At 37.8% G+C, this 288,358-nt stretch overlaps 1 protein-coding gene across 8 annotated transcripts; it reads left to right on the forward strand.

Moving 5' to 3' along the window:
- Positions 1-9,294: 9,294 nt before the first annotated feature.
- On the forward strand, positions 9,295-239,504 carry Tjp1 (tight junction protein 1). Of its 8 annotated transcripts, none has more exons than XM_077800270.1 (29): positions 9,295-9,467; positions 22,539-22,671; positions 168,661-168,717; positions 182,047-182,171; positions 182,860-182,962; positions 188,666-188,942; positions 192,061-192,164; positions 192,720-192,888; positions 193,197-193,344; positions 207,074-207,213; positions 208,066-208,171; positions 211,032-211,182; positions 214,194-214,302; positions 215,288-215,507; positions 215,772-215,956; positions 216,207-216,302; positions 217,752-217,834; positions 218,437-218,647; positions 218,931-219,031; positions 222,257-222,607; positions 222,943-223,182; positions 223,836-224,708; positions 224,835-224,932; positions 225,538-225,765; positions 230,039-230,205; positions 232,149-232,626; positions 234,139-234,356; positions 235,592-235,735; positions 237,939-239,504. In XM_077800270.1, exons 1-29 carry the CDS (start codon positions 9,295-9,297, stop codon positions 238,031-238,033), a joined length of 5,583 nt encoding a protein of 1,860 aa, XP_077656396.1. In that variant the 3' UTR covers positions 238,034-239,504. The 8 variants fall into 8 exon arrangements, with proteins under 8 accessions (XP_077656396.1, XP_077656397.1, XP_026262741.1 ...); XM_077800271.1 differs by having other exon boundaries at positions 235,592-235,675; XM_026406958.2 differs by lacking the exons at positions 9,295-9,467; positions 22,539-22,671 and adding exons at positions 92,078-92,113; positions 95,154-95,230.
- The last annotated feature ends 48,854 nt before the right edge of the window (positions 239,505-288,358 follow it).

The raw sequence follows: 288,358 nt of genomic DNA on the forward strand, positions 1-288,358 counted from the left end.
GTGTCTGCATAGTATATTACAGTTGTGTTGTATATTCTTTTATCTCCTATTTTTACATTTTTAATTTTTCTTAATATTTATGTTTGTTAGTTGTACACAATTGTCTTCCCACTTACTTGTCTCCCCAAAATAACTTCTCTCTCTTCTCCTGCTGCTAACCAATTTCTTTAGATTCTCTTTCATGCTTCCTAAGATTTAATAACTCTTTATCCTCACCCCTTACCCCCTCAGCATCTCATCCTACACCTCACCTCCAGTTCTTTGTCCACCCTTAGAAACTGTAGACCATTTTTGCAAACTTACTGTTTATATTGTAGATAATAATTGAACTTACCATTTCTGTATATTGTGACAAAACTGTAAACATCTTAATAGCAGCTATTTGGTTTAAGGTTGTATATTGTTTGTATTGGGATCTGTTCACATTGTTTTCCCCCTTAAAGAACAGGTATTAGAACCCGGCAGAGGGCTGGGGATGTGGCTCAAGCGGTAGCACACTCACCTGGCATGCATGCGGCCTGGGTTCGATCCTCAGCACCACATACAAACAAAGATGTTGTGTCCACCGAAAACTAAAAAAAGAATAAATATTTTTTAAAAAAAAAGAACCCTGTAGAGACACTATAGGCCTATAAGGTAAAAACTGTAGTGCATTTTTTAGTGCTAGAAGGAAAGACACATGAACAACAAGAAAAAAAAAAAAGGAAGAAAGTGCCCCAGACAAACCAAGATACTACAATATTAGTATCCATGGCCAGCACAACAGAAGAAATGACAGAGGAATTCAGGACGTACACAATTAAAATTTTCTGTGAATTAAAGGATGATATAAGAGAGCAAATACGGGCATCAAAAGATCATTTCAATAAAAGCTACATAAGCAAATACAGGAAGCAAAAGATTATTTCAATAATGAGATAGAAGGTCTGGAGAAAAACCAAACAGAAATCCTTGAAATGAAAGAAACAATAAAACAAATTAAAAACTCAATAGAAACCACCACCAACAGATTACTTGGAAGACAGAACCTCAGACAATGAAGACAAAATATATAATCTTGAAAATAATGTTGACCACACAGTGGAGATGGTAAGAAACCATGAGCAGAACATTCAAGAATTAATTATGTGATAACATAAAAAGACCAAATTTTAAAGTTTTTGGGATACAGGAAGACATATATTTCCAAACCAAAGGAATGTACAATGTATTCAATGAAATAATATCAGAAAATTTCCCAAACATAAAGAATGAATTGGAAAATCAAATACAAGAAACTTACAGGACACCAAATGAACTAAATCACAACAGATTACACCAAGGCACATTATAATTAAAATGCTTAACATACAGAATAAGGAGAGAATTTCAAAGGTAACAAGATCAAATTACATATAGGGAGAAGCCAATTAAAATATCTGCAGATTTTTCAACCTAGACCCTGAAAGCTAGAAGATTCTGGAAGAACATATACCAAGCTCTGAAAGAAGAGGGATGCCAATCAAGAATCTTATATCCAGCAAAATTAAGCTTTAGATTTAATGATGAAATAAAAATCTTCCATTATAAACAAAAGTTAAAAGAATTTACAACTAGAAAGCCTGAGCTACACAACATCCTCTGCAAAATATTCTATGAGGAGGAAACGAAAAACAACAGTGAAAATCAGCAAGGGGAGGTATTACACTAAAGGAAAAACCAATCAAAGGAGAAACTAAATAAAATTAAATAACAAAAATTACCAGGAAAACAAATCATGTCTCAATAATAACCCTTAATGTTAATGGCCTAAACTCACCAATCAAAAGACATAGACTAGCAGTTTGGATTTAATGAAAAGACCCTACAGGGGCTGGGGTCATGCTCAGTGGTAGAGTGCTTGTCTTACATGTGTGAGGCACTGGGTTCGATTCTCAACACTGCAGAAAAATCAATGAATAAAACAAAGGTCCATCAAAAAAATATATATATATGAAAATATATAATATATATATATGAAAAAAAGGACCCAACAATATGCTGCCTTCAAGAGACTCATCTCATAGGAAAAAAACAGCCACAGACTGAAGGTGAAGGGTTGGGAAAAAACATTCACTCACATGGACTGTAGAAACCAGCAGAGGTGTCATCCTCATATCAAATAAAGTAGACTTCAAGCCAAAATTAATAAAAAGGGATAAAGAAAGACATTTAATACTGCTTAAGGGAACCATACATCAACAAAACATGACAATTATAAACATATATGCCTCAAACAACGGAGCATCTACATTCATCAAACAAATTCTTCTCAAATTCAAGAGTCAAACAGACCACAACACAATAATTTTGGGTGACTTTAACACACCTCTTACACCACTAGATAGATCTTCCAAACAAAACAAAGAAACTATAGAATTCAATAATACAATCAATAACTTAGACTTTATATATATAAAGTCTAAGTTATATATATATATATATATATATATATATATATATATATATATATATAAAGTCAAAGTTATTGATGGATGAATTATTTCATATATATATAAAATAAAATATATATGTATAAAATAATTCATCCATCAACAAGTGAATACACTTTCTTCTCAGCAGCACATGGATTCTTCTCTAAAATAGACCATATATTATGCCACAAATCAACTCTTAGCAAATACAAAAAAGTAGAGATACTACCCTGCATTCTATCAGATCATAAGGGAATGAAATTAGAAATTAATGACAAAATAAAAATAGAGGCTACTCCAACACCTGGAGACTAAATAATATGCTATTGAAGAATTTTTTATCTCCTCTTTGATGTCTTTTGCAACCCATTCTTAGAGGTAAATGAGAACACTGATACTACATATCAAAATCTCTGGGACACTATGAAGGCAGTACTAAGAGGAAAGTTCATTGCATGGAGTTTATTCCTGAAAAAAAGAAAAAGTCAACAAATAAGTGACCTAGTAATAAAAACAGCATGGTATTGGCACCGAAATAGAAATTACATCTCAAAGCCCTAGAAAAAGAAGAATAATCAACATCAAAAGCAGTAGAAAATAGGAAATAATTAAAATCAGAGCTGAAATCAATGAAATTGAAACAAAAGAAACAATTGAAAACATTGACAAAGCAAAAAGTTGGTACATTGAAAAATAAATAAAATTGATAAGCCCTTAGCCCTGCTAACAAAGAGGAGAGAGAAAACTTAAATTACTAACATTTGTGATGAAAAAGGAAATATCATAACTGACACAGAAGATAACTAAAAATTATTTTGAAAATTTGTACTCCAATAAAATAGAAAATATCAAAGCCATTGACAAACTTCTAAAGTCATATGATTTGCCCAAACAGAATCAGGATAATATACACAAGTTAAACAGATCAATTTCAAGCAATGAAATAGAAGATACCATTAGAAGCCTACAAAACAAGATAAGCCCAGGAACAGATGGACACAGATGAGTTCTACAAGACCTTCAAAGAAGAACTAATACCAATACTCCTCAAATTATTTCATGAAATAGCAAAACAGGGAATCCTTCCTAACTCATTCGATGAGGCATAAATAAAATTCTGGCAAATCAAATAAAAAAAATATCAAAAAGATCGTGCACCACAACCAAATGGGGTTCAGCCCAGGGATGCAAGGTTGGTTCAATATACAGAAATCAAAAAATGTAATTTGTCACATCAATAGACTTAATTAAGAATCATACGATCATCTCAATAGATGCAGAAAAAGCATTTGACAAAATACAGCACCCCTTCATGTACAAAGCACTAGAAAAACTAGGGATATCTCAACATTGTAAAAGCTATCTATGCTAAGCTCCAGGCCAAAATCATTCTAAATGGATAAAAATTGAAAGCATTCCCTCTAAAAACTGTAACAAGGGCTGGGGACGTGGCTCAAGTGGTAGCACGCTCACCTGGCATGCATGCGGCCCGGGTTCGATCCTCAGCACCACATACAAAGATGTTGTGTCCGCCGAAAACTAAAAAATAAATATTAAAATTCTCTCTCTCTCTCTCTTTCCCTTTAAAAAAATAAAAAATAAAAACTGTAACAAGACAGGGATGCTTTCTTTCACCACTTCTATTTAACGTAGCTCTTGAATCTCTAGCCAGAGCAATTAGACAGATGAAAGAAATTAAAGGGATACAGATAGGAAAAGAAGAACTCAAACTATCACTATTTTCCTACAAAATTATTCTATACCTAGAAAATCCAAAAAATTCCACCAGAAAACTTCTAGAACTAATAAATAAATTCTTCAAAGTAGCAGGATATAAAATCAACACCCATAAATCAAAGACATTTCTGTTCATCAGTGACAAATCCTCTGAAAGAGAAATTAGGAAGAGTACCCCATTTACAATAGCCTCAAAGAAAAAATAAACTACTTGGTAATCAACTTAACAAAAGAAGTGAAAGACCTCTACAATGAAAAATACAGAATGCTAATGAAAGAAAGTAGAGGAGACCTTAGAAGATGGAAAGATCTCCCTTGTTCTTGGATAGGCAGAATTAATGCTGTCAAAATGATCATATTACCAAAAGCATTATACAGATTTAACACAATTCCAATCAAAATACCAATGACATTCCTCATAGAAATAGAAAAAGCAGTTATGAAATTCATCTGGAAAAATAAAAGATCCAGAATAGCTCAAGCAATCCTTAGCAAGAAGAGTGAAGCAGGTGGCATCACTATATCAGACCTTAAACTATACTACAGAACAATAGTAACAAAAACAGCATGGTATTGGCACTAAAATAGACATGTAGACCAGTGGTACAGAATAGAGGATGCAGAGACAAACCAACATAAATAAAGTTATCTCATACTAAACAAAGGCACCAAAAACATACATTGGAGATAAGATAGCCTCTTCAACAAATGGTCCTTGGAAAACTGGAAAGCCATATGCAGCAAAATGAAGTTAAGCCCCTATCTCTCACCATGCACAAAACTCAACTCAAAGTGGATCAAGGACCTAGGAATTAAACCAGAGACTGCACCTAATAGAAGAAAAAATAGGTCCAAATTTTCATCATGTTGGATTAGGCCCCAATTTCCTTATATAGCACAGGAAATAAAATCAAGAATCAATAAATGGGATGGATTCAAACTAAAAAGTTTCTTCTCAGTGAGAGAAACAATCAGTGAGGTGAAGAGAGAGCCTACAGAATGGGAGCAAATTTTTTATCACACATAGAACACTAATCTCTAGGATATTTAAAGCACTCAAAATTCCTGGGGCTGGGGCTGTGATTCAGCAGTAGAAGCTTGCCTAACATGTGCAAGGTCCTGGGGTCAATCCTCAGCACCACAAAAATAAATAAATAAAATAAAGGTATTGTGTCCAACTACAACTAAAAATAAATATTTTTAAAAAAACTCAAAAATCTTAACACCAAAAACCGAATAACCCAATCAATAAATGGGCCAAGGAAATGCACAGACACTTCTCAGAAGATGATATACAATCAATCATCAAATATATGAAAAAATATTCAACATCTCTAGCAATCAGAAAAATGCAAATCAAAACTACTCTAAGATTTCATCTCACTCCAGTCAGAATGGCAGCTATTAAGAATACAAACAACAATAAGTGTTGGCAAGGATGAGGGGGGAAAAGGCAAACTCATACATTGCTGGTGGGACTGCAAATTGGTGCAACCAATATGGAAAGCAGTATGGAGATTCTTTGGAAAACTTGGAAAGGACCCATCATTTATCCCACTCCTTGGTTTACACCCAAAGGACTTAAAAACAGCATAATACAGTGACACAGCCACATCAATGTTTATAGTAACACAATTCACAAAAGCTGTTGTGGAACCAACCTAGATGTCCTTTAGTAGATGAATGAATAAAGAAAATGTGGTATATATACACAATGGAATATTATTCAGCATTAAGAGAGAATAAAATCATGGTATTTTCAGGTAAATAGATGGAGTTGGTGAATATTATCCTAGGTCAAGAAAGCCAATCCCAAGAAAACCAAATGCCGAATGTTTTCTCTGATATGTGGATACTGGTCCATAATGGGTAGGGAGAGCATGGGAAGAACTTTAGATAACGCAAAGGGGAGGGAGGGAGAGGGAAGGGCCATGGGTGTAAGAAAGATGGTGGAATAAAATGGACATCATTATCCTAAGTACACTCATGAAGACACTAATGATGTGACTTTACTTTGTGTACAACCAGAGACATGAAAAATTGAGTTCTATATGTGTACTATGAGTTGAAATGCATTCTGCTGTCATGTATAACTAATTAGAATAAATAAATAATTTTTTAAAAAAGCTTCTGTTTGTTGATCTTATCTATTGGTGAGTCATTATTTTTAACTTTCCTTTAGTTCTTTGGATATGCTTTTTTTTCATCCTCTATGAACATATTTATAATACTTGATTTAAATCAAGTCTTTGTTCAGTTAAGTCCAATGTTCACACTTTTGTAGGGACAGTGTATGTAAACTACTTTTTCCCTTATTTATAAATCATATTTTTCTGTTTCTTTGCATTTTGTGTGACTTTTTGTTTAAGTCTTGACACTTTGTTTTCTTTTTTTTTTTTAATATTTATTTTTTAGTTCTCGGCGGACACAACATCTTTGTTGGTATGTGGTGCTGAGGATCGAACCCGGGCCGCACGCATGGCAGGCGAGCGCGCCACCGCTTGAGCCACATCCACAGCCCCAAGTCTTGACACTTTGAATAACATAATATGGCAACTCTAGAAATCATATTCCCCTCTCCACCATGATTTGTTGTTCATTTAGTTCCTTTATAGGACCACTTCTGTAAAGTCTGTATTCTTAGTTGTGGGTAATCAGTAAAGTTTCTTCTTGCATAATTTGTGTTCAGCTAATAATTAGAGATTTTCTTAAATGCTTTGAACCATTAGTCTCCAAGCCTTTGCTGAGAGGCTGTGTGTATTAGCCTTCAATATCCCGAATATCCCAGTTGGTGGTTTGCTACTCTTGTTTAACCTGTACTTTCTGCTTGAATTGAACCTCAAGGTCAACTGGAAGTGGGAGATTAGGCCTTTTCAGATATTTCCTGAATATGTACAGTCCTGCATGTATGCATAGCATTCTGGAGTCCTAGGAATAGGTCAGAAATTTTTGAGAAAACTTATGTACTTACATTTCCCATTATCCTATTTATTTACTTACTTGGTGAGCTTCTTTTTTTAGGGGGAGAAGGGGTTTAACCAAGATTAAACTCAGAGATGCTTGACCACTGAGCCACATCCCCAATCCTATTTTATATATTATTTAGAGACAGGGTCTCACTGACTTGCTTAGTGCCTTGCTTTTGCTGAGGCTGGCTTTGAACTCACAATCCTCCTTCCTCAGGCTCCTGAACTGTTGGAATTACAGGCAAGCCCCACTGTGCCCAGTTTGGTTAGCTACTTGATAGTCCCCACTGATTTCACCACTTCAGGAAGCTGTCATGCTAAGCAATTGCAATGGATTGTTTTCAACAAATGCCCTGGCGGTAGGGCTACTTCACAGCAAGATCTGAGCCAGGTCAAATAAAGGCAAGCACTGAGAATGGAACTTTTCAAGGTGCTGTTAGGTCAAATGATGACTGTTTTCTGAGGATGGGGCTTTTGAGGGGACCTACATCCATTCTTTTTTCTCCAGTAGCTGCTAGTCTGCTGGTTTTCAAAGAAAACTGCCATAGTTTTAAGGCCACAGTGAGCCTACAGTTTTCAACAAGATGCAGTACTTTTTCTTGAATAAAAACTTCTTGTATTGTTGCAAGCCTTTGGTTTATTCAGTTTAGGCACTGACAGCGAAGTGTACAGTTGTGTTGCTTCCTTTTCTCCCTGTGGTAACCAGCACAGCATTGTATAAAAATTAGTAATTGAAAGGGAGAATCTGTCAACAAAGATGAAAGTGCAGCAAAAACAAAAACAAAAACAAACAAACAAAAAGGTTAAGGATAGAATTGAAGTGAAATTTGAATGGAATATAAAGGAAATATAAAAGAAATGGACAACTCAGAGATTGTGACTTTCTGGAGACTTTAGATATGAAGCCGGCAGAATATACTAAATAAGAAACTGAAATGAAGAGGACAAAAAGGATGAGGATGTCCCTGAGGACATCAACAAAAACAAAGCAAAACAAATAACATTAAAGGAACTCTTTGAGATATTGCATGACATTAGTAGCACAAAGAATAACGTGCTGAGAGTAATCCAAATATGATGCTTTGCCAAGGCACAGAAATTTTGGGTATATGAGTTACACTGGAAGACAAGCACTGTTTAACTTAACTCTTGATATTTTTTTATTTTTATTTTTTAGGTATAGATGAACACAACACAATACCTTTATTTATTTATTTATTTTTATGTGGTGGTGAGGATCCAACCAGAGTCCCGCCTGTGCTAGGCAAGCGCTCTACCACTGAGCTACAATCCCAGCCCCAACTCTTGATATGCTTTAACAACAAAAAATACTTTAATTCTCAATGTTTGTATTGTTTTAAATTGCATTAACTCATTAAATTGTATTAACTCAATAGTTTTCCATTTTTTAAATTTCCGTATACATTTCTAACCCCATTTACAAAGATTCAAGTTTTTTTTTTTTAACGTATTTGCGAAATTTAAAAGGTCATGTAACAATCTTTTAACTTTTTCCCATTGATTGTTGAGGAAGTCTGGAATGGTTTAGTATTTCCACCATCCAGAACTACCATGCAAATGAGGACTGCATATCTTTGGATGTATAATATATAAGTAATATGCATGTAATATATATTAAATGTAAATGCAAAATCGTCAATTTAGGGTAGACAACATATGATGACAACAAACCATTTAGTAGTAATTCTAAATTAAAATATTTTTTTCACTCTGAGATTTTTTTTTGGGTATAAACGACTGGAAATGAGTTACTGGGGGCCGATGAAGAAACTGAGGCACGCGGAGATCAGGCCTCGCCCGCAGCTCCAGGAGCGCGCACCATGCACGCCCCGCTGTCTGCGAAACCCGCAGGGTGCGCACCGGAGCTCGGCTTCCCGAGTGGAGGAGGCGGTGCGGGCGGCGGCTGGAGCGGCGGGCCACGCACGGCGGCGGCGGGAGCGGCCGGGCACGCACGGCGACGGCGGCGGCGGGAGCCCTGGCCACGCACGGCGGTGGGATCGGGATCCCGGCCACGCAGGGCCACGGCGGCGGGAGCAGGAGCCGGGCGCACACTGCGGCGGCGGCGGCGGCGGGAGCGGCGGGAGCTGTGGCGGCGGCGGATGGCCCAGAGCTGATCTATGCGGCGCTTGGAAGGGCTGTGTCTGCGGCGGCGGCGGCGGCGGCGGGGCCCTGCCCGCGAGCGGAGCGGGGACAAGATGAAGTACCAGAAATACCTGACGGTGCTGCAGATGGCCATCGGTGTCACCCCCTCCAACCGCGGCAGCCTCCTGCCGCTCAAGAGGAAGCTGTGGTGAGGGAGGGCGCGGCGCGCGCGGGCGCAGAGCCCCAGCGGGACCGGGCGCGGGGCGCGGGGCGTGGGGCTGGAGCCGGGCCGGGGCAGGGGCGGGCCAGTGGCCAGGCCGCGGTGACCCGGCCGACGATGCTCGGAGAGCGCGGGGTGCAGCAGCGGTTTCAATCTCCCAGGGCCGAGCGCCGCCACGACCCTCACGGTGCCCAGCGACACGTAGAGCTGCGCGCTGCAGCGAGCTAGCTGCAGGGACCTGCCGGTTGCTGGCACTGGACCGGGCCTCCCTCCCTGTCTGTCCTTTTAGCTCCATACCGACGAGTTGTGACTTCAAATTTCAAGCCAGGCTTTCTTGGCATACAGACACCAATTTATTATCTTTGTGTATACGTTCTCTGCTTTTTCCCAAAATCCATCTGCTCTTGAGTACATAGTAAAAATGAATTGTTCCCACGGTAGGGGAAATAAATTGTGAGATTAGAATTGCATTGTCAGAGACTATTATTTTATTTGCATGTTTTCTGGTTCCTTCCACCTGGAAATTGTTATTGAGGTAACGGAAAAAGAACACCCTTAATGAAAATATCTGGAAGTTAACCAGACCTGGTTTATATAGTTGATTATCTCTGATTGCATATCGCATTTTGTTAGTTTTTAAATTGCCATATCGCAGCCCCAGTGGCCACCTAGGCATTCTAGTGGCTTGAGATGTAGATTTAAGGTTTTATCACAGAAGAAATAAGTAAAGGGAAGGTGATTACAAAAAAAAAAAAAAAAAAGAGGCCAATAATTGTGATAGTTATTGATGGTTACTAATTAAAATTACTGGTCAGTGCTATTCATAAAGGTTTTGTTTTATTCCATTGAACGTAGTTAATTCGATCCTAAGGTTGTAGAGAAAGGAAGGGAGGCTGCTTTTTAGGTATTTGGGAAAATTAATTTCTGCTGTGTCAGAAATTAATGATCCAAGATCTTTAAAGGTTGATCAGTGATAAAAAGATGGGTTAAAAAAAAAAAAAAAAAAAGAGGAAGCCCAATAGTAGTCACTTTTGGAGGGAAGGCAACAAATGTGAGCACCAAAGTTCAAATTTCATCTGTGCCACGTGCTGTGTGACACTAAGCAAGTTACCAGAGTATCTGTTTCTTCCCCTGTAAAATGAGAATCTTGTTATCTTCCTCAGGTATAATACACAGATCAATTCTGATAATGAATATAACATGTCTACTCCTGTGCCTGGCTGAATAATAGATGCTTAGTAAACATTAATATCTTCCTCCTTGCCCTACCGCCATTTTTTTTATTCTAAAGAAGATATTTTAATTTGATGAATAGAAAGGAATAACACATAGAAGACTAGAGTAGTAAAAATTGAATAAAATGTCTATGAGGGTTGGTTATATAGCTCAGTGGTAGAGTGCTCACCTAGCTTGTGCAAGGCCTTGGGTTTAATCCCAGCACCACAATAAACAAATGAACAAACAAACAAGTATAGGTCACTCCTGTGAAGGAACGCAAAGTAATATTTAAAGATGATTTCTCAGACTGATGGTGAACACCAGCAGTCTTACCCATACCCTGCATTTCTCCTGATACCTAACACACTATTTATTTTTTGTTTGTTTTTTTTTATTGGTTGTTCAAAACATTACAAAGCTCATGACATATCATCTTTCATACATTTGATTCAAGTGGGTCACACTATTTATTTTTTACTTATTTTTCTTGTATGTTGTTTCTTTCTCTCCATCAAAATGTAACTTACATGAGGGAGGACTTTTGTCTATTTGGTCCATGACGAAATCCCCTACAATTGATATTTGGCACAAAATAGCATCTCAATAAATATTTGTTGAGTAAATGGAGAAGTGAATTCTTACTTAAAAATGAATTCTTAATAATATGTGGCTGAGAATGACCATTAAAGAATTCAGTTTTCTTTATGCTCACTTTAAAGAGATACAAGAATAATATTTAAGAAGCTCCTAGCCATGAGTATTAGCAACATTAAATCACAAAGTTAAGAAACTAAATTTACTCTTTCTCATCATTTGGAGCACTGTTTCTGAAAATACATTTCCCAAACACAGAATTTGTGAAGAGGCTCTAAGGAAATAAAATTGAGGTAATATTTGTACTGTAATGATTCACATGGAAGCAGACAATAAATTTGGACCAGGGATAAAAACCATCCTATTAAGAGATGGTCTGCAAAAATCTGGTGGATTTTGTGTAACCTTTTTCATAATCTTAGATGAGTGTTTCAGAGTTTCCACTGAATGCTAATTTGCAAAGCTTAATCTAGTTTTTGCAGAGGAAAAAATGAAGAGCATACTCTACAAAAACTCTGTTATGGGTAGTACTTCTCAACATAATTGGATAGTACTTTTCTTTTAAATTGGTCCACTTATCTCTTATTTCCTCTGGAATTTTTTTCTAGATAGCATTTTAATTTTGTCAATATCATCATAATTGCACATGGAGAATTTGAGATATAAAGCACTGTTGCATGGTTAGAAGATAAGAAGATGTAGGTTCCAACTCCAGAGTGGTGGGGACCTGTAGCAGACATCAGCAACTTGTGTCAGACCTTGGAATGCACCAGCATCTGCCCATTTATAAAATTTGAGGTCATACTATGAAAATTGTGATATATATGAAGATTTGTATGGATATGTTTATGAAAATTTGAATTCTCTCTCTGTTTCTCTCTTCAAATTATTGTAGTCTGCACTAAAAGACGTGGGCTTGCAAAGCTTATACCAGTATAAAAGATGGGACGGGATGATCTAGTGCTTTGTTCCCACACTTCATCTAGTTTGGGCATTGGTGACCATCAACTTTCTTTTGTGCAGTGTTCCCTGTTTTTCTACTGGACTCCTGAAATCCCTTAAGAAGTATCATATTTTACAGACCAATTTATGTGGAAACTGAAATAAACAGACCCATCCGCGTTGGTGGAGCCTATAAGAACCCTCTTCTGCTTGTCCTCTCTTTTCCTTGTCTCCTAGAGACAGAAGTAGGAGTGCATGAAGTGTTTGGTTCTGAATCATCACTGTTTAGGAACCCAGAGGAAGGCCTGCTACCTCTACACCAGATGGGTAGAAGTTGCTGCAGCCTACTGTCTTCCTTTGGGGGTTTCCTGTGATTACCAATTATGAAAAGCAGTAGGATATTGTATTTGCTAGGGTTGCTGGAACAGATGACCACAGATTTGGTGGCCTTAAACAACAGAAATTTTTCATTTCACAGTTCTGGAGGCCAGAGGCCCAAAGTCAAGGTGTCAGTAGGGCCACACTCCCTTGAGGGCTCTAGGGGAGATCCTTCCTTGCCTCTTCCTGCTCCTGGTAGCTCTTTGTGGCCACATTCCTCCAGTCTCTGCCTCCATCTTTACATGTCTTTTTCTTCTGCATCTGTCTTCTCTTCTGTCTCTTATAAGGATATTTGTCATTGGATTCAGGACCACCTGAATAATCTAGGATGATCTCATCTCAAGATCTTTAACTTAATTACATCTGCAAAGTCTCTTTTTCTAAATAAGGTGATAGTCACCCTGCTCTTCAGCAGGTTTGGTAAGAGTCATATAATAATCCAAAATTTAATAATAATGGTATGGTTGTCAACTGTCTTTTAATTTTTGCACCAAGTGTTTTTAGGAGTGTTTACACTGACCTGGGGTAGAGAAGAAGGGGTTGTCATTTGATTTTTTTCATCTTATAAAAAGATTTTTTGTGGTTATTTGAGTCAGTGATTACTGAAAGCCATGCAGCATCAATGTACTGATTCAAGTAGCCATCCAGTAATCAGATTTTGAAAGTGTTCAAAGCTACCGTTCATTAAGCTATTATTAGCAACCTATAGAAGTGCTTTGCAAGCATCCTGTCATTTAACTTATAGCATCCCTGTGAGGTAGGTGCTGTATTTTCCCAGTCTACAAATAAGGTTATTGACTTGCCCAGAGTCAGCAGGTTTTATGCTGGTTATTGGATTAAAAGACAATGGAGGAGGAAGATGATAGTGTAGGAGGAGAGAATAGCTGAAAATAGGTGTAAGGACCCAGTAGTATTAGTTTCTGCATGGGTGTTATATGGAACACTCATGTGTCACACAGGTCTGCCTGCTGGGATGTGAAGGGCTCTAATACCCAAGTCCTTTTGTAGTTTCATAATGAGCAAATTATAGATGATTACACATATTATTATTTACAAGTGCAACTAAAGACTATTTGCTGTTAATCTAATAAGTGAATCATTAAGGTTTCTAAAGTCTGATACTTAAAAACAGAAGTTAGCATTTTGCTATCTTCTATGAAAGTGTCCTTAGAAGGAGTCAGTGTCCTTTTAAAGTCAGCTGCACTTCTGTTCCTAGCAGTATGCCAATGCTCTTGTTCCTACACTGTTGTTTGGGATTCCCCTCTTTGGGGAAGGATGCTTTGCTGTCACTCATTAGCATTGTCTTGAGTTGGTGGTGTCTGTCAACTGCTGATAATTTAAACTTCATATCTTATAGAAGCATTGCCACTTTATGAATAGTTTGGTTCTTGCATAACTGCTTCATTTTTACCATCTTGCTGATTTATTTTTGCCCCATTCTTTGTTGTTATTGAATTATTTTCTACTGGAAATTTGAAATGGAATAGAAGGAATACACAAATACAAGGACACCTAATACTCCCCTTGGGCATCAGCTTTGCAAGGATGGGGAGCAGGAGGGCATTCCAGCAGAGGGAGAGTCTGGGAGGGATGGTTGCAGAATGTAAGGAGTTGTGTGCTGTGTATTTTGGATGAGTGAATTTTTTAGATTTCTGTTGGGTTTCAAGGACTTTGCAATGCTGTATTGAAGGTTTAGCAGTCTGTACCTGGATGGCAGCCAGCAACAGGCCAGGCGTTTGCAAGTGTAGGTGTGACATGATTGATAGGGTTGGATTGGTGTTTACCTTTCCCCTTGTGTCCTCGAAATGGGGAATGTACACACAAGGAACAAGAACTAAGTGGTAAACAATTTACTGGGTTGTTAATATCTGGGCAGGTGCCAGTTATCACCCACATGAGGACCTTCCAGGAAGCCATGCTGAAGCAGATTGGCCTTCAAGCCTAAGAAGGGATGGTCCTCTCTTTTCTCAGAAGCTAAGAGGGTGGACCCTAGCCTAATAATGTCAGGCAAAGAGAAGGGAAATGAACAAAAGGAGACCTGACTCCTGGGGTGAGCCTTACCAGGACATGTTTATTCTGTGGAAGCAGGAAGTGAGATGAGAGGGTGGACCCTGGATTTTTACCTTATGGGCACATTGGCCTGGCCCACCAGTAAAACATGGTCCCCTGAGAAACATAGGAAGAGATTGGAGAGAGAGAGAGAGAGAGAGAGAGAGAGAGAGAGAGAGATTGATTTTCTCACCAAAATCCCTTTATGGATGATAAAATGAAATGAAGAATTTAGAAAACTTCACTGTAAGCTAAGTGTTGATTTCCCCTTAATTCAAGAGAAAATACAAGTTGCTTATAACTCAGTTCCTAAACGTATTTCCCTGACATTAAAGGTCATTCCCTGGGCTGGGGATGTGGCTCAAGCGGTAGCGCGCTCGCCTGGCATGCGTGCGGCCCGGGTTCGATCCTCAGCACCACATACCAACAAGGATGTTGTGTCCGCCGAGAACTAAAAAAAAAAATAAATATTAAAAATTCTCTCTCTCTCTCTCTCTCTCTTCTCTCACTCTCTCTTTAAACAAACAACAAAAAAAAGGTCATTCCCTGAAATATTTGGGGAACTATCCCCAAAGTCTGTTATTCAGTTCAGATTCATACCATCAGGGGTGGGGGAGGGTGATCCCTTGGGATTAGAAAACTCCTACTGTACATCTGGGGGGAACTGTCCTTGGTGGCTTTCTGTAACCAAGTACAGTTCTTCTTGCCTGAGTTGTAGATATGCCCCTGTATTCCGTGAGTGTCCAACAGAAACCTGTTGTATAATGTCAAGTCGAAGTAAACATGTTGATCTCCCCAGGACCCCTCTTTTCAAAGACAATAATCAACACAGGAGAAGCAAAACCTTAAATTCTACTATACCTATAAGACCATTTCTTAAACTGGAGTTAACATTCTCCACAGTTATCTGGATCAATGTTTATTCTTTTCTTTATTCCCCACCAAGGAAAAGGAGCTGGTCATTATTGAACCATGCTTTTTAATTTAACAATTGGCCTCTCACCTTCAAAGAGACTCGGTTAAAGCTTCTAAATGAATGATACTACTGTGGAGGAGCCTTAACCAATTCCATCCTCTTTAGGGGACCACAGGCAGGTGGGTCCAGAGGATCTTCACCTGGTATTTATCCATTCTGCTCATCTGGTCATTAAATACTTTTATTATGATCCTGGTGGGAAAGGGTTTGGTCCATTCTTCTAGTTATATTTATGATTTTTTAGCCTTGTCATTGGATTTAGTATTATATTGAGTTTATTCTGATAAATGTCTTGGCTGCCTGCCATTTGTAAAATTTGGTGTAAGCTCTAGGTTTTAAGCTTATAGGGTTTGAAGAAAAGGGAAAATAGTGATGACTATTAAAGTCAGATGAGAGAAAATCTTATGAAAAATATTAGCCAGGTGATTTCATCAAAAAAGTGAACATTATGTTTACATTCACTTCCTAAAATATGACCATATGATTTAACCAGTGCCATCAAAATAAAGTGAGAGAGAAGAAATAAAAGAAAAAAATTGACATGTATATTGTTTTATAATTCTTTCCAATATGTCCTCTTTTGAATAAGTTCATTCAAAAATTTAAGTTTAATTTATCTATAAAAATTTAAAATTGTACATATTTATGAAGTATCATATGATGTTCTGTTACATGTATATGTTGTATAATGTCAAATCAAATTAAAGATGTTGATCTCCTCAAACATTTATTATTTCTTTATGGTGAAAACATTCAAAATCCTTTCTTCTAGCTTTTTTTTGAAATATTCAGTACATGGTTGTTACGTGTAGTCACTCTGCTGTGCACATTAGGACTTGTGAAACTTAGTGCCTGTTGATCAACCTTTCCCCATTGCTCCTTGTTCCAACTCTCCTCATCCTCTGGTAACGACCATTCTGTTCTCAATTTCTATGAGATCAACATTTTATATTGCAGTGTGAGATTATGTGGAACTTATCTTTCTGTGTCTGGCTTACTTTACTTAATGATCTCTGCTTGTATCTATGTTGTTTCGGATAACAAGCTTTTATTCTTTTTTATGGCTGAATGGTATTCCATTATGTGCCTTACACATTTCCTTTGTCCATGGGTTGGTGAACATTAGATAGTTTCCCTTCCCTGACTATTGTGAATAGTGCTGCCATGAGCATGGGAGGGCAGCTGTCTCTTCAACATACTGATTTCGTTTCTTTTGGATATATACCCAGGAGTGGGATTGCTGGATCATATGGTAGTTGTATTTAAAAAAATTTTTAAGAACCTCCATAGTGTTTTCCATAATGGCTGTATTAATTTGCATTCCCACCAAGAACGTGCAGGGGTTCCCTGTTCTCCACATCATTGCCAGCGCTTGTTATCTTCAGTCATTTTGGTCACAGCCTTTCTTACTGGGATGAGGTCATGATTGCATTTCTCTGACAAACAAAATGTTGAACATTTTTTTCATGTATCTGTTGGCCATTTGGTATGTTTTTTTTTTTTCCAGAAAATTTTCTATTTAGGTCTATTGTCCATTCTATTTTGTTTGTGTTTTTTGAGGAGGGGTCTCATTGCACTGCCCAAGCTGATCTTGAACTTGTTGGCTTAAGCAATCTCCTGCCTCAGCCTCCCCAGTAGTTGGCATTACAGGTGTACAACACCACACCCATCTTTTTAATTGGGCCATTTATTTGTTTGTTTTTTTTTTTTTTTTTGCTCTTGAAGTTTTGGGAGTTCTCTATACATTCTAGATATTAACTCCTTGTCAGATGTATGCTGTACAGATATTTTCTCCCATCTGTGGGTAGTCTCTTTACTCCTTGATCATTTCTTTTCCTGTACAGAAAGTTTTTAGTTTGATGTATCCCATTTGTTTATTTTTTCATTTTGTTTCCTGTACTTTTGGAGTCTCGTCCAAAAATTCTTTGCCCATTCCAACGTCCTGAAGCGTTTCCCTTTGAATAAAGTTCTTTATTGTTTTTGTGGAAGCTTTTAACTCTGCAGAAAGGAAAATAGGGTTGTAAGGTGTGCTTCTTTTTATATTGAGAATCATGAAAAGGTAGCATTAAATTTATACTTTGGAATCTGAATCAAAGTGAGAAAATTCAATTAAATAAAAAAAAGTTAATTAAAAAGCTTCAGTAAAATTAATGATGGTCTAAATGAAGGTAAAGAATGCTTCTGTGGGCCTGAATTTTTTTTGGGGGGGGATGGGGGTTACTGGGGATTGAACTCAGGGGCACTCGACCACTGAGCCACATCCCCAGCCCTATTTTATATTCTATTTAGAGACAGACTCTCACTGAGTTGCTTAGCACCTTACTTTTGCTGAGGCTGGCTTTGAACTCACAATCCTGTCTCAGCCCCCCAGGCTGCTGGGATTCGGGTGTGTTCGACTACTCCGGGTGGACCTGCATTTTTGAGAATTCTGAAATGCAGCTAGTAGATAGAGGTAGGTGGACTGAGAGAAAACCTTGCAGAATCACTGTCCAGAGCATGCTCAGGAGACCCTTGCAAAGGTGGGGTGGATAGCTTGAAAAAGCATCAACGGACAGCAGATGGGGACACTTGGGAAATGAATTGCATGTGATATGCTGGGTTGGCTCAGCCCCTGATCCTCACTGTTTGTGCCAAGTAGAGCATAGTAGTGCTGCTTTCTCACCTTCTTAAATATTGAGTGTGGGCACCAGGCCAGAGCCAGGGCTGTTCCCAAGGAGCTACTGAGTCCCGCTAACCCAGAGAAGTTTCCTCACAGACCTCCCAGTACCCCATGCTATCTCTCTGCCAGAGTCACTGAAGGCAGGTTCAGTAGATGCCACAGGAGGAAAATAGATGTTCTCCAGGACAAATATAAGTGGACAGTATAAGTCACCAAACAGTGGGAGAAACCAGCACCCTGAGAATTACCAAACTGAAAGAACAGAGGAACTAATCCCTGAGAAAATAGAAGAGCATCGGATTAACAGTTATTTTCAGAAAGTTGCAAAAGAACATTCAATCATGAAGTCTAGGCACTTTGAAACTTTAATTTTCTCACTGATGGAAAGGAGACTGGTTGAATTGTCAAAACTGATAATCCAATCAGCAATTTGGAGGAGTAAGCTAAAGAGTCCAAGAAGAGCAAAGGTAAATCGGAAGAGTAAATGAGAAGTTAGGAACGTGGAAACTTTCCAAGGGGAAGGCCGGCTTTAGTAGGAGTGTGGTGGTGCTGTGAGAGAAGGGCCATGAAGATGCATTAATGCTGTGTATTATTTAGAAGAGGTGACAATATTGATGAACTTAGGTGTTGACAGGAAAATATGCTCTCCATGTCCTTACATATCACTTCAGTACTGAAAACATACACACTTTCTTTCCTTGTCATTGTTCCCTAAACAATATAGTGTTACAAGTATTTACATAGCATTTATGTTGGGTATTATAAATCCTGAAGAGATAATTTAAAGTATGAGACTGTCTACATAGGTCATATGCAAGTACTTCACCTTTTATTTATTTTTCCTGATACTGAGGATAGAACCCAGGGATTCTACACCCCCAACCCTTTCTGTTTTTAATTTTGTGACAGGGTCTCGCTAAGCTGTCCAGGCTGACCTCAAATTTACAATCCTCAGCTTCCTGAGTAGCTGGGATTATAGCCCGAACCACTGCGTCTGGCATAGCCATGTTATATAAAGGAGTTGCATATCCACAGATTTGAAATCCAAAGGGGATTCTGGAGCCAATCCCCCATGGATACCAAGTGCCAACTCTGTGTGTGTGTGTGTGTATGTGTGTATTAGCTAATGTGTATGACCTAATAATATGTGTAACTTTTAAACTACTAACTGGCAAGGGAAATCAGTCATAGAGCAGTTGGGGACAAAAAAAACTCCATCATATTAATAAGGCAGAAAAATAAGAAAGCATTTATAATGGGAATAAAACATAGAAAAAGATGATAGAAATAAATCTAAATATATAAATAAACATAATTTGAATGGAGTAAGTGCATCTCCAAAGATATTTACTGTCAGATTGGGTGAAGGAAAAAAAAACACTCTAGCTACATGCCAAGACATAAAGGTACAACTTAAGGAAAAAGAAAAACAACAGACAGACTTGGAAAGGTTGAAAACGTAGGCACACAAAAAGATAAACTAGATAAACATAAAAATGTAAATGTGGGCCATGCACTGTAGTGTGACTTGCAATCCCAGCAAGGGGGCTGGGATTGAGAGGCTGAGGCAGATTGAGAAACTGAGGCAGGAGGATCATGAGTTCAAAGCCAGCCTCAGCAACTTAGCAAGGCCCTGAGCAACTTAGTGAAACCTATCTCAAAACATAAAAAGGGCTGGGAATGTGATTCAGTGGGTAAGGACCCCTGGGTTCAATCTGGTACCAAAAAAAAAAATGTAGATGGGGGAAATTATCATCAGATAAAATAGCATAAAATTATCACCACATAAAATAGCTCTAAAATAGCATAAAATTAAGGTAAAATTGATCATTGGCACAAAGATTTTCTATATGATAAAACATTAAATCCCAAAGAAAATTTGAATAATAAACATTAAGGCATCTAATCAGAAAGATTTGAAATGTAAGAAGCAAACACCTAACAGACTGACAAAGATTAATTGACAAATCCCTCTTTGTCATGGGAAACTCCACAATAGTCCTTTTTATAGAAATCATCAGTTCAGCAAGACAAAAGTATAATGAAGAACACAGAAAAGTTGAATTATAAAATAGTTAAAAGATAGAGTTGCCCTTGTATTTAATGGTTCACCCAGTGCACATTCTTATACAGTGTTGGTGGAAGTGTAAATTGGCAAATTTTGGAAGTCAGTGCCTGTTAACATTTAGAAATCTTCTACCCCTACCCCTGCATTTCCACTTACGATTCTTTCCTAAGTAAGTATTGAATTTGTCTACAAATATTGTCATGGATACTTGTTGCTTTAAGACTTAATAGCAGGGGCTGGGGTTATAGCTCAGCAGTAGAATACTTGCCTCGCACATGTAAGGCACTGGGTTCGATCCTTAGCACCACATAAAAATAAATAAAGTAAATATATTTTAAAAAAGATTTAATAGCAAACATTTGAAAGCAAAATAAATGCCCCTCAGCAGGGAAGTGATTGATAAATGATGTTACATCTGTATCATAAAATACTGTTTAGTCATTAAAAAGAAATTGTTCTACATGGGTTATTGTGGGTTATTATGCAAGTCATATTAAGTGAAAAAATATGGTGCAGGAAAATATGAATAATTTGGTCATCTTACTAAAAAATTCCAAAAGGAAATAAGCACATACATAAATAACATAAGCATTTGTATGGGAGGAAGCAGGATGAGGGGAAAGGAGGCCCATTTTACTTTCCATTTTCATATCTTTCTGTACTTTTTAAATATTCTAAATATATGTATATTTTCATTCTAAATTACAGGCCTACATAAACTTGTCTATTTTATAATAGTCCCTCATTTTTTTTTTTTGTACTGGGGATTGAACCTAGGGGTAATTAACTACTGAGCCACATCCTAGCCCTTTTTATTTTTAATTTTGACCCAGGGTCTCACAAAGTTGCTTAAAGCCTCGTTAAAGTTACTAAGACAGGTCTTGAACTTTCCATCCCCCTGCCTCAGCCTCTGAACTGCTAGGTGCTCACCACCATACTTCGAAAATATTACTCTTATTCATATATGAATCAAGTTTATTTTGCTAGTAGTCCATTCTGTGCATCTTTTAAAAAGCAATTAGAGGCCAGTGTGGTGGCTTACACCTGTAATCCTAGCAACTCCAGAGACTGAGACAGGAGGATTGCAAGTTCAAAGCCAGCCTCAGCAACTTAGCGGGACCCTAAGCAACTTAGAGAGAACCTGTCTTAAAATTGAAAATAAATGAACAAATAAATAAAAAGGAATGAGGATGTGACTCAGTGGTCAAGTGCCCCTTAGTTCAATCCCGGGTACCCCCCACCCCCCAAAAAAAAGGAAAAAAGAAAAAGGAGTTAGAGCTTACAGGCTATGTCTTATGTTATCCCATCTGGTCAACACTTGAAGTATAAAAAAATTAAGTAGTAACAAGGGTTGAAAATTATATGAACATGGACTGCATTGTGAATAGGAAATTCCATCATGATAAGAAGAAATTGACTTTCATAAACCATATTTAGAAATCATTCCCATTGCTTTATACATTTTGTCATCTCTAAGAAAATAATTTACAGAACAGTTTCCTTGCAGGTGCCCAGAGCATCTTCTCTCTGACTAGTTTGTTCTAAGGCTGCCACCCAGTAGTGACTCAGCAATAAGAGAGCATGTGTCAGTTCTGAGTGTGTGTTTTTATGTATGAACATGTATTCCAGTGTACACTCCATAGATAGATAGCTTAGATTATTTGCTATTTCTTCTTATCTGTGTTTTTTTATTCCAAAATCATGCTGAATTATTGACTGTCATGTTTAAATTTGGAGGAGTTATTTTCATGCTTAACAAAAGCATGCTGAACAGTATCTGTGGATCTCTCCAGTGACAGCTGACTTGTACTAGGTGAACCAAGCTGAGTGCTGCTGGTTAGACCACTGTCCCAAGGGAAGCCAATGCCTGTGAGTTACCTAGGAAACCTAAACCAGTCTAGTTGTAATTGCTTCTTTGATGGTGGCAGAGTTGACTTTTAGTGAATTTTAATGTTGGAATATTTGAACTCTTTCAGGAAGATTCCTACACTACCAGCTGCTAAGAAATATTTAGAAAGAGTATCCGATAGAATGTTTGGCTCTTGGGTTTTTGGTTGAAAAAAGGAGTGTGTGTGACACTTCCAAAGCTACCCTCAAGTAAATGCTTACCACTAATTTGAGAAATAGGCTCACCTGTAAATCTGCCTTTTTAAGCAATTTTTCCCCTTCTTCCAGGGTTACTCCATCCTCTGAAAATCCCAATGGTGCTACTTCTAGTGTCAGCCAAGGAAAACCTTCTTTAAGACGAATTAAAGGGAGACTGCACAGAAGCAAAAGTCTTGATAGCTTCGATTTCTGTGAACTCACTGTAAGTGGACTGGTTGATACTTTTCTCATTTTTTAAGGAATGCAAAACTTTTGATTTTTTTTTATAAAAATATAATAGTCTCATTTGGTGGTCAGCATTTTTTTTTTAACTAAAAAATGGTTTAACTAACAAGTTACCAACCAGAATGCTTTCTTAACTGGCATGCACAGGGTATATTTATAATAAATGGTTCATAACAAAGATTCTGTTGGAAAGATGAAGATAAAGAAATTTTTCCTGAATTTTGTGAGACACGTTGAATTGAGTAGACTATCCATGTAAATTTCTTTGAATATCACAAATTCATGTTAATATGAAGAGAGACTTAAATATCTGATTAACTCCAAACACTCAGCTTTCTGGTAGTACTTGAAAGTCGTTATGCCAAAAATTATTAGGATGGATCCCAATTCAGTTAATGATTGCACTTTCTCTCTATTCTAAGTGATTAACTCTAACAGTCATGTTTTTTGTTCCAGGCCATGTGACATGTTTTTCCTATGGGTGTATGGTAATAAATCAATCCATGTTTCTGAAAGAACACTAACACTGTCAGGCTCCTCTCTACTAAAAGATACACTGTAATGCTGTGAAGTACATATTAGAATGCTCTCTGCTTTGAAAAAAGTTTTATTCAGATTTATGTATCAGTGTTCGTTGGCAGATTAATGGATGTTTAGGATGTTTAGAAGAATGTGTGCATTTCTGCCTTTTGAGTTCTGAAAAATTCTGAATTATAAAAGTACCACTGACAAGTGTTGTTTCAAAAAATGACACCAAATTGCTGTCTTTTGTATATGAAACTAAATCCTGTCTGCTTTTGAGGATATGACATTTGCATCTCTTACCTATAATTGATAAAAACAAAAGCTCATTAAATTTTTGTTTTTCATTTGTTAAGATTTATTCTTTTTAGCAATTATTTTTACTAAAATAATTGTATTCAGTTATTTTGCTTTAAAGTGTTCTTGAACTCTTTTATGATACAAGACATAAGAAAGTGAAATGTGATCTATAGGAAAACACTTAACCAATAACTGAGAAAAGGAGTCAGTTTTTGCTAAGTCAACCTAACAGTGAAAGTGACTATCAGAAAACATATAATCAAGTGAATTGCTTCTCAAAAGTAAAGCAATAAATTCACTGAGAAACAAATTTGAATTATGTTTTAGAACGTAAAATATAAAAATGGAGGCCAGGCGCGGTGGTACACACCTATAATCCTAGTGACTCAGACGTCTGAGGCAGAAGGAACAGGAGTTCAAATCCAGCCTCAGCAACTTAGTGAAGCCCTAAGCAACTCAGTGAGACCCTGTCTCTAATAAAATATAAAAAATGGCTGGGGATGTGGCTCCATGGTTAAGTGCCCTGGGTTCAGTCTCTGGTACCAAAAAAAACTCAAAGAATATAAAACTGGAAATTGAAATTTTATCAGGTTCTTTCCTCTAATGTTTAATATTATCATTACTGATACATAATCAGGTAATTAATATGACATGTTGTAAAATACAGTTACTTGCTTAACCAGAATCATTCTGGTTGGAGAAGAAGTTAAAATTTGTCTAGAACATGATGAAGAAAACTTTACATATCAATTATCCCTTATCTGAAATGTCTGGGATCAGGCATGTTTTGGATTTTGAATTTTGGCATTTTTACATCTCATAATGAGATATCTTAGGTCATTTGTATTTCATTTACACTTTATATACATTGCTTGAAGGTAAATGTGTACAGTATTTTTAGGTACCTATGCTTTGACTACAATCTGTTATGTGAGGGCAAGTGTGGAATTTGCCATGTGTGGCAACGTGTTGGTGCTTTAAAAGTTAGGGATATTCAACTGTACTTTGTGTAAGGTTGCCTTCAGTTTCCCACAAATAGAAATGAATATTTAAATGATCAGGAAGTTATCTTTTTATTATAATCAATATGCTTAAAAGTGAATGATAATTTATCTTTGCTTTGTTCCATAAGAATGGCTAAAGTCTAAGCAAGAAAAAAAATAGCACTATCCAGTGGATTTACCATCTACAGAATTCTTTTTTTTTCTTTTTGATACTCTTTATTTTTTGGTGTTATCTCAAAAGTAAAGTCTTAGCATGAAGGAAAGGCATTTGTCATTGAGGTTAAAAAAGAGGAAAAGTTGGGGGGATTCACAGAAGGTGGATAGCAGGGACGGTCTGTGGTTCTTGTGTCGTGGTATGTGCAGTTGTCTTCATGGACTATGTTGTTGCTTTCTATTTTGGTTTTCTACTTCTGAAGGGTGGATCAAAAGGCTGGGGACTTTGGCATGTGGTACTCCATTTCTCTTTCATTAAGGGGAATGTACTATGAAATCTAACTATTGCAAAACTCAAGTTTTTCACTATTTGAATTCATTTTCTTTCTCAGGTTTTCACAGTAATGGTGGGGTAGCAATTTATTTTACCCTTTCAACACTTGTAGACATTTTTACAATGAGTATATTCCATTTTTAGAAAAGCTATAAAATTATTTTCCAAACAATAAAAAATATTAATAAAAAAGGAGCTTAATAGCTTGACTACTCCCACTTCCTACCAAAGCCTATGACAGCACTAAAATATCAAAGATACTTAGGGGAATATAACATCTTGGTGTGGGACTAAAAAAAAAATGATTTTTTCCTATATTTTTAAATTCTAACTTTTTTTTTTTAAAAGAAGGCAGTGCTGTGCTTTTGTATTTTTGAGAAGAAACATGGATTACACAAGGGTTTTATGGGAGGTGAAAGGTATTTGGGAATAGAGCCCAGTGACAGAGCATTAACCTAGCAAGTACTAGGCCCTTTTTATCCCAGCATCACAAAAAAATTAAAAAGAATTGGCTCTCTAATGTAATTGACTTTGTAAATATAATTATGGTAAAAAACCAAGTTTTAAAACCTAAGTCACAACAGTCTAAAGAGAAGATACTTGGTAAAGGATCTGAAATGGCTTTCAATTATATAGGAGTAATCTTTGTTCCCTTTAGGAAATAGCTTAGGCACTATAGATCTCTTTGTAAATGTTCATCTCATTGAAAAAGACTGATAATTTTGTCATTTTTATACAGTATTCTTACAATTAAAAAATACTTATTTAATGCATGTCTTCCTATGACTGTTGAAGTAAACAGAGATCCTTAAAATGGACAGACAGTTCATAATCTCCTCTCTCGGTACATATCAAATCTGTGTCACCAAGAGGATAACACATTTTTATTTTACTTTTAACTTTCCTAAATTTTCCAATATTAAAAACAACTTTTCTTGCCTTTGGAAAGGCATAGCAAGTGGGAGCAAGAGATCCGCTTGCTATAGTTTCAAGGTCCCAGTTTCTGGCCGAGAACCCTCAGGTTCCAGCTGAGACTACTGGCGTTGGTCCCAGGCATCAGATTGATGCCATTTCACTCCTGGGGAGAAGCAATTGTTTCAGCTTTCTCTGTGGGGATTAAATGGGATGGGCATTCTGGTTCATTTTGTAAACCCTACCGCATAATTGGTTGGTATCCTAGTTCACTGAGGGAGACTGGCATCTCTCCAGTCTCCCTGGTTCCTTGAGACAGTGTAGGGAGATACTTGGCAAAATTTTCTTAGGCAAGTTCTGAACTGGACCAGTCTATTTCTGTAGATGTGTTTTGCCTAAAAGACCCAAGCTTTTCTCTTTGGTAGGCAGAATGCTATAGAAGTCAAGTGATAGGTTCTCTTTTCTCTGAGGTGGAAAGTGATATACAATTCTCTATTTGTGAGGGTTTTTTTTTTTTTTTTTTTTTTTGTACTGGGGATTGAACTCAGAGGCTCTCGACCACTGAGCCACACACCCCTAGCCCTATTTTGTACTTTATGTGGAGACAAGATCTCACTGCATTGCCTAGTGCCTCGCTTATGCTGAGGCTGGCTTTGAACTCAGGATCCTCCTACCTCGGCCTCCTGAGCTGCTGGGATTACAGGCATGTGCCACTGCGCCCAGCTCCTGTCTGCCCTGAACTTGTATATGACTTTTTTTCTTGGTATTAGTCCTTAAACAATGGAGCACAATAATCATTTTCATTGCCTTAGGTATTATAAGGCTTCTAGAGAAGATTTAAAATATTGAGGAGGATGTGGGAGGATATACATAGGTTATAGGCAAATAGTGTGTCATTTTATATAAGGGGTGTGAACATCACAGACATTGGTGTCCATAGAGTCCTAGAATCAAAACTCATCGGATATGATTTGGAGATGACTATGTTGACAATCAATCTGAAGAAGAAATGGGATCCTTTGTCTTTAGATGTAGTTAGTGATGTTTACATTTTCAGCTACTTCCTCTGACTCTGGTGTCATTGCCTGTTGATAGAGTGATCAGGTTACATTTTTACATCTGTCCCCTCCCTTCCTTGGATTCTAAGTGTGTAGTTAAAGAATTTTAAGGGATAATTTAAAAATTTAATAGATTGCTTGAAATTTTACAGCTTTTCCTAATCAAATTTCCTCCCTAAACTAGGGGAATGAAGTCAGCTGAGTTAAGCTCATTCTATTTGAACTCTAGAATATAAACGTAAGCAATTTATTTCTTTATGTGTATAAGCCTCCATTACTGCTTGTCTTTGAAGACAGATACTACATAAAGTTTTATGCACAATAAGTAAAAATGATGATCCAGTAACAGTTTATGGGGATATCCCTTAACCTTATGTGAAAGAAGGATTCAGTTATGATTAAGAAGCTTTTTTTGGGGGGGGGGCAGGGCTGGGGTTGTGGCTCAGCAGTAAAGTGCTTACCCAGCACGGGCAAAGCACTGGGTTTGATCCTCAGCACCACATAAAAATAACTAAATAAAATAAAGGTATTGGGTCCAACTACAACTAAATATATATATATATATATATTTTAAATATAGTTGGCAAAAAGGATACATACTTCAAAACTTTAGAGCACTATTTGTCATGAGAGGGGAGGATGGATGATAAGAAATTACTTGGAGTGTTACTTTGAGTATCTTTTTGGCCTAATAAGTCGTAATTTTCTGCTGCCTGAATAATAGCTCTCTGGTGTTTTTGGTGATCAGTGAATTTTCATATTTGAAAAGATACTTCTTTCTCCTGACAAAGAGGAATCTCCATGAAGGCTAATAGAAAACGTATGTAAGTCTATGAACTTATCAATGATGAAAAATTTCTCCATCTCCCTCTACCTCCAAGGCCTCCAATTGTAAGATCTGTGGGATCTAGAGGGCTGTTTTGAAACTCAGTTGCCTCTTCACTTCAACACACACTTTTTTTTTTTTTTAAGAGAGAGAGAGAGAGAGAGAGAATTTTTTTTTAATATTTATTTTTTAGTTTTCGGCGGACACACAACATCTTTGTTTGTACGTGGTGCTGAGGATCAAACCTGGGCCGAAGCATGCCAGGCGAGCATGCTACCGCTTGAGCCACATCCCCAGCCTAACAACACACACTTCTTGACCTGACTTGGGTTCCTCCTGGTTGGTGAATAAGGAGCTGGGCACTAAAAGCAAGAAAATGATGTAAGAAAGCCTGTGAAGGGATGCTGAAGGCCTGTGTGTCCAGCCTCCCAGTTCTGCGGGAGGGGCTGGCCTCTTCTGTCTGTCTCACTCTCACTGAAGTCACTAGCTCCCACCTCACCAGTAGGAGAGCTAGGAAGGAAAAGCACGAGCTCTGTGGGCCCCTTCTGCTCTGGCATACAGCTGCTCCTCGCATCCTGAGCTCCAGTGAAGTGGGCAACTTTCCACTCTCTTTATATCCTCTGTCAGGGTAGGTGTTACCCCAAGGACACCAGCAGATCCCCACACTGTGCCCTCAGCTCTTAGTGCCTGTGTTCTTCCCTGATGTGTCATATATTTCAGCTACTCAGGGAAGGGAGTAGTTCTTTTGTATTCACACAGATACCACGCATGACAAATTTTATGCTCATGAGACATATGTTAGTTGACATTTTCTTCACTTTATTAACTGTGACAGCTAAGCAGAAAAAAATTTAGAGACCATTAAATATTAATATAGTTGGGCTTGATAAGTAAGAGGATATGTAAGATAATATGACTCATTGGACATATGTTGGAGATATGTAAAATGTAACCAGCTTACTTTATCTATTGACTTATTTTTATAGGGAACACACATATACACTAAGAAATAAGGGGGAGATGGTGAAGGTGTTGGTGGTGAAGGTGGAGGCGTTGGTGGTCATGGAGGTGGCATAAGTGGTGGTAGAAATAGAAGAGGTGGGGGTGTTGATTGAGGAGGTGGTAATGGTGGAGGTGGCGATATTGATGGAGGTGGTAATGCAGGTGATAAAGGTGGTAGAGTCCTAGTGGTGGCAGTGGTGAAGGTAGAGGTGGAGGTGGAGGTGATTAGTGGAGATTAAAAGGTGGCAGAGGTGGAGTGATGGTGGTAGAGGATAGTAGATGGTGGTGGTGGAATAGTAGTGGTGGTGATGGGTGGTGGAGGTAGAGATGGTGGGAGTGGGGGGTGGAGAAGTGGGGGAGGTGGTGGAGGTGGAGGTTGTGGATGTAGAGTTAGAGTGAGGGGGGTGAAGGTGGAGGTGGTAGAGGTAGAAGTAGAGATGCTACACGTGGAGGTAGAGATAGGGGAGGTGAAGGTGGAGGTGCTATGGGTGGTAGACATGGAGATGGAAGAAATGGAGATGGTAGGAAAGGTGGTGACTGAGGAGGCAGAGGTGTCAATATTAGAGGTGGAAGTGGAGGTGGTAAAGTGATGGTAGGGATGGAGGTGGTGAATGTGGAGTTGGAGGTGGAGGTGATGGATGTGGGTTTGGGGATGGAGGTGGTGGATGCATCTACACTCCTCTCTGCATGGATTTCATTGGAAGGTTTGTAACAGTGGGTACAGCAGTTCCAGGCCTCACGTAAACACAGATAAGTAGAGAAGAACCAGTGTCTCTTTCTGTGGCTATCTCTCACAGCATGGGAAGCCTCCTCAAACTCTTTCTTACTTACCATTTCTTATGATTGGGCCAGTCTGAGGCCTGGTGAATGCAAAGACTACATTGATTTGCTTAACTGGATCCTTTGACCAAAGTCTGAGGATCCATAAATTATAGCTCTAAGAATATCAAAGAAGACTTTGGTGGGAGCAAATAAATACTTTTCAGGTATCATTACTTCTGGCTGATGGAATGAGAGTCATTTAAAGTATAGGAATGGGAGTTTTTCTTATCTAGCAAGGAGGATGAGGTAGTAGTCCAGCTCTGGTGCAGCTGCCGTGGCATTTCTTAGAGACCCAGCTTTCTCTACCCTTCCTTCTCATGCTGTCAGCCTCAGTCCTCATTTCTTTCATCTCAAGATAGCATCTTGTATTTTTAGCAAGATGAAGGGGGTAAAGGGGCACAGGACACTTTCTGCTAGTTCACTAACTCTGTCCTTTTAGTTTAGAGAAGATGCCCTCCCCAGGGATATCTTCCTATATCTCCTTGGCAAGAACATGACATGTTGTCATGTCGAGCAAGTATTAAAAAATTGAGAGTTTTGGTAGCACAGGCTCCTAAGGATAAAAATCAGATTCTGTTAGTAAGGAAAGAAGAAATGGATACTTGGTATATACTTGTGGGATATACTCTACTTATGTACCCCAGTGGTCAGGAATTCATACCTGTACTGGCCAGGAAATGCTACAGTAAAAGCCATATCATAAGTAGGTTAAAATATAGTTGTTTATGAAATAGATGTATTTCTGAGGCCCCTGCACTTTGAAATTTATACAACTGTGAGATGGATTTTCCCCTGAGGCTTACAAAGTTTGGGGGCTTATTTCGTTCTCCAGATGAACTGTCTTTCCATGGTTAGTAGTACAGACTCAAGTTGTAGTATACTCTGGCTGCCAGTTTGAAATTATGTAATTCTTGGACTGGGGAATTTTTGTGTGTGTGTGTGTGTGTGTGTGTGGTGCTGGGGACTTGAACCCAGGGCCTTATGCATGCTAGGTAAGCCCTTACCAACTGAGCTCAGTTGATAGAGTGCCTGCCTCGCATTCAGTAGTCCATAGGTTCAATCCTCAGTACCAAAAAGAAAGAAAGAGAAAGAAAAGAAAAGAAATTATGAAATTCTTGATGTATATTCATATTTTGGGGGGAGGTGAGGTGTAGGTATCACTGATTGAACCCAGGGGTAGTTAACTACTGAGCTATGTCCCTAGCCCTTTTTATTTTTTATTTAGAGACAGGGTCTCACTAAGTTGCTTAGGGCCTCACTAAGTTGCTAAGGCTGGCTTTGAACTTGCAATCCTCCTGCCTCAGCCTCTGGAGCTGCTGGGATTACAGATAGGTGCCACAATGCCTGGTTTGATGCTTGCTCTTAATCTGGGGCATTTGCATAGTTTCAGGTTTGTTTGTAAAGCGAAGCTTTGTTACTATCCTTTAAAAAAAAATGTTCCTTTTTGGTGTAGATGGACACAACCCTAACCCTTTATTTTTATGTGGTGCTGAGAATCGAACCCAGGTCCCGCCTGTGCTAGGCGAGCGCTCTGCCGCTCTACCGCTGAGCCACAATCCCAGCCCTGTTACTATTCTTTATTGTATTATTTAGATGTACACAACTAAAATTTGCATAAACTGAATTGTGTTCAGATGAAGAAGGCAGCAATGTGTAATACATTTTAGGGGGGGAAATGCAGCCAGATTTAAAATACAAAAAGGGTTTTCATACCTGAAATTGTGTTTTCAGTTAACTCTATGAAAACTTGTGTTCCCTAATTTTTCCCTCGTTCCAGGAAATCTATTTTACCGTACCACCTTGTAAGATCTCTTACGGTATAATTTATATGTATATATTTCCTCCCCAATTTCAAGCACAGATTATGTCACAAAACTACGTGGGTTTTGTTTTTGTTTTTGTTTTTTGGTATAATACATGGCATAATGTTAAGGGCTTTGTAGAGCTCACTCAGTATTTTTTGAATGAGTGAAGAGATGTGATTAGTGAATAAATGGCCTTGCTAGTGGCTAGACTGTGCAGGATGCTGAAAATGGAAACGGCAATGAGTTTCTCCCTGTCCTTCGTGTCCTTGACAGTTTTAAAGAATCTTCAACTTAGTTCCATCCAAGTGGTTCTTCATGACCGGATTCAGGTCATACAGTCTTGGCAGAAATACCACTGAAAACTGAAATGATGCTGTGGTCTGAGTGCCTCACCACGAGCACAGAGGGAAGCCATCCCGCCATTGTGACGTTCGCCTTGCTAGCCTGGTCATGTTGTGTCTGCCAGACTTCGACATGTTTAATTCACCATTTTTCCACTTGATAATTGATGAATTTTTGTGGGGAGATATTCCAAGATCACACCAGTATTTCTCATTAAGTTTTTAAGCCACTTAGTCCTAGACTCCAATGAGGACTCCTAAGTCAAAATTGTGATATTAAAAGGTCCACTATCTGTTTTCTAATAATTTCTGATTCTTTTTCTTTTTTTTTTTTGTTTTGCTTACACAATATTTCCTTTAACTTCCTAGCTTACATGGTAGCAACTTTAATTTTGTTTAGTTTTTTTGTTTTTAATGTATAGGGAAAAAATAAAAAAATAAAAACAGCCCAAACTCTGACTTGCAAAGTAATCACAGGATTTTCCATAATTGTAGAATAACTCGAGAAGGGTTAACTAAATTCACGAATTGGATTGTAAATTCATATCAGAAAGCCATATCACTTATCTCTTATGTCAAGGGAGGATGCCTGTGTAATCTTGCTCACTTGCGCGTGCTGTCTGTCTGTCTCTCTGTCACGAAAAATCCCCAACTGACGTCTTCTGCAGTTTAGACAACAGCCTGGTGGGCTACTGGTCTGGATTTCACTAGTGTCTTAGCATAGCTCACAGTGATCTTACTTGTTAGGACTTATTCTGCTGCCTGTCTTCTCCATGAGAAAGTTAGCTCTATCAGGACAGGGACCAGGACAGTCTTGTTTTTTTTTTTTGTTTTTTTTTTTTTTTTTTTTACATCCTTAGTGTATAGCAAAGCATTATATCCATATGGCTATTAAGAATTGTTGATTAGGGCTGAGGATGTGGCTCAAGCGGTAGCGCGCTCGCCTGGCATGCGTGCGGCCTGGGTTCGATCCTCAGCACCACATACAAACAAAGATGTTGTGTCTGCCAATAACTAAAAAATAAATATTAAAAATTCTCTCTCTCTCTCTCTCTCTCTCTCACTCACTCTCTCTTTTAAAACAAAAAAAGAATTGTTGATTGGCCAACAGAGTATTATTTTTTGTACACACAAAGTACAAAAGTGTGTGTGTGGTGCTGGAGATTGAACCCAGGGCCTTGTGCATGCGAGGCAAGCACTCTACCCCAGCCCCATAGTATTCACTTTTTTAAAAAGAAAAGAAAAGCAACTTGTAAGGAGAGTCTCACAAGTGATCATAAATAGGTCCTCTCCCTAGAGGTCCCTGGTCCCATGGGCTTACCCTCCATAGTCCCAATTCACCAAGTGAGAGTCCAGTGTACCTTGCTGGTCCTGCATCTGCAAACTGGATGTGACACCAGAGCCTGCTTTGGTCTGCTCTTAACCCTCTGGAGGGCAGGGGGTGTGCATTGCTGGAGAGGAGAGGAATCTACTGGGATTATCGCCCTCATTAATTTTCCAAAGTGAGAGGAGTCAGAGAGATTTAAAGCTTTTCTGCAGAACAAGAAATCCAGCTATTTATATACCTAGGAATTCCAGAGGCCGGCCTGAATGCAGTCTGCCAGTTGACAACCAATTAGTAGGAGATTTTTGCCTTAATGGTTACCTTCTTCATTAAACTGTGAATGTCCAGATATTTCTAAGGAACTCTTACAGACAGGCAGCCTTGCAAGGACTCTTGGTTTTTTGAAATGGTCCTAAGTACAATGGCTACAAGTTCTCCATTCTTATGAATAGGGCCAACCTCCATATTTGTCTAATAGCCTTCCTGGATTGATTTTGCATCTCAGAATTTTGTTTCATGAACCTGTGCCAGCATTTCTTATCTCTTTAAAGTTTCTTTTTACTAGTAACTGCTAGTTTGGGAGCTTGTTGGCTCTGATTTTAGGCAGGATTTTATTCATTTATAGGCAGGATTTTCTGAATAGAAAATACAAGGCTTTTTAGAAATTTAGGACTTAATGAAATGAATAGAGAAATTATTATTTCAAAGAAGAGAATGAGGCCTTTAGCATTCTGCCTTAACTTGTGTTTCATAAAGTCTCTCATGAAAGCAATTCCTGAATGCTATAGTTTGAATCTTGAATGTCCCCAAAGGCCCACATGTGGCAAGTGAGAAGTGGTGAAAGGATTAGGAGGTGGGAGTAAGGTTGGTCACTGGGGGGTGTGTCCTTGAAGAGCATCTTGAGGCCCCAGCCCCTTCCTCTCTCCCTTTTTACTTCCCAGCTCTGTGAGGTGAGCAGGCCTCCTTCACTACATGTTCTGGCCATGATGCATTGGGCCACCATAGGCCAAACAACTGTGCAATGAAATCTTTGAAACTGTGAGCCCAAACTACCCCTGTCCCCGACCCCCCATACTGGGGTTTGAACCCAGGAGCACTTTACCAAATTCCTAGCCCTTTTCAATTTTTAATTTTGAGACAAGGTCTTCTAAACTGTTGACACTGACCTTGAACTTGCAGTCCTCCTGCTTCAGCTGGTCACTGGGATTACAGGCATGTGCCACTGTGCCTGGCTAAACCTTTATCTTTTTAAGTTGATTATCTCAGGTATTTTGTCACAGTGACAGAAATCTGATTAATACTGGATTTTGCCAGAATTTCTCCCTTTCTAAGGCTTAGATTTGGTTCTTGTTGACTGGGCTGGAGACCAACAGCCACCTTTCCTCTCCCATTTCCCCATTTGACTGCCTGCCTCACAGACTCTACATGCAGATCAAGACATCTCCCTCATAACCAGAACATGTCCAAGCTTCATTTTAGGTTCACCTAGGACTCCCCTCCCATTGTCTCTCTGTCTGTCTGTCTGTCTTTTTCTCTTTCTCTCACACACACACATACACCACTACCACCACCACCATCATGAACCTGTCAACCTTTAACATGGTCGAAATCAAGTAGAGCAGGCAGAGGTGTAAAAGAACAGTGCTCATGTCGAAGCAGCACAGGATACCTCCGAGGATAACAGAGTGCTCAAAGCTGCTCAGAACAGGAAGCACCAAAGAGGAGATAGCCCTTAAACTGGATCCAGAAGAGCACATACAACTTTGTTGTGACAGAAATGGGGAGTTGGTCCTGGGGTTGGAGGAAGCAGAGGAGGGGAAATGGAGCTGGAGCCGAGAACTCCCTGCCCTTGGTTATGAACCACAGAGCTCTGCAGAGATGCCCCAGGTGACAGTGGGTGATGTAGAGGGATGGACGGGGCCTGGCGCCTCATCCTCCTCTCCAGCCAGAGTAGCTCTGCTTTTTCTGTTTTTACAGAAGGGCGAGGTGGGGAGAAGGATTCTGTTGCCAGTTTTGTTTTGTGAACATGGATTGCTAATGCAGAGCCAGGAAACATCACCAGGGCAGGGGCAGTCAGGCGTGGAGAAATCAGGAGGGAAATTCATGCATAGATGTTGAAGAAGCTGAAGAGGGGAGTTTCCCGAAGGGAGCAAGTGATCAGAGACTGCAGCCTCAAACATTTGGGGGAGGGCAAAGGCAACGTGGACCTGCCAGTGGTCAGAGGAGGTCATTCCTCTTTTTTTTTTTTTCTCGACAGGAGGGATAACGTCATTTTTCTCCTAGCCACAGAATTGAAAGAGCCATTGCTGCTTCAAACTCTGCAGAGATGATGTCATATAATTCTTAGTTTTCTTACATTTCTGATGTTGCAGCTGTCCTCCCCTCGGTTTATGAAAGGAGTGCCCCTCTGTGTGCTGTGCTTAGGGTTGTTGGCAGTGCATGTGGTGCAGGTTGGGGACATTTGGAGGTGATTGGTGACACTAACTGAGGGCAGTGGGGCATCGGGCAGACTGAAGAAGGTTGGAAAATTTAGAAAGAAAAGGATGTGTGTGTGTGTGTGTGTGTGTGTGTGTGTGTGTGTGTGTGTGTTGAACGAGTTAACTCACGAGTTAATTTGTGGAAATAATTTGTTTTTATGTAATATGGATCTGTTTCACCTTTCCAGAGATGATCTTAGATTATCTCATTATTCTTTGATCAGTGAACAAAATCATTTAATCTCCACATTTGTTATTGGACAGAATAAATCGTGCCTGAGGAACAAAGGAAATAATGTATTATGTTTGTCTATTTTCACACACATACAATTTCAAATACATGTAGAAAATAGGTTGTAGTTGTCTTTGAAACATATCATTCTGTTCCCACTAATGCTCACCTGATTATTATGTGACTTCTGAGCATTAGAATGAAAAATGGAAGTTTCAAAATACGTTGTTTTCTATCTGGTGGGGAGGAGCAAAGCCCGCATTCATGGACAACCCTGGTACTTTGTGTTGGCTCAAAATGGGCCTGAGAAGACACACTGGGAAGGAAGGAGTCATTTTCTTTCCTGTGGCCAGAGGGAAAATGAAATGTTAGAGTTAAGTTTTCTTCAGTAATGACTCCATAGGTGCTAGGAAGGCTCATTCCCCAGAGACTGACTTGCAAGCTGCCATAAGACCCACCCAGTCTTCCCCAGAATATCTTTGGGGCCGCGTGTTTGCTCTGGAAGTCCCTCTCTGAAAGTTACTAATGGACTTGGGCCAAACTCAGTTTCCAAAGGTTGTTATTCAAATGCTTGGTGTCTTCATCCTTTCAGGCTGCTAAAACAAAATGCCATAAATTGAGTGGTTATAACCAAGATGTTTATTTCTCACAGTTTTGGAAACCAAAATCAAGGTACTGGCAGAGTTGGTGTCTGGTTGGGGACTCATTTCTCCCAGACATCTCACTGTGTCCTCAGTGGATGGGGCAGATAAGCCCCCGTGAACCTCTTCCGTAAAAGCACCAGTCTCATTTGTGAGATCTCTACTTTTGCGACCAATTGCCTCATGAAGGCCGCACCTCCTAATATCATCACCTTGGGGATTAGGTTGCCACACACGAATGTGAGGAGAACACAGACTAAAGCTCGTGTATATCTGGGATGGCATTTTTCCTGTTTTCTCTTGTGATTCACCAGCGTTGCAGCCAGCCATCATCCACAGAGAACTGAGAGCCTACCCTGAGGGGTGGGGGACAGAGTATAGGCTTGGGACTTGGTGTTGATGAATAGGATTCAGTGCCCATAGACTCTGGATTGGAAACTACTTGGGATGTGAACCAGAGAGGATTGAAACATTCCAAGAGAGACCCTGGGCAGCTGCAGGAGGGAGAGGAGGGTCCAGGACCTCAGTTCAGAGTAGGAAGCTGACAGAGAGTACCAAAAGCCCAGAGTGCCCAGATGCCTCTTATGCCCTCAAGTACCACAGAAAGTCAGCCGTGACCTTTAATATGAACTACAAGGTCACAAAATAGTTGTGAATAGGAAAGATGTCACTTAAATGGGGCCTCAGAGTCATCTCAGACCTTGAATGCCCCTGCTTCCTGCAGCCATGTGAGACTGGTGCAGACACCAGCTGCTTAACCATACCCTCCAGTTGTGTGTCCCTTTAGTCCCAGCCACTAAGTCTGGGATAGGTGTGTTTCCGCGGAGGAGACTTTATTCTCAATCTCTCAGCAGCCAGAGGTGAGCGCTGCACATGATAATTTTGGTCCCAGGGCAGGCTGATCGGCAGCACTAGCAGCGCAGCCGGCCACAGGGGGGCAGGGCTTTCTAGCGGGTGCCGCTTGGCTGCCTTCTCCAGACCATTCAGTGACTTCCCACTCGTCAAAACTCGACTGAAGTTCATGATGGATGAACTTTAATGTGAAAATGAAAGCGGAAAAAACTTTTCCAATTTGAAGTTATTTTGGTTGTTTGAATTGCTGGAAGCAGCTGTTATTTAGCTGCGTAGGGCTGAGTGGGAATTTGACGTACCCTGTGCTTGTCTGAAGGTGATTTACATGCACAGGACTTCCATAATTGGAGGACTGTAGTGGAAGGGCTGAAGTGGCTCTGTTACATTTTGGGGAGTGGAAATGAAAGTGCAGCCACCCTTCTTTGAAGTCTTTAGTGCTTTCAGAAAGAAGTCAAGCTTTTTTCTTGTTGATTTTTTTCAGTTGGTCAAAGTTCATTATTTAAAACTAGTGATGTACTTGTACTGCAAACATGATTTTCGATCTTTTTAAAAAATCACATTTGATATTCATTTTCATGTTTTGATATAACATGAGCCATCATATTTATTAACTTTGTTTCTCCATTCTCTATTGCGTATTAAATTTTGATTTATTGCAATTAGAGAATGAAAATCACAAACTAGCTTTTAAAATATTTCACTATTTTTCCTTTACCTCCAACTGTAGACTTTGAGTTATTTCCTTTTATCTTGGTGACTTGCAATCACTGGCTTTCCACACCATTTTGGCATGAAAATTCATTTTCCGGCATTTTGAAAATTACATAATTCAATATATTCTTGTTGCTGCTGTTTACTTTTTAAGAGCCTCTTTTAACCTATTCGAGGACTGGAAATGTTGGGAATTTGTAGTCATTTGAATGACAATGTGTAGCTCAGCAGGCATTAGAGTTTTTAGAAATTCCTCATTGGTCATGATTAGTTTAGTGCTATGCAGAGACCCTTCTAACTCCACCACTACCTCAGGGAGATGCAAGAGTTTTTTTTTTTTTTTTTTTTGAAACGCCTGACAATAATTACAGAAAGATAGAGGCTTAGAGAATCTTTATGGATCACTGGACCAGAAGAGGGAGAAGGAAAATGGATGGAAGGATCTGGTGCTGCTGGCTGAACTTGAAAAATGTTGAAAAGGTAAATGTAAAGAATTTTAAGTTTGGAGTTTAAGAAGAAATTTGAGAATAAGGAAATTTTGAGGCACAAAAAAAGAGATGATTTGTGGTGGCAGTTTGAACTAATTAGAGGTAAATTCAAAATGTTAAATGACCTAGGAGATCTACAATATTACTGGAGGATGTGAAAACAAAGAGAGAAGGGTTCGTTAGAGCAAGGAGCAGAAACATCTGTGGAATGTGGAATACTGTGAGTGTAGGCATTTCTTTGTGACTTCACTCCTGACAGTCATTCTCCAAATAGTTCCAAGAGAGTACAAAAAAACCAAACCAAAACAAAACAAAAAAACCTCAGTTTCCCTCTGATAGCATTGCTTTGCTATTACCTCAGAGACTTCCACACTTAACTTACTAATTTACTTAATATTACAGGAAATTAACAGCTATTTTGGAAACTAAAGTTGTTTTAACATTTTGAAATCTACATTCAGTAAAAATCTTTGCAAGCTTTACTTTCTCAAGTCACATCAACTCTTCATACACGGCTGTATAACAAAGTTCATAGTTAGCTTTTGCCTCTAATGTATGTTTGTATTTGAAGTCAAAAGCCACTTTAGAAGTTCCACATATTGCAATTGTAAGCTTTAGTTGTGCATATGCTTAGAAGGTAATTGTTTTTATTACTTATAAATTTTAGGTCCCCTTTTAAGCAATAGTTATGGAGATCAGTAAGCATTCTTGTTTCTCCAGTTTGTTGGGTTCATGACACAAGGATGTCTGTGCCTGTTTGACTTGGCGTCACTCAAGGTGGGGCTGAGTTTTGATAGGCCCAAAGAGAAGTGTGAGGTTTGGATGTGGAAAGGTTGGGGAAGATCACAGGGACAGGTCAGCCCAACTTCTCTGTTCCAGGGAAGCAACCTCAATATAACTTACGTAAAGTGCTATGAGTCACTGTATTCCTGATTTAGTCACAGACATGTAGGAAGATCTGGGTTGGGTTCTTTCACCTTGAATTGGTTTTGCTTTTAATTCTGTATCTTAAACTAGCAATTATGCTGTTGACTATGTAGCACAGAAACATTCATTGCATATAACGCTTAGCAGTATTTGTTGACTGTCTACTGTGGATGCACACTGACATCCAAAATTCAAAATTAAAATAAATTAATATTTTGCTGCTTTTAAGGAAACAGGAACTTGTCAGTGGTTAACCAATTAAAATTCTTTCCTTTACCATCAATTCTTATAAAATCATTGATGTATTAGTTTTGGTTCTCATGCCATGGGTAACTGAAGCAAAGACATAGATTTTTTTTTTTTTTCTGTTCTAGTAAGGTTAATGTGGATACTTCTTGGTTTAAGTTGCTTTTTGACATATCTGGGTACTGAATTCTGAGTTTACTTACCCTGAGGGTCCTCCTGACCTCATTAACTTGAAGTATCTCTTCTGTGGGCTTAGGATGTGGATCAGTGATAGAATGCTTACCTAGCCTGTGCAAGACCCTGGGTTCCATCTCCAATGCCACAAGAAAGAAAAAAGTCAAAGAAAGAAAAGAATCTCTTTTGTCATACTGGCTTTTTTCTCTTGACAAGTCTTATTCTCCTTTCACAAGTCCCTCCTCCCTTTCTGCTGGCAGGGCTTTGAGTCTCTATTTTATTTTCTCTAGTATCTTCAGTCTTTCAATATTTGGGACTTCTCTCCTGAATCTCTCTTATCTTGATGAAAACTTCCTATTGATTTGTCACTTTTTTTTCTTGCCGGATTTGTTGACTGCATGATCTACACCCAGGCATCTCTACCTCCCTTATCTGTTTTCTTTGCATTCCTGTAATCTGACATTTTCAGCACAGCCCTCTTGACTGCTAAATGTGCTGGCCTTTTCTTAGCACTCATTCTGTGCAGGATGTGGCAGTTGATTAATACCCTCTTCTTGAAATTTTTCCACAGTAGCCCAGTTCTCCTCCCACCTTCTCTTTTTTTCAAGAGTTCTTTCCTCCAACATCTTAACATGACCCTTATCCCAACTTTTAATTCTCACTCTTAATTTTCCTTCCACAGTCTCTTCCTGCAATAGCAATTCCCAAGTCAACAAATGTGACCTCCACAGACACTCCCAGACTTAACCTCTTTCCTAAGTGTTAGTTTGCATCTTCTACTGATTGATGGATACTGCTGCTGGATTGAGCCACCTTTGCCTCGGACTCAATGTGTCATGCATAGAAGTGAATATGTTCATTAACGGAAAGAAGGTGTTGAAAAAAATTCTGCAATATTAATAAGGATTATGTGGGCGTATGAGGCATTATTAATGATTCTTATTTTTATGTTTATTTTTCATCTTAATGTTTTAATTTTTGAATATTCAAATATATATTTTACTATCTTTACATTTGTATAATTATCATATTTTCATAATTATAAAAGTTATCAATTATTAATTTTAAATTGTTTTTGATAGTTCTTATTCCAATCAGTTGTAGCCTTCTGCATTGGAATGACAATAAGGTAGAGAATACTCTCAGAGAGGCTAGATGTTCATTTTTCAAAATGGAAGCAAAATTGAAGACCTTCACACTTTTAAAAATAGTGAAGTTATTGAAAGACAAGATTGATCATTGATTTATGGGAGTACTTTGTACTAGTTATTAATCATTTGATGGCAATATGCATGCAAATGTGTTCTTGTTTGTGGCTTATCTTTCACTTTCTGCTTGTTGCTCTTAACTTTAATGTAGTCATATTATCAGTCTTGTCTGATTTTTGCTCTCTCTCTCTCTTTTTTTTTTTTTTTTGCAGTGCAGAGATTTAAACCCAGGGCATCTTGCATGATAAGCAAGTACTATACCCTTGAGCTATGAGTTTTGCTCTTTTAATATCTTTTTAAAAATGCTTTTTTTCTCTGGGTAATAAAGATGTTCATAATAAAGATGTTCATGTTCACACACACACACACACACACATATTTTTAGATTTGAAGTGTTGGTTTTCCCATGTAGATCTTTAATTTTAAAATCGAGTTTCTGAGTGTGGTAAGAAAGAGATTGGTTATTTTCAACATGGATTATCAGCTATTTTGGCTCTATATTTGAATGTTTAATCTTTTCCATACTAATATATATAATACCTTACCTATTGAATATCAGGTTTCCTTATGCATGTGGGTCTGTTTCTCTTTCCCATTGGTCTGTTTGGTAGAAACCACACTCTCTTAGTTACTATAGTTTAATAGCAAATCCTGAAAACTGGTAGGGCAAGTGCCTTCCCACATTACCTTGGGTGTTCTTTAATGTTGTGTCAGTTGCTTGGCCCATTGATTTTCCTGGCAGATTTTACACACATCCACAACCTTAACATGGAACCTTGGAATTACAATGAATACATATAATTAGAAGGGGGAGAATTAGTATCTTATAATTTGAACTCTTGTTTATATGCAGACAGAGCACATTACCATTCTTCTAAAATTACTTTCAATAGTGTTTTATCATACATGACTAATTAGATTTGTTGGGTAGTTTTTGGTTATTGTCAATGGCTTATATTTGTATTTTCATTTTCTAACTGTGCTAGATGGATAGATGTGTCATTGACTATTCTATTTTTATGTTATAACCAGCAGCCTTTCATTTTAATACCAATAATTTATAGATTTCTATGGTTGTTCCAAGCACTTTCCTGTTCTTTGCATGTGTGATAGATCCGTGTCTCCTTTTCCAGTTCTTATGTCCATCCTCTGTCTCATTTCCATGTTGATGCTCTGTACAGTGATGGGTACAGGCAGTGAGTGGGCACCCTTATCTTAGATCAGATTATAAAAGGATAGCTTTCATGTCATCATTAAGTATGATAGTTGCTTTATGTTTTTGTAGATAGCCTTTATTAAGCTTCTGATATAAGTTGCTAAGAGTTTGTATCATGAGTAAGTGTTGAATTTTAAATTGTGTTATTTCTACCTATTGAGATGATAATGCATTCTCTCTCTCCTTTAATTTGTCAGTTTCCTGAATGACAATCATCTTGATAGATTTTCTAGCATGATAACTGTTTTTATGTTATTTGGATAAGTTGAACTTGACCGTATTGCTGTTTAAGACTTTGCAAAATTGAGTTCTCTAATGTTTTATTTGAAATTTGTACAACTGTGTTAGGAAGATGTTCATATTGTACTTGTTTGATTTGATTTCTTTTGTTTTTCCTAGTTTCATTCTATCAGTTGAGAATACTTTCTTCGTTTTTTGTTCTCTGGAAGGTTGTGTAAATAGAGATATGCATCTTGAATGTTTGATCTGACTTACCACTAATATTATCCAGGGCTAGTGTCCAGCGTTTTGTTTGTTTTTAGTTTGTCTTGAAGGAATAAATTATAAATTACTGATTCAATTTCTTCAAGTTTTGTTTCTTCTTGACTTAATTTGAGGTTACATTTTTCATTTAAAACTGTCCATTTTTCATTTTTCCTTTAAAACTGTCCATTTTTACCCTAAATTTCAATTGCATTGCATAGACTTACTGCTTCTTTCCTTTCTTTCTTTTTTCTTTCTTTCTTTCTTTTTTCTCTTCTTTTTTTCTTTTTTCTTTTCTTTTTTTTTTTTGGTACCAGGGATTGAACTTGGGAGCACACAACCACTGAGCCACATCCCCAACCCTATTTTGTATTTTATTTAGAGACAGGGTCTCACTGAGTTGCTTAGCCCCTTACTGTTGTTGAGGCTGGCTTTGAACTCACAATCCTTCTGCCTCAGCCTCCCAAGCTGCTGGGATTACAGGTATGGGCCACTGTGCCTGTCTACTTACTCTTTCTTTATTTCTTCTTTTTTTCTTTTTTGGTGCTAGAGATATAACTTAAGGCCTCACAAATGCTAAGCTCACATTCTACCACTGACCCACAACCACATCCCCAACCCCTTCTTTTTTTTTTTTTTTAAAAATGTTTATTTGTATTTCTTTTTTTTTTTTTTTTTTTAGTTTTCGGCGGACACAACATCTTTGTTTGTATGTGGTGCTGGGGATCGAACCCAGGCCGCACGCATGCCAGGCGAGCGTGCTACTGCTTAAGCCACATCCCCAGCACCCCCAACCCCTTCTTAAAAAAAAATAAATAAATAAAGTTGGGTGCATCTTTAGGTGAAACTCTTTCTTCATTCCTGATATTGCCCTATTTTAAAAAATCTTTTTTAAAACCAGCTTTTAGTTTTGTTGATTTTTTAAAAAAAGAGTTTGTTTTAATTTTATTAATTTCTGCTCCTATCTGATTATACTCTATACTGTTTTTTTCTCATTTTGAGTCACATATTGAGATTACTCATTTTCAGATTTTTTGCTTTTCTTATATATTTGTGAAACTCAAATTTTCTCTCTAGTGATTTAACAGAGTCCCATGTATTTAAGAATATAGTGCTTTGGTTCTCACTGGAGTTTTAAATATTTCCTAATATCCTTTATGGTTTCTTCTCAGACTTGTGATTTTTCAGCACTGTGCCTATACATTTCCAAGAAGAGAGATACAACTTTTGCCCTTGATTTCTTATTTCATTGCTGTAAGATATGTAGTCTGCAGAACAAATGATTATTTTATCTTTGTTAAAATATATATCACTTCACAATAAATTCAGTTTTTTTTCCTTTTTATTAAATGTTGTCAATGGAGTTGAAAATAATGGTTCATTAATTGGGTCTGCATATTTTCTTTAGATTGGGCTTGTCAGTTGTTTTTCTGCTTGTCTCTACTTGATCAATTTACTGAAACAAGTGTGTTAAAATCTATTACTGGATTATGCAGTTTTCCTTCCAGTACTCAAATTTTGCTGTTGGAAGTTTTCTTGTGTATGTTTCTTGGTGTTCAGGTGCACGAGTCGTGTTGGATGTATAACCTAGCTGTAAAATTGCCATGGCACTGGTTGCGCATATGTTCAGTTTTATTAGGTAACACTAAGTTTTGTAAAGTGGTTTAAACAATTTAAATTAGCAGTGCCGAGAGTTCCTGTTACTCAATATCTTTAGCAATGCTGTGTGTGTGTGTGTGTGTGTGTGTGTGTGGTGTGTGTGTATGTGTTTTAATTTGAGCCATCATGGTTGGAGTATACTAGTAGCTCATTGTAGTTTTAGCAGGCATTTTCTAATCACTAATGAGATTAACCTCTTTTCACGTTCATTGGTTCTTCTTTATAGTTTCCAGTTCTCTGCCAAATAGATCAATCTTGTCATTTATCTTGTTGGATATAGTACACACAGTTATTTTGCACTTTTGGTCTCATATACTAGTACTAGTACACTTCTGGGTATGTTGCTATGGTTTCTCAGCTTTTTCCCATAAAGTTTTATCTTTTCATATGTCTGGTTATTTTTAATTAAATAGCAGAAAAATACAAACATTTGAAAATCAGTGAAGATCTAGGATGATGTAGTTTTCTTTTTCCAGAATGGGTTGTGTGTATGCCAAGCAGTTGGCAGCAGTAGCAATCTGGGATCACATCACTTCAATCTCAAGGACTAAGATGATTGGAAATCTGTGACAGCCTTGAGGGCTTCCCAATTTCTGGTTCTTTGCTTCTTTGGGATTCCAAAGGAGGATTCACTAGGCTTCCCAACTTTGGTGGGCCTCAGACTCCAGTGATCAGTCCCTTTAGCCTGGATGGAGTCACAGTGTTACAACCTCATTCTCCAGAATTAGAGGACACGGATAAGGGGGAAAACTGCCCCATGTTTGGCTCAATCTCTCAGATGCCTGTTTTTCTAGAACCTGGTATGGCTAATTTTTGCTATCTTGTTGGTTCTTTTTTGCCTTTAAGAAAAACGCCCTTTATATTTTTTTCCAGTTCTGTTCATAGGAAGGGCTAGACTAAATTACCTGGTCCACCAGTCCCAGAATCTAAAATCTTCTAGTATACATCACTTTCCCTCTTCACCTTTCTGTGTCTACATGTGTCTCTGTGTATTTTGTGAGGTTTATTTTTTTCCCTTTTTAAATTTTTATCCAGTTCAATGGACACATATAATTACTTATATTTATTTGTGACATATTTGAATATATTCCCATCAACTTTTCCTAGTCTTTTTATTTACCCTGTTTTTGCCAAGATTTTTATTTCTCTGGGTCTTTAATCATTTTAAATATATGTCTTTTACAATGTCTATTTGATGGTTATATTACCTCAAATACTTTTGAATTTCTGTATTTTACTCAAGTAACTCGAATATGAGGGTGATTTGGGGGGGGCATGAGGGTTTTTTTTTAAAAAACATTTATTCTAAAATATGCTTTTTCTTTTCACTACTAAGATCCAGAGAAGACACAAAAGGTAAGGCATGATTGGAAAATAAAACCAGTGGAAAACAAACTAGGAACAGAAAATGTGTCTTAGTATTCCTGAAGATGTTAGGACCCAATAGAAACTAGAAATCAAGATGAAAAAAAAAAATGTAGTTAGGTTAGATAGTAAGTTGTTTACCATCACTTGTATGAATTTGGTTTTTTGTCCCCAATTAATTATTTATTGTTTAGATAGTTCCATGAGGTTATTTGTGGGATTTTGACTATTTGTAGGATTAGGACAAAGGTTATACAGCAAAGCTTAAAAATAAAATTTAAGCTTTTGCTTATAAACTCTGAACTTGCCATCTATCCCTTAAAAGTCTACAAAAATCCTTTCATTTATTTGACTTCATTTTTATCCTAGTCCCTTTGGTTTTCAGTTAGACATGTGGTCTCAGCCTGTCGCCTCGCCAGTTGCTTCTTCTGGTAGGTGCAGTGGGATGGGGGGGCCATGCCATAGCAAGCGACCCCTGCTGCACTGGCTGCTCCATCCCCTCCTCCCTCCTTTTCCTCTCTTCCTTTTTGGTCACCAGGAGGTGTCGCCCAGGAATCCAAGAGTAGCCTTGCGTTAAGTGGGCACCCAGGGAAACAGAATCATGGTGGAAAGATGAGGACCAGGGAAGTGGCAGGGAACAGAGGATGTGATCGAAAGAGAAGGGAGCGAATTTATTGATTGATTTTTTGCCTTCCTCTCTGTGATGGCCTGTCAATAATAAAAACCACTGAACTTTACCCTTTAAGTGGGTAGATTTTATGACCTGTGTAACATACCTCAATAAAGCTGTAAAAAAGAAACATCTCCCTGTCAGAAGAGTTGAAGGAGAAGGCATTAGAGACTGCTGACCTGTTCCCAGGTCCCAGGAGCCTGCGGACTGTGTGGGACTGTGTGGGACACAGTTGAGTCTGGAAATCTCCTAAAGGGCTGCCTGTTGAAGGCTTTGTGCCTGTTGGAAGGTGGTGGAGCCTTTCAGAGGTGGAGCCTCGTGGGAGGTTTTGTCACTAAGGCTATACCCTGGAAGGGTTTGGGAGACACTGTTTTATTTTATTTTATTTTTTCCTTTTCTTTTTCACTTCCTGGCTGTGGTGGTGTGAGCAGCTTGCTCCCTGCCAGGATGTTCAGCCTCACCACAGCCCCAAAGCAATGAGGCTAAGTGACCATGGACTGAAACTTTTGAAACCATGGGCCAAAATAAACCCTCCTTCTTTAAAGTTATCTCAAGAATTTTGTTATGATAATGGAATGCTGATGAATACAGTCTGACAGATACTTCCCAGTGTAGTACATATAAGGAAAAGTGTGTGTGTGTGTGTGTGTGTGTGTGTGTAAGAATAAAGTCCTGGGCTTTGGGGTGGATGCTGTGTCTTAGAACTTGTAATTATTATGACCACAGAAGAAATTTGACTTTTTGGGGCTGGGGATGTGGCTCAGCGGTAGCGCGCTCGCCTGGCGTTCATGCGGCCCGGGTTCGATCCTCAGCACCACATACCAACGAAGATGTTGTGTCCGCCGAGAACTAAAAAATAAATATTAAAAATTCTCTCTCTCTCTCTCTCTCCTCTCTCACTCTCTCTTTTAAAAAAAAATTAAAAAAAAAAGAAATTTGACTTTTTTTTTTTTTAATAGAGGCAGCACAATTAGCAATACATTGATGGATGCCTGCTGTGAGGTAGATGTGGTCACCTCCTTTCTGTAGATGAGGAAACTCAGATGTAGATGCTGAAGAACTTGTTAGGTAACTAGGTTAGAAGAGAAGTAGAACCAGGGCCTAAGGGACCTGGACACATGCTTTCATTACCTCACTGTAGTGCTGGTGGCCCAGGTGTCAGAATTCTAAGTACATGAGGATGCCCCTCTATCCTTAGAGATTTAGGTGCTGTCAAGAAAGGGTGCCCAGCTCAAGGAGGGTAGAGATCCAGCTTAATCTTGACAACTTAGTGCACTTCTGAACACTTTTGCATTGGTGCCATCTCTGAACTAGGATAGAAGGAAGCTGAACAGAGACTGGAGCACAGCCCTGAAATGTCAAGGCTCAGTGTCAGACCCTGTGCCAGAGTGCTTGATCCCTCACACTGTGTGACCATCTGCAATACAGTGAGAGGAGAGTAAGAATTCCATGTGAAATTGTATAATATATTCTGAAAAAGGGGTAAATTTTGTATACCTATCCCTGCAGAAAACATAACAAGTGGTATCCTAATCCATTTTCTGTTGCTATAGCAAAATATCTGAGACTGAGTAATTAATAGAGTAGAGGTTACTAGTAGCTCATGGTTCTGGAAGGTGGGAAATCCAAGAGCATGGCACCAGTATCTGGAAAAGGGGGACTTTCTGTGTCATATCATCATAGAAGGCATTTCATGGTAAGACAGAGCAAACTAGCCAAAGAGGGCTTGCTTTTATAACAAAGCAACTCCCATAATAATCCATTAATAGACTGATCCATTCCAGAGGGCAGATATCTTATGACGCAGTCACTTCTTCAAGGCCCAATCTCCCAACACCACCACAATGTCAGTTAATTTCAACATGAGTCTGGGAGGGAACAAACCATATTCAAACCAAAACAGTTGGTGGCCATATCAATTGCTCTACCTATGTATTGTTCTAGACAAGTAGCAGGAAATTTCAGGCAGCCATAAATCCTAGTTGTTTCTATAGCAGAATCAGCACTTTGCTTATTTAGTGTGACTAGTGCATACTAAATAAAAAGATGTAGAGAGAGCTGCTGGCACAGGTAGACACAACCAGCATTCCCTTGGGATTAGCCTTGTTTACAACCAGTGTGTGCTGGGAGATTTCAGCCCCTGAGCCAGTGAAAGCTGAAAAAATTGGAAATTTAGTGAAGTGACTATGGGGTAGGATTCGGAGCCGTCCTGGTGGGCCAAGACCCTACCAGCATTCCTTAGATAACAGTAAACTGTAGCAGACTGGCAAACTGGGTCTGGGGTAGATCTCAGTTCAAGAGAGCAACCAAGTTGAATCTCATGTTGTCAATTTCAAATTTCTGAGGAAGGACCTGTGATTGGCCACCTGATCCTTAGATCAGTCTCTGTCTCTGAGGCTGTGGTCAATTACATCAACATAGTGACTCTCAAGGGAGAGGTTGGTAGTCAGAGAAAGCAATTGATATCCCCCACATCCATGTTGTTGTAAAATACATATAACAGGGATGATATTACACACACACACACGCACGCACACACACACACACACACACACACACACACAATTACTTTGTGTTTTTTTATTTCCTTCCGATAGATTTCAAAAGATAATCTCTGAATCAAAGGATAAGAATTTTTATTTTAGCTGTTGATATTTACTGTCAGATTCTTTCTAGAAAAGTGAAGTATGAGTATAGAGATAATATGGCTTTTTGCATATAGATAATAAAACTTGCACACACAGAATAAGTATTTAAAGTGCATTTAGCTGCAAGAATAAGGACACTGAGGTGCCAAAAGATAGCATATGGGAGAGCCCTTAGTTTTTTAACAACTTTATTAACATAAAAAAATTCATATACCATACAATGTACCCATTTAAATTAAGTGTATGTTTCAGTGGTTTTTAATGTATTCATAGAGTCACAAAACTTTAACCATTATCTAACTCTCCAACATTTTTAGGACCCCATAAAGAACCTCATACCAGTTAGTGGTCATCTAACCTGCAACGCTGGCACTCCTTAGTCCTGGCAACCACTAAATGATCTGCTATCTATAAATTTTCCCATCCTGAACATCTCATATAAATGTCCTCATACAATATATGTTCCTTTGTATCTAGCTTCTTTTACTCAGCATGTTTTCAAGGTTTGTCCATGTAGCATGCGTCAGTACTTCATTCCTTTTTATTGTTGTTGGGAGAATATATTAGTCCGTTTTCTGTTACTGTAACAAAATAACTGAGATGATCACCATAAAATAGCAAAGGTTTATTTTTGCTGACAGTTTTGGAGATTTCAATTTATGGTCAGTTGGCCCTGTTGCTTTGTGCATGTGGTGACATAGTATATAATAGTGGGAGTGTGTGGTGGCTGAAGCTGATTCACCTCATGGCTGGTAATTGAAAAAAGAGCAAAAAGAAGAGTCCTCCATCCCCTTCAGTGGCACAGCCTCACTGACGTCCTACTAGATCCCACCTCTCAGTGGTTCTACTGTTTCCCCAAAATACCATGCTAGGGACCAAGCCTTAACACATGCCTCTTTGTGAGACATTCCAGATCCAACGGTGGCAGAGTTTATGTTGCATTAGCAGCAGGACCTCTGAGCCTATGGTTAGAGAAAGGGAGTTGAAGGCCCATTTGGGAGCAGTGATCCTGAAATATAGTGGCATCAATTTCTTAGGTTCCTTCTCCTTATATATTTTTAAGGATCATAGCAGTGGTCTTTTTTGTTGCTAATCCACAGTTTATTTACCCTATCCATTATTAGTGAATATTTGAGTTTTCCCCAGTTTTCTCTTTTGAACACTGCTTCAGTGGATGTATCTTTGATTATTGTTTTCTATGGGTAAATCTGTAGAAGTAGATTTGGTGGGTAAGGAGAATGATTGACATCTGTGTGTACATTTATTTATTTGATGATGATGATGATGATGTATGTGGTGCTGGATATCAAACCCAGGTCCTCACAGTGCTATGCAAGTGCTCTAGCACTGAGCTGCATCTCCAGCCCTCAGTTTATATTGTGATGCAGAGTGCCACCCTGTCTTCTTGAAAAAGAAAGGGAATTTACACACCAACCAAGAGTCCCCAGGTCTTTGTTACCCTAATGAACAGCTAACCTGGGATGTTGCTCAGTGATAGAATATTGCCTAGCATGCTTGAGGCCCTGGGTTTGATCTCCAGTGCTGCCATCCTCCCCCCCCCCAAAAAAAGTGAATCTTAATGTGTGGTTATTGATGTGTGAAAAATTGCTTATCAGTGTTCTTGGTTGCTTTGGAGGGCACTTTTCTGGTTGAACAGTTTTTTCATAACTGTTTTCCATTTTTTTTTCTTTTAAAATTTATAAGACATTTTTAAGTAGAAGTTCAAATTTTTTACAGAATCGAGTAGTTCAGTTTTCCAGATGGACTTCCCCTGCCTTAAATGTAATTAAAATTTTAATGATATCTTATTGCTCTTAATTAGCTTCCACAGTTAACCTGTTTATTATCCCTTTATCATTTTCTTTGGTTGTTGTATTACAATTTCCTTTCTACTCTTTTTTATGTGGCTTCTAGAAACCATTTAATTTCTTTTAAAAATGCCACCTTCAGTGTTACTCTTCAAAATATTTATTCTTCTCAAGAAACGAGAAACTTACAACCCTCAATTAGACATTTTCCCACACAGCTAACCCTTGCATTTTCACACCAATTATTTCTTTTTACTTTAATTTTAGAAGATTGTAAACTGCTAACTGAAGATTTTTCTTAGAAACTTAAAAAAACATAGCCCTTTACAAATGTTTGTGTGTAGCCTAAGAGTTAATTTACAAATGAAAACTACTAAATATGAAATTAGTAGACTACAACTTTTGCATCAATTTCCATATTTAGATCTGATTTCTTTTTCAATTTCTAAAACTCTTTTCTTTGTTTTTTTAATTTTCTCTCTTTTCCATATATGGAAAGAGGGAAATGTTACATTCTTTTTATTCTCCTTAGAAAATCTTTGTTTTTATCCCATGCATTATTTTATTGAGTAGTCTAATTTTTTTAGCTACTAAAAATATTTAGAGCCTGTCTTTGGAGCCAGAGGGAACTCCAACTCTACATAATAAGTTTGGAATTTCCCAGTTGGGAAGCCAGCAAATTATATCCGAACAAAGAAATGACCAAGACCATGATACAGAATGACTGGTATTAAGCTGCTCTTATAGCAAACGTACAACACCATTCAACTACTGAAAGAAATACTAAGAAATTATGAAAAATAAATACTAAAGAAGAACAAAGAAAACAGACCTTGCTATACATTAAGTATTACACACTTCATTTATATTAAAAAATGTAAAAAGACTCATTACTATTAAAACTAAAGATTTTTGCAGCTGGGGATGTAGCTCAATGGCAGAATGTGCTTAACATGTACAAGGAAGGCCCTGGGTTCAGTCTTCAGCACCCAACAAGAAGAAACAATTTGAATATTCTTGGATACAAGAAATTAATTCTGCAGTACACACATAGTGTGTGTTGAGTGTATTAGAAACACAAGAGGATGTGCTGGGAAGTTACCTTTAAAAGAAAATCTTGAAAATGTAGATTTAGGCCAAAAAAAAAAAAGCATCACATAAGGCAGAAACACCATATAATGGTAAAGTCTGTAATTCATGATGAAGCAATGACAGGCTTAACTATTGGTGCTCTAAATACCCCAGAGGCAGCTTTCCTAAAGCAGAAACTATAGGAGATGAAAGGAGAAATAGAAAGTCAGGAATAATAGGGGAATCTTACATGCCTCACTCTGATTTACACAGATCAAGTGCAAAAATTAAGAATGTAGATGGCCTAAATAAATAATGAATAAGGAGATCTATCAATGCATATAATACTCTATACCCCAATAGTAGAGCATATTCTGTGATTTCAGGTGCACATGGATATTTTATACCAGTTGACCTTATAAAAAACTTCAAACAATTTTGAAAAGTAGAAATCAAGCAGCATTTTCTGAGTAAAAGTACAAATTAATGATTAGAGTAACAGGCTGGCCAGATATGGTGGCACATGCCTATAATCCCAGCTACTCAGAAGGCTGAGGAAAGAGGATTACAAGTTCAAGGCCAGCCTGGGCAACTTGGCAAGACCCTGTCTTAAAATAAAAAGGGCTAGAGATGTAGCTCAGCAGTAGAGCACTTGGCTAGCATGAGCAAGGCCCTGGGTTCTGTCTCCAGTACCACAATTAATAGTAATGATGTGGTACAGAATAGAGGACACAGTAACCAATCCACAAAACTACAACTATCTTATATTTGATAAAGGGGCTAAAAGCATGCAATGGAGGAAGGATAGCATCTTCAACAAATGGTGCTGGGAAAACTGGAAATCCATTTGCATCAAAATGAATCTGAATCCCTATCTCTCGCCTTGCACAAAAGTTAACTCAAAATGGATCAAGGAGCTTGATATTAAATCAGAGACACGGCATCTGATAGAAGAAAAAGTTGGTTATGATCTACATACTGTGGGAGCAGGCTCCAAATTCCTTAATAGGACACCCATAGCACAAGAGTTAACAACTAGAATCAACAAATGGGACTTACTCAAACTAAAAAGTTTTTTCTCAGCAAAAGAAACAATAAGAGAGATAAACAGGGAGCCTACATCCTGGGAACAAATCTTTACTCCACACACTTCAGATAGAGCCCTAATAACCAGAATATATAAAGAACTCAAAAAATTAGACAATAAGACAACAAGTAACCCAATCAATAAATGGGCAAAGGACCTGAACAGACACTTCTCAGAAGAGGACATACAATCAATCAATAAGTACATGAAAAAATGCTCACCATCGCTAGCAGTCAGAGAAATGCAAATCAAAACTACCCTAAGATACCATCTCACTCCAGTAAGATTGGCAGCCATTAGGAAGTCAAACAACAATAAGTGCTGGAGAGGATGTGGGGAAAAGGGCACTCTTGTTCATTGCTGGTGGGACTGCGAATTGGTGCAGCCAATTTGGAAAGCAGTATGGAGATTTCTTGGAAAGCTGGGAATGGAACCACCATTTGACCCAGCTATTCCCCTTCTCGGTCTATTCCCTAAAGACCTAATAAGAGCATGCTACAGGGACACTGCTACATCGATGTTCATAGCAGCACAATTCACGATAGCAAGATTGTGGAATCAGCCTAGATGCCCTTCAATAGATGAATGGATTAAAAAAATGTGGCATTTATACACAATGGAGTATTACTCTGCATTTAAAAATGACAAAATCATAGAATTTGGAGGGAAATGGATGGCATTAGAGCAGATTATGCTAAGTGAAGCTAGTCAATCTTTAAAAAACAAATACCAAATGACTCCTCTGATATAAGGGGAGGAAACAAGGACAAGGTAGGGACGAAGAGCTTGAGACGAAGATTTTCATTAACAGGGTTGAGAGGTGGGAGGGAAAGGAAACGAGAAGGGGAATCGCATGGAAATGGAAGGCGATCCTCAGGGTTATACAAAATGACATATAAGAGGAAAGGAGGGGTAAGACAAGATAATTCAAATGGAAGAAGTGATTTACAGTAGAAGGGGTAGAGAGAGAAAAGGGGAGGGGAGGGGAGGGGAGGGGGGATAGTAGAGAATAATACAGACAGCAGAATACATCAGACACTAGAAAGGCAATATGTCAATCAATGGAAGGGTAACTGATGTGATACAGCAATCTGTATACGGGATAAAATTGGGAGTTCATAACTCATTTGAATCAAACTGTGAAATATGATGTATGAGGAACTATGTAATGTTTTGAACGACCAATAATAAAAAAAAAAAATAGTAATGATGATGATGATGGTGTTGACATACTTAACACTGCTGAACTGTACACTTAAACATGGTTAAGGTGATAGGTTTTATGGTATATACATTTTACTACAAGTTTTTTAGAAAGCCTAAAAATAAAAAGAACATCGACAACAAAAGAATTCCCTAATAGAACCAAAAAGAATGCATGGTTGACCCTGTTTCTGAAGTGATAGATAGAGTGAAATTGGACAGACTTTGCCACCACACAGACCTGAGTTCAAGTCACAGATCCTCCAATACCTTGAGATCCAAGAAAAGTGGTCACCTTTAAAATTCACTTTCTTAACTTTCAAATCGATAACATCACCTCTCTTTAGAGGGAAGGTTTGTTGAGAACTTACATAAAATGCATGGTGAATTCAGGTTTATTGCTAAGAAGTCTGTTTCTGCCTTCAATTATGTTGTCATTAAATTAATTCCATGAAGAATTATTGAGCAATCTTGATATACACTCATAATTTTCATTAAGATCCAAAGCAGGTACTAACATGGAGATCAAGAGGGAATTGCAAATAGTAGTCACAAGACTCTTAAAATTCCACTGCATTAAAGCTCAAGAACAGGTGAGGAGTAGCTTTTTACTTCAGTGCCAATTTATTCTAAATAGAAAACAGAGGTAATTATCACTTGCAGTGCAGCTATAGAATGGAATTTAGACCTAAAGCGAATCTTAGCATCAACGCCCTACTTAAACAGAGGAAGATAGTGAACCTGAGAGGAGTTGGAGGACTTCCTGAAAGTCTTGCAGCTGGTTAGTGATAGAGGTAGGGTTTGAGTGGTGACTGCCAGAAGTATAACATCTATGGAGTAACACCAATAGCATTGGAAGAGGGATAAATATAGGCAAAGAAAAAGATAAAGTACATATAAAAATAAATTTCCTTAGAATGTGAAAAATTTTAGAGGGAAGTAAGAACATCCTTTTGCTTCAAAGGTCAAAGTCTTCAATAAGGGTTTAATTATTCATTAAAAAAAAAAGCCCTTTGTTAGTGCAGTTGGATGGCTATAACAAAAACATCATAAACTGGATGGTTTGTGAACAACAGAAATGTATTCATTTATTTATTTTATGGTTGTAACAGTTCTAGGAAGTCCAAGATGAAGCTACCAGATTTTTTGTCTGGTGAGGGCTTGCTCTATGCATTGTAGATGGCACATTCTCCCTGTGTTCTCACATGGTAGAAGGGGCAAGGCTGCTCTCTGGGGCCTCTTTTAATCCCATTCATGAGTGGATGAAACCCAGGACCTCACACATGGTAGGCAAGCACTCTACCACTGACCTGCACCCCCAGCCTGGCCCACTTCTTAATAGGATCATCTTAGGGGTTAGGTTTCAACATGTGGATTTTGAGGAGACACAGACAGACTATAGCACCCTTCAATCTGGAAAATTTGAACCTTGTTAAACAATTCTTGGATCAAAAGGAGAATATGAACAAAACTACAGAATTCTGAGAAAACAATAATAATAAAGAAGCATGACATATCAGAGTCTGTGGGATATAGTTGAAATAAGGCTTAGGAAGATTCATAGCATAAATACCTGTAGAAATAAAAATTTCAATAGATTAAAAAGAAGTGAACTGAGCATCATCAAACTCAAAACCCTGGGGTAGGCTGGAGATATAGCTCAGTTGGTAGAGTGCTTGCCTCACACGCACAGGGCCATGGGTTCAATCCCCAGCACCACACACACACACACACACACACACACACACACACACCAAAAAAAAAAAAATACCCTGAGGGAAAAGCACAAAATAACTAGAAAGAAGGGATTTATAAATATAAAAACTGATATTAACTGGTTGGAAAAAGAAAACCAAAAGAGTTAATAAATAAGCAAAGAATCGAGTTCTTGAATCAAGAAGAGGAAAAACAACTAGGTCACCTGATTAAGAAAGAGGTGGATGAAGAAGGCAGTATATATTCAAATAAGATATAACGACAAGCTGGGTGGGTGCAATGGCAAACGCCTGTAATCCCAGCGGCTAGGGAGGCAGAGGCAGGAGGATCGTGAGTTCAAAGCTAGCCTCAGCAATTTAGCGAGGCCCTAAGCAACTCAGCGAGATCCTGTCTCTAAATAAAATATTAAAAAAGGCTGTGTGTGTGGCTCAGTGGTTAAGCGCCCCTGGGTTCAATCCCCAGTACCCCCCCCACAAAAAATATATATATGTGGCTCAGTGATAGAGCACTTGCCTAGCATGTGTGAGGTGGCATTGGTTTCGATTCTCAGCACTTCATATAAATAAATTAAATAAAGGTCTGTCAACAACTAAAAAAAATGTATATTAAATTAAATACACACACACATATAAAATGAGGCAGAAATAACTATCAAAACAGAACATTTAAAACAAAGTAAGTGACTACTTTGCACAACTCTGTGAAAATATATTTGAAAATTTAGATGCAATAGATAACTTTCTATGAAGTTGTAACGTACAAAAAATTGATGCCAGTAGAGACAGAAAATCTAAACACCCCAACTGCACATGAAATTTGCAAAAGAGCTTGATTAAAAGCTCCATGCCCAGATGTTCTCACAGGGGCATTCTTCCAAATCTTTAAAGCTCAGATAATCCCAGTGCTACTTAAACTGCTCCATAGCACAGAAAAAGAAGGGAGAATTCCAAATATTTCAGTGAAGTAAATATAACATTAATACTTAAGCCTGATAAGTACTTTATTAAAAGAGAACTGCAGAACAATATTACTTATCAATATTAATGCATAATTTTAAATGAACTATTAACATAGAATCTAATGTTACATTAAAAATGGATCACGAACAAGCAGGGTTTATTCTAAAAATTCAAATGTGATTTATTAATCCATTCATGTAACTTATCGTATTAGATCAAGTAAATCTAAAGAGAACATTTAATTATAGGAACATCTTTTTTTAATATTTATTTTTTAGTTGTAGTCAGACACAATACCTTTATTTATTTATTTATTTTTATGTGGTGCTGAGGATCGAACCCAGGGCCCCGCACATGCTAGGCAAGCACTCTACCGCTGAGCCTCAGCCCCAGCCCTAGGATCATCTTTAATAGATGCCAAAAATGTATTTCACAACATTTTAACACTCATTCCTTAAAAAAAATGCTTAATTTATGTTTGCTTACCATGGTTAAACATTCTCATATATATACATAAATATGCACATACATGTATGCCTACATAAAGAAACCTCAAAGCCAGCATCTTACTTAATAGTGTAAAAACTGAAGGCTTTCCCTACTAAAATCAAGAATGCCAGAGACATACAGTTTGGAAATAAAGGCTTAAAAGTCTTCTTTATATATATGTATATATACATATACATTATATATATATATTTGTTGTCAATGAACTTTTATTTTATTTATTTATGTGCAATGCTGAGAATTGAACCCAGTGCCTTGCACATTCTAGGCAGGGCTCTACCACTGAGCCACCACCCCTGCCCCTAAAGTCTTCTTTTAAGAAGACTTGTGTTAAGAAGACTAATGCAGATTGTGTTATTCAACTTTCTATCACTGTGACAAATACCTGAGAAAAATCCACTTGAATTTTGGCTCACAGTTCTAGAGGTTTCCATCCATGGCTATGTGGTCCTACTGCTTTGGACCTGTGATGGCACAGTACATTATGGTGGGAATGTGTAGCAATGGAGCTGTTATCTCATGGTGCCCAGGGAACATAGAGAGACAGAAAGGAATGGGAGTCCCAACATACCCTCTAAAGACATGCCTAATAACCTAACTTTGTCTCACTAGACCCTACGTACTAAAGGTTCCACCACCCCCCAGTCATACCATTGGCTGGAGACCAAGACATTAGCACAGGGCTCGTGGGACATTTCAGATCCAAACTGTAATACAGATAAGTTAAACTAAAATGCTATAATGCTAAATCTAAATTGGAAATATTAGTATGAATATGAATTTCCTAGCCCCATCCATGGAACAATCCTAGAAGCTGTGATAATCCCAGCAATGAAACATGTCTAAAACCCACATTGAGGTATGTGTGTCACCAGGGTTCTGGCTAGTTTCAAGTATAGGACAGGAAATATTCTAGATGTGTCAGAACATTTTATTGTGCCAGAGAGCAAAGAAATTACCAGTGACTAATGGGTCCATGTCAGGAGATAGAAAAGCCAATGTAAAGGGACTCTCATTAGCCAAAGATAGACAATGTCACACAATCTCACACACACACACACACACACACACACACACCACACACACTGCAATTAATTGAAACAAAGAATATATAAAAATCTATGATTCTATAAGGATAGTTTAAAAGAAACAAAAAAGCCAAATAACTTGTTAGACCATATTGAGTAGAATTATGAATTAGGATATTAGTCTTGTTCTGAAAGTTAATGTTTAAAAAGAAAAATGATGCACTTATCCTGTCTTTTGTGTGTCAGTTGTAATCCAGGTAAACAAATAGCTGTCTCATGAATGAAACTTGCTCTGTGTAAAAGAACACCAGCTAATAGCTGTTGGGAGAATAAGAATTATAGATTCAGAAAATCGTCCTATTGTAATGCTTGGTGAAACAAAAGATTGAAGCAATGATCATCAACGGGTGAAACTTCTAAAGAAAGGTTGAGAGGAACTTTACCTTAATCCACTGGTGGGTTACTAACGGAGGACCCAGCAAGTACTGTGGACCTCTTGATGAGATGTAGTCGGAAGCACTCAGCACTATCTATGGATTTTTTTCCACTCTTTTTAAAACTTTATTTATTTATTTATTTATTTTTAATGTGGTGCTGAGAATTGAACCCAGTGCTTCACACATACTAGGAAAGTGGTCTACCACTGAGACACAACCCCAACCAACCTATGAATTATTTTCTAAAAACTGGAACCTTGTATTTAATCACACCTCTAGAGCTGACTTCCATTTATGAAGATAAGAGGAGAATAAATATTAAACGATGGTGCTACAAGGAAACAAGCAGGTGAATCCAGCATATGGTTCAGAGACAAATGCTCTGGTTTCTGCAACAGATTAATGGCATTAAATAAGTAAAGGTGGGGGAGAGCTGGCTTCTAGATTAAAGAGGATGTGAAAGAATGCAACCAAAGCTAATATATATGGTGCATCCAGTTTGGATCCTGATTAAGATTTATTTGGGGAAAATAACATTTTCATGGACTGAGTTAGGTGATACCAAGGAGTCAGTGTTGATTTTATTTATGTGATCATTACATTGTGGTTATGCTTTTTAAAATTCTACATAATTTAGAGAGGCATACTGAAGAAGTTAGCATTCCTTTACAATACTTCAGCAAAACAATGAATAGAAAAAGAATAAAATGGTATAATGAGGCCAATATGTCAAAATCTTGACACTGTTGATTCTGAGGGATGAATCTATAGGGGTTCATTATATCCTTCTTTCTTCTTTTAAGTATATTTAAAATATTTCATAATAAAAAAGTTTTAAGTGTTGAAAGATATATGAATGAGAGTAAGCTAAGCCATCTTGGAACATTCAGGCCATAGAAAAGTGGAGAGCCAGCCCAGGAAAGAGGCATGGGGTGTTGGAGGGAGGGCCCAGGAGAGAGGTGTCCACACATCTCATCTGTCACTACATGGCTTACTGGGAGCTGACCTACGGCTAGGCATAAGCTCCATTTAGGCAGAGCTGTTTTCTGCCACTAATGTGTTCTCATCCTTAAAAGTGCCCGTTCCCGTGTGTTGGCAAGGAAGTGCCCCAGGGTTTGACAGCAGAAGTCATGGAGAGAAAGGAGGTTCGGGCACTAGGCATCTTTCTGCAGTGATAGCACCATTAAGGCAGCGAGATGGAATGAAGAGAATTTGGTCTGGGGAAAGACTTCCTTTTAACTTCAAGATATCACTGTTGTGAATGAGGAATGGCCAGGAGCTGAGGGGAGCATCCTAGGTATCCAGAGAGTCAGGAAGCTTGAGGCTGGATTGTTGAATGAATCATTCATGTGGGTTTTGAAATGATCCAGGATGATGGGAGAGTCCCTCTCCACTGACCCCAACATTTTTAAATGAACACTTCAAAACTACAACACAGCTGAAAGAATTTGCAATGAATACTCTTATCTCTAACACCTGGATTCCACCAGTACTATTTTACTTTATTTGTTTCATCACATATCATCCCATCCATTGTCCATTTTTACATTTTTTGTCTCATTTCAAGTGGATTGTAGACACAAGTATGATTCTCTCATGCAGAGAATTTTTAAGGATTAAATGTCAGAGTATCTTTAAAAACTCTTGGATACTGTAAATCTGGCTAAGAAGTGGTGGCCTGACTTCAGGTTGCAAACAGTGACTCAAGTTTTTAATCAGCTTCGGGAACCTGGCCAGAACCAGGAGGAGATGGGGCCACCCTGGGTCTCCTTGCTCAGCAGGAGCAGCAGGGTCATGGCTGCTGACTCCTTGTGTTGGCATGCGGTGGCTGCTCCTCCCATCCTGCACCTCCACACACTCCTTCCCGGCACATGCAAGCATTCCTGTGCTCCCAGAAGAGAGATGCAATTTGAAGACCAGAAGAAAAAAAAAAATTGCAATTGCAGTGTTTGGAAGGGACAGCTAATACAGCTAATGTGGTGCGTTGTGGAAGGGAGCTAGCAACAGTGCACTTAATATAACCATTGAACCATCTTCTGCTAAGGAGACCTGATTCCATCCTTTAGTTTGCACTTCACTTCTGTGGAACTACAGTTCTTCTAATCTAAAGTGGAGCAAGGCTCACCCAGTTTTGGTACCTGTCTTCAGTGTGAGTGACTAGAAAATGACAACTCAAGGTAAAGTTCCAAGAGAAGTCCTTTTTCGGTTTATTAAGTAAAAAGAGCCTTTGTTCACTTGAACCGCTGACAGCTTGTGATTTATTTCTACCTCTGTGGAGAAAACGAAAGATAATAGGGCAAAAAACTTTTACATTTGGTTTTGATCTAGTACTGGCTCCTGAAGTAGGCTCAAGTTAGAGTTTGCACTATAACTAATGTGATCTGTGACCCTGATCATGTCCCTTACCCAGAAGTGCCTCAGTTTCTCCATTTGCAAATGAAGATGGTGAGGCCTTCTCTTCCTGCTCCCTCTCCCCCAACCCCATTTGTGAAAAACCACATAAAAAGCTTTGCAAGTGTAAGGTGCTATTCTTGGGCTCTTGCACTTGTAAAGACTTGTGTTGTCTCCCCCCTGGAGAGGAGGGAAAGGAGATTGGCCAGATAGGACTCTGGCCATATAGTAATTGGGGCCACTAAGTCCTGCTGCCGAGTTCCAGGCAGAATCCATTCCCAGAGGGGTCTGGAAGAAGTGAGAAAGCTGGGAACAAATGGAAAACCTCGTCCTAAGAGACTGCTTGTCCAGGGGGCAGGCTGAGTGAGGCAGTCTGGGCCTGAAGTCTCTGTGGCTGACTGTTTTCAGCACCTTTCACTCCTGAAGAACCCCCTCCCCAGCCCACCCATGCAAGCTCTCCCCTCCCTGCTCTGGGTCTCCGAGGTCATCTCTGTTCTAAGCTAGCACTCTACCTGATCATCTGTCCCCTTCTTTCTCTGCTTATTTTCCTGAGAGCACTTCACCTAGCAAGATATTTTTGTTTATTGTCCCTCTCAACTTAGATTGAAAACTCCATGAGGGCAGGAACTTTGTGTTATTCACGGCCGCATTCCCAGCACTCAGAACAGAGCAGAGCCTGGCACACAGTAGACATTCATTGAACTCCGTTGAGTGAATAAATGAATCAGAAACAAGGCCATAGGCCTGTAATGCAAGGTCAGAAGCCTCCATCCCCTGCTTCCACCTGACTGCTTCCTCTGCTCCTCTCCTCTGATGGAGAAGGCTTGCCTCCTTCTTGATTGGTGATTTGCTTAAGTATAGAATTCTAACTTAAAAAATTATTTTTCTCTGAATTTGGATAGCATTGTTGTATTACTATTGCGATCTCTGGTACTCCTCCATTTCCTGAACTTTTACATGACCTGCTTTTTGTTCTGGAAACTCTCTGCATCTTATTCCTGATAGAACAGAGTTTCACTATGGGGTCTCCTATGGTCTATTTTCACTTTTTCTAGGTGTTTAAATGATTTCTGAATGTGGATACCTTCCAGTTTTGAAGAAACTTCGGTTGTTTCTTTGATTAAATATCTTCTTTCTTTTCTCTTGGGAAATTCTGTTATTTGAATATTGGAACATCTACATTAAGTCTTATCTTTTTTTGTGTTTGATCTCCATTTATGCTATTTGCTGAAAGAGTTCTGTGATTTCATTTTTCAACCCTTCTAACACTCTTTATGCTATTTTATATTTAATTTTCAAGATCCCTTCCTCTCTTCCTATCCTTAATTATTTATTCATAAATAATTGAGTCACTAGAGAGCAGGAACATGAAAAGATACTTGCACACCCATGTTTATAGCAGCATATTCACAATAGCCAACAGGTAGAAGCAACCCAGTGTTCATTGACGGGTGAATGCATAAACACAATGAGGTTCATTCATGCAATGGAATATTATTCAGCCTTTAAAAGGAAGGAAACTCTGACTTATGTTACAATGTAGCTTAGCCTTGAGGAAATTATGCCAAGTAAATAAGTCAGCCACAAAGGATAAATACTGTATGACTCCACTTAGGTGAGGTACCGAGAATAGTCACATTCATAGAGACAGAGAGTAGAATGGTGGTTGTCAGGGGCTGGGAGGAGGAGGGACTGGAGAATTGATGTTTATTGGGTACAGAGTTTCAGTTTTTATTATGTGTATTTTACCACAATAAAAAGGAAAAAAGAATGTGTCACTAGCAAGCACATTGGAGGCTTTGCAGCCTGCCAGCTCTTTCCTTGGAAGAAGGCATTTGAGCAGGGTTAGGGAGAACCTGGGGTCCCAGGTGTTCTATCTGTAGATATTCATAGACACCCCCACCATGTTCAGCCCTGTACTCCCTGCTGTCCTTTGTGGCCAGGTCCTGCTCCCCCAAGCCTGCAACCTAGGTCTGAGAGCAATCTGGCTTCTCTGCCATGTCCCCATGGCAGCCTCTCCTTTGTCCCATCCTGTCACCACTCCCCTGCTCGTTTTCCATTTTCTGAAAGGCATTGCTATCTTCCATTCTCATGGATCTTTGTTTCTCCTTGTGGTTTTAGATCTTTTCTTTGGGATGGGGGAACAGGGATCATGAAGGAGAAGAAATAGCATGCATACTCTATGACCTTCTTAATTAGAAGCTGGCACAGGGATTTTGTTTGTAATGTTTCGAGGTACTAGGGATTGAATCCAGGACTTTGCACATGCTGGGCAGGTGCTCTACCCCGAGCGACATCCTGCCTGTTTCTCCTTCGTTCCTTCCTTCTTCCCTCCCTTCCTTCCTTCCTTCCTTCCTTCCTTCCTTCCTTCCTTGTCTTTCTGAAACAGAGTCTCACTAATTTTCTCATGCTGGCCTTGAACTTGTTAAACTTGCAATCTTCCTGCCTCAGCTTCCTAACTGGCTGGGATTACAGGCATTCACCGCCCCACCCCCAACAACTGGCATAGGTATTTGTGAATAGTATCGATCTCAAAATTATGGATCTACCACTTTAATCTTTTTAATCCACTCACATACAAATGAAAATTCTAAGTGCATGTTTCATCCAGATGTTCAGTTCACCTTGCTGTCCACATCAGTACCACCGTCAGTGAGGACCTGTAATCAAGAAGTGGAGTCAGTGTCTAAAACCAGTGAGCTACAGATGACCCCTTCAAGCTATAGCTTACAGCTGAGGCAGCATTCCTTAAAGAAGGTATTCCTTAAAGAAAACATAGAACAATAACAGCAATAATGAAATGTCACAGGAGTAGATTCTAAGCATCTTTCCTTTTGTTAGTTCTTCAGAGGAGATTGGAAAGTACTTCCAAAATTGTCAAAAAAAAATGAATTTGACTAAAAAGTAATCACAAATATATGCCATGAAGTAGTGGTGGGTATGCAAATGTGTGTGTGTGTGTGTGTGTGTGTGTGTGTGTGTGTGAGAGAGAGAGAGAGAGAGAGAGAGAGAGAAGAGAGATGGTGGTTGGAGGTATGGATTAAGGGGAGGACTTGAAAGGAACTGCCTGCATGAAGTCACAATTCATTGTTTTGTGATAGTTTATCCTAGTTTTTCAATGTAATATAGTATTATTATGCACTGAAAATAAGTATGAGTTAAGTTTTAATTTATGATGACCATATGTTAACAGGTGCAGCTGCTCTGTTAAATGTTAGGTCTGTAAGAAAAATCTCATCTTCCAGTTGACACCAGATATCAAAGCACTGCTGGTTCAGGTAGATAAGGACTGAGTAGTAAGATTTGAGCCAAATTGCCAAAACTAGAGGAAATTGAGTTTGTGTAACAGCATCTGTGTAGGGCTTTTAAAATCATGTAACTCTTAAAATTTCCCTTCTGGTTGCCTATCATGGGAAGAAAATGCGATTTTAATTGTACTGTTTTTTTTTCCTTTTTTAATTAGAGGTGAAAGCGAGGCAGCCTCTAGCGGATTAGATGTAAGGGAGCTCAGTACCCATTCGGGAAATCCAGTCACATCTTCTCCAGTTGCTTTTAGCGTTAAGTCCTGTGTGTAAGGACTAACTGTCAGCCTGGAGCATTCCACAGTGCATCTGAGACCTCACAAAATTGCTAGAGATATATTAAAGAACAATATATTGATATTTTAAGACATTATGAGGAAAGCATTACTGAATAGCTGGCATTCACTAGTTAGTAATCCTCTTATAACAGATTTCAAAGCATCAGGTTTTAAAGGAGGACAGCTCCTCCAACTGAATCAATGTTTAAAAGAAAACATGAACAGGGCAATTTTTCAACAAAGTAATAGTTTTCTTGCTAAATATAATTTTGATAGTTACATATTGAATGTTTAATGCCAAAAAAAGAAAGTAACTACATACTTTGCATTCAAAAATTAATTTTGTAAGTTTTTTAGAAAGAATCATTAATACTTAAAATTCTGCAACTAAATTGCAAATGCTCACAGACACTAAGAAAGTGCTTTGCTAGAGCACTTTATGTGTTTATTATTATTTATTTATTATTTAGTCAGTCTCTAAATTATTTTCTAGACTGTATGAAATCTTGTTGGGTGAATTGAAGGAAGATTGGGCAGTGGGTAAGAGTTACATTTTAGTATAAAACTCCTTTTCACAGAAAGTTGAAATCGCTAAACTAGATCACAGTAAAAGTGGTAGAGATAAAAACAAACAAATAAAACAAAACAAAACAAACAAAAAAACCCTCCTTTTCACACATAAAGCTAAATCCAGATGAGACTACTGTTTGGGAATCATCTTGAGGTAGCCCGGTAACAGAGCCAATGACCAGTTGAAAGGCAGTGCAGCTGGCAATGAGGGTGTGGGAGGTGGAAGGGGTTGTTGATATCACTTCAGTTAAATTCATGTACAAAAGGAATCAGAGAACTGGTAGTTTTTTGTTAATTCCTATGACATCAGCCAATAAATTGCAAGACAGCAGTTAAAGCGGAAAATTATATTTAAAAATGATCTAGGCATCCTGATGGTGAAGCCCCAGAGCAGGAGCAGGCTTCACTGGTGGCTGTGCTTCAGTGCAACTGGTTAGTTCTGCCACTCGCTTTTACCCTGTGCTGGGGAATCTTGGTTTGGAGTAGAGGAGCACAGAATTTTCTGGGGCCACAGAGCCTTGAGGAAAAGTCATGAACTCTACAAGAAAACAAAAACCAAAAAGTCCATGAACCCATAAGCATTTTTCTCCAATGTCAGGAAGTCCAGGGACCTACGGTGAGATAAAACAACTCCTTTCAGCTTTCTGAGATTCTTGAAACCCATGGTTTCTTTCTCCTCTCTGACCCACTTGCCTGTCCTTCCTCCTTTTTTTTTCCCCCTTTGGCTTTAACATCTGGACACTGCTAGCTTGACCCCTGCCTCTCGATTAGCACTCACTAAGATGTCTTTTTTGGCTTCAGATCTGCATTTTCCTTAGCCTGTGCCAAAATTTTTCCTGTCGCTCAAGCTGGTTGGTGGTGAAGTGGAGACTTCAATAGAGCTGATAATGTGAACGGAGGCTCTCAGGGCTGGCCCTGTACCACAGGCAGCAGCAGCACTGGGAGCTTGTCAGAAATGCAGACTGTCAATCTGGGAGCCATGGCAAGCACCTGTAATCCCAGGGAAAAGGGAGGCTGAGATAGGAGGATCACAAGTCCAGCCTCAACAGCAACTTAAGACCATGTCTCAAAATAAAAAGGGCTGGGGGTATAGCTCCATAGCATAATGAATGCCCCTGCGTTCAATCTGTAGTACTAGGACAAGCAACATTTGAAAAAAATGTATCCAGAATAGCAGAATCTTGGGCTGCTCCAGGCCTGCTTCTCCAGAAGCTCTGGAGTGTGGCTGGCCCACTGTTGATTTTGATGCAGGCTGGAGTTTGAGAATCACTCAGTGAGTGAAGGTACCACTTCCCCAGGTTCCATCATTGGTTCCCAGCTGGTTGAAGTTTTTTATAAATCAGCTTCAAGCCCCTTTCCAATGAGACTGCAGCCCCTAAGGCCCTCCCAGAGTCATTCTGGACCCTGGTGATATGGGCACAGTTGCAAGAGGTGCCCCCTTCAAGATGACCTGTTCAGCCATGACAACTGAAGGCCACTGCTGTCCCCTTCTCCTTGAAAGTGGGGTGAGTTCAGGGCCTGACCTCCTCTGTGAGAAGTTGGGGGACAGTAGTGAGGGTGATGGAGGAGTGCTGGTTATTTGTGCCTCTTCTCTTAGGACGTTAAACTCACAGATTTGTATGTGTTTGTGTGTGTGTGCACAAGGGGGTGGGGAGGGGAGGACAGGCAAGTGGGTACTGGAGATTGAGCCCAGGGTTGCTCTACCACTGAGCTACATCCCCCAAATCTTTTATTTTTTTATTTTGAGACAGAGTCTCACTAAGTTGCTGAGGCGGTCCTGCTATCCTCCTGCCTTAGCCTCCTGAGTTGCTTAGATTATAGCCACTGTGCCTGGCTCACCTCACAGATTTTTAAACTTCAGAGCCATTTCAGAGTTAAAAGAATCAGAGAAAGTCATATAAGAATCATTTTTATGATGAAGAACAGTCGGAAAGGAAACCTGGGGGACCAGTTTCCTTGAATATAACTGAGGTCAAGGTTCTGTGGTGTTCTTATCCTGCCCCCTCTTATCCTGAATAACAAGACTGATTTTGTTTTTCTGTTGTCTTTCTACATCCTTCCTAAGTTTATTTATTTGTTTATTCTTCAAGTACTTATCCTTATCTCTTTCTTTCCTTACCACCTATTTTCCACACCAGTGGCTTTAAAGCTTTTGTCTGGGCAAAATTCATGTTGAGTGGCTGTGTAAGTGCAGACTCCTATCCCACTGCAGCAGCTCTGAGGGAGTAAGTCTGGGTCGGCCCCAGGAACCTGCATCCTAAAAAAACATACCAGGAGCCCAGCAGTGACACTCCTATAGCCCCAGCAGCTCGGGAGGCTGAGGCAGGAGGATTATGAGTTCAAAGCCAATCTCAGCAACTTAGAACCTGTCTCAAAATAAAATATAAAAAAGGGCTGGGGATGTGGTTAAGTGCCCCTGAGTTCAATCCCCCTGTGCCCCTGTGAACAAAAAGGCACACACATTTTGGTCTTGGGCCACTTTGCTGGTTTGTAATGAAATGTATACCTCTGGTTTATTTCAAAATTGGAGTGCTGTTGTGCATTACTTATGTAATAAAAGCAGGTAGTAATGGTTTTTAAATCCACAGAAATAAATTTTTGCACACACACACACACACACACACACACTTTTTTTTTTTTTAACATGTAGAAATTTACTTGCTAGAGTTGAGCACTGACTTTGTTCTGGACCCAACCTTGAGCATATTTTGAATGTCAGTCACTATTTTAACTTTGGAGGTTAGGACAGGGAAGAAATCAGAGAGAACCTTAAGGCTCTGCCTAACAAGTGTTTCCTAAAGAAGTATAAATTTGTCCCATGATACATGAAGATACAAAGGAAGAAACTGTGTTCATTGAAGGGGTAATCCATACTGGTGAGTGAAATTCCTAATTTGTAAAAATCTTCAAGTCACATAAAATGTTTTTTATTTAAAAATTTGAATACTGTTTTGCTCATTATCTTTGACTTACTTTCCTCATGTTTGTTTAGTTCCATCTCTGGTGTGACAGAGGCAGATACATCCCCCTGAGGGTTCCTAATGCCAGGAGAATATGGAAAATTGGGCCTACCCAGGGAGAGAAATCACTGCGAGAAAGGCTTTGAAGATTGTTTTCTCATCTGCTTTTTATTTTTATATGCAAGCAAGGTCCTCTGTAGTTCATCTTATCTCTGTCTTTAGGCAGAAATATTTTGGCCCATAAAAGTAGAAGAAAATCTCCAGTTAAAAGTGACGTAAGTTCAGAGGTTAAATATTCCATTCTTTGAAGTGAAATCACTTCTTTATTCTGAGGGTAATGATAGCATTTCTCTCCTCTCTCCTTTTCTCTCCCCTAGCACTTCCCAGCTAGAAACTTTGTGGTCATCTTTGGATCCTCCTCCTCTCTCACTCACTATTCACTGAAGGTCCAGAAAGGCATTTTTGCAGTCATTAATTCTTCCTGTTCACTGCATACTTGCCACTTCTGCTCCATCTCTACGCACTTGACATTAACCCTGTAGTTCTTAACCCTTTTGAAGTTATGAACCCCTTTGATATCTGACAAACACCACAGGTCCCCTTCTAGAACAAGTGTGTGTATGTGAACACATGTACACATATGCACACACACACATGATTTTGCAACTATTTCCAGAGGTTCACAGATCTTTATAATGAACCCCTCATCAGAATAATTTTCCACCTCTAATATCTCCCACAACAATTAAATCATCCATATTTGTATCGAGGCTTTTCCCAAAAAAACCAGATTTGATTATACCACTCCTCTGTTTAAACACTTTCCTGCTTGACTGACTTGACTCAATTACAAAATAAGTTCTAGTCTATTTAATCCAGTCTTTTAAGACTTCTATATTCTACTCTCTCCCTTTTTTTCTCCTCTATCTCCTGAACTTCCTGCTGCCTGCTTGGCTGTTCTCCATGCATGCCATGAGTTTGCATAGCATTTTGCCTGCTAGTACTGCTCTGTATTGGAGCATCTGCCAGTAACCTGCCAGAACCTTGATTTTGGATTTCCAATCTTCTAGAACTGTTAGTAACAAATGTCTGTTGTTTAAATCACCTAGTCTGTGATATCTTGTTGCAGCATCCCCAGTGAATAAGACACTTATCTTCATCCTCATTGGATTGTAAATCTCCCCAGCACTCCAAACCAGGCCTTAACTTTCTCTTTCCCTATAGCACCTATAACATTGAGCCTGGTGCATTTTTCATTCCCAGGGCCTGAGTCGTAGTCGAGTCAACAGATGAAAGCATGGTTAAGAAAAATAATTATAAGGTTTGATTTAATTGTGAGACTGTGTCTCCTTATTCTGTTTCCAGCCTTTTCCTTCCTCAGGTAGATTTACTAACAGGTCCTGCCACTTCTCGCTCAGTCCTGCAGACAATTGTGATAGAAACTACGGCTCAGCTCTGCCAGCCTCTGGGTTTTGAATGTAGTTATGTGACTGAGCAGAGCTGGTGTGCTGTGTGGAGGCACTGAGCCTGAGGCATTGAGATGGCCTCTCGGTGGCAGTAGGCAGCAGCTGGCTTGACTTCATGAAGCAGTTTTGTGGGATACCACTACAGGTAAATGTTCGTAGAGGGACTGTGTAACTTCCTGTGCTCACCATATTCTTTACTTGCCTCTACTCGCCTCAAGGTCATCGTGGCACAGTTTATTGCCTCCCATGCTCTGAAAGCTGAATAGAGTAGTTTGGAGCTGAAGGTACCAGCTAGTGACCAGTACAGGGGCATCCTGTGATCTCAGATGGCTCCCTTACCCTGGGGCTGTGTGCTCTCCTCTCCCTGTGAGGGCCTGTGGCTTGTTTAATTGACCTCAGGTAATCTTTTATTCTCTTTTAGTACATGTGTTCAATCATATATATTTCATGTCTGTGTCATGAATCTCCGTGTTCATAGTGTATAATTTTAGGGAGAGAAGGTGACAATTCTATGGTCAAAGTTATTTTAAAAAGGTTGATGTTAGTCATTATGCATCTCAGTAATTATACAGACTGATTCATAAATACTTGCTTTTTGTCACGCATATCATTAGTAGAGAGTTATTAGAGCTCTATCACAAATGGAATTATTTTCAACTTTAATGAAGTATTATAGAATCACCCACATTCAGGTAGTAAACATAGTTTCAACTTGCATAACTTAATTAAAATGCCCTCTTTTATATAAACATATTCAAAATGTAAAAATAAACATGATGCCAGAAATTGTTTTTTAAAATGGAAAGTTTGGCTTGGGGTGTGTCTGGCTCTGCAGTTGAGTGCTTGCCCAGCCTGCCTGAGTCCCTGGGTTTGATCTCCAACACCTCTCCAAAAAAAAAAAAAAAAGAGAAATGGAAAAGTCAAGGGAGTGGTGAAAGTGTTCAAAACAGGGCTGTGTTTAGGACTAGAGTGATAGGCCAAACACTTTGGCAAAGTTTCAGGTATTGTAGCAATGAACTTGGGTGGAGGGAACATAGTAAAGTCACTGTTTCCACTTAAGTATTTAAAAATACAAACACACTTTGATGCTAAAGGAGAAAGCGAGTGTACATAGAAACTGGGTATTGTATTTATTTTATTCTCAAGTTCCTATAACATTTCTTAGCATAGAAGGTTCTGTTTCTACTGCCTGCTATTGTTTTCCAAGGAAAATGGGTATTAGATGTCAATTTAGATTTGGGAAGGTGAGTGAAAGTTCAAATTGTTTTTCCAGATAAGGCGTTTTCTCCAGTGGCTTTTGGTAGTACAAATAAACAAATATCACGTTGCCTTTTAGAATGTTTTCTGATTTTTGATGCAGATATCCCAGTCCTTTGTGGAGTATACATCTGGATCATTCTGGAAAGTCTGCTTGGACTGAGATTAATTAGCAACAAAGACTTAAAGAATACTGAAAGAACTAAATTAATTTCCCACCTCTGTCTCTCGCAGTTTAACTGATGAATGGATTCCATGTGAAGCCCTGGAAGGACTTAGCCCATTCCTCAGGGATATGGATTCTCATCTGCAGTTTCCCACAAGTGAGAATAGACATGCTGTGAGGTGGCATGGGGAGGGGCAGGATGCTCAGCTCCCCTCAGAGCCTGTGTGAGCCTAGTGTGAGAGTTGGTGTTGCCAGGGAGCCCTGGTTCTACAAGTAGCAGGAGGATTCCTCACAGTGGAAGACCATTTTTGCTCCCCAAGCTGCAGAGGACTGAGGACACAGGCAGCAGGGAAGCTCGCTTTGTTCTTGACTCATAAGCAGTTTGTCTATAAATTGATTTGAAAAGCATCAGAATTTCTTCTTTCTGGATTATCACATTGACATATCCTTTTTAAAGTAATCAGTTTTTTAAAGAGTATTGTCTGTGTCAAGCAGTCATTTATTTTTTGTATGAATTAATTTTCATATTCCTGCTACCAGATAACTGAAACCAACTCTTTGATGTTTAAAGGGCAACAGAATGACACAGGAAGGGAGATTTTTGGAGGGAAAAAGAGAGAGCAGACCTGGAGAGGGGTTGCCCAGTGTGTTTGGCTCCCACAGGTGCTGAGATGCCTCCAGGATGGGAGAAAGGGGTGCCTGGAAAGTGAAGGACAAATGATGCATTTTTCCATGTTATCTTTGGTTAACTCCCACCATAGGGAAACCACTAGACATTTGTTTTGAAGAAAGTGGAACTAAATGACCATCCACGTTGACAGTCTTCTGAGACAGAAATCCTCTTACATTCTGGGATAACATTCTAATAGGAAAATCTCAAGAAACCTTCCTTTCTGCATCCTCTGGCAGGAGCAAAGCCTCCAGCCATGGTGCCCATTGCTGGATACCAGTAGTGCTGCAGGACCCCACCTTTCCATGAGTTCACCAACCAGAAAGTTCTACTGTGCTTTCATATCTGAAGTTTATATTGGGGCTTCATTAGAGCAGAATCATTAGAGCAGAATCACTGGCCATATGATTGAACTCCATCTCCAGCCCCACTCTGCTCCCTGAAGGTCAGTCAGCTGTAAGTCCCAATCCTGTAATCATATATAGTTGCTCTTTCTGGTGACCAGTCTCCATCCTGATTCTAGGTAGGGACAGGAGCCGCTCATTAGCATAACAAAGATGCTCTGATCACTCAGGAAATAACAAGGGTTTTAGAAGCTTCATGCCAGAAACCTGGAACAAAGTCCACTCAGATGCTTTATTATACCCGGGAATGTATTCATATAGTTTAATAGGTCATACAGTATGACAAGATTTAAGTTTCTTCAATCTTCAACTTTTTCTTTGCAATTGACTTCCATAGTGTAAAATGAGGTGCTTATTTAAGTGATCTCTTGGTTTTTCTACCTTAATATTACCACTGATTTCCTCTTATGGAAGATGAGAGAGAATCACTGTTACACGGGGCTCTCCCTCCCTTTTCCTTTTCTTTCCCAATTCTTCTTCCCATCCTCTGGCTTTGCTTTTGCCAGAGGATGCAGAAAGGAGGGTTTCTTGAGATTTTCCTGTTAATATTATTCTGACTGTGTAAGTGCTATTCATTGCTGAGCCAAGTAGTGTGCTTTTCCTTTCTTGTGCAGATTTTAATTTTTCTAGAGTATCTTGAATAATCATTGTTAAATACTTTTTCCAAATTAGCCTCATTTTTAAAAAATGACCTCGTTTTTTCATTTGCTTAGTTTTGTATTTACCTGCTACTATGTTATTATGTGCCCATTATTATGCCTTCTTAAATTCTTTATCTGTTATTATGTCTTCTTAAACTCTTTAAGAAGATTGCAGAAGCCTCCTGCTTGATATTTTTCATAGCTACACACTTTTAAAGTCTATTGTCTTTCCTGGGTTCCATCCTGAAGCCTCATTGTAGTCAGGCTCCAGTGTGGATGCTTCCTGGGCTTTTGCACAGCTGTTTTCTTCAGGTGACCCTCACAGTTATTGCAGGAGTTCCCTTAACCTTTTTTTTTTTTTTTTTTTAAGAGAGAGTGAGAGAGGAGAGAGAGTGAGAGAGAATTTTTAATATTTATTTTTTAGTTTTCAGCGGACACAACATCTTTGTTGGTATGTGGTGCTGAGGATCGAACCTGGGTGGCACGCATGCCAGGCGAGTGCGCTACTGCTTGAGCCACACCCCCAGCCCTCCCTTAACCTTTTCTATTTCTTGGGTCCATTAGCTTTCCAAGAAGGATATGCATCATATTCAGGTAATAGCCAAATAAAAGTAACCTAAACAGAAAGGACATTTATTATTATATCTGATAGGTCTGGAGTGAGAGTGGCTATAGTGGTGTAGGCTTGGTGATATCTTCATGGACTCAGGTTTTTCCCAGCTATCACCTCTTTGAGCCTTAAGTGTAAGGATTTGGCCTCATGGGATACCTGCAAGGTGACCCTCATGTTGAAGGTGTCCTATTGAAGACAATATCTGTAAGTAAAAAGGAACCATTTTGCCTGCTGAGCCTCTTTTTAAAAGCCAAGAGATCCTTTTCTTAAAACCTCCTAACCATCTTTCCTTTACATCTCAGGCCAAGGGAATGGACTTACTGTAACTGGCTTCTGCCAAGGATTCACCCTTTTTCCGTTAATTTTTCATCACTGTGACTAAAATACCTGACAAGTCCAACTTAGAGGAGAAAAGTTTATTTTGGCTCATGGTTACAGAGGATTCTAGTCCATAGTCAGCTGGCTCCAAGGTAGAAATATCATGGCAATGGGCATGGAGGGAAGCTACTCAGATCATGACAGCTGGAAGCAGAGAGAGAAAAGGAGGGTGGGGGCAAAGTGGCTAGGGAGAAAAGAAACCCTTCCAGGGCAGGCCCCCAGTGACCTGCCTCCTTCAACTAGGTCCCTCCTGTTGTCCATTCAGCTATCACTGGATCAGTCCATGAATATTCCACTGATGAGGTCAGAGTCTCCAGGATCCAATCGTTGCCTAAAAGCCACACCACCTCCGAACCTTGCTGTAATGGGGACCATGCTTTCAGCACATGAGATTTGGGGGACATTCCAGTTCCAAACTGTAGCAACCCTGTTGGGGCTGGTACCCTGCCTCCTTCAAAACAGATGATGGCTTAGTATCTGAATAAAACTGGGACTTGTTGTCAAGAAAGAATGGGAGAGGCTGAGGGCTGGCCATTAACAGTGGCTGTTGTGGCATCAAGGGAGGTACATTGATGTTTGAGAACATCTTTAAGCTACTGGAACGGTTGATAGCATGGTTGGCTTTAGAATTTAGATTGGAAATTGGTTTCTCCTAATATTGTGGCATCACTAATTGTCTTTTTGTTTCCAAGGTTGTCAGTAGTTTCAGAGGTGTCCCTATCCTCTGTCTTTTATATATGCTTCTGTTCCTCCCTGTCTTTGGAAGTTTGTGGGACCTTCTCTGTACTTCGCTGTTAAGAAGCAGCTCTACTTAAATTCGTTGTGATGGGCACCTGATTTCTTTCCCTTTTTTATCTCCCATTTCTTCCTCTTCCCTCTTTGTCCTTTTTCTCTGCTTGATGAGATAATTTCTCAACTTTATCGTCCAAATTTATATTGATTTTACCCCCTTCTGCTCCCATATTTTTAGTTTTCAAGAACACTTTGTTTTCAGCTCGCTCTCTCTCTCTGTCTCTGTCTCTCTCTCTTTTTTTTTTTATCAGCAAATCACAAAAGGAATGAAGGAACTGGTGGGTAAAAATTCTGGGAAACTTTTGTTATGCAAGCAGGGGAAAGGGAGGGTGTTCATATGAGATGAATTTCAGCATCCCTGCATGAGTAAGCAGGTTGCCTGATAAAAGAGGAGGTTGAGGGAACCCAGGGGAAGTTTGGGAGGAATGTAGGTTACAAAGGTCATGAACATGAATGTGATGGGTGGGTTAAAACAACACAGACCACATCGGGAGCTCAGTTGAAGGGATTTGTTATTTCTCACATTAATATTCTTAGGGTTTTCAGACTTTTGCATTTATATTATTTTGCATTTTAAATTACATTATCTGTGTGTTCCTGATCACAAAATTATACATGTTTATCATAGAGATTCTGGAGAATACAAGAAATCACAAAGGAAAACATAAAAGTTGTATGTAATCCCAGCATTCAGTGTTAGCATTTTCTATTTTCTGTGCTTTTATCTTATGATATCTAAATAGTCCATTCAAATTATGAATCCCTCAATGGATTAATCCATCACTGAGATGAGAGCCTTCAGATCCAATCACTTCCCAAGTGCCCCACCTCTGAAAACTCCCACATTTGGGGAACAGCCTTCACCATGTGAGTTTACACATGGAGGACATTCTAGATCCAAACCATAATATTTTTAGAACAGATTTAGGTTCACAGCAAAATCAATCATAAAATACATATATACCTTCTGCCCCCATATAGGCACAGACTCCCCCATTACCAGCATTTGCACCAAAGTGGTACAGTTTTGACAATGGACAAATCCACATTGACATATCATTATCATCCAAAGTTCATGGCTTACATTAGGTTTTGCTTTGGTGTACATTCTGTGGGTTTGGACAAATGTACAATGGCCAATAGAGTATCTATCATACAGAGTAGTTTCTCTGCCCTAAAAATCCTCTGTGCTCTAGCTCCCCCAAACCCTTGTCACTTTTCACTGTCTTTGTGTTTTTATCTTTTCCAGAATGTCATACAGTTGGAATCATATAACATGTATCCTATCTACATAGACACTTCATTTAGTAATATGCCTTTTTGTGGCTGATAGCTCATTTTTTTATTGCTGAATAATATTCTAAATTGTGGTGAGTAAATTGTATTACAGTTTGTCTATTCTTTCACTGTTGGAGGATATCTTGGTTGTTTCCAAATTTGGCAGTTATGAATAAAGTGACTCTAAACATGCATGTCCAGGTTTTGGTGTTCACATGTTTTCAACTCATTATTGTAAATACTAAAGAGTGCAATGATTGGACCTGTGCTAAGGAGTATGTTTTGTTTTGAAAGAAACTGCCAACCTATCCTTTAATCAAAGATCATTTTTAATAACTACATAGTACTTGATTATAAATTCATACCATATATAGTTTATATGACTAATTTTAAATTTTTTATTCTTCCTTTTAGTCTTTGTACATATTTCTTATTTTCTTAGAATAAACCCCTAAGATTGTAATTGTTGAGTCAGAGATCTGGTCAATTAAATTGTGGTCAGCATCTCCTGATCATCTTTCCCAAAGGCTAAGCTACTAATTTATGGTTCTTCCAACAGGCATGAGAGTGATGGCTACTTCCCACACTCTTGGTAACACTGCCTATTATTGTATTTGTTTTCTAAGGCTGCTGTTATGAAGAACCACAAATGTTATTCTTTTCACAGTTTTGGAAGCCAGAAGTCAAGGGTCTAGGGAAGAATCCTTCACTGTCTCTGCTGGTCATTCTTGGAGTTTCTTAGCTCATAGTTGCAGCATGTCAATCTTTGCATCGTTCTTTATGTGGCCTTCTTCCCTGTCTATCTCTGTAGGTCCTCTCCTCTTCTTATAAGACACCAGTCATTGGGTTTAGAGTGCATTCTAATCCAGTATGACCTCATCTTAATTACTAGTCCACTCTTTGCGGACTAGTCCACAGGGAACATATTCTAAGACTCCTTGTGGGTGCCTGACACTACGGATAGTACCAGACCCTCTCTGTCTTAATAACTCTGTGGCCATAATTTTAAGCTATTTGAGATGCAACAGCAAAACTATGAATTTCTTTTTATTCTTTTTTCACAATTTCATGAACAGAAGATTGTTTATTATAGATCTTAGCAACCTCAGTATTCAATTCTTTTTTCTTTATTGAGAATTTTCACTTAAAGGAAGCACTTTACAGCTTCTTTGGCATATTGAAATTGTCAGCATTGCTTCTCAGCACTTTGGGGCCATTATTAAGTACAATAAGGGTTACTTGAACACAAACACCAAGAGCCCATGACAATTGATGTGGTAATCTAGATGGTTACTAATGACTATCAGATAGATAGGATATATATGGTGGATATGTTGGACAAAGGGATGATTTTCATGTCCTGGTAAGATAGAACATGATAGCTCAGGATTTCAGCATACTACTCAGAATAGTATTCAGTTTAAGATTATGACTAGTTTATTTCTAGAATTTTCTATTTAATATTTCCTGATCACTGTTGGCTGCTTGTGTTATAGTTTAGATATGAAGTGTCCCTTCCCCACCACCACCCCAAACTCATGTGTGAGACAATTCAAGAAAGTTTAGAGGTGAAATAATTAGGTTTTAAGAGTCTTGAACTAATCAGTATTATTAATCCACTGGTTGGGATTAACTGAGTGATAACCTTAGGCAGGTCGGGTGTGACTAGAAGAGTTGGGTCACTGGGGATATGCCTTTGAGGTTTCTATTGTCTCTGGTGAGCAGAACGCTCCCCTGCCCATGTCTGCTTATTTGTTGCTCTGTCCTGAGCTGCTTTCTTCCTCCACACCCTTCCGCCATGATGTTCCACTTTATTTTGGGCCCAGAACAATGGAATTGGCCATCTATGGACTAAGCCCCCAAATAAACTTCTCCTCCTCTAATTATTCTTGTCAGGTCTTTTGGTTATAGTAATGAAAAAGCTGAATAAAACAGCCAGTAACTGAAACTGAAGAAAGCAAAACCACAGGTGAAGGAGAGAGGTGGCTACTGTAATTATATCTACAAAGACCCTGTGTGCAAATAAGGACATCCTGAAGTTCTAGGTGGACAAGAATTTGAAGGATACTATTCAGCCCCCTATAATTATTTTTAAATTTGTTTTCTAATCACATGGGGGAAAGCTTCCTGGTTTGTTTGTTTGTTTTTCTCAATTTGCATTTCTGTCATTACTAGAGATGTTGAAATCTTTTGTTACCATTTGCAAATGTTTCTTGCTTTTTAAAAATTGTTTATAGCCCATACCTATTTTTCATTTGAATGGTTCTTCCTAATTTATGGAATCTGCAGTTTATTTATAGTGAAAAGAGGTAGAAATTTGACTTTGGCTTCCTCTTGCATCTTGCATGTGACTGATGAGCAACTCCTGTTGGCTTTCTTCTATAACCATATCACATATCTGATCTTTCTCACCACCTGCATGGTCCAAGTCATCTGCTGCCAGAAGTTGCTTTCCCTGCCTCTACTTGGTCTTACTTTACAATACTGCTGAGTAATTCTTTTAATGTGTAAATATGATTCTGACATTTTTCTGCTGATCATCTTCCAGTGGCTTCTGAACATTTAGAACAAAATTCAGAGCCCTAATTGTGGCCAGTAGGCCTCCCCTCACCTCCTTTTCTACCACTGTGCCCCTGCTTTCCCTCCTTTATCCAAACACATTCACTGATCCAGGACTTCAGGCCCTAAAGCCTGGTTGAGTTCTGTTCTTGTGAAATCAGCTTGTGTTATTTTTAGGCCTCATATCTAGCTGGAAGAGGTCAAAGAATTGATAATGGGGCTGCCCCTGGGCACTTCTATTTCCCAACTCTGTTGCTTGTTTTGTATGAGTATGGTATTTTGTCTTCAGGTTTTCTACTGTAAATACATTTTATTTGGATTTTTAAATTACCATGCCGTAAAGGAATTTCTCACTGCTTTGATCTACATAGATTGCTGCTTTTCATTGGCAGTTCTGCCTTAATTTCTGAAAAAGGAAGCACAACTATCTTGAAAAATGTGAAGGAAAGTTTTCTGATTTTTTAAAAAATATTTTGACACTTGGAAAAATAGAAAATGTATTAAAATATTAAATATTTGCTAATTTCTTCATGAGTTAAGGTTTTAATTTTGACCTGCTGATTTACCAAGCAACAAGAAGACCTTTCTAGATAAATATTACATAATATTGTAAGTACATTTTACCATATAGGAAAATTGAATAAATTTGTGGCATGCATGGTTTGTGCCTTTGGAAAATTTTCATCTAGAATTTCATATAGAGCTTGGAAAAAGATGATACGTAGGCTATTTGGAAAACTTTGCTTCATTCAGGCTCCACCTTCTCTGAGCCAAAAGCCACTAAGTAGATAGAGCTGGCAGAAGAGTGAGAAAGGAGCCTGAAGAGGCCTGGCTGGTGTGCTTTGTTTACAGGGGCCAGGCTTGCCTGTAATCACATAGGTCAAAACCTGGCCTGCATCTCCTTAAATGTGGTTGACAATTGTTTTTTCCTTTAGAAGTTCATGGCATATGACAACTGAGATGTTGACTTGCTAAATTGTTGGTTTCTACTTTCTGTAGTTCTTATCTGTTTCCTTTGGGTCAAACCAATCCCTTCAGGGCCAGGCAAATGATACCTTAGTGCAATTTATTAAGAAAAGGAATTCTGTCCTAACAGAACTCATTTATGGCAAAAAAAAAAAAAAAAAAAAAAAAGAAAGAAAGAAAAAATAAAAAATTATTTCTCATTCCTGATTAGTTATTAAAGATGTTTGTAAATGGGATGAGGACTGAGTGTTGTGACTTAATAGAAAATTTCCTTTTAAAATGCAGCATGAGGGGCTGGGGCTGTAGCTCAGTGGCAGAGTGCTTGCCTACCATGTGTGAGGCACTGGGCTTGATCCTCAGCACCACATAAAATAAATGATACCTTTATCATGTCATCTACAACTAAAAATTATATTTTAAAAAAATGCAGTGTGAGCTGGGCACGGTGGTGCACATCTGTAAACCCAGTGGCTTGGGAGGCTGAGGCAGTAGGATTGCACACAAGTTCAGAGATAGCCTCAGCAACTTAGTGAGGCTCTAAGTAACTCAGCTAGACTGTGTCTTAAAATAAAAAAAAAATTGGGCTGGGGATGTGGCTCAAGCAGTAGTGCGATCACCTGGCATTCGTGCGGCCTGGGTTCGATTCTCAGCACCACATACAAACAAAGATGTTGTGTCTGGCGATAAATAATAAATATTAAAATTCTCTCTCTCTCTCCCTCTCTCACTCTCTCTTTAAAAAAAATATTCTTTAAAAAAAAATTAAAAAGGACTGGGGTTATGGCTCAGTGGTTAAGCCCCTCTGGGTTTAACCCCTGGTACCAAAAAAGAAAAGAATATAAAATAAAATACAGCCTGACCATTGACTGAGGTCCACACTGAGTTTATTTTACCTTTAGTTTGCTAATGATTTTTTTCTCCATCAGCACCATAGTTAGAACAGAATACAAACTAATGGCATCAAGTGTACTTGTGTTTTCTCAAGCAGTTGAATCTGTAATGTTCAAATAAGCATCAAAAGAAAAGAATACAGTGAAAAAAATTAATTGCATTTCTTTCAGTGGAAAAGAATTAAGAATTTTGTTTCTGCTGGATGTGGTGGTTCACACCTGTAATCCCAGCAATTTGGGAGGTTGAGGCAGAATTGCAAGTTTGAGGCCAGCCTCAGCAATTTACTGAGACCCTGTCTCAAATAAAAATATAAAAAAAAGGGCTGGGGTGTGGCTCAGTGACTAAGTATTCCTGAGTTTAATCCCAGGTACCTGTGGCCCCCCCCCCATAATAATTGTGTTTCTCCATGAACTATTACTGTTTCTCATTTTCTATTTTTTTCACATAATAAATTTTCCAAGATCTCCATGACTCAAATTATAAAAACCAAATGTGTCATTGTCACCAATTTCATTTCATATCTGAATTTCCCTCCTACCTTCCAACTCATAGAAATTGAATTGTTTTCAGGGTTGATGCCATGAATACAGAAATTCATGGCTTATGTTTCTGTATTAGATGTTGTAGTCCTTTTATATCATCTTACTAAGAAAATGAAATTAGCTGTAGATTTATAGGCAGATACTAAGTATATGGACAGTATGAAAAGATCTGGATCATGATTGACCACCATGCAAACGTATCACCAACTGAGTAATGTTATTAGAAGTGACACTTGCTCACTGCTGTGGATCATGGAAGAATTCACCAGAAGCTTCTGTGTTCCTTGGAATCTATGGAAAGATAAAGCCCAAGGGGTGTGGATTGGGACCCCTCCCTTCCACCCTCAGGCAACTGTACTTTTGCAGGATTTTGCTTTGGAGATGTATAATGTGATGTTACATTGCTGACTAGAGTTGACTGAACCAAATTATAATTGTGAAAGCAAGAACAGTCAAACCAAATAACAACTATGTTTTGAGAAACATTTACAAGAAACCGAGTACACATTGTGATCCTCAGGATATGGTGCCTGCATCTCAGGATGTGGTGCATAGAGGAGACACAGACAGTATCATTGTCTTCAAAAATAATAAACCACCATCATTCAGTGTCAGACAAGTGCTCCCTGAACATGCTGTCCTTTTCTACAGTCTTTTCACAGCTATGAGAGTTCTCAGGGGTTTTCCTCCCAACAAGGCAACTCTGCCACCTCCTGTAAGCAGCCCTCCTAGATCCCGCCCATGTGATGACTCACACCCTTCCCCCCTGACTTCTAACTCTTCTGCACATTCCTGTGGCCCTTGTTCGACCCTGTACCATACAGAAATATTTCTCTCCCACTCGATCCCCACTCCAGGAGGCTGGATTACACCTCTTCCACATGCTTGTATTTCTGGACCTAATAGACTGAGAGCTGGGCACACAGCAGACAATTCACAGAGTTTATGATTTGTACTTGAGCGTTACTGGAGGGCCCACTGTGCCAGGCATTGGGCTGTGTGCTTTATAGACATTCAACACCCAGCTAGTTCTCAGAACCAGAAATTAGGTCATGTGCAGGTTACACAGCTAGTAAGTTGCTCAGGCCAGAAAACCTGGGCTCTTCCTTGACTCTTCCTTCGTGCTCAGCCAGTTTCTAGTCCACTCAGCTTCTGGCACACTGTAGTGTAGACCCAATTTGTGACTGCTTATCACCTACACATGGTGTACCCTTATCTAATTTGTCATCGTCTTGACCTGGATTGTTGCAGTAGCTTCTTAGGAGCATCTGTGTTCATAGTCCTTTCCTAACACACACTTCAGAGAGTCAAGGGACCCTGTCAAAAGGTTAGCTATGCTGTCATTCTTGTGCTTGGAACTGCCAGGCCTCCCATCCCACTCAAGTTGGATTTATTTTACTGACTGTGTTTTATTAGAATGGAAGCTCCAGAAGAACTGGGAATTTTGTCTTCTCGTTGCTGTATCCTCAGTACCAACAAGTGTTTGGCACAGAGTAGTTAAAACATATTTTTTGAATAAATGAATCAACTTATCGGAACTTTCTGTTATCAGATAATGATTTGGTGTTTCTTGTTTTGTTTTGTTTTTTAATGGAGGTTGTTGGATCTTTGTATGATTTTTCCTTAGACATGAATACCTTGATTAGGAGGAAAAAAATAAAACTGATATCCTCATTGTGATTATTGAACTTCAAATGCAGAGTGGCTTTAAACCTTACAGCAAAACTGTGACGGTGTAGACATGGCTGTTTCCATTTTACTGAAGAAAAGGTTGAGGACTTCCATAGATTGCCTGCAGTCATACAGATGGTGAGGCCTGGACCCTGTGTCAGGAAGCCTCCCGCCACCTGGGCCCCTCTCACTGTCACCTGTGCCAGGAGCTGCCCTCATGGTGGCAGGGTGAGGAATACTGACAAAAGTCCCAGAGACAACAGCGAGGAAACAATGGAACTTAAATTAGAGAATAACTGGTCGTTCTGATGGAGGGAGAATGGTGAATTTTCTTAATAATTGAGAATGGAAAAAAAGAGAATGACCTTAAATTGCGAGAGGAAAGGGATAATTTAAGTACAAGACATAAAATAAGGATTTGGGACTTTGCTGTCATACGTAATTAAAAATAGAAGAGAGAGTCAGGTCCTTATGCCCATGGCTGTGTGCTTTAGCCAGTGTTTGGGAAGATTATGGCTTTGGGGACGCCTTTCTTCAAGACTCACTTTCATGAAACTGGCTTTGTTTTTTCATGGCTTCTAATTGAAAGTATGAAATAATACATTGAGACCTATTCAGATGATCATTATAGTACCAATAATGCACCATGTTCCCTTCACAGAGACAGTCCTAAAATTGATCTCGTCCTTACTTCATCTTTTTGTACTTAATTTCAGCCAACTATTCCAGCTGAAACCCTACCGATGAGCCAAAAATCATTACATTTTAATTTCATTATCTATGATCTAGTACCTACCCGTTTTCATATATTTAATGAACATATCAATCCATTGTTTTCTCACTCCAAAGTGAATTTGCGATGGGAATAATTCTTCCAATTAAGATTGTATTTAGCATTAGGTAACAAACATGCTGTATTTCTTTTATCTAATAGGTTTTATCTAAAACATTCTGAAATATAACTGTGAAATATAACTGTGGATTAAAGTTAAATTGTTGCTTTCAAAAAACATCGGAAAGGGGCTGGAGTTGTAACTCAGTGGCAGAGCTTACCTAGCACATGTGAGGCACTAGGTTCCATCTTCGGCACCACATAATGAATAAATAAATGAAATAAAGATATTATGTCCATCTATAACTTAAAATATTTTTTAAAAAGCATTTGAAGGAGTTCTATATAAATGTTTTATATTGCTATGGCTTGAATGTTTATGTCCCCAAAATTCACATCTTGACCCCTGAAGTGATAGTATTAGAAGGTAGGGTCTTTTGGGAGGTAACTGGGGCATACGGGCAGAGCCCTCATGGATGAGATTAGTGCCATTATAAAAGAGGCCCCAGAGAGCTTTCTTACCTCCTTTGCCATGTAAGCACAGAACAAGAGGCATCATCTGTGAGAAAGTTGGCCCTTACCAGATACCAAATCTGCCAGGACCTTGATCTTGGACTTCTCCACCTCCAGAACTATGAGAGATAAATTTCTGTTGCTTATAAACTACCTAGTCTGTGGTATTTTGTTATACAGTCTGAATGGACTAAGAAATTAGTACCAGAAGTGAAGTCACTGCTATATGCCCCATGTGTCACATAACAAGGGGATATATCTGAGAAATGTGTGCTTAGGCAACATTGCGCGAACATTACAGAGTGCACTTACACAATCTTAGATGGTAGGTCAGTCATTTGAAATGGCTTCCTGGTGCAATCAAGAGACACAGTGAACACAAGATGTAGGAGGCTGCTTCTGTACAGTTTTCCAGTAAACTTTTTATATCAATAGAATAAGAGTACATTCTAAAATAGGTAAAAATATGGCATAGTAAATACATAAACCAATATAGCACCATTGTTTCTTATCAGGAACTGTGTACTGTATATAATTATATGTTTAACTTTCATGTGACTGACAGTACTGTAGGTTTGTTGCCAGAATCACCACAAACTCTTGAGTAAAGCCTTGTTATGATGTTACAACAGCTGCAACATCACTAGGCAATAGGGATTTTTCAGCTGCATTATAATCCTGTGGTCCATCATTGACTGAAACATCATGACTTGGTACATAACTGTACCTAAAACAGTAGAAACTACTTTGGAGTTGGGTAATGGGTAGCCGTCAAAAGACGTTTTGAGGTACAAACTAGAAAAGGCCCACATTACTGTTAATGGTCAAGGATGGTGAGGGCTTCAAAAGGGAAGAAAAGTCTCTGTCTTAGAGAACATCCACGTGGTCAAGATCAGGATGAAATCTGGACTACGAGGTCTCGTAGGAGAAAGAAGAACATGTTTTTGGAAACCAGAGAAAAGGTGATTTTTATTATAAAGTGGCAAAGAACTTGGCTGAATTATTGTTTGTCGTGGTGTTTTGTTTGTGAGCAATGTAGATTCAGCAAAGCAAATTTTTCAGCAAAGTGTTGAAGGTGCAGCTTGACTTCTCTTAAATGTGTATAGTAAAATGTGAGAAGAGAGCAATGATTTAAAGATAGAATTTTTAATTCAAAGGGAAGTAGACTTTAAATATTTGGAAAATTCTCAGTATGTTTGTGTTGAGAACCATGTTCAGGAGAGAATACCAGGAGTTCTTGGTGGTACTGCCTCAAGGCTCTGCTCCCCGCATTCCAGGGCAGTTCTTTGGACCATCCCAGTTCAACCTCAGTAGGCCCACTTGTGCACTAGCCACCCCTCCAGAGGTCAGAGTGGTAAACCTTGGTGGCATTCAGGCAGTGCCATCTCTGCAGGCCTCAGGAGTACACGGGCTTCAGGAATGCTGCCCCCTCTGCCTAGATTTCTGTGGATGAAGCAGCCAGGACCTTGGGTCGGGGCCCTCAGCAAAGAGAGGCTGCCACAAAGGCAGGCCACTACAGAGTCCCTACTAGGGTTTCCCTGTCACCTGAGACCAGTAGAGCTACAGTGTGTGATTCTAGCCTGGGAGAGCTGCAGGGACCAACTACCATAGCTGGGCTCTGGGCTTGGCAGAGCTGTGGGGCTTGGCTGCCCAGAGCTCATCCAGGTTAGGTATCTTGATATAGCTGCCTAAACAGACCAAGACACTCATGTTCACATTCTTTTATGCATATACTTTTACAAAATTTTAATATTTTCTAATAATTGCCTCTCAGGTATATGTAATGGTGCACATCCTGCAATGCATCTCCCTTAAGTGACTTCATTTCTCTTTATTTGTCCCCAGACACATAGTTAATGAAATCACCAGTAAAAATACGATAACATAGATGGATTTTTTTCTCCTTTTTTGCAAATATCTTTATATATATATATATATATATATATATCGTTAGTTAGTTAGTTGTTGAAGGGCCTTTATTTTATTTGCTTATTTATATGTGGTGCTAAGAATTGAATCCAGTGCCTCACACATATATGAGGCAAGCACTCAACCACTAAGCTACAACTCCAGTCCCAGCAAATATCTTCCTGTTACATAAATGTTCACTCAAAGTATCTGATTAAAACAAGAATATTGATGGGACAGCAAAGGGCGGACTTGATCACTGGTCAGCACCTTCTTTGCCAGGGAACAAGTAAGCGTAAACCTGTGGCTGTGGCAGCTTTGGTTTTTACAGTACATGCTACAAGATGGGAAGAATAGAAACACAAAATATTGTTCAGAGAATTCTTTTTATTCAGTGTTTGATATTTTACCTTTTTTCTGTCAAGAAAAGATGATGACCCAAGAGAATCTAAGTCAAGAGTTTCTGATTTTAGGACTGGGGATATAGATCAGTGGTAGAAAGCTTGCCAACCATGTGCAAGGTTCTAGGTTTTATCCCTAGCAAAACACACACACACACACACACACACACACACAGAATAAAAGAATTCAGAATTTGAGTTGAGGGGACTACATAAATCTGGTTACTCCTTCTGGGGGTTTTCCTAAAATAACACCAGACATTGTATTCTAGGCTTTTCCTACCTGTTGACATTTAGTCCTGTCAATCTGGAAGGCCAATTGCAGGCCAGAGAGGATTTGGGGTGTGGTGGGTGGAGGAAGTGGGATTTGAACTCTGTGATTCTCGTGTGCACAGTGCCACAAGAAGCACCTTGGGAAACAGTATGCCTTTAGGATGATGCCCGTCTTGACCAATGCACCTGGTGTGGAGGAGAGTTTTGACTGGTTGCTGAGGCTCCCTCATTCCCCTTGGTACCTCTGTGCAGGATACACCTTGAACTGGGCTTTCAAGTGAGGCTTCAGTGAAGATCTCTAGAACAAGGAGACATTTCCCTGGCAGGGCTGCTACTTGTTATTAGCTTTTGTATTCCTCTGTGGATTTGACTTTCTAGGGATTCTGTTCTTTTGACAGTAGATGAGGGAATAGTGATACGGGATTATCTTTCCTCCTATAGCAACTTTATACAGATTTAGTGTCATACCAGCCCTTCCAAGAAGGACTTCCAAGAAGGAGTGCTTAATCATTTTCCAACACATTTTGTATTGAACATACTATACATATATTATTCCTTTCACAACTGAACATTTGTCTAACAGTCTGCCCTAGAATTTTGTTAGGGATCGATGCCATATTTGCCAAGTTTGTAGTTTCCAGAATCTTATTCTTTGCTCTTTTCTGAAAACTGAGAAAACATTCCCTGGCTTCCATTTCCTGACAGCTGTCCATTTTTCTTCCTTAGAAAACCATTCTAACAATGGTGCCATTGCAGTGGGAGAAATTCATGTGGGCCTTGTAGTTGTTTTGAAGGCCCTTGCCATCTCCAGCCTTGTTTAAAGATCATACTTATTGCAAGAAGAATTAAAGCAAAGTACTGAAGCACCTCTGCTTCTGTTCCCTTCTGATGGCCTTTCTCTCTTTATTTCTCTCTTGAATTCAAGTGGCTTATGACAGTCATTTTATTTTAAATCTCATTTTCCTGGCAGTGAGACCTATTCCTTCCCACCCCAGCCCAGTTTTGTTGGGCTTTTACCTTTGACATGGTAGACTCAGGGTGGATGGTCACTCTGGCCTTCTGTGGACCTTTTGTTCTGCTGAAGAGGGCATGACACTGAGGGTCCAAACTGGATCTGAGAGAGAAGAAAAGAGAGATGGTGACACAGGCAGGAAAGAAAATGTTTGAGCAGGAGAAAGTAGGTATCTAATAGAAGAGATTAAAATTGTTTTGCTGTGTGGTCCATGGGAAAAAGTACCAAATCAGTAACCGTTTTTCCATGAAACCTTAGGGACAACTGTGACTGGGAATGCCTTGTAGCACCGGATCTCTTCTGGAGGATGGGATGAAGAAGTGCCATCTCTAAGTGGGAGAGAGGGCTGCAGAGAGGCTGGGGCCTGCCTTGCCAACCACATCTGTTTTCTATGGGTGTGGCTGTAGAGTGGAGCCCAGTTTACATCTTTCTCTGGCTGTGGAAGTGGCTAAATGGTAGACAGTGATGTCCAAGAGGGGATGCCACCCTTCCAAAGAACTGCTGTTAATGGTGTTTAAAAACATTCTGCTCATTTCCTTTTCTAGTTTAGAAAACTTGTTATTCCCTTAATGGTTCTAATTATTTTTATGTAAATTAAGACTGATCATTGGATTCACTTTAATTGATTGAATTTTCCTTAAACATTTTAAACTACATTTATAGGTTTAATATATTTTATTTTTAAGCATTTAAGATGTCTGGGAGGCAAGCTTATAATAGGAAAAAAAATGTCTCAAACCAAATCTATTAAACTTACAAGTACAGTAATCAAGTGAACTTGAACATAGCAGTATTATTTACAAACAATAAATTTCCAATACATCATTTAGCTTACTGATGACAAAACCATTATAACAGATTCTCAGCATTATTACAAACACTGTAAATGACAGTCACCCAAAGATCGTCTTGTACTTGACACAAGCAATATGCTTATGTGCTATGGGTTTGGTTTACTTTGAGGCCTGTCCTCTTTATCTTCCCAGGCTTGGTTACCTAACTAAAGAGATCTGCCACCTCTATTCTTGGGGAGCAGGAGTTTGGCCTCTGGGCATTTTAAGAGTAAAGCATCAGATTAGATCCAGTCCACATCCTGCCTCCTCTCTGGCTTTTGTGCTGTCTATTGTACTCCCAGAGCTTTTTGCCCCACTCCACAGTCCTGCTGACCACATGCCATTGCATCCCACATTCCTCTCATACTTCTGTCAGGGTGTGAGGCCACGTGCTGTTGTCATTCTAATGACCAGAGAGAAAAGCCCTGAAAGTTCCCCTGGGTTCTGTGGACACTGTCAGGGAATTATGTAGAGAGAAAATGCAGTGTTAGGGTGTATGTGGAAGGTAGAAACGTTGAAGTGCTTTTATCCAGAATGTCTGTGCTGTGCTCACCCAGCTTAGGAAACTACATTATTATATTTGCATTTAAAATATTGCCCTGCAATGTTTTAAATATGAGACTTTTTAATATACACTTAATTCATAACTGTTTCTCTTATGACTTTATTTTGTTGAAAAAGATATTAAGATGCTCTGGGAATTGTAATATTACACTATAAAATGAGTGTTAATACTATATTATTGATTTGGGGTCTTATGCCCTATTTAAAAAAAAACAAATTGAAAGCATTAAACAGTGGTGTATTCATATGTTTGTGTATGTATATATGGGGGCGGAAACATATGTATATCCAGTCACATATATAGTTCTGTATATGCCAGATGTGGTGGTACAAGCCTATAATTCCAGCAACTTGGGAGGGTGAGGCAGGAGAAACACAAGTTCAAGTTTAGCTTCAGCAACTTAAGAGAGCCAAGTCTCAAAATAAAAACAACTGGGAATGTAGCTTAGTCGTAGAGGCCCCCCAGTATTAAAAAATTAAAAATTACAAATGTTTTTAAGCATTATTACACACACTTTTTAAAACTTCATTTAAAAATTCTACATAGTTTACTTAAATGTTCTTTAATGCACTTTTAGATTACTTTTTCAACTCTGATAAACATGTTTGTGCAGAGTATTTATTATATGGGATTATTTCCACAAGTGGAATCAGTGGGTCATTGATACAGATATATTTAAGGGTCCAGTTACATATATTGCCAAGTTGTCTTCCCAAAAGTTTGTCTTAGTTTACTGAGCTATAGCTATTTACTAGAAAGCTATTTGCTCTTGGATTAACATTTTTACTACAAATATTTTTTCCAGTTCAATATTTGCCCATAAATTTATTTTTATAATCAAAATAAAAATAGTAGTTTATAATTTCTAGATGAATTTGTTACTTGTCTTAACAAAAATTTTATTCAAGTCTTAAATTCATGTAGAATTTATTTTAGTATATGTACTTAGGTGAGACAGCTCTGATTTAAAAAGAAAAATAATCAGAATTTCTACTTAGTTGACACCATCCTCTTTATTTGATTGATTTGTGGTATTTTCTTATAATGTATAGGTTTTATTTCTGGGTTATCTACTCTGACCCATCCTTCTGCTTATCTTTCTACCTGTGCCATATTGCTTAAATGATGTAAAGTCTTTAGTACTCTTCTGCAAAATTTTTTTTGTTGTCGTTATTGCCTGTTTGTTCTTTCAGATGAACTTTGGAAATTTTATGTTGAATCTGCAAATTATTTTGAAGAAAAAAAATGTCCTTTTAAAATTTCTTAGTCTTTACAACCAAACACACGACATGGTCTATGCATCTACTCATATTTTGTTTTTTTATATTTATCACGAAATTTTTAAAATTTTTCAGTTTTCTTTAAATAGGTCACACAGACTACTGCCTTGTGAGAGAATCCTAGTAGTACAAGGCAAAGTTATTTTTTCTCATTATACTTATTTTTTAAATTTTTTTTTAGTTGTAGTTGGACACAATACCTTTATTTTATTTATTGATTTTTACGTGGTGCTGAGGATCGAACCCAGGCCTCCCATGTTCTAGGCAAGTGCTCTACCGCTGAGCCACAACCCCAGCCCTTATTATGGTTATTTTTAGTTGTTTTATATTTTGTGTTTTTAATCTATTTTTTCTCAGCATGTTTCTAGATTGGTGAGACTTGGTATTTAGAATTTGTGTATCTTGAATTCACTACTTTTAAGTCAAATCTAATGGTTTTCCCATGATTTCTAGAAACATACCATTCATAAAGAAAATATTTGTTGTCATCCTTTTTAAAATTATCTTAGTTTTTTTTGTCTCATATTTTTTAACATTGACCTGAATCCTGAAAAATTTTTAGAGAATTTTTCAAAACTTAAAATTATAAAAGAAAAATTTAATAACTAGCAGTGATAATGGCATGATATGCTTTTAAAGGAAATACTAAGGACTGGGGACGTAGCTTACTGGTACAGCACTTGCCTAGCAAGTGCAAGGTTCTGGGTCCAATCCCCAGCACCGTAAATGAATAAATGAAAGTAAAAATAAAACAAAGGAAATACTAAGTTTTGCAGACGGTTCTATAGCACCATAAACAACATGTTTAGCATGACATGATTTTCCTGTGCTGCAGATGTTTACATTTATTTATGGTATTTTTAAATTGGCCCCTTCTCCTGTTTGGTTATGTTAGCTCAAGAACAGGCACAGCCTGGATTACACATGATGAGGGGTTTTCAAATCCAGTGGAACTTTACGCCTGTTTCCAAGTCTTGAGAACCTCTGAGTGTTTATTCTCTTTTCCCTTCTCTTCTCACACTCCCTTTCTCTCTCTCTCTCTCTCTCTCTCTCTCTCTCTCTCTCTCTCTCTCTCTCTCTCTCTCTCTCTCTCTTTCCAATCTTCAAGCTGTGGCTTATAGGTCTTAGCCTGCAGTAGCTTATAAGTACCACAGCTGGGGCCACATGATGCCATTTTTATTAGTACAAGGCAAAGTTATTTTTTAAAAATGTGTAAAACTTCATGTGTTTTTATAATCTGAATTTATTCTATTCAAAGAATGGTTCTTCATTGAAATAGTGGTTTTCCTAGTTTGCCTAAAATGCTTCTTTTTAAAAATATTCTTGGATGCCAACATCAAAGGTTGACAATTCTAGGTCAGTTCTCTTTCCTTTCTCCTGCTTCCTTTTTAAACTTACTGAACCATGGCAGAAAAGAAAAGCTGATTGTTGATCAGTTTGTTTCTTAAAGCTTACAAACACTGAGCAGTTATCTGACAGCCGTACTGGCCTGGAGGAATTTTACCCGTGGTGCATAGGAAAGGGACACAGGGCCAGGGAAAATAACTTCTCAGCCTGAGGCCCCTCCCACAGCCCTCTGAAGTGCTGCTTTGGGTTTCCCCTTCCTGTCCTAGATGCTATCTCAGCCAGTCCCCTTACCAGAGAAGCTTTGTAGTGGAGGAACACCGGCTTGCGCACTGGGTATCCAGGCCCTAGCCTGGAAGCTGCCTCTCACTTTCTGACCTCAGGAAGGCTGCCAATCTCCTCTGAGCCTTGGTTCCCATGTGGGAAAGGAGAGCGTGTAAAGTGTTGGTGAGTGTGGGGATTTTCTCACAAGTGGCGGGAAGAAGAAAGGATCCAGGTGGACAGCAGAACTGAACAGGGTGGGTAGGGGTGAGGAAAAGCAGAGTTGGAGATGTCATGCCTAGAACGAGGACCCTGTTTTCTTTTACCTCTCCTTTCCCATTCATGTCGAACACTTAGGCACAAAGTAGTACCTTTCAAGCTGCAGCCTGTACCATTTTCACTGGGTAGTGAATGAGAGTAGTAAGGTGTGCTTTCTCTGCTGCCCATGGCTGCTACAAGCCCAGCCCTCCTACCAGAAGTGGCCTCTCCTCTGTGACATCTGTATTCATCATCTGAACCTGAACGTGAGGTGAGGACTGCTACTTACAGCTCCCTGACCCCTTCAGTTAACTGGTTAACTCTTGTGTTCATTGCAGGCAATTGTAATTGTACCTCCTGGTACACACCTCTTCTTTGCTCAGTTGCACACTTAGCCCCCACCTCCTGATGCATAATAGTGAAGGCTTATGCAGTACAAGCCATTCAAGACAGATTTGTGGGATAAAAGAAAGAATGAGAAAGGTCTAAGATATTATTATAAGATAGTTATCGAACTTAAAATGTCCATTCTGTCCCTGGGGTATAGCTCAGTAGTAGAGCATGCATACGGCCTTGGGTTCAATGCTCAGTACCCACTAAATTAATAAATAAATAATGTTCATTCTGCTTTTCTGCAATTTAGTATTTAGCAAATGTTTTATTACAGAGAAGTAGTGTGGTATTTGATCATTGGATTAAGTTTGCCCATATCTGCCATTCTGATCTTGGACAAACTGGGTTAGAATTTCTGCATATGAAAATGGAAGAGAAAGGATAACAAGGGTTTTCAAAATTTAGTTAACACAAGAATTAAATAAGTGCCTGTTAAAACTATAGCTGTCTAGGCTCTGCCTTCTAAGATTCACTGGGCCTGAAGGAAGGGGCAGAGCTGGGGCGGGGAGCCTGTAAGTTAATGCACCCCCAATACCTCCTGCTGGTCCTCAGACAGGTGGTCCAGGGAGCATCTGCTGAGAACCTTTGAAGAAGATAATGTCTAAGGCTTCTCCAGTTCTCTTTTATAAGGATACTTTATAACATCAGAGACATCTGTTTGTATAGTTATTTTCTTTCAAAAGATGTTTTGGCCAGCTCAGTGGCACATTTCTGTAAGCCTAGTGGCCTGGGAGGCTGAGGCAGGTGGATTGCAAGTTCAAGGGCAGCTTCAACAATTTAGCAAGGCCTTAAGCAACTCAGTGAGCCCCTATCTGTACATAAAATATAAAAAAGGGCTGGGGGTGTGACTCAGGGGTTAAGCACCCCTGGGTTCAATCCCTGATACAAAAAAAAAAAAAAAAAGTTTAGTCCCTGCTTACCATTGTGAGTTCATTGCGGCAAGTATAAATTAGCGTGTGCTACATAAAATAGTAGGAAAAGGTGTGCTTTCAAATTATTAATATGTATTATTATTATTATTATTATTATTATTCGTGCTGGGATGGAACCCAGGGCCTCCAGCAGTCTAGGCAAGTGCTGTACCACTGGGCCATATCCCCAGCCCAAATTCTCTTAAAGGAGAAAAAGTTACTAGGATTCCCTTGTTTTAGTAGGTATACTTAGTAGAAACATTTAATTTAGTAAATCCCAAATTAAATTTCCTTGGCAATAGTTGTTTAATAGTACAGTGTTTAGCCGAAAACCTTTTTCTAAGAATGTTTACCTTTGAAGAGTTACATATTTATCATACCTATTCACTTTATTAATAGCACCATAGGAATGGATCATCCCCTTCAAATATATGAGTGACACATTATCAAGCTCTATGTATGATTTGTCCATTCCTTTATGAACTTAAGCTGTAAATGTGTTATTAATAAAATATATCCACAGATTCTAAAAGATTTATAAAAATGCTATCATTCATTGACATGGAATTCTTTTATCACTAGAGGGTCTTCTCCTTCCCCTTCTCCATCTCCTTCTCGTCCTGCCCCACTTTGCTCTTCCTTTATCTTCTTCTTCACTAAAAATAAGTCCCATTCTCATAGTTAAAGCCAGAAATGAAAAAAGGAAACACTTCAACACCTCTTTTTCTTCTTTGCCATTCGGTCCTTCCAGTCGGAGGCCTTTAATATAATAAATGATCCCAGGGTGAAAAGGAAAAAGGAATACACACCGTTTCACTACTTAAAGTGTGTGTGTGTGTGTGTGTGTGTGTGTGTGTGTGTAAGTAGTGGGGTGATGGTTGCTGCAAGAAATGTATGAGGTTATATTAATTTATCTTATAATTTTATGTCCTAGTCACAATACAAAGTTAAGAAATTTCATCTCGGATTTAAGAGTAAATATAGGTTACTCAAGCAAGTATGAACAACTCAATGAGAAAAGAACACATTGTTCCCTGAATTCCCTGAGCATTCTGCGTGGTGCAGTCATCAAGTTGTCTCTAAACATCCTCAGTTGCAAGCTTCCCACGCCAGCAGGAAATGGACCCAGCCTTGCATTTAAATCCCAAGGCAAGCCTAGAGTTTGGAAGAAATCTTACTTTGGTAGATCCCAAATTAAATTTCCTTGGCAATAGTTGGAAGAAGCAGACAGATTTTCATTAGGCTTCAGGTTATACAAAATCAATCAGAGGTCGCTGTGTTTTTGCAGGGAAAGATTATTCAAGGTTCTTCTCTGGCAGGAACAATTGTCCTCCAGAGTAAGTAAAGGCACTCTTACCCCCTGCTAATTAGATCCGTTCTTTCAAACAACCCTTTTCAAGAGTTTAAGTGCTGTAGACATTTTTGTACTCCCTCAATGTAAGAGTCCTAGAAATGGCAAAATTGAAAGGGGCAATGGGGAGGGGAAAAATGACATATTGAAGGCATCAGATGAAAGCCTCACCAAGGCTAAAGAAAGATGTGGTTAATGGGTGAAATCTTGGGTCTATTTAGCTTTTTCTGTTTGCTCTCTAAATCACCCTCCACCAAATTAATCAAACCATTTTTTAAAAAAATTAATAAAACCCTTATTATTAAACCTGCAGGTTACTTCCAACTGAATTGGACCAATGACTCTTAATATAAGGAGGGTAAATAGAGAGGGACCTTCTCTGTTGCACAGGTACGTGCAGTTGCTTGTTCATTGTGCCCAGCACATTTATTTAATGCAGCCACCTAAGTCAATTAGGGATTTTGTACTTAAACCAAGTTACAAATTGAATTTTGGTCCTGTTCCCTCTATTGTGCATGATATCATGTGCCTCCTGGTCATTTTGTGGCCCATTTTCTGCAGTCTATTAAATGATTTGTTTGTATAGTCATTTAGAATGAAAGTCACAAAATCATTTTTAGAAAGGTTATTAGTGCCTCTAAAATCTCTAAGTGTTGCCAGAAATTCCTCAGTTGTGGACATTTGCAATGAGGGCATGAGAGTCATTTCATATTTGAGTATAGCTTTGAGCCTACTCATATCTCTTCCCCGCCTCCCCAAAACCAAAACACAAACACATACAAGCAAAAAGCATATGAGAAAACAAAATAAAATTCTGCCATGTCTTTGCTGGAGGGATAACTGTGCTAACAGAGGGCTCCCATGCAATCCTCAGTTAGTGTACCTGGGGAATTTAAGATTAGCTTGAGTGGATATGAGGATGGAGTTAAGTAATATTGACTTCTTAGCATCCAGCATAACTAATCATTCATTTGAAATTATGTTTGATGATGCCCTCGAGTAAATATTATAAAGTATCAGAGAAATAAAAATTTAAAACTTTGACACCAAAGTGCTGAACTCAATCATTACCCAAAATAAATAAGTATAAAATGCTGACCCTCAGTAATCTTAGTTAGATCTGTGAGACTTTGTTAGCAAACCAACATCTTTAAATGCTTTGCTTTTTCTGGCACAGAAATATTTTAGGACTGATGTAATAGGTAGTGTTAGGAAACAGATCACTGTTAAAAAAAAATTGTCATAGTTTAAATTGACCAGAGACCCTTTTTAAAGTTTCATCTTCCTAATTATCTGGGAATTATGATGAATATCCATCCACACAGCTTTCTGACTAGAGGGGAAATGTATTGATCCATTGAATAGATCAAACTTGAATCTACTGATAAACAGATGAGGGACATTAATTGAATTAAGTATTTATTTATTTATTTATTTGTTTGTTTGTTTGCAGTGCTTAAAATCTTAGTGCTCTACCCCTGCGCTGCATCCCCAACCCTTGGATAATCTTAATGGATATTTTACTTTCTCTTTCAGTTAATGTAATTCATTGGTAGACACAGAGAACCAGGCATAGAGAGTCAATTATCTGCCTAAGGTTAAACAATGAGACTCAGGTAATGAGGCTCTAAGCTTCACCTCCTATGTACCACACTGGACTGCCTGTCTCCAAAGAATGCACCAATAAGCAGGGAAGCAATGAAAAGAGTTGAAAGCCAACCTACAGAATGGGAGAACATATTTGCAAACTATTAGAACATATATCTAATGAGGTTAATTTCTAAAATAAGTCAAGAGCTTCTACAACTCAATAGCCAAAATACCAATAACCTGTTTAAAATATGGGCAATGAATGTGAACAGACATTTCTCCAAAGAAGACATACAAGTGGCCAAATGGTGTAGGAAAGATGCTCAATGTCATTAATTATCTGAGAAATGCAAATCAAAACCAGTGAGATATCATGTCGTACCTGTCAGGATGGATATTATCAAAAAAAGTTTTGGTGAGGATGTAGAGAAATGGGAATTCTTGTATGCAGTTGATGGAAATGTAAAATGGTGTTGCATTTTGGAAAACAATAAGCAAGTTTCTCAAAAAATTAAAAAAATGATCCAGCAATTTCACTTCTGGTTCTGTATCCAGAAGAATTGAAGTCAGGGTCTTAAAGAGATATCTGTGCTCTCATGTTTACTATAGTATTATTCATGATAGCCAAGATGTGGAATCAAACAACATATCCATCAACAGATGGATAGATAAAGAGAATGTGTTATGTACACACAGTGGAATATTATTCAGTTTAAAAAAGACCTGCCATTTGCAACATGAACCTGGAGAGTATTATGTTAAGTGAAATAAGCTAGACAGAGAAGGACAAACATTGCATGATTCTGCTTTTATAAGACATCTGTAGTACTAAACACATAGAAGGAAAGAATATAGTAACAGTTGCCTGAGACTGGGGTGCAGAAAATGGAGAGGTGTTTATCAGTGGGTGTAAAGTTTCAGTTCTGCAAGATAAGTAAGTTCTAGAGATCTGCTGAATAGCATAGTGCCTGTCATTAACAACACAGTATTTTTCTCTTCAGAGTTTTTTTTTTAACTTTTTTCTTAGTTGTAGATGAACACGATATCTTTATTCATTTATTTATTTTTATGTGGTGCTGAGAATTGAACCCAGGGCCTCACCGATGCAACGCAAGTGCTCTACCACTGAGCCTCAGCCCCAGCCCTGTTCTCTTCAAAGTTTAAGGATAGGTCTTAAATGTTCTTAGATGCATGCATGGATACACACGTGTGCGCATGCATACACATACACACACACACACACACACACACACACACACCCCAAAACCAAAACAAAGCAGAAAACAAAAACAAAAACACACAAGACAGCTTTGAGTGGTGTTGGATGTATCTAGAGTCCGGATTATGACAACAGCTTCAAAGATGTTTGCATGCTATACTGATCAAATTATGCAAGCTAAATATGTGCAGTTCTTTGTCTATTGGTTATACCTTGATAGAGCTGTTTAAAGAAGAAAGAAAAACATACACACATACACACACACACACACACACACACACACACACACACACACCAGACCATGGACAAGGATGTTTATTATTATTACAGCTTTGTTATCAGATACCAAAAAAAACTCTGACAGTACATTCACATAAAAATCATTGAATAAATTGTTGAAAACAATTGCACAAAGAAAAAGAAAAGATTAAAGATACAGTAGAATAGAAAATCAGTAAGTAAGCTTTTGTAATTAACTTCATACTAATGAGAAATAGTTTTGTTGCTTTTGTGTTTGTTGTTGTGCTGGGGATCAAATTCAGGGCAAACTTTCCCACGAAGCTATGCCTCCCCCTCTGCCCCAATCCAGCCAGTAGGAACACTTTTTTAATTTAAGATAATATTCAGCATATTTCAAAGCAGCTAGTATGATTAAAATATTCTTTCTTGTCATTCTGATATACTGACTTGATATAAGAAATTTGCCCAAATCTCATGCAGAAGGGTGCATTCCTGATGTCATGATTCTGTCACTGCACTACCTGGGTCAGTGGAGTGTGATTGACACTGCTGATCACAGGGCTGCTCTTGCTAGAGTAGACACTTCCTAGAATACTCAGATTTAGCTTTAAACCATTGTAAAAGTTGACCTGATTAATCATGAACATAGTCTTAGAAATGTAAATTTAAAAATATTCCAAAAGGGGGGTAAAAAGGCTGACAGGGCTTGGGGCCCTCTGGTCTTGGCTCTGGGCAGGCTCCTGGGCAGTGAGCCCTAGAGCCGACTCAGGGAAGAAGACAAGCTTGTCTTCTGGTGTTGAAAATCAGCCAAGGGGAAGCAGGCAAAGAAGGTCATAGGTCTCTTCCCAGACCCAAGACGACTGCATGTTGCTTTCATTAGATGTTTCTTCACTGAAATGATGATTGACATTCTTTTCATCCAATTTTAAATGCTTGTACACGAATGTAGGTGGGAAGAGGGGCGTGGAAAGGCATGACATTAATTAGCGTGCAGGTCATCTCCTGTATTTCTTCCAGGTCAGGCCCTCCTCCCATACCAGCTTCTTGTTGGTCCCAACAGAATGAGGGTATTATAGAAGCCAATGTGGAAGCAGATGCATATACAAGGGAAGTCATTTTTCATGTCAGCTGTTTACATGCAGGACTGGAAAATTATACAATGCCCTGGAACTCTAAGATTATAGGAACACCTTTCAAAGGATGTTTCTAGAGTCTTCCTTTTTTTCCCCCTGCAGATTTCTATTCTAAGAACAGATTGTTGTCATATACTAAACTGTGCCTTGTCTTTCTAAAATAAGATTCTATCAGAATGATCTGACTTTTAAAACTGAAGTGTTTATTTGCAAACGTATCAGCTTCTTTCCAGGCATTCATAATGGCTCCAGGGAAAGTACAAAGGCTGCCCCTGGAGAGCAAGTCAGTTTATAGTCACTTGATTAGTCACAATGAACCAGCTTTTGAAACATAATACGTTGCTCCCTGCACAGTGGTGCATGCCTGTAATGCCAGCAACCTGGGAGACTGAGGTAGGATGATGGCAAGTTTCAGGATAGTAGCAAGCACCTCAGCAACTTAGTGAGACTCTATCTCGAACTAAAAAAATTAAAAGGGCTGGGTGTGTAGCTCAGTGGTAAAAGCACCCCTGGGTTCAAGCCCCAATCCAAACAAACAAACAACTATAACAACAAGCCCTATATGTCCCTTTTAGGGAAAATTGGCAAATTTCAATTAAAAAAAAAAAAAGTCAAAGGAACCAAGAACAGTGATTCATGCCTAGAGCCCTAGCTCCTCAGGATGCTGAGGCAGGAGGATCCTTTGAGTTTAGAAGTTCAAGGCCAGCCTAGAGAACAAAGTACAAGACAACCCTATCTCCAAACAATTAAAAAAAAAAAAAAACACAAGTATTTATTGTCATTGTTTTAAATCTTCCATTTTATGTCTGGGGGTCAAATACTAAGGCAAATACGAAATCTTCTGCATCTGTTACTGCTTAACATGAAATTACAAGAATAGTGAATTTTTAAAAACATTTTTTAAGATTTTTTTTTAGTTGTAGATGGACACAATACCTTTATTTAATTTATTTATTTTTATGTGGTGCTGAGGCTCCGAGTGCCTCACCACTGAGCTACCAGAGAGCTACAGTGAATTTTAATTAATGTAAGATCCTAAATCAGGGGCTGGGTTTGTACTCGATGGTAGAGCACTTGCCTAGCATGTGTAAGGCACTGGGTTCAATTATCAGCACCACATATATTAATTAATTAATGGTCCATTGACAACTAAAAAAAAATTTTAAAAAATCCTAAATCAGTAAACATTAGGTGTTGAACACTCTTTTTTTCAGAGCAGTAGACTGGTATATTATACAGAAAATGTTGACAAAACTGAGGAGAAGAAGTATTAACCCCAGTTTAACCAAAATACTTTAATTTCTTCTGCATTCTGGTTACTCTAGGCTTCAGGTGTTCTCATAAATGTTTGTGTATTATATGTCCTGAAGAGATGGTGTTAAGCCATCACAGGAAAAGGTTTGGGACAATTTCAGGCTCCAGACAAGAATGTGTTGGGTCTTTAGGTGTGTACTCTGGGCACTGACAGATATTTGCCTCCAGGTTCTTTCAAGGAAAAGAGGGCTACTGTAGCCCAGGTAGTCTGTACTCATTGGAATAATCCCAGTTGTGTGTGCACTGGTGGATACTGTATGTATCCATCAGGAACACAAATAGGGGCAACTTTCTAAACTGTTCCAAGGGGTTGTCACCAGCCACACATGATGGAGGGTCACTTGAAATGTGAAATGTGTATCTGAGGTATAGAGTTTTGACTTCAGTAACAGGTACATTTGGTCATTGGAAATGCCACCTCAACAAGAAGATGATGACACTTTCCTCCTAAGATTGGGAAAAGAACCAAAACCCACATTCTGCCTTTGGGGGATCATTTATGGCATGTCAAGGAGAAGTTAGTTCTCGAAAGTTGCCAAACTGTTAGCTTTAGGAATTCATGAAGCAGGTAGAAAAGAGAACTCAAAGGAGTTGAAGATAATAAACTCAGGTGTCATTTTCCACAGAAGCAAAATAGTTCAGCAGAACAAAGTCTGTTGAACAAAAGCAAGGTCAAAATTTCTTTTTAAAAGCCCCTTAGAAATGTGGTGTATATAGAATTTACAATGGCAATTCACTCAACCATAAAGAAGAATGAAATAATCGCATTTGCTCATAGATGAATGGAAATGGAGAAAATCATACTAAGTCAAATAAGCCAGAGTCAGAAAAATCAAGGGTCAAATGTTTTCTCCCATATGTAGAAGCTAAAGCAAAATAAGGGAAAGAAGGCAGTTTGTGTGTATGTGTGTGTGTGTGTGGGGGGGGATCAGATCATAAATTATAGAGAAGATCAGTGAAGTAGAAAGTAGAGAAAAAGAGGGAGGGAGGGAGGGAGGAGGGTAAAGGGGAGCATTTGCATTATACATAATTAACTTAACAAAATCATGTTATATACATATATAAATGCACCAAAGGGATTTCATCTTTATGTATATATAGAACAATCAAAAATAAATGAAAAAAGAAGTGAAAGAAAGATCAATAAAGTAGAGGAAGGAGAATAGGAGGAGGGATGAGGGGAGGAAAAAACTAGGAGGGGTGCTAGATGGAGTTTGAAATCAAATTCCTTGCACATATGATTCTGTCAAAGTGAACCCAACTACTATATGTAACTATAGTGCTCTAATTTAAACAAAGAAAGAGCCTCTTAGGCAGGCTTCCTTCCCGCTGGTCTTCAGATGGTCACAGTGCCTCACAGGGCTGCACACTTCATAGGACAAAGTTGAAGGCTTTTTTTTTTTAAAGAAAGAATGAGAGAGAATTTTTTAATATTTATTTTTTAGTTCTCGGTGGACACAACATTTTTGTTTGTATGTGGTGCTGAGGATTGAACCCGGGCCGGACGCATGCCAGGCAAGCGCGCTACCGCTTGAGCCACATCCCCAGCCCCAAAGTCGAAGGCTTTGCTGGAAGTCCTAGTGAGTTGCCAGACTTGAACTGAACACTCCTTATGCACTCTCCATGTGATATTTGTCAATTATGTATAGATCACCTATATTGATGTTTATAATACATTGTCACAGCTGTGCATTAAGTTGTGGTATTTTAACACTGTTTTCCATTAAATAGGGAATAAGATCTTTTTGTCCCAAAAGCTCAATCAAGTTGCAAACAAAAATTTAAAAAATTCTACATTTGTTTAAAGTGATGTTTTTTACTCAATTTAGAGAATTTCATTAGCATGGATTTTGATGGACTAAACAACTCTTAGTTCATTGTATTACCCTTTTATCAGCTCAGAGATCATAGACAACAACAACTTGCTGAGGTTTCTTCTATTTCATAATGGGGTAGATTCCTTTTTCAACCCAGGGCATTGTCTCTGACTGCTGTCCACTATAGGCCGGTCTCGTGTGGTTGATGATGCCAATCCCAATCATGTCCTGCAACTGAGATGTGTTGTTTGTGAGGTTTGCCCTCCTTACTCGCTGCTGTGGGGGCAGCTTCCAGTAAGCCCAGGGTCTGATTGACCCCGACAGTGCACAATGGGTCCTGTGCAGCACTCTGCACCCCTATCCTAACACTCCCTAGCTGTCACCCTGCGGGCCCTTCTCTCCCCAGCACCCTTCCTTCTCTGCTGAGAGAGAAAGCCATGATGCAGCCTCAGGTTGTCCCAGAACTGACCCTGATTTTATTAATGTTTCCCTTATTGTTATTTAGTGTGTTAGTGGTTATGGCCCTAAAAAGAACGTGGGACATCATCTCTGCCTAAAAATTAACTGTGTAACTGAGAAATTCCCCATGGGAGATACATTTGGGTGGGTGATGGAAGAAGAAGAGGTAGAAGAGAAGAAAACTACTTTTCTTCCTGTCCCTTTGTTTTCTTTTAATTTAGATTTTTGAGCCTGTTGGGTCAGAGCTATGTCTTTTGCTGTACTTTGTGCAGTATCTAATATACTTCTTGTTCTCAGAAAAAGATTATGAAGTGATGGTTTGTAATCCATTTATGACAAAATGATTTCTAGATGTATCTGGAAGAGGAATACCTATTTGTATTGAAGTGATAAGGAAAGAGGGTATATCCTAAGTATTTCCCAGGCCAAAAAACCCCAAATCTTGTCTAAGCAAGTGGCATGTACTTATCCCTTAGCCCAAAGAAAAGGACAGTCCACACTTGAAAATTTTATTAAAACCAGAAACTAAAGGAAGGTATCGAGCATAGTGAAAATTGCCTTGGTAGTAAGAGAACAGTTCCTTGGAGCTGCAGGAGTGTCTTCTTCCCAGATGTGTTTCTAGTACCTGGGATAGGTTTGGTTGCAGGGGATGTCACCTTTGAGTTTGGGGACAACTAATAATCCAAAATTAGTATTTTTTAAAGAACTCCCTCACAGGTGATTAGTGTATTTGGCAAGATAAAGGCAATGGAGTGGTCTATTTAATAAGAAATTCTTTTGCCAAAAAGACATCAAAAGAAATGCTGAGAGCTGCTGGAAGCTCTGATCTCTTGCAGGACACAACGTGCCCTTTGCCTGCAGCAGGTCCTCATGCAAGCACTTGCTGAAGGCATCCACTCTTCCTCGGCAGATTTCTTCTACCAGTTTGAGTCCCATTCATCCCGCAAGGCCCACTTTAGACATAGCTTTGAGTCTCAAAAATGACTTTCTGTTGAAATGATTGATGTCCATCCCTGTGTCAGGTCTCAGAGGCAGGGACCTGGCCTCATTCCTCAGTGGAGGTAATGCCTGGCAGAGTGAACAGAGGACAGTTGAGTTCCCCTGGAAACTCAAGCAAGGGGACAGGCTACATGACCCTGGGTTGGTGAGTGGACCTTTTGGTGCTGTGGCTTCTCCAGGGTACAAAGGTCTAGGTGCAGGGTTGGGCTGAGGACTAGAGATTTGTATTCAGGGCCTGGTGCAGGCTTGCATGACATAGATGTTCATAGCATACTAGCTCCTAGTCTTGTTCACTCTTTCTCTGTAATTTCAGGACTTTTATATAGAATTTGCACTATCACTGAGGATCATAGAGCCTCTTTTTTCTTCCAGTTGAAGGTCTCAAAATTCCAAGTCACGAAGAGGTTAATTGCCTACAGGCCCTTGTTAGGGATGAGACACGGGGGTGTGGGGTGCAGTCTGTTGCAAACTACCAGCTTTCTCCAGTATCAGAAGTCTGTTTTTGTTATACTATCCTTGAACTGTGTTTTGTTTGTTTTTGAGTCTCTGTTCTTGTCTCTGCTTTCATCTTTGTTTTATATTTTTAAGTTTGAATTTGAGTCCAAATCTCTTCATAATTATCTCTGATGGAAATACAATAAGATTTACATCTAGGGAGAGAATCAAAGGAGTTGCCACACAATCTAGTCTAGCAGAATTAAATCCACATTTGTAAATACCACTCTAACCCTAGCACATTCTAGAGTTTGTAAGAGAAATAACAGGGTTATGATTCAGATTGGAAATTAAATGTTATCACTGAATCCTCCAGCTGACCACCTCCTGGGCCCTCCTGTGGTCACCATTGTTTCCCCCCAGCCTCTGAGGTTTCTTCTTCCACAGCCAACCCTGTCCCACCACCTGCCAGTCTTCCTTCCCACAGCTGGATGCTGTCTGCTCAGATGTAGAAGCACTTCTAAGGCCTTCCGTTTAAGAGCCCCCCTGATGGTTTTTTAATGTTTGTTGTTTACATCCCTCGTTTCTTACAGCAAGAAATCTATTTGGACACTTTCTTGAAGTTTGCCTAGCCAGTGGTTCAATGATGTGCTGCTTCTTTTTTTTTTGTGGTGCTGGGGATTGAACCCAGGGCCTATAAGAGAAACTTCGTGGATTGTTTATTATTAGCCCTCTTGGTTCTGTGAGTGGGCAGTTCTCACCTGGGTTCTCTCATGAGGTTGCAGTCTGGGCTGGGCTCGTCATACACATGTTAGTGCTTCTGCTGGTGTGGCTGGGCTGGCTGGAGGCTGTCTCCCAGGTAACCAGCATGCATGTCCTCATAAGAAGGCCTCTGGGGAAGTTGGGCTTCTGCATAGCCAGCCTTCCAGAGGCTCAAACTGCAGGATAGGATGACGTACAGTCAGGTCTTGGAAGTCCAACAGGTTAGCTTCTACTGCTCAACAGAGAGGTATCGCTCACTAGGGCACGGGAGGATGGGAGCAACTGGGAGGAGGGGTGTCATTTTGGGACATTAGCTACCACCGCAGGAAATAACCACTACGCATTTTCACATGTTATAATGTTTTTTGCATTTTCACTATTTTCTACATTTACTACAGTGTTCTCATTTTACCATTACTTTACTCTCACAATTTTTGGTCTCTCTCTTTGCTGATTTCCTGTTTTGCATACTTTTCTAGAACGTGTGTGGGAAATATCCCAAAAGTTGGGTAAGTGAGCCTTGAGTGCTGACAGAGGCTTCTGTTACCAGCTCTAAATGAGTGTCCAGTGTCCTGTGCAGGGGAGTATCTTTCCTTTCTTTTGTCCAGTAAAAACATGGCAGAGTATCCAGAGCTTGCCTCTGGGAAATGCCTCCTCCCTGCTGCCCAGAGGAGGTTGCTGGAGGAGGGAAGCCTTCCCTGTTCTGAGACTGGCCCTAAGTTCCCTTGTGACCTTGGGCTGGTTATCACATATGCATGAACTCAGTTTGCTCTTTGTCTGAATGTATGAGTCAATAAACTTGTTCATTTCACTAATTTCCCTTGTCCATCCTTAGCCTTCTCCTTGCATCTGTCTTTCATTTAAAAGAGCTGTGTTCAGTTCTCATGCATGTGCAGGTGACACCAGCCCCTCCTCTGTTAGCAGGCTCTTGGGAGCACAGGGCATTTTTCTGAGACAGAATCACTAGCTTTGCTGAGGTCCCTGCGAGGGACACTCTGACAGGAATTGATAAGGGCACGTTATGTAAAATCTGGAGGGCAGGGCTTTCCCTTTTAGGTCAGCACTCAGCCGCAAGCTAAAAATGCTAATCAACAGAAGCATTTTCTGTGTTCATTCCAGAGACTTTCCCAGGGGCACAATAAATCTAGCCTGCATGTTTACAGGATCGTTGTTACTTAACAAGTTAGTCTCCTAAGCTTAAGAGTTTTGGGTTTCATCAAACCTAACCCAACCTGCTATATTCGTAAGATCCATTGTCTACTTGTATTGTTCTCCGTACTGTAAGATAATTTTGCATACTTAAAGTAATTTTTATACCCAAAACGAACCTTACATGAAGTAGAGGAATACTCAAAAGTTACATCCTCTTTATCTCTCTCTCTTTTTTTCTTCTTCCAAACTTCCATCTCTGGGTCAGTTCAGTCTCTAGTCTGCCCGCTTGTACCCCCAGTTAGCTAGTTTACTCATTGACACATTCATTCACTGGTTCGATCACCCGTCCACTAAATGTCACTTTGAGTGATATGAATAATGTATGAGGAAGATGAAAGGATAGCATCCTGCCTTCAAGATGCTGGGAGTGTAGGGAGGAGGCAGACCCGTCAACAGGTAGTGTCAAGGCAGTGGGCTTGGGACTGCTGACCTGACTGTAAGATTCCCCTTTGACTTGGCTTCCAAGGAATCATCAGTCACTCCAGCAAGCAGTATGAGCAGGACGTGGGTTGAACCCAGTCACAGTGTGAATAGTGAACTGTGGGTAACCCTGCTTTTTTCTGGAACCTTGACCTTTGAGCAGAGCTTCTGATCTTGGGAGTATGGGCTAAATGCTCTCTGGCCCAGGGATGCTGAGATACATACTTTCTAGATTTCAATAAGCACAGCCAGATCCACCAGAAATGTCACATCTCATAGATACTCCCTTTAACAGTGTCTCAGAAAATGTTTTTCCCAGGCCCTCCTCAGAGTTTTGCCAGTGTGATGGGTAAAATACACAGTATCTCTCTAAATTAAGAAAGGCAGCCTTTTGTATCTATATTGCAGATAGTTTTCTTGTTTGATGTTGGAGTTTGTGTCCTGCATAGACTATCCTCCTGTGAGATATTCTCTGTTCACTCCTACTTCTCTTATGGCTTTATTTTTACATTTGGAAATTTTGATCCATCCAAAATTACATCTGGTATAAGGAATGAGATAGGAATCTGGCTTTATTTATTTTTTTCTCAGATGGCTACCTAGTTGCATTAAAGATATTTTATTGAGTAATCTCTTTTCTTGAAAAGCTGTCTTTATAGTTACATTCCTTAATTGTATGCTTTTATAATAAATTAAATCCCCTCACCTATTTTTAATTCTTCATTATGATCCATCAGTCTGTTTTGTGGACTTCTCCTTCAGTTCCAAGCTGTTATTGATTGATTGATTGATTGATACTAGGGATTGAACCCAGGAGTGCTTAACCACTGAGCCACATCACCAGCCCTTTTTAATTTTTATTTTGAGCCAAGTTGCTTAGCACCTCAGTAAGTTGCTGAGGCTGGTTTTGAACTTGAGATCCTCCTGCCTCAGCCTCCCAAGTTGCTGGGATTATAGGCATGTGCCACTGTGTTCAGCTCCCAAGCTGTTTTAATACTGAAGCCTCATAATGGGGAGCTTCAAACTTTGTTAACAGGAGCAAAGTCTTTCTTTTATGTCCTCAAAAACCAGTCTTTAAAGGAAGCTTGACAAAACTTAAATTTGGTTATTTTGCCTTAATAATTCATTTTCTCAATAAATATTAGGTACCGGTCGGTCTCTTGATTCATTCCTTCTCTTTTTTGCCTTCCATAAATGTTCATCTATTGTTGTTATGTGCTGGACACTGTTTGCTTGGAGATTGAGAGGAGAATGAGATTCCCTGATTTATTTATATCACAGTGAGCTTGGCTTTGGCTGCCATTAGAGCCCACCTGGAGGTCTTATACACAGCCACAATGCCAAAAATGGGAAGGAAGCCTCTTCAGCTGCCACCTCTGTATGTTATCCTAAGCCTTTGCCCAACCACTGAGCAGAATTAATAATCTCCTAACTGATCAGTTCTGTTTAATGCCTGGAAAATTGCAAAGAGGGAGGTAAGAGTTAATGCTCTCATCCTCTGTTAGGTTTTCTTAAAAAATATTTTTTTAAACAGTTTTTTTTTTTTACACACAGAGACAATTGTCAAGGGAATATACACACCCAACTAGCTTGTGGAAAGATAATGGAGAACTACAGAAAACTCCTCCACAGCGGCGGCAAGGGAAGGAAATACTTTCTCCTGACAGGAGCCTACATGGGCCACATGGGAGCCGCCAAGGCCCTACGTGAAAACGAGCTGGTGATCTTCTTTCTGGATGGCTGCTTTTATGTTTGAGTAAACAGGTTTCTAGTTTTGTCCTTTTGTGATGGTTATGACCTTATCAGAACCACAGATAATTCGTTTTTTTTTTCATTTGATTTGTTGCTCATAAATTGCCATTTGCTCTTACAGTCGAATGACTAAGTTCTCATGTAGGGCATAAACAGCCTAGGTCTTGCTCAACTTTGATGGGCTGAATTTTTTCGTGTTTAGGAGTGTTCCAGTAAGTCAGAAATGGCTCTCTCCATTTTTTACACCTTATATTTTACATGATTTATATTATTTGTCCAAAATACATGTCTTAAGTCTAGTGCAATGGATTTTGCAGGAGACTGTGGAGAAATTGGAAGGAACTAGAAGTGTGCCCCCTTTGAGCACCCACATGAATGAAACCAGAACCACATGAAGAAGCTATTAGATTCAGGCTGAGTGTCCTCCCCTTTCTCTGAGTGTTCAGGACACTGATGGTACCTCTCTGTGGTCCTTGTGGATCTGAGGAAACCTTTCCCTCCTCTGTCCTCCTGGTTCTCTCAGGTTAGAGTGACCACTGGAAAGAGGCTATGGATCTTCACAATCTAAAAAGGTCAGCTTAGTCTCCAACCAGAAGGCCTTTTAGTTTTTAAAAAATACATCTTACCTTACCCTTTCAGATAATTTGTTGTTGTAAAAAGCAAATTATATTTTCCAGTGGATCAAAAACATTGGAATGCTTTCCAAACATTCCAGAGTCTTATTTTCTGATGTGACATTTGACTTATATAAAAGCAGACTGTTTTCCCCCCTTGCATAAATATACACGAAGGACAGCTTTTGTAATATAGTAAATAAGATCCCACACAAATTCCACATGACACACTGTGTGGGGAATCTCACATAATAAAATGAAGAATGCTGCCTGTTTGTTTTCCAATCAATGTGGAGTTTTTATTCTACCCCGGATCTGTCAAAGCCATGTTCAAATACAGAGATGATGTATTTAAACATACTGATTTTAAACGGACACGTTTTCTACATAAACAAAACACACCCATTACTGCAGCCATCCTTTATATTTCAGAAAGGATGAAGGCAGGCTCTAAATATGGTTAATGACTTAAGCTTATGCTAAATTTGTGAGGGAAGATGTGTTGAAATTTAGGTGGTTGTTGCCAGAAAAGCACAGGAATGTGGGGGGCAGGACCAGGTGACACGGGGATAAAGTCATGCCAGACGTAAACGCAGATTTCAGAAGGTTTAACAGAGAATTAATATGCTGCTATTTTTGAAAAGGAGAAGGTGTCAGATCACCAAAAGGAGAAAAAGGTGCTTAAAATTGTATTTGCATTGAAGTTTATGTCAGCTCTGTATTTCCTTTCTCCAAGTGCCCAGGATGAAAGTGTACCTTTGAATTTGTTAAATGCATGTTTATTGCTGTCTCATTACCAATCAAGGTCAGAAAGCTTCTCTTAAATACCTCATGCCCCTCATTTTCTAGCACAGGGCCCAGGGATGTGAATGGATTCGAATAAGATCATGTGCATGTTTCTCTCACACATGCAACTTCTGTTTCTGTAGCTCTTCTTCTTCTCTAACTCACTCTCACTTTTCTACCTTCACTCCTCCTTATGAAATTGTTTCTCTAGCCAGCTTTCAAGGCTCCAGAGGGTCACGTTCGTTTTTTGTTTGATATTCATCATGATGCCCAGCACAGACCTTGAACCTTGAGATTGCTCAGTGCACCAAACACCTTTGCTGACCATTCTTGCTGCCCGGACTTCTCCACATACTCATGTTCCTCTGATGTTAGAGGTTTTCCAATGCTTTACATATTTATGTACGTTACCTCATTCTCATTCCATAGATGTTTGTTAAAATATTTTTTTTCAAATTAAAAAATACATTACTTCTGAACATGATAATATTCAAAATAGCCTTTATACCTTTGAAGGTCTTCCAGATATGGCAACTTTTCTTCCATGTAAAAGCACTCTGAAGTTAAAAGAAACAGCTCTTTATTTTGGGAAGACTATACTTTGAGGTTGCAGTGAACCTGGCAGTGTAGAATTTTCAACAAGACTAAACTGCTGAGTTTACATTAACGTGTGTGAGAATTACCTGCTTCTCACCCCTGCTCTTTGGTTTTAAATGTATGTTCTTAGTATCTTCATGGCGTTTGCTACTGTCCATGACTGCTGAAAGTGCAGTTCTTATTCTTTCAGAGGGCTTGGTGTTGGTCTGTATAGCTAAAACCAAGAAAAACAGCCACCTAATCTTGTCCTTGAATAGTTTCCTGGTCTTGTTACAGATTGCTTATTCTTTTTAAAATTCATTTGTAGATTTCCAAGTCAAGCAAATCATGAAGATCTTGGCTCACAGGAGCTTTCATGGTTTCCTGAGCATTCAAATCAGAGTGGGAAGGACTCTCGTATGTGTCACTCCTGGAGGGGATAAAGAGATTAAGTCTTTTGAATTTAGCTTAATGTTTTTCCTTCTATTATTTAACTTCTGTTTTCGAAAAGAGATTTACAAATAACATGGCAATTTTTTTTTTTTTTTTTTGTAAAATGAAAAGAAGTAATAGCATACACATGTTCACTGCTTGGTACCCAGGAAGGCCAAGTAAAAGCCTTGCCAAGTATAGAGGATTTGGAGGAGAGGAAGCACAGACACAGCTAACTGATAAGAAATGTGGGAATAGTGATAACACAGGCAGGAACTCAAGATGCAGTCCCAGAATCACACACCAGGTCTTGAAACTCCTAGGATCTGGCTTCCAGATTTTTTTCCCCCTGCCTTTATTCCTGTGTTGAGATGAGAGTTCTTAGGAATTAACCTGGCCCAGAGGCCTACAGACATCTGGAGCTGAAAAGACCTGAGATGAAAGTCCTGAGGGTAGGAAACCTGTGTAATTTTCAATAATAATGACCTCGGGAGAGCCAGGAACCTTGTTAAGCTCTTGGGTTACTAAGTTAAGTGAGACACACAGTCCCTATCATCAAGGTACTTAAACTCAGAAGGAAGATTCGGGTGAACAAAGTTCAAAAGAAAACAGAACATTATCATTGAACCAGGGCACATCCTCTTTATCTAGTAATACCACATCATTGTCTAACACCAGAGTCTTCAACTTCAGGAATATTGAATCTTCAAAGAATTTTGCTTCCCAGAAAACTCAGTCTACTTGCCGCAACTTCAGTGGAGAATAAAACGCAGTTCACAAGACGTTTTGAAAGGCTACATGTTTGTTTATTACTGTCACAATAGGCCAAGAGCCAGGAGTGCAAGCGTTCACAGTAGCAAGTTCAGGGAATGTGTTGTCAGCATTCTGGGGGATGGAATGTGGGCTAGGCACATTGATGTCCAGAGATTAAAACTTCACCCTCTGTTCTCCCACCTCCAAAGAGCAGCCACTGTCAGTCCACTTTCTGAATTATCCTGGGAGTACATGTTCTTCTCTCCTCCCCTCCCCTCCCTTCTCCTCCCCTCCCCTCCCCTCCCCTGCTTCTTAGACTCTTGTAGTGAACTGTTAGGAGAAACTCCTAAACACTTCCTCCAGGCTGTGCCTCCTGTGACAATCTCCTAAACGCTTCCTCCAGCAACTGTATTTTTAATATGGTGTCGTTTCCCTGATATACAAACCCATTGTCGATCCTGGGAGGATGAGCTCAGCCTGGACTTTGGCCTCACCTACAAGGTCCTTCCCAGTTTTCTCCAACTCGGCCTCAGCTTCCTCTCCTGTTGCTTCCCCCTCCCTTCTGCTCCAACCTAAGGTCCTTCACACTGGTGATTCCTTATGCTTCCCACAACATTCCTGTCCACATGCTTCTGTGAGTAAGCTTCCCTCCCACCACCCTACCTCCCACCCTAGTCCTGGAATGTCCCTCTTTGGTGAGTCTTAGTTCATGTCAGTGGGTAGTTATTTAATCAGTCCTTTGTCGGTGATACTACCCTTCCTTGTACGCTTCTGCAGTTAAACTTCCCACATTGTAATGTTTGCCTCTCTCACTAACTTAAAAATTCTTAACCTGGGCTGGGGATATAGCTCAGTTGGTAGAGTGCTTGCTTTGCATGCACAAGGCACTGAATTCCATCCTCAACACCACATAAAAATAAATAAATAAAATAAGGATTTATTTTTAAAAAATTTTAAAAATTAAAGAATTTCCTTTCCCCACCACTTAAAAAAAATTCTTAACCTGTGTAACTCCATATCATGTACAACCACAAAAATAGGAAGTTATACTCCATGTTTAAAGGCTATATCAAAATACATTCTACTGTCATATATAACAAAAAAGAACAAATAAAAAATTCAAGAAAAGTTCTCAAGAATGAAAACCAAGTTTTCTTCTCTGGATCTTTTTTCTTTATTTTAAATTTTTTTAGTTATACATGGACACAATATCTTTATTTTGTTTATTTATTTTTATGTGGTGCCGAGGATCGAACCCAGGGTCTCACACATGCGAGGTGAGCGCTTTACCACTGAGCCACAACCCCAGCCCTCTTCTCTAGATCTTTATCTTAAGCCCAGAGTAATTTTAGTGTAATCTCTTTGAATCTATTTTTTTTTTTTAATCTGTAAAGTAAAGATGTTGGACTGGAATGAAGTGGTCCCTTAAATAGAGGCCCACATTAAAATTACTTGGAGGTCAACAGACAATGAAGGGACCACTGTACGTACACATGCCAAGGAATGAAGTTGGACTCCTACCTTACACCATAAGCAAAAATTAACTCATAATTGATTATAGGGGGCTGGGGCTGGGGCTCAGTGGCAGAGAGTTTGCCTAGCATGTGTGAGGCACTGGATTCAATCCTTAGCACCACATACAAAAATAAATAAAATACCTGTCCATCTACAACTACAAATTTTTTAACTGATTATAGACCTAAATTAAAGAGATAAAGCTATAATATTCTGAGAAGAAAATAATTAAATCTTCTTGACCTTGGATTAAAGAAAGGATTCTTAGAGATGACATCAATAGTATAAGAAGAAGAAAAAAATAGATAAATTATACTTCATCAACATTAAAAACTTTGTGCTTCAAAGAATACCATCCATTAAGTGAAAAGACAACCCATAGAATGGAAGAAAATATTTGCAAATCTTGTCTCATAAAGGTATATATACATATTTTTTCTAGTATCCAGAATATATAAAGAACTCTTACTAGTCAACAATAAAAAGACAATCCAGTTTAAAAATGGTGAAGGATTTGAATAGACATTGTTACAAGGAAAACATACACAGATAATAGGTACATGAAAAGGTAGCATCCTTAGTTACCAGGGAAATACAAATCAAAATCACAGTGAAATGCCACTTTATATCCAGCGGGATGGCTATTATCAGAAAGATGAACGATAATGAGTGAGAGGAAGAATGTAAAGGAATTGGAACCCTCTTGCATGTTCATGAAAATGTAAAATAGAATACTTTGCAGTTCTTTCTTTTTATAAACATAGAATTATCTTGTGACCTAGTAATTCCATTCCTAAGGGTACATATGTAAGAGAATTGAAAACATACCTACTCAAAAATTTGTATGTAAGTGTTCACAGGCAGCATTATTATTTCATAACCAAGAAGTTGAAACAACCGAAATGTCCATCACCTGAAAAATGAACAGACAAAATGTGGTATGTCCATACAACAGAATAATACTCAGCATAAAAAGAAACTAAGTACTGATACATGCTACAGTATGGATGAGCCTTGAAAACATTATGCTACATAAAAGAAGCTAGATACAAAAGGCCATATATTGTATCATTCCATTTATGTGAAATGTTCAGAATGGGCAAATTCATAGAAAAAGAAAATAGATTCTTGGTTGCCAGAAGCTAGGGAACTGAATGGGTTGGGTAGTAGTGAATACACTCTGGTATGAGGTTCTTAATGGCATCCTAAATATGGAATTAAATAATGATGGTCGTATGACTTTGTGAAGACACTTAAGCCCACAGAATTATACACTTTAATAGGTGAATTTTATGGAATGTAAAATTTAGCTCAAAAAGCTGTTACTATTTTTAATCCCTCCGAGAGCTTTTCTAAAATGTGCCTGTGACATCTCGTCTTCCTGTAGTGAGTTGGATTCAGAAAGGCTGGGAGGTACCTCGGCTTTGCCTGCAGCTCTTTTTATGGCTTCATGAACTGAGAGTTTGAACACTTACAAGCATACCTGGACAAGCAAGTGTGAAATATCTTTTGGCTTTTTAGGTACTACTGTGAAGTTCTGCAGGTGCCTCTCCAGATCTCTTGAGGAGGGATTGGACAGCCTAGCTGTCCTGTAATTACATCCTGTTGCCTAGAACCAGGGCACAGCAGGACAGAAAGGAGAGGATAGAACATATAGGCAGTAAAACAGGACTCCAGGGAGGGTGAGAGAAAGGGAGGCTTTCTCTGGAGTCAGAGTTGAAGATGTAGTCTGGGAGTGTCTCCACTGCAAGGATCCTGCTGTGGATCTAGTCTGAGGCTGTCATCACCTTCACAGAGTGGCTGAGACTGCTCTGGGAGAAGCAGAGTTCCATGCTCGCCTGCCTCCAGACACTTATGCCTCTGGCTTCATTTGGTTGCTGGCCAAAACATCTTTGGAGAAGTCCTGTTGATTCCCCCCCCCCCAAGACAGTTTCTTGTTGAAACATAGAAATCACTGAGCATAAACATAAAAATAAAAACCAACTGTAAAATCCATTTACTTCTCAATATAGTGAGAAATAAATGTACAGCACACAACTGTTGGCTTTCTAGCTTAGAGAGTCAACATAGATCCATAAATAAAATCATGACAGTAGCAATCTCATATTCCTTTAGGGTGTGATGTGATACCTGGTCTTAGTGGCTGGGCTTTAGATAAATGGCAGCTCTTTTTATTCTCATCACTACAAATAAAAACTAAAACTTACAGATAAAAATTTTTAAAAATTGTGTTGCCTGTGAAACCATTTGAGTTTTTATTTGCCATCCTGTTTTGACTTTGCATAAACGCTGCTGGAATGTCAGCCTTGCAGGTATCTCCTCTGTACTTGAAAATTTTTCTCCAGAGTCACACAGAACCTTTCAAACAGTTCATAGTTCTTATGGAAATTAGGTAGACCATTATTTGTTTAATATTATTTCTACCTGAAATGTTGGAATTGGGATGTTAATATAGGGACACTGGTCAAAAACAAAAAAAGAACAAAGGCATAAACATTAGTAGTTTGAAGAATAAAACAAAGCCATTCTTTTTTTTTTTTTTTTTTTTTTAAAGAGAGAGTGAGAGAGGAGAGAGAGAGAGAGAGAGAGAGAGAATTTTTTTTAATATTTATTTCTTAGTTCTCGGCGGACACAACATCTTTGTTGGTATGTGGTGCTGAGGATCGAACCCGGGCCGCACGCATGCCAGGCGAGCGCGCTACCGCTTGAGCCACATCCCCAGCCCCAACAAAGCCATTCTTAACAGAACTCTTCCTAACAATATTTATCTTGGAAATGAAGCAACATTGGGAAGAGCCAGTGACTGAAAATACAACATATTATTGTTTAATTTTTAACAGTAGGAGTAGACAGAGCATGTCTGTCACTTTATGTGCTTCCCAACAGAATGTCCTGCCTCGATGGATGTGTAGTGTCTTTATATGACAATGTAGCACAAAATCATCTCCTACTTGGTGGCCACGGCATTTTGAATCTTTTTTTGAGACTGTTTTGCCTCATACCCAGTCTATGAAATGAGTGCAATATTTTTTATCTAAATTTGCATTTTTATCATTATATTTTTATTGATACATATTATATAATAAGAATAAAATATACAATACAGTATAGAATTATAACCACATTGAGTGAAGTTGGCAAGGTCTGACAAGATGACATACTCTTCCAAAAAGAGACCCTTTTATAACAAGACAAGTATCTTAATGGCTCATAGGCATGAATCAAACTGAACTATCCTAAGTGAAAAACATATAACATTAGGAATTATATTTGAATGTAAATAATTCCATTGGAGCAGTGTGACATCACGATCACCACTAATCATTCACCATCTTTTGAGTGCTAGGATTTGGGGGGGGGGAAGGGAGGATTGTTATTTCTAATCCTGCAAATAACCTCAAATGCTAGATTATTCTCACTCTGTTTTTTCAGTGAGGAAACTGAGGCTCAGAGAGTTAACTTCATCTCTATTTGGATCCAAACCCTACCCTACTAAAATGTGACATACCACAGAAACCACAAAAGGCTGGTTTCTGGTCTTGCCTTTTCTACTATGACTTTGAGTGAGGCATTTCATCTCTAGATTCCTCTTTCCTTATTTGTAAAATAAGAGACTTGAATTATGACATCTAAATTCTTTTTAGAGGGCTGGGGATGTGGCTCAAGCGGTAGCGCGCTCGCCTGGCATGCGTGCGGCCCGGGTTCGATCCTCAGCACCACATACCAACAAGGATGTTGTGTCCACCGAGAACTAAAAAAAAAAATAAATATTAAAAATTCTCTCTCTCTCTCCTCTCTCACTCTTTCTTTAAAAAAAAAATAAATTCTTTTTAGAAACTTTTCAGAAGTTCCTGAGAACAAAATGTACTTACAAGATAACTACTGAAACAATTTATCTTTATATATAGGTATGTAAAATCTTGGTCAAAGTCATCAGGAAATGACTGATTATCAAGTACTTAAAAAGTTATTGAGCTAAAAATTTTTAATTCATTAATTCACATTTTTATTCAATGCATCCAGTGCTTCTGTGGACTGAATATTTGTACCTGCACCACAATTCATATGTTGAAGTCCTAACGTAGGTGATAGTATCAGAAGGTGCTGACTTTGGGATGTGATTAGGTTATGAGGGTGGAGCCCATAGCAATGGGGTTAGTTCCCTTATGAGAGAGACTTGAGAATTTCCAATGTGAAGATACAGCAAGAAGATGGCCATCTCAGAACTGGGAAGCAGGCCCCAGAGCCCAGCCAGCCTAGTACATTGATCTTGGACTTCCAATCTCCAGAACTGGGAGAAACTATTTCTGTTATTTAAGCCCTCCAGTCTATGATGTTTCTGTTACAGCAACTCAGACTCACTAAGACAGCTTCTTGGTCTTTTTCAGCAGCATGTTCTTTTTGCAACTAGACTTCTGATGTGGAAAGTTGTGGGCTTCCTGAGCATCCTGTTATGCTTGAATTCGGGACCCCCAAAAGACCACCAGAGACCCAAGATAGACGTAAGCAGCAAAGAGGTGTTTATTGCGAGCTAGTCGGTCCTCCGTGTGCACACACAGCTACTGATGACGCTGAGAGGCCCTGAACCCAGGGTTTTATACACTCTCTGGAGAAGGCAGGGACCCCCACATACATCATAGCTTCTCCTAGCAAACCATCACACACTGCAGGAAAATCAAACAACTCCAAAACATGATTAGCACATTCACTGGCGAGAACAAGCTGGCAAGGGGTGATTGGTTACTACAAGAGGGGGATTCGTTTGAACTGATTGGTTTAAGCCAAAAGGAGTGTACGTGCTGAACTACATGGTTTCCCAACACGTTATCAACCACCATAAACTACTGGGAGGGTCATCTGGCATCCCAGATATTTCCTTGTCTCATGCTGATTGGTGGCTGCTAGGGGGTTACTATGGGTCCCCACCTAGCCTGACTGAGTCAGGGACACCTGTTGCAGCAGATCTCTCCTGTTATTTGTAGATAAACAACTTAGCAGGGTGGGAATGTGCCTAGGAGTGCTCTTGTGGGTCTTTCCAAGGACAAAGGTGATGTCCCTTCCTTGGACAGGCTTTGCTCTGAGGTAGAGGCTGGTTTTTCAATCCCTTTGGTGATGCCTGGAGTTGCAGAGGCAGATGAGGGAGACCCACATCCAGGGCTCAACATGAACTTATCTTCATCATCACTGACCCCTACTTTTTTTTTTTAAAGGTAGAATGGAACCTGAGTACCCATCAGGTAGCTTTACCCAAAAGCTGAGTTGCAAATGAAAGCAGCTTCTTCCTGAGAATTTTTCTTGCCCTTTAGAGAATTCTTTTTCTTAATGCTATTAGTATCACTTGAGTAGAAGTCACCCTTCAGAACATTCATTTGTAATCCTGATCATCTCTGTGATTTTCAGATACTTTAGTTTCAGGGACTTTTTGCTCAAATGAATCTCCTGCATACTCAGAATGAAGAACAGGAAGCAGAACAAAAGGAAAAACAAAACTTGCATTGCTGTTATTGAGAGGACCAGGCTGAGAACATGGAGGAAGCTGGACCCCCATTTCCTTTCTCTATCCCACCCCAATCCTGTGTTTGACAGCTTTCTGTCACTGTGACAAATACTGAGACGGACAACCTAAATAAAGGAAAGGCTTATTTTGGCTCACAGATTCAGAGGTTTTGGTCCATAGTCACTTGCCCTGTTGCTTTGTGCCGCAAGACACAGTACACCAAGGTGGGTGTTCATGGCAAAGGAAACTGCACATCTCATGGTACTGGAAATCAAAGAGAGAGACAAAAACGGGCTGGGGTCCCAATATCCCCTTCAAGGGCACATTCTTAAAGACCTCACTTCCTCCCATTAGGCCCCACCTCCTAAAGGTTTCACCACCTCCCAATAGTGCCTTGGGCTGGAGACCAAGCCCTTAATACATGATCCTTTGGGGGACATTCAAGATCTAAGCCATAACACACCCCAAGAGAACCTGATGACTTTGAGGCACAGTTTCAAAGCCACTTTCTCAAAGAAGGGCTGTAAATGGGATCCCACAGTAATTGTCAACCTCTCTGCCTTCTTACTCGGGCTACTGTGATTGTGAGGCAAGAAGGTCCATTCCTTTTTCCTTAAGAGTTTGTGGTAGATTGCATGGGTGTCAGAGCCTACTGATTCTTATTCTCAGATGGTGAATACGTCTGCTGCCTTGGATTCCTGATTTGGTTTTCCTAAAGCTCTTCTTAATGTTTGACTTCCTTTTATTTTATTCCTCAAAGTAGGTTTGCTCATTAAAGAAAATGCAGAAATTTGTGCAATAGAAAAACGTTACCATAGTCTCACCATTCAAAGATAACAACTATGAACACGTTGATCCTTCTAATCTTTTGTTCTAAATATAGGCTCAAAATATTTATATTCAGTTATTAAAATGTGGTAATATATTGTTTTTTCTCTTAAAATAACTTTTTTTTATATGACAAATGGCACTTTAATGCTTGAGTAACATTAGTGTAGGTAATGTTGAGTAAACAGTCCACCATAAATCCCCTATTACTGGACATCTATCTAAGTGGTTTATGTAATTATGAATAATTCTTCAGTGATCATCTATCTTAGGAAACACTGTACTCATGTTGCCTTAAACAATGCCTGGCATATGCCAGGGACTAAATATATAATCATTAGATTAATATTTCTGATTGCGCTATTTCCATATTTTAGATTCTAAAAAGCAGAATAGTAAGCCAAAGAAATGGAATCATCTTTAATATAATAAAATGAATTCATTTTGACATCTTTCATTAAAAGTAAAATTAAGGTGCAGGAATGCACCTTAACTCTGGAAAAAGACTGCAACAGGGAACTTACATGCCATTAATACTCAGTTCACTATCATTTAAGTCTGCCCTCTTTACATTTTTATTTTCCAGTGCTGGGAACAGAACCCAGGGCCTTATGCATGTTATGCTAGTGCTCTGCCTCTCAACTTCATCCCCAGTCCCTCTGTATATCCTTTATTCTTCTTGTCTGTCTGTGGAAGAACTGCCTGCTTTTCTTGTCCATGTGAGAGAACCTTGATGAAGCCTCAGGGGCAGATCCAGATCCATGTGATGTAAGAGACAGAATGATTAACTTGGGAACCCACTCAGCATAAGCCTTCATAAGCCTTCTAAGATTGTGGATGGAAACTTCCTTTTTTTTTTTTTCCTTTTAATCAAACCATCAATTCAGAAAGTTTCTTGTGTTGTAGATTTAAGTAATTTTTACATACTTGTATCCAGCTGTCTTTTGTAACTTTTTAAATCCATGTCACGCTTACAATGGATTGTAGATTATAGAAATACTCCTCTGAAATCCAAGATTATAGAATTATTCTTCTATTTCTTTATAGCACTTACATGGATTTTTAAAAATTATTTATTTTTTTAAGTTGTTAGAAGTCCAAAATCTGAGAGGGTTGTTGTGTGGTCTCTCCACCCACCAACCCCCTGCGAGACCTAGGGGGGAATCTGTTCCTTGTCTCTTCCAGTTTCTGGTGATTGTCCTGGCATCTCTGACCATTCTACTATGTGGGTGGCCTCATTTCTCCAACTTTTGCCTTCATTTTTACATTACTTTCTCTTTTCCTTAGTGGGATAAGGACACTTGTTATTGGATTTAGGACCCATTTGAATAATCTAGGATGATCTCCTCATCCCCAAATACTTACATCTATGGAGATCACTTTTCCCAGTAAAGCAGCCTTCAAGGTTCTAAGGGTTAGGACATACCTTCTTGGGGGCCACATCATGCAACCCACCCCAGAAGCCATCCTTCAGTTAACAGTGCATGGACCCTCTCCTGATTCTCATTTTATTGTGTACACACACACACACATACACATACTCACATATTATATTATTTCTAGATTTTTCTCTATGGTATATAGAACATTAAGTTTTGCACATGAATTTAGAGTTTGGTTAAATATCTATCTATCTATCTATCTATCTATCTATCTATCTATCTATCTATGTATCTATCTATCTATCTATAGAGGCTGGGAGAGAGAGAGAATTTCCAAGCAATGAGAATACCCTTGTAATTTTTGCAGGTATTATAAAAAGAATAAAAGCCCTGTGACATATCAGTTTTCCTATGCATGCTTCTATGATGCTGTGGTGAAAGTATAGTGACCATCTGCTAGACACGCAGATGTCTAGTGGCTACCTAGATGTGTTCTCTCTTGGGAAAAAAAAAAAAAAACAAAAGCTCCCTGCCTTTTCATTACCTTGTAATACAGAATAGCATTGTATAAGTCATTCTTAACCAAGGAGATTCATTTCAGAAGGTTTGGGTTTTGAAATAAGGAAATTGCTTTCAGGATCCTAAACACACTTAGTAACCTTGCAAAACTGCATTTTATAGAACTTAGAGATTATCTTTAGAAATATACTTTCTTTATTTTATTTTTGGTATGTTGATAAGTAACTACAGGGTATCAATTCCTCTTATTCAATTTTTACAACAAGGCCATTGTGTTAGGTACAATGCCTGTGGTGGAAAAACAGAGTAACCTCAAAGAGCACCTCTCTTTATCCGACCTTTGTATATATTTTTAATTAGTTTTTATTGAGATAATTATAGTTTCACATGCAACTTAAGAATTAATACAGAGATCCCTTGCACATTTTGTCCAGTATCACCCAATTAGTAAAGTTTTCTATAGAGTTTATTTTAATATCACAACCAGAATGTCGACATTGATTCAATCGACTGATCATATTCATATTTCCTTATTTTCACTTGCAAAAATTTATCACCTGCGTGGGTTCTTGGATTTACCACCACATCAACACACTGAATGTTTCCAACAACCCAAGAATCTCTCATATTCCCTTTTTATAACCACACTCTCTCTCCAGCTCCTCCCTCCTCCGAGGCAGGTCTCTGACCACCAACAATAACTGACCTAGCCTTGGTGCCTAAAATGTTATTTCAAAATGCTATATAAATGGAATCAAACTTTCAAAACAGTGTGGAACTTTTGGATGGTTTTATTTCACCCAACATAATGTCCTAGAGATTTATCTGAGTGATTGTATGTATAAATAGTTTATTTCTTTTTTATTACTGAGTAATAGATCACAATTTATTTAACCATTTACTTATTGAAGAACATGGGGGCTGATTCTAGATTTGAGATATTATAAAGAAAGCTGCTATGAAATTTGTACAGGATTTTTTTGTGAGCCTAGATTCTCATTTCACCGGCATAAATGCCCAAGAGTGCAATTGCTGGGTATGGTAATTACATATTTAGCTGTATATGAAACTGCCAAGCTGTTTTCCAGAGTGACCGTAACATATCTCATTCCCTCCAGCAATGTATGAGTGGTCCAGTTTTTTCATATCCTCCTCAGCATTTGGTGTCACCAAATAGGTATGTCACTGTTGGGTATGCAGTATTGTCTCCTTATAGTTTTAATTTGCATTTCTCTGAATATCCCCTTCAATGAAATGTTTATTATCTACTTTTTACTTGGACTGTTTTTTTGTATGTTTGTTTGTTTTTTACTGTTGAGTTTTAAGAGTTTTGTTGTTGTTGTTGTTGTTGTTATTTAATATTCTAGTCTCGTCAGATATATGATTTGCAAATCCCCTGCACCCCACCGCGGCCTCTGTCGCTTGACTTTTCGTCCTCTTGACGTGGTTGTTGGCAGAACAAAGAGCTCTTGATTTAGAGGATGTCCCGTTTATCAACATTTCCTTTTGTGCACTGTCCTACTGATGTCAAGTCTAAGAAATTTTTGTCTAGCCCTGGAGCCCAAGATTCTCTCCCCACACCCACCCACGGCTTTTTACTTTCACATTTAAGTGTCTGATCCATTTTATATAAAGGTGTAAAGTTTGGGGTCTAGTTCTTTTTTTTTTTTTTTTTTGCCTGTGGATGGTCCGTTGTCCCGGCACCACTTGTTCAAAAGGCCATTCTTTCATTGAATTGGTTTTGCACTTTTGTTACAAATCAGTTGGGCATATTTCTGGGTTTCACTGACCTTTGTATGTATCCTTGTATCCGTACTCTGTGATCTTCTTTACAGAATGTGTAAGTCTTGACATCTGGTGGATAGAATCCTTCCATTTTATTTATTTATTTATTTTCAAAGTCATTTTACCTAATTGTAATTTCTTTGCCATTCTCTGTAAACTTTAAAATAACCTTGTCTGTATCTACAAATATCTTGTTGGGCTTTTTATTCTCAATACTTTTTTAAATGTTTGCAAGAATATATAGTGGTATCCCTTATCTCATTTATGCCTTTTTGTTTGTTTTCTTTCTTTTTTGGGGTGGGGGATACTGGGGCTTGAACACAGGGGCACTGGACCACTGAGCCACATCCTCAGCCCTATTTTGTGTTTTATTTAGAGACAGAGTCTCACTGAGCTGCTTAGCCACTCATTTTTGCTGAGGCTGGCTTTGAACTTGAGATCCTCCTGCCTCAGGCTTCAGAGCCACAGAGATTACAGGCATGTGCTGCTGTGCCTGGTTAGTTTTCTTCCCTTTTTTTGTCAGTCTTGCTAAAGAAGAATTTGTTGATTTTACTGACTCCCCTCTTCAAGAACCAGCCCTTTTTTTTTTTTTTTTAACATTTGTTTTTCTGATTTCAGAGTTTCTGGGTTTTTGTTTTGTTTTTTGTTTTTTAAGAGAGAGAGAGAGAATTTTTAATACTTATTTTTTATTTTTCGGCGGACACAACATCTTTGTTTGTATGTGGTGCTGAGGATCAAACCCAGGCCGCATGCATGCCAGGCGAGCGCGCAACCCCTTGAGCCACATCCCCAGCCCATTTTCTGGGTTTTGCTCTAAGCTTTATTACTCCTTTTCTTTAATCCCAGTGGTTTAGGACACTGAAGCAGGAGGATCACAAGTTCAAAGTCAGCTTCAGCAACTTAACAAGGCCCTAAGCAATGTAGCTAGACCCTATCTCTAAATAAAATATAGAAAAAGACTGAGAATGTGACTCAGTAGTTGAGCACCCCTGAGTTCAATCCCCGGAACCCCCTCCCCATTATGTTAAACATAACTTAAAGTGTAAAGAACTCTAATTCTAGTCATTATTAATTTTTTATACTGCTTGATACATTTTATAGCTGTAACAAGAAGTAAAAACAAATTTAAAGACAATTTTCTAGTGCAGGCAATGTCAATGCTATTATAGCAACAGTATATTTTTCTCCTATATGTGGAAAACTTGTGTTCTATTTTTGTAAAACATTACTTTTCACATAACAGTAAATAGAATATATAATAAACTTGATGACTTATGCCATCAGTAAAAGACTTCTAAATGTAACATTTCTATAACATGATCCTATAAGTAAGCAAGAAAAAAAAAAGAATAGAGCCAAAATTAAACTAAATTTAATTATGTGGAGCATTTTGGACAGTGTTTTAAGTAGGTTTTGTGAAATAATTCGTAAGTTTGACCCTTGACTAAATTATAATTTTCTTGATGAAATCTATATATAACACGTTTTACCACATTCTGATTTGTGTTATACTTCTGTGTTTGTTTTAGCAGTATTTCTATACTGCTCTTTACAAAACCAGATAGTGTACTAGTTTAAAAATATATTTATAGGGCTAGGGTTGTGGCTCAGTCGTGTACTCCACGTGTGCTAGGTAGAGTGCTCGCCTAGCAGGTGTGAGGCACTGGGGTCTATCCTCAGCACCACATAATAATAAATAAATAATAATAAAGGTATTAAATATATATATTTATAAAATCTTTGATACTCCTCCTTTCAGGAAGTGGAGCTTAATTTCCCACCCCTTGAATGTGGACTGGACTCATTGACTCACTTCTAGTAAACAGAGTTAGGTAGATATGATGATGTCCTTTGTAGATTGGGTCATCCTTGCATTGTGGTTTCCTCCTTGTTTTCTCTTGAGTTGCTGGGCAGGGCAGGGGGATCCTGAGGGCATTCAGGCAGCTCTGTGGCGTGATCTGTGTGGTAGGAAACTGAGGCCTTCTGCCAACAACCATGTGCCAGGGCCATCTTGAAAGCAGATCTTCCAGAGCAATCAAGCCTTCAGATGAGGCAGCCCTGTGCATGTCTTGCCTGCAACTTCACGAGAGCCCCTGAGCCAGAACCCCTCTACTAAGTTATTCCTGGATACCTGACTGTCTGAGTCCACTCTATGTTGTTATAACAGAATACTACAGAGTAAGTAATTTATAAAGGAAAGATTCATCTCTCACAGTTCTGGAGGTAGAGAAATCCAAGACCGGGGTTGCTGGTATCTGGGGACAGCCTTCTTGCTACATTGTAACATGATGGAAGGCATCACAGGGCAGAGAGTAAGTGTGCTAGCTCAGGTCTTTCTTCTTTTTCATAAAAAGCCATTAATCCCATGGATGCCACACCCTCATGACCTCATCTAACCCCACTTGCCTCCCAAAGACCTCACCTCCAAATACCATCAACATATGAATATGGGGATTCAGTTTCTAATGCAGGAGCTCTGGGAACCAGACTCAAACCTTAGCGCTGACCTTTAGAAATTTTGGGAAATTTTGTTGTTTTGTTGTTTTAAATAACCAAGTTTTTGGGGAGGAGGGGTACCAGGGATTGAACTCAGGGGCTTTCGACCACTGAGCCACATCCCCAGCCTTATTTTGTATTTTATTTACAAAATAAAACTCAGGGTCTCACTGAGTTGCTTAGCGCCTCACTTTTTTGCTGAGGTTGGCTTTGAACTTGCAGTCTTCTCTCAGCCTCCCAAGCTGCTGGGATTTCAGGCGTGCCACCACACCTGGTTAAATCACCAAGTTTTGTTGTATAGCAATAGATAAACAACTGCACTTAGCATTTCATTGTATGTTATTTTGAAGTAAATGCTCATTAGATATTTACTAATATCTTCAGAACACTTTTTTTTAAGTAGGCATTTATATGTTTTCAGACATTTTTCTCTTCTTTGACCCCAGCCCTTTTTTTCCCCTAAGTCTGACATATTGACCCCCCCCACGACTCCAGTTTACCTTCACCTCTTTTTTTTTTTTTTTTTTTTTTTTAGAGAGAGAGAGAGAGAGAGAACTTTATTTTATTTTTTTTAGTTCTCGGCGGACACAACATCTTTGTTGGTATGTGGTGCTGAGGATCGAACCCGGGCCGCACGCATGCCAGGCAAGAGTGCTACTGCTTGGGCCACATCTCCAGCCCTACCTTCGCTTCTTTAACATGCTGGAATGAGTAAATGAACTGATCTTTAAAAGATACTCTCACTGCTTCAGATTTCCCTCTTTTATTCACTTTTACTTTCTCTGTGTTTCATTCCCTCAGCTCTGGTATCGAATCAGCAAATAGAGAGAATTATTATTGACTGAAAACCTTCTAAATGTACTCGGAGATTGGGATATTTGGGTGCAGTGACTTCAGAGAGAGGTAGACTGAGGTAATGGACTCTTTGTGTGCCCCTGGGCCTGTGTTGTCAAGAGAGAGTGGACACAGGATTGTCAGAATTGAGAAGCTCTTTGATGTCCATGTGAATATTGACGTCTCCCTGGCTGCAGGCAGGAATTGGGCAGGAATTGAGTTCTCTGCCTCCTTACAATAATGACAACATCTTAGATCATTAATATCTTTTATTTTGAAGTTTGACATTTAAATATGATTCTTTAGCATTTTTTTGGTTTTTATTTTATTTTATTTTATTTTTTACATTTGCTTAACCTTTTTTGTGTTTATTCTTGTTACTTCACCTAGATTGTAATCTCCTTATGATCTGCTGTTGTTCTGGGAGGTTTCTTATATTTCCTTTAGTATTGCTGGGGCTTCGATTTCTCTGGATTTCCTGGGATAACCAATTAAACTTAGCTGAAAAATCCATCTTTGAATTGACCCCAGGATCAATTCTGATCTGTTGAGAGTTTAGAGGGGAAGGAAGAGTCATGGCCTGACTAATATTGTCTCTTTGTCCTTATGTGTTTAGACTGCTATCTTTAGTGTCATTTTAGTGAGATTTAGTAATGGAGATAAATACATGTGTAAGCTGTCATTTAATTGTAAGACCTTATTAAATCATTAAAAACTGGTTTACCATCACTTTTTTTGAGGATTTTACAGTGTCTGCTTTGGTCTAGTTTTCTGTTTTCATCTTCTGAAACTAGCCATGACACTTGACACAGGTCATGGTTAATCAGTTTCTTCTTCTTCAAATATTTTCTACACTTGGCTTCTAAAATACATGGCTACTCATTCTTAGCCACCTTTGCTGCTTCTTGTGGACTTCTTACCATTGGCATGCCCCAAAGCTTGGTCTTGGATCTGTTCTTGGTATCTACACACACCACGTGGGTTTGTCCCATCTCCTGGCTTCCAACAGCTTCTTCATTTGATGATTATCAGCTCATCCATTGATTGTCCAACCTGGAACTCTTCCTTAAAGAAGGAAGGGGCTGGCATTCATCTACCCACTACCCACTCAACAGGAATATGTGGATGTCTAACACCGCTCCCACCTGAGAAGCCTACTAGCTGATGACCCTCTTCCAAGCCATCTTTCCCTAGGTGTCTGCATGGTTTTCTCCTTTAACCCTGTACCCAGGTGTCTTCTCAATGAGACTTTCCAGATGAACTGCTTTGCATTTCTCACTGATTCCCTATCCTTTTCTTTCACTATATTTTTATCTCCAGAACTTCTACCATCTAACATTTCACATGTTTTTTTATTTATTTCATTTAGTCTCTTTTTCCACTACAATGGGAGCTGGGGAGCAGGGAAGGAACTTTTTGTCTGCTCTGAGTTCCCAGCATGTAGCATATATTAGCTGCTCAGTAATTGAATTTGGTCTAGAAAATAGCTCATGTCATTTTGGGAATGGTTGCTTAACTCCTCTCAAAGATAGTAACATCAATAAAAAGCACTGGCTGCCAAAATAGGAAGCAAAGAATAGTTTAGTAAAATATGAGCAAATTTACTTATGTTTTTGAATGCTTATCTATACTTTTTATCCATGAACTTATTTAAGCATCACAGCACTATGCATAAAAAATAATGGTTATCTCATTTTTATTAATAAGGTTCAGAGAAGTTGGGTAGTTTGTCCACATATAGGTAGTGTGTAGCTGGCAAACGCCAAACTAAACATGATGCAAACTAGGCTTATCTGTAAGATTAATTCAGCATTTCAAAAGTGGAACTTTTTTCTCTTATATAGATAAGAAATAGGTAACTTAACAAAACTAATTCCTATTTCCATGGGCATCAGGTATGAAGAGAAAAGCAAATTAGCTCTTCTGGCTTTCAGAGATTTTTGCATTTCTGACCATGCATTAACCTTCCTTTTACAATTATATCTGGAAGCTGTAACTAGCTTTATTTTTTTTTCCCTCTCTCAAATTGAAATACCCTAACTTGGGTCTCCTAGTCAAAGTTTACCTGAAGATCAGAAAGTTCCACTCTGCCCCATCATTTCTAGATGTATCCCTACTTAAGATAATTCTTAGTTGAGATTCTTGCTTTAGAAGCCCCAAGTGATGGTGACGCAGCAACTTTAGTATATAGTTGTAACATCTGTGTAATAAATACACAATTGTATTATAATATTATTAGAAGACAGAAGCCACAAATTCTAATTGATTCTCAATCCATCCAAGTTATGGTCAAGAAAAAATTAGTATCGTTTTTGAAGTTAAAATATTATTTTCCCAGTAGTTTGCTACCACTTAAATTAATAAGGAAAAGGATGGACTATAGTCTGGACCTTTTTAAATCTTGAGAATTTATTAATCTGCTCCTTCTGGTTGGCAGGTTGAGACACAAAGTCAGGACTTTGTAGCCTGAACCCGACAAAACATAACTAAGTCAGACTGATTGAGGACAGAGAACATTGGAATTAGTCAAAAAGTAAAATTGCAGCATATAAAGAAATGCAATCTTTATATGTTTTGCTTATACTGTAACTCCAATTAAATGGTAACTAAGTCTTGCAAAGTATAGGTCCTGAAGGGTGGGTCTTCTTTTAATGAGTAGTTAAATGTTTTTTTAATGAACAGCTTGTTTGTAAATATGAACAAGTATAAATTATTTTCCGTGGGTTAAATATTTTGGCTGAATTACGTTCTCCCTATGTTTCTGCTTGGTAAGCTTTTTGTGTTAACCGTGGATGAGCCAGACTAAACTTCGGCCGGCGGGTCCAGATTACTTAAGGACACTGAAGCTCAGCTTGAACCCTGGCCTTTCATGTTCTTGGAGGCCCAGTGCTCCAGGGTGGTGGGGGGGAAAGCTAGCCATCTGCAGTCACATTCTACCCTCTCATGAGTTCTTGCTGCTCATGGGAAATGCCAATGTGCTGTTTTCAGAAGAGCAACCCTCAAACTGTTACCCTTGAAATGAACTTCAAGGACTATGAAGTGCAGGAACTCTTATTCTGAATTCATAGTTTCCTATTTCAGGAATTCTCGCTTCCTCTATGTCCTTTCCTAGGGAAGCCTTCCCCAGGTCCCCAGTCCAAGTTTACTGTCCTTCTTACCTTTGCTTCCTATCTGTGTTCTTATCCCCCCACCCCTACCCTCCCTCCCTCCATATCTCTCCCCACCCTTCCCTCTCTCATGTTTTGCTTATTGGTATGGAATAGTATCATCATTGTTGGTACTCATGATGTCCCAGGCCTTTTATGAGGGACTTTATTTTTTAAATTAACATGTATTAATTGTACACATGAATGGAGTTCAGTGTGATATTTTCATACATGCTCACAGTGTGTGCTGATCAAGTCCAACCTATATTTTTTCCACCCTTCTCTCCCAAACCCTTCACAACCTCCAATACATTATACTATTTTCAGGACAACTTTTATTAGCTTCTACATATTATAAGAGAGAACATGTGGTAGATGCCTTTCTGTATCTGGCTTTACATTTATATTTAACATACTCTCCTCTGTTTCCTGCAAATGACAAGATTTCATTCTTCTTTATGGCTGAGTCATACTCCATTGTGTATATATACCACATTTTCTTTGTCCATTCATCAGTTGATGGGCACTTAAATTGATTCTAAATATTAGCTATTATGAATAATAAATATAGGTATGTAGGTAAGTATCTCTTTGGTTTGCTAATTTCATTTCCTTTGGATAAAAACCCAGAAGTCATTTCCTTTGTTAGATATAAACCCATGGATAGCTGGATCATGCAGTAGAGCTATTTCTAGTTTTTGTTAGTTTGTTTGTTTTGTTTTACAATAACCTCCATACTTTTCTCCATAATAGCTGTAGTAATTTATAGTCTCAGTAACAGTGTATGAAAGTTTCTTTTTCTCTATATCCTTGCCAAGATTTGTTATTTTTTTTTTCTTGACAATAGGTATTCTAACTGGGTGACTTATTATCTCATTGTAATTTTTTTAAACTTATTTTTTGGGGTACTGGATATTGAACCCAGAGGCACTTTACTACTGAACTACATCCCCCCATCCCTTTAAAAATTTTTTTTAATCTTTTTTTATTTTTTAAGATAAGGTCTCACCAAGTTGTTTAGGGCCTCGCTAATTTGCTGAGGCTGGCAAATTATGGTCCTCCCACCTCAGCCTCCTGAACCACTGGGATTATAGGCCTGTGTCCTGGTGCCAGGCTTCTCATTGTAGTTTTGATTTGCATTTCCCTGATGGCAGATTATATTGGACATTTTCATATATTTGTTGGCCCTTTGTGCTTTTTTTGAGAAGTGTCTATTCAGGTGATTTGCCCATTTCTAAATTGGTTCACTTGTTTTGTTGCTGTTGTTTGAGTTGCTTATACATTCTGGATATTAACTCTCTGTCCGATGAATAGTTGCCAAATATTCTCTCTCATTCCATAGGACGTCTCTTCACTGTGTTGATTGTTTCCTTTACTGCATTGAAGATTTTCAGCTTGATGTAATCCTGTTTGTCAAATTTTGCTTTTGTTTTCTGTGCTTTTAGAGTTCTATCCAGAAAAATTATGGTCTGTCATGAAGTGTTTCCCTGTTTTCCTCTAGTAGTTTCACAGTTTGGGGTCTTATATTCAGGCCTTTGATCCATTTTGAGTTGATTTTTTTGTACAGGGTGAGAAGGGTCAAGTTTAGCCTCATGTGTATATCCAGGTTTCATAACACCATTTATTGAAGAGGCTAGCCTTTCTCCAATGTACGTTTTTGTCAACTTTGTTGTGAATCACTTGTCTGTAAACATGATTTATTTCTGGGATCTCTGTTCATTCTGTTGGTCTGTTATTTATTTATTTATTTTTGTCAGTACCTTGCTGTTTTGGTTACTCTAGCTCTGTAATGTATGTTGAAATCAGGAACCACGATGCCTACAGTTTTGTTCTTTTTGTTCAAGATTACTTTAACTATATGGGGTCTTTTTGCTTCCATATGAATTGCAGGAGTGTTTCTTCTAGTTCTGTGATCTATATCATTGTTATCTTCATGGATATTGCATTGAATCTGTGGATCATTTTGGGTAGTATGGACATTTTAATGATGTTAATTCTTTCAATCCATGAACATGGAAGGCCTTTCCTTTTTATAAATGTCTTCACTTTCTTTCATCGGTGTTCTGTAATTTTCATTGCAGAGGTCTCTTACCTCCTTAGTTAAGTTTATTCCTAGGATATTTTATTTTATTTTGTGTGACTATGGCAAATGGGATTGCTCTCATGATTTCTTTCTCAGAAAATTTATTACTGATATATAGGAAATTAGTCCTCTTTCTTATCTCATTTGTGTGTGTGTGTGTGTGTGTGTGTGTGTGTGTGTGTGTCATCCTCTGACTATAGGTTTTTGGGAACCAAGACCTTCTTGTTAGTTTTTCTCATATTCCAAACAACTAGCAAATGGAATGGCATCTAATGAAAAATGCAACAAATAAATAATAGATAGTTATGCTTTGTATTCATGACAGATGCTACTGTGTGCTGCTTGGTTCCATGGCAGCAGATAGTAACTATGGGGAGGCGTGAGGAAGCACATCTGATGTAGGGTTCCTCGCTTAGCATTTGCCCCTCCAGTTTCTGCCTCTTTTCCAGGGCAAGGACAAAGCTAGAGGAATGCATATAGTTTTCAAACTAATAATGGATGTGGAAGTGATAGAGAAGGATGTTTATCTGCTCTTTCAAACTTCTCTCCCTGGGCCTCTAGAATGAACATGGTCAGGGAAAAGAACAATCCAACACATTGGCCATCCTGTTCTAAGCTTTTCTAGAATGGCTTTTCTGTATTTATAACTAGGGTGGCCAGCTGTCCTCATTTGCCCGGGACTGTTCTGATTTTAACACTGAAAATTCTGTTTCCCAGGAAACCATTTGCTGGGACATAGAAAGCACAGGCTTTTGGCAGTGGGTGCTGAAGGTCGAGGGGTTGGGTGGGGGGAAGGAATACAAAACCCATAAAGCAGCTGCAAAAAAAAAAAAAAAAGGAGCTGAAAGCAACATTGGTTTTAGCATCAGGTGGATACTGAGTAGGTTATTTGCCCTCTATAGCTGCTATCACTACAGTAGTACTATTGGTATTTCTAAAAACTAGCAGTTTTTATCCCACTGCTAATGTTGGCAACTGTGATTTGTGGTTCACGGTAATGGATCATCCATTGTGGCATCATTGAAAACTATGTGACTTCAGTGTGCAATTAAGGGTTTTGTAATCATGAACATTAAACATCCAGCTCTTACTCTGCTTGTTTATCAGTTGTTGTGTTTTGTATCAAGATAGTGCTTGTAGGACCTGGGGAGGGGGTGACTCAGTGGTATAGTCTGCATTTATCATACATGAGGCTCTGGGTTCAATCCCTGGCATCTCCACCCTCACACACACACACACACAAAAATTGTACCAGGACAGTGCTACCGTGTTAATATGGTACAATGCCAGCATGACCTAAAGCTCACTGAAAAGGATAAATGACTATGCTCTAATGACTGATGCAAGGACACATACAACTGGATCAGGGAGGTGAATGATCAAACAGAACATTACACAATCTACAGAAAAAGAATTGGGATTGGGTATGGTGGAGAAGGTAATGTGAAACCAACCACTTATGGAGATTGAATCTTACCCATCTGGGCTGAGATAAGCATATTCCTCTAAATCCAAAGCTTTTTTGTCTTCCTAAAAGACATCAGTAGTCACTTGAAAGCAGCAGGTGCTAGCTGGTCTTGGACACACTACATAAATGAATCATATTACTGTGTAGTTCCCCTGTTGTCCCTTGTTACTGAGTACAGATAGACTTCAGAAGTTGCTGATGGTGCCCTGTGAGCAGCAGAAAAGAAGATCTTGATTACAGATGCAGTGGCCCCTTATGACTGAAAGATGATTCTGTCAGGTCTTACAAGGGACAATGTTTTCTAGTATGTCAAGAAATGTATCAGATCCTGGCAAAATAAATATTCCCCCCAGCTCTTTGGAATTTTGATTTGGAAAATGAAGTTTCAAATCACATTGATTTCTGTGGAGATTTTGATGACATCTCAAAAAACGTAAAGTAAAATGATTGTTGATATATTGCCCAAATGCAAACTAAGCTTTGCTCATCTATCTGCATGTTGAGCACATAGTACAAAGGCAAATTTTGGAAATTCCATGTAAACTTCTTATCAAAGAAACTACAATGATGTTATCTACCAAATATCTAACTCACTTTGAGGACAACACACTTCCAAAAGGCATGGTTTGTTTACAGGTAATAATGAGACTTTCATCATGCAAGTTTTGGGTCATTTTTGGGTCAAGTTTTGGGTGTAAGTTTTCTAGTTTCATTTCATTCAGAAGTACTGAATGAAATGTTTGAATTAATAGAAGTGGAAGAATAGTCTTTGTTTTTAAATCTATGATATTAAAATGTTAGCCTGTCATCAAATCATATTTTCAAAGTGTGGAACAAAGAATATTCTTCTCTATTTGAAGACACATGGAAGGTGAGAATGGAGAAAAGTATCAAGTAAAACAAATTTATGTGTACTTTCTTTAGAAGTGCTTGATAATCTTTGATAAAGCCTGGGAGACCCTAGAAAAGGGTAAAGTAACTATGTCTGGATTGTGTAATTTCTTGTGTAGCATGTAACAAGAACTCATATGGACAAAAATTGGATCATATTTTGAAGTACAACTGCTCAAAAAATATTTGAAGTTACCAGAAACAGGATACCAAGTTAAGTTGGACTATCTCACCTAAACCACAACTATGATTTTCTAAATTCAGGCTTTGCTTTTACCTAAAACGATTTCTCCTGAAAGAAAGAAGTTTAACTTAACATCCATTTGGAATCTTTAAAAATGGCAGACAATCTTAAATGTGAAACATGAAACTGTAAAACTTCCAGAAAAGAACAAAAGATAAAGTCTTCAGGACTGAGAACTGGGTGCAGAGCACTTAGACTTGACACCAAATGTAAAATAAAAAAGGGGAATCATTGATAAACTGAAACTCATCAAAAGTAACCTCTCTGGGCAGGAGCCTGCTGAGAGGATGAAAAAACAAGCTTTAGACAGGAAGAAAATATCTGCAAACTGCATATCCGAGTCTGTGACCTCTGCCTATCTAGACTATACAAAGAACTATTAGAAAAGGCATCTCACCAAAGGGGATGTCCAGGTGACAGTAAGCACAGGGAAAGCTGTTCAGTATCATTAACCACTAAAGAAATGCAAATTAAAGCTACAAGATACCCATTATACATCTATCAAAATGGCTAAGATGAAAAAAGAAAAAACAGTGGTAATAGCACATATTGGCAAGAATGCAGAGAAATTGGTTCACTCCTACATTGCTAGTAGGAATGTAAAATGGGATGGTCACTCTAGAAAGTAGTTTTGTAGTTACTTTAAAAACTAAAAATGGATTTACCATACAACTCAGCATTTAAATTCTTGGACATTTATTCTGGCTAAAGAAGTGTGTTCACAAGGAGATGTGTTAGAGTGTGTTCATAACACTCATGATAGAAAAAAAAATGGAAATTACTTAAATGTCCTTCAGTAGGTGAATGGTTAAACTGACACATTAATACCATGGAAACCATTCTTATGAAAAGGAAGGAACCATGCCCTTCAATAGATGAATGGATAAAGAAACTGTGGTATATATACACAATGGAACATTACTCAGCATTAAAAGAGAATAAAATCATGGCATTTGCAAGTAAATGGATGGAGTTGGAGAATATCATGCTAAGTGAAGTAAGCCAATCTCCCCCAAAAAACAAACGCTGAATGTTTTCTTTGATATGTGGACGCTGGTCCATAATGGGGGGAGGAGGGGAACATGGGAGGAATGGAGGAACTTTGGATAGGGCAAAGGGGAAGGAGGGGAGAAAACAGAGCATGGAGGTAGGAAAGATGGTGTAATGAGATGGACATCAATTATCCTAAGTACATATATGAAGACATGAGTGGTGTGATTCTATGCTGTGTACAACCAGAGACATGAAAAATTGTGCTCTATATTTTGTACTATGAATTGAAATGCATTCTGCTGTCATGTATAACAAATTAGAATAAATAAATAATTTTTTTTAAAAGGAAGAAACTACCTATACATGCAACAACTTGTATTAAACCTCAAAGAAATTATGCTGAATGAAAAAAAAAAGCCAATTCCAAAAGGTGACATACTAGATGATTTCATTTATGTAACATTAATGAGGTACCATAATTATAGGAGAGAGGACAGATTAGTAGTTGTCAAGTATGAGGAATTAAGGGGAGGGGATGGGTGTGGCTCTATGGAGTTACAAGAGGGGGGTCTTCTGCTGATGGTTCAGTTGATCTTGGTAGTAATGGCTGTGGGTTTAAAAAACAACACTATGATAAACACATAGAGCTACATACATGTGTGTATGCATATACAAGAGTGCATATGACTGGTGAAATCTGAATGCTGTGTTTGGATTGTACCCATGTCAATTTCTTTATTTTGGTAATGTACTATAATTGTGTATGAGAACATCAGGGGATACTGAGGGCAAGGGACATGAAACCTCCTTGTACATTTCTTTGCAACCGCTTCTTATAAATCTATAATTATTTCAAAATACAAAGTTTTGTAAAACAATGGACAGTTTAAACATGAATGTCCTAGCCAACAACTTAACAAGCCTGTAGAGTCAAAATGGATATTTTTGAAGAACTGAAAATGAATTTCCATAAGTGAAAACCTGTTCTTGCATGCTAGTAAGTAAAATCATAGGTATTCCACACTCCACTGATTTTTCCCCTCTTTTTTTTTTTTTTTTTTTTGAGAGGATATTTAGTTTGATGTCATCACTTGGACCTATGCCATGGATCAGTGGACTGTGAGCTTAGAAAGTGCAGAGCTGAAAATCAATATGAATTCTACATATGACTTTATTCAGTTTTACTACCATATAAAGAAAGAGGAAGGTCTTAACTTCAAGCAGTTCAGAGAAGTATTTGTGGAGAAGGAACAAAGAGTAAAATATCCTACCAGGGAGCAGAAACTTTGTTTGATGTTGTTATTAAAAATAGGTATTATCTGTTTAATTACCCGTGCTTTTTTTATGTTTTCCTTTTTAAAAGCCTTAACATTTGTATATCTTCAGAATACATAATATAAGCTTACAAAATTTAAATAAGTCAGTAAAGAATTTTTAAATGAGTTAAACTGCTATGTCAGAACAGAAATATTGTAAAATATTGTTATATTTTTCTCACATCTCATTTAATTAGTCCTACTACTAATTACTATTAATTGCCATTTTAAACCAGTTTTATTGTTATTTTGCTTAAGTAATTACATTTATGCAACAGAAAGTTAAATAATACAGAGTATACAATTTCTTTGTTTCTTTTTTATGTTAAAGCAGTAATACATGCTACTTTTATGTTTGCCTTAGCCTGTCTTTGCTGCTCTAACAAAATGCTATAGAGAAAGCAATTTTGTAACAATAGAAATTTTATTTCTCTAGTTCTGGGGGCTGGGAAACTCAAGACCAAGGCACCAGCAGATCTGGTGTGTGGTGAGGGACTGATCGCAGATTCCAAAAGGGCACTTTCCTGCTGTATTCTTCAGAGGGGAGGCATGCTGTGTCCTGAAGTGGAAGGAAGAATGGAAGAGTAAAAAAAAAAAAAAAAAAAAAAGGAACGTGGGGGAGATTTCACTACCTTAATCTCTGAGAAATTCTATAATTTTATTCATGAGGGGCTCCATCCTTGTGACTAATCACTTCCTAAAGTCACCTCCTTTTAATACTGTTAACTTGATGATTCAGTTTCAAGGCATGGGTTTGGGGGACCTTCAGATGGTAGGTAGCCTGTTACTGCTGTGTCCTGAGTTGACTCTAGGAGTTGGTCATCTCCTGAGTAACTTAACATTAGTGACAGTAAGAAGCAAATAAGTCCAGCTGGAATTGACTTCCTGATCCAGCTATGACCTACCTGTGTGTTCTCTTTAGGTGGAGATGGTAGGAGTGAACAAAGCAGCTCACACATTGATTTGCTTCTCAGGCACCACCTCCTCTGCTGGTGTGAGGTACTGACCCAAGTGGGTTGCTTTTAGTGCCACAATTTACATGTATCCTGGAAGAATGCAACATTGTAGATAACAAGGCAGGAGTGAGAGAAAAGAAGTTTAAAAAGTGAAAACAACCTGAATTTTTTAAAAAAGAAATTTAGGTTCTGGCACACAATAAAAGATACATAAATGTTAGGTGAAAGGATGAAAAAAATGAGTAGATGAATGAATGGGAAAGTAAATGAAAAGTACATGAAATGTTGCTAAATTTCCCAGTCCAGCTAATTATGGAGACTATCTAAATAAAGGAATTAGAGAATATAGATGTGAAACCTTTTAGGTGTTTATCACATTTCTTGGTTGACTTAAACAGATATACCTATAGGTATATCATATTTTATGCTATTTTGGGATCCAGTTCCAGGCTGCATTCCAGGATTTCAGAGAAACAAATTTGCCTTTGTCAGAATGTTTCCAAACAATGCAGAGAGAGGAAACCACACCCTTTCAAAACACTCTCACACATGTGATTAAGCTCAGCTCAGTTTGTATGTTTTTTAATTTGCTCAGCTTGTATAAAACTTCATTTTCATATAATATGCATTTCCTTATGGATATATTAATCACATTTAAAATTAGAGCTTTTTATGGAAACAAGGTATACAGATATAATATTTATCTTTCCAAAACTTGTGAGACCTACCGATAACCTCATCCTGCATTGGCCTCACAGTGTCAGGGATGAGAAAATCCTCGGCTATTACTATTCAGATCGCTGAATGTTATAGCTTTAAAGGGTCTTAGAATTCACATTTGCCCACTCCTCAACCTCGTCAAGGCCCTTTCTTCTGTCCCCTGCCCTCCTCAGTGTGGAGATGGAGGAGGAAACTTTATTCCCAGAAGAAATTTCTTAGATTATTTCCATCATGTGCTTTCTGATGCCTTCCCCATATGTATCCACACTTTGTTAATGAAAGAGGTCATTATTTTAGCATTATGTGGGATGATAATGAATCTATGGCTTGCCCTCAGCTCTTTGTGTCCCCCTTTCAGAAAGAGATGGCAAGTCTTTCGGTAGCAGGAGGACAAAGTGCTCCCCAAAATGGAGGAGCCTCGATCGAGGTGCCTTGGTTTCTGCTGTACCAACCTTAAGCTTGGTTAGGTTTTCATATTTCTCTTTGAAGTTTAGTTTCATAAATAATGGAGCTGCTACCAGTTATTCCTAGCTTTTGAAATCTGTTCTTCCCAAATACCATATTTGCTCATCTTTTTTGTGTCATTAAACCTGTTGAATGTTAACTTCCAACCCAAAATAGCTGCAAAAGGCATTTGCAACATTTACTGTAGTTTGCTTGTGCCAAGTAGTATAAAATATTGTCATTTACTCATAAAGATTCTTTGCTTCTCAAAATGTACTTATAAAAATTATACTGTACCTTTTAAAATATAAATGAAGAGGTTGGGTAAATTAGCATGTAAATGTAGGTGATAATTGTGCAAACAGTAATTTTAAAGTACTGAAAATAGACATAGTCATCAAAAATTAAAGTATCAAAGTAATTTAAAAATAACTTCCAAATAAATAGCTGCTATTATAGAGAAATATTTAACTCTCTTGATTTTTTTTTTATTTTACAAATATAACATTTTGCTCATGATACTAAGATGAACCACAATCTTTATGAGGATTATTTTAAAGTTATGTGACTCAGTTAAATTGAGTGGTTGTAATTTGAGCTTTTTTATAGTAAAAATCCTTTACTATTTTCTTTTTCTTTTTTTTGGTACCGGGAATGACCTCAGGGCCACTTAACCACTGAGTCATATCCCCAGCCCTACTTTGTGTTTTATTTAGAGACAGGGTCTCACTGAATTGCTTAGTGCCTCACTTTTGCTGAGGCTGGCTTTGAACTCTCAATCCTCCTGCCTCAGCATCCCAAGCCACTGGGATTACAGGTGTGCACCACCACGCCCAGTTACTCTTAAGATCCTATAAATCTTTTGCCTTTTACTATTGTCTTTTAGTAAAAAGTACTTTAACTAAAATATCCATATGCACCTCAGTGACTTATGTACATTTTTTATAGGGCTCTAAATACGCTCTCATCTTTCTACTGAATCCATCATTTACAAGAGTACATAAAGTGAAATGTGTCCTGTGGGGAAGTGTACCCTACTGAATCATATATGATAGGGCAACCAGCATGCCCCTTAGAGGAGGAAGGTTTAGCCAGCTTGTCAGGAGAATGTGTGTTCTCTCCCTGCACTGGCTATCTTTGATGCAAAACTGCATCAGAAAAGAAAGTCAGGCCAGCTGCCACCAATCTCAAAGGCTTTTCTCTGGCACCTGGTCATTATTGAATAGAGGTAGAGCCAGTCTACTAAAGTTCTCCAAGAGGAAAAGAAGTTTTTCATAGTCCATCTGCCAAACTTAAGTTCTATCACTGGAGTAACTACCATACTTGGTTTAATTGCACTTCCTATATACAAAAGGAGGTAACCTACCCAAACCTTCCATTGCCTTTAGAAAAGTTTCTGTACATACTATTTTATAGTATCACAAATTCCTATTCAGATATTCTCATTGAATACACATTGTGTACCCTACAGTGATAAGAAGCTGGTCTTTTGAATGAGTGTGTGCATTTGTGATTAGTATTCCTATAGGTTTAGCCTTTTGTATCAGTTAGTCATTGCTATGTAACAAACCATCCCAATATTTACCATCTTAAAGAACAATCATGATTCCGAGGGCCGGCAAATTGGGTTCATTTCTGCTGAGTGCTATATCCCTAGGCTCACTCATGCATATTTTGTGCTGTTCGTGGCTTGGCTGAGGCTGGAGGGTCTAGAAATTCCTTACTTGTATGTTGGCAGGCTGTTAGCCAAGGCTTCCAATTTCTTTTTCATGTGACCTCTCCAGCAGCCTAGTCTGGGTTTTTCCTGTAGTGATTTCAGAGTTCTCAACAGCATAGGCTTACAAACCCCAGTTCCCAACTACTTTTCATGTCTCTGCTTGTATCATGTTTGCTCCTTCCCTGAAAGAGGTCACACTGCAGCCCAGATTCAAGGGATGGGGGGAAAAGACCAAACCTCTTAAAGAAAGAGTTGCAATAGTACCTCCAAACAGGGATGGAAAGAATCTGTGACAATTGTTTATAGTCTGCCTCCCTTATCTGGTAGAAGTGTTTCTGTTTTTAATGCTTTTGTTGATTTTCACGATTTAAAAAAAGTCAAATGTATACCAACATTCAAACATACCCTAGAGTAGAAAGAATAATACAGTACAATAAATCTCCCATATGCCCATCACCCAGATTCACCAGTTTTCAATGTTTTGCTATATTTGCCTCTTCTATTTTAAAATTTTACTCTTAATATAGCAAGTTCCAAATATCATGTGATTTCAACTTTGTATGTTTGAATATGCTTCTCCTAAAAAAAGGTCCCTTCCTTAGGTAGTTGTGATGACATCATCATATCTTGGTATCATCTAACTGTCCATCATCAAATATTCCCAATTGCTTTTTAAAAAAAGTCTTGCTAAAGTAGATTGGTTTGGAAAGAAATTCATGTAAGATCCATTTAAAGTCTCAAATTACTTTTCTTTCTTTCTTTCTTTCTTTTTTTTTTTTTTTTTGTATTGCTCTGTTTGGAAAAGCTGGTCTGATTCCTTCCACATTTGTTTAATCCTATGGAATCATTTAACTTGCACCTCCAGGTTAACCCAAGTTAACCCTATAGGCTGGATTTCATTCTATTCCTTTTTTTTTTTAATAAAAAATCTTAATAGTTAATACCGTGTGTTTCTAATTGCTTTATGGGAGTCATAAATATTTGCTTGTCTTACTTTTAGTGATGCTCAGATTGATCCTTTGATCTTTTGGTAATCATTGCCTAAATCTATTAAGTGCACAAGATGATGATTTTCTCTTATTACTTCCAGATTTATTAACTGGAGTTCATGTATGAGGAACTTCTCATCAGTCAGTTATTTGGTTATCTGAAATAAAGTTCATGCAAAGTATATCTTTTCTGTTAACTGACAGCTTAGGGAAGTAGGGAGGTGGTGTCCAAGTTATATCCATGGATGTCCCATAAGTTATTGTTTGTTTCCTGTAGTGATTTCAGGGTTCTCAACAGCATAGGCTTACAAACCCTTATATTTTTGTTGATTTTCACCATTAAAATGTTCAGTAAGTTATTGTTTGTTTCCTGTAGTGATTTCAGGGTTCTCAACAGCATAGGCTTACAAACCCTTATGCTTTTATTGATTTTCACAATTAAAAAAAAGTCAAATGTATACCTTTCTTACTCTCTTTTGTTATTATGAAGTCCTGGGTTTTAGATATTTGGTGTGTTTCAGTCAAATGCATTCTTTTTCTTTTCTCCTTCTTTCCTTCGTTCCCTCCCTTCCTCCCTCCCTCCCTACTTCACCTGTTTTCTTTTGGTTAGGGACAAATTGTATCATCTTTGGCCAATGAGAGCTACTTATTGGCTTCTGTATAATTTTGATCGATTATTCTTCAAGAACTTCTTTGCATTCTGTCACAAAATATTCCCAGATTATCTTGCACATTCTTTGCTCCAGACTATAATTAGCCATTCTTGGCTGGAAATTCAGTATGGACATTAAGTGTGCCCATTGCTGTTGAGTTTTCATTATTTCTAGTCCTTTCCAATGACCAAAGGAAATAAATACAAATATATATTATATATGGAGACAGAGACTGATTTTTTCAACTTAAATTAGAATTGCAAAATTTTTACTTAACTTCTTTGATTTTATACTTTTTTCTCTTAGATAGAAAATCTTGGTTCCTAAAAACGTTAACATACACTAATATGCATCATTACTAAAACATATATAACAATGTCAACGTTATTAGCATAGAGCAACATACATTATGGTACTATTATTACTTAGAATTGTTCTGTATGTATAACTTAAAAATTATTATATATATAGTAATAATGAGAATGTTATAAATGGATGTATGTTAATGTTAATATAAGTTAAGTACACTAATATATGGTGGTTAATATATATATTACATTATACACCAATGAATATATAAGTTTTATATTAGTTAATATAAATAAATTATGTTTCAAAGTAATAATGCTGGGATGGGGTTGTGGCTCAGTGGTAGAGCACTTGCCTGGCATGTATGAGGCACTGGGTTCGATCCTCAGCACCACATAAATAAGTAAATTAAATAAAGGTCCATCGACAATTAAATGAAATATTTTTTTAAAAAGTAATAATGCTAATGTTATTAGTAACAGACTACTGAATGAAATTTCAACCTTCTTTGCAATACTATTTTTCTTGGAATATGCTACAGTCCTCAGAAATCTTTTCTTTGTATAGTTAGGCCACTGATTTTACATACATTCAGTTTTCTTGTTTCAGTTTGTTTTCAGCTTTTACATATTGTATTTTTATTTCATTTTATTTTTTTAAATACATAAAATGTCTTTGTTTCCAAACTAAAAATAATTTGTAAGATATATATAGAAAATGTTCATGTAATTGCTTTCTTCTCCTTCCTGTAAAAGTAATTTTTGTTTTTAGTTTTCCTTCCAAAGTTTCTTTTTACAAATATCAGCAAATATGTGTATATATTTTATTCCCTTTAAAAATTATTTTACTTAACAAGGTCTGTCTCAAAATATAAAGGCCTGGGATGTGGCTCAGTAGTAAAGTGCCTCTGGGTTCAATCCCCAGTACCCTACAAAACTATTTTAAAAATAAAAATATATTTACCTCTTTTAGAAGGAGGATTTTATGAAATTCTATTAATTTTCCATATTTTGCTTATCTTAAAATACTGTTATAAAGGTTTCACAACACACACATATTGTTAAAAAGAATTATACTTTGGGGAGGCTGGGGTTGTAGCTCAGTGGTAGAGCACAGCCCTAGCATATGCTAGGCTCCGGGTTCAATCCTCAGCACCACATAAAAATAAATAAATAAATAAAATAAAGGTATTGTGTCAAACTACAATTAAAAAATATATTAAAAAAAGAATTATACTTTGGGGAAGGCTTTGACTTCTTTTAAGGAATATATTTGTGCTTGTTAGCTTTCTGTTGCTGTGACAAAATATCTGAGAAAAACAACCTAAAAGGAGGAATTATTTATCACTGGCTCATAGTTTCAGAGGTGGTGGCACAGTATATTGTGGCAGGAGTAGGTGGTAGAGGAAAGCTGTACACCTCATGATGGCCAGGAAGCAAAGAGAGGGAGAACTAGGCCCCAATATCCCCTTCAAGTCAAGAGGACATTCCCAGTGACCTAACTTCCTTCTGCTAGGCCCCACCTCCTACAGGTTCCACCACCTCTCAGTAGTACCCCAGACTAGGGACCATCTCTTTGGCATATGGATCTTTGAGGGGCATTTAGGATCCAAACCATAATAATATTTTATTCCCACCCTCCCTTAATCTAATGAGTTTGGTTCTCCTTGCCATCTTTGGAGGACAGACACCAAAATAAAAAGGTGCAGATAGGTTTCTTCTAATTTCCACTAGTGTTTGAGACCCAGAAAATGTCTTACAGCAGTTCTTTCCCAAAAATGAGCTTCAGAAAAAGAAAAGTTTCTTTTTTTTTTTTAAAGAGAGAGAGAAAAAGAATTTTTAATATTTATTTTTTAGTTTTCGGCAGACACAACATCTTTGTTTGTATGTGGTGCTGAGGATTGAACCCGGGCCGCACGCATGCCAGGCGAGCACGATACCGCTTGAGCCACATCCCCAGCCCTGAAAAGTTTTTTGAACATAGTAAGAAATGTGAAATTCAGTGTGTACTGTTTGTATTGTCCTCTGACTTTTTTGATCTATATTCTGCCTCATCCAGTCATGTTCTCAAACCTTGAACTCATGAAAAGTCTAGAAGCTCAAAACCAACGTTATCAAAATAGTTTTCACAAGATTTGGAGGGTAGGTGGAATTGGCAAAATCGGAAGAATGTAAAAGAAATTCAAGAATTAAATTTGGCAGAACTTGATATAGTTTAGTTAATAATGTTGCACCAATGAGAATCTTTTCTTTTTTAACAAATGCCCTGTAGTTATGCAAGATATTAACCTTAGAGAAAGCTGCGTCAGTGGAAAGATGTTTAGGAACTCTCTGTTCTCTTTAAAAACTTTTTTGTAAAACTAAAGTTATTCTGAAGTACTTTTTATTTACACACACACACACACACACACACACACACACACAGTTGACCAAAAGATAAGCCTTAGACTGCATGCAGTACAAAAGGATACATAAAGGAGGTGAGCAAATCAATAAAATAAATAACCTAATAGGACAAAATGGGTAAATGACAGCATCAGGGAAGTGATATGCCATTTCTGCCTACTAAGTGGACAGAAATATAAAAGATTAATATTCTCAAGGGTTCATATGGGCGTGTGTGTGTGGGGGGAAATATGATAAGTTGATTCGGTTTTCTTGGAGCACAAGCTGGCAGTATCTAGTTTAAATGTTTTTATTACTTTATAAAAGTCTATTTTTTGTTTTTTAAATAAGCATATCCTTCAAGCCAGAAAATTCCTTTTTGAAATGCCTCTCCTAGAGAAACACATGTGAAAAAAAAGCATATGTAAGAATTTTCATTTCAACATTATAATAGCAGAAATCAGCCTAAACTTTCATATTATTAAGTTCTAGAAAGCTATTTTAAGATGAGGAGGCAGATTTTAATTGTTTGAAAGAATTACCAAGACAAAATATTAAGTGAAAAAAAACGAATTTCACAATCATAAATATTGTCTATCATTTGTTTAAACACCACAAAACCATATATTCCTATATATCCGTTCCTCTATTCCTCTAATTTGCACACACACACACACAAATAAAAACATGGAAAGCCATCTGGAAACAAACTTTCGGGTTAGGTTTAAATAATCATTTTCTTGGGTAATCAGAAGGGAAATGCAGTGGATGAGATCCTGTTGGTTTTTCAAATATATCTTACATGAACCTTTTACCGAAGGAATGTATACCAGTATTATTTGTGAAATTAAGGGGGATTCCAAATGGTCTGGACATTTATTAATAGAGAGACCCAGAGCTGGTCGGCAGCTCTTGAGAAGTCTGTCACAAACTGGTAGAAAAGCATCTAGAGAAGAGATGGGCTTTGTGCTACCTATATGATCTGGGGCCCAGTGCAAAATGAACATCAGGGCTCCTTGTTCAACAAGCAGAAATACATGCTCTTAAATGAACATATACCATGTAGCCTTTGCTTTTCTCCTATAGTTTACATCTTTCCATGTTTTTTATTTACTATTTAATGTCATTCTAAGTAAAAAAAAAAAACCCAAAATTGAATTATTAGCTTGAATCTTACTATTCATTTTGTGCAACACCAGTTTTTTGAATACTTAGTTCATATGAGGAGATACTGAAATTATACAATTCATACTTTGTGGCTTGTCTCTGGAGTATGCTTCAAGCTGGCCAAAAGAGACAAAATCAGCCAGTCTTGAAGAGATTGGAAGGTAAGAGAGAAGACTGCATTCCCAGTCACAGCACTGGTACAGGGAGCACGCTATGTCAGGCTTGGGGAGCATAATCACAGCATGACAGACCTACCCAGTGCCCTGGGTCCCACTTGTACATGTGTTGGGCCTGCTGGCTTGTTGAGTGTCCTCAAAAGTCTACAATGTCCTGCAAGGAATAAAGTCTGGGGAAGTTGAGTCACATGCCTCCTGCTCTAACCCACAGCAGTCACCGAGGATTGTTAAAATTCCATGGCTAGACATCTTGGTTCCTGATTCTCTGCTAGGCCTCTTGGAGGCCTATCAAGAAGTGGGCTCCAGCCAGCTGACCGCCAGACAGGAAGTGGTTCTGCCTGTCTGGGGTTCTTGTACAATCAAAGATACTGGTGTACACACATTGGTTCCCACCCCCTGCTCAGATCTTTGTCATGGACAGAAGTGGTAGAACAGGGTGGAAGAAGACCAGCAGGGACATTAGGGGGTACAGTATGGGATATCTCAGAAATCCTCCTGACAAGTGACTAGATATAGGAATATGTGACAGCAGAGGCCCCAAGTCCCGAGTGCACACTCCACTGTCACATAAACTTTCATTTACAAAACACTTATCCAAAACTGAAATTTTTAAGATTTAAAACCACAGTTGCAGGCCATTCTGCAGGGCACTTCTGTGCTAGAGCCCTTTATACCTTCGCTGATACACACCTTGGGAGGTAGCCAGGAGACATCAGTGGTTGTTTCCCCCCCCCCCCTCTGGGTTTAAGATGGGAGACACTAAAAGAAGCTTGAATTCTGAGGTACACTTACTTGGCTAAAATGAGAATGAAGTTAATGGAGTCAGGATACAACCAGGAGGGTCAGCCCCACCCCTGCCCAACCTTAGTTCCCATCCCAGGAGAAGAAAAGCAGGTGCTCTGGATAGGTCTGTTAGTGTTTTAGTAGGAAGGGAAGGGAGTTTCCATTCTTCAAGTTCTATTCTCTTTATGGATTCTGGAAAGAAATGTTTTTGCTTGGGTTGGGGATGGGGGTCTATGAGGAATCACTAGGAGAGTATAGGAAATGTATAATAGCTGTTGTAGAGAATAGAAGATACACTGCTCAGAGATGAATCAGAAGCTGCTTGCCAGCCTGGCTGGTTCAATAGTTACAGGCTTTTGGAGCCTCCAAACTGCCTGGTTATATAATATTTAGGACCCTAAAGAGAAAGTTCCACCTTGCCAAAGTCAGAGGAAAGGTGGATCCAAAGGAGGAGTTCTTTTTAGGAAAATACTCTTATTTATTCTGAAATGAATAAAAAAATGACTTGACTTTAGTGCTTACATGTCTTTTTTTAAAAAAATGAAATAACTTTGGCAAATGGATATAATTTTCATTGTAGTGAAATGTACTTGATATAAAATTTGCCATTTTAACTAATGTGCATAATTTGTAATGTTTATTTTAAAATAAGATTAAAGAGTTGGTAATCCTCTACCATCCTAAACTGTTTTTTTTAAAAATTTTACTGGTATTAAATCCAGAAGCTTTCTGAGTCTTAAAAATGGTAACCCTTTAACATTGCTATACAACTTTATTGGCAGAGGAAAATTCTGAAGAAATTTATATAATTTTAATGATATGGCATAGGAGTGATATTAGGATGACTTATATTTTTATTTTATAGTGCTTTGATAAAGTTTTCCTACTTTTAGGATTCTGTATATATTTTCTTCTATAACTTTATCAAGATTGCCTCATGCTCCACTGTGGTGTATCCTAATACTTCCTCTTAGCAGTTCATGCATAAATGCATAGCTCCTACCAAAAGTAAAACAAAGATGCTTTTCTGAAGATCTGTTTTGCAATGGAAACATAAACATACATATGTAAAATGTAGATAATGGATATAGTTGTTCATTAGGTCAAAACTTTAATAAGTTTTACTAAGATTTACAAAGATTTTACACAAACCATGTTTCTTTCATTTTAAGCCGCAGACACCAGATATCCCACAGGAAGTTGTCTTTGTAAGTGTTGTGGTTTTTTAGTTTCCTGTTCAGTAGCAGTAGATGATCAGAAATAAATCTGTACATGGAGAGAAGTTCTTGGTTAAACTTTATTGGAACTCATTAAATGAGAATCTCTAATTTACGTGTATTTCTTTCTATTTCATTGATGTACAGGAATTATGACCACATTAATCTTGATATAATTTGAAAAAATTTTGGTATTCAATTGATAAACTCCTAATTATTAATGTTAAGGGTGAGTCTTTGAGATTAATGCTTTATGCTCTCTACTTCATAGCAAAGCACCTTCTCAAAAATGAACTGTAGAAATACAAATATGTTTTTAATTCTCAACAAGTGTTTTAACTTTACCTTTATCAACAAAAACTTTCCCTTGGTTATTTAGAGAGAAGGAGATACATCAAAATACAATTTGATTTAAATACTTAAAATAACTATACAGTTTAACACATAGTTCAGTTTAGATACAATTTAATTTAGCTATTTAGAATATCATTTATAGGCCGGGCAGGGTGGCACACTCCTTTAATTCCAGTGACTTGGGAGGCTGTGGCAGAAGGATTGCTAAAGGACAGCCTGGGCAACTTAGGGACACCCTGACTCAAAAATAAGAATAAACAAGGGCTCAGGGGTAGAGTTTTCCTGGATTCAATCCCCAGTACCACAATTCTTTTTTAATTAAAAAAAATACAATTTCAAAGGGATTCTGTTATTCACTGAAATAAAGCATAATCTCAATTTTTTATTGATCTTTTTTCCTTTTGGGGAGGTGCTAAGGTACTAAGGATAGAACCTGGCCCTCCAGCATGCTATATAAGCACTCTACCACTGAGCCACATTCCCACCTGCTTGATTATCATTTTTGAAGCAAAGCATTCTCAATGTGGAATATTTTTGCTTGATATCATTGTTTAAAACCATGGCAAAATTAAAACTATAATCAAATATATTAGTTTGGTGACAAATTGTTGTCATCTAGCACTTAAAAATATAAGAATGATAAATGAGAAAAAGGTATAGACGTCAGTGCATTTGTAGATATTATCCCCAGATTTAGGTGTCATTAAAGACACCCCACCTTGTTCTATGCAAGTTATCCATATTGTACATTTTATTAAATTGTGAAGACAATCTGAAAGGTCTTCTACAACCACCTTTTAAATAAAACATTTCTACCAAAATTTAAAAAATGGTGTTTGTTCATAGGGAATTTTAATCACCATTCTTAAGCAAATAAATAAGAGTGTCCAAAGACAAAACAATCATACATGATTTTACTTTAAAACAAATGATTTAGACCATCTTTAGGCAGGAAAAAAAGAATGAAAAGAGTAAGGGTTTACTTTGAAGAATGTCCTGTTGTAGTTCATATAGCTTAGAGTTACAAAATATATGGTACTTTGTTGAAGCCTTAATTGATGTTTACATACCATATATGGATATTTCTTGGTTACAATTAAGTTTGATGTTTTCATACAGTTGAATTCTAAAGAAAAAAAGTTTAAAATCTATTGTGTATGTCCCCCCCCATTTCTTGTGTGCCTTTTTTGGCACTAGAATTTTGTATAGATGTTATTTAATTTTACTAAGAATTTCTGACATTTGTAAGGAGCTTTACTTTTTTTTTCTGACATATTTATTTCCTTTGTTAAACTAAATTTAGTTAATGGCATTGTGCCACTAGACAGTGTTGTTTCTTTCATACTGCAGACCCACAAAACTGCCCACTCAAACCCTCCAGCATATCCAGCTTAGAGGAGCTTTACATTTTACAAAGTGTAAATTAATGAGGGTGGTAATGTTTCCCTACATACAGATTCTTTGGTGTTTAGCAAGGCCGCACGCAGACATTGGGGTAGTGTGTGTAGCGGGTGATTAAACTGAAAGGTGGACTGCGCATCTTTACATCCTTTTCTGCCCAGCTTGAGCAGGAGGAAAACGGTTTAAAAACGCAGGACAGCCTGGCCCCTTTACTCGCCAAGAATTTCAGCAAACTTGGTGGCTAAAACCATACTTCTGAGATCCCTGTCTAGCTGGGGGGAAGGAGGTGTAGCTTTGGATATATCTCGGGGCCTAAAGTGAGGTGGGCCCGGTTACCATAGGCCTCTTGGGTGTTTCTCAGATCGCTTGCCCCTAGAAGTGCTCCTGATGTGTGACCAGTTTTGTTATGGCAGTCGGTTTGTCCTAAAGGAGAGCAGCGTCCTAAGCCTGTTAGAGCGCCTCAGAGACGCAAGAATGCATTCTGTCTTCAAAGGGGCAACAACGCCCAGACACAAGGCGACAGCTGTGACCATGAATATTTCCACAGTTAAGGAAACGACAGTCAGGTATTTGCCAGGCCAGTCTTTCCTGCCACACTGCAGCGTTGGGCTGATCCAGCCTGGCTTGTTGAGGAGCAAGTGGACAGGTCTCTGTTGGTAGTCGAAAAAGCGGGGTTGAGGACCTCAATGGGGGTCAAAATCTGTCGGACTTCGATTAAAAACAAACAAACAAAAACTCCGGAAAGCCTCCCAGGGCGGTGGAAGCTGCCTTCAAGTTTCTTGGGTAACGGGGCTTTTCCTTGGACGCCTCTGGTCGGACCCCGGCCGCGGCCCCGCCCCCCGAGCTCGCCCCGCCCCCGGCCCGCCCCCGCTCGGCCGGGCATGCTCAGTGAGTGGGCCGGGCTGGCAGGTTTGCGTGGCTGCCCGGAGTTGCCGGCGTCGGCTCAGCCCGCCGACGCCGCGCCCCTTCGCGGCCGCGCGCTCCGGGGAAGTTACGTGTGGAAGCCGGCTTCCGAGGAGACGCCGGAGGCCTCGGGCGCTGCCGAGTGGCGTGCGGGTGGGGCCGACGTGGCCGGGCTGGTAGAGCTTTGGGAGGCCGAACGGGCGGCTGCAGTCGGAGGGAGGCGCCGTTCGGGCGCGCCCCGAGAAGACCCGGGCGGGGCGGACGCTTCCTGGACTTTTGTCCGAGTTGAATCCCCTCCCCGTGGGCCGGGCCTTTCTGCCCGCTCCCGCCCCAGTCCCGCTCGCTCCCGGGAGATGTTTATTTGGGCTGTGGCGTGAGGACCGGGCGTGCCGGTTGCGCGGAGTTTCGGGTCCGAGGAACCTCGCGCGGCGCTGGAGAGAGACAAGATGTCCGCCAGGGCCGCGGCCGCCAAGGTGAGAGCCTCCGCGGCCGCCTGGGCCAGACCCGGCCGCGGCGAGTGCGGCCGCCTGCCGGCGTCGGGCCGCGCCCCGCCCTCCCCCGCAGGCGAAAGCCCAGGCGCCGGGGGCGGCGGCGGCGGCGGCGGCGGCTGCGCTTGAGGGGGTGGGGAACCGGACTGGCGCTGGGCGGTGGGTTGCTCTGGTGGTGCCAGGGCTGGGGAAGCCCGTGGGAGGGGGCTGCGGGCGCGTAGAACCGCCGTCGGGACAGGTGCACCGCTGCCGGTGTCTGGTTCCTGCTCGCGGCCGGCAGGGACGCGCAACAGGTCTTGCGCGGGGAAAGTCTGCGCCCACTTAGGGTTCTCTCTTGCCGGTGGCGAGCTTGAGTCCAGGTTTGGGGTGCTACCTCCAGCAGGCCGGTAGCTGCCGTCTTGGAAGGAGTGGTTTGTCCCTGGCGAAACCGTGTAGTTTCGATCTGATGTCACCCGCTTTGGTATGCGCTAGGTAGCGATAAGACGTTGAGACAGCATACAACCTGCGAGTAGTAGGTCGGATATTTTCAAGCTGTATTATTTAAGGTACCTTTGAAGAAATTAAGTTCTTAACATTCTTTAGTAGTATGAGTTAACTTCCAAAAATAACGCAAAATACCCCTACACTTGAGCAGTCAGATGAATTCGTAAACTAAAATTAGTAAAGATCCGTGGATTTAGCACAAAAAGTAACTTTTCCTATTAATTTCCCCATGTGCTCTGAAGTATTGTTATTTTCTCAATTCCTTTATATTAACTTGTGTGTTACATTGAAAAGCTCAAATTTCCCCAAACCAGTTAAAATCCCCCTTTCCTTTTGTACATTTTAACCTTTTTCATCATAAAGTGACATTTGCTCATCAAACAATAACAGGAATACCAAAATGTGCAAAATAAAAATCTTCCCTTAAAAAAAAATCACCTCGTTACTTTAAATATTATATAGAGGTGGGATTTTTTTTTGTATTTATTTTTTGTTTGAAATGTTTATTCATTATATCCAGAAGGTATGATATGCGCCTGAAGATTCTTAACTCTTAACAGGACTTTTTCTGACTGGCAGAAATTAGCGGTTATATTTAGTATTGAGTTGATTTTTTTTAGGAAATATAGTAATCTTTGTAATCTTCCTTTTTTTTTTTTAAGAAAAATTTAATTTGTACTTTTTTGAGCTTTAATTGATGAAGTACAGTCTAAACATAAAACTTGACCCAAAGATTTAGATTAAAAGGAAAATTTTGCTTTGTTTTAAAAATAAGATCACATTATTTACCTTTTCTGGGGCTTCCTTTCCTAGGAGGAAAGACTTTGTTTCCGTATTACACAGAATATCACTTTGTTCCTGAAGTGTGATATCTGGTACTTGATACGCAAGATAACACAGTTTTAAAGGGTTATGTCAATTATGGAGAGAAATGTTTTCAATAGATACTCATAGTAAGATGATTTAGAAGGAGTACTGCTTTTACTCTTAAATTATGGTATTGAGATTTTTTTGAATATTGAGAAATTTCCTTAAATATTACATTGTAGGGATGTTAGCATGAAATATTTATAAAATGGAAGTTGAAAATGTATATCTTTAAATGCTGCATTATGGGACCATCTTGAAATCTTACATAGAACAGTTCTTTCCCTAAATCCCATTTAAATTTTTAAGGTGATCCAAATGCTTAGGAACCACAGTTCCTTTACTCCCTAAGTTAAAAACAAAAACAAATCAAAACAAAACAAACCCCACAGCATTAATTTTGTACTTCTTTGCTTTTAGCCCAATAGTTGTGCAACTCTTGACTACTTTTAAGTTCTTATAATGGTTGAAGTTTTTAATGCCATGAATATGCTTCACCTCAGATCATCATTGCCTAGTACAGACATTTAACTTGTTTCTAGGATTTTGCTATTGCAGAAAGTATATCTTATGTGCTGATATTTATACTTTTGTATATATACACTTATTCCTATATGACATATTCTTTTTTTAATATTTATTTTTAGTTTTAGGTGGATACTATATCTTTATTTTTATGTGGTGTTGAGGATCGAACCCAGTGCCTCCTGCATGCCAGGCGAGCGCACTACCACTTGAGCCACATATCCAGCCCCATGGCAAATTCTTTAAAATGAAAACTGGTGGGTCAAAGAGTATGTGCGTTTGAAATACACCACTAATTTTTTCCCAGAGAGACTACCTAGGAACAAATATAACAAATCTTGATGAGTTGCCTGAATTTTAATGATGGACAAAAAATTTGATCAATGGGATAAAACAGTATAATTTCTGGATGAAGAGTCAATATTGTAGAATTTACCATTTTCCTCCTAGTTGATGGATAAAAGCAGTATAATTCCAAATAGAATTCCAGGGTGGTAGTGTAGAAAATTCAACATATTGGTCAGGGAGTTTACCTGATAAGTAAAATGATCAATAGCCAGGAAATTTTGGAAAAAGGAGGCCTTGTCAGAAATTGTAATTTGATGTAAATTCAAAGCCAAGTAGTATATCAGCTCAAGAACAGAGATGGACTTTTAATGATTGTGTTGAGCTGCATTTATCAGATACTGTTCTATGTGCTTAATTACATTCTCACAGTAATCTTTTGAAGTAAGCACTGGGTTAAGAAATTGAAACAAAGTAACTTGCCTCTGTTCAGGTAGCCTATAAGAGGGAAAATTACAGTTATGAGGTAAATTTATAGGGTAGATTTTTGAGGAAAGGATGGGTTATTCAGTAGTGCTAAAACTGTTGATTATCCACTTTTTAAAATGTTTGTTTTCTGCCTTAAAGGTCCATCCTTTCCCTCAACCCAAATGAAGCCTAAATTTTTTGGGTGGGGGGTGGGGGGGGGAGGGGAGGAAGCAAACAAAATAAGTCACAAAATACTTGTAGAAAATATGGAGCACATTTTTTTTTTAAATATGCCTGGATTGGCAAGGACTTCTCTTCATGATATTAAGTAATAAAGGGAAAAAAGCTTTTACATGCATGATATACATCTGAATTTGTGAACAAAATTTTGTTCAGTAATGCACCTGATACAAAATTATTTGAAAGTTGAAAATAGAAATTTGAGGGTGGTTCCCTGCTTTTTTAAAGAATTGTCTAATTATGTAAGAAAATGCTTTGAATAATTATTAGGAATATTTTCATTGGTTGAATCATAGAAAGTGTTTGGATGAGTAGGATTGGCTGCTGAATTTTCAAGCTATTTCTCATTGGAGGAAACAATAAAATTTAAGATTGTTATTATATATGCTTATTATTTTGTTGTATGCTTTAGTGTTTTTATGTCTCAGGGATAATTTTCTTCCCCAGTGGCTACGTCTGAAATTAAAATGTAGGTTAATATGGAAATGATTTATACCCGTTTTTACCATTATACTACTAATGTATAATCTCAAGAATCAATTTATTTTATCAGTTAAAGTACAATGGACTTTTTTCAATAGTTGAACATTTTTAAAAGTTAAGAACTGCAGAAAATAGCTAAGCTAATGAATAAAAAAGCTAATTATGAAATCAGTATTTACAGTTAGAAATTGTTTCTTGAGTAACAGTAACAATAGAGTTTTAATTTTGGTACTTAACAGATCAGTGCATATTTGCTTCATTCTGCTTTAAAAGTAAAATAAAGATTCACTGTGGTTTATGAACATTCACTTAATTGTGTCTGCCAACTTTTAATGGTCTTCACTGTAGTAATACTTTGATGAGTCTGCTCAGCTTGTACAATATTTTTCACTAGGATTACTTTTGTAGTGTTTTTGACAAAGCATTTAATTTATTAGTATACTTGGCATTTTAGATTCTTATATAGTTGACTGATAACTCCATTTTTTTAACTCTTAAACTTGTTTTTAGGATATTTATATAAGAGTTACTTTTCAAATCATACCGTGCCTTTTCTCCCAACTAATGTTTTCTTGTTGGGAGCTTGCAGACTGAACTTTTATTTCAGATTTAAGGAAGACTTAGGCTGCATATCAGTGATAGAGATCAGCCATCCACACCAACAGATAATGAGGTTGAAAGCAATCTGTGGTTTTCAGGGCTATAATGCAGTATATATAGCACTGCTTCTGGTTTGGTTTGAAGGAAAAACAATTATAGTAGTTTCAGTCTTTTTTTTTTTTTTTTTTTTCCCCCATCTCTTTTTTCCCCAATCCTGGAAACAATGTTCTGGCTCTGAGTTTTTACTTGCTCTTTAATCTTTTTTTTTTTTTTTCTATTTAGAGACCAAACATAAACTCAGTACAGTTCTAAGAATAAAACTGAGTAGAAATAAGATAGATCACAATGCTGCCAAGGCAAATGTCTTTTAAAATAATAGTTTTTGTGAAAAATTTGGAAGCGTAAACCTGTTTCTTGACATAAACCTGATGTGATAAAAAATTGATCTACTAAAAGATTAGGAATCTAGCTGTAAATTATTATGTGTAGTGTGACCATCTCTGACTGCTCAGTCACAGAACTTTCCAGGTCCACACAGCACTTTCACACACTCAGCACCGAGTCCTGACTGAGCAGCATAGTAGCTGAAGATAAGCCAGTGGAATGAACAAAATTATTTTTTATTAGCAATATCTAGACTGATATTCCTGAAATATTTGACTGGAACTTGGTTTGCATCTCTGAGATGAAAAGCAAGTTCCAAAGACAATCCTGAAAATCCTTATTTAATATTTAATTTTAACTTTTAATATCATGGATTTTTAATCTAATTTGACCTGTTTCAGAACAATATTTCCTATATAAACTGGTAATAAAAATAGGCCTTTGCTATCTCTAACCTAGAGTTCTTCTTTACTTATTTATTGTAGAGAAGAGTGGCTTCAGGTTGCTCCTTTTTGGGTTAGCAAGGTAACTTTATTTCCATTCCTTCTTAAACAGATAAATTCTTAATAATGAGAAGTATGTGGGGAGGACATAGGTAGAAAGTTTCATTTCACATCCTACAAATGGATGGAAACAATGGACTCTGAATGATTACACCACAGAGCACTGATTTAGATCAGAAGAAAAAAATAAGGTTTGTGTTATAGATACATTTCAGTTACCAGAATAACCTATTTTGCACTGAAAGAAGCCTGGGAAGTAGGTTGATTGATGATTGAACTCAAACATCCTAGTTTATCATATGCAGAAAGATGAAAAAAGAAGCTGATATTACTTTCTTTGGATATTAATTAGGGCCATAAGATTAGCAAATATCTGAAGTAATTTTTTTTTCTCAGCTGAAATATTTTCAGGTTTTATTTTTTAAATAGTGTACATTCCCAAAGATCAAAAAGTTCATTTTCTGTCTTGGTTATTTGGGGAATTTTTACTTTTTTGAAATTGTCACTGATATTTGGGGGGTTTATAGATAGTTTCTGATGACTGAATATTACATGCTAAACTTGATGATTAGCTCCTCTAATTCAGTATGTAATTCTAAAATTTAAGATACCAGTAATGACTAGTTCTTTTTGTTAGCTCAACAAACATTAATTGAGCACATTTTGTTTTAGATCCCTGTCCTCTAGAAGCTCATAGTTTTCAGCTCCTCTATGTTGTAATAGTCAATGTGAAATGTGTAATTCATTGTTGTAAGAACCAACACATTTGCATTGTTTACTCTTAAAAAGTAAGTATGAGCAAGCAAACTCACACTCATCCTGTAATAGCATTCTGGTGTTTTCTTGGTTGAGTGAGTTGGTGGAGAACTGTGTCTGTGTAGTTTCTGCATTTTTCCTGTTTGAACTGAATCTGGATACATCCTCAGAGGTGTTTTTAGTAAGTTTGGTATATTTCAATTGGAGAAAGAGATTGAAATTACAAAAGTACCTGAAACTTACAGTTCTTTATACTCCTCAAATATACTGACCTGGAACATGGACACTATGCTAGCTTTACTCTTTACAGTTAGGGTCTAACAAGTTGTGAAATATGTAACAATATTGATTTTTAAATGGTATTTTATGTTCAACATATACTCATGCCCAATGTGTTCCAGGTACCTTTGTACCTGGAACAGTGAGCAGTGAACACACCTCTGTTCTGATGGATGATAGAGTATTTTAATAGTGAGTGTAGACAGCAACAAATTAAATACTGTAACACAATAATAAGTGTTAGAATTCTTAACATGCTATTTCTGTTTAACAGTCCCTCCTCCCCAAAGTGTTACTTATTTTCTGATTTTTCTTTATAATTTTGCTACCTAAATATGCATTCCATCAACACTGTAGTTTTGTTTCTTTCTAATTTTAACACAAACAGAATCTTCCTGTGCGGTCTGTTGTGTGGAATTTTTTGTTTTGTTTTTTTGACTGAGCACTGTTTGAAGATGATCCATCTTGTGGGTAACTGGTTCTTTAGTTTTTTTTTTGGGGGGGGGTACTGGGGATTGAACTTGGGGCACTTAACCACTGAGCCATATCCCCAGCCCTTTTTTTTGTATTTTTTTTAGAGACAGGGTCTCATTGAGTTGGTTAGGACCTTGCTAAGCTGTGGAGACTGGCTTTGAACTTGCTATCCTTCTGCCTCAGCCTCCAAGTCGCTGGGATTACAGATGTGTGCCTCTTTGTCCATTGGTTCATTAGTTTTCATTGTATTTATTTATAAACTTCACACTGATTTATTATATAAGGACTTACTATCATATTGGCTTTGGGGAAAAATAATTTATTTTAGACTTTTATGGGGATTTTTTGAAGGCAAATATTATATACATATGTCAAAGGAGAAAGAATTAAGTGTCATAGCCAGTCATTGGCATACTAGCAGTTGTATGAAAGGTATAAGCTGCTTTTGGTGTTCTTATGTTTACCCTGACATTAAGTTTGTCTTAATTTGTGGAACATTTTATGATTCTTAGAACCATTATTGTAAAGTGTTTCAGTAGGTATATACTTATCTCCCCTGATCAGACCACTAAAAGCCACTTTTTATAAATACATGTTTTGGACAAAAGTAAAAAGATGTCTGCCTTTTGAAATAAAATAGTAGGAGATTTTTCTTGGTAGTCACATAAAGGAACTTGAGGAGACTTCACTGATTTTTTTTTTAATAGTGATAAATGTTGAATAATTTAGTTAAACAAAAGTACAGAAACCCATATTTTGATGCTGTATCACCTTAAAATCAGAAGACAGTGATCCTGGCAAGTATTTTATATTAAAGTTATAAGTGTCAGAAATATGTGTAAATAACAGTGGCCCCTCATGTTTAGTGCTGACTCGGACAGATAACTGAGCTAAGTGTTTTATGTGAATGTCACATTTGATCTTAACAATTTTGTTAGGTACTACTGTTAATCTGAGGTTACATTTACTTATTATAGCTAGTTGAACATCTTACCTCATAACTCATACAAGCATATATATATATATATATATATATATATATATATATATATATATATATATATACATCTCTTCATACATTCTAAGTAAGCGTCAGATGAGTTTGGAATGGTGTTAGGTGAGTCTTAGATCAGACAAATGATATGAGTCATGAAAGCTGGAAGAGAGTGCAGACTGGACTGAAGGAAGCAGCTATTGCTCAGCTCCAGCTGATTGTTGTTTTGGAGGAAGGAAGGCTGGATCTTCCAGTTTTTCAAAATGGATTGTAAATCTGGATTTTTACATTGTCCTGACTTATAGATTGCCAGCTAATTTATGCCTTTTCATTTCAAAATATAGTGCTATATGTATAAGTACATAAAGTAATTGTACATTAATGAATTATTATACAGTCAACTCCATATAAACAACATTCACCTGTTGGTAGGGCAGATCCTATACAGAGAGAGACTCAGTAATATAAAGACTGAAAGAATTTTCGTTGAATAACCCTAAGTTTATGTCACTTCCTATCTGAGTTTGGGTTCTAGAATCTCTGTCCTGTATCTACCACTTAATAGCTGTTTTCTCATCTGTTTAAAAAAAAATGTGTGAGTATAAATATGCAAACAGTACTCGTCTTGAGATACTTGTGTACTCAGAATCTAACACATAGTAAACTATTATGTTAGTTCAGTCTTTTTTAAAACATTTTAGGTGAAGCTCAGATAAGGTGCATATTGAAATTATGGTTTTGTGTGTATGCATATATGTACATAAATATTTATTTCTGAACAATGATTAGCCTGTAAATTAGTAGTGGTTTTAGCACAGCAAGATGTTTTGTGGTTTGAGGGAAGGTTCGTGGGCTTCTGAAATGCTTACTGAAAAATTTATTACAGTGACATTAAAAGATATAGTCTTTAGTCTGATGGATTAGGCAATAGGCATTAAAGACCATTTCAAATCCATCATACCTGGCTCAGTTTTGATATTTACCTAGTATGGTGAATGAATGATTAGAAAGTTTTGTTTAGCTTTTGACCTGCATATCATGTCTTTCCACGTGTTCCATCTGTACTTTTGCTATTTACATCTCTTCTCCCCAACAATGCCTGCCACCCTATTGATATAATAGCCTCCTAGAGAGTATGGCACCCCCTCTTTCTCTTACAAACTTTTTCTAAAATAATTTTCCAAAATTCAGGTTTGATTAGTTTCTCCCCCACCTCATTTACACATTCAGAGTCCTCCTAAAATTCCTATTTTTAACTGCCTTTAGAAGTAAAAGATGAAAATTCATAACATAGATTCACTTCTAGTATACTGTTGGGCTTCTGTTTACCCCTGTAGCTTCACCTTGCATCATTCTCCTTATTCTCTGATCCTAAGCTATGCTTTCCTCATTTTTAGTTCCTAGCAGTTACTCTACTTCCTACTGACTTCTTCTCCTGACACTATGTGTAGCCTCACCTTGCATCATTCTCCTTATTCTCTGATCCTAAGCTATGCTTTCCTCATTTTTAGTTCCTAGCAGTTACTCTACTTCCTACTGACTTCTTCTCCTGACACTATGTGTAGCCTCACCTTGCATCATTCTTCTTATTCTCTGATCCTAAGCTATGCTTTCCTCATTTTTAGTTCCTAGCAGTTATTCTACTTCCTACTAACTTCTCCTGACACTATTTTTCCCCCATAGTGCTTATTTAAGCCTGTGATAATATGTTTAGTCATGAAGTGCTTTGATCATCATCATCTGGTTCTCCCACTAGACTGTAAGCTCCATGTTCTCCAAGGTCATCTTGCCTATGTCTGGTTATCTGCAATTTAACACAGTGTCTAGAACACAATAAACATTTGAATGAATGAGACGCTCTTCTGGCCCAGGGCTTTTGATTGTGCTGTTTTCTCTACCAGGAAAGTTTCCCACTTCTAACCCTTATTCACCTGGCACCTGTCCCTCAATTCTTAATTCCTTAAGAATTTTGTCCTGAATCCAGAAAGTAGGTCAGAACTCTGTGCTTTATGCTCCCTCTTCTGTCCCTCCACAGTGCTTACAACAACTTATTCTTAGTTGTCTTTTGGTTATTTGATTAAAATTGGGTGTCTCTTCTAGGTGAGAGTTGCTTCTTTCTCTTCTTATTTACTTGCTGATTACATTAGACCATCTCAGAATGAGCCTAGAAACTCTCAGAAGTCTTCTCCAACACTAGCTGCATTTTTCTTACTTTTTTGAAAGGGAAGGCAGTTGCTAGAGTAGCCAGCCTAGGAAATTTTGCTTAATGCTAGGCCATGGTAGCCACATTCTTGGTTTGAGTTTTTATTAGATTGGAAATTCTAGTCTCCTTACGTTATCTTTCCTTTTTTAAGTGGAAAATTTTAAATCCATGTAAAAGTAAATGAATATAATGAATCTACTCTCAACTAGTGTAGTTATCCAATTTATGTTCAGATGTATTTTTGTTATAAATATATTTACATATATTTATATAATATATAAATCATTGTGTCCTTCACATGATTTTGAAGTAAGTGTCAAACATTTTCTCTTCTGTTAATATTTGAGTACACATCTGCCAAAGAATAAGAACACTTTTAAAAAGTATATAGCTATAGTACCATTGTCAAACTTTAAAAATAAATTCTAAATCAACTAGTATTTTCTAGTTCTTTTAAATATTTAACTTTTCCTTTTAAGTGTGTGTGTGTGTGTGTGTAAATCAGGATCTGAATAAGGACCTCTTATTATGATTGACATATCCTATATCTAGCTCTTGGGTATACAAGGTCCCCCATGTTTCTCTCTGTCTCATCTCCCCCTCATTAGCTTGCAGTTTTACTGGTTAAGGAACTGGATTGTTTGTCCTGTAGAATTTTTCTCAGTCTGGATTTTGGTCTTGCTTCATTGTAGTGGTTACAGTGGCACTCAGCCCTCTATACTTCCTACAAGTTGGTAATTGGAGGTAGAGCATTTCTGTCCAATAAGAATATTAGGTAAAATACCACAATGTAATTTAAAACTTTCTAGTAGCCACACTGAAAATTTTTAAGGTAAAATTCATCTTAACATTTTATTTAATTCATTTATCCAAAATATTGCTATTTTGGCATATAATAATATAAAACTTAGAAATGAGGTGTTTCTTTTTTTTTATATTCAATACTTGAAAACTATTTGTTGTGTATTTTATACATGTCAACCCATCTCAGTTTAGAATAGGCACACTTTAAGTGCTCATTAGCCACACGTGACTGGCTATTATATTAGTACAGATCTAGAGCAGTGATCAGATTTGGATTTGATTTTTTTTTCTTTTTAATACTACTACTTCATAAGTGGTATAGTTCCAGGGGTTTTGTTGTTGCTATTTTAAGTGAGGTTAGCAGCTATAATCAGTGGCTAGATTTCTTAATTCACTAGGTATTGCAAAATGATGATGCTCAAGTTTTATTATTTCTTCTACATTTATTATCAGGAATACCACTAAAAAGAGAAACTTCACTTTATCCACTGATTATCCAGTGGTACTGTTTTTTATAGGAAAGGCAGAATGGATATTTAGCTTAATTCCTTCTTTAAATCTACTTTTTTTTTCCCCCAAAAGACTGCAATGTCAGTGCTTATCATTTTTTCACATCACTGCACAAATGGGTGAATGGAAGTATATTTGATATATTTCAATCCTTATTGCCAAGCTATTTTATTTTGAATCTTATATAATCATTAAGGTGAATACATCTTTGGTATATACAGATTTTTGTCCAACATATATATCAAGAAGGAACATTATTAGCAACTCAAGAGTTTTTCTTAGTTTTTATGCCCTTGCAGTTGATGCATATACAAGGATAACCCTATCCTGACTTCTAACAGTGTAGGTCACTTTTGCTTGTTTTTTATTTTTTTTAAATCACATGTGCCATTTTTCATGGGTTATAAAATTAATTTCTTCATTGTCAAATATCAAAAATTAAAAAAATATGTACTCTGAAGCTAATCTTTTTTTCAAAACTGTAAGTATGTAAATATGCTTTTCAAAAACCAAAATTAGTATCTTTTTTGCATTGTTTTCCCATATACCTCCAAACTGTTTTTAAAAAAATTTTGGAATATTAATTGCTGTGCAGTTTCATCATTCATTTGTAATATAGTTGGTGTTTATATATTTGTTACTGTTTTTGATTCTTCTTTGCTACCCCGCCCCCCCCCCAATACACATCCTTTTCTTTATTGGTTTTAATGGCTAATTTTTCTAATGTGTGAATGGTGTGTCATGGAGTAATAATAGTTCTAAAAATCAGGGTTAAATACAAAAAAGATAAATTTAGAGAAATGTCACTCTTCATCTTTGTAATCCCATTCCCTTCTTCCTTTCTACCTGGAAATTTTTGAGAGGCCTTTTCTCTGCCTCCAGCCATTATAAAATACCATACCTAAAAATAGTTCTGTTTTTGATAACTGGAAAGCATTCTTGATTTTAAGCTTTCCCAAGGTATCTAACTGTCCCTAATGGAAATTTCTCAATATTTAATGTGCACAATATGGTAACTTATTTAAGCGGATATTCTTTCTAGGTAAGCAATAAATATAAATTGCCTTTGAACTTGTTTTTAGCAAACTTCAGGCTTGATCAAAAAATTCCAACTATGTCTTTCTTCCATAGATCAACTATGTCTTTCTTCCAACTTTTAATATTTCCTAATTATATGTATCTTATCTTTTTTCTCCTAAATTGTAAATCAAACGCTGGACACAAAGTATTTCTAAATTTAACTGATGTTGAATATAGTACTGGATGCTAAATTTACTTCACTTATATTTAGACTTCTGCCCTATAATTGTTGTGCTCTTGTTTTTTTTTTTTTTGGTTTTGTTTTTTTGCACTTTTATTTTGATAATTATTTTAACTCTTATGTTTAGTGAGTATTATCTTCTTACCTTGTATTTGTGAAGTGTGTTAAATCTCCAGGAATGTCTCTAGGACCTCTCTTCATTTGACTTTCCATGGACCTTTTTTACTACTTTTTGGGTATCTCAGTTTGAGAATTTAAAAGCCAACCCTCAGTCAATACAAATACATACCTTTTTTTTTTTTTCACTTTCAACACATATCCTACTTTCTTTGTACTTCATTCTTATAGCAGTGATCAGAATTTGAAATTAAATACAAAGTGAAATTTCATAGAGGGGACCATCCTTGTATTTCCTGCTAAGTTCCTGGCTCATTATTATCTCAGTAGTTAATCTCACATTTTATTTTGGATGAGGAAAAAAAGCCAGTAACAACAACAAACCCAACAAAAACACTTGGAAGCATAAAAGAAATCAGAAACAATTCAGGGTAGCAGTTTAGCTTATAGAAATAACCTAGAAAGTGCACCAGAGTGTCACATTTCTTTACTACTTGGTTTCCTAGTGGGGGAATGCAAGTCATCAGGAAATTGTTTAGCATGCTGAATAATCTGTTTTAGGTATGTATTTAGTAATGTTTTAGGGTCTAATTTTTAAAATTTTCAAGGAAATTTTGTTCTTTTATGATATCAGATAAATAAGATATATTGTTCTCAAATTGAGAGATCTTCAGTTTGTATTTCCTGTTTTGGTGTATTCTCTGGATAATAAATGATGTTTTGTATTAGCACCATTGATTTTCCTGTACCCTTACTGTTGGCTCCTTCTTAAGTTCCTTTGGTTCTTCCTTTTTTTTTTTTTTTTAACCTCCAAAATATTGTAGTCCTCAGGGTTATCTTAGTCCTTTGGTAATTGGATCTTTTCTTTAGGTTTCCAGGATGCTACCTTGTTAATTACTCTTAGATCCTATCTACTCCACATCTCAGTCTTGATTTTCAAACCTGTATATCCAGTGGCTACTTGCCATGTCTGCTCTGATGGTTCCATAGGCACCTTAAATTAAGCATTTCTGAAACTTCATTTTAAGTCTTCCTGCCTTTCCACTCAGCTGCTTAATTCAGAACAAGTCATTTTTAACTCTTCCCATCTTTTCACTTTAACTTTCTATCTGGTCGTCTTGCTTCAAATCCATATTCCACATTATAGTCTTTATAATGAATTTTGACTATATTTGATATCTAAAATTTATTAGTGTCTTCCTATTGAGTTTAAAATCCTTGGCATTACATCATAAGGCTTGTTGTGATGTGGTACTTTTGTAACTTCTCTTTTTACCCCCTTCCCTATTCCACAAATTATACAACTCTGTCATATCAAAGCAGCTGTCTTCTCAGTTCTTGTGCCCTCCTGTCTTTCCTCATTTGATTTGTAATCAGTCCTAAAGAATGGTGAAACTGCCTAGAATTGGGACCTGGAGTTTTGGCAGGAAGCCCTTTAGAGTTGGTGATCTGAGTAGTGTCTTTGCCAGCTGGAGCTTGGAACAAAGGAACCAAACAAACTTGGCAGATTCTGAAATGCAGCTTTTTGCTTCTTCAGAAATTGTGATTCTAGTCAGTTGGTGCTGACTTTGTAGAAATGTACGCAGAACTAATCTAGCAACCACGAATTACAATCACTTTTGATGCCTTCATGTTTCACTGATCATTTAATTTTTAGCCTGCTCTTTGACATTATAGTTTTATAGAAATTTGGAGCTGGAAAGACTTTTACTTGAGATAATCTTGTCCAGTTTCCTAATTTTACAGGAGAGTAAAAAGTAAGGTCACATTTCTAGTTTATGACAGATTTGGGCTCTGGACTCATTATTTCTGCGCTAGTTCATTTTCTGTTTAATGACATCTTCATAGATATTAGGGAATAATAGTAGTAAAATCATGCTTATGGGGAATTATACACTTTTCCTTTGGTCTCCCACAAGTTGAAGTGCTTTGAAAATGAGACTAGGGATTTAGCAGAAGATCCTTGTGCAAGTTATGTGACTAGTCATTCTGCATTTTTTAAAATAAGGCAAATTTTAAGCAAGTTTACAGCAAGAATATTAAGTTTTGAAAATCATTTATTTGCCTAAGTAATAAATATTATAAAGCAGTGCAGAAAGGAGCATAGTACTAAGATTCCCCACCCTGATTTCTATTTTCTCTGTACTTCAGAGGCTTTTGTTTCTTTCATCTTTCTAAAGAGCCCCCTTTTCTAAAACATCAAAATTCTGTTATTAATGATTTTTTTCTGTATGTAGTCCCCATTAAAATAATTCTTAGTAAATTTACTGGTACAAAATATTTTTAGTCAATTTTAGTTTCAATTTCTGAATGATTTACTAATTTTTAACCCCAGCATTTTATCATTATCATTTTCAAATGTAACAAAGTTGAAGAAATTTTATAGTAGATTTCTGAATTCTGACCTTTGAGAGTCTACCACTATCATTTTACTATATTGGTATCATTCCATGCCTATGTATTATCCATCGAACCATCCTTTAGTTCATTCAGAACTCCTCAAGGATTGCCTTATGTACCAAAAAAAGAGACAGAATTTTCTGCTTTTGCCACTGATGCAATGAAAGGATAGAGGGTGGAAAGAGAAGACAAGGTCTATGGTTTAAACTAGAAATACTTATTCTGTTTTTAAAGCTGATGATGATAAAGAGTGGTAAGGTGTAGTAACTCATATGGATTAAATTGATTTAGTGTGTTGGGTCAAGACAGTAACTAGTAATTCCTTTTGATATTTCATGTTTTGTTATTTATTTGTACATGGGTCTCCTTTCAGAGAACTAAATCAAGGTAATAAAAGCTCATTTTGACTTTAACAGAGGAGTGAGATATATTATCATTTGGGGGAAACCATTGAGTTATTTGAGAAGTATACTTGTCTGATTCTTCCTCCCTTAAAAAATCATGTCAATTGGAATAGGGAGAACAGTTATATTTTGGTATATTTTATTTTTTCCCCTTAGCTTGTACAAAAAAGTAATTTAAGTTTCTCTTACTGCACTCTTGGAGATTGTATAATAAGACCTTAATGTGTAGAATCCTTAATAACAGTAGAATAAACTCTTTTTTAAAGTTTTTGTTTGTTTATTTTAGTTGTTGATGGACCTTTTATTTATATGAGGTGCTAAGAATCGAACTCAGTGCCTCAAGCAAGGTAGGCAAGCAATCTACCACTGATCCACAACCCTAGCCCAACTCTCTTTTATAATTAACAATAAGACATAAAATAATCCTCTTCAACATTATTTGATTTTCCTAAAAACCAAAATAGAGTAAATATTTGAAATTTCAAGTAGGAGTGGAATTTGGTGAAGAGTGTGTTCTGTTTGAGAATAGAGTAAGGAAAGCAAAAAAAGAGAAAACACCTGATGAAAAAATGTCACCCACAGTCCCTTCACTTTGAGAATGATCACTGTTTACATTTAGTGGGTCCCTTTCAGTCTCCCTTCCCCATGTTTAAACAAAATTAAAATGTACAAACTGTTTCATAACCTGCTTTCCTACCCTAACATTAAATGAACTATGTGGTCATTTAAACCATATGGAGGATGATAAAATGTTTCATACTAAAGAGTATGTTATCAAGGAAAGTGTCTATTAGTTGTCAGATCACTTACAGTTTGGACTGATAGGTCATGGATTTAAAAAAGCAGTGAAGCAATGCTACTGGTTAATGAAGTGGATCAAGAAAAGACCAGCTTAGAGCTATGCAAGCAGTTTTCATTCTTAATGTCAGCTGAGATTGGCAATTATTACAGATATTTTTATCACTTATATTTTGGTATAATTTTAGTGCTTAGCTGATACAACATCATTGCTTCATATTGATAGAGGAGTTTTTAATACCATCATTGCTTCACAATGGTAGACCAGGTTTTTTCTTTTTTCTTTTTTTAAAAATCACTGAATCCCGGTCAGTTTTTGTTAAAAAAGACAAAACAGTTTTGTTTCCAGCAGAGGTCTCATTAAAGAGAGAGTTTGCTGCACTTGATTGGAAGATTGAAACAAAACCACTCCTAAGGTTGGCAGTTCTTATCTATGGGAGTGAACAGAGAGATCCTTTCTCTCTCCTCTCTTATTCATCTGGCAGGGAAGTTAATCTAGTTGCTTTGAATTTAGGAAAAGCAGGCTTTCTTTATAAGCATTCGTTTTTCTAAAGTGGCATTAATCTTCAATTAAAACTGCTGTGGGAAAGGAGAAATGGGCCCATGGCACCTTGATGGACATAGTCTCATGATGCTAATGACAGCACTATAACAGAAAACAGATCTCACTTGTGAAATAAGCATTTATAATAATAGATGATGGGGGAATATTCTGAGAATGTTGTGTTCAGCATTCTTCCCTTTTACCCTCTCTTTCGGTAACTCTGAAAGATCTTTTATTGAGTTTACCTAAAAAATAAATACATTTTTCGGAACCCTAGTTTTATAAAATTTTAACAGTAAGGTTGAACCTCCTAGAGCAGTTGACCAATTCTAAAGAAATTTATTTTGAATTTTTTAGCATTTATCCTTTAGGTAACTATTTTCCTTATGAGAGTTCATGACAGGAGATGAAACTGAACTATACTATGAATTGAGTATGACCTATATTGAAGCTTGCATTGCCTTTATCTTATGATGATTCTTGGAACGGGGGATTGTTGTTAAATTTTTTTTTTTTTGTTTCTTGTGTTTGTATATACATGTGTGATGCATATATTGGATTTATGATTATAAATGAAGCTGAAGAAGGTAATTCAGTAGTAAAACTAAAACTATGAAGCAGTAGTGTTTGTGATATAAAGCAACATTGACCAAACCTATCAGATGGTCTTATGTTTTTTATATATACACACACACATGCACAAACACATACATACACACACAAAACCATCTTTGTTTTAGACATGATCAAGTGATCCAATCTCCACTGTAAAGCTGTGTTTTTCACATGTTTAAAATGGGGGTCATGGCACCAATTGGTGTTTACTAATTCATATACACTTTCATACATACACACATATATACATATATAAGTTACTGAATTCAGAGGTGTTTAGCTTTTCCTTCCTTTGCAGAACACAAGGTATGCTTTCAAATGTTTATGTACCATTAAATATTTAAAAATAGAAGCATTCTGATTTTTGTTCAGATTAGCTTGAACACTTATTTTAGCTGGCAGAAAACTAGTATAGAACAGCATCTGTCCAGAGAGTAAGTTAAAAACAAAGGAAGTTCCTGTGTGTAGTTTCCTGTCTCTTAAAACAAAAGCAAACTAAAAACCTTTCATAATTATTAAGCTTCTTTCAGAATATATTAATAGTATGAATTTTGGTATTTTATTGTGGTGATTGTTACTGAATGTTCTTGTTCACTTGATGGAAAACATTTTCTTAAAAGGTAAATGTTTTATTTTTCTTTTCCTTTATCAGAACACAGCAATGGAGGAAACAGCTATATGGGAACAACACACAGTGACGCTTCACAGGGTGAGTTTCTGTTGCAGTAAATAATCTTGTGTTACAACTCAGGATACTGGCAGTTTTTGAAAACAATAGAGGAAAGCCAGATGTCAGGAAACCAGAAGAAAGGGGAAAATTTTTCTATATTCTTTTGTTTAAAATTAGAGTTGCAATAAATTCTTTATTAAGGTCAAAAGTGAGCATGATTACTTTTTCATATATCCTTTTGGTTGTTACTTGTAGATTTGCCATTTTTATTCCTGATTTGAATGATCAAGGACTGTATGTACATTAGTGTAATTTATAAAGTGTTGGTTCAACTCTTCTGAGTGTGTATACGTGTTTTCAGAGTGTGAGGTTTAAAATTAAACCAGGACATGCATATAATCTTGAAATATGTACCTTAGAATTGCTCAAACAATTGTTGACTTGTGAAAGATTAATAGTAACTTAAAGAACTTTGAAGTGAAACTGACCTGGATTTGAATCCTAGTTCTGCCTCTTTTTTTAAAGAAATGGGCAAGTGATCCAGTCTCCACTGTAAAACTGTGTTTTTCACATGTTTAAAATGGGGTAATGGCACCAGTTCATGCTCTACTATTTCATAACATAAGTGCCTCTCCAAAGAGCTGACTTAGTACTGATTACTCTCCCTCTTTAAGAGAAAGTATAGAAAGACAGAGAATAATATTTAAATATAGGACATATTTTCACACTTATATCTACTAGCTGTTGACTATTATTAGGAAGTTGGAAAGGGGGAGAATTATGTTCTTGGACCCTACCTAATTATCTCATGAATGTTTAAATCTGCACATAACAGATAATGGGTAAATATTCAAAAACAATGATTTTAGTTAGGATATAGTTGACATTTTGGTGCTTTACAAAATGAAATAATCCTAACATTAACTTTTAATTTATAAAGCTAAAGTAAAACATCTTGTTGTTTGAAATGTGTTCATTTTTAGCATATTTAAGTCAGATATATGATTAAGCACAAAGTAACTTCATTCCTTATGACTGTTTGATTATCAAGATGATGATTTAGTATAATTTTGTCATACTACATTTATTTGTCTTATTACCTTTACTTTTATTTTGGTATAATTTATACAATAAAGTTTTTTAGTGTACACTTCTGAATTCATAGTCATGTAATCAATACCACAGTTACAAAACAGAACAGCTCCATCACCTTAAAATTTTCACTTAAGTCCATTGTAGTCATCTCTGTCCCCTTGGCCCCAGCCCTTAACAACCACTGATCTGTTTTCTGTTCCTATACTTTGGCCTTTTCCAGAATGTCATATAAGTGGATTCTTACAGTTTAGACTAATGCATTTGTTTTAGTCAGCTTTTGTGTCACTATGACCAAACTACCTGACAAGGTTAGAGGAGGAAAAGTTTATTTGGTGCTCATAGTTTCAGAGGCCTCAGTCCATAGATGACCAACTATTGCTCTGAGCACAAGGTAGAGTGGTAGCATGATTTGGGGGAAAGGTATGGCAGAGGATCCTTTTGTGACAGCAAGGAAGGGGTGGAGGAGGAACAGTGCCTCCAGTGACCCACCTCCTCCACCTCCAGCCATGTCACACCTCTTCCTGAATTTACCTCCCAGGTCATTCATTCAAATTAGGATAGATTTATTAGGTCACAATTCTCATAATCTAATCATTTCACTTCCAAACATTTCTGCATTAATACAAGAGCTTTTAGGGGACACATATCCAAACCATAAAGCATTTGAGATCTCCATGATGTAGTTTATTAGTAGTTAGTTCCTACTTATTGCTGACTAGTGTTCCATTATATGAATGTATAATAACTTACTCATTCTCTAGTTGTGTGGTACACTGAGTTTATAGTTTTTGTTGATTATGAATAAATCTTCTGTAATGTGCAGATTTTTTTTAATATGAACATATGTATTTGTTGTGGTAAATATTTAGTAATGGAATGGCTATGAGTTATATGGTAGTTTTTTAATTTTGTAGGAAACTGCCAAACTCTGTGTCACCTTTCATATTCACTAGTAATGTATAGGAGTTCCTTGCTCAGTATCCTTGTCAATACTTGATATTTTTTGTTTTTTTTTTTCCCTTAATTTCAGTCATTCTAATAGATATCTAGTGATATTGCATTGCAGTTTTAGTTTGCATTTCTGTAGTGATGTTGAGTACCTGCTTATTTTTGTGATCCGTATATATTCTTTGGTAAAATGTTTTCCAAGTATTTTGCCCATTTTTAATTTTATTGTTTGCTTATTATGGGGGTTTTAAAAATTGTACTAAAATATGTAACATAAAATTTACCACATGTGTAAGTCCTTTGTCCATAATTTAATCACGTTGTTTATGTTTTAGTTGTAGAAGTTCTGTATATATTCTGAATATTAACCACTTACCAGATATATAATTTGTAAACATTTTCTTTCATTCATTTATTACCTTTTCACTGTTAATTATGCACAGAAGTTGGAATTTTTAGAGTTCTTTCTGTAATCTGGACACAGGTTTTCTTTTTTTTTGAGGTGGGTGGGAATCAGGGATTGAACTCCTCAGGGCCACTTGATGGCTGAGCCACATCCCCAGCCCTGTTTTATATTTTATTTAGAGACAGGGTCTCATTGAGTGGCTTTAGTGCCTCGATTTTTGCTGAGGCCGCTTTGAACTCCAAACCTCTTTCCTCAGCCTCCCAAGCCACTGGGATTATAGGTGTGCACCACCATGCCTGGCGGATACAGGTTCTTTATGATGTTTTATTTTGCTAATATTTTTGGCCAGCCTCTGGTTTACCTTTTCATCTCATAACAGTATCTTTTGCAGACTATATAAGTTTTAAATTTTGAAAAGACTGGTTTAACTTTTGTTTTCATAAATCATGCTTTTGGTTTGGTATCTGAGAAATCTTTGCCAAATCTAAAGTCACAAAAGTTTTTTTTTTTTTTTTTTTCTCCTGTGTTTTCTTCTAGAAGTTGTATTTGAGTTAAATTTTGTATGTGGTATGAGATAGGCAGGGGATTTTTTTTTCATATGATGTCTAATATTTTGAGCAACCATTTTGTTGAAGAGTATTTTTTTCTCCATTTAATTTCCTTGTCAAAAATCAGTTGACCATGTATGTTTGCATCTGTTTCTGGACTCCCTCATCTTTTTTATTGAATTACGTATGTGTCTACTAGTGACTTCTGCTATTGATTACTGTAGCTTTATGTTAAGTATGAAAATCAACTAGTGCAAATCCTCCAAATCTATTATTTAAAACAGGAGAAAAATGAACATAATTTTGGCTGTGCAAGTTCCTTTGCCTTTTTTTTCGTGGTTGTTGTTTTTCTGGTTTTTTTTTTTTCCCGTTTGTTCTTTAACTTTTATTTATTTATTTAATGATGGGGTCTTGCCACGTGTCCAGGTTTGAGGTTCCAAGTAATCTTCCTATATCTTCCCAAGTAGCTGGAACTACAGGTGTACACTGCCATGCCCAATTTCCATATAAATTTTAGAATAAACTTGGCAGTTTTTACTGCCCCTGTCCCCACCAAAAATTTGTGATTTTCATTGGGATTGCATTGACTCTATATAGATCAATTGGGGATAATTAATGGCTTTACAACATGAGTCTTATTAACTGTACACATGGTGTATCTCCTAGTTCTCTGATGTCTTTCATCATTGTTTTGCAGTTTTATTTATTTTTTATTTTTTTCATTTTTTTTATTGGTCAAAACATTACAAAGCTCTTGACATATCATATTTCATACACTTGATTCAAGTGGGTTATGCAGTTTTAGACATACAGATCCTGCACACTTCTCATTAGGTTTATATCTAGTTAAGTATTTCTGGTTTCTTGGTGCTGTTGTAGATTTTTTTTTTAACTTTAGTTTTTTATTATTCCTTGCTGATATGTAGAAATACAATTAATTTTTTAAAAATAACATCCCTGTTACTTCCTAAACTTATTAATTCTGGGAACTTTTCAATTTTTTGTAGATAGTCATATATCTACATATGGACATAGAGACTAAGAGAAGTCTTTTCTCATAGACAGTCATGTTATCTGCAAACAGAGGTGGTTTTATTTCTTCTTTTCCAGTCTGTATGCTGCTTATAGGAATGGTAAGCAGACTTGCTTTGTAGTATTGGATAAAATCACTGTCTATTATCATTCAGTATGTTGTGTTTATAGATGCCCATTATCAGACTGAGGAAGCATTGCTATTTTGTAATTCTGTTTTTGTGTTTTGTCATTTTTTTTAGGTTAGGAAGTTTTCTTATAATTTACTGAGAGAGTTTTTTTGTTTTTGTACTAGAGATGGAAGACAGACTCACTTAACCCCTAAGCCAGATCCCCAGCTCTTTTCAGTTTTTTATTTTGAAACAGAGTCTCACTAAGTTGCTTAGGACCTCACTAAATTGCTGAGGTTGGTCTTGAACTTGTGATCCTCCAGCTTCAGCCCCCTGAGCTGCTGGGATTATAGGTATTTGCTACCACTCCCAGTTTAGTGAGAGTTTTTAAAATCACAAGTGAATATTGAATTTTTCAGTACTTTTTTTTTTTTTTTAAACAAGTATTGGTTGACATTATAGTAGTGTTTTAGTCAGCTTTTTGTCACTGTGACCAAAAGATCTGACAAGAACCACTTAGAGGAGGAAAAGCTTATTTTGGCTCCAGATTTTAGAGGTTTAGTTCATGGTCAGCCAATTCCATAGCTCTGGACTCAAGATGGGGCACAACAACATGGAGGAAGAGTGTGGCTGAGAGAAGCAGCTTAGGATATGACAGCCAGGAAGCAGAGCGAGAACTCTGTTCATGGGGACAAAATATAAACCCCAAAGGCACACTCCAGTGACCTACTTCCTCCAGCCACACCCTGCCTACCTATAGTCACCACCTAATACAGTAGTCCTTTCAAATTATTAATTCATCAAATGAATCAATTTGCTGATTAGGTTATAGCTCTCATAAATGTTCCTGCATTGCCTCAAATGTGAGCTTTTGGGGGACACTTCATATCCAAACCAAAATATATATATTTTTTTTCCTTGTGGATTTGGTGAATTTAAATATTTTTTGATAATTGAGCAGCCTTGCATTTCTAATATAAATTACAATTGTGATATAGTACACATTTTATATGTTGTTGGATTGATTTGATAATATTCTGTGAAGATAGCTTATTTCAGTGTTGTGGGACAAATTGGCCAATTGATATTTTTTTCTTACATTACTGGTATCAAGGGAAAGCTGCCAACCTCAAAGGGAGGAGCTAGGAAGTGTTCCTTCCTCCTGTGGTTTCTGATGGAGTTTGTATACAATTGATGTAGTTTTTCTTCCCCTTTAATGATTGATAGAATTCACCAGTATGGCTATCTGGTGTTGGACTTTTCTTTGTTGGGATGGTTTTTAAACTACAAATTTAATTTCTTTAATATTCTGTAGAATTGTTGAGTTTACAAATTTGCTTTTGATAGTTTTTTTGTGGGGATTGTTTTTTGTAGTTTTGGTAGTTTGTATCTTGCAGAGGATATATCATCATCTAGGTTGATATATTTATGGACAGAAAATTGTTCATAATCATTTATTTTTAATGTTTGATGTTGTGTAATGATGTCCCTTTTCTCCTTGATTTTGGATAATTTTGTCTTATTTCCTGTTTAGTTTGTTTATATTTGCTAACAGTTTGACAGTTTTGTTGTTTTTTTGCACAATACTTTTTTTTTTTTTTTGGTGGTGCTGGGGATTGAACCCAGGGCCTTGTGCACGCAAGGCAAGCACTCTATCAACTGAGCTATATCTCCAGCCCCAGTACCAATATTTTCATTGATACTCTTTATTTTCTGTTTTCTATTTCATTGAATTCTGGTTTTGTTTTAGTATTTTTATTTGTTTATGTTGTTTAAGTTGATCTTGTATAATGTTTCTTTAGGTAGAAGCTAGATAGTTTCCATTATACATTACTTTTATTTTTCCTAATACCTCTAGTTAATAAATAAGCAAAAGAAAATGAGAGACTTAAATTAGCTAAACATTTTCTCCTATGTGTTTTGCTTGATTTTATTAGGAATTCAGGTATGAAGAAATACTACATGTATGTACTACAAATCTGTCTCATTAACTTAAGGGGAGTAGGGAAAGATCCTGAATATTGAGAAATAATATGATTTTTCTGAACATAAGTGTCATCCTAATTCATCTTGGTAAATAATATTCAGGCAAATCTGAGAACTCCTGCCTGGATGATAAGGTAGGCTCCTTCCTGTGCTTTCAGTCCTCTTTTGCCATAAGAGAGCCATTTGTCCAGGGGGTAGAAGTGTCATCAGAAAATAGAGATAAGAGGAATTTCTAACTCATAATTCTTTGTTTTTTAATGTTAACTGTTGTGCTGGGAGTACAGAGTTGTGTCATCTGAGAGTTTCATCAGAGATAGACTGTGGTAGAATGAAAAGTCCTCAACAATCAACCCTCCAGGAATGGTTATTTTGAACGTTTTTAAAAATAGCCTTGTCAATGCAAACTGAGAAACTTATGCCAAAGCCTAATTCAGTTGACTTTATTCTCTGAGGCTACAGAACATAGTACTTTGAAATATCTTAGTCCTTTGGTGTTCTAAATTGATCCAGAATAAAATGTAGACTCTCTAGAGCAGAATCAGCAAACTTTCTGTAAAAAGCCACATAATAAATATTTTAAATTTTGCAGGCCATAAATCTCTGTCACAACTATACAACTCTTCAGGTGTATTTCAAAAGTAGCTATAGACAACGAGTAAAGAAATAGCTATGGCTGTATTCCAATAAAATTTATTTATAAATAAATAACTGGCCACATGACCTTTGGACCATAGCTTGCCAACATTGATCTAGAGCAGTGGCTCTCCAAGTTTATTTGGGTTGCCCTTACCACTAGAGGATCTGATTTAGTAGGTGTGGAGTGGGGCCTCCATATAATTTTTTTTAATGCTCCAGTTTGAAATAGAGGGCCGTGACTTTGGCATAACCTCTGCTCCCCCAGTACTGGGGATTGAACTGAGGAGCACTCTACCACTGAGCCCTTTTTATTTTTCAGATAGGGTCTCACTAAATTGCAGAGGCTGGCTCCAACTTGCAACCATCCTCTTGCCTCAGCCTCCTTAGTTACTTGGATTGCAGGCATGTACTGCTGCACTAGACTTAGCATCACACTTACAGCTGGGTGCAGTGGTGCACACCAATAATCCCTGTAATTCAGTCATCAAGAGGTTGAGGCTGGAGGATCACAAGTTCAAAGCCAACCCCAGTAACTTAATGAGACCTGCCGGGTTTTTGTTCTTGTGACTAAAATGCTCAGGGGTCACTCCAGTCAAACTGGGCTAACTGGGCTGCACAAAATAACCACACAAGAGACACAAATACCTTTTTCTTTGGGGTCGATGTGACGGCTCCTCTGACCTTAAGGGTCCGCAGAAGGAGAGCGAGAGCATGCGCTGACCCCTTTTATTGAGGGAAGCTATTCAAATGAAGCAAGGGGTCAGGTTTCAGAGGGCTGAGTATCTTCATGATGTTCACTGTCAGCAGGTTGACTGACACCTGGGTAGGCCACACCCAAGGGCACAGTAAGAGAAGGGGACACACACAAGGCACTTCCATGGAAGATTCTATCCTAAACAGGGCAAGGAGTTATATTACAAAGGAACAGGTGAGCATAGCTTCACTCATGGGGCTGTAGCAAGACACACCCATGCACGAGACACCGCCCACATTTCTGTGACTGAGCACCTCAGCACCCAGCCAGGGAGTGTCACTCAGTCACGTGTAAGGTTGGTCTCCCAAGAGACCTATCTCAAAAAGGTCTGGGGATGTGGTTTACTGGTTAGGCACCCCTGGGTTCAATTCCTGGTACCACACACAAAAAGCAAACAAACAAAAAACACCCACATGGGAATGAAAAAGTCTGCTCTTGAAGAGGTGAGCAAGTGGACTTTAAGCGATAGTAGTAAGTGAAGATTTGAATCTGTGTTCTTTTGACAATAACCTGGCAATAATATGTTCTCTGTTGTCAAATAAGAGCAAATCCTTAATCATATGAAAGGTAGAGATGACTTTTAAATGAATAAAAATCCTATGGATTAGAACTCTAATATTCTTCTCTTTACTGCTAAGAATAATATATGATATGCCTCATTCTATCATTTACATTACATTCAGGAAACTTTCTTCATCTTGGAAAACTAGAAACAATTGAAATTGTGTTCATTCAAGGCTAAATAATTATCTGGTATTCCACTGTATGCAAACAGTGGAATACCAGATAATTGTATTGTTGTAGATCCTGGAGTTATGTCAGGGAACAAAACATGCTTATTCTCATGTACTTTTATCTCCTGATCCTCACTGAAAGCTGAATATACACCTCTGGTAGTGGTTTACCCCTTCCTTTGGTGCATTATAACTTTCTCAGGGTGGGAAGTCTTAGTCAATTTCATATCCTCTTAGTGCTTGGTACTTGGTAAGGCCCAGTAAAATTTAATTTCCTATGAGACCAGTCATATAATAAAGTCACTCTTAGGAGGTCTACAACAACTCTAATAGTAACATAGTACCACATATTTAAGTTCAGGTTTTTAGTCTTCATATTAAAAAATGTGAAAAACAGATCAAACCAATATTCATACATATCTTATTTAAAACTTAACATATCCAGAACGTCATTTCAACACGTAGTCAATGTTGAAAAATTCGTTACTTTACTTTTCTTATACAGAATCATAAAATTAGTGCTCATCATACAATTTCACATTTTAGACACATTTAAAGTGCTCAGTCACATATCTAATGGCTGTCATACTGACAAGCGTAGGTCTACCTATAGGTTAAAATGGTAAGAACATTTGGAGGACTCTGTGTTCCATTCCCTACCACCATAATACACCCACACTTTCTTTACTTTCAGGTGTACTTCCTTACAAAATGAATATATTTTTAGAATCTTTTGAAAAATAAAAATTTTAGGAATGAGTTGGTCATCTGCTTTTTCATTTTCTCTTTTTTATTAGTAAAAAATTTTCAGATGCACTACCTCTGAGCCATATCCCCACTCTCTATTTTTTCATTTTCTAAAGTAGAATTCTGTAGTGTAAATGAGTATTTGTGTACTGAAGGATTTTTAGTATCCTAAAGTATTAAAGGGTGAAAATATAGTGAAATCGGTCAGGAAAATAAAGTATGAGCCAGCTGATAAATATTTAAACTAAGGAGGTGATTGAAGAAGAGGTAAACTTGAGACAAGAGTGTTGGGAGAAGAGAATGGGGGGAAATAGTCTTGAACAAATGGTGTCAGGATAGCTGGTGGACCAAATATAAAAATAATGAATTTAAAACTATCTCATACCAAAAGCAAAACTTAAAATGAATTATAGACCTACATAAAGTAAAGCTTTAAAACACAGGAATAGATCTTCTTGACCTTAGATTAGATAATGGTTATTGACTAATAACCACTCAGCAACTTAGTGAGATCCTGTCTCAAAATAAAAAGGCTGTAGTTGTAATTCAGTGGTGGGGTGACCCTGGATTTGACCCTTGGTGTTTAAAAAATAACAAGGTAGATTCCCATTCCTTCTTGGGGAGGATGTATGTGTACATGCTGGGGATTGAACTCAAGAGACCTTGAGCATACTAGGCAAGAGCTCTGTTGCTGTACTGTATCCCAGGAAAGATCCCTCTTTACACCTACTAGGATTGCAATAAGCATAAGAATAGACAATAGCAAGTGTTGACAAGGATGTGGATAATTTAGAACTTTTATAGATTCTAGGTAGGAATGTAAAATGATGTAGCCACTATAGAAAATATTTCCTTAAAAGTTAACCAAAGCCAAGTGTGGTGACTCATGCCTGTAATCCCAGTGGCTTGGGAAGCTGAGGAGGATTGAATGTTCAAAGCCCAGCAACTTAGTGAGGCACTAAGAACTCAGCAAGACCCTGTCTCTAGGAAAAATATTTTAAAAAGGGCTGGGGATGTGGCTCATTGGTTAAACGCCCCTGGGATTCAATCCTTGATACCAAAAAAAAAAAAAAAAAAGGTTAATCGTAGAATTAACAAGTGTGTGACCGAATAGTTTCACTCCTAGGTATGTACTGAAGAGATGTGAAACAAAATGTCCACACCACACATTATACACAGATATTCATAGCAACATTATTCAAAATAGCCAGATAGTGGAAACAACATTAATGTCTACTACCTGATGAATAACAGACAAAATATAGCTATATGATCAAACATTTTTAAACAATAAAAACGAAGTACAGATAACATTTTTAGAATTTGTAACTGTCAAAAGAAGTACATTTGTATTTTTCTTAGGTATTGTGGAATTGCCCCCCTAAAGAGTGAAGCAGGTTGCATGCACGTTAGCAGTGTGTTACCTAGTGTTGATATTGAGACCTGATAGTGACTGTTTATTATAAAGATTGACCTCCAGAATTAAAAACCAGCATCTTTTATGTATATCTGTGCAAAAGTACAAAATAAAAATAAGCAAATAAAGCTCAACATTACATAAATACTTCATTAGAGAGGCAATAAGATTAGAAAATCCATTGGTGTACTATACCCTATTAATAAATCTCAAGTTCTGTGACTATCTCCAAGGTCCTAAAAACTGTTTTCTAATGTTATTTTTTATTAAAGTTCACCAAGAAAATCTGACATTATACATGTACTATTGAAAAAGAGGAGTTATCTTAATAGCACTTCTAAACTATTATTATGTACAGTCATCTTTAATTTTATGCCAAAAACATGATAAGTGGTAGTTTCTCAAGGATAGTTGTCATGTGCAGTCTTTAAATCTATATCAGTGAACTTTTTATACTGTTATGTGAATATTCACTGGCTTATTATACCCTGAATCAGTATTTTATCTATGCATAATTTAATAAAAACGTGCTTGGTCTTTTAAAAGTGCTGGTTTCCAGAGTCAAGGCATATCTTTCAAATGATAAGACATTTATTATACAATATATTTTTAAAATCACATAGTTAATACCACCACCAAACCTATAAGAAAGGTCTTTTAAATGTTGAAAAACTATTGTAAACTTATGGTGATAGGTAAATTTTTCCAAATTTAAAATTTTTATTTTAAAAATAAATTTGGGGGCTGGGGGTGTAGCTCAGTGGTAGAGTGCTTGGCAGGCACATGTGAGGCACTGGGTTTGGTCCTTAGCACCACATAAAAATAAGTAAATAAAATAAAATTTTTAGATTTTTTTATTTTTTAGTTGTAGATGGACACAAAATCTTTATTTACTTTTGTGTGGTGCTGAGGGTTGAACCCAGAACCTCACACATGCAAGATGGGCACTCTTCCACTGAGCTACAGCCTCAGCCCAAACAAAATAAATTTTTTAAAAATAAATTTTCATTGCTGGCAGCAAGTACCATTAGTTGTTTTCTTTGAAGTAGCATGTATTTATTCATTTTGGAGAAAAATGTCCCAAATATGCAGGCCTGAATAACTGTACATTCCTTCAAGTAAAAATGGTGAAAAAAATGTGTCTTGTGTCCACCTCTCTCTTTTATATGCACAGTTGGTTGAATTTGAATTCACAGTAGTACTTGGGTATAAGGTCAAAGTGTTTTATGTACACTTCTCATTTCTATACATAGATTATTGGAAAGATGTATACTTAAGGTTGAGATGTAGTAAAACTGAGACTTTTTACTGCTTCAAATCATTCTGAAGAATAACTGAATTTTCCTTTTAAATGATGACTTTGTGGCAGTGACCATTAGGTTTGGTGTCATTGTCCTGAATTTGTGTCTCCCGAAGAGAAATCTCATTCCCTTTAGCCATCACTCTCAAGTTTTTTCCTTCCCTCTTGGCTCTAGACAACAGCTAATCAAATTTTCTGTCACTGTTGATTTGCCTGTTTCTGAACATTTCATATAAATGGAATAATGCATATATGGACTTTTGTGACAGGTTTCTTAACCGATAATGTCTTCAGGGTTCATCTATGCTGTAGCATTTGTCAGCACTTCATTCCTTTTCAATGCCAAATGATTTTCCATTGTATAACTATACCACATTTTACTTATCCATTCTTTAGTTGATGGACATTGGTTTATTTTCTACTTTATGACTGTTATGGTTGATGCCACTGTTAATATTTATGTGTAAGTCTTTGGATATGTTTTTGTTTTTCTTAGGCATATACCTAGAAGTAAAATCAATGGTGTTTGTTCTTTTTTTAGGGAGAGGTTGTTTTGTTTTGTTTTTGTGTTTTCTTTTGCTACTTTAGTAGGCTTTGGGGTGGAAGGGAAGATCTTGACCTACCCTTTTCATAGTGAACATGGTTTCCTTTGTTGTAAACTGGACTGCTTAGGAAGGGAGTTGTTATTTTTTATCGTTAGGGTGTTTTGTATTGTAGAACATAGGAATATAGTACAACTTTATACAAATATATGTATTTCTCTCTTTTTAAATATATTTATTTTGTAGTTGTAGTTGGACACAATACCTTTATTTTATTTATTTTTATGTGGTGCTAAGGATCAAACCCAGGGTCTTGCACATGCTAGGCAAGTGCTCTACTGCTAAGCCACAACCCCAGCCCCCAAAACATGTATTTCTTTAGACTACTCTGAGTACTTTATTCTAGGGAATGGTTTTGGTTTCCTTGAGATTCTGTAATTTTTAAACAAGTTGGAAATATTTTTAATTTTTTTCTCAATTGGGCTGTCCCTCAGTCATTGTGGTAAAGATTTTTAGCTCTTTCAGAAGTTTATAATTTATAATTTACTTTAGCTAAAAATATATGTAAAAATGCTTGTTTGACATAACTAATGTGTAATTCATGCAGCTAATGTATATAGAATGTTCGTAACTTTATTACTTCTGTAAAGATTTACTTACTCAGAAAGTTTTAGAATAATTGAAGTCGAACTAATATTTGATTTTCAAGCCTACTTTTTACATTGAATTACAAATGGTGTTGTATGCTAGTTTAGTGTGTCATTTTCTAAATTAGTTGCCATTGTTTGTGATGATCGACACTAGGTACTGCCAGTACCCTCAGGCCCTCTTCTCATAATCAGAAATCAAGACTTCAATGTTCAGAATTTTTAAATTATTGTAGTTTTTAACATTTATGTAATTGAAATTTTTAATATTATTATGTTTAGTATTTAATTTATTAGAGAATGTATTCTTATTATAAGAGTCTATAGTTCTAATACACAATCATATAAGCAAAGTACAGATCACAGAATGACTATTTTTGTGTAATTTTTTACATTATAGCATATACCTTAATGAGCAATTATTTTTGTCTTTAGTAGCAATAATTTACTGTAATTACTACTTTAGGCTCCTGGATTTGGATTTGGGATTGCAATATCTGGTGGAAGAGATAATCCTCATTTTCAGAGTGGAGAAACCTCAATAGTGATTTCAGATGTATTGAAAGGAGGACCAGCTGAAGGACAGCTACAGTAAGTGCTTTTCTTCTTTCAGGCGCCTGTGTGACAAGCTCTTTCCTGTCCTGTCACTTTCCTGCTTTCCTAATGATTTTGCTAACTCAATTTAGGTAAACTTTAGCTTTCAGGAGCCTCTCACCCCAAGTTTTGCCCTTTTTGTATGATAAAGAGGGTAGCAAGACAAGGAGAAAAAAAATACAGTTAAAAATGGGATTATAATCAGAAGGATAATAAGAAACTTAAAAGGAGAAAGAATGAACTTTTTTTCTTTTTGATGGTACTGGAGGTCAAACTCAGCATCTCAGCGGATACTAGGCACAAGCTCTGTTGCTGTGGTATATCTTCAGCCCAAGAATTTACCTTTTAAAAAGGGAATGATTTTTTTTTTTCCTAGCTAGATGAGATAATTTAGTATCACCTAATACTGTAATTGAACTACCAATAATTGTTTCCTCTATTGTGCTACCCGATTTGTCCTTTGGGGAAATACTGTGTTAATAGTTACAAAAATGGCCTAGGGTTGGTTACTTACTGAACATGTTTGTGAAAGTTCATCAGGCAAAAAGTTCGACATTATATATCATCACTTTGAAGACAGATAGATTGTCCATAATTAGAAGAATTTTTTTTTAAAGAAACTTATTCATAAACTTAACTGTATAGTTTTCTCTAACATGTTGTTTGGTGCCTTTTTCCCCCGTAGGGAAAATGACCGAGTTGCAATGGTTAATGGAGTTTCAATGGACAATGTTGAACATGCTTTTGCTGTTCAGCAACTCAGGAAGAGTGGGAAAAATGCAAAAATTGTAAGTATCTTTTTAGTTCATTAGAAGTATACCATCTGTTGTTGATACTTCTCTGGTGTTTGAATTTGTCCTTCCCTTTAGGAAAATGAAAACTGAAACAAAAGTTCCAGAGTTAGTTGTTCAAAGTAAGAGTGCTGCTTCTAATTTCTGTATATTTGCTCAAAGTTTAGATGCTGTGATTTTTCTTTTTTCAATTTCAAAAGGAAAAGAAGTAATCAAGTAGTCTTTATGGTTTAATATATTTCCTTCTCTCTTAAGTATTTTGGTTAGATTGAATTTTGGCAAGTAATTTAAAATATGTGGCCCTGTTTTCTTGTGTAATATTTGTTTACTTGGAAATATTTGTTTACTTATATTGTTTCTTTAACCTACCTCATCAGCTGCTTTCCTTGTTGCTGTGACTGAGTTTGAGGAGAAAGTCTCATATTTTCTTTGTAGAGTTGTTCAGGGTATATTTCATTTTACTGCTTTTTATGGCTAGAATCTTTTTTATAGTTCATATTTCTCTGAAAATTCTACTTTTTTAAAGGGTAAAGTTCAGTTCTCAATAACCTGCCTCAGATCACAGTTAAAACTCGGGAAATGTGGCATAAAACAGATTTGTTGAAGTCTTATGATGTTAATATCGAGGAGCACATGAGCTTCCTCACCCACTTTTTTCCTCACCTGACTTAACCCCATCTGTCTTCTGAAGGACTGAAGCCTGAATTTGGGTACACAAGAGCAGGATGCAGAAGCTAGGTGGTCTGTCCTGTTTTGTCCTTTGAGAACCTTTCTACCTTCCAGTAAGCACTCAGAACCACAGTGGACCCAGTAGATAGGCCTGAAGGGATGCATGCATTGCGTTTTGACTTCTGGGAACTATCATGAAAGCCAGAAGTGGTGTTCTCCAAAACTGTTGCTAGGCCCTCTTGCCCTGTGCAGGCTGCCATGCTACATGGTGTTATCTTCACACTAATGTCATTGCTGGGAGATGAGCATTTTTCTCATATTGCAGTAGAGCCAATATTTAGGTATTGCTTTGTTCCAGATAACAGACACCTTTTATTTTGATGTTTTCATAGTCTCATTATAATTATTTTTTATAATCATAACATTTGAAAATTATAGTTAATATACAGATTGCCTAGTGGAAGGCAAAAATTTTAAAACAATTTTTATAAGATAAGATTTCAGTGCTTACACAAGTAAATTGCTTATTTTTATAATGACCTATTTCATTGTTTTTATAAGCTTTGTTGTCAAATAAGCTTTAGATTTCCCCTTTGCATTTGAGGAGGTGAGTTTCACACATCCTCCTGACTTTTAAAGCCTTCCATTCCTCTGTAATGTTGAGCTGTTTTGTGTTTTCCATGCAAAATATTTACTGTACATAACTTTACACTGATAGTGTATCTAAGAAAGTTCTAATCCTATACTTCTACTGTTCACCATAAAATGATTTTATAAGAAGGTCTTTACCAAGAATGTTTTTGAAATTACACATATTGGGTCCAGCATGTAAGGAAAAGGATTTGGGCAGCTCAAAGCTTTACCAGTTGGATAGAAGGAACTTGGGAGGCTTGGCCATGTATTTTTTTCTCTTATGGGGAGAGGATGTTGAGGGCTCTCGTGGTAAAGTATCTTAATCAGGAAAGAACATTTGTTTATTTCCATATTTGAACAACTTGAATCATGTCATTAATTTATATTGTCTTTCATCTCCACATGACATTTAGAATAAAACCCCCAGTGCCTTAGTATATATTCTTTCATCTGAAGCTTTTTTTTTTCCCCTAACTTTATCCTTAGTCATAACTAGATCATCAAAAACCTCAAGGTCATATTATGTGTGTGTGTGTGTGTGTGTGTGTGTGTGTGTAATTATTTAGATTTCTTGATTTTAGCTATTTACCCTGAACATTATAATTATTAGTAGTATTTTTCAGTTAGGTCACTTGGCACATTTTTAAGGTGAGAACCTTGGGTAAATTGTTTTTTATTTCCCTATTATATTTTATATAATACAATATATAACATGATCTCCCCATATCCAAATAACCATCTCTCCTTCTCTGTTTCCCAATCTATTGATCTATGTGGTCTTTCATTGTGGCCATGATCTGTGATTGTTTTTCCATAGACTAAAAGGCCTTTGGGCAGTAGGCTGAGTAAATTAAATTAAATTTAATTAAAATGTTAGAACTCCTAACAATATAATTACCATAATATGCTTAATTTTGTTTATTGAAAATAAGAAGCTAGAAATAGATTTAGCATTTATACCACAGTGAGCATATAAAAATTTCACTGAAAATTTGAACATGCTGAGAAAGCATTGTGGAGCAAATGAAGATGCAAAAAACACTTTGCTAATGATAACCTCTGTGAACCCTCCACATGGATGTGCAGCATTTCACTTACAGTATGCATGTACTTATCCAAACCACTTACTGATGGGCAGTTCAGTATCCAGTTTCCATAAGTATTAAAAAATAATAATAATATTGTGGTGAAGGTTGTCACTTCCTACTTACTTGTTTAGTTAGTTTTTGGTAATAAGTTCCTTAGAAATTAGAGTTTTTGGAGCTAGAAGACATAAATGACTTTATATATATATTACACTTCAGAAAATCAGTAGGACAGTGAGAGTTCAGTACTTTTTGAATATTTTCCAAACTGATAAACTAAATACAATTATTTCAAATAAAATACTTATAATTACTAGTGGGGTTGATTCTCTCATAGTGTGTTCACTACCTTTTATGTTTCTTCTTTTGCCTGTTCACAGCCCTTGCAGTTATCTGAGAGTAGAAGTGTTTTATGTGTTAAGATTATTAGCCTTCTGTCATAAACACTACATACATTGTTTTCCCATTTGGCATTTGTGTGTATAAGTTATTATATATAACTTATATATGCTTCTTATACTGTTTTTTTGTTTGTTTTTATATAATTCTGTTTCAACATGGAAACATTTGATTTTATGTTGTCAGTCTATCACATTTGTACTTTACTGACTCTTCTTTTAGTGCCTTGCTCACAAAGGCCTTAGCAGAATTATAAAAGGCCATAGCAGAATTGTAAAAGCTTCTGTTGATAATTTTATTCTCATACATACATGATTTTATTTTGTTTTATTTTATATTTGAACGTGTAATTTAGTTAACTATTTGGAAGTAGGCATTTTTCCAAAAAAAAAAAAATTTGTTCCAAAATTTTCATAGTTAAACCTTAAGCAGGTTGTTAAACTTGCTCTGAATATCATTCAAGTGAAATTATAATGGTTAACCATAATATAAATGAAGAATCATAATAGAACTGGATATTTTTCAGTAAGTTAAGTACCTACTAGGTTCAGATATTTTGTTATATGTACAATTGAATGGATGGCAAGGAACTTGAATCTGGTAGGTTAGATGGGTATACACATTAACTGTAGTGCCCTATAACATGATATTGAGAGTCATTGAGATATAGTAGAGTTCCAAAGAGGTGCTTCTAATAATTCTGGCCTGGAAGTTGATGACTTTGTTTTTATTTATATTTTACTAGGGAGGAATTGAAGATTAAGGTATAAACATAGAATATTACTCCCAGTACAGTATGTTGGAAATTGAAGTAGACATGAGACTTAAAAGCAGGGAATCATTCAGGGATGCTTTCAGTAATTGTTACCTGAGAAGGACCCATCAGTATAGGTATACTGAGAGGGAAGATTAGCCTTCTGTCAGTTCATAACAGAACATTGGTTGTTCTTTCCACATGCTGGCCTCTTGTTGCTTCTTGTCCTTCAGTAGCAAAGTTTGTGTTTTTTGTTTTTTCAGAAAGGCCTGCTCTAATCTCTTTTTAAGTAGGAAGCAATGGTAATTTTTTTTCAGAGTTTAGAATTTTTAATTTGTTTTGAAGTCACTGAAGCAAAATCATAAAACATTTTACTTTCCTTTATAATCCCCACTAAAAAAAATTGTAGAAAAAATAGTTTTGTACATGGGATGAAGCAATATTGATTCAAAACATACAGATAAAGGTTAGCTCTATCACTCTTCTTTAATATTTAATCAAAACCAATAGGCTGTCTCCTTTGAAATATTATCTATATTGATTTCCAGGTAAACCACAAGACTGTATACTGTCTTGGAATGTCCTCAGAAGGCTCTTTCATTGAATAGTTAATAGAGTAAGACCCCCCAAGTCCTTGGAAGCAAAAATTATTTAGTGTAGATCACCCTTTCAAACAAATTGGCTTGTGAAGAGAAGAGATTAGATACAACTTGAAGGTAAGTAGTAAGATAGAAACACAGAAGGTTAATTGGGAGATTAGTGAACTGAGGACAGTTTTGAAGTAGATAGGGAGAGATTGAAGTTGCAAATAACTTGGAGAATGGTAACTGATGAAGGAAGATCTTGGAAGTGGGTAGGAACAGGAATGGAGCTCAAATGGAATGGTTTTCTTCATACCCATAGAAAATCCCCCTTGGTCTTTGGGATTAGAAACCAGAAGTTCAAAAAAGAGGTGGGGGGGGGGCAAGAGAGAGAGAGATCGAAAGTACTTAGAAGTGGAAGGGGAACAAAATAGCACTGATCTCTAGAAGCAGACTGAGAGATTAGGACCTTAGAGAACAACTTTGGTGAAATACCTGTGCCTCTCCATTGAGAGGCAGCAAGATGTAGATGAAAGAATTGGGGAATAAGAGAAAAATTTCTGTGAAGTAAAATGAACTTATAGAGGACCTAATCAGCAAAATGTAGAAATGCAGCCATCCAAAGTAAATTTAATACTGGACTCACTCTTATTAGCAGATGATTGAGGGGTCAGTAGAAAGTCATTTACATATGGCAGCATGGAGTCTGATGCAAACTTGGGAGGAAGGAAAATGAAGCCAGGAGAGAATTGATGGACTGAAAGAATAGACGAGGATGGAAGAACTAGAAATAAGATGGACAGTGAAAGTTTCAGTAGATGAAGTTGTATGGAGTCGAAGACAAGTGTTACCCAAGAAGCTCTCAGATATCTCTGAAGTGATCCAATATATACCAGTATGAGAAGGCAAAGTGTAGTCCAAGGATTATAGAGCCACTCAATCAGACATTAATATGCATAGATCTTGAACTTAGAGTGAAAGAAATAAAGGGACAGGGAACACAGAGTGTTGAGAAAAGGATGCCAGAAGACAGACGTTGCACCTATGCCAGAGGTTATAAATTGGAGCAATATGGAAATGGAAGGCAGTTGGTGTTGGTGGAGTATAGCTTTGTTAATAGCTCCAGCGTACTAAGTGGAATGTTAGTGTGTGATAAATAAATTTCTCTCTTAGAAGTCTGGCTAGGCAGTTGTGCAACTAGATATTGATGCATTCTAAAAATATAATGAAGAAAGCAATTGGGCTTATAAGGTTGCTATGGTGTTTTGGTAACATCTACAGTATATTTGATGACATTACAGTGCCTATCCTTTGTTCCAGCCACCAACAATCATTAACTTCCCTGTAAGCTTTCTGGATAAAGTAAATAAGGACTTAGTAGACCCACTGAGAAAAGAGCAGCCATTATAAGAAATATATTATTTTGTAATTTTGTATTTTATCTCTCATTCATATTTAAATTAATATGAGACAAGAGAAATGTATTGTTCTCTCTCTTAGGAACTGAAATTATATGGATGAAAATCAAGCAGTTTATCTAATAAATGTCTGTGTGTGTGTCTCTCTCTCTTTAATGTAGACAATTCGAAGGAAAAAGAAAGTTCAAATACCAGTAAGTCGTCCTGATCCTGAACCAGTTTCTGATAATGACGAAGACAGTTATGATGAGGAAGTACATGATCCAAGAAGTGGCCATGGTGGTCTGGTTAACAGAAGGAGTGAGAAGAGTTGGGCAAGGGATAGAAGTGCAAGTAGAGAGCGGAGCTTGTCTCCACGATCAGATAGGCGATCAGTGGCCTCCAGTCAGCCCGCCAAACCCACCAAAGTCACATTGGTGAAATCCCGAAAAAATGAAGGTATTCTCTACCAACTCTTGCATTACTACTTTCACATAAAAATATTAAGGCTAATTTTAATAAGTATAGTTGCGATATTTTAATATCTTTTGCTTTGTGCTTCTATTTGTTTCATATTTGTGTCCTGTTATGAGTGAAATTCTGTTATGGCAGGCTTCAGGGATTGTTCATTTTCTCTTAAATCATTTTGTTGGAACTGTTTGCACTAGTTGGATTTTGGATTTGTTATTGTGACAAGAACAGCCATTTATATATTATGCCTACAAGAAATGTTACTACATCATCATATTGAAATTCAGTGATTTTCTTAGCTGTAGGGATCAGTCATATTAATACCATGGGGTGGGGATATCTTGGGACTTTTTTGGAAGGGTTGGTTAGAGAGGATGCTGTTTTTAAAAGGAGAGATTGAAAGAAGGAACCCCTTATAGGTCATTTCTTCATAATGCAGGACTTTTTAAAAACATTTTTGAAACTGAAGCTTAAGTGCTTTACCTTACCCCTCGTCAACTTTACTTTTTTTTTCCTTCATTCTTAGTTTGTTGGAAGCTCTATTTATTTATCTATTTTTCAAATTTTTAAAAGATGAAACTGCTTATTCTAATCCTTTTTTTTTTAGTGTTCTGTAGGATTCTTCCCTCTTCTTCCACTTAATATGATTTCTTCAGCCACCTCAATTACTCTCATTGCCTCAGCTCACTGCTAATAATGGCTTCACTAATTTTTCCAGCCCACATTTGTATGTTTCTATGTTATTTGTTAGGATGTTCTACATGGAACATCCTAACATGTCTCATATGAAGCACAACTCCTTTTAAAGTTTTTATTGTATCTTTAAAGTTGTTGATTGAATATTTTCATGTGAACCTGGTTTCTCAAGCCAGTCACATATAACATGGTAGATTTCTGTTTTAGTCAACTTTTGCATTGCTATGAACAAAATACCCAAGAATAACTTAGAGGAGGAAAACTTTTTTTGAGGCTCACGGTTTCAGTCCATAGATGACTGATTCCATTTATTTGAGCCCAAAGAAATGGGGAGAGTCATTGGAGGAAAGCTGCTTAGCTCATAGCAGGGGTCCGGAAGCAGAGGTGGGGGTGGAAAGGGCAGGCCATAGGGAGATGTGTCCTTCTAGGGCCTGTCAGTAGTCCTCCACCTCCTTCAGCCATGCCCTACCAGTCTACAGTCACTACCTAGTCAATTCATTCAAACTAGGATGGGCTGATAGATTACAGCTCTTACATTTCAATCATTTCTCCTCTGAATATTCCTGCATAAACATGAGCTTTTGTGAAACACCTCATATCCAAACCATAACCTATGCATTATGAATGTATTCTAACTTCCTAAATGCTACTCTTTTCTGTTCTACTTTTGTCTGTCTTTACTGCCATTGCCCTTTTCCAGGCCACCACTGTCTCTTTAGTGGTTTTGTTTATTCTCATGACTATGCCCTGGATCTCTTTCAGTGGGTTCTGTAGATTGTTTTGTGATGTTTCTGTCTTATTCTTTTGACTCTTTGTTATTTTTCAGTTACAGCTATACCAGACCTAGGAGATATATATATACACACACACGCCAGGTTTTTTTCCTTCATACTTTATGATGCATTTGTTTTTAACTGTTCTACCAACACCCCCAATTCCCTGTACACAAAAACAGCCTTCATATTTAGTTTTAGTATTTCTTTGGCAAAGTTTTAGTATTTCTTTCTTGAAGAGACCATCTCTGCCCTCTGTCCCCCCACTTAATGCAAGACCCTACATTTATTTCTACTATTTGAACTCTTTATAGCACTTTTAATTGCTGTGGTAACTTGTTTTTCTCCACTGGCTCTATCGTTGCCACAGGACTGGGAATGTCTCTCATATGCTGTTTTATTTATAGTGCCTGAAACATAGTTATTGAATTTATATCCAAAGAAATACTTGGGTTAACTGATAATATCTAGGGGGATATTTTGGGATCACGTATAATAATGGTGATTTGTAAGTTTTAATCTTGAAGAACAGTCTTTTAATCAGTGCTATATTTTGTAATTTAATGACCATTTCCAGAGCACAGTTCCTTGCCTAATTCCCTAAAACGTCATTTTCTTTTTTCACCTTGGATCTTTTCCTGCTTGTGAGCACTTAGTATATTTATCTTATGTTAAATTGTAGCTGATGGTACTTTTAGATGCTTGAGTAACAAGCCTGCTAATTTTATTTCAGAATAAAAACAATTTTCTGTTTTCCATCTTAGTTTTCAAAATTTTGCTTCATGTGTGTTTGGGGTTTTGTGTATGTGTGTTTGTTTTTGTTTTTTAATGCAGTAACACTTAGAGTCCTTCTTTTTCTCCTTATAGAACCAAGGACATCTCTTTTCCTATTGACACTACACTGATGATTTTAGTTGTTGGTCTTATTCTTTAAAAAATACATTTTATAAAGCTTTTTTAAGAACCAGAAAGTTCTGGACTCTTCCTGGTAACTTCCTCACCAGCAGACACAATGTTGCCTCACTCTTGGATACTTTGTTGGCTATATAAAGGGGAAGTCTAGCATTTTAACTCCTGTTCACACTTGCCAGGCTGGTTGTGAACAGTTGTATTAATATATAGTAGCATAAGCTAATGGTCTGAGTATATCTTCCTAGTATCAGGTATATAGGATCAGAAATAGTTTTGCTCTGTGAGCTGGGAAAAACAAAAATAGTTTATGCTTGATAATATCCATCAATAAAACCTTCAAACTTTCCCAAAGTTCTTCAAGTCTGATGAAGCAGTTCACTTTTTTAGAATTATATTTCTTTTAACTTTCTCAGAAACCAGTGCTGTGTCAATACATGATCAGAAAGAAATGGTGTTCTCTTCAGGGACTCTCTATTTCAGTAAAATGAGAACATAGGGTGTCAGTTTTTTCTTTGAACCACACATTTTCAGTTTGTTTTCACATTGACATTTCAAACTTTATGTGATAAAAGTAAAAGTCTTTTTGCAAGGTAACCAAGAATAATTTATGTACATTGATTATTCTTTAAAAATCTGTTTTTGCAGTGATTATTATGCTGATATTTTAAACTCTACTTATGTGTTTTAATATTTTACACTAAAGACATTTAAATATATTATTCCAGAATACGGTCTTCGATTGGCCAGCCATATATTTGTAAAGGAAATTTCACAAGATAGTTTGGCAGCAAGAGATGGCAATATTCAAGAAGGTGATGTTGTATTGAAGGTATAGTCATATTCTTATATTTTAATGAACCAAACTGAAAAACAGATCCTAGATTACCCATCCTTTACTCCTGTTTGAATTAATTTAGCCAAAGAAAATTAAAAATCTGTGTTTGGGGAGAGTGACCCAGATTGCCCCTGTCCATTCTTACATGTCAACAATAATATTTTAGCTATGGAGAGAATAAAGTTTGTAAATATATATCATTCATTGGCAGTAGGTACTTGGTAGATAGAGATGTCTGTTCAGTTATACATTGAGTGGTTTTGATAATTTCTCCAGATATTGAAATGTTTAGTTGTTTGTTTATAAGTTAGGATGGGACAGACTTTGGGAAGGGGTTAGGGAATACTAATTTGAGTTTATCCAACAGAACAACAGTGTAATAAAAATTTTTATCATTTCAGAAGGTGGAATAATTTGATGATTTAGAAAAATAAGGGGAATATTTTGGTTCTTACAACTAGTCAATGAGTAGTTTGGATATTTCTGTTTATAACAGAATGAACATTTGTACTTTTGTTATTTACTTCTGTAGTATCTTTTCTCTTGCAGATAAATGGTACTGTGACAGAAAATATGTCATTGACAGATGCAAAGACATTAATAGAAAGGTCTAAAGGCAAGTTAAAAATGGTAGTTCAAAGAGATGAACGGGCCACTCTATTGAATGTCCCTGATCTTTCCGACAGTATTCATTCTGCTAATGCATCTGAAAGAGATGGTGAGTATAGTTCTGTTTGGAGGGTCCCAAATGACTTTTTATTAAACTACTGGAAAGACTTGACATATTTGAGTGATATGTTAATTTTCTACAAACCAGATACCTTCAGAATTTAAATATTACATCTCCATATAGGTTTTCTTTTCTCTGTAAGCAGCTCATCACTGTTGATCTAATCATTAGCTGATGAAATTAGTGTCATTTTGTACAAAATTATGCTTACCTTATTTCCAATATCACTGGAGTGTCTTAATACTTGACTGTACATCATTTCATGGAAAATTAAATAATACCCTTTTATTTAACAGACATTTCAGAAATTCAGTCACTAGCATCAGATCATTCCGGTCGCTCACATGACAGGCATCCTCGACGCAGCCGGTCACGATCTCCTGACCAACGATCAGAGCCCTCTGATCATTCCAGACACTCTCCACAGCAGCCCAGTAATGGCAGGTAATAACACTCTATTGTTTAAAATAAAATGATTGTTTTCTTCATACATGCATCTATAATAAGCAATAAAATGAGAAGATAGATTTTCTTTTGATTATTTAATATTAGGTCTGTTTTTCATCCTTAGTTTAGACATTTTTTATCGAAAAGAACAGATGGAAACTATACTTTCTTTTAAAGGGCCAAATAATAAATATTTTAGGCGTGCAAGCTGTACAGTATCTATTCTGTGTTTATATCACAAAAGCAACTATAGACAGTATGTAAATGCATGGGTGCATGGCTATGTCCCAAAATTTTATTTATTTATTTAAAACAATGGCCCACATATGCAGTTTGCCAACCTATTTACTTTAGAAGATGCTAGCAAGCTTCAGAAATCTACTCCTTTGTAAGGTTAGCCATGGTAAAAATCTTTTAATAGATTATTCTAGACTTTGTTTTTCCTTTTAAAAATACCTTGCCTGGTATTCAATGGGTCTGGTATGTGATTTGTGTGTGACATATCTGAGTTTATCTTAATTTGTGGTCACATATACATATGAAAGTCTGAATAAGATTATGATCTTTTGCTTAAGAAGAAATGCACATGTGCATACATATGCATCATTTTGCTACAATTTCTGGATATTCCCAGGGCTTTCTAGCCTGCCATTTGACCTATAATAGTAAACCATATGTAAATCTGGAGCAATTTAAAAATATGGACCCAGAGCCATATAGACAGTTTTGGAGAAAAGGGGGCCTTTATACATTTGTTAGTAGGAATATAAATTGATATAACGTTTATGGAAAATAGTGTAGAGGTTCCCCCAAAATTAAAAATAGGCTGGGTATGATGTCACACACATCTAATTCCAGCTTCTCAGGAAGCTGAGACAGGGGGATTGCTAGTTCAAGACCAGCCTCAGCCACTTAGCAGACTATAAAATAAAAAGTGCTGGGAGTATAGCTAAATGGTAGAGTTCCCCTGGGTTCAATCCCCAGTACTACCAAAGCAAATAATTAAAAAAAAAAAAATTCAGTAATCCTACTTTTCAAGAAATAAAATCACTATCCTGAAGAGAGATCTGCACTCCCATGTTGGTTGCAGCATTATTCACAGTAGCAAAGATATGGAATCACTCTGTCCAGCAGTGGATAAATGAGTAAAAATAAGTGTGTATATATGCAATGGAATATTATTTGGTCTTAAAGAAGAAGAAAATTCTGCCATCTGTAACAACATCATAGATGAACTTAGAGGATGTGTTACTAAGTGAAATAAGCTAGACACAGAAAAAAAAATGTTGTGTGATCTCACTTATATGTGGAATCTAAAAATGTTGAATGCAGAAATAGAGAGTAAAAGGCGTAAGGGAGAAATGGGAAGATGTTGGTCAAAGGGTATAAAGTTTTAGTTATAAGATGACGTAACTTGCGGAAACCTGATATACAGTGTGGCAATATATTTAATATATACTTGAAATTTACTAAAAGAGTAGATCTTAAGTGCTCATCATGAAAATAGGTATCTGTGAGGGGACAGATAATGTTAATTATCTTGATTGTGGTCATCATTTCATAATTATAGATATGTCAAAACAGCACATGTGGGCTGGGGTTGTAGCTCAGTGGTAAAGCACTTACCTTGCATGCATGAGGCCCTGGGTTCAATCCTCAGCACCACATAAAAATAAATAAATAAAGATATTGTGTCCATCTACAACTAAAAAATATATATTAAAAAAAAACAGCACATATATACCTTAAATATATGTGGTCTTATTTTTCAGTTACAGCTCAGTAAAGCTGGGAAGATAAACTCAGGTCCAGAACTGAAGATTCAGTGTACGATTAGATGTATAGTTTTGAAATTTGTCTGTATGGTAGTATTGTCTGAAGTTACAGAAGTTATTAAAATTGCTAAGAGGACCAATAAGGAGAGAAGGCTATGCTTCCTGTGGTCCAAATCTTAGCCTTCTCTCCTTATTGGTCCTCTTAGCAATTTTAATGACTTCTGTAACTTCAGGAAGCATATTGCTTTAGGAAATTGAGGAGGCAGAAGAGAAGTAAATGGAGAGAGGAGCAGTATCTAGCCAGGAGAGAGCTTTTAAAAAAGTTATCACAAACCATAGTGATACAGTTGTTAAACTCTATATATTCACCAAGGTGTTTAACTTTCTACTAAAATAGAGCTAATAAGAGAAGAAGATAACAAGTAACACCTGTGGATGTCTTTGCTATTATATTGTATTATATAGTATTTAGATACTTGTGAAGCTGATTCTTTGTAAATTTCAAATTAATTTCAGTTTTTAATCTGTTAATTATTTTAAACCACTGAAAGATAATGTATATTGATTCTAAAGATAATATATCAATTCTGAAAAACTACCTGATTCAGCAGGATTGCTATCAGGAAAGGGATTACTGCCACAACACATACACAGTGATATAACTAACACCTTTGATGATTCATGGGAGTAGCTATAATTTTAACACATTTCTCACACTTAGAAACCATGGTAATATCAAGCAGTTTGGGCATAATTTTGCCCTTTAAAAAAACTATTAATCAGGTGCTAAGGATGTGGCTCAGTGACAGAGCACTTGCCTAGCATTTGTGAGGCACTGGATTCAATCTTTAGCACCATATAAAAACAAATAAATACATTCTGTCCATCTACAACTACCAAAAATTTAAAAAAAAAAATTAATCAGAAGATCAAAAATTTGGCCGCTTTATTTGATTATACACAAATTCCAAATCTCAGAAATTTCTTTTTGATACCTATTTTGTTTTTTAATTTTTTTTCCTACACTCATGGCATTTACAACCTTAACTTGAAAGTTGAAGGGGTATTATCTTCTGAAAATTAACTATCCTCATATTTTCTCAGTGTTTTACTTCTTTTAGGAACCTTAAATATTTTCATGGGTGACACCAAAGCCTTTAAAAACATAATGTCCTGGGGCCTACTGTCAGTTCAAATGAGATAGAGAAGAAATGCTTTTCTTTAAGCTCCTGGTATCATCCTCCTTGTATTCTATCAAATTTGGAATCTACTGGTTTAAAAAGGTAGCATGTGAAAGAAAAGAGAGTACTTCAAAGGATAGCAAAAGTCTTCAAGTTCTTCTCAAATTATGGTAAAATGTAATTCCTAAAAATTGAGTAACCTGTCCACAGGCAAAATACAGAATAGTATTACTGGTTATTTAAAGCACCCCAAAATTAATGTTAACATTTAGAAACCATGGAATTTTAGTTTAGAAAGTACCTTAGTTTTGAGAAACAATTTGAATACACTGTAAGAATAAAATACTGGTATAATAAACATCATGTAACTTCCATGTAGTCTTTTATTTAGTTTTGTTTGTATAAAATGTGTTTCAAATGTTATTAAATTATGATGTTTAAAGAAATGATACAAAACTGTCTTTGTCTCCATGAGAAAAGTTTTGATCTAGTGTGTGAAAAGGGATTGGAGCCAGGATTAAAACTCTTGGCCTTTTGACCCAAATCTTTGACTTTACTAATACAGAGAAGGAAGAAAGTGGATTAAGTGCTATTTAATCTTCAAGGAACAAAAGTCTACAAGTAGTTACCATTGTGTCATGACCAACTAAAGTTTTCTTTTCTCAGAGGATAAGCATGGAAGAGAATGAGAAAAACATGTACACTTGTTCTTCATTTTTATTAGATGAACAAAGTACCTTCATTGTTCAGTATAATATGAATTGGCATACTATGGCCTATGAACTAAATCCAGCCTGGTTTTATAAATAATTTTTATTTAAATTATTCCTTTAATGACATAATTGAGAAGTTGTGACAGAAACTGTATGACCAAGGGAGCCATTTACAGAAAAAGTTAGCCAGTCTATGCCTTGATGTATGTGACTGGACTTGTTTGCTCTTTGTATTTTACTTAGTATTGTTTCAGAGCCCATTCTGGGGCCATGGCTTGGATAGACTCTAAGGAGATGAGAATACTGAGAGCATTCGTAGTTGATGGTGGCACTGCCTCTAGTGATTGCTGAGTGGGTATCACTGAAAAGATAGTTTTACTCTTCTCACTTTAGTCCCGGCATATGGAAGTGTTTGATTTGCAGAATATGTTCTAGATTCTGCATGGTTATATTATATTCTTCTAGTATTTATAGTTACTTTAGTAGATGCATTTTGACTTTTCCCCCTGGAAGAAGAATATGTTTGCCTTTTTTTCTGTGCTATAAACTTTTTTATACAAGTGAGTATGATGCTACTTATTAATCATAGTGGGAACAATACTGAAAAAGTTCTATCACAATAAAAGCTCAGACTTATCATTTTTCTGATAAGATTGAATTGCAAAAACTTGTATTGTCGAGATTTACTTGTACCTAGTCATTCCATGAAGCTGGCAAAGCTCATCTAAGGCCTAAGCTGTGTGTAAAGTTTTAAAGAAATGTGTTTTTGGGAATGGGGATATAGCTCAGTTGGTAGAGTGCTTGCCTCTCATGCACAAGGCGATGGGTTCAATCCCCAGCACCACCAAAAAAAAAAAAAAAAGAGAGAGAAATGTGTTTTTAACAATTACACAAAATCAACATTTTATTTAGTATATCCATTCTGTAAAAGTAGTTGTTTCTCACTACTTGAAAGCAGTGTTTATAAAAGATTGAAACTTTGTAAACATCTTACATATTTTCTTTACTCATTGTTTGTTCCTCTGAAGAGAAACACCTCCACTAAATTCTGAGTATAGTGGTGTCAGCATGGATAAGGTTTATGTTACAGTAAATACGTTGATAGTAAAGCTGAATTTCATGAATGAGAAATTTCTATCTTAAATCCAGGTGTTGAGCCAAATTAAGATAATATATTTGGGGACTAAAACTCATTCCTGATCTTATTATTCATTTTCTAAGAGTGCCTTTTAAGTCTTAATATATGTACACATAGGCCATATAATGTATCTTCTTAAATTAGAGAAATCTTGGCTTAGAGAGGACCTAGTTTTTTTTTTTTTTTTTTTTTTTGTTCTTTTATTTATATACCTTTCTTCACCTTTAATAGTTTTTTTTTTTTTTTTAAGAAACGATTACTAGAAAGATACAAATATTCTTTAATCACACTATATACTGTTCCTGCTCCTGCTCCGTATTGCTTAGTTTTCTCTGGAATATATATTTAGCTTTGCCAATAGGTTAAAAGGTATTATTGAAACATCCTAATAGGTCACTTGAACCTCTTTTAATGTTTCACATGTGGAGGAGTTATCATTTTTCTGACTGAATTTCAGATTTTAATTTGAAAAAAAATTTACTGATCTTTGGTTTTAATCCTTTTACATTGGTGCTTTACTCTAAACAAGAATTATGTATACTACTACTGATAATTAACTTGGTGTCGTAGGTACTACTGCATTTTCTTTTTGTGAGTTGTCATCATCATTTTCCCCCCTCTTATTTTCCTTTCTTTGAAAGAAAGGACTAGGTAGAAAGGATATGATTAATTATCTCAATGGAGTTAATAAACTGATTGATTTCTTCTTTCTTATGTCTTTGTTTATTACAACTTGACCAATGGTGGGTTTTGAGTTTTAACAGATGGCAGTTTCTGTATGGAAGGTTGAAAAGTTTTCTTTTTCAATAAGTCAGTAATTTGGACTTTGTCCTACTGATTTGTCTTTTACCAAATTTTTTGTTGAAACCTCATGTATATCATCAGTGCATGATTATAAATGCATGAACAAGCTAGGCATGATCTTTTTGTCATTTATAGAATTTATATCCAAGACTGAAGAAAGCAAGTAGGTTCAAAAATTTGAAAACTTTTTTCTTTTTTTTTTAAAGCAGTACTGAGGATTGAGCTCTGTGGCTCTCTACCACTAAGCTATATTCCCAATCCTTTTTATGGTGAGACAAGATCTTGATATTGCTGAGGCTGACCTGAATCTTATGATTCTCTGCCCCAGCCAAGTAGTTGGGATTACAGGTGTGCATCATCATGCCCAGCACGGTCTATTTTATTTTATTTTTTTGGTACCAAGTGTTTAACTCAGGGGCACTTAACCACTAAGCCACATCCCCGGGCCTTTTTTTGTATTTTTATTTAGAGACAGAGTCTCATTGAGTTGCATAGGACCTCAATAAGTTGAATGGGCAGCCTGGTATATTTTATTAATCAAGATGTATTAGAAAATAGTACAGTGTCTGTGAATAGAGAAAGATTATTGTAAAGAAATTAAACAGCAGGTTATTAGAGTGATGAAGGATTGGGTAGTAAGAAGTAAAGAGAAATCTTAAGAATGTAAGAGCCATAGATAGCAAGTAACAAAATCACTACCATTGGTGCTGAGACAATGCCAAGGTAAGAGATAGCTCCACCCATGCCCAGGGATGGGATCCCAGCTTTCTCTGAAAGGGCACTACCTTGGCTCGATGTATGACAGAGAATTTGCTGTAGAGGGTCAACAGATGAACTTAAGTGGTATTCGCCCTCTGAAGTACTTGGGAAAGCCACTGATGGGGAGGTATCTCATTAGAGACATTGCACTACAAAGGTTGGGGCAATTTGCCGACCATTGAGTTCTCATGCCCAGTGTGTGCTGCAGGAGCATGTTGAGGGAAGACACCTCTCCTGCACATCTTCTTAGGTCACTCTGCCTTCTGCCCTCTGCTTGTACTAACTGGCTCCAAACAGTTGTTTGACATGGGGGCGGGGCTGCAGTTTTTCTCTTAAAGCTGTATTACCTCTCATTGATCTCCTTGAGTATGTTAAACACTCTATTACTCTGTTAACACAATCGGAGGTTAAAGAAGGCTGCTTCCAATGATTCTTATTATTAGAATTGTAAAAATTCTCCTCAGATACATTTCTACTCCATTTTAAACAACCATCCTTTTAAGTGTTTTAACCAGCCTCTTAAAGTCTCTAGAAAAATGGGTCATTACCATTAGATTGATATGTTCAGGTTAAAAATTAAAAACTTGTCTCTATCCTTCTGAGGAAAATCAAAAATGCCCATAAGAAGGTCTTAAGGTCCATTAAAATGCATTGAGTTTCCATCTGGCCTACTAGTAGACAGAGTGTAGTAGATAAACATGAGTCTGATTAGAATACATATGATTTTCATATAAAATCAGCTATCCTCACAGTTTAAAGCTTTTAACTTTTTTATGCTTCAGTATTATTACAGCCATTAGGAAAGAATTATGTAAAGAAAGTTTGGGGGGAAAGTAAGTGTTCACAATCTCAACAGTTTTTCTTTCAGCAGTCTCTGCTAATTGTAGATTAATTTCATGGATATAAATTGGTTTTGTATTTGTAATCACATCTGCTCATAAGGTAACATCTCAAGTATTTGGAAAAAGTTATTTATTTTGTTCTACACTGTAACTTTAGATCTATATTGTCTAAGACCAAAGCCACTAATGCCATATGTGGCTGTTGAGCATTTGAAATGTGGTTAGTTCAAACTGAAATATATTGGGTTAAGTATGTGGCTCATCTAGCATACAGGAAGCAGCACTGGGTCAATCCCCAGTAGCACTGGGGGGAAAAAAAGAGAAAGAAAGGAATTGATTCCCAAATCAAGCTGTATTGTAAACATGAAAATGCCCCTTGGATTCTGAAGACTTGAGTACGGACAAGAAAACATAATATACTTTATTCATTAATTATTTATATTTACATGATAAGGAACATTTTAGATATTGGGTTCATTTAAATTTATTAATGGATTTTTTTACTTCATTCAATGTGGGTTCTAGAAAATTGTGAATTGCCTAAGCAACTCACTGTATAATTCTGTTAAATTGTACTGCTTTGCATCTTCATGTATTATTGAATAATGCTTCCATCTTTTGGTAGATAATGGAAATGCATGAAAAGGAGCAGTAGTTTTCCAAATATTAATTATATGCAAAATTTTCTAGAATGATGTGAGCTTCATTTATATGAAATATTCTTAAAGGCTAATAACTTTTAGTTCATAATAAATATATCACAAAAGAGAAAATCTTTCCTTTAATTTTATTTATTTATTCTGATTAGGTCTATATGACAGCAGAATACATTTTGATTTATTATATATAATTGTAGCACAACTTTTCATTTCTCTGGTTGTACACAATGTAGCATTGCACCATATGTGCAATCCTAGTATATCTATGGTAATGATATCCATTTGATTCCACCATGTTACCTGCCCTCATGCCCCACCCCCTCTTCTCCCCTGCCCTTTGCCCAATCAGAATTCCTCCATGTTTCCCATGTCCCCACCTCCCCATTATGGATCAGCAACTATTTATCAGAGAAAACATTTGGCTTTTGGTTTTTTGGGATTGGCTTACTTTGCTTAGCATGATATTCTCCAACTCCATCCATTTACCTACAAATGCCATAATTTAATTCTCTTTTAATGCTGAGTAATATTCCATTGTGTATATATAACACAGTTTCTTTATCCATTCTTTTATTGAAGGACATCTAGGTTGCTTCCACAGTTTAGCTATTGTGAATTAAACAGTAATGTTGCTGTGTCACTGTAGTATGCTGATTTTAAGTCCTTTGGGTATAAGGAGTGGGATAGCTGGGTCAAAGGGTGGTTTCATTCCAAGTTTTCTAAGGAATCTCCATACTGCTTTCCAGATTGGTTGCACCAATTTGCAGTCCCACCAGCAATGTATACGTGTACCTTTTCCCCCACATCCTCGCCAGTACTTATTCTTGCTTGTATTATTGATAACTGCCATTCTGACTGGCATGAGATGAAATCTTAGAGTAGTTTTGATTTACATTTCTCTAATTATTAGAGACGTTGAACATTTTTTCATACATTCATTGGTTGATTTAATATCTTCTTCTGAGAAGTGTCTGTTCATCTCCTTAGCCCATTTATTGATTGGGTTGTTTGGTTTTTTAGTGTTAAGTTTTTTGAGTTCTTTATATTTCCTGCAGATTAGTGCTCTATCTGATGTGTGTGTGTGTGGCAAAAATTTGCTCCCAAAATGTTCACTGTAACTAATTTTAATAGTATCTTCAATTTTAAAAACAATGTGCTTATCAATAAAAACAAGTAAAATAGCTCTAACCCACCAACTCCAACCCTGATTCTTCCTACAGTTGAATCGAATCTTTGTCTACACTTGTGTAGACATTTAGCATCATATAGGGTTTGGGTTTTTTTTTTTCTTTTGAATATTTTCAATATTACATTTAAATATTCTCTTTAAATATGTCCTTAACACAATGTAAAGAACCATAAGGGGAAAAATTGTTTTTAGTAGATCAGACATGTTTTGGATTCACATTGACAATACTACCTATATGCAGTATGTGAGAAAGAAAATTGGAAAATATTAAGAGTTGCATTAATTGAGTGTGATCTTTTATTTAGGCTCACACTGAGTGGAACTGAAGCAGTTTGCTTCTGTGATCAGAGGCCCAGCTTTCCTAGCAACCGTGAGCTATAATTTTGTTCTATTCAGGTAACACCAGTTATGAGAGATGGGTGAGGTTGTAGAAAAGGCCCTTTGCTTGACAACAGTTAATGCTAAGTGTTAATATTTAGCATTCAATGTCATTGGTCAGTGTGAATCAGAATTGTAGAGTTAATGAGGTATAAACTTAGGTTAAGAAACTGGAGTTTCACAGAAATAGCAAATATCTTGTGGGTTGGTAATGAGTTTAATAAATACAAATTTAAATTTATTGATCCCAAAGGCTAAAGTGTCTCATTGAGAGATTAGAATCCACTTTCTATGTTAAACTAGAACTTTCCTAAGAAGGAAATTTGCAGAGCTCCCCACTCTTTCCATCAGACTTCTTAAAAGTAATTTTCCTCCCATAGAGCTAAATTCCCAGTTAAGCTTCAATTTTGTGTTGGAAGGTTCCAGTCTAAGGTGGAGGGAATGTAGCTCAGTTTGGAATAGTGTCTAGATGGAAGATACTTAATACTCAACTGTTTCTTGAGACATTGTAGGTGAAATGCTCCTACCACATATGTGAAGATTGCTTTAAGATAGCAGGAGGGCCTTGCCACATGCAGTGGTGCGCACCTGTAATCCCAGTGTCTTGGGAGGCTGAGGTAGGAGGATCGCAAGTTCATATCCAGTGTCTGCAACTTATCAAGGCCCTAAGTAACTTAGCAAGACCCTGTCTCGAAATAAAAAATGGAAAAAGAACTGGGGACAGATATGTGGCTAAATGGTAAAGCACCTCTGGGTTCTATCCTTGTTACCAAAAAAAAAAAAAAAAGACACCAGTGTTTTAGTATCCCACAAGAGAAGATTTTATGAGCAAAATAAGTAGGAATATTTATATCCCCAACCACTTTTTTTTTCTTTCCTAGTTAATAAAGCTTGCCAGATGTGAAGTATGGTGTAAAGGATGCCAGAGAAGAATAGTGTTTTGTTCCCAACTGTTTCCTTCCCCACACCCCCCAAAATTAAAAAAGATCAGGATCTGTAGTTATTTCCCAGCCAGCTTGTTTCAGTTTAACAATACAAGGTGAACATCCTTCCAGTTTGTTCTTTTGATAAAAACATTTCCATATTAATGAAGTCTGTTTCTAAGTTTTGTGCAAACAGCATTGCAGTCAGCATCTTTGTTCATGATTTTATATATTGGCATTTTTTAATTCTAAAGTGGTGAAAGAGTGTTTTTGTTATTTAAAAACTTTAATGGATATAATTTCTTTCCAAAAGTAATGTGTGAGACTACTTATTTTCAGAATCCCATTCTTACCATTCTGATGGTTGGAAAATCATAATTCCTTATTTTGAATTGATCATAAAATTTTTATAAATTTATTGGTCATTGGATTTCTTCCTGAGTAAAATCATTTGTTCATTTCTCATTTTTTCTCTTGTGTTGTTATTTTTCCTTTTTTCATCCCTAGTACTTTCAACAAGTATTGTGAATAGGAGTTTTTGTAATGTCTTTTACTGTGCATTTATATTTTTATCTTCATGACCTCTTAATTTGTGCCTGCTTATGAAGGTTTCTACTAGTCTAAAGATATACAAAATTTCAGCCAGGCACAGTGGCACATACCTGTAATCCCAACGAGTTGAGAAGCTGAGGCAGGATGATCACAAGTTCAAAGCCAGCCTCAGCAACTTAGTAAGGCCTTATCTCTAAATAAAATATTAAAAAATGTCTGGGGATGTGGCTCAGTGGTTAAGCACTGCCGGGTTCAATCCCTAGTACCAAAAAAAACCCCCCAAAAAACAAAAAAAAAACTACCATATGAATTTTCTCGAGGAGTTTTAGAATTTTCAATGCTATTTATTTAATTTTTAGTGGGGGTTTATTTTGACATATTCATGAATGTGTATAACCTAGTTTTTTTACATTTCAATCACCAGTATTATTTCCTTCCCTTCACTCTCCCCCATTTTTTAACATTTAAATTTATTTTTTTGTGGTTTTGGGAATCGTACCCAAGACCTTGTATATACTAAGCATATTATTATGACAGTCACATCTCCAGTCCTTTAATGCTATTATTACTGATATACTTTCACCTTTTAATTTTAATCAAGTTTTGTTGATGCTATTGCAAAAATTTATTGAATTTTTAAAACATAATTATCTAAATTCAAATAATGTTTTAGTATTTCATGCTAATTTTGCCAAATATTTTAGGCCCATTATTTCATGATTATAATTGAGTCTTTAAATTATAGTGAATAATAGTAATGTTTACAGACTATCTCTGTATATTTACTTATTTATAATTTTGTTATAAGTACATTGAGCATTTCCTTGTGTAATAGGATGCTCACTTTTGGTTTTAGAAAATAGTCTCTTTAATAATATTACCTGTTTCTTTGCTTTTATTGATTTTTTTTAATTGTACACAAATGGATCACAACTTTTCATTTCTCTGGTTGTACTTATTGATGGTTTTTAATTAGAAAAGACTACTGAATTTTCTCAAATGCCTATTTCAACCAGTATTAAGATTTTTCTATAATATATATAAATGAAATATACTAATAAATTTCCTAATGTTGAACTACTTCTACACTCTTGTAGTTACCCTGATATAATAATCTTCTAATAATATTCCCTTAGCTGGTATTTTATTTAGATTGTTTTTTTGTCCCCATTCATAAGGAAAACGATTGTTTTCTCTCTGTACTATCATCATCAAGGTTTGAGTAGTAAGATTTGTAATGATTACATTGATAATTGAATATTGACACTTGTTGAAAATACATGGGCTGTTAGGATATGGTTCTCTGTATTACTACATGTGTTTGGAAATAATAAAGGGTTTTTTAATCAAATTGGAGAGCTTCTTAAGTTTTTCTGTAGTCTGAGATAATTAGGAGACTAATTATTTCGTTTTTTAGAGGTTGAAAGAACTCATTGTAAAATCATAGGTCATTACAAAAAGTAATGATAGGTCTTGTTTTATATTTTTATTTAAAGGAAATGTATTGCTCTTTTTAATGTACATATATATATTTCTTAGTTCAACTTTTATAATTCATATTTTTCTGGGAAAACTTTTGGTGGATACATAGTTTTTATTGTTTTGTTTGTGGAATTACAGTATTTAACATGTTTGCATTTTTTATTTTGATAAATAACTCCCATATTGCCTTCTCAATACTTGTACAGTTTTACCATAATTATGTGTCTGTTGCTCCATGTCCTTTCCTTCCTTTTTCTTATCATGTGAAAATTCTCATGAGTGACAAGGTGATTTCTAATTATTTTAGTTTGCATTTCCCTAGTTACTAGTGAGGTTGAATGTGTTTCTATATTTATTGTTTGTATATCTCTTTTGGTGAATTGCCTTTTTCTAGTGTTTTGTCCTTTTTTCTCTTCAGTTACTTGACTGATACAGTTATTTATTTTTCTAAATATCAAATTTTTAGATATTTGTTAGCTCAATCTATAATCTTAATGATGAACTCTTGCTATTTATGTTTGACCAAACTATATGAAATTGTTATTCATCTGTTTGAATTTAAAAACAACTTTTATTTGGCTCAGCTCAATGTGTATATTTTCCCCCAACATTTGCATGTCTTTTGATTTCATTTTTTATGTAATCATCTTTGTTGGTATACCATGGCTTTTGGGCAATGAGTCTTAATCTTAAAGGCCTTCCTTTCTTGATTTCAGTTTTAAATTTTTTTGTTTAGAGCCCGGCATGATGGCTCATGTCTGTAATCCCAGTGACTCAAGAAGCTGAGGCAGGAGGACCACAAGTTGGAGACGAGCCTGGGCAACTTGGCTAGACCCGGTCTCAAAATAAAAAATAAAAAGGGATGGTGATATAATATATATCTAGAGTTCTCCTGAGTTCAGTACCCAGCATCACCAAAAAATAAATTTTTGTTGTTGTATAGGACTTTATTTCATCTGAAATTAATTTATTTTCATTATTAATATGTGTTTGGTTTTAATCTTTCAAAAAATTTATGGATAATTGTCCCAACACTGTTTATTTTTTTTTCCATATAAAATAATAAGATCCTTTCTGGCAGTCTTGGAATAACACATCCATAATAAACTTTGCTATTATGACTGTTTCTCAATTTTCAGTTTTATAACAAACATAACATTTGTTCTTGGTGGTGTTATGCTATTCTAGTTTTAATCACTTTTCATTTTGTTAAAGATTAGAGCAAGTCTTTTGTCACCGTTTTTTAAGTTGTCGAGCCTCTTGTACTTTTTTCTCAAAAATGGTTTTCAGAATCAACCTTATATTCTTAATTCTTTATTTTAATAATGTAGTCTCCGGAGCAGAGAGGAAGAGAGAATTTCTAAACCTGGGGCTATCTCAACTCCTGTGAAGCATGTAGATGATCACACGTCCAAAACAGTGGAAGAAGTTACAGTAGAAAGAAATGAGAAACAAACACCTACTCTTCCAGGTAAGCGTAACAAAACACTAAGTTAAAAAAACTTTTTTGCAGTCAGAATAAGGTAATTGCAAGATTTGAAAAGATAAGATGCAGTTATTATTTTGCATGCATGAATTTTTCTGTATTAAAGAAGCATTAGATTGGCTTCAAAATTTTAAAAATAGTGTTTTCTTAAGTGTGCCCTTTAAGGCTATATATAAGGACTTAGACTAAGAATCTACAGATTTGTAAAATTGGTTGCTCAAAAGATTTTGTTTCTAATGTCTCTCAGTTTGTTCTCTCACATTCATCTTACTCAACTTAGTAACAAATGTGGATATTTAAAAACATTTTATCAGAGGAATGGTGACTATATTGATGATCTTAAAAGAAAAATGCTTGGATTTTCTCTAATGTTATCTTTGGTTATTCTTCCTTAGAGAATCTAGATTTTTTTTTTTTTCAATTCCTAACAACTAAAGCTGTGGAAGCACAAGTGGCCATGTAACCTGTATACTTCAGAGTTCAGAGTTTTTAACTGTAAAATATACTCTGATACATGTGGTGTATATGCTCTTCATCAAGTTCTCTAAACTTAATTTTACTGATGAATAATACATATGTTTTGTAGAATTTTTATTGTTATTTTACTAGTTGCTTATATTATCTCATGTTTTGAAAAGTTGAGTCCTGGGCTGGGGATGTGGCTCAAGCGATAACGTGCTCGCCTGGCATGCGTGGGGCACTGGGTTCAATCCTCAGCACCATATAAAAATAAAATAAAGATGTTGTGTCCACCGAAAACTAATAAATAAATAAATAAATAAATAAAAGAAAAGTTGAGTCCTTCGCAATGTAAATTTTATTTATTTATTTTTTTAGAACCAAAACCTGTGTATGCTCAAGTTGGACAACCAGATGTGGATTTACCTGTCAGTCCTTCAGATGGTGTCATACCTAATTCAACACATGAAGATGGAATTCTTCGGTAATGCAGTTTTAAAGTTGTATATCTTCTTTGTCCATTATTAAGCATTATGTGGAATGAAAGTTTAATTGCAAATGATATTACACATACTTTTTAAAATTAACATATGACACGATATTATGATTAGGTTATTTCTTTTTTAAAAATATTTATTTTTTAGTTGTAGTTGGACACAATACCTTTATTTTTATGTATTTTTTTGTGGTGCTAAGGATCGAACCCAGGGCCTTGCATGTGCTAGGCGAGCACTGTACCACTGAGCCACAACCCCAGCCCTATTTCTTTATTTAACAGTTTCTTACAGAGTCACTTAGAAATTAGAGAATAACAAAGGACCTTTTTGGATATATTCAGTGTGACCTACCTAGTTTTAAAGGTCAGGAATTCAAAAAGTAAAAATTGTTATCTATTCAGACATTAGAATTTCTATAAGCTTTCTAATACCCTAACATTTAAAAATATATATATGTTACTCAGTCTCAGCACCGTCTACATTTGGGGCCAGATAACTGTTATCATGAGGCAGGCAGGGACACTCTCCTAGGCAATGTGACATCTCTGTCAGCGTATCTGCCATCTAAGTGCCAATGGCACTCTTCCATTTGTGACAACCAGAATTGTCTCCAGACATTACCAAATGTTTTATGTGAGGGACAATGACCCCTGGTTAAGCTGTTTTAGATTAGTTAGCAACTTAAAAGTAAGTTTGACTGTTCTATGCCTTTTATTATATTTTATTTTATTAAGTATTTATATACTTAATGGAATTGAGATAAAAATTTTATAAACAAATGATATCAAAATAGTTTTTTGTTGTCTCTGCTAAATGATGTGAATAATTGAAATCTTGCAAATTTCTTAAAATGGGTTGGGTTAGATCTAGACCCATTTCCCCACTCTCATTTATTTTCTTTACTAAAGAAAATTGTCTTTGTAGCCCAGTACCCAAATAGGCAGAGAGTGTTTCACAAGTTGGTGGGTATCACACAAGTTTTAAATTGCATATTTTTAATATTAGCTAATTGATAATTCAAACATTAGCTCCCCCACTCCCACCACCACCACCCCCCTTTTTAAAAACTTTTTGGAAATTGCTTGAATGTTTTTAAGGTGTAGAAAACTTGAATAAGATTTCAGAGATCTGCTTCTGTGGGAGAGCCCTGAAGAACAATTACCAAAGAGGATTTGAGGATATGGGCAGGATTAGTAGCTGAGCCGTTAAAGGTTTGGTGTTTTATTCAAATCCAGTGAATGGATTTGAGGAAAAAAGAGTGTTGTTTGCTTTTTTCTCTTACAGAGTAGTTGATATAATGCAGATGAAGCAACGTACAAAATGTCAAGTCATACCTAGCACATGTCACTGTGAGATGTGGCCTGAAACTGTCCTCTTAACAGTGATTCTCAAAGGCTGTAGTTTACTCAAGGTACAGACTGCACTCGGGTCTACTTTTGAAGCAGTCTGGAGAAGGATTTCCAAGGATCTACAGTCTTAAGGACTTGGAGGAAATGTTTAAAAGAGCTTTTTGTACTGTTGGTTTAGGAAAGGAGTTTATGGGAATGCTTTTGACCTGCTTGGAAAAGTAGGATACCATCACAACCAGGACTCTAACAATTCTATCATAATAAAGCTGGTAAATAGTTTCAGGCAGGGATCAAGAATGCTACCAGTCCTAGCCCTGAGTGACGTAATCTAAGTTGAGGGTTTTTTCTTTTATGTCTAGTTAATGTTATTTCCTGTTAAAACTGGATCAAAGGTGAATATAAGTTTTAAAAACTAAGGTGATTTTTAAATAGTTGGTCCAAAAGGACTAGAAATATCTCTCTTCTCATCTCATTCATTCATTTGGGGTTTTTAGTTATTTTCTATTAATTTCTAATAGTTTGGTTACTGTTGGTGATTTAGGACAAAGTGAATTCTTTCATACCTCATGTTTGGAATAGTGAACAAGAGGTACAATAGTGTGTCTCTTGGTCAGGAATGTAGAGGTAGTTATGATACCCTAGAAGGAAAATGTAAAGGGTAATTTGTAATTAAGATCTATTTCTTCACAGCCAGTTTTAAGAAAGGGTAAATGATTATAAGATTTTTATTTTAAAATTCAAAGAGTCCTGGGTACAGTGGCATACACCTGTCATCCCAGACTGAGGCAAGAGGATGAAAAGTTTGAGGCCAGCCAGAGCAACTAAGCAAGACCCTGTCTCAAAATAAACAAGGACTGGGGATGTGGCTCTGTGGTAGAGTGCTCCTGGGTTCAATCCCCAGTACCTCCAAAAAAAATTTTTAAATTAAGTAATATTAAAAGGGAAAGGAGAGTAAGTGAACCTACTCTGAGCTATTGAAAGTCTACCAGCTTCAAAGTTTAACAATCACCATCTGTTGAGTGTAGAGATTACAATGCATAGAGTCTGAATTTGACTCTGTATTAGGAAAATTTGTTAATTTGTGCTTCAATTTCTAATTTTATAGAAATGACACTTTCCAGTTCAACGATATGGTGTGGACTGGGATGGAAAGAGTACATTTTTTTAAGCCATTGGGAATGAATCATATACCCTAGACTCTTTGAGAGTTGGGAAAACGTTGCTTTATAAGGCAGTTTTATAAATTAGTTATGTAAAATAGTGCTTGCACATTAAATTTAGATAGTCCAAAGTTTACTGAGTATCAGAAAATGAAATTATTATTAAATCTGATCTTGCATTCTTAACACTAAATTTTATTCAGTGGATTAGTGGTATGGGGGTAGTTTTAGAAATGATGGTCTTTTATTTCATTCTGAATGTGATTTTTAGTATAGCAGTTTGCTGTAACTTTTTAAGCTTCTACTAACTGTTTCAAATGAAATATTTATTTTAACAGGCCCAGCATGAAATTGGTAAAATTCAGAAAAGGAGACAGTGTTGGTTTACGGCTAGCTGGTGGAAATGATGTCGGAATATTTGTAGCCGGAGTTCTAGAAGATAGCCCTGCAGCCAAAGAAGGCTTAGAGGAAGGCGATCAAATTCTCAGGGTATGTCAGTTGGATCCCTAGAAAAAATAATAAGATACAACAAACCTACTGCCTTGGTTAGTCTGTAGTCTATATACAGCTCAAACTAATTAAGCTTTCAATTAAGAATCTATCAGGGGGGCTGGGATTGTGGCTTAGCAGTAGAGCGCTCGCCTACCATGTGCGGGGCCCTGGGTTCAATCCTCAGCACCACATAAAAATAAATGAATGGAATAAAGATATTGTGTCCAACTACAACTAAAAAAATAAATATCTTTTTTAAAAAAAGAGAATCTATCAGGAGGCTGGGGTTGTGACTCAGCAGTAGAGTGCTTGCCTAGCACGTGTAAGGCACTGGGTTTGATACTCAGCACCACATAAAAATAAATAAAGGTACTGTGTCCATCTACAACTAAAAAATATTTAAAAAAAAAAAAAGAATTTATCAGGTTTAACCTGTGCCAGATTAATTACTTCCCATTCCGACATGTGCTCTTGTTTACTGCTATGTCATGTGTTAGTACACAGTGTAGTATTCACTGATATTCATGGAACCGATAAGAAAATAAGTCTTAAATCCCTATAGTACCTACTTGGTAGTCTTTTTTTTTTTTTTTAAGCTTTTTTGTGGTTGTAGATGAACAGAATGTTCCTTTTTTTTTTTTTTTTTTTTTAAATGTGGTGACAAAGATCGAACACAGTGCCTCACACATGCTAGGCAAGTGCTCTGCTACTGAGCTAAAGCTCCTGGCCATACTTGGCAGTCTTACTGTTCAACTAAACAGACTAGCCAGACTCTGCCACAGACCACAACTTGTCAACAGATAATATCAGGTGTTTCTCTCCCATGGGAGAAGAGCCTTTGTAGCAGTCCACATAGCCTCTGGGATTTTTTTTTACCCCAAATAATGTCTCAGTCACAAGGAGATACAGTTTATATCAGACAACAATGTAAGCTGCCCTGATTTTGAAATTTCATAGCCCTGACTTTGGAACTTCATAACCCATAAGAAAGAGGATCAGTTATAAAAGTCAGAAAAACCTCTGTTAGATGCAGTCTAAATGGAGTGTTCCTTCTTTTTCTTTTCCTTTGTCTTTTTCCCCCTTCCTCACTGTATTCCTTCCTTCTTTTTTTTTTTTCATAAACATGTTGCCTAATGACAATATTTTCTTCATCTGTCTTCTACTTTTCTTTTTATAAAATATCCAGATCTTCATTTGACTTCTGGTAGATAGACTATGTCCCATTTTAGTCAGAAGATAAATGAGAATTCTTGAACTCACTTTACCTCTCTAACTCCAAGTGTCTTTGCAGCCTCTTTTCCGTTCTTTCTGTTTTCAGCCTACCTCCTGCCTATACTCTTGAATTCAGAATCTTTTCTGCTCTAGAATTTTGTAGCCTTGTTCATCTTTTTCTCTTTCCCTCTCCTATGGTTCTTCATCCATTTTCCACTGTTTTATTTCTCCTCTTTGCTGTTGACCTAGTTAAAGGAGTGGTTGAGTTCCTTCCCTATTTTCCTTTCAGTCATTTTGTTTATATATAGTCTTGCTCTCCTCTTGTCCACTACTGCCTTGAATTTTCACAAGCCATTGATGACCAATGTCACCTCAGCACCCATTTTTTTTGCAGCAGTGTTTCAATTATCATAATCCTTGAAATGCTTTCTCTCTTAGATTCCTATAGCAGTGACAACAAAATCTTTTTTATCAGTCTTTTTTATTCTTTTCCTGCCTTTACTACTCTCAAATTTGGGGGAATACCTTGCTTCTCTTTTGCAATGGTCTTCATCACTCACGTGAGCAGCCTACCATCAGAATCTTTTTTTTAACCCTGAGCAGTTTCCTGGGCCCCTTAGGCTACTGTCTCTGGAATTTTTATCTGTTCTTTTCTTTGCCTTCAAACATGTCAAAAAGTCAAGGCATCACCTCCAGGACTTAATGATTTCCACCTGACATTGTATTGTTTTCTCCTAATGATATTTATCCTGTTCTCAATCCATATCAAGGAAATTAAACTTTTCTTTCTTTCCTACCTCCTATCCTGTTTTGAAGTAATCAACATATGCATTATTTTAAAAATGTTTCTTAATAGTTTATTTTTGTTTTTTATTACAATAGTACATGCTGATTGATTGTTTGGGTTTTGGGTCCCCCCACCCCCACCCCTTTTCCTTTTTAATGTGGAAAATTCCCAAAAAGTGGAAGGGAAAAAAAATCTATAATCTTAAACAATCACAGGTGACATTTTGATGGAGCTTTTGATATAAGTACATATTGACGGGCTGGAGATGTGGCTCAGCGGTAGCGCGCTCGCCTGGCATGCGTGCGGCCCGGGTTCGATCCTCAGCACCACATACCAACAAAGATGTTGTGTCTGCCGAGAACTAAAAAAATAAATATTAAAAAAAATTCTCTCTCTCTCTCTCTCTCTCCTCTCTCACTCTCTCTTTAAAAAAAAAAAAAAAGTACATATTGACTTGGCAGACATCACATCTGTATTTACAGAGTCGCTGTTACAGGTTTGCCATAATTATAGTCCTTTTTTATTATTTAAAAAAAACTCACTTCCTTTTGATTTTTTTTTTCACAACTAGTAAAATGTAGGGCTATATCATACATTCATAGAATTATTTAAAAATTTAAAGTGACAGATTTTACGACTATAAATATAAGTTGACTTTTTTGGTCTTAATTAGGTGTGTGTGTGTGTGTGTGTGTGTGTGTGTTGCCTGAAAAGAGCTAACCTTATGCATATTAGGCCAAATGGTTTACAAGGGAGCTACACCTCTGTCCCCACCACATGATCTTTAATGTCAGGATATATTGTGACCACACTCTAAATAAATTTTTTACTTAGTTTCTGCTTGTTTAAATTAGAGCACACTATATTTTTTCCAAAATAAATTCTTTCCTACTTAAAAGTGTAGTATTTTCAAATTAGATTGACTCAGAAACTATTTGTTTCTTGATAAATAAATATTTTTATGTTCTTAGAAATGGCCATGCTAACTTATAAAATCTTATTTTGATAGGTGAATAATGTAGATTTCACAAATATCATAAGAGAAGAAGCTGTTCTTTTCCTACTTGACCTCCCCAAAGGAGAAGAAGTGACCATATTGGCTCAGAAGAAGAAGGATGGTGAGATACTGTCAAAAATGGGGGGAAATGAACCTGTGGGAATTTGAGGACTTACCTAGAGATTTATTTATTTATTTATTTTAATAAATCATTTAAAATTTTGAGATGAATGAATTTGTTAATCTCAGAGGTAACTTCGTCATTTTAATTCTTTTCAGGGCACATAGTATTAACTATGCTTATTAGTAGAACACAGTAATAGGACCAATATAGTTTTAAGTAAAATGCCAACCAACCCTTTACAAAAGTTTATAAGAATAATTCCCAAGTCTTGCACTACTGTTTTCTAAGAAATATACTCCAATGTTTGTTATTATACAAAATAACACCTAATATTCTCTGTAATTAAGCAAATATACTTAAATTTAGAATTTGATTTCTCAGCCTTAGCATTGTTGACATTTAGAGCTGAGTAAGTCTATCTTTTAGAGGCTGTCCTGTTTATTATATCATATTTCGGAACTTTCCTAGCCTCTACCCACCAGATGAGAATGTTACCAGCAAACCTCCCATCTCCCTTCAACACACATAATTGGAGCTTTATAAAAAATATTCCTCCAGATTTTGGCAAACAGTCTCTGAAGTGGGGGGCAAAAATACCCTCATTTGAGAGCCACTTATTTAGAATATGGAAAGTCTATGATGTTTGCAGACAGATTAAATCAGATAATATAAATAGAAATCAAGTATGTGATTTGAACAAATTGATCTGTTTCTCCACCATTTTCTTCATGAAAAAGTGGATATAGTAAGAGTACCCAATTCATGAGGTAGTGGATAAAGTAGTTAATACAAAAGTATTAACTACTAAAGTAGTAACAGATAAAGTAGTTAATACAATGCCTGACACATAGTAAAAACTTATCATTTGTTGGATATTGTTGTTTTTGTTGATGTTAATATTTTCACCAGCATTTTAATGTCTTCTCAGACTAATTCTTTATCCCACCAAATATTGATAATGTGTTTGTTTGATCTCTCTTAGTTTATCGTCGCATTGTAGAATCAGATGTAGGAGATTCTTTCTATATTAGAACCCATTTTGAATATGAAAAAGAGTCTCCCTATGGGCTTAGTTTTAACAAAGGAGAAGTGTTCCGTGTCGTGGATACCTTGTACAACGGAAAACTAGGCTCTTGGCTTGCTATTCGAATTGGTAAAAATCATAAGGAGGTGGAACGAGGCATCATTCCTAATAAGAACAGGTATGAATGTTTGGATACTTCTCATGAAGTGAATTTAGTAAATGATGATAGATTTCAGTCTCACTGTGAAATTTTGGTAGTGTAAAGAAATATTTTTCATTATATTCACCATAGGTATAATTGACTTAGTTATATATTCTTTATTTTACTGTAACTGTTGAGATTTAAACTACACGTGAACCTCTCAGTATTTTGACATTTCATTTTGTTGTCTTTTTCCACATTACTTCTTAAATATCCTTATTTTACTTTTCTCTTGCATAGAGCTGAGCAATTAGCCAGCGTACAGTACACACTTCCAAAAACAGCAGGAGGAGATCGTGCTGATTTCTGGAGATTCCGAGGTCTTCGAAGCTCCAAAAGAAATCTTCGAAAAAGCAGAGAGGATTTGTCAGCTCAACCAGTTCAAACCAAGTTTCCAGCTTATGAAAGGGTTGTTCTTCGAGAAGGTAGCTTGTTTCCCATAGATTAATCTAATATCTTTTTATATTAGAATGTTTATAACAAAGCAGGGATGGGGTTGTGGCTCAGCGGTAGAGTGCTCACCTAGCATGTGCAAGGTCCGGGTTGGATCCTCAGCACCACATAAAAATAAACAAAATAAATGTATTGTGTACAAATAAAAAATAAATATTAAAAAAAATGTTTAATAAAGCAAAAGTATAAACTGTACTATTTTTCATCCTAATTTATCCCCAGCTGGATTCCTGAGGCCTGTAACCATCTTTGGACCAATAGCTGATGTTGCCAGAGAAAAGCTGGCAAGAGAAGAACCAGATATTTATCAGATTGCAAGTAAGTACACTCAGGATTGAATTTAATTAAGATGAGCTTAAGTGTATATCTTTACTAATTAGCTCCTCAAAAAGGATCGTTCTGGTCCTTTAATTTAATAAAAGTAAAACTTTTTGTGAGAAATTTGTAGTTTTATCTCCTATTCTTTTAATTCGAAAGGAAGCCTTAATGATTGTGTCCTTATTCTACCATTTCCCTTTAATAAGAATCACCATTTATGAAACTTTTGACTTCATATGAAAACTGCTTAGCTCACACTTTAGTTTAATCCTCACGCTAACACTGCCAGGTGAGAATTAAAATACGCCAACATTAAGCAAACTAAGCCTTGTGGTTGTGGTTGGAACCATATCAGTCAGTCTAAACTTGTTGTATGACACCCATTAATGAATGGCAAAATTAGGCTTCTATTTCAATCTTGTTTTGCTTCAGTACAGTGAATTTTAATCATTACACTAACAAATGGTCAAATATGCAAAACAGATAATAAAACATGAGTAATAATGTCAGTTATTATTGTAGATGTTTATAGTAAGTAGTATTAAATGTAACTACTGAAGCATACTAAACCTGTAATCCCAACTACTTGGAAGGCTGAGGCAGGAGGATCTCACAGGTTCAAGGCCAGTCCCAGCAGTTTGGGAGAACTGTCTCAAAATTAAAAGGGAAAAGGGTATAACTCAGTAGTAGATCCTCTCCTGGGTTCAATCATAATACCAAACCAAAAAAAAGTATCCCTATTAAAACTTGCATAAGTTTAAATATTTTATTTATACCATACACAAAGTTTAATAATTTTACTTTTCTGGGTTTTGTGGAAAATAAGATTAAAATACTGATGAGAGGTTCATCAGTATTATTTTTTAAAAAATCTTCATCTCATTTTCACAAAATTGCCATATTTGATCATTCTGTTGAAAGTAACAGTCTTAAAATAATTTTTATTCGAGTTCTGCATACTGCTTGATTACATTAAAAATTTTGATATGTTGCTCATTATGGATCTTTTGCATTCATTTATTTTGATTTTTTTAAAATACTGTCTCAAAATATTATTTGTCTTGATTACTAATGGGATACCTAATGGGATACCTCCTTAATTTCATAACCAAAAGCAAAGCAAGCATCTCACTTCTCATCCTGATCCTGTTAAGAAGCATTTATGTAGCACAGTGGTTCTTAACTGGGTAATGAGGAGCAGAGTGGATGTGTCCCATTTGAGAACTTTTAGCTCTGTCTGGAGATCTTTTTGTTTTCACAGTGAATGAGGAGGGGCTTTGGGAATGGGTTTTCTTTCCTTTAGTGAGTGGAATTTTCTGCTGCCAAACAGGCCAAAATGCAAATAGCCCTACAACAAAGTATTATTTCAGCATGTCAGTAGTGCCCAGTAATTCAGAAATTCTGATCTAAGCAATACGATATTTTGTGTTTGTCCTGTTTCATGAATAGAAAGTGAGCCACGAGATGCGGGAACTGACCAACGTAGCTCTGGCATTATTCGCCTTCATACAATAAAGCAAATAATAGATCAGGTAAGTTATTAAAAGTTGCTATATTTCATTATAAGCTGTAATGGTTTGTTTTTAAGTGGGGATATTTGATGAATTTGAAAGTAGAAGGTAGTTTTCCTAAGATTATTACTAACATACCATAAGAGAAGCCCCCACTGAAAGGCATTTAATAATGATTGCCTTCAAGGGAATAGTGTTATTATAGACACCAAAAAATGATTTTTTGTTACTGCAAAAAAAGTATATGATGTTTGGATGTAATTAACAGACTCTTTGTATTACATCAGCTCAATTCAAGGTGACCTTAACTTACACAATAAGGGAATGTCAGGAACATTTAATTGTTGCATTTATTTGCTCTCTAACTGAGCACAAATAAATATTGTTGGTTTTCCATTTGTGGGAGGCTAAGTCCTAAAAATATGGTGGTTTAAAGGTTTGGTTTGGTTTTAAAAAGCTAGAAGTTGTTTTGAATTAGCTTTTGATTACAAAGTTTTTAATATGTACTCCTGACACATTCTAGAACACAAATGTCTGTTAGAATTGAAACGTAGTATAGGATGTGGTGTTTTCTGAAGAGGAAGATTTTTAATTAACAGTGTCTTGACTCTTTCTGTCTCCAGGACAAACATGCTTTATTAGATGTAACACCAAACGCAGTTGATCGTCTTAATTATGCCCAGTGGTATCCAATTGTTGTATTCCTTAACCCTGACTCTAAACAAGGTGTGAAAACAATGAGAATGAGATTGTGTCCTGAATCTCGGAAAAGTGCCAGGAAATTATATGAACGATCTCATAAGCTTCGTAAAAACAACCACCATCTTTTTACAAGTGAGTATATTAAGGCTGCATTTTAGATTAAAATGTCCCAGCAACAATAGGTTAAAGTGTCATGTCGTTCACATACAAAAACTTATATGATGACCTTTACTTGGAAAGCTTCCCATTATATTAACAGCTGAAAGAAAATGTGTATAATGCCAAAATAGAAAATTTAAATGTTTGTATCCTTTACTACCATCATTTCAGTAATGATTTTAAGAAGAATTGACTGAATTTTTCTAACTCTGGGCAGTGTTTTAACATAAAATTATATTGTTAAATTTATTTTCAGCTACAATAAACTTAAATTCTATGAATGATGGTTGGTATGGTGCACTGAAAGAAGCAATTCAGCAACAACAAAACCAGCTGGTATGGGTTTCTGAGGGAAAGGTAAGAAATCTCTTAATACTCTTTTAACCCATTTGATAAGTTAGGTAGATACCTTTAAGTTATCATTGTTTTTTTATGGATCAAGATCTTAGAATAATTTTAGAAAAGTTAGCTTTCATGCATTCACTGTTTGTTTGTAGAGATTATAAATACTGCTTTTAATAGTTAGAGATTCTTAAATTTCCTTCCCTATTGGACTACTCCAGTGGGATTCTCCCTTAAAAGAATTCTCAGATGATAATGGAAAACATTTATGACTCTGCCTCTTTCTGACTGAGGAAAGACAACTTTGAACCTGGCTTCAATTTCTTCCTCTGAAAATGAGAGGACTTGGATGACCTAAATGAATGTTTCCTAAAGTGCTGTCCTTGGTGCACACGGGTCAGAACTTGTTCTAAAGGCAAGCAGTGGGTGGGAAATAACACCAGCCCTTGTCTCTTTGAGTGTCATGGTAGCCACTAGTGTATTAAAGGTTCCAAAAAGTCTTATAAATTAAAAAAAAAAAAAAAAGCCTACTTAAAAATATTTCCTTACATTTTTACCTTGGGATTTTTTTTTCTTCTACTCAGCACCTGCCAACATTCTTACAACATACTAGGAAATATTGAACAAAGCAATAGATCTTTTCTAGCTCTGAATTTTGCTTTCTATATACACCCAAATGGCCAGCTTTAAAATAACCACTTTCCTTTTTTGATAGGAAAGGTCTGTTTATTTTTTTTTGGAGAGTTGTTTTCTAAAGTATACTGTTGAAAGAACCTTTGTTTTTGATGTCTGTTACCTTCAGATCAGTGCAATATTAAAAAGTTTTGGTAGTTAGGGAACTTTGAGAATATCTCTGGTTTTTTGTTTTGCTTTTTGTATTTCCTTGTTGGTTTGTTTTTGTTGTGTTTTGCCCCTGCATGGCCCCTTCTTTCCTCTGCCTGGCTGTTGGTACAAGTGCTCTGGCAGTGCATGCTGCATGCATAGGACCATGTACCCCTTATTTAGGAACATGTGGCCTCTGCAAGAAGAAATGTTAAATGTTTATATCTAGAGGTAGTGTCACTGTTCTCACCTGTAGAAACGTGTTAGAATCATGAATTTTCTCATGTACCGGTTTGGGGGACGGACCATTCAAATGAGATCATAAGACCACTCTGAATAATTTACATGTTAGCTGGGACACTTGATAGGAAAACCACAGTGGAAAAAATCCAATACACCACTTTACATCAACACACTATTTCCAATTTTTATTTTCATTGCATTTGGTAAAATGGGATTGTAGTCTTCATGCTAACCTTCTGTAACTACATGATTCTGTTAGTATTCTTTGTCAGGTAGATAGCCCTGGAATCCAGTTTTGCTTTCACTAGTGAACCCTTGGAATAAGTCTTTAAGTCTCTTCCCCAAATGCACAAAGTAAACATGATTACCTGAGATTTTTTTTAAGTCACATTCTTAATTTTCTATAATTTCTCTTTGTGATATTATGTACCTTCTTTCTTTGCTTGGTTTTAAAATAAAGGTCTTTTATATGAAAAAAAAAGTAGGTAGTTTATAATTATTAGGATAGATCAGTGCATTTCCTAAAGTTCAAATCAAGTTTGATTTCTCTTCCTGTCCCCTTCTATTGGATTGTATCCTATAGATACATTCCTTACCCTTAGTAAAATAAAACCGCTTTGTTGCACGTTGACATTCTCCTGAACTAACTACTTTGACTTAATTGCTAGGAAGAGTTCCTTTTGGCAAGATCCGACACACTCTTGTACGTTCTTTACTCAATCAAGAAAAGTCATCCTGAGGCTTTCTTATTGTGTAGACATACCAGTTCCTGGTTCCAAACAACCCAAGGTTCTTGCTTACTTCTGCATTTCAAACAAGTTGCAGAAGCTAGACGAATTGTTGAGTTTTAAGTGAGTCTTCCCCAGGCCTTAAATATTTTCTGACACGTTAAAGATTAGTAGCAAGATTTCTCTTCTGCTAAAGATTAGTAGCAAGAATTCTCTTCTGCAGCAGCCATTACAGCATTCAGAAAGCAGTGGGACTTCAGTCAGATATTCTGCTCTAACAGGGCATATCCCTGGGATTCTCTCTTTTCCCAGCCTAGCATGTGCTTTGATGAAAGCGAGAGCCACCGGGAGGCATGACATGCCCTGGTCTTTATTATCAGAAAGGCAGTGTTCAGGGTCAGGCTCCTACAGAGCCAAGCATAAGACTTAAAGGAAAGTTCCTTTCAGGCAGCTCAACTCCAAAGACAGTGTTATTTGGCATAGCAAACTTGGAGAGCCAACCCAGCCTGCTAGTAAATAGCAATACATCTTCCTGGACAAGAGTTTCATGATTATCATTCAGCCCGTGATAAAATGGAAGAAATATTTTCTATTTTCTGCACCATTTTTCAGACCCTTTGACTCTCATGCCTAACCAGGAACAGTATCTATGCAAGATCCTCAGGGACTGTTCTATTTAATCCATGTACTAGCTGTGTAGTGACAGCCTGGAACTCCATAGTTCCCTTTCCCTCACATACTTTTCTCTTTCTTTTCTACTTAGAAGCTAGTCAGTGTATACCATTAGAAAAAATTCAGCTCTTAAATTACTTGAAAAACAGAAACTGCATTTCTACTTCTCCATCCATTGGATACTACTTCTGTGAAAAATAAATAAAAATTTCTTCTTGATTGAATGGGCAACCACCATGTAGGTGATGATTTTCTGTTGTGTTTCATAAAAGCTTTTAGGGTCAAATACCAACTTTTAAAAAGTTGCTTTCTAATATAAATACATTATCTCTTCCGCAACTTGAGCTGTGGGTTTATTTTCATAGTTATTCTCATGTTCATTGTTATGTCAGTATGTCCTTGTTTGTATGAGCTTGGTTTGGTAGCATTCTCCCTCTTCACCTTACTTTGGTCTAAAAATCTAGTGAGTAGGTTTTATGAATGTGAGTAGTGTCAGTTCTTTCATTGTCCTCTGGGGCTGAGCCCTGGAATCCAGTTTTGTCCTGACTGATCAACCAAATATTTCATTCATCCAAGGCCTTCAGATCTCAAGGGATGTTATGTGTGTCTGCATGTGTGCTTGTACAATCTTCTTGACCTTTTGTGACCAGAAGTTTCAAGAAATAGATATGATTTCTCCAAAGAAAAGTATCCTTTTCAATCTCCCTTGTAAAATAAAGGCCATCTCTTAAAGAACTACTGAATAAAATTTTTAATTTACTTTTATTTGACCCAGGCGGATGGTGCTACAAGTGATGACCTTGATTTGCATGATGATCGTCTGTCCTACCTGTCAGCCCCAGGTAGTGAATACTCAATGTATAGCACGGACAGTAGACACACTTCTGACTATGAAGATACAGATACAGAAGGCGGGGCCTACACTGATCAAGAACTAGATGAAACTCTTAATGATGAGGTTGGGACTCCACCGGAGTCTGCCATTACACGGTCCTCTGAGCCTGTAAGAGAGGACTCCTCTGGAATGCATCATGAAAACCAAACATATCCTCCTTACTCACCACAAGCTCAGCCACAACCTATTCATAGAATAGACTCCCCTGGATTTAAGACAGCCTCTCAACAGGTAAGCAGCAAGCATTCAACGTTTTATAGTTAGAAGTGCATTATTAAATTTTAGAATGTGGTGATTGAGTTCAAAAGGTATATTTTGTCCTTTCTCTAGATTACAACTTAATCTTTAACTCAATTTGAGAGTACCAAGGACAATTCTAAATTTTGTGTGTTAATCTTACACAGCCAATGTTCTGAACTTTTCAAAAGAATTTAGTACATGAGGTCATAGTTTAACAGTGTTACTCAGCACACTTAAAATATATGTCTGCCAATCACTATAAATTGAAGTGGGAAGTTAGCAATAAACATAAACACTATATTTAAAATATTTTAAACACTTCACAGAAAGCAGAAGCCTCATCTCCAGTCCCTTACCTTTCGCCTGAAACAAACCCAGCATCATCAACCTCTGCAGTTAATCATAATGTAAATTTAACTAATGTCAAACTGGAGGAGCCCACCCCAGCTCCTTCCACCTCTTACTCACCACAAGCTGATTCTTTAAGAACACCAAGTACAGAGGCAGCTCACATAATGCTAAGAGATCAAGAGCCATCATTGTCGTCGCATGTAGATCCAACAAAGGTACCTGTGCTGCAGTGTTGCACTAATTTGTTGCTCTCCATCAATCTAGCACATGATCATTTTTGCTTTGCCCTTTTAAGTTTTCCTTTTGCTTTTTTTACTGTGGGCTTATACACTCTGGTGCTTTCAAATCGGTACAAATCATTTCAGTTTTGTAGTTTGCATGGCTTCTGGTGGTATATTGATTATTTGAGGAAAGGCCTTTTAAAGATTTGCTCTTAATATTTTTATTTTATTTTTGGTTTTTAGTATTTTCCAGAATTTCTTAATATGTAGTTGAGACGTATCCAAGCATTTCTAAGTTCATATAAATCATGGTGTCCATAAATTTTCCTGATTTTCAGTGTCAGAATCAAGTGGAATCAGTAGTTGAGTGCATTAATTTTCTACTAAATTTAATAATTATCTTTAACTCACTTTTCATTTAATACATGCTAAAACCTAAAAGCCCCTACCCGCTCTATAAATTTTGAGCTTTCACTTAAACTAGCTTTTTTTTTTTTTTTTTTTACTAATTTGTCTATCTTGGTAATAAATGGTAAACATACCATTTTCATGTATTAAAATCATAGTTTAATATTCAATCATAGTTTAATAAAAATATACTAGAATAAAAACAAACCTTTGTCCTTAAATGTGAAATTTTTGTACAGGTATATAGAAAGGATCCATATCCTGAGGAAATGATGAGACAGAATCATGTTTTGAAACAACCAACTGTTGGTCACACAGGCCAGAGGCCAGACAAAGAGCCAAACATGACCTATGAAGCTCAACTTCCCTATGTGGAGAAACAAGCCAGCAGAGATCTTGAGCAGCCCACATACAGATACGACTCCTCAAGCTATACAGACCAGTTTTCTCGAAACTATGACCATCGCCTACGATACGAGGATCGAATTCCTGCATATGAAGAACAATGGTCATATTATGATGACAAACAGTCCTACCAGCCTCGACCTTCTTTTGATAATCAGCACCCTCGAGACCTTGACTCCAGACAGCATCCTGAAGAGTCCTCAGAACGAGGGTATTTTCCACGTTTTGAAGAGCCAGCCCCTCTGTCTTATGACAGTAGACCACGATATGAACAGCCACCTAGAACCTCCTCCCTACGACATGAAGAACAACCAGCTCCTGGATATGACATGCATAACAGATACAGACCAGAAGCACAGCCCTATCCTTCAGCTGGTCCTAAGTCTTCTGATCCCAAGCAGTATTTTGATCAGTACCCACGAAGTTATGAGCAAGTACCATCACAAGGATTTACCTCCAAAGCAGGCCATTATGAGCCTCTCCATGGTGCTGCAGTTGTCCCTCCTCTAATACCTTCATCTCAACATAAACCAGAAGTTCTGCCTTCAACTACTAAACCACTGCCTCCTCCCCCAAATCTTACTGAAGAAGAGGAAGACCCAGCAATGAAGCCACAATCTGTGCTCACCAGAGTTAAAATGTTTGAAAACAAAAGATCTGCATCATTGGAGAACAAAAAGGATACGAATGACACTGCCAACTTTAAGGTAAACGTGTGTCTGTATGCTTGAATGCATAGTCACAGAGAGTGCATAGCAGTTTAGAATGCTTCTTAGCTGTGCCCTCCCTCCTAAAGGAACCCTGCTTGGTAATGATCTTGTTTGTTTTTGCAGCCTCCAGAAGTAGCATCTAAACCTCCAAGTGCTTCCATTACTGGTCCTAAAGCCACTTCTCAGAATCAATTCAGTGAACATGACAAAACTCTTTACAGGTGGGTGCACTTTGTGGTGTTTATACATAGAACTGACCAGGAATTTACTCTCTTAATTAATGAGAAAGTCTTCTGTGTTAGCAGAGGAGAGTTGTAAAAAGGAGAGGGTTTCTTCTTAAATAAAAACTGCCGACTCTCCTAATCAGGATACTGATCCTAAGGAGAGGGCAGATAATGTGTACCTTCAAGAAATAAATCTTTTGAAAAGAGATTTTTTTTTCCCAGCAAATGGTTAATAAAAAATTTAAAGCCCTAATTATGTTATGTTTTGCAATTTCAGATTGGTTTAAGTCACTACAAGTAATCATTTAGTGAGCATGCATAATGTTCTTGCCATTGTGCTAATAATTATATCAGCACAATGAGGCCACACTATTGTTTTCGGCATTTTAAAGAAAGGTGCTGAGGCAGGGCTCTGTGACATGCCCCTGTAATCCCTGACATTCAGGAAGCTGAGGCAGGAGGATTGCAAGTTTCTTCCTCAGTCTCCCTAATTGCTGATACTACAGGTGTGCACTACCACATATGGCTTCAAATATCCATTTTTGACTGTACAGATTCCAAAAATCACAGTAGTCAGTCTAAAAAGTTTTATTCATTGCCAGGATTCCAGAACCTCAAAAACCTCAACTGAAACCACCTGAAGATATTGTCCGATCAAATCATTATGATCCAGAGGAAGATGAAGAATACTATCGAAAACAGCTCTCATACTTTGACCGAAGAAGTTTTGAGAACAAACCTTCTGCACACATTCCTGCCAGCCATCTCTCAGAGCCTGCAAAATCAGTTCATTCTCAGAATCAACCAAATTTTTCTAGTTATTCTTCTAAGTAAGTAATTTCACCTAAGACAACTTTTTAAACTAGATGAAATATAAAGGTTCACTTGTATAAAATGCAATTATTAACTTATTAACATGAAGTTCAATATATATATTTTTTTAAGAAAGTAGTTTCACATAATACATGGTTTTCTTAGACTTAGGAGTTCCTTATTATACATATGTTCTAGTGCTGAATGTGTGTTCTTAATCTCTAATATCAGATTTTTATATATATATATATATATATATATATATTTTGCTTTAGAAAACATGCTAAAATCAAGAGTTTTTGAGGAAAGAGAGTAAACTGTAAAGATCTTGATTTTTAGGTAAAAAAAAACACATTCAATGATGATTCTTTTTCTTTCTAAATATGAAAATAGGGCTGTGAAGGGAACACTGGAGGGAAATACTAGATTGTTTGTTCCAGTTTTGTTTGTCCAAGCAAGAAAAAAGATTGTCTTTTTTATTGTTGAAGCTTGAGGGGACTGTACAGATTTCTGGTCCAGTTTTATAGACAAGGAAACCAAGGTTAAATGAAGTGAAATGATAGAGCAGAGCTGGGACTGATCCCCAAGTTTCTTCACTTTGGGTGCTGTACTACTAAGCTGTGTCCCCAGACACTTTTTTTTATAGACTTTTTTTTTCCTATCTGTTCCCTCCTGGTGTGTTTGTGTCTCCTGCTGGTATTATTATTATTATTATTTTTCTGGTTGCAGCCTAATTCATAGGGTCTGGTGCAGAAAGTTGGGTATAAAGCCTCATGGGCACCAGTGGGTTCATATCCTCAAACCAGCAACAAAACCCACAGGAATAAAAGCAGGTGTGGATTTGTTATAGGAGACCTAAGTCAGGGACCAGATGGTCTAGAAAGGAGGATCCAGAGCTGCTGGGGAGTATTTGAGCTCAGGGAAGAACTGTGACCTCTGTCTGATTATGTCAGGCCCACACACATCATTTCCCTTCTGATGAACTTAACATCAGCTGATGAGAGGCATTATAACCAAAAGGTTCCTTTACAACAGCACCTGCATGATTGTTTGAATAACTGGGACTATAGTGTGTAGCATAAAGAAGTTGACACATCAGAAGTCATCAGCCATTTCAGTTTTGTGTCAAAGATGAAAAGCACCTAGATTTTTATTTACCCAAATGTTTGGGGTAGTTTCAACCCATGTTTTATTTGTCATTTACTATTGACTGAAAATTCTTTTAGAATATACTTTTAAACCTCAAACATTAAAAACCAATTTTAATTGTCTTCGTACATTATTTGAAGTGAAGACTTTCTTTTTCCAACTATTTAAATCTTTATGCATGTAGAAGAAAACAGTTTGTGAGAAATACAGATGCATACTGAGTGCTATAGTGGGGATTGATGTAAGACATTATCATACATTCCCCCAGCACAAACTATACAGGTGCCCAGTAACATTTAGATAGAGTATTAAGACTCATATGAGCTCACCTTCTGCAAAGTAGAAGGATATATCCTACAGTAATTATTTTTACATACACCATGAGACTCATATCATTCCATTCCTGTCAGAAAAGGGCCCAGCAATGTAGTTAAATTATTTTATTTATCCTTTTGCATATTTGATAAACAGATATGACCTTAAAAGAATACATTTAGCTATAAGAAGTAAGTAAAAGTTTTGCCAGGGAATTAAATGAAAAACACTCTCCCACACCACTATACCACCACCAGTATTAGGGATTAAACCCAGGGGTGCTGCACTACTAAGCTATGTCCCCAGACACTTTTTTAATAGACAGTTTTGCTGTGTTCCCATGGCTGGCCTGGAACATGGCGATCATTCTGCCTCAACCTTCCTAGTAGCTGGGTTGTAATGTGTGCTACCATGCCCAGTTGAAGGGCATACTTGATTTTGGATTATTTTGGCTTTCTAGAAAGACTTAATAGCTTATTTGTGATATGTAACTTTCAGACAGAGTCTAGAATACTGACTGATATACAGTAAAGGGTTGGTAATTATTTGTTGAGTGAATGAAGTTCAACACAGGACACAAAGTAGTAGGTGCATCAGCCACCCAACTTTTCCTTAACACAGCTCTGGGGGAAGAATCAGTGTTTGCTGCTGGTCAAGAACATATTGCCTTTGAAAGAAAAATAACATCTGTTTTGCTTTTCAGAGAACAAAGTGCAGGACTGGTGTTGTATCTCAGTGGTAGAGCACTTGCCTAGCATGTGGGAGGCCCTGGGTTCAATACCCAGTACCACAAAAACTTAAGTGTATTAGAGATTGATGGCAAGTTTTTTTGGTATCATATGAACATTAAATGAGAGACTGTAGTAGTAAGCATGGAAGCTTTGGATCCACCCATCACAGGGCTTAGCTTGCCACTTGAGATTAATGAAGTCTTACTAGAATGTATAATGTATGTATGTTAATCACAGTCGTGATTCGAAGGTGTGCATGTTTCCTTTTACTCTGATTCATTATTACCCTGCTAGGGAACTAGTATAGCTGTTATGTTATCACTTTTTCATGTGTCTGTACTTGGAGAATTTCGTCTAACCAGGCCTTTTCCTTTTTTGAACATTTCACTCTTACATATTCAGAATCTACTGATTATCCCTGGTTACTGGTCCTTTATTTGGTTCTTTTATCTGTGTGTGTGTGTGTGTGTGTGTGTGTATGTGTGTGTGTGTGGTGTAGTACTGGGAATGGAACCAAGGGCCTAACACATGCTAGGCAAGTGCTCTACTATTGAGCTTCATCCCCAACTTGGTTCATTTCTTTGCTCACCATTAGCAACTGCAGCAGAAGGTGAAGGAGAGTGGTGCTCAAAAACATTAATTGCTTTTCACTGGCAACCCTAATTAAAATATGTAGAGGGTAGGCAGGCAGGGCACAGGTTACTGTATTTTAATATATTGGTAATTTCCTAAATGACAGTGATAATTTTCTTTTATGAACCAAATTATGCTGACATTGACATGGTGGATGTTGGTTGATATTTTGACATTTGAGTTCCATTTGCTGCAAATTTACTTAGTTAGATTGACCATTTTCTTTCATTTTTCTATTGCGCTTGCTTTGCCATCACCTAGATTTCTTGGCTCTTACACTAGCTATGACTACTTGAAAAGGAACGTCAAGTGGTAAGACTGGCATTAATGTGAGGTTGTTACTTGAGGTGTCCCTCACTGTGTCACTGGCATTATGTGCACTTCCAGATCTTAGTGGCATCTCCAAATGTTTAGTCTAAATGCATGAAAGTTCAAAATGACACCATAGTTTTAAAGCTAATCATAAGGCTAGCTATCTTCACAAAAGTCTTCTATTAAAATAAGTATGCATTTGAAATGTATATGTTATTGTTTGTGCACATAAAGCCAGTGCAGCTTTGGCACTCTGCAGTAAGGTTTAGATGACAATGTTGCAATTATGGGTCTATTTAGAAGTTTTCTTTTGTTTGAATTTTGTGTGTTATATATTAACAATTGGCAATCTGAAAAAAGTAAAATATGTATCACAATTTGACTTAAATGAACTTCACAAAATAAAGTAATATCTGCTGCTTTAGCAGTCCGTAACAGCAACCACAAAATTATCTGGTCAATCAAAGGGAGATTTTAAAGTAAGAGATGTTCAGTTTTTTGGTGTTCCTGGAACACAGCTATGCCCATTCATTGACTTATTGTCTGTGGCTGCTAAAATGTCAAAGCTGAGTAGTTGTTACAGAGGCCATATCCCAAAAAGCCAAAAACTTGTTTGGCACCTCAGTGAGTAAATTTGCCAATCTCTGGTGTCTGGCATCATCATTTATGGTGATATAAGTATACCAGACTCTAAGACTTTAAAACCTTAAGATATAAAATCACAAGTGAGTCTACAAAGGACTCAGAAGTGGGTCTAAGGAAGACTTGTATCAAGGTGTATTTTATAAAATACTTGTAAGACTTCCTTAAACCTACCAACCATTATTGTTTTGTAAATGCTGAAATTATTAAAAATTATATCCAAAACTTAATCCAACTTTTGGTTGCTATTTTCTTGATGTTTTACTAATATTATTAAGTTTCTGTGCTGTCTTGACATTTCTCGTGCTGATGAATCGTTGAATTTGTTTGTATATTTTGGTAGAATAACTATCCATACTCATGAGAAAAAAATTGTGAAATTTTTGGATTTTTTTTTTCTCCCTAGTTTAGGGATATTTGGAAGAATGAGAACTTGTTTTGTAAATGAGTCCATATTCAGGGGTTGGTATTTTCTTTCTTTCTTTTTTTTTTTTTTTTTTCCTAATAGGGGAAAACCAGAAGCTGATGCTGTGGATAGATCATTTGGTGAGAAACGCTATGACCCAATCCAGGCCACCCCTCCTCCTCCTCCATTGCCCTCACAGTACACCCAGCCAGCTCAGCCTGTCACCAGCTCTTCTCTTCACATACATTCTAAGGGATCACATGGTGAAGGTAGGAAGTTCACAAGTTGACATTATTATTATAATATAGTGACAACTTATAAAATTAAATTCTTGTATTCTCTAAGCTGAGTGGTTTATATGTTAAAAAATAATCTTTGGGATAGGATCAGTGAACATTAAGGATTTTCTTGAAAGTATATCTTCTGTTTTTATGACTGTGACCATTATATTGGACAAGTGTTTTAGCTTAACAGATCTTAATCTTGTTGCAACATAGCTTAATTTTATGCTAGTCTTCAAATCTTCTGGAAGAAGATTTACCAGTGTGTCTAAATTTTTATACTTTTGAAGAATGGTTTCTAAAAATTGTTATGTTCCATTTTTACATGTAGACATAGAAAACCATAAAATGTTATCTCTAGCACCTTGTCTTTTTAATTTCTTGGTAAAATTCTCCACCAGGTAGATAATATATATCCAATTTATTCATTCAAATAGCTATGTAATCTTATACTCTAGGAATATAGCAAATGTATTTATCCATTCTCCTGTTGACAGACATTTTGCTAGTGCCAACAAACTTCTTTGTTATTTACATAGGAGTCAAATTTCAGGTTAGGTAAGTCTTCAACCAACAAATTTTATGTAGTTCTAAATTGATACTACTTTGAGATTTTTCTCCACACACTATCACATCTGCAGATAAAGACAGTTTTAATTCTTATTTTCACATCTTTTATGCCTTTTCTTTCTTTTCTTGCTTTATTGCACCAGCCAGGATCTCCTGAAATGTGAAATGTTGAATAGAAATGCTTAAAGCAGACATCTTTCGCAGGTTCGCCCATCTTAACCTATTATGTCCCAGGGTCCTACATGTAGGACACCTATAAAAATTTAAATTGAGCAACAGTTATATTCATTGCTTGGTTTAAATTTTTATCGGTGTCCTATATATGGGATGCCAAGACATAATGGATTTAAGGAGAAAAGTAACCCTTATTAACCCTTATGATGTTACTGTAGGTTTTTTGTAGCTTTCCTTTATCATGGTTAGGAAGTTTCCTCTAGTCCTAGATTGCTGAAAGCATTTTCTCAAATGCTTTTTCTCATGTATTAAGATGATCATATGATTTTTCTCCTTCATTCACTTAATGTGGTAAATTATATTACTATATTCATGAGGAATTTGGATTAATAATTTTCTTGTAATGTTCTTGTCTGATTTGGGTATCAAGGCTGTGCTGATTTAATAAAAGAAACATATTATTTTTACATTTCCACATTCTGTTTCTCAAAGAGTGTGTAAAGCATTGGTACTATTTTATCCTTAATTTCATAGAATTCAGTTGGTATTTTTTTTACACTGCCCCCAGCAATACAATTCCTGTTGTTCTAAATCTTCATCAATAGTTGGCATTATTGAACTTCTCAGTTTTACCATTCTAATGGATGTGAAGTGGTATTTAATGGTTTATTTGGGGGTTTGCTTTACATTTTCCTAATAGGTCAAGTATCTTACTGTACAGTTAATGGGCACTCTAGTTGCCACTTTCATTTTTTGCCCATTTTTCTGTTTGATTGAGGGTTTTTTTTTTTTAAACAAATGTATAGGTATTCTGTCTAGGTTTTAGATGTTAATACTTTATTAGGTGTTTACTTTGTAAATATCTTCTAATATGTGGCTCTTTTCTTTAACTTTGGTTATGGTGAGCTATTCATTACCGAAATTTTTAATGAATCAAATTTGTCATTCTGTTTCTCATTTGTGGTGGATATTGGAAGAGGGTTGCTCAGACACTAGTCTCTGGAGGTCAGGACCCTTACAGCATGACCCTGAATTCAAGGCAACAGAGTACACTAATAGCTCTGAGTGTACTACCCAGACCTGGGCTTCTACTCCAGCACAAGGACAAGCCGAGCTAGACAAGACATCAAAGGGCTACTAAAACTTTTTTCAGGACATTTTAAAAAATTTTCATGTTTGTTTTTCAGGTAATTCCGTATCACTGGATTTTCAGAATTCTTTAGTGTCCAAACCAGACCCACCTCCATCTCAAAGTAAGCCAGCAACTTTCAGACCACCAAACCGAGAAGAGACTGCTCAGACTACTTTCTATCCCCAGAAAAATTTTTCAGATAAAGCTCCAGTTAATGGAGCTGAGCAGACTCAGAAAATGATCACTCCAGCATACAATCGATTCACACCAAAACCATATACAAGTTCTGCCCGACCATTTGAACGAAAGTTTGAAAGTCCAAAATTCAATCACAATCTTCTGCCAAGTGAAACTGTACATAAACCTGACTTGTCTTCAAAAGCTCCCACTTCTCCAAAAACTCTTATGAAAGCACACAGTTCAGCACAGCCTCCTGAGTTTGACAGTGGAGTTGAAACTTTCTCCATCCATGCAGATAAGCCTAAATATCAAATAAATAATATCAGCACAGTGCCTAAAGCTATTCCTGTGAGGTAAGATTCTTATTTGCCTTTGTGTAAACATTAGCCCTTTGATTTGTTTTATGTTAAGTTCAATATAGTTTATGTGATTTTGGACTTGAAATGATAATTGTAATTCTGTATATAAACTAAAAAATGTCCTTACTATGAATATCATTCTGTATCTCTGGGAGGTATCAGATGTTAATAACATTAAAAAGCTAATAATCATGTATGATTGGTAGGTATTGTCACTTATCCATTTGTGACAGAAAACAGTTTGCCCAAGGTCACATAGCTAAGGCAAGGTAAACCCGATTCAGCCCCTGGTCATCTGACCTAAAAGCCCATACTCTTAGCTGACCATGGTTTCCTGTAACCTCCTAACTTCTACTGGTGAGGTATATTTGAAGAATATCTTAGAAAAATGAGTACCTGTATTACTCATCTTCTATTTGTTCACCATGGATACTCAAAAATAGAGATGTAATAACCCCAAAAACTGCTATTATGAAACAACAGTTACTAATAAGATGGTTGAGCAAATGAGACAAAGTGAACCTACCTAGAATCTCACTCAGATGCATTCTGTTTTCTCATTAGTGACTGACCAGACCCATCTGGCCACATATCAGATCAGCCTCCTAAGTCCAGTTATGTTTTCAAACTCACAGGTTGTCAGGGATGGCCCACAGGGGACTCCTGCTTTGTAGGGACTATATGGTATTACCACCTCAGGCAATGGGCTCTGCTAATCTTGCAATTGTGCCATAAGATTCCATCCCTCACACTCCAGTCATGCTGGAATGAAGCTGCAGCTGCCCTTTATATGCTTCTACGTTATTGGTCCATTTTTCTGCCCACCTTAAGTTCAGCATTAAAACTTTACTTCAGAAAGTCTTGATAAACTCCATTTTTAAGCAGTCATTAATACCACATCTTTTTTTTACCTTTGATATTCTTCTGTACTAAGTTAACCTAGTTTCTCTTTCATGGATCTTTGGGATGTACCCATACCAGGGACTTTACTTTTGTAACCTTGGAAGCCTTGGCTTTGATAGTATGGTTGTTTGGTAGGGAAATGCTTAGGAAGGGCCATGCATCTGCACACTTAAAATTCTAGAGAGACTTTATCAAATCTAAGATGTTCTCAGCTGTAAACACCATAGTTACATGTATCACTAAGAAGATTAAAGAAAATGCTACCAATTAAATTGTGACTAACCATCAATTTAAAAAAGTAATATGTTGATGGGTATTGAAATGTCTTTCTTTTATTAAAAGCCAAGATATCAGGTTTTATACACTCATATTGCATAGTCAGTAATGATGCTAACTCGTTATCAGAAATACAATTGATTTCTCTAAGAAAAAATATGCTTAATTATCTCTCTGGGTAAAATCTTTGACTAAAAACTTATCTTGTTAAAGTAACTTCTCGATCATATGTAGAAATAAAATGAAACCACCTATTAAATAGTTAATAAAGGGAATACTCCTGTGTGTTATTAGGAATTTACTTATTAGCTATTTCTGAACTCTCAGTCCTTCAGCTATGGAAGAAGATGAAGATGAAGATGGTCATACTGTGGTTGCCACAGCCCGAGGCATATTTAACAGCAACGGTGGGGTGTTGAGTTCCATAGAAACTGGTGTTAGTATAATTATTCCACAAGGAGCCATTCCCGAAGGAATTGAGCAAGAAATCTATTTCAAGGTCTGCCGAGACAATAGCATCCTCCCACCTTTAGATAAAGAGAAAGGTAAATGTTATTTAGGTAAATGTTATTTATTTTTCTGCTTAGTTCTAGTAACTTAAAAGTTGCCCTGTGGGATAAAAGCTAGCAGCTTCTCTGTTCACTCTGGGCCAACCACAGCATGTTCCTTCCAACAGGAAGGACCTCTCAAATGAACTCTGTGAAAGGGAGCAGCATCATGGACATGTGGTGGGTCGTCCATAGTGGAACCACACTGACCTTCCACAATGCATTCTTTACTTTCATGATGAAATCCAAAGTGTTGGCAGGTGACAGGCCACTAGATGTCCCTCACACCTGTCTGCCAGGCAGTCTTGGCTGACCTAACCAAATTTGCCTTTGAACCATTCTACCCTTTCATCTCTGGAGATGGATTAAGGAGCCCCACTCAGAAAGGCTTTGCCCTGCCTGTCACCTGATTACAGATGCTGTTGAGGCAGGGCTGTCTTACTCATCACTCCAGAAGCTAGCACTAGTAAACACTCAGCAGAATAAATGAAATATCTTTAGAAGACATCAGAGTGTATCTGTGCTTCCTAAGGAACTAGGAATGCTGCTGTTTTCACAACCTTCCTGGACTTATCAGGGTGAAATTATGATGAGCTGTATTATGTCTTTTAACAGTACTTTACTTCTCTGACTACACTGACCTTAGCTTACTTTTATATTTTGCCAGAATACTGAAATCTGATTCTATATGCTAATTTTGGGATAGCTTGTCTTAAAAACCAATAAGACTGATTACGTTGGTCTTGCATGAATTTCTTAAACTAAGTCTATAACAGACATTCAGAAATGGAAGATAAAAGTGATATTTGTGGAAAGTACATTTGAATATGTTGTGCAGTGTAGACCTATAAGGTTGAATGTGGTAGCTACTAGCTAAATGTGGATGTTTGGCACTTGAAATGTAGCTTTCTCGAATTAAAAGGTGTTAGAAATGTAAAATACCAATTTCAAAGTGTTAGTGTATTGATTACATTTTGGAATAATGATGTTTCAGTTTTATTGAGTTAGATAAAATATTAAAATTGGTATGATTTGTTTCTTTTTCTTTCTAATTTGGCTGTGAGAAAATTTTGAATTAAATTTGTGGCTTCTGTTATGGGTCAGTAGTGCTATAGAAAACTAATCCCGTTTGGCTATATAGTATATAGTTAGAAGTGGGGTGAGGAGAAAACTATGTGTCCAAAAGAAAGATCCTCATTTCACCTCTTGCCTGTCCCTTTCCCTGACTCCAGGTGAAACTCTGCTGAGTCCCTTAGTGATGTGTGGGCCCCATGGCCTCAAGTTCCTGAAGCCTGTGGAACTGCGCTTACCACACTGTGCGTCTATGACTCCTGACGGTTGGTCTTTTGCTCTAAAATCATCCGACTCTTCGTCGGGTATGCTGTCTTCACTCTGTCCTCTGGGGGCTTTGGGTACTGTCATTGATTAAAATTGGGCTAATCATGCTGTCATGCTGTATGTTAGCAGATCTTTACCTCTGTTCCTGTGGCCTTGTAGGCATCATCAGTGTCAACAAATTTTTATCATTTTACGGAAATGATTTGGTCCCTTCATGTAATTATTTCTATTTTTGGTTACTATTTCTTTATTATTTTTTTAAATCTAAAAAACATGTATACCAGAGAAACTTAAAAGGGAAAAGATCTTCCACTGTGATCATACTTGGCCATGGTTTTTCAGTGTAAAACTCTAAAAGTTCTATTTTTTAAATGACTTTTTGCTCTTAAGATCATGATTTCAAAGTTTTCCTTGCATTTTCACATTTTCTCACTTCCTTAAGTGATTTAAGTCAGTTACCAGTTGGAACTGTCTTTATTATTGGTACATCACTCTATGAGAACCTAGTATAGAAAAATAAGAATTTAAAGTTTTGCTTCTGAATTTTTGATAAATTAGTAGATTTATCAAATAGAGGTTGTGGAATAAAGATTATAGTAGGAGCATATTTTAAAGTAACCCAGCAAAAAAAATTGTATATAAATAGCATTTTTCCTCTTTTATAAATACTCCATCTTTTAGAAAAAAATAAATAACATTTAACATGCCAGGTATTAAAGCTATTTCTTCAAGGACTCCATTAAAAATTTTATTAGCCTAGTTTGAAACTGTATTTAAAATGTATATTCCAAAAGCCAGATAGTATACCATGAGATCTGATTTTGCTCTAAACCAAATTAGAATGGGATCTTTAAGATAATTACTTGCTTTTTAAATGATCTTTTCCCAGATACTATATTAAGGATTAATGATTTCCACATTTGTTATATCCAGTATTTTATGTGATAAAACATAAGTTGTGTTAGATTACTTATTCTGTTGAGTTTGAGTATGTTTACCCGGAAGATACTTGTAACTGTATGAATCCTAGATGGCTTTAGAATGTGTTGCTGCTATAAATATTCCCTCAAGAAGTCACTATAGATTTTAACTACTAAATAATCCCAACAAAAACTCAAGACTAAAGATGAGATGTTTTTGTTTATGTCTAGAGTTGTTACAATTCTCTGATCACCTGAACAGTTTGCTCTTTCCAGTAATACACAGCCCATCTGTATCTGAAGTTAAATCACTGTTTAGAAAGCACTGATCCTATCATAAGATGTTACTGACTCTAAATACTACTTAGGTGATGTATAGCTTACTATAGAAAACATGCCCAACTGGTATCCTTGACATCTTGGGCCAAATAATCTTTTGTTGTGGGGGCTGTTCTGTCTGCTACCAGATACTTGGTGGCTCTTCTGGACTCTCCCCCACTATATTCCAGTTGTGTCAAGCAAAAAAAAAAAAAAAAAAAGTCTTCAGACATTGTCCCTTGGACACAGAATCAGTTACTTCTGGTTGAAAGTTATTGCTCTAAGGGAAACAAAAGTCGTGGTTTTGACTGTCATCTTGGATGCCACAGAAACATACAGATGTTTTGACCTTCTTTACATTTAATACCTGTTGCCCAGAGATTCTTAATGCTAGCTTCATATCTTAAAACACCAAGAGCTTATTAAAACTCAAAAGCTCAGTACCTGCCTCGAACCTACACAGAGAGTGAGTTTTTAAAGGTCCACAAATGATTTTGTTGCACGACAAGAATTGGGTGGGGCGGTCTTGCTGGTTTTTATTTTGATTTGATTTTGTAAGACAGAAAGGTTCTTTAGAAGATAGATTCTGCAGGAGTTTCATTTTTTGATCTATGAACAAACATAACAGATGTCTTCTCACATGGATGATCATATAATTATTTTCCAAACTTTTAAAAGTGAAAGACGTTTTTAATAATTATGTAGACTCAGGGGCAAACTGGATCTGTCCTAGGCACATGGTTGCCCAAACTTCATTCATTATTTGAAAAGGCCAGTGAACTTATGGTAAAAGTTATTTGAAACAGCTTTCAAATTATTTGTTGCCAGCAACACTGCATTAACATGTAGCACTAAAGAGTTTTAATATATATACAATATGCTAAAGATATAGAAGAAAGTTATATCAAATAATAAATGTATTTATTTTTGCCCATAATTGTGAAGTGTTATAGATAACAGTTTAGCCAACTATAAATAACATTTATTTCTCTTTATCTCATAGGTGAGCCTAAAACCTGGCAAAACAAGTGTCTTCCTGGAGATCCAAATTATCTTGTTGGAGCAAACTGTGTTTCTGTCCTGATTGACCATTTTTAATTCTTAAAATATAGGAATTTGATTAAATAATGTGAAACCGGGTTGAACTTACTAAATTTAAATGGAACCACTCTATCAAGTATTATACTTTTCTTAGAATTGATACTACAGTTTGTTAGTATTAAGCATTTGTTGGAACTTATGAAGATTAGTGAGCATGCTTCTGAACCATGGTCTAAAAACATGCTACAGACTGCATGTTTATGATTGAAGAACTGTTGGTATTGGCTAGAGGTTCAAAGATATTTTGTTTTGTAATGATTTTTGTACTTTTTTACATTCACTGCTTAACTTCACATACTGATTTCCGTTAAGATACCAGCCAGTAAATGGGGGTGCATTTCAGTTCTGTTCTTTCCAAAGTACACTGTTTGAAACTTTATTATGGCCTTGGCCTAGCATACACATTTTATTTTATTATGCATGAGGTAATATGCACACATTTTTTAAATGCACCTGGAATATATAACCAGTGTAGTGGATTTAACAGAAATGTACAGCAGGGGAATTTATAACTTTGGGGAGGGGGGAGGGTCAAATAAAGACAATTACTTATTGTATATGAAAACACATTTTTCTTAGGGAGGACACCAAAGCATGTGAGACTGGTTCCATGGCCTCTTTGGATCTATAAATTAACCATATCACCACAGAAATACTAACCAGCAGGAATGCCTTACCCTCATGTTTTTAATTCTTAGATTGTTCTTGCTATGTATTACTGAGTTTTTATGGCTTTTGTGCACATCTACATACTGTATCATGGAAAAGATTGAGTAAATTGTGAATTTGGTGGTTTCAGAAATGTGTAATCACCTAGCAGAAAATAATGGTGTATGGTATGATTTAGAAATTTCCTTTTTCTCTTTCTCTTCCTCTCTTTCTTTTTTTTCTTTTTCTTTCTTTTCTGTCTTTTTTTTCTTTTTTTTTTTTTTGACAAGGGGCAGTGGTTTTCTGTTCTTTTGGCATTTGAAACTTTGATGTTTTAAGGATGCTTGTACATAAATGCGTGCATACCACTTTTGTTCTTGGTTTGTAAATTAACTTTTATAAACTTTACCTTTTTTATACATAAACAAAACCGAATTTCTAAGAAAGGCTACCTTTGTATTCTCTCCTGTACCTCTTGAGCCTTGAACTTTGACCTCTGCAGCAATAAAGCAGCATTTCTATGACACATACAAGGTCATTTTTTTAAGAAAAAGAATGCACAGAGTTGTTACATTTTTAAGTGCTGCATTTAAAAGAGTTACTCAGAATTCTCTAGTTTGATTAAATTCTTGCAAAGTATCCCTACTGTAATTTGTGATACAATGCTGTGCCCTAAAGTGTATTTTTTTACTAATAGACAATTTATTATGGCACATCAGCACGATTTTTGTTTAGATAATACACCACTACATTCTGTTAATCAATCATTAGGTGTGACTGAATTTCTTTTGCGGTTATTAAAAATCTCAAATTTCTAAATCTGCAGAATAAAACTTTTTAAAGTAATGTTCTGGTTTGGTTTGTTTGCCCACATTTAGTTTCATGCAACTTTATAATCCTACTTTTAAATCCTGTACACATTAATCCTCTTCATACAGGTCACTCGCTGCTGCCTCAGATCTGGTGCTGCACATGCAGAATCTGTTCCCTATGGCCAGTGTGTACTGTGGGGTGGGCATTGCTAGTCAGAAGGACTTCAGGTCAAAGCCACTGAGTAGGAAAAAGAAGCAGGCAGACTGTCTCTCCAGAGCACTATGAGCATGTATGTATATGTGTGTGTGTATTTTCACTAGGACCAATTTGCATATGATTTGTTCTCCAGAAAACATGGGAACTGGGGATGTATTTCAATGGTGAAGCACTTCCCCAGCATGTGCAAAGCGCTGGGTAAATCCCCAGTACTATCAAGGAGGGAGGTGCTCCCATCAAGAGATAGAAAGAGGTTTGTTTAATCACCCATCTTTATTGCTATTTAAGGCATTGTCATAGTGTTTACTGAACATCTTTATAGATTTAGTCCGTGTTTGTGGATTTTGTTTCATTTCTTTTTTTATTAAGGTATAATTTATATATCATAACTAACCCTTTTTAAACTATATAGTTTTTCAAATTTTAATAAACCATACTGTCATAACCATTACCACAATTATACAACAATTTTCTCATCCTCTGCCTGGCCCCTGGAGTTCCTTCCTCCTTGTAGACTAATCAGCTCCTGGTCATCAGTGATGTCTTTTCTGTTCCTATAGTTTGCCTTTTTGAAGGTGTCCTATAAATGTAATCATAGAATATGTAGTCTTAAAATCTATGGCTAAAGTGCCACAGACCTGCAATGCATTTGAGATACATTTACCACGTTGCAGGTATCAGTCCTTTTTGATTACCAAGTATTCTTGTGATATACAGCCATGCCAGAGTTTCTTGATCCATTCCCTAATTAAGGAACTCTTGGCTTGTTTCCAGGTTTTAGAGTTGATAAATAAAGCAGTTTTAAACATTTGCATACAAGCCTTTGTGTGAACATAAGCTTTCATTTCAGTTGGATAAATATCTAGGAGCAGGATCACTGGCTCATCTGGTAATTGGATGTTATTAACCTGTAAGAAACAGCTAAACTGTTTTCCAGAGTTCCTGTACCATTTTGCAGTTCTATCAGCAGGCTGAGGGTCCATCCAGCTCTGTGTCTTACCAGCTATTAGTTTTGTCAGTAATTTTTATCTTGACCATTCTTTTAGGCTGTCTCACTGTGGTTTTTGATTTGTATATCTCTAATGACTCTTGATGTTAAACATCTTTTATTCACCATCAATATGTCCTCTTTTTGGTTTAGTATCTGGTCAGATTTTATCCATTTTTAAAATTTCATTGCTTATTTTCTGATTTTTGAGAGCTCTTCATATATTCTAGATGCACATTGATTGTGTAATTTGTGATTTGCAAATCTTTCTTTTCTTAATACTGTCCAAGAATGGGAGTTGATTTTGATGAAGTCCAGCTTATGACTTTTCTTTCATGGATTGTAACTTTTAGTATAATATCTTAGAAAATTTTGTCTAACTTTCAACATAGAATTTTAAGTTTTCTTTCAGAACTTTTTAAAGATTTTACATTTGTGTTTGATTAATTTTATGTGTAGTGTGAGGTTATGTGTCAAGTTTCACTTAGACTATTCAGTGTTATATTTGACCTCCATATATGAAACACAAGACACTGGGCTTCCATATAAATAAATAAGTGGAAGGAACATAAAAGTCTATTGTTTGTATCTACCTGCCTTCAACACTGTATGCCGTGATTGTCAGGCAAGATTTAAATATCTACTGCTGTTATGATTTAGATGTGAGTTGTCTCCAAAAGCTCTTCTTTTTTTTTTAACATTTTTTTAGATGTAGATGGACACAATACCTTTTTTTAATTTAATTTGTTTATGTGGAGCTAGGGATAGAACCCAGGGCCTCATGCATGCTAGGCAAGCGCTCTACTACTGAGCCACAACCCTATCCCCCCAAAAGCTTTTCTTAATGCAAGAATTTTCAAAGGTGAAAAGATAAGATTTCAAGAGCTGCAACAGGATCCCTCCATCTTAGTTTGAATGGACTGACTGGGAGGTAGGGTGTGGCTGGCAGAGTTTGGTCACTGGGGTTGTGTCCGGGATAGTTTGTTTCTACCGCTGCATCCCCCCCTCTGCTTCATGATCCTGCCTTGAGCTGAGCAACTTTGCTGAGCCACTCTCCCATGATCTTCTGCCTCACCTTAAGCCCACAGCAATAGACAAAAGTCGTGTATAAACTGAACCTCTGAAACTGGGAGCCCCAAATAAACTTTTGCCCTTCTCAATTGTTCTTATTGAGTATTTTGGTCATAGTAATAAAAGGCTAAAACACTGCTTTTTCATGTCAACGGGAATAAGAACATTTCTGCTGTCAGGCCATCTTCTGACAGTGCTGAGCATGGCTCAGAGAAATAGCTCATGGCCAGGTTCCAGGGTCAGAAGCCTGTTTTTGCTCTTTCCTGTACTACTAATGTGCTAATAGAAAACTTAGCATCCAGAAGTGCTCCTTGAATAGGTTCTTCCTCCTCTTTGACAACTCTGCAAATGTTCACTTAGTACAATACATGAGGTACTGCGCAGATGGAGTTGTCTCAGTCTGAGATAGTGGCCTGAAACTGGATGTGGATGCAGTTGGCTAGTAAGGAATGTGGCAGCAGATGTAGGCATGGCCACCAAGCATATTCACATCTGGGAACAATGAATTTTTGGTTTACCTTGACTCACACTTCGAAAACTCCTTTGTGGATAGGAAACAACTATGTACTGATGTATCAAGTTGAGTCATTTCGGCTGCTGGACAGCTCTATAGATGGACTGTTCTTGGGTTGTTCAATAGAGTTTCCCCAGATGGAGTGCAGGGAAGATAAATTTTAAGGTGCTAACTTTTACAAAACTATTGTCATCTCATAATTTGGTTACAATAAAAATCAAATGTTTTTTGTTCAGTTACTTCTTAGTGTGCTTTTCTTTCAAACCACTTGATAGCAAAGGAACATAAGGAGTGTCAGCATTAGGGGGTTTTTTGGAATTCACAAAGAAGGTATGTAATAAATAGAAAAATATCTAATTTGAAATTAAAATGTTTAAGACATTTAACTGTTTTGTAGAAAATCAAGGTTTTTATAGATATTCTTCAAATTGCAGCCTAGAATTTGTTTCTTCCAGGTGATCACATGGGTTAGCAGGAAGTAGACACAAATGAGATACTCCAGAGTGAGGTTTATAACATTGTGGTTAATCTTCTATACTCTCCCTTTGCTGTACAGGCTATCATGAATGAGTTGTTTCCAGTTAGCCTGGAAACCACATGCCTTTGAGGACTAAAAATTTGATTTTTGTTAAACCGAAATCTTTCCTTGCTAGATAAGTGCCAAGCAGGGAAGATATAGCCATCTTGGTACACTTGGGAACTGCAACTAATGGGATATAGAAGAGTCCCCACAATGAGCTGCCCTCCTCTATGCTTGGGGTAGTGGGTGCAGAGGTTTTGATTTTGGCATATTTATGGTAGGCCTGGTTGTCACAAATTGTTGGCAGGTGAGGAGGTCTTAAGTGGATTTGAAAATATGTAGGTGTTAATCCTTTTTTAACCCCTTAAAAACAGAAGGAAAACATGAAGATTGACATGTGACCAGAATGCTCCCAGTGTGTCAGGCTGGGAAACCCAATATTGACATTAGTACTTGGTAATTAGTGTGAGAGAGAAAATACCGTGGAATGATGGTAGTGGATTCCACTAAATGATGTTCAGATGATTCAGAAAAAAATTTGCTTTGAGCTGATTATCTGTTTTCCCCAAAAGTACTGTGTTCAAGCCATAACCCCCAGTGCGGCTATGTTTGAATATGAGGCCATAGGAAACCCCAACACTGCTTTCTTATATGTGTACATGCACTCTGGGTAGATAGGTAAGTGTACAGATACAGTTCGTACTATCATAATAAAATACTGGAGATATATATATAAAATACTGGATGACTTAATCCAGAGGCTAGAAGTCCAAATAGTGTTGCCAGGATAGTTGTTTTCTGCTGAGGGTTCTCTTCCTGATTTGTAATTGACCACTTTCTCAATGTATCCTTGGTCTTTCATTGGTACATGCAAGTGGAGAGAGCAAGTAAGCAAAGAAGGAAGCTCTCTGGTGTTTCCTAAGGACACTTAAGCTTATTGGAGCTTGGTCCCACAATTAGGACCTCATTTAATTAAACTTGCTTAAAGGCCCCACATGCAAATATAGACACACTGGAGTTAGGGCTTCAGCATATGAATTTGGGGGAACATAGATGTTCAACTCAAAACAATTTTTTTTTTTCTGGATCATTTGAGTATAAGTTTGCAGATACAATGCTTATTTCCTAAAAATAAGGAAGTTTTTTTACATAACAACTGTATACTTAACCTCATAAAATTTTGAGTTGGTTTCATTTTATTGGCTCTGTTTTTCTTTGGAGTTTTGTTCTAAACCTTTTTATTTATTTTGGTTAGCTTTGGGTTCAGTTTGCTCTTTTTTCCTAATTTTTAAAGGTGAAAGCTTAGCTTATGATTTGAGATATTTTTCATGGTAAAAATTCCCTCAAGACATAGCTTTAGCTGCATTCCGTAAATCTTGATAATCTTATGTTTTGTTTTCATTTAGTTCAAAATATTTTCTAATTTTTCTTGGTTTCTTCATCTATGACTTCTTTTTAAATATTTGGGGCTTTCCCAAATCTCTTCCTGTTTTAAAACAGAATGGGTATTTTGTGTTGGGTGAAGGTGTTCTGTAGATACAGGATGAATCAAGTTGGTTGATGCTGTTTTTCAGGTCTTCATCCTTATTTTCTGTCTAGTTGTCCTCTTAATTATTGAGAGAGTGAGGCATTAAAGACTCCCAACTATTGTTAAATTACCTGTTTCTCCTATCACTTTTTGTTTGATTTAATTTGGAACTCTGTTTTGGGGAACATTGTTATGAAATGTTCTTCATTATCTTTAGCAGTATTGTGGGGGGCATGTCTTAAGTCTTTTTGACTGGTATTAGCTTATCCATTTCAACTTCCTTATGGTCACTCTTTTGCTTTCAGTTATATCTATGAATCTAAAGTGTTTCTTTCATACAAAGCATATAGTTTGATCTTATTTTATAACTAAAGTTCATTAATGTCTCCTTTTGATTAGAGTGCTTAATCCCATTTATTTTTAATCTTAACTACTGGTAAAGTTTAACATTGTGATTGTCTTTTAAATCGGTTAAGAGAAATACACTAATACAGTCTTATGTTGACCTGTGTAACTACTAAAATGTTTTCAGTATTTTTTAGGTGGGATTCAAGTTCTCTTCCAGTGTCATTTCTTTTTAGTCCAAAGGACTTACTTTTGTATATTTTAAAAGGCAGATTTGCTAGCAGTGAATTTTCCCAAGCTTTATCTCAAAATGTTTTTACTTGATCTTCATTTTTGAAGAGTAATTTTTGCTGGCTATGGAATTCTTGGTTGGCAAATACTTCTTTTAGCACTTTGAACATGTCAGTTTACTGCTGTCCTCACTTCATTGTTGTTGAGGGCCCAGCTGTTGAACAGTACTTCCCTTGTATTTAATAAGCTTTATTTCTTGCCGTGTTGAAATTTTCTCTCTCAAATGTTTGTGGTGCCTCTACCTATGGTTCTCTTTGTGTTTATCATGTTTGAAGTTTGTTGTTCTTCTGTGATTCGTAAGTTAATACATTTCATCAGTTTGGCCACACAATTAGGACCTCATTGCCATTATTTGTTCAAAAATTTCTTCCTCTCCTTTACTTCTGAGACTCTCATAACATGTATTGGTATACTTGATAAGCCCCAGATTCAGGTCTCTTTTTCTTCATTTTCTAAATTACTCTCAAGTTCGCTGATTCTTACGTAAGATCAGATCTGCTATGAGCCTCTCTAGTAAATTGTTCATGTCAATGAAAGTTGTTATCATACTGTTTTTTAATTCCTTAACCATGTTTTCCTTTAAGTTTTCAAACATTTATAATAGCTGCTTTGAAGTCTTTGTATGCTAAGTTCGACATCTGAGTCCACATCAAACAGTGTCTGTTCACTGCTTCCTGATCCCTAAAATGTGGGTCACAGTATCCTGTTTCTTTTCATGTCTCATAATTTCTTTAAAAAGCTGCACACTGGTGATAATGTTATAATAACTCTGGATTCTGAACCATTCCTTTACTTTTCAATGGGTCCTTGCTACATTTTTGTTTTTGTGACTGAACAAATTCTATATAATTTGTCTGAATATCAGTGCTCTACCATTGTAGTCTCTGTTCAGTTTTGGGTTCTGGGTTTTTGTTTGTTTGAAGTCTGGCTTCCTAATGGTTGCCTCTGGATCAGTATATCTTATTAGCCAATAATTGATCAGATGTTGGGCTCAAGAAGCTTGATCCACTAAGGCTTCCACTCTTACCAGTGGATTTGTGTGAGATCTAGAGAATGTATTCAGAGTTCAGGGAGTGGACAGGTGTGCCCTATCTCTTACTTTTTGTTGGTTCTTGTCTCTCTACTATACAAACTTGAAGTCCTACCTCTAACCAGGGACACACAGATAGCTGTAGCCCTCTCCCATCTCTCCTGGGCATTGTGTACAGCCCTTCACAGATATCTGGTCTTCCAGACCACCAGGGACTTGTAGGAACTTGCCAAGACCTCCTTTTCTGATCTCCTGATTAAATTTCTGGCTCATTGGCTGGTCTGATATTTGCCCAACTAGTTTTGCAGTCTCAGGTTAGCCACATTATTGGCTTTCCCAAGATGATTTCTGTTTCTGCTTCAGACTTGTCAGCCCCTTCTGGAAGTGATGCTGCCATTTTCCATAGCTTGCTCTGCCCTAGTAGATCTTTAGAGATGAAGGGAGGAACTCCAGGCAAAAATGCCACAGCCTATCATTTTTCATACTCAAAGATCTTTTTCTTGAATAAATATTTTTCAATGTAACTCATATTTTTGGTTGATATCCAGAGTTTTAGAATGGGTATTTTAGAAAATTTATCGAGTTTTGTTATTATCTTTTAAGGAAAGAATTTACTCAGCCATTCCAAAAGTCCAGCCTCAGAAAATTTAATATACATGTGTTCATCTGATCTGTCCATATTTGTATCAGTCATTTGACCCACTAATCCCTTTGCAGTACTTTGCTTTCTTCTGATGAGATCCAGTGCAGGGTCACATGTTGTTTGAATTTTCCATGTCTTTTTTTCTTTTTCTTTTCTTTTTTTTTTTTTTTTTTTTTTGTGTGTGTGTGTGTGTGTGTGTGTGTGTATGTGTGTATGTATGTGTGTGGGTTGGCAGAGGGTGGGGGGGAGGTAACCAGGAATTGAATCCAGGTTTGCTTAACCACTGAGCAACCCAGCCTGTTTTCTTTTTTGTTTTGCAACATGATCTCACTAAGTTGCTGAGCCTGGCTTTGAACTCACAATCCTCCTGTCTCAGCCTCCCCGAGCTGAGCTGCTGGATTATAGGCATGTGCCACCACACCCAGCTTGCCACATGTTTTTAGTCTTTAGTCTCCATTTAGGCCATTTCCTTAAACAAGGGGGTTTTTTGTTGTTTGCATTGAACCAGGGGGTGCTTGACCACTGAGCTACTTCAGCCCTTTGTATTTTTTAGTTTTGACCTTAGGGTCTCACTAAATTGCTGAGACTGGCCTTGAGCTTGCTATCCTCTTGCCTCAGCCTCCCAAATTGTTGGGATTATAGTGTGTACCACCCCACCTGGCAAGGAGTATTAATCAAGTATTAAGCTTGATTTATTTTGTGCATGGTCCGGTTTAGAACCATTTCTGGAACAACAACTATTCTCTAGGCAATGTTTTGATAAGACCCTTGACCTGCCCTGGGAAGGTTGGGTTCTAGTGGTCTGCAGTTAGCACACAGCAGGAACCCTTAGCAGGGAATATGGAGGGTTGGGAAGTGTTGTGGGTATCATGGGCTCTGCCCTGGGAAACACCTTCCTCTAACTTCCTTTACAAAGACAGGTTCCTATTGGGTTCAGTCTGTGGGATGCCAGTGGAGATCCCAGTTTGGTGTCAAGGTCCACTTAAAGATGAAAAACTACCAGATGGAGTAATAACACACTTGTAACCCTAGCAAGTCAGGAGGCTGAGGCAGGAGAATTGCAAGTTTGAGATAAGCCTCAATAACCTTGATAAAATCCTCAGCAACATAGCAAGGCCCTGTCTCAGAATTTTTATAAAGGACTCGAGATGTAGCTCAGTGGTGCCTTGGGGTTCTTTGCCCAGTACCAAAACCTAGTAAAGACAAGAAACTGAGGCAAGGGGTCTCATTGGTTCACACACAAATCTGGGGCAGAGCTGAACCCTTGACTTCCAGGCCAGTGCTCTTAAGATGCCAGTTTGGACAGCTGTTCTAGAAGCATAAAAGGATCATCTCGTGTGCTTTTATAGCCGGGCAGGATTGCTTGGACAAACCTAAGGCAAGGCAAGACTTAAACCACAAATTTCTAGCCCCAGATTGAGGTAACCTCTCTGGGAACAAGACCCATTAACGTTTAGCCAAGTAGAAGTACAGAAAGGGTATGTGTTGGTGATGTTTCTGATAACAGATTGGGGCCAGGAGTGCCTCGATTACCCTGTTACTGCCTCCACTGGCCCTTGCTGTGGGTGCTGGTGAACCTGAGTCCTACTGGCAGATCATTCCTCTCTTTTATGGCCCATGCAGGCCCTAAGGACTGGGTGACTTTTATTACCCCTCCATGTGCCACACCCAGGCCCTGCCCAGAAAATGCCTCTCGCACTATTCCTCTTGTTAATCCCTGATGACACCCTTACTGAGAGTGAGATGGGAGTGATCAAGAGACGCAGTTCAGCCCTGGTTTTTGCATGCTGGAGTTTCTTGCACATCCCACCCTGAGCAATCCTGTAGAGACAGCACAAAACATATACAACATGTTACTAGAAAATGTCAATCTTGAGAAAAAAACCTTCTCAGCAAAACAAGTTCCACCCAGGCACCAGGATCCCAGAGCTTGGGCCTTTGAGAGCAAGTGTGGTTGTCAGTTATATTTTCATGGTGAGTGACCCTTGGCCATATGGACATTTGCACCTGAGAAAATACCTCTGTCTGTCCAGCTGTTCTCCCTACCAGAAGCCATAAACTGCCTGGCTGCCAGGGGCAAGGCTGCTGGCTACTACAGGGCAGTTTCCACCCCACAGGGAAGCTGGAGCCCATGTGTTGCAACTGCCAACAGCTTAGAGCATCAGAGTCCACGAGCTGCTACATCATTTTCCAGCTCCCTTCAGGGCGTGTCACTCAATGACAGCCAGCCTTGGTGAAAGTGGGTTCAAAACCCCAAGGGAAGCTGATTCCTGTGACTGGGCACAGAAGGCACAGATCCATCCTGTCACATAGAGCTGACAGTCTGATTTCCCACCGAGAAATGCCTCCGCCCAGGTCTTTCCTTCTTGTCCCCACCCTCACAAAGAACTTAATACCCAAATGTTTTAGCCAAAATGTGGGCTGAGAGCAGTTGTCAGATTGGAACTCAGCAAGGGAATCTCCTCTTTGCTTTTGTTACCTTGGTAGGAGTGTTCATTTCCTCCTGTCCCCAGTACATTTGTCACTGTGGATCTAAGATTAGACACCAGGCTTCAGGCACAGGTAGGTCATTTCTGGAATAGTGGGGGTATTATGGCCACCCCTTTAAGGAAAGCTACCCTTTCCAGACAGCACAAGGAACTTCCCCTCCATGTAGTCAATGAAACTGGCAAGAATTCTACCCATTCAACTGATAATTCTGGAATGATGACTTATTTTCAGGGATGAGCTCTCTCACCTTCTTACTTTCTTCATCTTATTTAATGTTCGAAAATGAAAGTGTATGAAATTAAAAGAGGTGGCTAGGGTGGTCAGGCCAGTGGCCTGGTCAGATCAGCCTGGCTGTAAGGCAACCACACTGTTGTTCCGCCCAATGTTAGTCCCCTAGATGAGCTTTTCTGCAAACATTATAATTCTTGTCACCTTATTGCAATTTGAATTTCATGGCAGTTCTACATTTTATGCTAAAATTACTCATTTTCCCCACTGCAGGAGGATGAACACTGTACAGATGGCAGCTGCTCCTGTTCTCCTGAGCCTTGCAATTAGGAAGAAGAAGAGAAAAACTCAAAACTTGTTACCTAATCACCAATTCCAGAACTGCTCCAGGAGTTTGAAACTGTTAGGTCTCAGAAAACGATAGCTCAAAGTGAAGGCCTTAGAACCAGTCCCTCTGTACCTCCTGTCCTCCTGTTTAACCCCTCCTTCTGGGAGGCAAACCATAGAAACTAGAATGCCTCTTTCCCAAGGCAGGTCATGCAAACCAGAACCCTTTTCCACAAAGCCAGCCATAAAACCTAAAATTTTAACTCTAACCTTCTTCTGCTCTTATTGCCATAAAGAAATCCCCTGACTTTCCTTGTTTGTAGAGCTTAGGATTCCAATTCCAGAGGGGTCCTGCCCCACTCCTGGGAGGAAGAAGTTCTGCACACAGAGGCCAAGAATCTGAACAGACAGGCCTCCCTGGGTTCCTCCTCTTCAGTCTGTTACTATTATATTATACCATTTTGTCCAGTCATATTTCTACAGGGGTGTCTGCTCTGGCAATCTCAGCACACAAAAAAATAGTTCACTCTGGGTCTTTGAGTCTTCAATGCTGAGTCACAAAATGAAATAAATTTAAGTGCTCTTCTGTTAGCCTAGCTTTTGTTATAGGGGTTTCAACCATGACACTTTATGATGAGCAAGAAGGAGACTACCCTCAGCCCTTTCCCTCTCTGACAAAATGTAGTGGGAATAAAAAGGTGGCACCAATTCTGCTGTGCCAGGGACCAGGGCCCTGTGGGAACCAAGGTTTTCTGCACCAGGCAGGGCTTTGGACACTGGAATCGGAATCCCGCTCCTGGCTCTTCCTCCTGCTCTACTTTCTAGTGTCCCACTTTGCACTCTGTCCCTTTGCCCTCTTTCCAACTCCTCCTCCTCCCCTTTCTTCTTCACTTTCTGTTCTTCCTTCTGCTTCTTTCCATTTCAGGCCTCCAGAGGAGATAAATGAACATCTGATACTCAGGGCACATGAACTTGGTTCAATACACCCTGTTGTCCAGGTGCACGGGCCTTTCCTGGCCTGGTGGGAAGATGAAGTAAGACTTGGCCCTGGGCCTTGCAGGGCAGAGGTAACTTAGGTGGGCACTGGATCACCACTAAACCCAAAACCTCAGCCTCAAGCCCCTCCATTTAGCAAGTAGACATAAAACCTGAAGACTGCTGGATGCTCTGGGCCTGGGAATCAGCTCGGCTTCCTGGTCTCTATCTTGGGGTTTGTGAAGTAGAGATGTAAGAAAGTTTTTTTGATGATACGTTTCTCTGTAAGCTTTTATCTTTCCTGCTCCATGAGGGTCTAATACCCAGGAAGGTCACTAGATCAGGAAAGGGCTCAAATACTAGGACATTTGGGCTTGTGTTCACTCCCAAAGCCACACTGAATATTTTCATTTTAAGCTTGAAGTGTTTTCCTTATGACAGAGGCTTTTACCCACAGGCCTCAAATGCTGACCTGACAGAAGTCCCAGCCCTGGACCTGGGCTTGCTCCCATCTTCCCATCACCCCACCCCATCGCTGTCTGCCACCTCCTCCCACTTTCAGCCTCAGGTATCTGGCGAGTGCATGAATGTCAGGACCCTTCAGGGTGACTCTGGCTGTCCTTCCACAGTTCTGTGGCTGTGTAGGGGCCTCAGGTCTCCTGTAGCAGGTGGCAGCTTCTCTGCTGACACTGCCTGTCCTCCAGGTTCTTCACTGGGCCTTACCTCTTACCTTTTGACTCTGGTGTATTCACCCCTGGGGACACCCAGAAGCAGACAACAGGAAGAGAGCAAGGCTGGTGGATCCGTTCCCATACACACACCGAGTCCCTACCAGATACCCTCCAGATGGCAGCACCTTCCTAGGAAGGCCATGTTTTTGTCACGCAGTCCTCTGAGGAAGCCCCCCCTGCAAGGTCCCCTAAGCCACTCACTTCAGGGACTCACCCATCTGCTATCACCTCTCCTCAGGCCACTATTTGCTGCAAGGACCCTGGCTAATACCAATGTTGGCTAGGTGGTCTCTGGGCACAGATGTGCTCTATCAGAAGACCACCACCTTCTCCAGGTTTCCTGCCAGCACCTCACAGGCTTCTGTACAAAACAGAAGCCACTATTTTCACTTGGGATCTCTCTTTCCAGCCAAGACTCCACCATGCCAGTTGCTCAGAGGTAATGCCTCTGGTCTTTCCAGAAGCTCGCTCCTCTCTGTGGATGCTATTCCCCCTTAGCTGGAGAACAGATTCTGAGCTCAATTCTCACTTTCTCCAACAAGCCCCCTCCCAGAATGCTCCCCACAGCTCACATGCCCTCCATGTTCCTCCATGTTTCTCTCTGTGTTTCAGGCACCTGCATCCTGGCCTGCTCTGCCTGCCCTACATGCCCAAGCAATGCTCAAATGTATGGGTTCATTCTTCCTGGTAAGACTAAAATCATAGATGAAAGCAGTTGGTTTGCATTTAGAAATGAATACCTTCTTTCATTATCTTAGTACAAAGTCACATAATTCCAAGACTAAAGTACCAAATAACTGCATTACCTCCACCTATCAAACTTATTAGGGACCGAGGGTGTTGCTCATTGGTAGAGTTTTTACCTGGCATGCACAAGGCCTTGGGTTCTATCCCATGGCTGTGGGGAAAGATCATTAGTTATGAGAGAAAAAGAAGATATAATCATCAATAGGTTGTAAATAAATATTTCTGAAATGCCACTCATTTTCCTGTTTTCCCTCAGCAGAGCTATTCATTTTCCCCAGCTGCCTCTGGGTGGAATGCTGAGGAGGTCTAGCCAACTTTGCAAGGAGCTTTGGGAGGCTTTTGGGGTGCTCCCCTGACAGTCAAAGGGAGCTGCAGTTAGATTGAGCTAGCAGAGGGTGTGTCAATAAATCTCTGACTATTCTTTCTTCCTACACAGGCAACAGTCAGTAGGGTTTCCTCCAATCAATTTTACCTGTGTCAAGGGCTGCCCTGGCACCCAGGGAAAAGCCGTAGGTGTGAATTTTTTCTTTGGTACCAGGAACTGAACCCAGAGGTACTTAACCACTGAGCCACATCCCTAGTTTTTTTTTTTAATTTTTATTTTGAGACAGGATCTTGCTAAGTTGCTTAGGGCCTAAGTTACTGAGGCTGGCTTTGAACTTTCAACCCTCCTGCCTCAGCCTCCTGAGCTGCTGGGATTACAGGTGTGCTCCACTGCACCCTGCTAGATGTTTGTATGTTGTTTTTTTTTACTAGGTGTGTGTTAATCACCAGAACTTTCTCTTCCAAATTTCCTAGAGTCCTGAGACTGGCCCAGCCCTCCACTGTAATGTGAGTTTCCATGTACACATCCTTATTCACATGTAGAAATTTTGTGCATGCTGCTCCCTGTAATCCAACCAAAGCTGCTATTTTTGGCCTTCTGGGGAACTGAGGAAAGCAACCTTACTATTATTAATAATCCTGGAAAATAGGACATCATTCTGAAGAGTAGAACTTCCCAGGGACAAAGCCCTGTGGAGGTTATTGCTGGTGTGAACTGTGTGTTGGTGGATGGGGGAATAGCAGCATTTATTAATGGATAAATAGCAGCATTTATCAATCCTATGACATGGATTGTCATAGGCCATCCATACCAAACTCAGCCTTTGAAGAAGGAGCATGTGTTTAATGGTGGATCTTCACTATGCAGTGTCCATGTGTGGTAACTCAGCATTTAAGCAGCCAGAATACTCATTGGTCCAGTCATGCTGGGTAACTGGAATTTCCCACACTTGGTTTGACTTTTGGGGGTGGGAGTATATAGAGAGAATAGGCAGTGGGGCTCAGCAGGGTAACTTTTCTCAAAAGTGCAACTCCTACAGTGGCAGAAACAGCAACACCATGCTGACTGAAACATGCCACCTGAAACACACCACCTCTGTCACCTCCTTGCTCCTTGGTTTGAGCCCAGGCTAAAATATCCATTGTATGGTTTGGATATGTAGTTTCTCCCAAAAGTTCATGTGTGGGACAATACAGAAATGTTCAGAGGTGATGATTAGATTATGAGAGCTATAATCTAATCAGTGTATTAATTTACTTGATGGATTAATAATTCAAAGGACTACTGTACTGGGGTGACTCTAGGCAGGAAGGGTGTGGCTGGAGGAGGTAGGTCACCAGGGGCATGCCTCTGGAGTTCATATTCTGTCTCTGCTCCCTGTCATGAACTGAGCTGCTTTCCTCTACTTCACCTTTCCACCATGAACTATGGAGTCGGCCAACTATGAACTGAACCTCTGAAACCTTGAGCCAAAATAAACTTTTCCTCCTCTAAGCAGTTCTTGTTGAGTATTTTAGACACAGTGATGAAAAAAATGACTGAAACATTCACAGAGGCGTCCCGCAGGTCAAGAGGAACTTCTCCAGTGCCCCTCCTATTTTTCTTTCTCCCGCTCCACCCTAGCTTCTCCCTCCTTTCCCTTCTTCTATCCTCTGCCTGCTTCCTCCCCTTTTCCTCTTGTGTCAGTCATCTTTCCTTCTCTGTGACAAATACCTGACTTAAACACCTTCAGAGGAGGAAGGGTTTATTTTGGCTCATGGATTCAGTGGTCAGTCCATGGTCACTTGACCCTGCTGACTTTGTTTGGGTCAGTATATCTTAGCAGGAGTGTATGGAGGAGGGCTTTGTTCACTTCATGGAGGCCAGTAAACAAAAAAGGAAGGATGAGGGGCTAGGCTCCAGTATCCCCTTCAGGGAAGCCTCCCATGACCTCACTTCCTTCCTCTAGGCCCCACCTCCTCAATGTCCCACCTCCTTCCAGCAGCGCACTACAGGTCTGATGACCAAGTGTTTGGTCCTTGGGAGGATATTTAAAATCCAAATTATAACACCTTCTCCTCCTCCCCCTTCTCCTTCTCCTCCTTTGTCCCCCTCTCCTGCTTCTATCTCCTTCTCCCCCCTTCCTGCTCTTCCTCCCCACCTCCCTCCTATTCTCCTTTCTCTTCCCCTTTTTCTCTCTCCCTCCTTACCCTCCTCCATACCTCCATCCCCTTCTTCTAATCCTCCTTTTCCTCTTCTCCTGTTCTCTTTCCTTTCTTTCCACTCTCACTTACTTTTCAAACTTCTGCTCCCCTCAGAGCTTTCCCCCAGGGAGAGCTCAGGACACTGCTCCTCTACTGCCTCCTCAGTGTGCACCACTCCAGGCCTCAGGAGTGTTTCTGCAGCCTAAGCCTCCTTCTCCTGGCCCTTCCCTCCTGCCACCCACAGCGCCTCCTGAATATTCCCTGGCTCCTGCCGTGAAGCTTCCCTTGATTGCTCATTCCCCACACCCTATGTAACTCTGGGCCTGATGTTTCTGCATCAGAGCATCACAGCTCTAACACTGAGGGTGAATGTGGCATAAACACCAAGAGTTTGACATCCCTATGTACTTGATGCTCTTCACTGCTTTCAAAAAGAAAGCCACTTTTTAAAATTTTTAACAGTCTCACTGTTTACTAAATTTAAAAGCCCACAGCATTGTGGTGTGTACCTTTATAGTCCTAGCACTCAGGAGGCTGAGGCAGAAGGATCTCTTGATCTCAGGAGCTTGAGACCAACCTGAGCAATACAGTGAGACCCATCTCTAAAAATAAATAAATAAATAAATAAATAACCACTTCTAGGAAAATGTGTGCATACCACACAGCTGCTTCTGAGGGCACATTATGGGATCAGGACCCTGTGGGATCTGGTCTGTGGGTGTGCTGTGTGGCCTCACTGTGGCCCAGTGATGGGTCCACAACAGCCAGGAGAAAGAGCTGTGTCACTGAGGCTCAGGGCTGGGCCCACTAGACTTTTACTGGGAAACCCTAAGGCCCCTCCATGAGCTAAGCTGTCCTTAGAACCAAGCTATCCAACACAAGGTACTATACCCAGAGCAGAAGGGTATAGAGAAGGTGCTGGGTGGCCGGAGCAAGGCAGCAGGAGAGGGGGAAGGGCCCACCTCTGGGGCACACAAACACCATGGAGTAAAGGAAGCATTGCTCAGAGGCTGGGACCTCTTGACCTTGGGGTGAGAAGTAAGGAACATGCAGGCGTCTGGAGACAGAGTGGTAGGAGGTGGCTCCATAATCAGAAGGGTGGGGACTCTGGAAAATCCAGATGGAGATCCAAGGAATGCTATTGGGGAGACAGAGATAAAAGGGGAGAGAGAGTGGAGCTAAGGAGGGGGCACAGAGCTTCAAGAGGAGGAGCACACAGGCCCATGGTCTGGCAGGGGCAAGGGAAGCCATTTAGCCATCTTCTGTGGCTAGTTGGCCCTGGGAATTCTGGGGTGGAGGGGATGGGGGAAGTCAATGGAAGCTGAGAGGAGGTAAGGGCTGAGGAAGGGCCAGGAAGGAGGCTGAGAGGGCTTAATGAGGTCACCCAGGGGTTTGAGGAAGCCTGGGATACACTTTAGAAGACACAGGGCTCGGCTGCAGAAATGGGGGAGCAGTCATCAGAACTGTGGCAGGGCCACTTCTGTGAGGGACAGGAGAGAGCAGAGGGTGCAGCAGGGAAGGAAAAGAAGCCAGTGAATAAAAGGAGATCCACCCCTCCAGGCCTCTTTTCTCTGACCCCCTCTACCTCAGGTTCCCAGAGAGCTCGGGAGATTGAGCAGACTCAGATCCAGAGCCAGATTCTATGTTAAAAGGTTTAGCTTCCTAATAGAGACCTGCTGGGATCCAGGTGAAAAATAAAATATTGGAACATCAAAAGAAAATAAAAGCCACCATGTGGAGAAATGAAAAATGGGCTTGAAATGGTTTTAAAAAATTATTATTTTTATTGACATATTATTACTATAGTTAGGAGGAATAATTCTGTTGTTTTGTGGCACAACAGGATGAAAATAGATAAAAATAATAAATTTATATCTTAAAATATCTAGAAGAGAGGGTTTTGAATGTCCTCATTATAAAGAAATGATAAAAATCAAACGGCTTTTATTTATAGTACTTCTCACACCAAGAGAGTGTGGGACTTTCCCCACCAACCAGCTCTAGAAAACCAGCAGGGTGTCCTACCAGAGTAAGTATCAGAGGCCATAGGTGTAAGGATGGGTCCCACTGGATGCCTGCATTTCACACACAGTCACCAGCCACAGGTACTCAGGGTACCCACACCTCTGTCTGACTTGGCTACAAAATCAGAACTTCCTACAACCCACACTTAACTTAGTTAAAATTTTCTACAATAGCACCCAAACTTAAGAGAACATTTTCCTTACTACTACAAGTTTATTACAAAAAATACAAATGAACAGCCAGCATAAGAGGTTGTCATGAGTGAGCTACACCATTAACATAGACTGGAAAAGTTTGTGTCTTTCCACAATGTGAGATTTTATTGAATAGCAATAAATGCAGAAGCTATATCACTTCCATCAGCATTGATTCATGGTTCACTTGGTAGCACAGGGCAATTACAGTGTTTTAGTGAGCTTTTTTGCTGCTGTCACTAAAAGACTGAACAAGAACAATTTTAAGGAGGAAAAGTTTATTTTGGGGCTCATGGTTTCAGAGGTCTCAGTCCATTCCTCAGGGCTTGAGGTGAGGCAGAACATCATGGTGGAAGAGTATGGTGGAGGGAAACAGCTTAAGACATCATACCAGGAAGCACAGAGAGACTAAGCTCAGCTCACAATTATACACACACACACACACACACACACACACACCAAGTGATACACCCCCAGGAACCCACCTGGTCCAGCCATACCCTATCTGCCTAAAGTCATTACTCAGTTAATGCCTATCAGGGGATTAATGCACCAATTAAGTTAAGGCTCCCATAACTCAGTCATTTCTCCTCTAAACCTTCTTGCATTGTTTCACATACAAGCTTTTGAGGGACACTTCACATCTAAACCATAACAAACAGGTTTTTTTTAAAAATTCCCTTTTAATCTTAATTAAGATTCATGAATCAAGTCCCACATCACAGTTTACACAGTGACATGAAGATTACAAAATGGCTAAGAAAGGGTTTACAGTGGCCACAGGGTTTAAAGAGGCAGAAAGCTGACATAGATACAAAAAAGTCATTTCTGGTGTCAATAAGATTAAGAACAAGCCAGATAACTTATTCAGGGTGCAGAACTTATTCTTGGCAGAGCCCCACACAGGAGTGGGCTGACTCAAGCAGGGAGATCCAGCCAAGCCCAGGGGCAGTTAGGAGCTCATTGCCTGTTAACCTCATGATGTGTTCACCTGATGGCCTGATAAGGTGAAGGGTCTAGTTTCTCTGATATTAGTTTGATACACCCATGCATCCATGTGCTTCTGGTTTAATTTGATAAGTTGGTCACTTTTTATTAACACAACTAATTTATCAGTCTGTGACTTACGATTGTGCTGTGCAGTTGAGGGTTATTCTTTTCAATAAATTCTATGTGTTCAACATCTGGTGGTTATCTAGTTGCCCAGACAGTTCACCACGTCATCCTGCCTTAGCACTTGTACTCAAAGTGGAGTAGGTCAGGGCAAATAGCTGCTTTATAAAATAGAGTAACATAGGGCTGGGCACTGCTGTTCTACACAACACGAAGTGACTCAGAGCAGGGCACTGACTGCTCTCCACAGAAGTACACACAGGGCAAGTTGGTATATACCCTTGCTAGTGGCAAGCCATGTGCCTGCTAGCCTGGAAACGCACTGAACCCTGTTGTTTGTGGGTATTTTTTGGAAGTTTCAATATGTAGGCATGATTGGCTAAATCACTGATCATCACTGACTAACTGCAGTCTTCCCCCTCTCCCTTTCCTGGAAGTCAGGAGTTCGGCTGCAAGTGCCAGTCCTTGGTCCTGCCTTCCTCCTCTGTTTCCAGCCCTATCCTGAAGCTTTCAAGGCCTGATGGCACATAAAAAAAAAAAAGACTTATCAGTTCTCTCTGCCTGAAACCACAGATAGTATTGACCCCTATATACTATGGTTTTTCCCATACATATATTTCTATGATAAAATTTAATTTACAAATTAGGCACAGTAAGATATTCACAATAATAAAATAGAAAAGTTATAGTAATACACTCTAACAAATTATGTGAATGTGCTCACTCTCTTGCAGAGCATTTTATGGCACTATGTTCAGCCTTCTTACCCAAGATTGACCTTGAATAACTGAAACCATGGAATGCAAATCACAGATAATGCTCAATATATTTCCTGTTGTATTCCAGGGCTTTACAGCTTAGCCTTCCATAGGCCTGAGGCCATGGGGAACTCAGGATCCTCTGAGCCCAGGATACAAAGACCTCCACCCTTGCAGATCCTTTCCATGGGCCCCTCAGAGGGGTCCTAGTGATATCATACAGTTTTGTGTTCTGTTTCTTACAGAGAGCTCCCTGGTTGCATAACCTCAGGCTCCACAAATCTGCCTCAGGATGTAATAACACAGCTTGACTTTTCTCATCACAGAAGTTATAACAGAGTCTTAAATGAGTAAATTCCAGTCCAGCAACTTCGTAAGTGGCACTGTTGTAAGTCAAGAGCATGTTCAATTTCCAAGGCTGTCCTGTGTGCACTAATACATAGTCCTCCAAAGACCAGAATCCTCTGGTGATTCAATCTCTCTCTCCACCTCAGGGACTCTAAAGCTCTGATCCTGCAACAAGCCAAAGCCTAGGAATGCATACTGAAACCATCTTTCTGAGCTTGCCCAAGCTAGGCCCTGCATGTGTCCTGTCACAGAGCCACCTTACTTCTGGGCAGAGTTTGGGGACTCAGATACTTCCTTTGCCACTTATGTCCCCTTATCCCTGCCTGCCAACCATGCTGGTGTCCTCTCCTCTCAGTCCCCAGCCCCCACTATGGTTCCTGCCTTGCAGGTGAATTTGACTGTCTACATTCAACCTAGATTAAAATTGCTTCAAAATAAGATATTCAAAATCTGCATGTCAGTCGAGTTTATCACAAATACAAGATGCAATCAACTGCTTTATCTTGACAGCTGAGCTGACATGGCTTCGGAGTGTGTGGCATCTTGAAGTTCTGACTGGATGTGATGAAAGCAATAGTGAGCCCTGGGACAGACTGGAGTCTCATTTGTAAGCACAGTCACCATGCTTGACAGGTCAGGCAACTCATGAAATGGGTCCCTTGCCACCCCAACAGACATTTCCAGGTACAGCTAGTGCTTTCATAATTTATGGTAATGGGGGACAGGAATGCCATGGATAATGGAAATCGGCACATCATTACAAAATAAGACACACTTGGGGAAATAATTCAGTCTCCTCTCTCTGAGCCCCTCTTAAGGAAGCTGCTGCAAAACCTGCCACAGACCCCTTCTGAATGGAGTGGCGGGTTGTGTCTGTCCCTTCCTGGAGGAGCAGAGGGAGGAACCAGACAAGGGTCACCTCTGGGAAAGCCCTGCATGCAATGAGCAAGTCCTTAAGGACCAGGACTTAAATACCAGTACATTTTTTCCTCCAGAAGTAGTTTCAGTAGAAAGTGTCCCAAGTCTCACTCCAATTCCTCTTATGTTGGAGGGAACTTGATTAGGCTTCCAGTCCCACCAAAGAGCAGGAACACACCTGTAGGGGTGGAATCCAGGGGGTGCAAGGGTGTATGTGTGTGAGAGAGTGCATTAATGTGCGTGCAAGCAGGTGTTTTGTGAAAGTGTGCGTGTGTATGAGTGTGAGTTGTGTAAATGTGTGGGCATGAATGTGATAGTGTGTCAGTGTGAAACTGTGTATGTGCATCAGTATGTGTGTGTAAGTGTGTGAATGTGTGTATTAATATGCGAAAGTGTGTAAGAGTAATGGAGAGTGTTTTGGAGAGTGTGAAAGTGTATGTCTTTTAGAGCATGTGGGTAAGAATGTGAGAGGTGTGTGTGTGTGTGAAGTTGTTTCTTATAGCTGGAGCCCCCAGGGCTGGAGGCAGGTGCTTGAGGGCAGTTTGTGCTTCTGAAGTTGGACAGAATGAAACTCACAGAAGAATACTAGGTGACATTTACTTTTTGTTTTTGTTTGTTTGTTTGTTTGGTCTTGAAACACTAAAATTTCTGATTACAAAATATTGCACTTTAGTTGAGTAAAAGTATAAAGAAGGAAAATTACACTTTGCAAATCCATTTTCTTACCCCAAGATGACACAGTTAATATTTTGGTATATTTCCTTTGAGTCTTTTTTTATGTCCATTTTTATAACACAGGAACATAGTGATGATAGTGCTAATGAACCCACATTTCCCCACTTTGCATCTTCAACAATTTCCCACACTAAATGTGCTTCCAAGCCATCTTTCAGCACAGGATTCCGTTAGAGGGCAGATTGTGACTCAACTAACATGAGGCATCAAGTAATTAAATTTTTTTCGATTCCATAAACAGTGTTTTCTATACATCCTTGAGACAAAAGGAGATTATTGGAGCAAAAATACAGTTTTTGGTTCATGGAAATGAATGAAAGGATAAAGTGTTAGTAAAATAAATATTTGACTCATTATATAAACTTGGGTATGTTATAGAAACTAAAGTTTGATCTTCTGCTCCCTGAAACATGTCCAGAAAACAGGCTTTTATCTTGAAGCAAGAAAAGAAGACTGGGTGGGAAACTGCAGCTTAGAATACTGGCCCAGCAGATGTATTTGTTTGGGTGTAATTTTATCTGTCTCAGAGTCTTTGTGTGTGTGTGTGTGTGTGTGTTTTCTTTTAATGTTTTTTCTCATACATTTTTAAAATTGAGATAGAATTCACACACTGTAATAATTCACCTGTTTTCAGGTCTACTATCCAGTGATTTTGAATATATTCACAAAATTGTGTAATGCCCACCATGATCTGATTCCACAGCAGTTTTGTCACCCTCCCAAATAAATCTCACACACACTGGCAAACACTCCTCACTGCTCCTCCTGCCCACCCACCAACCACTAACCATCTGGATTTGCCTGTTGTGGACATTTCCTATCAAAATATGAAGTTGTTCATGATCTGCTTCTTTCATGTAGCATGACGTTTTCAGAGTGAATCCTTGTTGTAACATGGATCAGTATTTCCTTCCTATTTGTTGCTAAATAATCTTCTGTCCTATGGGTACATCACAGCATGTTTATTCATAATTTTTGGCCATTCGGGTTGTTTTCCACTTCTTGGCTGTTATAAAACAATACTGACCTGAGCATTCACCTACAGGTATTTGTACCATGTATGTTTTCATTTGTTTTGGGTCTACCTAGGAGTGGAGTGGATGGGTCAGGGTAATTATGTTTACTTTTTTGAGCAATTGCTACACCATTTGCCAAACCAGTTACACCTGCCCAAGTGTTTTGGTTCTGTTTTTCCACTTTGCTCTTGTTCTTGTTTCTTCCTGCTGCATTTCCTTGACAGGCAATAGCAGTAGAGGCAGAGAGGTCAGGGTGGCGATCTGGCTGAGCTGATCAATTGCTCCTTCTTCTATTATTAGAGCAAAGGGCACTTTCTTTAATAAATGATGCTCTTTTTTTCTGTTTTGTATTGCTATCATGCTCTCTTGCTTCAGCTGGGCTCTTATTTCTTTGAGTTTCTTCGGTCTTCTAGGTGTGCTGTACACATGAGCAATGGGTAATTTTGTTTTAAGGAGAAGGGGTTGAGATTCTAGGTTAGGCAACCGCCATTATCCTTGGGGAGAACCAAAGGTGTATGTATTTTCAGGGAGTGTTATGGTTTAGATGTGAGGTGTCCCCCAAAAGCTCATGTGTGAGACATTGAAAGAAGATTCAGAGAGAAATGTTTGGATTGTGAAAGTCTTAACCCAATCAGTGAATTAAACCGAATGGTAACTGGAGGCAGATGGGGAGTCACGGGAGGAGGTAGGAATTGGAGGCGTGGCTATGGCGTATATATTTTGTATCTGGCAAATGGAGTCTCTCTCTCTCTGCTTCCTGATCATCATTTGAGCTGCTTTCTGCTGCCACACTCTTCTGTCATGATGTTCTGCCTCACCTAGAGCCTCAAGGTATGGAACTGGCCTTCTACCTCTGAAACCCTGAACCCTCAACTAAACTTTTCTTCCCTAAAATTGTTCTGGTCAGATCTTTTAGTCACAGCAGCAAAAAGGCTGACTAAAACAGGGAGTGAACAAAACAGGCAGAGACGATGTAGGATATTGTTATGGGTTGAATTACGTTTCCTAAAAAGATACGATAAAGCCTTAGTACCTGTGAATGTGACTTTATTTGGAAATAGGGTGCTTACAGAAGAAACAGTCTTTGGGAGAATGCCAGGTGAGGCTGGAGGTTGGAATGGAAAGCCAAAGAGCAACAGGGACTGATGGAACCACCAGAGCTAAGAGAACTACATAGAACAGCTTCTCCCCTAGAACTTTCCAAAACAGCATCACCCGGCAGGATACCTTGATTTTGGATATCTGGCTCTGTGACAGACTAGGTTTCTGTGGTTTAACAGATGTTAATCTACCCAGTTTGCAGTAATGGCAGTCCTGGGAAACTGATACAGATGTCAAGAAAGGCCATTCTAAGAGTTTATATCTCAGGGAAGAACTTTCTTGGCAGAGAATGTTGCAAGTGCAAATGTTATGAGGTGGGAACTTGCCTGGCAGGCTCAGGAGCAGGGAGCAAGGGCTAGAGGGCAATGCTGAGGGCTGAGGCCACCTGTGTAAGCACAATGAAGATTTCAGGTTTGATCTCATAATGGATAGGAGAGTATTTTAAGTAGGGAACAGCTTGATCAAAACCATCTAGCTTTCCTGTGAAAAATAGGATTGGGGGTGACAAAGGTAGAAATAGGATAACCTACTAAGAGGTCACTGCAACTAACCAGAAAAGATGGTGGCAGTCTGGGCCCTGGGGATGGGAGTGGGATTGGGAACTGGGAGAAGATGAGAAGGAGGTAGGTGTGGAAAGTGGAGCCAACAATATTGCTGATGGGTTGGATGTTGGGTGAGAGGGAAAGGAATCAAGTCTGACTGTTAGATTTTGACCTGAGCTGCTTGTGACACCCCTGCTGGTGAAGCAGCTGGTGAAGAAGGACACCTGGAGAAGAAGGACACCAAGAATTTAGTTCTGGATGTGTTAATGTTTGAAACGCTGATTAGACATTTGAATGTCTAAACAACTTCTGTTTTTTTTTTTCTCAAAAGATAGTTTACACAGGGTTCTTGCATTCCTTAAGTGTATATACCTATGATTTGCATAATGCAGATGGATCATCTCTTGAACATTTGAACATTCAAATATGCTCTAAATGTACTCAGCCACAGAAATGGGGGGTGGGGGGAAGGCGGAACCATGAGACTAAGATGTGGGTTCCAGCTTCCCCTGGTATAACCTGTTAGGAATGGTTGTGTGCCAGTCAGTGTGTTGTTCAGAAGAAAAAGAGACCTCAACCATTTCATGAGCTCAGCTCTCCAAATATGACTTTAATGACAGGTTTTAGAGCACAACCCAGTTTTCTCCCACAAAGAGAGAAAGTTCAAGGGGAGCAAGTGTTCCCTGGAGGCTCTCCATTATCACCTGCAAGAAAGCAAAAGGTAGCAATCCATGTGGTGTGCTACATACTGTGAATGATCTGTGCCACTCCTTTAAAGAGGATCATTTTGTTTAGGGGAGCACAATGATTTGAAAGGAGACAGATAACAGGAGAGTTGAGCAAGATTTGCATGTTGGCTAGATTGCAAGTACTTGGCAGCTGCTCTCTACATAGTGTTCAGAGGCATTAAAGCTGCTGTGTATGATTTTTAGTGTTGAACTTGTCCTTGCTTATACAGAATGCATATAGAGCTGAGTCCACAAGAGACAGGCATCAGCAGAGAGGAATGCATAGGAGAGAGAGGGCATGATATAGGGCATGTCCCTGCAGAGGTTGAGAGTCAGTTGCCAGCCAGAAGGGCAGGCTGTGACCTCTTCAGGGACAGGAGGAGGGGGTGGATAGTGGATATAGATGACCAGTGCGTAGAGCAAGTTCCCAGTCCATGATGGCAACTTTCTCCTTGAAGAAGGAAGAGAGACTCAAGGGCTTCAGAAAATAAGAGACTTGAACTAGTCACTTGATGGTGGCAGAAAGGGCTGACTTGGGACACACCAGGACTGCTGGGAACCCTGTACCCAAGATGAGCTGATGTCTGACATCAAGACTATTAGGAGAACCCTAACAGTGCCCAAGTGTCCCTGTCCACAAACAGGAAAGGTAGAAGTCTGGTGCATTTGGGCCAGCTTTGAAAGAGCCAAGGGAGTTCCAAATGTTGGCTTGGAGACTGGTTGAGGAATTAATCAATGCAGGCTAACTGCCATAACCATCCAAATGCTCACATTTTAAGGATTCCATGAGACTCTGGGTCAGTGGGCTTGTTTTTTGTCAAAAGTCAGGGCTCTACTCCAGGACCCCGGGCCACTGTGGCACTACCACCTTCAATTCAGCTCTCAGCTTCTGGCTTCCAGGGTCTGCCAGCTATGGGCATCAGCCTGAGGCTGGGAAGGGAACACCGAGGGGTGCAAATGAGCGATTCTAAAGGGGTCAGACCAAAAATGAAGTGTGCGTTGTGCTCTCACCTAGCTGCAAGGAATACTGGGATATGCTGACTCCTTTTATGTAGGTATTAAGGGAGGATACGGGTTCAATGATTAGCAGCTGGTCTCTCCTGGGATTAATGAAGTGGATCTGTGGAATATAAGTGGCAAGAGGTACAACAGACAGATGAAAAACCTCTCTGCGTATTGGAAGAAAATGTCTCTTTCCATTATAGAAAATTATGGTAAACTTGAAAACTAACCTCAAGTGTTGGCCAGGTAAACCATTGGGAGACGGCAGCTGTGGGTGGGTGCAGCAAAGTTTAAAGAGACTGAGAAACTTTGGTAGATTAAAAAAAATAAATTGGCTGAACCCACATGTGCATCAACATGGCTGTCCCTACTACTAGACACCTTACAAAATGAAAAGCTTGCAGCACCGAGAAAACTCGGCAATTAAATTTTACAGTGAAAAAGAATTTACACTTAAGAATTCTTCAGATTTCAGTATACTTATATGTCAAGAGGAATTTATTGGCAAAATGAGGCTACACCTCTCTCCAATTGTATTACTAAAAATGATCCTTAGAAATGTGTCTCTCTCATCAGGCTCTCCCTATATCCGTATGAAGCACACAGAGCATGGAGCATGGGTTTGATGGTTGTAAAGAGAGAGGCTCAGAGCAGTTACAACACACATAGACCAAGTTCCCAGAGAGCTCTGCTGGGCTGGGCATGGGGTTAAGGACAATTACTCCTGACTTAGGAGGAAGTCCCGGTGCATGGGTGGAGTGGGGCAGCAGACAGCAGGCACCTCTGGCAGGCTTCTGAAAGGTAGGGACATTTCTCTTCCTGGGGCCAGGTGAAGAAATGGTGAACATGTGAAAAAAGAAAATACAACTGAGCAGAGAGAATGGTCCATGAATTTATCACTATGCCGGTACATATTTTGTCATATTGTTAAAAGTTATTTAGGTAAAAATAAGCACAAATCATTTTTTTTCAAAAGCATGCACAGTAAGATAGCAGAAAAATCAAAACTATGGCTTACTTCTTTTTTGAACCGATCTGCAGTTTCTTCTATAGGCTCCATTTTTCTGTAGTAATCCCCAGTAGAATAGCTTTGTGAGCATCCAGCAGGCAGCTACATTTTAAGTAAATTGTGTTTTGACCTCTTATGCAGACATCCAGGTGGAAAACACTGGTATTTTGCAAGTTAATATGTGTCCCTGAATTACATTTTTATTCAAATGGATAAGAACAGTTATTCCACTGGGAAATACTTCTTATACTAGTTAAACAATGACCCTTAGGGTAGATTATATAGCAAAATGGAGAATGTAAGCCATAAATGGTTTTATGATTTTTGTTTATTACAGCCTTAGATACTTGTACATTTTATGTACATGTATAGTTTATTAAATATTCTACTGACTTGTATGTTCAGTCTCATATAGTGTTTTATTGTTTATACCCAGATGTTAAAGAATAATCTCAGATAAGTTGGTCAGCTAAATTAAAATGCAATGAGGACATTTGAATTTTATGACACAGAGTTTCATCTTCTCAAAGTATACAGTTCTCTATGTTCTTCCAAATGGACCTTTAATTTCCTTTCTCAAAACACTCAAGGGCATTTGTGGCCTTGTTTGCTAATTTTCATTAAATAAAGAATTCTTTACAAATCAGCAAAAAAGGTATAATTACAGTCATACTCATAAGTCATGTAAATATCATTAATGCTTTAGAATAATTATAATAATGATTCTAATTGCAAAGGATAAAAATAAAATACTACATTGAAATTGTTTTAAACAGTTCTATACTGCTATTTATGAAGAAATGCAAGAGTTACTGACTCTGCTCATTACTTCAGAATTGTTTGTTCTGATTTTGAGGTCAAACACTCACATCATTCAAAATTCAAAAGACACATATAATGGAAAGTTTCTTCTATTATTATTTGTGATCCACTAATAGCAGATAGATAAAGGTCGTGGTATAGTCATGCAATGGAATATAATACAAAAATGAAAATGAACAATGAGTACTCATGTGGTCATGTGGATAAATCCCACAAATACAATTTTGAGGAATTAAACTGATTATAGTGCATGATTCTATTTATATAAACTGCCTCAAAAGGCAAACTAACCTATGGTGTTAGAAGTATGATAGTGGTTACCTTTGGTGGGGAGGGACAGTAGTTCAGGAAAAGCATTACTTCTAGTTTTGCTCCAGTTCTTGACTTGGGCAGTGATTATTTGGGTGTGGTGTTAAAGGAAAGATAAGGATCACTTTAGTGGCTGACAATGTGAATACTATATTTCTTTGTTTCATTGAATGGTTCTCTGAAGGGGAAAAAACAGAGATTTTAAGTGGTAGAAAGGGGAAGTTCATTGTAATTTTGTTGGTTAAGAATTGTAACTAGCACCCTGAGTTGGGCACACCGATTCTAGATATACTTATGTGGTTGTAGAAAGTGAGTCTCATTGTCCTTCACCTGGGAAAGAATTTTCAGTTAGTGTCAAGATCCAGCAAACTGGTATTGCTCAAACTCTTGGTTGTTTATCATCTTTGCTAGTACATTGCTCAAAGTTCAAATCCCAGGCAAGTGTTGCTGTAATTATAAGGTTGTTCATGGCCCTACCTAGTTCAGGGATGAAAGGTTAGTCTAAATGGATAAGAAAATTATCAAAGTTTCAGATAAAGATGAGATTCATATCTGTTTTGGGGCTGTACCAAGTAGATTGTTTTTGTTTATTGATTTATTTCCTATTTAATGAGGGGTGGTTATATGTAGTAAAATTGTTAGTATATAGTGCTCTGAGACCTGACCATCTCATCTAGTTGTGTAACCACTCTACCATCATTCACACAGTCAAGATACACAATGATTGTCACCCTACAAAGTTCCCCCATGCCCTTTTTTAGACAACCATAGCCCCCATTGTGAGCCATTGGCACCCTGGGATTTGCTTTATTTCCCTGTGGTCCGGCCCATTCTGGCCTGCCATGTTTTGTTTTGTTTTGTTTTGTTTTGTTTTCATTTAGCACAAGGCATTTGAGGTTCATTCATGCTGTCATGAACATGAGCAGTTCATTCCTTCTTATTCCTTAGTCTGTTGTATAAACATGTCATAATTTGGTTATGAAATCACCAGTTAGAGGGCAATTGGGCATTTCCAGAGTTTCATGATCATGAATAAAGCAGTTTTAAATATTATTTTAAAAAATAATTTATTTCTTATTTTTTGTGGTCCTGGGGATTGAACTGTGGGGCATTCTAACTCTGAGCTAACTTCCAGTCCTATTTCTTTTTTTATTTTGAACTTATGATCCTCCTGCCTCAGCCTTCAGAGCCTCTGGGATTACAAGCATGTGCCATCACACATATACCTACATGTTTAAAGTATGGCAGGTTTAAGCATGTATGCACAGGTTTTTGTATGAAGATAAGTTTCTAATTTGCTAGGGTAGGTAATACGTGGAGTAAGATTACTGGGTTGTATGGTATGTATACTCAACTTCTTAAAAAAAAAAAAACAAACTGACAAACTCTTCCTGACTGAACCATTTTGTTTTCCACCAGCAAGTCTTTTTAAGTCTTAGGTTAAGACATGTAATACTATGGACTTCCAGTTGTGCCCTACTGGCAAATCAATTTCTTTGGCCTTTTTTTTTTTTTTTCTGCATGAGGGATACATAGATGGATACACTTATTTTAGTTGTGCTTTAGTATTTGTTGTTTAGATCCTTCATAGATTCCTTCTAGCTTGTCTCCAGAAAATATTTACAATTGGTGCTTTTACCAGAAGTTATGGTTTGGATGTGAGGTGTCCCTCAAAAGCTCACATGTGAGACAATACAAGAAGGTTCAGAGGAGAAATAATTGGGTTGTGAGAGTCTTAACCCAATCAGTGAAACCATCCCTGATGGGATTAACTGAATGGTAACTGGAGGCAGGTGGGGTGTGGCTGGAGGAGCTGGGATGGGGGTGTGTATCTGGTGAGTGGAGTCTCTCTGCTTCCTGATCATGATGTGAGCTGCTTCTCTCTGTTACACTCTCCCACCATGATGTTCTGCCTCACCTCAAGCCTTGAGGAATGGAGCTGGTCTTCTGTGGATTAAGACCTCTGAAACCGTGAGCCCTCAAATAAACTTTTCCTTCTCTACAATTGTTCTGGTCAGATCTTTTGTTCATAGCCATGAAAAAGTTGACTAAAACACCAGAATACCTAATATTCAGGTTGAGGAAGTTTAAGAGATTCTGAAGGTTTTTATTGCTATTGTTGTTTGCTATACTGAGGATAGAACCCAGGGTCTTACGCATGCTGAGCAAGCACTCTAGAACTGAATTACATCCCCCAGCCCTTTTTATTTTATTTTAAGGCAGGGTCTCACAAAGTTGTTGAGGCTGGCTTCAGACTTGCTATTCTCCTGCCTCAACTTCCCCGAGTTTCTGGGATTATAGGTGTGATCCTCCATGCCCAGCTGAAGGCAAAATTGCTGAAAACTCAGTTTGCACGGATGGAAGGTAAGAATGATTTTAAAAATTTCTCCTTGATAGTATTTAGCTAGGTCTGCCTCAGTCAAGGTCAAGTCAGTGAAAGGTGCTGAGACTCACAGGTTCATGGGTTTTCTAGTTGTTGATTAAGAATGAACTGACCTGATGGCCACTAGGGGTAAAATTCTCAGCAGAAATATCCAAGAGTATTGGAGAACTTAACCAATATAAGTTTATAGTTACATTTTACCTCTACTTTTCCTGGAAACTGGAAAGCAGGGCAATACGATTTTTGATTAAATGGAAATACCTTGCCAAGTTCCTTTTGATTGTTTCAGTAAATGAGTCCCTTTAACATTAGGGAGTAGGGGGTGGTTTCCTTCAGTGGTGAAAACATCGTCTAACATGTTTCTTAAGTTGGCTATTGTAGTTGCTTTTCTGCTTGAGACGAATTCCCCATACAGAGAACAAGCAATCTGTAATACACATTCACAATCTTGTGATATGGGCAAGTGGATAAAGCCCAACTTTTAGTGTTTAAAACCGTCCTTTGGGAGCTGGCTCACACCTGTGTTTCACCTTCACAGACTTTTAAAAATTCTGGATTATGATAGAATAGATGGGGCCTAACCATTCCACAGTTTTAGTGACCAGGGAGAAAATTCCCCCACAAACTCTCCCTCACGGTGGAAGCAGTGTAGTATAATTTGGCCAATGTTGACCCCAGTTTTTGGTATAACCAAAACTTAGCTACATCAGAGATCATTGAAATTGACAGAGCAGCTTGGTTGTAGCCAGTGTTTCTATTTTCTGAATCTGTGACTGAATCCTCTACCTGAAACAAATTGCAAAAATCCATTCATTTTCTTATATTTCCCTTGTCATAAATAACTCCTAAGAACAAGGAGAAAATAATGCACCAGGGCAGTTCTTTTACCTTCTCTATTATCACATCTACTGCTTTTTAACTTCTAATAGATGTTTCTACTGGGAGTATCAAATCTAATTTTCCCCCATTTTTTAGGCCTATCTGCTGTGGTCAGCTATCCCTCTGTGTAAGAACATTGCCAAATCATGTACAGTGCTGAAGGTATCATGGCTGAGTGTGTGTCTGTGTGTACATGCCTGTGCCTTTTACACCAACTCTTATGAGGGCCGTTAGTTTCCCCTCTTGGGCTGGACTGGCTTTGGGCAAAAGGTTATTTTCTAATATGATTTTATGTAGTTGCTGCATAACCTCAATGCTATTGACTTTGATCATTTAAAAGAAATATCTGCTCCACATTCTCCAGGAGAACATCACCTAGATGCTCCTCAGAGTCAGTTTTCTAGTTGCTGCTGTACAGTCCTGGGGCTCTCCTAGATGAGGTCACAGGATTGAGATTATAACATTGACAAATGGTCATTTTAGGAACCAACAATAGCAGTCTTCATAGCTCTGTAGTTAATTGGCTTGCTGAGCAATGCTAGAGGTTCCTTGTCAGTCATGAGGATTGAGCAGCCCGTGAAACCTCCAAGGTTTATGGTGTGACACAGGTAATATCTACAGAAGTACTGACCAGATTTCAATCACTGTCATGGCATATAATAAGGAGGAAATCCTAGCCTTTGAATCTAGAGAATCATCTAAATTGAAGGTGCTTTCTGGTGCTCCCCATATTATTAAGCCAAGCTTCTACTTAGGTACACCAGCGCCACCCATCCCCATTTTTGGTTCCATTAAAGGGCATGTGTTGAAAGAGCATAAGGAAAATGATTTCAATTTTGTTGTTCAGGTAGACCTAGGATTGAGATCGCTGTAATCTAAGATTTCAAAGTGACAAAGTCAATTTAAGCCTCAAGTAAGTATTCTGTAACATGTTTTTGGTAAGTTCATGAAGGAGTCAAGTCATGCTGGAAAAACTGGGAATTCTTTGGCATTTAATACCTCACATCTTATAAGTCCATACTCTTTTTTCTTATTTTGATACAGGGTCTCTCTATGATATCCAGACTGATCTTGAACTTTTAGATTCAAATTCCCTCCCAGCCCCAGCCCCATTCAGCCTCCCAAGTAGCTGGGACTACGGATGTGTATCACCATGGCCGGACTTTCCCCGTTTTTGAATAGAATACCTTTTAATGGAGAGGTTACATCCTAAATAATATATCACTTCTTGGTTAAACAGTAATTTTTTCTTTGAGACTATTCAGCCACTTGTTCTTTTAAGAGGTGGGCTGAATCCTCTGGAGAATTTTCCAGATGTGAATATGAGGTAAAATTTTCTATATTGAATAAAATGGCAAACTGTTGGGAATATAGTATCTTTTTGTTCATTTATTTATTAACAGGTCATCTTTATTCTGTTTAAATAAAAAATTACTCAAGTAAGAATGATGTGACTATTGTAGGCCTCCATTAACCAATAGAACTTTCTGCAATGAAGGAAATATACCCATGTCGTCAAGTATGTTAGCAACCACATGTGGTAACAGAACATTTTACCTCTACTTAAAAATTTAAAATTTTTAATAATTGTGCCTACTCATGGGGAACAATGCAACATTTCCAGACACACATAAAATATGAACTGATCAAATCAGGGTAGAAAACTGCCTGAGTCTTGCATTGTTAGTAATTCCCAATAAAAGAAAAATGTATCAGCCATCTTCACTTACAGAGATGTTAATGAGGGCTGAGAAAGTGAACTGTGTACCTGTACGGAGAACTGGAGAATTAAAATGAAGTGCTACTGGAAACCTAGGGATAACTTTATGTATGGTTCTTACACAGACTGATATCCCTGTCTATTGAGCTTGTAAAAAGGCAATAGATAGATGTATTAGAGTTCTCCAGAAAGACAGAACCAATACAATTGATACTTCCCTGCCCCAAGAATTTCATATATATATATGAATTTATTGTGGGTTTGGAATTGGCTCATGAAATTATGGAAGCTGAGATGTCCCATATAGGCCATCTGCCATCTGCAAGCTGGAGACACTGGAATGGGTTAGTGTGTCTCAGTTCAAATCTAAAAGCCTGAGGACCACTGGAATAAAGGCCTGGAGTCCAAAGTCCAGAGAACCTGGAGTTTTGGTTTGCAAGGGCAGGAGGAGAAAAAGAATACACAGCTCCAGAAGAGACCAATTGGCCTCTCCTGTTCTTGGGCTATTTAGGTTCCCAGCTGATTGGATGCTGTCCACCTGAACTGAAGGCACTTCCCCACTTAGTCTACTCACACTCACTGTCCAGTCTTCTCTGGAAAAACCCTAACAGACACAGTCAGAAGTAATGCTTTACCAGTTCTCTAAGTATTCCTTAACCCAGTCAAATTGACACCTAAAGTCAACCAGCAAAATCAACTGTGTAAGGAGTTTTTGATCTGAAGATATATAACTAGATTTGATGTTTGATTAAATTCTGGGTTTCAGAGGAAAATAGAGTGTCTTAGGCCATGCCTTGGAGGGATCTACCTGAATCTTTACAAGCTTGGTTCCCATCATGTGTCTATAAGCACCAGTAGGGAATAAGGATCAAGAGTAAGTTTCAAGAGTCATTGTCTAGACAATTTTAGGAAAGTCAAGTGTAGATATAACATGCTATGAAATCGTGTTTCTAATGATTATTTATTTTCTAAGTATAATCTTTCAGGTGAGCATTTAATTTGATGTCTGTATTAACATTAGAGACCTCTGCCAGGTAGGTTGACAGGTGTCAGACCAATCGGGAGTATCAGGGTTTTCTTTCTGTTGGCCCTACTATGGTAGTTAAAGGTTTTGCTCTGGATAGAGAAGTGGGTTTGAAATACCCACTTCAGTGGCACATTGATTTCTCTGGCTATTTTATTGCAGAGGGGTTTGTTATAGAAAGGGTGCACTTGTGTCATCTAGAAATTTGCCTTTTTGTCTATTTATGTCTGTAGCTGTGGTAGGCAGACTTCCAAAAATGCTTCCTTATCTCAAGATTCCTATCACTGGCTATCTAAACATTAATGTAGGTACTGCCAAGAAGGGATCTTGCAGTTGTAATTAAAGTCCCAAGTCAGTAGACATTAAAATTCAGAGATTGTCAGTGAGATTATCTGTGTGAGCCTAATCTAATCAGACAAGTCCTTAAAAGCAAAGGACCTTTCACTGCTGATGGGAGGAGAAGCAGGTACAAGCAATTGGCAAAAGGGAAGTCAGAGAGTGCAAGCATGAGAAGGAAAATTAGGTAGGTGGTAAGCCCTTGTTTTTGCCTGACAGCCAAAAAGGACCTCAGTCTACAGTCACAAAGAACCAAGTACTACCAGTATCCTGAGTATTCTCTTAAATGGGTTCTTCCCTTGACCCAGTCCCAGCCTGGTCAACAGCTTCATCTTAGCCTTGTGAGACCCTAAGCAGAGTTCCTGGGCCTCTGACTTCCAGGATGGTAACAGAATTAATAGGTGCTGCTTTTCTTTTTAACTTTTCTTTTTCTTTCTTAGTGCTGAGTATTGAACCCAGTGTTCTAATACTAACTTAACATCCCCTGCACTAGTGAGTACTATTTTAAGCTGCTAAGTTTGTGTTTTCAAAATGGTCATTATCAAAATGGAATACTTGTGTCAAGCCCTAACAAAAATTTAAAAAAAAATAAAGTCAGGAGTTGTGAAAGAGGAGATCTCAAGAATACATGCCTAATAAAAGAACAATCTCAAAACATCATGTGAGTACCACAGCCTTGCATGGAAGATACCACAACCTTATACAGAAAACTCTTCTGCGATGTCACCTGCCCAGCAACTGTTTGTCCAACGGTGGATGGATGCCACCCTTAACACTGATCCTTGCTAAGGATAATTGATTTCTGAACAATTTATGTAATCCCCTTCATGTTGCCTTTAAAATTTTCCCCTTGCCTCAACCTCCTTGAACATACACATAGCTTACAATGTCACACATATTCTCATTGCAACATGACTCCCAAATAAGCTCTTTTCCTTTGGTGAATCTCTTCTGTTGTAATTTAGGTTGAGAGTGGTAATTTATTGGGCCTCAGTAGAAAACGAATATAGTAGATAATTTCTCTTTTTCTGAAAGAGGAAACAAAGGATATAGAGGAGCACTCTGGTGGTCTTTGGAATTGTGATAGTTGGAGTTCTTTTGCCTACAGCCAGCATTTAGTTTTCAAGACAAGATTGTGGAAACACAAATCTGTTGTTTTGCTCTGCTTCTCTGCTCCCACATTCCACAGTGTGGGGAAATCTCACATATGTCACTCTGAGGTAAACCCCCAAAAGCAGAGTCTTTCCAAACACAATTTTGAGTATGTCCCACAAAATTATCATGACTTTCACTAATATGATAATCATGTCTATGATCTATGATTATGATAACAATCTGGTTATCAATATAAGAAACTGAAAATGAATCGTTTCACACCACAGACAGACTCCTGGAATGTTATTTTAAACATTTGTGTTTTATGATTGAAAGAGTAAATGCTTCTGATGCTTGGTTCCCTTGTACTCTTTGCAAGTGAACTTTACATTTTCTTTTCAAAATACGTTTGCCTTTGATACTGGATACATGTTTCCAGAGTCCCTGCAGTTGGCAATATCTCTATCTTCTTTTCCCCATTTTAAACTGAGTTCTGGGTTCATGTAGGAACAGAATTCTCACATATCTTATCATTCGTGTGGTTAAGGTTTGATGTGAGCTTTCTTGATTGGAGGGCCATGAATTTTTCTTCTTTTCCATATGCTTCATCTCTAAATGTTCTCTGATAATACCCTGCTATATTTTGCAGTTCCTCTAAATTTGCACTCTCTCAACGATCCCAATTTTTTTCTGACTGATTTAGCAATTTTGGGACTCAATGCTATCATGACCAATTCAGCTAGAGCTCTTTGGTACTTACTTCCCTATCTACATGTGACTCCTTTTCTAAAACAGCTTTATTGAGATATAATTCATATGCCAGACAATCTACGCATTTAAAGTACACAATTAAATGGCTTTTAGTATATATTCACAGAGCTGTGCATCTAGCACCACAGTCCATTTTAGAACATTTTAAAGAAACTCTGCATTCCTTATCCATTATCCGCACTCCCTTCCCCAGCTCTGGTCAACCACTAATCTGCTTCCTGTCTATAAAGATTTGCCAGTTCAGGGCAGGGGTTGTGGCTCAGCAGTAAAGTGCTCGCCTAGCATGTGTGGGGCGCTGGGTTCAATCCTCAGCATCAGATAAAATAAAGGTATTGTGTCCAACTACAACTAAAAGATATATATATATATATATATGATTTGCCAATTCTGGACAGTGCATATGAATAAATTCAAATGATATACGGTTTTTTTGTGACTAGTTTCTTTCACTTATCATGTTATTTTCTATTTTTAAGGTTCACCCATATTGTGGAATATATCAGTGCTTCATTTATTCTTTTATCTTTTATTGTACTGGGGATTGAACTCAAGGGTACTTCGCCACTGAGCTATATCCCTGGTCCTTTTTATTCTTTATTTTGAAGACAGGATCTCTCTAAGTTGCCCAGGCTGGTCTCAAACTTGAGATCCTCCTACCCTAGGCTGTCAAGTCACTGGGATTACAGGTGTACACCACTGCATCTGGCTTCATTTTTTCCTTTTTAATAAATAATATTTCAGTAAAATGCATACTACATAGATATTTAAGTTTCCATTTTTGGCTCCTATGAATAAAAATGCTATGAACATTCATGTAAAAGTTTTTACATAGACCTAAGTTTTCATTTGTCTTGGGTATAGACATAAAAGTAGAATTGCTGGGGCATATGTCAATCATTGGAGGAATTGCTAGATTGTTCTCCAAAGTGACTGGACTACTTTACATTCCCATCAGTAGTGTATGAGAGAGAGAATTTCTTTATATCTCCTGCAGCACCTGTTATTATTTACCTTTTGAATCTAGACATTCTATTGGATGTGAAGTGGTGTTCCACTGTGGTTTTGATCTGTATTTCCTTGAGACCTGATGATGTTGAACAATTTTTTTTGTATTAATTAGCCCATTTGTATGTCTTCCTTGGAGAAGTGTCTTTTCTAATATTTTGCCCACTTTTAAATTGTGTTATCTGTTTCTTATTATAGAGTTGAGGTATGATTTTGACTATTTTCTCCTATGCTGTGTTTATCTTTTCATTTTCTTGGAGATATCCTTTGAGGTACTAGTTTTATGTTTTGTTTAATCCAAATTTGTGAAGATTTAAGTATGTTATTCTAAGAGTTTTATGGTTTTAGGTCTTATAGTTAGACCTTTAATTCATTTTTACTTCAGTTTTGTATGTGGTGTGAGGTAGGGGTCCAACTTCATTCATTTGCATGTATGAATGGCCCGTAACCACTTTCTTTACTCATGAAGCCAGTTGTATTTTTAGCCAGCATTAGTCTCCATGACCTGACATGCATTTGAATGAGAACATATTGGTACTATATAGAATAGACAGAAACTTAGATCCATGAAACTCTACGGAGAATTGGGATCAGATACTCAGTAACTCATTAGCTCCTTATTCTTAGGCCCAGTGACAAACATTTCTTTCAATACATAGTTAACAGGCAGGTTATGAATCAAGGTAAAATACTCCACCAACAAACCTAAGAATCAACAAAGTCCTATACTGTGTGTTTTTCACTGGAAACTGCTGACCAGGACTCAGATTATTACTCAGCAAGCAAGTATTGAATGACTTTCCACTAAAAACAGCAGAATGCCTGACCCTGGCCTTAATCAAGATGCCCTTAAAGGCACACTCTTCACATTAGGTGGTCCACTGCCTCAGACAAGGAGAATCTCCAAGGCAATCTTTGTGTAATCTTCAGGGTGGAAAGGCAGTGATCCCCACAGTCATTGAGAATTCTATTTACTTGATTTATTTGCTTGCTTAGCAAGATATCAATGAGGGAAGTCACTGAATGACTCCTTGAAGGAGAATGAAAGGGAATTTTATATGCTAAGTCAGTTTACTCTGGTTATACTCAAGAACTGAAGCATATACCATGGATAGGGTGGAATGTGTCCATAATTCCATTCAAGGCTTGACATACATGTCCTGCTTTTCATTGGTTAGGAAGGAGTTCTCAGCTGAGTTGAGGAGGAGTGTGGCATTCTCAGACACTGGGTTCTTAAACATTTGTCCACTTATGTGGTTGGAATACAGCATTCCCTCTGGACACTTGTAAGGCCGATGATACTGCAGGGACCTTGTCTCAGCATATAGTATTTGTGAGGCAATGGCTCATTGCACTGAATACTACAACAATTTATTAATTTTCTCTGTGTATGCTTTATTTCAATGCAGTTTTTTAAAGTTAAGGGTAAGATAAGGATCAAATCAAATATTTTCTAAAGTCTTAGTCATTTATTGATTTCACAGACACTCTATTTTTCCTAATAATTGTTAAAAGCAATGCTTTTTTTTTTATTATTGGTCGTTCAAAACATTACATAGTTCTTAATACATCATATTTCACAGTTTGATTCAGGTGGGTTATGAACTCCCAATTTTACCCCGTATACAGATTGCTGTATCACATCAGTTACCCTTCCATTGATTGACATATTGCCTTTCTCGTGTCTGATGTATTCTGCTGTCTGTCCTATTCTCTACTATCCCCCCTCCCCTCCCCTCCCCTCCCCTCCCCTCCCCTTTTCTCTCTCTACCCCTTCTACTGTAAATCATTTCTTCCCTTTGTATTATCTTGTCTTACCCCTCCTTTCCTCTTATATGTCATTTTGTATAACCCTGAGGATTGCCGTCTATTTCCATGCGATTTCCCTTCTCACTCCCTTTTCCACCCACCTCTCGTCCCTGTTTAATGTACATCTTCTACTCAAGCTCTTTGTCCCTACCCTGTCCTTGTTTACTCCCCTTATATCAAAGGAGTCATTTGGTATTTGTTTTTTAAAGATTGACTGGCTTCACTTAGCATAATCTGCTCTAATGCCATCCATTTCCCTCCAAATTCTATGATTTTGTCATTTTTTACTGCAGAATAATACTCCATTGTGTATAAATGCCACATTTTTTTTATCCACTCATCTATTGAAGGGCATCTAGGCTGATTCCACAATCTTGCTATGGTGAATTGTGTTGCTATGAACATCGATGTAGCAGTGTCCCTGTAGTATGCTCTTTTTAGGTCTTTTGGGAATAGACCGAGAAGGGGAATAGCTGGGTCAAATGGTGGATCCATTCCCAGCTTTCCAAGAAATCTCCATACTGCTTTCCAAATTGGCTGCACAAATTTGCAGTCCCACCAGCAATGAACAAGAGTGCCCTTTTCCCCGCATCCTCTCCAGCACTTATTGTTGTCTGACTTCCTAATGGCTGCCAATCTTACTGGAGTGAGATGGTATCTTAGGGTAGTTTTGATTTGCATTTCTCTGACTGCTAGTGATGGTGAGCATTTTTTCATGTACTTATTGATTGATTGTATGTCCTCCTCTGAGAAGTGTCTGTTCAGGTCCTTGGCCCATTTATTGACTGGGTTATTTGTTATCTTATTGTCTAATTTTTTGAGTTCTTTGTATATTCTGGTTATTAGGGCTCTATCTGAAGTGTGCGGAGTAAAGATTTGTTCCCAGGATGTAGGCTCCCTGTTTATCTCTCTTATTGTTTCTTTTGCTGAGAAAAAACTTTTTAGTTTGAGTAAGTCCCATTTGTTGATTCTAGTTGTTAACTCTTGCGCTATGGGTGTCCTATTGAGGAATTTGGAGCCTGATCCCACAGTATGTAGATCATAACCAACTTTTTCTTCTATCAGATGCCGTGTCTCTGATTTAATATCAAGCTCCTTGATCCATTTTGAGTTAACTTTTGTGGATGGTGAGAGATAGGGATTCAGATTCATTTTGATGCAAATGGATTTCCAGTTTTCCCAGCACCATTTGTTGAAGATGCTATCCTTCCGCCATTGCATGCTTTTAGCCCCTTTATCAAATATAAGATATTGTAGTTTTGTGGATTGGTTACTGTATCCTCTATTCTGTACCATTGGTCCACCCACCTGTTTTGGTACCAGTACCATGCTGTTTTTGTTACTATTGCTCTGTAGTATAGTTTGAAGTCTGGTATCGCTATACCGCCTGATTCACACTTCCTGCTTAGCATTGTTTTTGCTATTCTGGGTCTTTTATTATTCCATATGAATTTCATGATTCTCTTTTCTATTTCTGCAAGAAATGCTGTTGGGATTTTGATTGGCATTGCATTGAACTTATAGAGAACTTTTGGTAATATTGCCATTTTGATGATGTTAGTTCTGCCTATCCATGAGCAGGGTATATTTTTCCATCTTCTCAGGTCTTCTTCTATATCTTTCTTTAGGGTTCTGTAATTTTCATTGTATAAATCTTTCACCTCTTTTGTTAGGTTGATTCCCAAGTATTTTATTTTTTGGGGGGATATTGTGAATGGAGTAGTTGTCCTCATTTCCGTTTCAGAGGATTTGTCGCTGATATACAGGAATGCCTTTGATTTATGCGTGTTGATCTTATATCCTGCCACTTTGCTGAATTCATTTATTAGCTCTAATAGCTTCTTTGTAGACCCTTTTGGGTCTGCTAGGTATAGAATCATATCATCTGCAAACAGTGATAATTTAAGTTCTTCTTTTCCTATTTTTATGCCTTTAATTTCTTTCGTCTGTCTAATTGCTCTGGCCAGTGTTTCAAGGACTATGTTGAACAGAAGTGGTGAGAGAGGGCATCCCTGTCTTGTACCCGATCTTAGTGGGAATGCCTTCAATTTTTCTCCATTCAGAGTGATGCTGGCCTGTGGCTTATCATAAATGGCTTTTACAATGTTGAGGTATGATCCAGTTATCCCTAATTTTTCTAGAGTTTTGAACATAAAGGGATGCTGTACTTTGTCGAATGCTTTTTCTGCATCTATCGAGATGATCATATGGTTCTTATTTTTAAGTCTATTGATGTGGTGAATAACATTTATTGATTTCCGTATATTGAACCAGCCTTGCCTCCCAGGGATGAATCCTACTTGATCATGGTGTATAATTTTTTTGATATGTATTTGAATCCGATTCGCCAGAATTTTGTTGAGGATTTTTGCGTCAAGGTTCATTAGAGATATTGGTCTGTAGTTTTCTTTCTTTGAAGTGTCTTTGTCTGGTTTCGGAATCAGGGTGATGTTGGCCTCGTAGAACGAATTTGGAAGTTCTCCCTCTTTTTCTAGTTCCTGAAATAGCTTGAAAAGTATTGGTGTTAGTTCCTCTTTAAAGGTTTTGTAAAACTCTGCTGTATACCCATCCGGTCCTGGGCTTTTCTTAGTTGGTAATCTTTTGATGGTTTCTTCTATTTCCTCTATTGTTATTGGTCTGTTTAGGTTGTCTATGTCCTCCTGACTCAATCTGGGCAGATCATAAGACTTAAGGAATTTATCTATGCCTTCACTATCTTCTATTTTATTGGAGTATAAGGATTCAAAATAATTTCTGATTATCATCTGTATTTCTGAAGTGTCTGTTGTGATATTTCCTTTTTCATCCCGTATGCTAGTAATTTGGGTTCTCTCTCTTCTTCTCTTCGTTAGCATGGCTAAGGGTCTGTCAATTTTATTTATTTTTTCAAAAAACCAACTTTTAGTTTTGTCGATTTTTTCAATTGTTTCTTTTGTTTCAATTTCATTAATTTCAGCTCTGATTTTAATTATTTCTTGCCTTCTACTTCTTTTGCTGTTGTTTTGCTCTTCTTTTTCTAGGATTTTGAGATGAAGTATGAGATCATTTATTTGTTGGTTTTTTCTTTTTTTGAGGAATGAACTCCAAGCAATGAATTTTCCTCTTAGAACTGCTTTCAATGTGTCCCATAGATTCCGATATGTTGTGTCTGTGTTTTCATTTGACTCTAGGAAGTTTTTAATTTCCTCCTTAATGTCTTCTAGAACCCATTGATCATTAAGCAACCTATTGTTCATTCTCCAGGTGATGCTTGATTTTTCCTTCCTTCTTTTATCATTGATTTTCAGTTTCATTCCATTATGATCAGATAAGATGCATGGTATTATCTCTACCCCTTTATATTGTCTAAGAGTTGCCCTGTGACATAATATATGGTCTATTTTTGAGAAGGTTCCATGTGCTGCTGAGAAAAAAGTGTAATTACTTGATGTTGGGTGGTATAGTCTATATATGTCAATTAAGTCTAGGTTATTAATTATGTTATTGAGTTCTATAGTTTCCTTATTTAACTTTTGTTTGGAAGATCTGTCCAGTGGTGAGAGAGGTGTATTAAAGTCTCCCATGATTATTGTATGGTGGTCTATTAGACTCTTGAACTTGAGGAGCGTTTGCTTGATGAACATAGCAGCACCGTTGTTTGGGGCATATATATTTATGATTGTTATGTCTTGTTGGTGTATGGTTCCCTTGAGCAGTATGAAGTGTCCTTCTTTATCCCTTTTGATTAACTTTGGCTTGAAATCTATTTTATTAGATATGAGTATGGACACTCCTGCTTGTTTCCGCAGTCCATATGAGTGGTATGATTTTTCCCACCCTTTCACCTTCAGTCTATGAATATCTTTTCCTATCAGATGCGTCTCCTGTAGGCAGCATATTGTTGGGTCTTGTTTTGTGATCCATTCTACTAGCCTGTGTCTCTTAATTGGTGAGTTTAAGCCATTAACATTTAAGGTTATTATTGAGATATGATTTGTTCTTCCAGCCATATTTGTTTATTGATGTTACTAAACCTGATTTGTTATCCTCTTTGACTACTTTCGCCCCTTTACTGTCCTACCTCCCATTGTTGGTTTTCAATGTTATTTTCCATTTCCTCTTCCTGTAATGTTTTGCCAAGGATTTTTTGAAGAGATGGTTTTCTAGCTGCGAATTCTTTTAACTTTTGTTTATCATGGAAGGTTTTAATTTCATCTTCTATCCTGAAGCTTAATTTCGCCGGATACACGATTCTTGGTTGGAACCCATTTTCTTTCAGTGTTTGAAATATGTTATTCCAGGATCTTCTAGCTTTCAGAGTCTGTGTTGAGAGATCAGCTGTTATCCTGATTGGTTTACCCCTAAATGTAATCTGCTTTCTTTCTCTTGCAGCTTTTAAAATTCTCTCCTTATTCTGTATGTTGGACATCTTCATTATAATGTGTCTAGGTGTGGATCTCTTATGATTTTGCACCATCGGCGTCTGTAGGCTTCTAGGATTTGGGATTCTGTCACATTCTTCATGTCTGGGAAGTTTTCTTGTATTATTTCACTGAATAGATTGCTTAATCCTTTGGTTTGGAGCTCTGTGCCTTCCTGTATCCCAATGACTCTTAAGTTTGGTCTTTTGATATTATCCCATAGCTCTTGAATGTTCTGCTCATGGTTTCTTAGTAGACTTGCTGAGCTATCTATGTTCTTTTCAAGTTGAAATACTCTGTCTTCATTGTCTGATGTTCTATCTTCTAAGTGATCCACTCTGCTGGTAGTATTCTCAATTGAGTTTTTAAGTTGGTTTATTGTTTCCTGCATTTCTAGTATTTCTATTTGTTTGTTTTTTATTACCTCTATCTCCCTGTGAAATTGATCTTTTACTTCCTGGATTTGTTTGTCAATGTGATCTTTCATTGTCTGATTTTGCTGTCTCATGTCTTCCTTGAGACTCCAGATCATCTGAAGCATATATATCCTGAACTCTTTATCTGATATTCCATCTGTTGCAGCTATTACCTCTTCTAAAGTTGAGTTGACCTGCATTGCTTGTGATCCTTTCTTTCCTTGTCTTTTCATACTGCACGCGCTTCTTTCTGCTTGGTGCAACTGTTGTGTTTTTGAAATTTACTAGCCTGAAATCACCTCTTCCGTAGCTGAATGAGCTGTGATCAGTAGAACATGGGGATGATTACATCATCTCTCTGAAATGGCGGCTGCTGTCCTCCTCTGTGGTCCGACCAGTGTCTGGAACCAAACTGGACCGCTTCTCTCCTCTGTCTCAAAGCTGAAACTCAGCCCTAAGCGCTGCCAAAGTCCTAGCGCCAAACCGCTAGAGGCCGTTCACAGACTCAGGCCTGCGGGGCCCAGCCCAGCCGCCTCCGTGGCTGGCGGGATTGTGTCCCTGCTCCGCGTTGCTCCAGACCGGCTGGAGGGGGGTGGGGTGGTAGGAGTGTGGATCCTAGCGCTGAACCGCCAGAGGCCGTTCACAGACTCAGCCCTGCAGGGCCCAGATCAGCCGCCGCCGTGACCGGCGGGATTGTGTCCCTGCTCCGCGTTGCTCCGAACCGGCTGGAGGGGGGTGGGGTGGTAGGAGTGTGGATCCTAGCGCTGAACCTCCTGAGGCCGATCCCAGACTCAGCCCTGCAGGGCCCAGATCAGCCGCCGCTGTGACCGGCGGGATTGTGTCCCTGATCCGCGTTGCCGAGATTCAGTCGCCTGGGACAAACTGACCCCTCACACAGACTTACTAGTTATCGGCAGGTCTCCTCTCAGTGGAATATTGTTAGAAGATCTTCAGCAGGTCCCATGCAAGTGTATTTATGTGTCTCTCTGATCCTGTTACTGCGGAGGTATAGAAAATGCTGCTTGCTCGCCGGCCGCCATGTTGGATCCCCCAAAAGCAATGCTTTTTAATAAGAACAATATGATTGAATAAGCCTCATATTTTCTAAAATCTTAGTGTAATATTCTGTGATACAGAAGGTAAGTCAGTGGTTCTTAACTGGAGTGACTTTGCCAGCCATCACCCTGGAACATCTGGCAATGTCTGGAGGCACTTGGGTTATTACTACTTGAGGGTGGGGTCACAGTGCTATTGGTGTCTTCTGGCAGAGTCTAGGGATGCTGCTAAGCTTCCTATAATGTCCAGTACAGTCTCCCACAATAATAAGTGATATGGCTAGAAGGGTCAGTAGTGCTGATGTTGAGAGACCCTTAGTTGGAAGTTCTGGTTCTGTTGTAAGCACTCTTGGCTCCTAGGCCCATAACCACTTTCTTTACTCACAAACCCCACCTTGTACTGTGGAAACTCACAAGGCCAGATTCCCTTTTGATTTCCCCATGCTCTCTGTGCTAAGCCAATTCTGGCCAATGGGCAGCAACCATTTCTCTTGGAAGGTCAACATGGTTAGAAACAAAACATACACAGAAATTCCCAGCAGGTGCCTACATGTCCTTCCTCATTTTTGTTCTGTGTCCATCTGCTGGCCCTACTGCTCAATAGTGGCCCCAGGCCATCTGCAGATGCTCAGCTGAAAATGTGCAGGCATAGCTTCCTGTAGATATATCTCCCACTTCATGGACCAGCTTTGGCAGTAGGACATGCTTGACTTAAACTGGCTGGTTGGTGACTCCTCTGACTCTCCAGCTTCTCCTTTCAGACCTTTACGTCCTTGGCTCCCCACAACACCTGGTTAAATCTTGTCCCTTATAACACAGCAGTTCTGGTTTTTTTTTTTTTTTTTTTTGATGAACCATGAAGCACTGAGTTTTGCAGTGGGCCATGTTCTCTGTCCCTTGCTGTTATGAAATTTCCATCTTATTGCCCTTCCAAGAATTAGAGTATGATCTAGCCCAGGAAGGACAGTTACTGATTTTGGCTAAATCCATCATAACCTTGTACAAGGTAACATAAGCTTGGTCTGATTTTAGTTTCTACTTTTGGAGAGAAAGTGGGTTACCTGATGTATTTCTGAGAAACAGATCTAGGAAGATTTGCTCCACTGCTCCCCAACTCACTTTAGCTGTCCCCATGGCAAGCACATTTGGATCCTAAAGTTCATCTTTATAATGCCCTCACAGGTAAGAAATCACCCAAATGTGGCCACTATTGAAATGTCTTGGGTTTTTAAAATGATTTACTGGCATTGTATCAGAGCATAATAATATTTAATCAAGGTCTGACATTCTCAAGGACAAAACTTTCTTTGACCAGCTCCTAAGCATAAGAAGCCAACAACACCTGAAGGTCCTTTTGTTCAGATTTCTGGCTGGTTCCCTCTTCCCAGGGCGCTCAGTGCCTACATTGTGTAAGGACTAATTCATCTTCCTGGCTTGTGCTTTTGACAGCCCAAGCAAAGTTTCCAAGGAAGTAAACTTTATGTTTAAAATACGTCTGCATTAAACTTTATCTGTTAAAAAGCAGACATATGTATATGTGATTATAAAATAATAACTCATTATGGAAAGTGTAGAAATATTTAGAGCAAAACACAAGTTAATTGAAATCTCTCCACCTAGAAAGACCTCTGGAGATCCAGTCTCATCTCCAGATGTATATTAATGTTCTAAAAAATCAGGGTCAAATTTTGTATCAAAGAATTCCACATCCATGAATTCGACCAAACATGGATCAAAAATATTTTAAAGAAGTTGTCTATAGTGAACATGGACAGACATTTTTCTTGTCATTATTCGCTAAACAATAGAGTGTAGCAAATATCTACATGACATTTACATTGTATTAGGTATTGTAAGTCATCTATAGATGATTTAAAATATAAGAGAGAATATATGTGGGTTCTATGCCAGTACATTTGCCATTGTTTATGGGACTTGTGGTTTGGCCACCACAGGGAAGGAGGCTGTGTTCCTGGAACCCATCTCCCAAGTATACAGAAGGACAACTGAATACTGAGGATGTAGCCAAATTTAAAAATAATGTAACCCCTAATTCACCCTGAGGGAATAATGTGGTGCCTGAAGATGTGTAAGAATGGTTTTCAAAATAATTTGGAGATGGTGGCTGAGGTCCTTATCAGTATCTTACTTCCCTAAAGTCCTAGATGTGATGGACTATTGACACGATAATGCTGTGTAATGGACAATTTTAAATTTTCAGTGGCTTGCAGCAGTAAACGTTTATTCTTACTGCATAACCCTGCCGGGCCCCTGGGCTCAACTGGACTGGGCTCCAGGCTTCAGGGTGGGCTCTGCAGTACTCCATGGGCCTCTCATCTGCCTTTGACCAGCCACACCTGGGACATATCTTTCTCATGGTGAATGACAGAGCCCAGGAGCTGAGCCAACATACAACAAGATGGCTTTTGCATCACTATTCAGAGCTCTAGTTTGGTGAGAATTTCCAGAGCAGGTGTGAGCTCGGAAGGAGCTGCAGTGAAGGGTCTTTCTTAACCCCAGGCCAATATTCTGCTTCCTTCTCTCCTTGAAGAAAAGACCAGCTCCCCCTTTTCCATGTCTGTATCTCTGGCTCCTATATAGTCGGGTCTGGCTCACCATGGGAAGTAGATGTTTGGTGTCAAGTAGATTTATGTTCTGGAGGCATTTTTTTCTTCCAGAACAAGCTTACCTCATCAGAATGCAGAAGGGCACCTGGCCCAAGAGGTCCCAGTATCAACAACAGTAGCCAATATTTTAGGCACACCTTCTCCTTGCAGTAACAGTGGCAGCTCCATGCTGGTTTTTACAGGGAAGTAACGGTTCCACAATTAAAGCCCATAAATCACACTTGGCTGTGGTAGAATTTTCTTTTTTGTCCTTACTATATTGTGGGCTCACATTCTCCAAAGGGGTTGGCCATGGTTCAAGTGGTCAGGATCGATGACCATATGTAACAGGGACCAGCTGCAGTCTGATCCAAACACACAGTGGGAGGCCTGCATGTGCATGCAGTTTGTTTCTTTGGACCCCACTGGGTGTGCATTGGCTCCACCCTCCAAAATTGCCAGGGTCTTTTTATTCTTCAGCAGGAGGATGGGTAGATAAGGCAGAGCTCTGCAGCACTCTGAACTCCTTTGTGTCCTCCTTGTCCCCTGCCCCCATGTAGGGGTGCACATCCTGCCCTATGATGCGGGGCTCTTGAGCACCCTGTGAGTGAGACTGGACACACCAGGCTCCCAGACACTGTACCTTTCAGTTTTCCATCATTGTAATAAAATACCTAAGGAAACTTAAAATGAGGAAGGATTTACTTTGGCTTAAGTTTCAGAAGTTTCAATCTGTTATTAGCTGGCTCAGTTGCTTTGGACCTGTGGTGAGGCAGCTCACCATGTCAGGAAGAGTGTAGCATAGGAAGCTGCTCACTTTGTGAGGGGCCAGGAAGGAGAGAGAGAGGGGTGGGGGGGAGGGGGGAGGGAGAGAGAGAGGGAGAGGTGGGGGGAGGGAGGGGGAGAGAGGGAGGGAGGAAGGGACTGGGGTCTCAATATTCCCTTCAAGGGCACACTCCTAGTGACCTAACTTCCTCTCACTAGGCCCCACCTCTTAAAGGTTCTACCACTTCCCAGTAGCACCACAGGCTGGAAACTAAGCCTTTAACACATGTGCCTTTGGGGGACATTTCAGATCCAAACTAAAGTGGACCTTTATGGAAGGCCCAAACATGGGTTGGGGACTGTAGGGCAGAGATGGGCAGAGTCAGCTGCATATTGTCAGTTGTATTGTAGCAGTGCTGGGAGGGACCTGTGCTCATCTGTCTTGGGAAGAGAGTGCTGGCCTGCCCTCTGAGAAGCAGGGAATAGGTCCTGGCCTACTTCTAGATACAAGAGATAGCTTGTCTAAAAACCTGGCCATTTCTTCTCCACCTGGGTCTCAGTTGTCCCACCTCCACAGTGGGCTCTTGCATCTGGTACATATGAAGGAGCGTCTGAAGACCCACAGCATCAGAGGTGTCTAGCAAGGTATGGCCAGAAGTGGAAGTACCAACCCTGAAAATGGATGAGCCCAGTAAAGGTCCTGGATTCTGGGCCTGTCATGAAACCTTCACCCCATTTAGCAAAACTTAAACATATGCAGACATTAAAATAGCTACCTTCTGAAATTTCTGATTGCAAAAGTGTATACAGGCTTATTGAGGCTGA

The sequence above is a fragment of the Urocitellus parryii genome, chromosome 6 (genome assembly GCF_045843805.1).
Source record: "Urocitellus parryii isolate mUroPar1 chromosome 6, mUroPar1.hap1, whole genome shotgun sequence".
Classification (NCBI taxonomy): Eukaryota; Metazoa; Chordata; class Mammalia; order Rodentia; family Sciuridae; genus Urocitellus; species Urocitellus parryii.

Excerpts from the sequence above, each read along its gene's own strand:
- Tjp1 (XM_077800270.1), top strand. The coding sequence starts at position 9,295 with ATGCGGCGCTTGGAAGGGCTGTGTCTGCGGCGGCGGCGGCGGCGGCGG. Across the intron at positions 218,648-218,930 it reads CAACCACCATCTTTTTACAA|CTACAATAAACTTAAATTCT; the intron begins GTGAGTATATTA and ends ATTTATTTTCAG. Across the intron at positions 219,032-222,256 it reads TATGGGTTTCTGAGGGAAAG|GCGGATGGTGCTACAAGTGA; the intron begins GTAAGAAATCTC and ends TATTTGACCCAG.